Source organism: Puntigrus tetrazona, chromosome 23 (genome assembly GCF_018831695.1).
Source record: "Puntigrus tetrazona isolate hp1 chromosome 23, ASM1883169v1, whole genome shotgun sequence".
In the NCBI taxonomy this organism is placed as follows: domain Eukaryota; kingdom Metazoa; phylum Chordata; class Actinopteri; order Cypriniformes; family Cyprinidae; genus Puntigrus; species Puntigrus tetrazona.
The window spans coordinates 5,113,032-5,401,389 of NC_056721.1; the positions used below are offsets into that span (position 1 = coordinate 5,113,032).

The 288,358-nt window shown below is 37.9% G+C and overlaps 4 protein-coding genes across 15 annotated transcripts; all 4 read right to left on the reverse strand.

Moving 5' to 3' along the window:
• Positions 1-1,595: 1,595 nt before the first annotated feature.
• ndrg3b (ndrg family member 3b) lies at positions 1,596-40,504 on the reverse strand. 3 transcript variants are annotated; one of them, XM_043224040.1, is made up of 17 exons: positions 40,351-40,504; positions 25,664-25,745; positions 24,329-24,361; positions 14,182-14,287; positions 12,225-12,345; positions 11,674-11,736; positions 11,454-11,514; positions 9,328-9,414; positions 8,752-8,808; positions 8,570-8,673; positions 8,429-8,494; positions 8,288-8,339; positions 7,796-7,843; positions 7,671-7,706; positions 7,543-7,594; positions 4,359-4,397; positions 1,596-1,911 (listed from the first exon to the last, which is right to left on the reverse strand). In XM_043224040.1, the coding sequence occupies exons 2-17, from the start codon at positions 25,718-25,720 to the stop codon at positions 1,736-1,738; spliced, it is 1,158 nt and encodes a 385-aa protein (XP_043079975.1). In that variant the 5' UTR covers positions 25,721-25,745; positions 40,351-40,504; the 3' UTR covers positions 1,596-1,735. The 3 variants fall into 3 exon arrangements, with proteins under 3 accessions (XP_043079975.1, XP_043079978.1, XP_043079979.1); XM_043224043.1 differs by lacking the exon at positions 4,359-4,397 and having other exon boundaries at positions 40,351-40,503; XM_043224044.1 differs by lacking the exons at positions 24,329-24,361; positions 25,664-25,745; positions 40,351-40,504 and adding an exon at positions 18,007-18,231.
• A 425-nt stretch (positions 40,505-40,929) lies between these two features.
• On the reverse strand, positions 40,930-56,297 carry phf20b (PHD finger protein 20, b). 3 transcript variants are annotated; one of them, XM_043224033.1, is made up of 19 exons: positions 56,143-56,297; positions 53,016-53,123; positions 52,614-52,785; positions 52,415-52,499; positions 51,228-51,301; positions 50,668-51,142; positions 49,834-49,935; positions 49,623-49,736; positions 49,325-49,384; positions 48,980-49,228; positions 48,323-48,493; positions 48,106-48,204; positions 46,570-46,701; positions 46,138-46,316; positions 45,122-45,221; positions 44,777-44,972; positions 44,288-44,696; positions 42,639-42,858; positions 40,930-42,548 (listed from the first exon to the last, which is right to left on the reverse strand). In XM_043224033.1, the coding sequence occupies exons 2-19, from the start codon at positions 53,096-53,098 to the stop codon at positions 42,403-42,405; spliced, it is 3,066 nt and encodes a 1,021-aa protein (XP_043079968.1). In that variant the 5' UTR covers positions 53,099-53,123; positions 56,143-56,297; the 3' UTR covers positions 40,930-42,402. The 3 variants fall into 3 exon arrangements, with proteins under 3 accessions (XP_043079968.1, XP_043079966.1, XP_043079969.1); XM_043224031.1 differs by having other exon boundaries at positions 49,623-49,763; XM_043224034.1 differs by lacking the exon at positions 46,570-46,701.
• Positions 56,298-57,933: 1,636 nt separating this feature from the next.
• On the reverse strand, positions 57,934-119,737 carry arhgap46b (Rho GTPase activating protein 46b). 3 transcript variants are annotated; one of them, XM_043224028.1, is made up of 10 exons: positions 119,480-119,737; positions 93,025-93,450; positions 76,513-77,827; positions 71,389-72,010; positions 70,019-70,117; positions 64,122-64,195; positions 62,180-62,379; positions 61,581-61,672; positions 60,414-60,583; positions 57,934-60,332 (listed from the first exon to the last, which is right to left on the reverse strand). In XM_043224028.1, the coding sequence occupies exons 1-10, from the start codon at positions 119,491-119,493 to the stop codon at positions 60,138-60,140; spliced, it is 3,207 nt and encodes a 1,068-aa protein (XP_043079963.1). In that variant the 5' UTR covers positions 119,494-119,737; the 3' UTR covers positions 57,934-60,137. The 3 variants fall into 3 exon arrangements, with proteins under 3 accessions (XP_043079963.1, XP_043079964.1, XP_043079965.1); XM_043224029.1 differs by lacking the exon at positions 119,480-119,737 and adding an exon at positions 96,066-96,211; XM_043224030.1 differs by lacking the exons at positions 93,025-93,450; positions 119,480-119,737 and adding an exon at positions 79,514-79,775.
• Positions 119,738-120,665: 928 nt separating this feature from the next.
• Positions 120,666-241,864, reverse strand: sulf2b (sulfatase 2b). Of its 6 annotated transcripts, XM_043225505.1 has the most exons (23): positions 241,408-241,864; positions 223,280-223,325; positions 201,345-201,405; positions 151,726-151,944; positions 149,581-149,820; positions 146,783-146,934; positions 146,291-146,460; positions 140,758-140,908; positions 139,743-139,918; positions 137,373-137,501; positions 133,947-134,003; positions 133,697-133,829; positions 130,029-130,260; positions 129,007-129,244; positions 128,821-128,917; positions 128,477-128,571; positions 128,014-128,076; positions 127,767-127,936; positions 127,418-127,560; positions 126,852-126,975; positions 125,031-125,064; positions 123,357-123,410; positions 122,725-122,889 (listed from the first exon to the last, which is right to left on the reverse strand). In XM_043225505.1, the coding sequence occupies exons 4-23, from the start codon at positions 151,898-151,900 to the stop codon at positions 122,859-122,861; spliced, it is 2,664 nt and encodes an 887-aa protein (XP_043081440.1). In that variant the 5' UTR covers positions 151,901-151,944; positions 201,345-201,405; positions 223,280-223,325; positions 241,408-241,864; the 3' UTR covers positions 122,725-122,858. The 6 variants fall into 6 exon arrangements, with proteins under 6 accessions (XP_043081436.1, XP_043081437.1, XP_043081438.1 ...); XM_043225506.1 differs by lacking the exon at positions 123,357-123,410; XM_043225507.1 differs by lacking the exon at positions 125,031-125,064 and having other exon boundaries at positions 122,751-122,889.
• Between the last annotated feature and the right edge of the window lie 46,494 nt (positions 241,865-288,358).

Genomic DNA, 288,358 nt, shown 5'->3' on the forward strand with positions numbered 1-288,358 from the left:
ATGGAATGAGGAAAAGATCCAAAATCCCCAATATGAAAATCTTCAACTCTAATGTGTCAACAACAAACAAACAAATACACTGACGTAAATTTTTTCCCAAAGTTCAGATTTCAAATCTGGAAATTTAAGTACATTTGTGCATTTTTAATTATGGAATGCCTGTGTATACGAGTAGTTGACAAATTGTCATGAAAATGTCCTATGGTGTGATATAGCAAAAGTTTCGAAAAAAAAGCTTAACACAAATAAAAAAAAAAAAAAAAGATCTTCATTCTCAGAGTTCCAAACAGCACGAGAGAGAGGTTTATCTTCATGTCAGAGGTCATTAGTTAAATTTCTTATGTCCCACCACAGGACACATTCATACATCAACCACCCATATACAAGCTTAACATTTTAGAAAACATTATACAAAAAAGTACACTAATCATGAGGCGTCTACACTTAAATAAAAACAGATACATGTTTTATGTACAACTACTTTATTTCAATATTCGTACAAATCGATATATTCAGCAGACAGTATGCAGTACAGCGCCCCCTAAATGCTTGGAGGACAAAGCACAACGCATCACAAACTCACTCAAGGCAGCGGTACAGTCAGCAATCAACAGGGAATTGCCATCCATTGAAATAATAAAGACCGAGAACAATAAAACTACAGAAACTAACAGGGTTGTCAAAATAATACGAGGTTATATGAACATCAACCTGCTGTATAGAAGGAATGGAGAATCGCCAAAAGCATACCATTTACCTGTTACTCCTGTACAGTGCATTTAGAGGAACCGTGCCGTTTTATACCTCTAGGGGCCCTATATGGTAAATACAACTGTTATTTGAACAAGCTACAGATCTTAGCTTCAGTTATTGACTTGTTTGTTTTGGTGTAGCTGATCTCCTAAGCACAGGCTGTGAAAAATCATTTACATTAACTTGAGTGCAAATCTAAGCAAAGTGTTTGCTATTAGGGGTTTCTGGTCTAAATCTCTCCAACAGAATCAGATTGATTAAATTCAAATCAAACTGAATTAACCATTTGCAGAAAGATCTTAACATAATACTAATAAATGTTTAAATAGGGACATGCTAATCAGCAGATTTTATTCTAAAAAAAACAATTACAAAATGGCGGCCAGTTAAACTCAAACCATAATAGCTGATGAGATACAGTGGGAGCAGTAGAAACCATCTAAAAGAGACAACGCTGTCTAGAAAATTACGTACTGAACAAAGAAAATTTAAATAAGGAAAACGTGAAGTGGTTTGGTCATCTCTGTAGTAAACACAAGGGGCAGGAAGACCTTAGAGAGAGCAAGAGAGGGAACTAAAACTCTCCTGCTACATACGAGAATACCCTCCGAACGTTCAATATACAACAGCCTCCAGCAAAATATATAGACGAGAAGCATATCGAGAGTGGAAACGGATCTCCAATGGATGACACATAAAAAGAATGGAGTACTAAAGTAGTAAGCCAATCAAAATTCAAGGTAAAAACATCAGCAAAAGATTAGTGTGCGTCCATGCAGTGGAAAAATATTCCAATATGTAAAATACAAGGGTTACTAGACATCAAACAATGCATCCCTTCATTAGACCAGCGCTCCCTGGCCACAAGAGAACAAACAGAACGAAAGACAAAGACGGAGTGGAAACAAAACCCCAAAGTGGACAGAGAGCCGCCTGAGGTGCAGAGGTTCAACAAGCGGATGATCCCAGGTCAAGTGGTGTTTTAGCAGGACACCTCCATGGTTTGCGGTCTGTTCTGGTTGTCGTGGACAGGGCCGGCGGTGGCGCCCTCCATCTGTGAACTGGTATGAGCTCGGCTGCGAGAGCCATCCGCTGAGCCCATGCTGGAGGCAGAGTGAGTGCGAGATCGAGCCAATCGGGTCATACTGGCAGTGGGCACTGAAGAGAAGAGAGAAAATCGATGCATTAATGCCGCTGCTGTTTTGACTGAGGCGTGACTGCTGGGACCATCCTGAGTGAGGGGCATGAGCGTCACAGGATGGCCAGTTCTGCACTCTCAGCTTTTGGATCCAAACATATGAAGGTCCACGAGAGGGAGAATAATGAGTCTCCTCAAACTGAGTGACTCCTGCACATCTGTACACTGCTGACTGCTCAACTAACGCAGGACTGAATGAGATACAATGATTTGCTTTATGGTTAATGAGAAAAGATGAATCCCAATTCACATACTTCTGAAAGGATGCACACCAGTTTTATGTATAAAAGGCCATTAAATTACTGTTACAGAGAGAGAATTTGTTTCATATTGTGTTTCAGACTGATTCAATCAATTCTGATTGTATTCCAATCAAAAACACAGCGAGCTCATAAGCATATGCATGTGAAAAATAATGCAAACAATAAACTGCCTAAAATTACGAGTGAAAGTGGTAAAAGAGCGTAAACTTTAGGGGTTCTGGTGCACGCCGTCTACAGCATTTTTGCTTTGATAACATTGCATTCAAAGCTGATGAAAAACAATGCTTGCAGCTGAAATTGTCAGTTCTTTTTCTTTTGATGTATTGGATGTTCAGATATTAATACAGCAAAAGATTCTAGGTGAAATATATTGCAGAGAAAATCATCAAAAAAAATTGGCAGTGGCTTGCAACTTTTTTCAAAAACTTGCTTTTTGTTTGATTCACTAAAAAGTTTATGTACTACACTATCCACACATTGCAGAAATCTCTCACTATTTGGGAGCTTTGACTTCTTGGTCTTGGAGTTTGATTGATCCCCTCACTCCTGCTGGTGAGATCATGCAGTAGTTTTTGCTTCCAAACCACAGTACATTTGTATCAGAGTGGCAGCTGTTTACCCTTGTTGCCAGGTATTAGTCTCCAGAGCGGCAACACAAAATTGCACATGCATCTTTTTGTTACGACTGCAATGCAAAGGTTCAAATGAACGTGGGAGTCCATTTTTTTTGCAAGCTGAAATAAGAAATAAATTCTCTCCACTTGCAGTCACGGTAGTCATGAAAGCGAGTGAGTAAACAAAAAACAAATATTAATAGTGGTTTACGTCACAGATTTAAGACATGCATAACCTCTGGTGTAGTTTGTGGTTTATCCTTTAAAAAGTCAACTTAACCTTTTGACACACTACCATTACATCTGCACAGCATTTTGTGACTGTCTTGCATATTTTATTATATTATACTGATCGAACAGTATGAAAATTGGGATTTTGCCACAGTTACCATAAAGTCAACCATACTTTGCTTATTACACATCTGGCCTAAACAGAGTCCTGCAGGGATGGTGCATTTCTGTAGGCCAACCCGGAATAGCATCACCCTGGCTCCCTTGGCAAGCCCAATAGGATTTTTCATTTGGCTTTTGGATTACAGCAGAAAGTAATCTCTGTGACTAACAAACCTTCATGATTCTTACACATTTAAGATCATCTTCACAAATGTGAAAACTATAAATACAATTGGCAGAAGTAAAGCTAAAGTTGGGCTATATTAGCAAACGCCATTGTAGTTGCATGATATCAGTATCTTTGAAATTGCTTCAATATCTGCTAAACATTTGAGAACTGTTCCAATCTTTAAAATTGGAGTTGTAATCATTTGCAAAAGCGATTATAAGCAATCAGGCTGTAAAATGTGGACTAGTTAGCAAATAAGTTGACCCAACAGTGACAACCTCTGTAGTCCCATTTAACCACCTTTTAAAAGACAAACAGCTTAAGACATCTTGAACACATTTTTTAAGACAGTTTAAATTCATGAGTGGTGTACTGTAGATTCATTGTAATGCATGTATAGATTTTCAGTTTGGGTTAACCACAGACCTCGTTTCAGGCCACTAATCAAAAACCCATTCGAAAGACCCATTGACATTGGGCTAATGATAATGCTAACTTGTTTCTGGGATTAGCGGTCACTCCTGCAGCAATCTATCAGTAATTCTCTGAATACCGAGGAGACAGAACCACCCTGTATGGACACCGCAGTCATTATTCTCCCATGACGGAAAGAGAATCCTCTCAAGCTTAAATTCATTTTTACCATTGCAGCAAAATGAATAGTCAACTTCAGACAATGCAGAATGTGGCATGCAAAGTAAAGTTATCTTTTTATGCGAGTCATACAAAATATAAGACATACATTGGTAGAGGACAGTGTGCACACATTCTCTCATACTGCTTATATACAATCAATAACAACATGTGTCCATTAACCATGCTTTACACGCCGTGATGCACAGACAAAAAGACATTGGTATGCATGTGATGGGGACGGGAGGAACAAAGACGGACAGACAGTGAGGACAAGAAGCACTGAGATGACGAGTTTAGGCTTAGCTAAAAGGTGCTGGTCGATCTCCTGATACCTGATTCGCTGTTCAGGTGGCTGAGTAGCACATGAGGGACTGTTGGCATTGGACGTAAGGGTCAAGGAGGAAGAAAGAGAAAGCAAAAGGAGGAGGAAAAAGATGGGACAGAGGAAAGGGAGAGATTATTTGATAGTACTTTGTAAAAGAGGGAGGGCGGAGAAAAGGAAAGATTAAGCAGAAGCTACAGGAGCAGCAGCAAGGAAAGTAGGGGACATCAGACCAGGCACAGATGGGACAGTTAGTTTGTTTCCTAAATAACTCAATGCAAGAAAACCGGCAGCCAGTGGCAAAGTGTACTTTTTTTTTGGTGGTTGTGGTTCTCTTTTTTTTGACAAAGGATTAATTTAGGCTGAATATCCTTACATTTGTAGTGAATATGCTTCACGCAATCGCTCAACATGTGGACAGAGAAGACAAAAATGAACACTTTTTAACCCAAAGAGTTTAAACTTGAAAGTACAGAGAAAGTGAGAGCAGCTCTCTAGAAGGGAAACTGTCGTCTTCTGGGATAGTCCCTCACCAGAGCGTACGCTTGTGGGTTTGTTAAAGATGAAACTATAGAGCACACCCCAATCAGTAACAAAGAACAGAACAAAAAAAGACAAACACACTTGACAGACTCAAAACACAAGGTGGAAATTACCAGATACCCTACCCTTTATTAAAGTGCAAACATCAATGACAGAATCAGCCAATGAGCATTATGCTCTGTTAATGACTCATTCTGTATTCACTAATATTTCCACCCAGACAAAAGAATTAGAGTCATATACAGTATGTTAGGTGCTTTTCTGCTCTGAACCTACAATTTACAAGTATGAAGTCTGCACTAAGAAATAATACTACTGTATAAAGAAAAAGTACAAGAGTACCTAATTCTAATTTGATTATGGGTTTTAACAGTTGATTATTAATGTAATACTTCATAATGCATTACTTTTAAAAAAATGTACACTCAAAATATAAAAACCTGCTACCACAGCAAAATCAAGGTGTTTTTGATTACATTCTGAATTAAATGGAGCAGAAGGCACAATTCTTACACGGTGTTTCCGGATCAGAAGCGCTGTATTTATCAGAAGAAACGAGAATAGAGACTTACAAAGAGGTCAACAGATCTCAGGATTAGATTAGTGACTTATGGAGGAGGAATGTGACTAACCACATCAAAATGTGAGCATTTTCAAATGAGTCAAGCTGCTTTTGATCACGTTCCTCACACCCTCAGAACACACCTAATCAACAGTGACCGGCACTAGTGCAATTGTGCTGCAAAGAGTTTTGAATGCTATTATGATTAAGACAACACTATTTATATTCAGCAAGGAAGCATTAAAGGTGACCGTAAAGACATTTATAAATGTTACAAAAGTTCTAATTCAAATAAACACACACACAAAAAATCACTTTATAATAACTACACACTATGAATCATTAGATAAGCACTATTAAATAATTCATCCTTTATAAAGCATTGTCCTAGTCATTAGACAGCAATTTATAAATACAGCTATATAAGCATATCTATTAGAAAATAGATTTAAAGTCTCTGCAAAACTGTACAACTACACACTTGTTTTCTTTCTATGAAATTGCATAGATTTTTCACGTTTTAACCAAGTTTGGTTCAATATAGACTAAATATAAGTGACAGAAGCCAAAATTCGGGCATTGTGAAGCTATATTTAAATATACAATAGTCATTTTTCGATTGTGTTTCAGGGCAGTTCATGAAGTCAGTTCCACCTGAACCTGCTGCAAGGTTCTTATGTGTGTACTTTTCATTATTGTGTGCATGCAGATATTATTCAGGTACATCAACGCGTGACCGTTGCACGAATAATAAATGTAATAATAATGTAATAACCAATGTAGAAATGAATTAAATCTTTCCTCCAATTCAGCTCCAACAGGTGAACATACACTACCAGTCAAAAGTTTTTGAACAGCAAGAATAAATAAAGAACACTACCAGTCACAAGTCTTTTTAGCTCACCAAACCTGCATTTATAAAAAGGTTATAAAAGAAAGTAACTTCTATTATTAAAATGTATATTAATAAAAACAAGAACAATAATAAGTGATTATCTGGCCCAGCAGTATAAATTCAGTCTAAATGAGACTGCTGCTATTCCTAGTTATTTTGTGTTATTTGCTCTCATATCATTCCAGGCACATGCTAAGAATATGTCTAGTGCCAGCGTATTCATCCGTGCCTTACTTTTTTTTTTTTTTTTTTTTTTTTACTACTGATTTCAATAAACTTAAACAGTCAAGCTAGTAATTTTAGCTGCGGTGTAGAAGTATATATACTTAAAGTATGAAGAGCAGACTTTTTTTTTTTGCTAATCCGAAAAATGATCTGATCCTGTATTATGACTCAAACAGTGAGTTGATCCATTGCACCACTAGAAATTAAACACCTTTAAATACAAATCTCTCTCTCACACACACACACAAAAGTCATTCAATGTTTATACAATGGAATAAAAGCCTATCCTGAAAAAAATGTATAAATATTAGACAGAGCTGAATGAATGTAGATTCAAGGAAGTCTGAGGTAAGAGCAATAAAGTTTCCATGCTATGCAAACCTCTGTTCAAAGGCTCTTTTAGGGCACAAGAAATATTTATCCTGAAGTTTAGAGAAATTTGGTCACACAAGGCTCATGCCACACAGCATGCTCTTAGAGGAAGACTAGTGTACTTACACGCTGAAGAACGCAGCACTGCACAGCCACACGGGAGACAAGTCATGTGTTAGTGCAGCGGACGGCTGGCCTGAAACCTGCTTCACTCAACAATACTGGCCTGAGGCTTCGAGTCATAAAGCCAGATCAGCAGTGGATAAATTACAGTTATCATCAAGAGTCATAACATCTGACGCCTTGTGTTCCTGCTTTGAACAGGCAGGATTTTCTCTCTCATCCCTACACCCATCAATGTGTCGTATTCCTGCAGCTGTTTTAGCGTTTCGCGCTGTCTGAGTATTTATGACGTACATTATTAGGAGACGCACAGAATGTAAGCCTTTGACCAAGGTGACATGAAGCTGACATCTCTCTAATGACAAGATGCTTTCAGACAAAAATGCAAACGGGAGACAATAATATATATGAGGAAGATGACACGATTAAACGCTTAACGTGGCCTATGAAAAGACAAAGAGAACAGACACTTACTGTAGCCCATTCCCTGGACAAAGTACTTGAAAGCCTCAGCGAGTTTACCCGGCTGAAAACAGAAAACATTCACATTTAATACAAGTCTAAATTTCATCAAACGGATGCTTTTATTCTTTTATCATTACCTGGACAACCTGGGGAAGTCCACCACAATCTGCCATCTGAAGAGAGGAAGAGAACATTCAATCAAAAGTGATGAGTTTACCTTCCTACATTAAAACATTGCTCAAAAAGAAAAAAGCTGACATGCCTTGAGTAAAGTAGTCTTGGTTGGATTTAGCCTTGAGTTGCATTCAACCTGTAGAAAAACAAAATCTCATCCAGTCAGTTTAGAATCAAAATGGAAGGCATAGACAGATCAAATGACCAACTCTAAACTAAACCAAATGGTTGATTCGGCATTAGTGGCTCAGTCTCACTTTAAAGTGCCACACTCAGCTAAACTCAGTTGATATGTTCATTAAGTTCACATTAAGCTGTTACTGTATTAAGGACTTTAGAACAGATGGAGCTGCTGTTGTGGACAATCAGGATCCAACACCAGAAGCATGTTATAGTAGTTATTCAGGAGTGCTTTACAAGCACAAGTGCATAATACTTTATGATGCACAGCCCCCTTTCTTAGGATGTGATGTCATTGGTACACTCTGAACGGAAATGTATGAAGGCCTTTTAGAAAGCACTCCATGTTCTCTACCATTGGCCATATATTCAATATCAATGTTTGTGATTAGACACTCACCACAGCCTCTACCGCTGGTGATGTGTCACCAACAATTAGCAAGGCAGGACACCTAAACCACAAGAAAAGATGAACAAAAGCCTAAGAAAAAAGGCACAGTGATTTACAGCCAAAATAAAAACAGACAGTCAAACAACCTACTTAAGCGTTTTGACCGTATTTTCATTAAGTCCCAAGACAGGCCTCTCAATCTCCAGATCTCGCCGACTGTGAGAAGTAAACGAAAACTTTAACAAGTTCAGCTCTCATAACAATGACCAGTACATGAACTGACGTCGTCACCTGTTGTAGGACTGGCAGAAGAGAGCCAGGTTGTCCTGATTGATGTCCTGAGCGATGTGCAGACGATACGTTTGAATGATCTCCTGGTTCTCCGTCAGCTCGTCCTGAGGTACAAAAACTCATGAACAGACTCTAAGAGAAATGTTTGTTGTTCTGAGGTGAGTGTCATATTTAAAGCTTACCGTGCTGAAATGGTGTGCCATCACAATGTCTATTAGATTGCTGGTCCATCCAGATAACTACAACAGAAACACACGTGTCGGTTTTCAGTAAAAGGCACAATGATCACACAAATCACAACTTTTGTTCCCAGCACCTCCCGCTGACTTGAGCACTTTTAATTATTGTAGCATTCTGACCTGCAAGGTTATTATAAGCTTTACAACAAGGAAAACTTTAAGAAGATCAGCTACACTAATCTGTTGAGAAATCTGAAGTATGGAAGAATGGTTAGGGTTAGCTTCTGGCTAATAATGAAAGGATTTTTAAAGGATCTTAATTTTGGTCCCACTTTATATTTTGTGGTTTTAACTACTATGTACACTTATTTTTTGATGCAAGTACATATAAGTTAAGACCACCTAATATAAAGTGTGACCTTAATTTCTCTTAACTTTTCATTTTGCATAATGGTGTATAAAGATATGACTGCACTTTTGTTGGGGCAGTACCAGTACAAGCATAATTTTTTGCCATTGAACTATTTAATTTCTGCACAAAATAAACATGTTGATTTGACAGTGCTTTCAAAATGTTACCTTAGAGGCAGCCCAGTCAATCCAGCCCTTAGCACAGGGGTCCACATTGATGAGAACCAACCCCTCCACCAAAGCTGGCTCATTCAGCTAAGAGAATGGTAAGATTACTGGGATTAGTCAATCATTATGCCTCATATTGACTTTAACACTCAGAGCATTAAATGAGAGGATTAGGTGCTTGACATGTAGATGATCGAACAGTCTCATGAGACAGATTCTTCACTTCTTGTGGCACTGCTACCTATAGACTTGTAAGGGTCCTGTGACAGCCAAACACATTGTGATTGGCCTGAGAGCACAAAATACCACAGAAAACTTGATTTAAAAAAAAAAAAAAAAAAAAAAACAACAACAAGTAGGTAGTCAACATGAAAATCAAAACTGATTCCATGTACTTTTTGAACACCCTTTTTTCTTGTGCATCAGTGCCTATTCTAAAAAGTAATTGTCAAATATTGTCATCCAATGGGTATATATACTTCTGTGTCTGCAAGTGTTTCCTTTTTGGTGGACATTACTGATTTTGCTCGATACTGGTTAAAGTTTTATTATGCTAACAGGCAAATAGCTGTTTAAAAGAGTTTAAAAAGAAAAGACTTAATTCAAATTATGATTCAGCTTCACCTCCAAAAGTAGTGAGAATATGGTTTTGTTAATAAAACTTAAATCGTAATGAGAAAAGGTTGTTTTACACTACCACTGAGAACTTTAAAGCAAAGTATGTTACAGACTTTTCAGTAAGACCCTAAAGAATCATATCAGCTTTTGATGGATGGACAGACACAGTTTTGCAATGAATAAAGATTAATATACAAAGACCTTCATCATATTTATTTTTAGGTGAACTAATTCCTCTTTAAGCATTTAACATTTTGTAAACTATAGCAGTAGATACTGAAGCATTTTGCCTGTTTAACAGTAAAGTAAAAACATTTAAAAGGAATGGGATTTGGGTAGTTGGCTAAAAAGAAAATCTCTCCTTTGAGTCTCAATTCTAGTATGGAATATGGAAGCCTGTTTCCAACTCTTTTTCAGAAAAAAAGTCTGAATTGTGATAAACTTTATATTTATTTAGTGGTGGAAACGGGTTTCCATAATGGAGTGCCACTTTACAAGGTCTAGTTCTTGACAGAAAAAAAAAAAAAAAAAAAAATCAGCTTTTGGTTGAAATATTGTCTTGTTGAATATTCCGATTTAACCCTGAAACAGGGCTGTTACACAAGATGGCTTGGGAATGCAACAAAATAAAACCGTGGAAAAGGGATCACTTTACAAATTGCATTAGAAGTCAGAGAAAGTCAGCTTTAACTGCAGTGGTTACCAAGCAAAACCCATCTACCTACACATCAACACCTTAACCGAGTTCTCATTATTTCAGTGTCCAAAGTGCTAACTACAGTCAGCTTTATGATGGAAAAAAGTTCAGGTTTCACACCTATTCTTTTTCCTCTCTGCATTAGGCTCTGATAGACATTCAGAAAAATGCAAGCCTTCGAGGCAGCACACACAAGCAAATTGTAATTCAAATGATTTTAAACAGGTGTACGCTGTTCAGGCACTGAAGTTGTTCTGCAGAACTGCGTAGGCGTGTGTTTGCTCAAATCGGCCATCTGACTGCACAGAACTCAATAAGCAAATGGCAGAAATATGATAAACGTGCAATGCAAGCTGCTAGATGGATGAAAGTGTGAGGTGCTGCGCTGGAGTAATAAAGTCAGCCACATTCTTTAGTTCATTTGAGAAAAATACCTTTTATCACTTTATACCTTGATAATAACCAGCAGGAAACATGAGAGTGAGTGTGTTTACGAAGGTATCTATCCTCAGCGTTCATGTTTGTGCGTAGATGGTGAATAAGAGCTTTGTGTAGAGTGGGAGTGTGGAAACGTGTGAACTATGAGTCTCAGAGGAGGTGTGGGGGATTTATTGAAGACCGAGGACAGATGGTTTTACTGCAGACACACTTCAAAGATCTTCACCTCTGATGCCCTGAACTTCACTCAGCTGCTCAATTAAACATCTAATGGCGCGTTTTCACATGCTACTCCAAATAACGGTTAGATATTACAACATACAATGACTGATCGGTCATTAAAGCAAAATAAAAGGGAAGATGTTTTACTTACAGCCAGTCTAGTAAGGATATAAGCTCCTGCACCCACACCGATACCAATAACACTGTTGATCCTTTTAATGAAAGCACAATTATTCAAATTATTAAATTGCATATATTCTGATAAAAATGCACAAATTATTTGAAGCTTTAAGAGAATCCATTATGAAACATTTTTATGCAATTGTATTGAATCGAGGATCATGTATAGACTGATTGAGGTCTGGACTCACTTTAGCTGGGTCATAACTGAGGGCAGCATCTCAGCAAGCTCATCCATGGTTGGGTACTGGTACCTGGGAAGGAGGAAGGCAAGAGTGACAAATTAGTCTAGCTTAAATTATTTTGAGTGTGAAAACACTATCAGCAACAAATGTTTGAGTTTTCAACATGGTTAAATAGATGGGGGCCTCCTTGGTGCATTGCTTTGCATGGTGTATATATTTACAGAAAAGTTAATGCTAGAACTGGTAACCCTACTGCTATCAATGTATCTCTATTTTTTCCCTTTTTGAAAGTTGTGAAAACACTATAGTACAGCTTTTATTTTGCTAAATTGTAATACATTATTATTCCAGCGAATGGCGAAAAAAAAAAAAAGAACAATTGCTTTCAGACAATTTAGGACTCTGTGAAATGTTGACAACGGTCGATTATGGGTTACATTTACAGCAGCTTTGGGCATCAGCATCATTTTGAACATTCGGAATATAGTAATGATAATCAAAAATGCGGTTCATAAAGGCACCTCACTAGGTTTTGAGAGAGTGGTAGTTTGTCTTACCCGGTGGGGAAAGGAGGGGCAGATTCTTGCTGGCCTGGAGCGTCAACATGGACCACAGCAAAGTGCTGGGTGATCTCCTGCATGTCCTCGAAGTTAAACAGTGTGTTGAAACATGACTTATCTGCATTGAAAGAGAAAAACAAAGACATTTCTCATTAATCATTATCAAAGTGAAAATAAATGGTGCCCTGCATACATGAATCTCAGGCTTGTAGTCTTGTGTAGTCAGAACATAAGAGTTTCTTTTTCCCCCCCATTTCAATCGTGGCTTTAGTTTATTTAATAAAATTTTTGTACATTTTAGTTTTTTATTCCACTGTTGTTGTCCTATTGTGTCCTGGAGGAACATGTTTTTTTTTTGATACGAACAATTATAAAGCCTAACTTTAGAAAAAAAAAAAAAAAAAACATAAATCAATAAAAAAAAAGATCACATTCTACCTGAACTTCTGTTCAACAAATTTCCTGTAAAATTTTTTTTCTTGCTTTCTAACTTTCTTTGCTTTCATTTGGACATTAGACACACACACACACACACACACACAAATCCACATTTGATGAGGAATGAACTGGGCAACTATTAAAATTCTCCATTCTCCACTTTTTTCGGTCAACACTGAAGTAAGCCTATGAGTGATGCTTCCAATTTGTTAGATGCTATAGGTGTGTCTCCAGGATTAAAGACAGGTGTGTTTCATTGGAGTTGAAGCTGAACTTTGCAAGACAGTCGTCATCAGCAGGATTAGGCACCCCTGCTATAGGTAAATGAATAATAATAATAATAATAATAATAATAATAATAATAAACAACAATAACGTGCAGTAAACAGTAAAACTGTTTGCACAACAAACCATTTACAATTTTTAATACATTAAAATAACATAAGACATACCAAGTTACAATATCAAGCAAAAAAACTGGCTGGCTGGATGTGGATGAGAACGGAAGCTAGATCCATGGCCGTGTCATTTTGTCCATCAGGAAAAGGTAGATAAAGTAGTAAGAATGTGTTACATAAATGAATTCTGGATGTACTGCATCAGTCGTATTGCCATGTGACCTTGATCGGTGAGCAGAGAGGAAACTGACAACGCACTGACAAAACATGTTACTTTTGGTATGAAATTCTGTCATTTAAGAAAAACCAAAGAATAAATACCATTTTACCACGTTGTGACACATTGCCGTAGTGCCTCAGTTAAAACATGAACCAAGCATCTTTTCATATTTAGTAGTTAAAAGCATGAAATACACATCAGGAGGTATCTTGTTTCAACCACAGAAAAACGTCAATACACACGATTTTTCAAGTTCCAAGTCCACCGACATTATTTGACTCTTCTTTCTGGATTGTTTTTCAGACAAAATTCAGATTCGGACTGGTCTGATCACCTGTAGAGGCTGACCGATAATATCTGACATTTTCCAAATGCAAGTTTTTTGCCCACGGTCATATTCGTAACATTTTCACTGTGTGACGCATGTAATATTAGTGCGACCCTGCTTTAATTTTAAACAAATATGATTCCAAGTGCACACACACTTTCCAAAAATTTCAATGCCCTGTTGGTTACAGTGTTTACTGACTTTGATTTTTTTTTTTTTTTTTAATTTAATATATATGAAATATTTATTATAAATATATATTTTTAAAAATAATTTCAAAAGATATCTTTAAAGTTCTTAGATATTAATGCAAATAAAATTATAACCCTGCTTTGCAAAATATCAGCATCAGTTGTCAAAAAAACCCAATATTGATTTATCACTTTTCACCCGTCAATCAAACAAGCATTTGACTATCCAGGACCTTTTTACCTATTAGTTTATCTTCCACTGTATGGCAGGAGAGTTGGAATATTTAGACACAGAGACAGAGTTTAGTTGGTGAACTATATAAAAGATACATTTTGCCACTGAAATACAAGAACCTTGAAAATATATGGGACAACTTACGATTGAGTCCAATGTCATGATAGGTGAGAATGACCGGTCTGTTGCCTTTAGGAGTTCCTCTCAAAGTCACATGGAGGACACCATGGGGAGTCTCGATGTCATGCTCCTGCAACCAATCAGAAGAGCATGTGTCAATTACTAAAAGAAGTGCAAAGGCGTCAACTGTTTGAGCAAAGAGCTTTTTGAAACCATTCCTGCAATGTCTGCCTGAAAACAGACCGAAAGGTTTACATAAATGGCCTTTAAACATATTCTTTGCAAAGAAATATATGCTCAGCCAGTCAAATCTCTAGAATCTCTTAATCAGGTAATAATATCAGGCAAAGATTTATTTTAGCCAGTTTCCATAAAATTGCAGGTCAACATCTGATTTAATCACCCGCGTGATTCACTGTGGTGTAGGTTTTGGCACACTCTTGACGTCGTTTGTTGTTGCGCATCACCACAACAACCACACTTCTATACGTAAAATAAAAAAAGTGGACAGCTCAGCTACAAGATGAGACAAACAGGATGAGGCTTGAACCACAAGAATGAGGTCAGAGGCTAACAGCACTACTCAAGGACTCCTAAAGGCCAGAAGAGCAGCAGGTCTGGCTTTAATCTCATTCCACACACAGCATGAGGACCAAAAGAACCAGAGACTGACACTGCTGTGAAAACCTGGAGGCTCCACAAGGAGCTATAGCGACCTCAACAGAAGACGCAGCATGCATGTTTGTATATATAAAAAGAAAACCCTCTCTCTCTACACAAGCAATGCCTCTGATAGTGATGTCTTAAGCAGAAGATCTAGAAATCATACTCGCAGCTGACACCTGAAGCAAACCACGCACAGCACCTACTAAAGCAGGAGATTTAAAAATAGACTGAGGCGGTTATGTCTGTGTGTGCACACACATACTGCAGTCCTTGACATGTTAGGTGACTTGTGTGATGTCTTGATGCTCCGTTCAAGTAGTCTCCAGAAACCGGTGTTTTTACGTTTCTACACTGGACGTGGACAGCACACTGTGACATGACAAAATGTGATCACTCCCCTTTATAATCAAAGCAGTCTACAATGGAAACAGCCGTTGCAATGCTCCATCAGTTGGAGGACACCTGGTTTCTGTTTGACGCTGTACAACTACTCGTCCATCTGAAATAAAACGGTTTTGTCTGAAAAAAAAGAGCATTTGTGAACTGCTATGCATTTTTATGGTTTCAGTTGCTCTAAAATGCTTGTGGTTTCTGGCCAATTAATTCACGGTTTGAAACATGTTGTAAAGGTTTTGAAAAAAGTCTATCTGATAAATTAAACAGTAACAATAGTAAAAACATTAATATTAGCACCATTTTGAAATTGAAATGCAACATTATAAATGTCTTAACTGCCACTTCCTATCGATTTAATTGGACAAATGTATGCATGCAATACAAACATTGAATAAAATAGTTTTGCTACTTTGAAATGTTTATATTTGTATACATTACATATATTAGAGGACAGTCACTCTTTTTTATATCAAAAAACAAAACAATTAAATGAAGTCCTTAAAGCAGCAACAATATAACTACTTTTGACACTTCCCATTGGTCTTTTTCCTCTTAATCCAAGAACCTATAGCAACAAAAAGACTCTGTTACCAAGACAACACCACACCACATCAGCAGGACAGAAATGGAAAAGCAGGCAGCACAGATGAAGCTAAAGGTAGGTGTGCCTGAGGGCAGCTGAGAAACGTGTCAGGGTATCTGTCAGAGACGGCAGTGATCTAATACAGGATGTGAGAAAGAGAACAAGGTGAACTTGACAGAGGTTGGGCGGCTGTCAGTGTGGTAAAAGACCTCACCCGAACACAAGTACCCGTCTTCTGTTTGTCTGTAAACAGTGGAGACATGAGCTGCTATTAAGAAAGGGAAGATATACACCTGTGCAGTCCATACAAACTCTGTAAGACATTTTTTTTAAAGGTCTGTTTAAAAGTAAAACAGTAAGGATGTGATTTAAATGGTAAATGTGACAATCCTACTCCCTCTCTCATATATATATATATATATATATATATATATATATATATATATATATATATATATATATATATATATATATATATATATATATATATGCCTTCCTGAAGGTACTGCATGATGGATAAGTATCTGCCTGTTTCACAGCATTGAGGACACCATTAATCTTGTGCATACTTGAGTCACTTGGCCTTGTTCCCATGTCAGAGGTATAGCTTTTTGGCTGCAACTCTTCCATGAAGACCAATTCTGGCCAGACTCCTCCAGACAGTAGATGGGTGTACCTGGGTCCCACTGGTTTCTGCAAGTATTGAGCTGATAGCACTGCTGGACATCTTCTGATTTCGAATGGTAATAAGCTTGATGTGCCTTTCATCTGCTGCGCTGTTTCCTTGGCTGACCACTGCGTCTATGTTGCCCGTTTCCTTGTGCTTCTTCAAAAGAGCTTGAACAGCACATCTTGAAACCCCAGTCTGCTCTGAAATCTTTGGGAGAGACCCTGTTGAAGCAGTATAACTACCTTGTGTCTTGTTGCTGTGCTCAATCTTTCACAACCTTGGTAGCAGAGTTTGGCTGTTCTTCACCTAGTTTGCAGCCTCCTGCACAGCTGTTTCAATTATGGTTCATGACTGGGTTTCAACCTACGTGTGACACTGATGATCATTAGCACCTGTTGAGTATAATTAGTTGATCATACACCTGACTATAATCCTACAATAATCTCTGATTTTGTGCAAGTGTACCTATAAGAATTGATGCTGGTTTGAACGCAAAAGGTAGTGTATATATATGATTAGCAGTTTGCTGGCTGAAATAAAGAAAATTATCATAATTATCACAATAATAATATTTTTTTATATGAAGACATTTGTGATATCAGCCAAAAGCAAAGATGCATACATTATTAAAACTATTTATAACGTGTAATGTAATTTAACATGCAAAACCTGGAATGTGTGTCAAGTAAATGTATTATGTTATATAGATTATGTATTACATATGCCATGCCACTACACATACACATTACTATCAACGGTGATAGTATTAGTAGTAGTACTAACACTTTACAATAAGGTCTCATTTGTTAATTTAACATGTACATGTAGTAAATGCTGAATTAATATTAATGAATGCTGAATAAGTATTTGTTTCTTAACTAATATAGCTAACTAATGTCAACAAATTAAATCTTACTCTGAAGTTACCATGTTATCATCACTACTTATTGACATTTATGCATTTTATTCATTTGGCAAATGCATTTCATTGTCTTCATGTTATTTAACAAAAACAACAGCAATAATAATAATACTAATATTCAGCAACAAGATGGAGTGCAATATACATAAATTATTTTTGGAAAATCCTTGTTCCCTCTTTGTCCCTTTAAGACCTTGCTACTCAAAAAGGTTTGGATGTACCTAAAATGCACCAGAAATTGAACATCGAGCCCCAACACCACCAGTCATACAATCTTAAAGCTCTGAATCCACCCAACAGAGAGGACATCATACAACATGCTTCACTGTCATCAAACACACACACACACACACACTTAAAAGGCCTCCCTTTGACACTCAGACACATAAAAGCACATGTCAGCTCACACATACGTAAAAGGACCCTCAGACAAAAGGCAGATAACGGCCATCATTCAGCCACACTACCAACGACACGACTCAAACTCCATCAGCATTCACGCACAGACGTGAGAGCGTGAGCAGTTCACGTCTGCAAAGTTCCCGCTTCTGCTTCACAGGGAAAGCAACAGGCTACTCCGACACAAAGCACAGTGTTACTGTTAACACTCACCACAGCGCTCAGCGCACAGGAAACCTGGTTGATGTCCAGCACTGCCGTCATGTTTCATCCAGCAATCACAGAACAGACGCTTTCTCCCGTTCCCTCTTCTCACTCTCCTCAGAGAGAGGGGCGGTGGCAGGAGGTAAGGGAGGGGACAGCCGCGTATAACAAGACCGACCGCTTTGAACGCCCACCAATAACAAATAAAAAGCTTTACCCCTCTCAATAGAAGCTGAAATTGGTCAAATGAGAGGATAAAAGAGGGATCCAGACGTATAAATGCCTGGGGAGTGTGTTTGAGAGAGAGCAGGGCACTCGAGCTGCTCTAATTGGATTTACAGGGTCAGGTTGGAGGGGGTGGGGTGTGTAAATCTCGGCTTCTCTTTCACGAGTTGATAAGAGTGATTATTGGGAAATGTAATTAAAAGGAGGACAAATCTATCCAAAAGTGAATGCAATGTGCAGCATCCAAGTTGCTGTTGCCATAGTGACAGGCACGGACAACTCCATGTGGTGAGGATACACGCACGAATATTTCTAAATGTCTATTGTGGTTCAAGAAAATGTGAAAGGAAAGGATGTCTGAGACTCTGCTGTGGGAAATGGGATGGTCCACCGCAGGGTAGTTTAGTAATCCTAAGCTTAACCTCTTTTGATGTTCCTGTCCGGAGAGCGCAGCCTGGCTGCAGTGCTGGGGAACTGTGAGGAGGAAAAAAGAAAGCGGTGCTTTTGATTTTACCGAGGTAAGACGAGATGACTAGGTGACGCTACAGAGCTGAACATCTCAAACATATCTGTTCAGCTGTTGGATAACCTTAGAGATCGTATGCACTGGAACACCAACGCACAAAGGCATTTTAGGCACAATATCACTCCCTTCAATGATAAAAGTTCCCAACACATTTAGGTGAATGTTCATTTTAAGTTTGACATTTGGAGCAGACTACTTCTGACTAGTGTGGAAGTGCCCTCGTGAAAACGTGCTTGGTGTTAAATGTACACTTGAGTGTACTTCAAATTTCAAAGTATGGAAAATGCTTGAAAATCAGAGTAAGTAAAATATACTTTAAGTAATGCATTTCATTATTTGGACGAAATAACTGTGTTACTCGGTTACTCTTTTGGAAAGTAGTTACTTCTGTGATACCTTTTGTAGTCTGGGATGGCCTTTAAATTACTTTTATTTTGATGTGTTGACTAATGACTAAAAGACTATGCTAAAAGACAAGCGTTACAAATGTGCAAAGTGTATTTTAAGTCATACATGGCAGTACATTTAACCATTTTTAAAAGATGTGTCATTAAATTGAAATACAAAATTAACTTCGAAAAGCGCACTAAAGTTCCTTTTCATGTCAATTTAAACCGCAATCTATTTCCATTTTCCAAGTCAGAATGGCAAACGTGAAATGAGGACAGCTTATCTCTTAGATATAAAGCAGAAATTAAGCAAAATAAATAGATATCTATAGAAAGCCTGGTTGTTCTGCCACTGAATAAAATAAATATGCAATGTTTTAAACTTTTCAGAACTAAGAGGTAAAAAGTTTCAATTACCTTGTTTTCATTTTTATTCTGTTTTACTTCATGTAATTACCCAAGAAACATCTTTCTCCATCTCTAATGTTCAGAATAATTTGTTGCCTAGAAACAGCACTCGCACCATTGACGAAAACATTCAGCAACCAACCGTACTGTGGATGAGAATAACAGCGAAACGAAGTAACTAGAACTAGAGAACTACTCTGACGTGAACAGGGAATGATGGGTCACTGTGAGGGTGACAGGACAGCCGAGGGAGGGGAGATGACAGAGAGAAAGTGTGTAAGGAAGTGTGAAGGGTGTAATCACATTCCCGTCTCTTACAATTCAACAATGAGGTCACCCTGGCCTCACTCCCAGTCATTGTGTGTTAGATAAACATGTGCAAGAACATCTGATACTGCTGCTGTTTGACGGAGGATTTAGTCTGATTAGAGACAGAAAACTGACCGGAACACAAGTAGGAAGTTTTAGATATTGTCGATCTACAGACAAATACCACAGTCATTCATTTCTTCGCTGTTAATTATAACCTGATGTGGGGCCGCTGAAGTGTTACCTGCATCATATGAACGTAAAACTACAGGCAAGTTAAACCTGACCTAGATCACATCAGATTGTGCACGTCGTAATTCAACAACAGCGCAACGCAAAAGGTTTGTAAAATGGGTCATTGTAGATAATTAACGTCATGCAGCAATGTTGATGGTAAAGAGATAAAGTACAGCACGGGAGAGATGAAGCTGTGTACGTGAACCTATTCATGTTCTTTGCCAAAAGCAAGACTGTGTGTAAATAAATATAGTTTGATTTTTTTTTTTTCTTAATTTTATTTTATTCAGTCTGAAATCTTATGCCAACATTTTATTTTATTTGGTAGAGTCTGAAATTTTATGCCAGTTATTTTTAGCAATCTGCTCTTTATCTTGACATTATGATGGATGGAGTAAAGAAAAAAAAAATACAAATTTAAAGCATTTTAGCATAATTCTGCAACAAAGAAAAAACAACAACTTTCGTATGAATACTTTCTGAACACACTATAATTACTCAAAGAAACAGGTCTTTAGGACATAAAAAACACCATTAAATATTCTTAAAATATAAAATATTCATAAAATACTTCTTTAGCATGTGAACTGCTACAAAAGCCATGATGATCCCAAAGACACAAAAATAAAACAACTAAAATGTTGCAGTTATTCAAGTCTCAGTAATATTCTTCCCTGATCTTTGAACACGCCTACCGTTTTATAAACCTGCAAGCATAACCCAGAAACATAGGTTAACCCTTGACATTTCAGACAGCGTAACCTCGTCCCACAATGTTCTTATGGATGAGAGAGTGGGTGAAGGGGAAGGAGGATTTCCCTGCGATCACGATGTGTACAGAAAGCCCCCCGAGCAGCGGCCCCCGCGTGCACACCCCAGCGCTGGAACACACCCCGTATCAGAGTAACCGTGTGCAAGCGTGTGTGTGTGCTTGTGAGCGGCCACATCAAGCAGCAGGTGTATCCTGCCACAGCAGCAGTTGAGGATGCTCCAAACCTGCTACGTTGTCAGAGATGAGAGACGCCGTGTTTTGATCGCAGACATTAAAATGTCAGCTCTGTCTCTACACTGTCTGAAAACCATTTAAAAAAAAAAAAAAAAAAAAAGTTAAGAGAATTCAATACACCTTATGACCCACAGAGGGCAGTGTGTATCTCCACAATCCTGTCTAACTGCTCCACAAAACTGCATTCTGAGACGAGAATACAACAATAACAACAATCTGGCAACATACAATGAGGAAAGATTATAAAAACAAACAAAACAAAACACTTGTGGCTGTGTCTGAATGACAAGATAGGTCTGATATATTCTGTTCCTGAATACTTTGTGAAAAATCAATGCCATGCTAAAATACATAGTTTGTTTTATACACACACACACAAATATGATTTTGGCTAGTCAGTATTCAAGGTAAAAACACAGAATATAAATACAAATGCATATTATACTATATATTAACCTTTAAGAGACTATTTCTTGATGACTTAATTACATTTCTTTTGGTCAATACTGAGATAAATCAAAATATGAAAAATAAAAATGCACTGCGATAAAAGAAAAGTATGAGCTGGATTTGACAAAACTGTAAAATTGTGTTACCCTAAAAGTATGAAAAAAAAAATAAAATAAGCACAAATTATGTAGTGAAAAAAGGCACAAGGTGCAGTCTATCACCAGCTTTGTGAATTACATAAGTTCTGCTGGAGATTAAGTCTGTAAAATCTAAACATGTTTTTGTGTTTACAAGCAATAGGGAGAGTAAAAAAACAAAAACATTGCATACAGCAAATATGACTGTAATGAGAGTGAATGGACATCCCTTATGTCTGTCCTTTTCCGGCAGAGTGAACGTCACGCCTGAATAAACACATCCGCTGCCCCGTGCGCCATCTGACCCAATGCCATGCCCCTACAGAACCAACGCTGCACCACCACACTGTAATCAGCCAGACACAAAACAAGCCAACAGAGTTAACAACCCTCCCAGAAGACCAAACTACATCCTTTAGTAAATCTAGATCTACATCATTTAATAAAGAATAAATCCTTCGGAAACATACAGAACCAATCAAGCAGAGCTGAACCACTATCAAACATAATGTTTTATGTTGTTGTTGTAGGAACAGCTTGAGTGTTATATGTATTTAGACTGCCCTCTTCAGGAGGAGCCCAACAGGTGTCAGCTTACATCATCCATTCACACACCGTTACCATAGCAACTGCTCAGCCTAATAACATTAGCATGCCAAGACCTATAAAGGCTGTAAAAAAACAAAAACAAAACAGTAATGTCATCAGCCATTATGAGGCTTCAAGGAACCATTAAGGCTAGACTCCTCAGGCAGTTATTTAGTTTCTTTATTGAGTTCACTCAAACGGTAGTTTCCTCTTTCTCCCTTTTGCAGGAGTTCAGAGACGTTACATTATGTAATAGTTCAACTCTGTTGCATAGTTACCAGCTCTAGTAGAAATCCAATAGAAAAGAAGAGGGGAACAAAAAGGAAAAAAACAAAAACAACTTTTACACTGCAACACAAATGGCAAATGTAGAATCAATAGAGTTCATGACTCAATTCACCAATCTCTCGTTTATACTTCCTTCGTACTACGACTAATACATTCAGCTTCCTCTCAGGTGTGTGAATGTGCGGTGATGTAATTCTCACATGAGACACTGATCCATTCAAGCAGCTGACAAACCTGCAGACCGAGGATAAATTTAAACCCGTGAGCTCTGCTGTGATCCTACATCCTCACATTACGATAAATTACTGTGTAATTTACAGCACTCTAAAAATACTCCAAACGAGCTTCACTAAAGGGTACAGAACAAACCTCAGATAAATGAGACTCTTTAATACTTCAGGAGCTGAAGACCCAAACTCTGAGACTGAACTGTTAAGGGGAATTACTATAGGTGTACAGACTATAAATTTAACTTTTCTTTTCATGCAAAAAGAACGATCTTCATATGAAAACACACAAAAAAGCCTTTATTTTTTACTGTGACTTTACTTATTTTAGTAAATAAAACAAATAATGCATAATTCTAATTTCTGTAAAAAAATAACCAAAAAGGTTAACTAAAATAAAATGAAAAATATAAAATAAACTGAAGAAAATAAAACAACAACTAGTATATACCGCCATTCAAATGTTTGTGATCAGTATTTATTTCTTTTAAAGACATTAATATTTTTATTCAGCAACGGTGTATTAAATTTCTATAAGGTGAAATATGTACTGTTAAAAATAATTCTAATTAAAGAATCTTAAAGGAAATTAAGCAGCATAAATGTTTCTAACAACAGTTATAAATCAGCACATTTTTTTTTTAATCTGATTTCTCAAGAATCAGGATTAAATTATATTTTAGTTTTTTTTTTTCATACTTTTTTCTCAATTTTTTTTGATGAGCAAAAGGTCCTGCTGATCCCAGTAAATGTTGCCCATTATTTAACCGTTTAGATAGTTTTAATCATTTAACACTGACAGTTTTGTGGAATCTATAAACGACTGGAAAATGTAAATAGTTATATTTAGGCAAAATTGCTCATGCCTGTGGTATTTCCTCTCAAAGAGGGAAACTTGTCTTGAAAATGTTCTTAATAGGACTTGCTTTTTCCTGGCTGAAATTGGACTACATCTTCCCTATACCTGCCGAGGATCAGATGTCAATCTGATTGGCTCTGAGACAAAGGAGAATGGAGAGGACACTGAATAATGAAGAGTCGGTGAGCAGCACTGACAGCAATGTGCTATGGTCTGGAAAAGACCGGATCGCCTCTTATACTCAGAGCCTACGGCAGGAGAACAAACACAATCAACTGAAATGGGCCGTTACATGTACCCAAAGCATAATGACACACAAATGACTGAATGAATACCAATAAAAAACATGAAGTGAGGAGAAATAAGTGTAATGAACGTATGATAATGAAGTGTGCGAGTCAAATCTTGCTCTTCAGCAAATAACACAGTTGTGTACACGGCTTGCTCTCCTCCAGCTCAACTCACCACCCACAAAGCCTCCCACACACCCACGGCACAACAAAGACACACCAGAGTGAATCTCGCTACTCAGCGGTGAAGTATAGGTCAAGAATCTTTCCCCATCACACAGCGCTGGGACATACACCGGCGGCACAGGAAGAGCAGATTAACGGCTGCTAGTGAGCGCTTCAGGAGGTCGTACGCAGTACACACAGGTCTGAGAACCACAAGAGACTCTTACCTGACAATCAAAGTCCTGGAAGTTCTGTCCATTCTGTGTGGAAAGAGAGAGAAAGAGGTCAGCTCACAGGTGTGTGTTTGTGTGCGTATGGATATGTAATATGCACACACACAGAACACACACACACACATGCAAAATGCTAACAAAAACTTTTGTTTCGTGTGTCATTAATCACGATTAATCGTTTGACTAGTACAGGAGGAGACCTATTTAGCTGTGGTTTGCACTTGTCATTCCCTTTCTGTTGTGGAAGACGGATTTTAGTTGGACCAAAGTTTTTTATTTCTGTTTAACTGAACTGTTGGTCAAACAGTGGAGTGACCACCAGGAGGAGTCACAAAACCCACACGGTCTTAAGGAAGACATTTCAAAACACCTTTTATAGCGCAGATTGGTGTCAACTACAACAACTTAGTATTGTTGTGGTTCACAATCTAACCCTATAAAGCCAACTTTATGATAGTGTTAATTTTGACAGCAAATTTTAATGTAGTTTTAGCCATAGTCTTTTGACTAAAATGCCATTTAGTATTCGTTCAGTCGACTAAAACTAGACATCACATGATTTTAGTCGACTAAATCTACAGTCAATGAAATTAACATAATATGCATGTTAAAAACTTAGCTGAAAACATTTACAGTCTACATGACTCTTGTAAACAGCCTTTTATTTCCCTTCTAAAAGTTTCCATCTTATATTGTTAGCAATATTTCAAAATGGACACGTGTTGGACTGAACCAAATTGGGTTTTTGAGGAATATTTGTTAAATCTCTCAATCATTGCATTCAATTCCCCCACAAAAAAAAAACTTCAGAACTTTCAATAAATATTCTTGCTCAAAATAAAGTGGATGTGGTGATGAGCTGCATACTAAGCATATCATAATACGCCATAAAAGCTTGAAGTATCAATTGCAATGCTAAAAAGAAAAAAAAAAAAAACCCAATTTAAACTGTTTAAAGTTTAAATGAAGGAATATTACATATCAGGCTTTTACAGAGCTCTACTGAGCAAATATAAAATGGAAGTATGCACATTTTATATAGTAAACGCACATAAATAAGCTCTTATACTTGAGAATTTTCTAACAGCTGCTTATTTCAGGCTCTGTTTGATGCTGGTGATACCAGCGGCTGTGAGATTAGGACCTGATGACATTATACATCATCTCTCTGATCTCACTGCTCCGGTACAGCTCGGTATCCAAGGGTAACGGGCCCTGAGAAGCCCGGGATCGAGTCAGAGTGAGAGAACTAGAGTGGAGGGGTGAGATGTATTTAAAGACTGAGAGAAGCACTGGCGTTCACAAGCACGTGAATGTGTGTGAACTCACCTTGTCTGTCAAGAGAGGTTTGATCTCAGTCAACTGCACATCCTGTAACTCATCCATCCTCAAACCTGACAGCTGCCCGTCACTGCAGAGAGAGAGAGAGAGAGAGAGAGAGAGAGAGAGAGAGAGAGAGAGAGAGAGAGAGAGAGAGAGAGAGAGAGAGAGAGAGAGAGAGAGAGATATGGATTAGTACATCATGACAGTCAGCGCTGACTTATTGACCAACAGGGAACATGGCTCAGCATGCCAAATGCTCATGAATACAGATTTACAGTAAACAGGGCACAGAGAGAGAGAGAGAGAGAGTTAGTGTGAGAGAGAGAACTGATGTTTAACATCCCGCCTAATAGCCGCCACCAAACCCCCATTGTCCTTGTTAACCGAATTCAGATGAGCTAATGTTTAATTCATGGTTTAACTCTCTGTGGCCGTTCTGAAGGTCAATGCATGCAACTGTTTCAGGAAGGGCATTGTGTAGGCTTATGTCACACTTATGGTGGCTCTGGGCGACTTACTGAAGCTTGGTGCTGCTGAAATAAGAGGTTTTGTGTCCCCTGAGCTTTTCTCCATTCGGGATCAAATGTGCTACTGCATTTTAGGGCACAACACAAGCATGCAAATGCAGATTTGAATGTTTGGCCAACATATTAAAGCACATAGTCCCTTGGGGCATACTTAAAAGAGATGAAACAGCATTGGAAACTGATCTTACTGCTGTAACGTGACTCATTTCCTCATAAAACATGTTGAGTATCCACTGGGAATTAATTGGATCAAAAAAAGTGGGTGAATCCTACTAGAATAGGCCATCACAGCTTATATATTGCATATTAGGGTTGTGAACATAATGTGTTTAGACACGTTGAAAGAAACGGCACATTATAGTTTGAATGTACATACTACTGTTCAAATCAAATCAGCATATCAGACAATGATTTCTCAAAGATCACTGGACCAATGACGTTGAACATTCAGCTTTACATCATAGGAACAAGGTACATTTTAAAATATAGTGTATTCAAATATAAAACAGTTATTTCATATTGTAGCATATTTCACAATGTCATCATTTTATGTCTTTTTAGATCTTAAACCACCAAGTCACCTTCCCCTTCAAAGACTGCTGTGCTTTGAGACAAAGAGAAGGAGCTGCTGACTGTGTAAATGTTCTGTACACCTTGTGCTACAATGTCCAGGTGTCTGCTTCTCCGTTTAAAGGCTCTGGCCACCTGTAATGACTTGGCATTCAGTAAAATCTCTGCTGCCCTGAGCATCACATGCATGCCAGGTCATGTGGACTAATTTTGCTTACAGTAAGTACCCCTGGACCCTGACTGCCGTCTGTGGTGGTGGGGATGCGAGAGGAGATGAACAAAAGGATGTAATGTGAACGCTGGGCTGCGGCTGGTGTCTGCGGGAGGGCTGACAAGTGTTGACAAGATCAGTCAGAGACAGAAGGATGCGTGTGTTACTCGGAGGGAAAGAAATGTCACGGTGAGTAGGGGTCAGTGATCTGTCAAAAAACTCAGACAAGTTTCTAAATGCGTTTTTTTTGTTATCCTACCCTCAGTGTTCTTCAGTGCTTTACCATTATGGCTTTCTGAGAACAGGATGAACACGTCTAGCATCCTCTCCTGAATCAATGAAGACAGAGTGTGCTATTTTGGGAGGAGAGCTGCCAGATGAGCTTCTTCAGAGCTTCTCAAAGAACAATCGGAGCACTCATTGTTCTTATATAACAAGTCATTTCCTGTGAAAAGTAACAATGTGCTCTTTTCATTGTGCGTGTTAAAGAAAACATGCCAATAGCAATATTTCATTTGAATATAAATGGCAGAGTGCGTGATGTGAACAGATTCCTGTCAGGGATGAAGATATGATATAAACATGATATGCTATTTTGTGTTGCTATTACTTTGTGTGATGTATCAGCCATGATAATTTCATAATTGTTTCAACAATACACTCTGTAACTGCTTAATGCAGCTTATTTTAATGTCGCTTAAGTGCCCAAAGACACATAAGGCCATGTTCCCAATGAGTTTTGTCTTATATTTATATCAAATGATAAAAAAAAAAAAAAAAAAAAAGGTATAAAGAAAAAGATAAAACCCAAAACTAAAATTGCATCGTGAAATCACTCACTCTCATGTCATTCCAAATCCATAAGACCTTTGGTTCATCTTCTGACCATAAATTAAGATATTTTTGTAAAAAAAAAAAAAAAAAAAAAAAAAAAAAAAAAATCAAAGAGTTTGCTGACCCTGCTATAGGCCGCAACACAACCACAACAGTCCTAGAAAGGTATTAGGGACATTGTTAAAACAGTCCTTGTGACATCAGTGGTTCAACCTTAATTTTGTATTGCCCTCATTACCTTTAAAGACCTTTAATGTAGTACTTGGGCTGCTTTAGAATGACATGAGGGTGAGATTTATGTAAACTATGTGCTTAAGTAATATCAGAAGCTGTTTGATATTACGAATATCACCGTTTTATAAAACACCTCAATAACAGTACAACAATTATTGTCAATATTTTGTCATAAAATTTCCCAAACTTATGCAGCTCTGTGCAGCATACACATATTGTCGCAGTGCTTCAATAAATCCAGATTCATTGACCAAATGGATCAGCAGTTTCAGCAAATCATTTGAATGACCGATTCAACGACTAACTGCGTCTGAGCACTATTGTTTGCACTGCTGAGAACTAACTGCCGTACAGACTACGAATATGAAAATCTTTGGGAGTCCATGACCTTGACAGGCCTGAACCAGCACAAAAACACAGATTTCTAAAATATTTTCATGCACATCCCGCAATACTGAGAGAACACAAAACGTCTGCACTGACTCAAGTATCAGAGACTAAGCTTGGTAAATTAAATCAATCCCAACTACCTGAGCGTCTTACATCTTTATCCAGCAGTACAGTGACAGTGACTGTGCTGAAGCTGGTGCATAGCACGAGTGAACACATGGGTTCAGACAAGATGGGAAAATCTTGCCACAGTGTGACTACTAAACCTGTACATTTTAAATGTACTTCAATATAGGATCTATTTTACTCCAGCTAATTTGGATTCATTTGCTGAATTTGTGCTTTCCAGAAGAAGAATACTTATTAGGTTCCACAGGCAGTGTGTGAAATGCTAATTACAGGTTGTTGGTGAATGTGTGTGGGTTCAGGTCATAGAAAACAGCTAAGGAGCTCCTTTCTTGAAGAAAGAAAGAAAAAATCCTCTCTCTTCTCTTTCATTCAAGAGCATTCCAGTCCTCCATTCCAACTGTAATTTACTCTTGTATTAATTAGTACGACATTACAGGATTGTGAAGTAGAGAGATAATTGCAGTTTTGAGAGTAGCTTCAAAGAGACGGTGGGTAGTTGTTATATAAAGGAGGAAATATGCAATGACAGTTAAGAGAAATCATGAAGCCAAATGTTCAGAGGCTCTCTGGTTTAATTTAAAATGCTGTCCAATAAGCTACATGAACTAAAAGGTCATTGGCCCCAATTATCAGAGCGGTGAACAATTATGTTAAAACGCCACATAATTATCACCTTGTGAAACCTCTATTATGACCAAAGCGTTGGTCTCTTTCTATTAATCTGAGTCTAGTCTGAAGTCCATTTGCGCTTGAGATGGACACAGAGCAATTTCATTCTGTAGATGAACAGATCTAAAGTAAAGCTGGCATTTCAAACTGAGATTGAGGCAGTGGGTCATGATTCCCGTCATGTGGACCGTGATTATGCTCTGATATACCACAGGGTTTGTACGAGATGGAGGTGAATTACATATTGCCACAGGTGTCCCATGCTTGATAAATGGGTAAGGGAAGAAAATGAAGTAGTAAGACACATAAGGCCATCAAAGAAGATATTGGGAAAAATCGAACAACGAAATTGTTACATAAACAAGCTGTAAGTTTTGTGTTTCAGATTGTGTCCAGTTGTGCCTCTCCAGCTCATGATTTGTAATTTGCCAGTAAATGCAGGGACCCTTGATTCTGCAATCCAAAAACATGGATATGGAAAAATGTGTCACTACACAAATGAAAACACAATATACTGTACTAGTGTCAGTGAACAATTAAGTCACAAATATACCATTGGAGAAACAATACCATTAGTTGGAACAATAAATAGAATAATAGAACAGTAGTATATTAGCACAAAGATAAATGGACCCTTCTGCAATATTAACTATCCTCAAGTTGGATCTGGGGGATCCGTTTTCCAGGTCTTCGATGCAGTCGAGCAGGAACAAGATTTGTGTTTGTAGAGTTATGGTAACTTTTTCTGCAGCTATCAGCTTTTTGGGATTCAATTGACACCAAATGACCTTGAAAGTCATCCAGTGTTTCTCATAATGCATCTATTGATTTAAACTTCGCAAAGGACCAATACATTCTTGAATCAAACCACAAATGTTTACTGATGCTATTTCTTTGTTTTGTTCAGAAACTAACCTGCCCATGAAGACAGGTTCAATATTCTGCATCGCCGATAATTGTTTTTTGCATTAGATGAGGCAGTAGGCTTGTTGCGATAGACAGTGTTGGTGGTGATACCGGTGTTAAGCTGCAAGAGCAGTTAAGTCACTTGCCCACCGTGACACCATCTCACACGCCGTTTAGACTTTTTTACAATAAAAATAAATTAATTGGGTAAGAGAAGACCATTCAAACTGAACGTAGCACATTGAACAAATGACAGTCACGCACAGATCAGATTTCATCTATCATGTGAAGAGAGGCAAAAAGACAAGATGACGGAAGAGTTTCAAAATGAGAAAAAAAAAAAAACATCACCTGTTAAAATATTTTGGATTCTGAAAAGCCTGTTGACTGATTATTAGAAGTATTCACAGAAGACAAACAAACAAAAGAATGAGTTGACCCATATCCTACATAGTATGATGCTAAGAAATGCAAACAAAGCCTGATTAATGCATTCAAATGAACTAAAGCAAACAAAATACACTAACCAATAGCGTACGTATTAGCTGCGCTAATCTGTCTGTGCTCTAATCAGCTCACACAGAAACGGAAATCTCACCCTTCAACAGCCGATTTGAGTTGATGGAAGTTTAACATGCTTTGGGCTCTTACGCAAGATTTGAATTGAAATGGACCTGATTCAATTTTAAATTGAGTCAGCTCAATCAAGGTATTTTCACCCACTCGCTCCACATCAAAAAAGGGATGTTCACCCAAAAATGTTATTAATTTTGAACTGCGTGAGAGAAGTAGACTTCCTTAAGAATTTATCTTAAACGCAAACGCTGAAATCTATAGTCAGAATATTCTATTATACAGATTGGGAGACGTCTTTATAAACACTCAACATCAACTGTTCATCAAGTATGACCTGCTACAAGGCTCAAGTAGAGAAACTACTAGTTTCAAGAGAAAATTGGTTTGAACATCTGCCTCTCTCAAGTCCATGTCCACCAGCTCCGCCCATTTGATTATTAGCATGCTCAAACCCGCCCATTCGCCATCACCACAACCAGCTGATAATTCATCAAGAGAGAGCGGATGGCAGTAATTACTCCATCACTCTCCCAAAGTATCTGTAAGCATACCAACATTATTATCATTATGACCATCAGTGTGAACCATCATAGTAAAATTATCACCACCGCAATCACATTTCTCAGCAGGCTATCATCAGATAAAGTCTAACCTGTTTATTCAGTAGAAGTGGAAAAAAAAAAGTTGACAGACTTGACATTTCTGCTGTAAAAGCTTATTTCATTTGAATTCGATAAGGGTTCATTTCAGTTTTAGTTTTTATACAGGTGACATTCTATAGACACATTCTCACAGGCTACAAGTATTTAGTTTCTGTATATATATACTAAAAGGCTGAATTGCTGTTTTAACCACTCCACTTATGTAACTACTGTATACAGAACCTAATTTGAAACGGTGTCCAGCTAAGATGAAACACCATTTATGTCGATGTACTTTGTTGGCTATTATTTTTCAGTAGCTTTCATAACATCAGGGTGAGCTTCTTTGGAAAAAGCGTACAACCCCATTTGTCCTGAACATGACATGTGCTTTATATTAAGTGCTTAACTAACTTTAGAGTTTAAAGCGGCTTGTGTGCCATTAATGCATTTCCAACCTGTTAGCTACTTTGTATCTCTCACATTTTTCGATAGTGTATGTATTTGTAAATGTTTGAAACTAATGCACACATGTCCATATTGCATCCTGACAGCAAGGGAGTCTCTGTTAAACTTCACAGACTTCACTAAAAGAATGCCAGTGCACAAACAGATGTGAATATTTTATATCTAAAAGCCCTTTATGTCTCTTCCGCCATTTTCAACAGCACCATAAACTGCCTTATAAAGTCTGTGTTGCAGGCGGTTGCAGCAGTATTGGCAGAAATGTTTTAAGACAGAGCTAGGCTATAGCTTGTTTCGTAAAAAGAAATGTTAAAAAAAAAAAAAAAAAAAAAAAGGCTAAAAATGTCATTTTGTGTATTGTTACAGCCCTACCATGCACTCGCTCAAATAAAATACAGGAACAAACAGAAATTGCAAAGTGAAAATCCACTCTGTTTACAGTGTGTGCGCTGGCATAAACTCAGTATTACAGTGGCAGAGCGGGCAAATGTGGCAGAGTGGCAGCCAAGCAATCACTTGGCGAGGGTGTGTGCGCCAGGCCATGGTGACGTCCCAGCATACACACCGCAGGCAGCACTGGACACACACAGAGAAAGCGACGCACTGGCAGGGAGATGCCACGAATTAACTGGCAAGGTTCAATACTCCTGCTGGCCTAAAATTATGTAAAGCTTCTAAAAAGGTGTCAACATCCCATCTATCTTCATCGCGCACTGCAATACAGTTATGATTTATAAAAATAAATGGAAAACAAATTCCTCGTTTAAGACTGCATTCATATTGGTCTCCGCCACAAACTAAAGAACGGCTCTTCTCTACGACTGCTCTCCCATTTGTCTCCTGTGCATGTTGTTGTTCATTAAGGTCTTTGGCGTCATTCTGTTAGCGATCTCATTAGTGGCATCCTGCCAGTGGCAGAATGGAGCAGCTGCTGGGAGACCGCCTGCCCCTCTAACCAGAGACACCATGGACCGAGAACAAGCAGATGTGATGTCCTATGGGCTTACCAAAGCTTTGGAGCAGAGTCTGGCTGTCTCCTGACACCTGCATAAACTGGGCCACTTGGGTCGATTTAGGGCATGTATTACGATAGACGAACAGAAACAATCCCGGAAATGCTGTGCCGTGTTACTGCTTGAGGTCAGAGATCCAAAGACAAAAGAGGCACTGCCATGAAGCTAATTACCCATGATTCATGGAAGCAGCTAAGGCTCAGAGACAAAGCTTCTGAATTATTACTCCGAGGACGAGTACGAGACATTAGCAGTGAGATCACAGACTGAGGTTATCCGCAACTAAATGATACTCTATTAAAAATTATATGGTTTTGCCAAAGCCTCCAATCAAGTTTTATTGCTGACAAAATATCCCCACGCTCCCAGAAATAAAAAAAAAGGTACAAATCTGTCATTTTGGTACCTTAAAACGTACATGTTAGGATCCCACTTCATATTAGGTGGCATTAACTACAACGTACTTACATTTATATAAATCATTTGGTGCAATGCACTTATCGTGTACATGCATGTGTTTACTTGGTGTACATATTTGAACCTAACAGATACAAAAGTGTACCTTTTGAAAAGCTACCGCCCCAGTGACGGCTTCTGCACCTTTATTTCTGAGTGTGCACCAATATCCCCAACTATCGACAACTACCCACATTATTATTTTTAATTGTTAACTACCACTTTTTTAAAAAGGTGTCAAGTCTGAATCATGAATCATCAAAAATTGAAACTGAATTATGTAGTCTTTTTAACTTCAATTCACATCAAGTTTTAGGTGCGGTTCATGTATAAATCTAGATCAGCTCGACGCTTCTGCAAGTGTATATAGCTATTGGCAATGAGAGCAAATCAATTATAAAGATAGATTGTGGCATCCATGGCTCTAGGGTGAGTTCGGCATTACTCATTCTACAGGCACATGGCTATAAACAGAACTGACAGTGTGAAAACACTTTAAATCTGATTAGCTTTCAACACTCTTTCATGTTCACAAGTGCCAGGAATGCTACACTGACTAAATCCCAAATAGAGGCTTCCTCTAAACCTGGGGTCAAAAAAGAACAGAAGAGATTACTGTGCCTCTTTGGACACAACAGGATGTCAATGTCCGACTTTAAATTAAAATTAATGTAATGAAAGTTGAAGTGTTATCTCTTATTTATAATTTAATCTATTTCTTAACTAGGTACTAAAGTGCAAATGTTAAAATCTAAAGCCAGTAGTACAGAATAAGTCTGCTCTCCAATTCCATCCAAGCGTCCACCACAGAGCAGAGATCAGGATCACTTTACTAGCTCCCCACCTTCATTACACAGAAAATACAGACATACTCATTTCATCTCCTTTTTGATTTACATTTAGATCAACACTTAGTATTTTTTCCTGGGGCATGGTAAGTCAATGTCTACAAGATAGAAAGAAGAAAAGATGCTTATGTGCAGCAAAAGGTAACAGAAGCTCTTCCTTGGATGGAGAGTATCTATTTTCTGTATTTCAAGGATCAGGTAACTAGATCCCAGTAAACTAGCCCTTTCAGAACAGCACAGCTGCATCTACAATTGCAGCCAGGCTGAAACAGAGAGAGATAAGAGAGAGGACAAGCTAAGACTGCAAGACAAAAGGACTGTACGCTATATTCAATTCACTTGAGCACAAAAAAAAAAAAAAGTCTTTGAATGCAAGTCTTTACTTGAGAATTGAACTATTTAATAGCTGCAAGCTTTTAAAGAAGTAGTTCACCAAAAAATTTAACTAATGCCATATTTTACCCCAAGCCATCCAAGATATATATTAGGGATGCACCGAAATGAAATACAAATATTGTAAGACTTTAATTGAACAAAATTATACTGAATTTAAAATAAATCAAAACAAGCCTATAAAATAACCACACTTTTTCTAAAAGTAACAAAACTGGATTACTTGACAGTTAAATACTATAGTTAACGTGAACTGAAAGATAAATAGCTGAATTCATTTTTGAAATGTTAATTGCAACATTTACTAATGCATTACTAAAATCAACAGTTGTGCTTGTTAGTAGTTAATGAACTGTATTATCAGTAACTAACATTAAGACAGATTAACAAATACTGTAATAAATGTATTGTTCATTCTTACTTAACTAATGGTACCTTAAGTAAGTGTTACCTTAATATGAGATATTTTTTTTTTTTATTATTTCTATGCAACAGAATCAGATTTCTTTTTTATTATTAATTGTTAAAAAAAAAAGAAAAAAAAAAAAAGGATAATCCCACAAAGCTCTCTTTCACGAGGGACCGGTCACTAAATCATGAGGCATGTATAAAACTACAGCTCCCACTTTCTATTTATTTATTTTTTCCTGCTCCGTCTCGTAGTGACTCACTTACTGTAGTTACAGATATAGTGCCAAGGGACCCAGTCCTAAGGGGGTCCCATTCTTGGAAAGCTAATTCAATTATGAGTTTCAGATTTGCAAGCATTAGATTAGGAGGCATTTGCAAGCTGCCATAAAATTAAGTTTTACTATGTTACTGATATGGAATTCAGTGAAAAATTTCATCCATGCATAAGCTTCTTTTTTCTCTACCAAGTTAAGCCAGACTTCTTTAGTGATGTGTGCTGTACTTCTCCAGTCATAAATGCCACCTGTTTCTTACAACAGACTACAAGCTCATATTCAGATCTGCAATCCAAACAGCCAACAGCAGGTCTCTGCAACTGTTAAGATCAATCCCCTACCTCTGGCAAAGTTAGAAATGTAATTCATTACATACAGTATTTTGCACATTCATCCCGTGTTTACTAAAAGCAAAAAAACAAAGTCAAAATCTAGCATACAGCACATTTAAAAGGGAATGGTTGGCTCTTTTTTTTACGATTGTGTTTATTTGGTGCTTATATAGTATAATGCATAACCACTCTGTCCCTTCTCTTATAATAGTGCTGATGATTTACTAGTTTCATGAAGCCCTTCCCTCAGAAATACGTGATGGGCTCAGACTGGTTAGCCTGCCCAGTGTGTCTAGTGTCTAACACCAACATTATACACTACCCAATGTTAAAAAGAAGTGCATTTTTATTCAACCACCCCTTTAGTACTGCGCTTGCTAATAAACAGCAATGTTTTGTACTCAAAAGTAAAGCAGTTGATTTTTAATATGGTTGCACGATAAAAGTTTTGCAATATTTAATGTGCATCTTGTCAGTAAAGCTGAATGAATTCCCTCACGTGCGTGACTTCACATTGAGCAGCATTTACTACACAGACCTCACCGTTTGCTGATGAGCTACGCAAAAATCACGCCGATCATAAACGTGGATTTGTGCAGCCCCAATCTTTAATGCATTACCTGCGTTAACAGAGCCACAAAATACTAAACTAATTGGCAACCATATAGATTAAAAACTGAAAAATGCATAACATTAACAATATAATAGTTAATAATTACAATTGTGTGGATGTGCATGTGCGTGCATGTTTAGTTCTATGTTATTGTGTTAAAAGGATAAATATGCTTGGCATACAGGTTATCCAATACTTAAACATGCATAAATCAAGTCCGATGGAGCTAAACGAAGAGTAGTGTAGCGTGTAAACAGCAAGGAAATCCTGCTGAGAAGAACGCAAAGTTACTGCGAGGCCTGCAGCGATGGGGTCCTCGTATCCTAATAGTGTGATATAACTGAATCATGCACACTGTGCCACCGAGTCACGCGCTCCCAGCTCAAACGAACGGAGCTAAGGAACATTGGTGTCTGAAATGATAAGCTGCGACAGAGAGATACTCATCCACTGGCGTGTCGTGACAGTTTTAGTTGTTAGCTCTGAATATGACTGTAACAAAAGGATTATAAAGTCAATTAAAAGACTGAAACAACTGAAACTTCTGCTAATTAGACAAAAGCGTGTAGCGGCATACTGATGGCAGGCTTGAGTGGCAAGAAAATACAATCTGGACTATAAAAGAAAATGATTCCCTCAGGCTTCCATTTCTATCTGAATTGCTGACTGACAACTTCTATTTTTTCACTGGAAAGTGATCAGATAGGTGTTGACAGAAACAACTAGCCCGTGAGGAACCTCGGTTCCAGCAGTCTACTTCTCTAGGAATCCAGTGGATGCCATGAGCTCTGTCATCCCATGGGGGACGCCACCAGAAATAGAAGCAGGAGTGGATTGATGGAGGACTGTGGGGAGCACAGCCAATGGAAATTAAGGAACCAGAGAAAACACAAAACAGCTGTCACCCAGGAAGGTTGTTGGCATAGCAATGGGAGGAGGGAGAGCCAAGTAAACCAATCAATAGAACAACAGTGGAAACAAACGTGATCTGTCCAGTCAAGCGCTTGGGATATACATATGCAGATATCTCTTCCTGATATCTACATATAAAAAACACCACACCACAACATTGACACAAAATTGACTCCAATAAACAAATACAGGATCAAGTGATTATCAGGAAGAAAAGCCTGCTGTCCTATTTGTGGTTCTCTTCCCATTGTGCTGCAAGGATGATGTTTTTAGGCCAAAACTCAAAGACTCCAATGAATCAGTGTTTGTACTCATTTTATAAAACAAGACTGAAAGAGTTATAGGAAAGTTAAAGAATAAAGGATAGTTCATTTAACTCAAATGAAAACTGACCCCACATATATTTTTCTAAACCTGTAAGGACAACATTAAAGTGTTCATTTGACATCAGGGCTTCAACCGTATCATTTTACAAAGCTACGGGAATGCGCTTTGTGCACAAAGAAAACTAAAATAATGTCTTTATTCAACAATTCTTCTCCTCATCCCAAAGCTTTTACAGGTTTGGAAAGACATGAGTAATTATTGACTTTAATGGTAATGACATTCAATTCTACGCTTTTATTCTACCAACATTATTTATTTAGGCATCAAAATTCATAATTTGCGAAAACTAAACTAAACTCGGGTCAAATATTTTGCAGTAATCTGTTTTTTCCTCCAACCAGGGTGATGCAAACTTCCACGTTGGTCTACAAAATATATTCTAATTGCAGTGCTCTGTTGAGCAAAGACCTCTTCATGTTTCAGGTGCCTTACAAGGAAGAACAAAAAGGTTTTGGCTAATGGCCACATGTTTAATGCCAGCATACAGGTTCATATTATACGCATCTGAGTGCTCCATTAGTGCATAAAACATCAGCTCCTGCAGCCACGACGGAGAAACACCTCCAGTGCAGGAGTGAAATAAGGCAGATCAAACCAGTCCTGCTGAGGATCGTCCTCATGGGGACAGATGTGAGCAGGCTCTAAAACGCATCCAGGTGTGCTGGTGAGCTGTACCGGTATGCCAATGCTTCTCGTGGATCCTGAAGTAACAGCTCACACCGCTTTGGTAAATAAAGGGTTCATAGCGATGACTCTCATTGAAAAACCAAGTCGTCTAATTTCATAAGACAGTGACTGTGAAAATGGTGGCAAACTGATTAGCATAGCTTACATCCAGGAAAAGAAGAGAGAGAGGGGAAGAGAGAGAGAGAGGATAGCACGTTTGCCCTAATGCCAGATATATACAATCTGAATCAGAAGAGACATATGTACAGATCAAACACAGTAGTAGTAAGTTAGTTATTTAGTTTTATTGCCATGTCAGCATGTAAGGTCATCTTCATGGCAAAACATGGACAGAATAATACAAGTGTTACACAAAATAAAGAGAGAGCAAACAGAAAAATAGCTCAAATTAATTTAAATTGCATAAGATTTATATATTAACAAAAAATAAAAATGTAAACCTCTTCTGGAATTCTCGCCACACAAGTCTCTGAATGAGCATGCTTCATAAAAAACATGTTAATAATAAAAAAGGGGGTCTTGTAGAACATGCTCAAGCTTGTATGACCTATAAGTCTCATAAATACCACTTGATTTATAAAAAAAGTGTCTCTCAGGATCGATTTCATAATTTATTGTTTTAACAAGCATCCCACTCTTCTTACCGCTAATTCAACTTATAATGATCGATACGTTTAAGGTTCGATGAAGGGACTTGATACGCTTCCAAACAAAGCCCATTAAAAACCTCATTTAACATTAATTTTTTTTTTTTCGAAAATAACACATAAAATGTAGATGAAATAACAACAGCCTAAGCAATAAAGTATGGCAGGTTCAATGCATTGAGAGTTTGTTGCACTAGAGCAGGGATGAGCAAACTTCACACTGCTCCATCACTATCAAGCACACCAGAAGCAGCTAGTCATTGTCTTCAGGTACAGCAGGTTAGATCTCAAGCCTGCAGGACACTGGCTCTTTGGGACCAGGTTTGCCCATCCCTGCCCTAAAGTAACAAGGGAGCCCATGAAAGCCTGGCACACTGGAAACAGAAGAAATGTGTAGGATTTACTACATTTTTTTACACTAATAAATAAAGTATTTGACAAGCATAAAAATTGCTTTGCTTTTTTAGCATAAGTAACTAGAATAAATCAATATATTTTGCCCTGGCAGAATTCAGGTTAACCCCCCCAATCCCCTCCTCCTCCTCCTCCTCAAAATCACTTTACAAATAAATTGTAATTATTCAGTTAGTGTTGGAGCTTTCCAGCATCAAAGCCATACTCAAACAACAAAAAGGGTGCAAATGATCCTCATGCCTCACTGAAATATAAAATCTCTAAACACACATATCACAGCATACACCGGCTCTCTATGGCCAGTAGCCTCAGCGGACACTACAAGAAAAAAAAAAAAAGTAGCTCAGCCAACAGCGCTCAAGGAATTTTTCAATGTGGCCCACTTGTTGGTGAACAGCCCTGCACTACTAGAGCATCTGGAGCCGTGTCACCGATCAGATGGCTTTTCTGGTGAGGTGTTGTTTCACTTGCAGCATTTTGGGAAAGTGGGTTAGAAGCCCTATTATAAAACACGTGCAGAGACGGCCAGTGTTCAGCCCTGTTGCATCTACGGCGACGCAGCATCGTTTATACTAAAAAGTTGCATCTTCCGGAGACACATATCAGGTAGAACAGAGATTTGTGTTCAGCCTCTCCCTAACTGAAGAGACTGAAGTCCACACGGGGCTGATCCTGGATCATGAAGTACTCGGTGGAAGTTAACGTTAAAGTCGGCGCTTCAGAGTGCTAAACGGAGGTCAACACGTTCAAACAAGACGAAACAAAGCGCGGAATAAAACCAACGCCCACGATATAAATCGCTTGAATCCCATTTAATCGTACAGTCTGATTTGACGAGCATTAACGTTACATACGCGCTAGATGAGACCGGACTAACGTTAGCCGGGGACGGTTTTCAGCCCCTCTACACATCCACGCTTCAAACAGCAATGGCGATAACGACACAGCTGCCTTCCTCCACGTCTGTTCTCGACGAAACGGCTCTATTTTTGAGTATCGTGGACCGAGCGTCCCGTTATGTCTCTCTCGTTCGGTCGCTTTCTCGGCTAGCCTGCCGTTAGCTCGCGCTCGCGCAAGAACCGATAAACTCGGCGACTTCGTGAAACGCGTTCAAACATCAAAGACCGAAAGACGAGAAGGCGTCAGCACTCACCGTTCAAGAATATCAAAACGCGCCGGTCTGGACAGGAGCTGAGCGGAGTCGGAGAGACTTGCACGGCGTGTTGCAGTCACTGGAGAGCTCGAGAGAGAGAGAGAGAGTGGCTGGAGTCTCTTCCTCGCGCTCACGGAGGAGGAGCTCACGAGAGCTGACGGACGTTCAGCGCGCGCAGCCTCTGGCCAGGTGACGTTATGACTAAGAGAAACTAATTCAACTTCTTATCTTCAGCAACACGCTACTTTGGTTATCTGCAATTGCATTTAAACGCGTATTTAAGCGTTTATTTAGGGAAAAAAAACAAAACACGTTTGATTTATGTGACCCTGACCCCAAAAACAGTCATAATTGTTTTTTTTGTTTTTTTTTTTAAACGGATTTCTACTGATGTATGCTGTGGTTTGTTACCATAAGATAATATTATGCAGATATATATTTGATCTATAACAATGAGATATATTTAAAAAAAATCTGAGGATTCAAAACAACAACAAAAAAAACCCCATTAAAATTATTGAGAAAACCACCTTTAAATGCATATTGCACAATTTATAGCGGAGTAAAAACAAAAAAAACTTTTAGTTTAAATGTTTGCATTTATTTCCTTGCAGTTGGATTATTTGTATATTTTCTTTTACTTTTACAGACTCCTAGGGACCCCGACGTAAGATGCCAACGATGGAAAACATGAACATAAAAATAAAAGAACTGCAACACTTTCAATGCCTGGAAAGCAACAGGGCAGATGTAAAAATATAATACACAATACTGAGAAACAATCAATGGACTGTCAGTCACTCACTAGCAGTACAGAGAAAGTTCAGAAAACACAAACCCTCCAAATATCTGGCGGCAGGATTTTATAAATCCACTGATTTATAACACATGTAGTTTACCGTATTTGAGGGAGCACTGGCCTGAAACAATAGATCAGGCACAGTTTGTTTGTTTTTTATAACTGTAATAGTTTAGAAATGGAAAAAAAAAAACACACCACAGGGTGAGAACACTAAAAAGACCCCAGCTTTTCTCTCGTTCTCTTTCTGACGATACAATGACTCACACTGTATAAAATGAAAACCAACCGACAGACATAAAGGCGGCAGAATCAATAACTTAAATTCAAAATTACAATAACTTAAAGGCATCTAACGTCTTAAAATCAACGTCGTAGACCCGAAAGCAACAGAACAATTAACAAAACACAGTATCAGAAACAGTGAAACTTAAAAAAAAAAAAAAATGCACGTACAAAGATACAGTATGCAAGAGAACAACATTCTGTGCTTGTTTTATGTACCAGTGGAAAGTTCACCGATTTGAAATGAAAGCAACATCAATTGTTGAAAATTAAAGGGTTATAGGCAGAAAGCCCACAACTACAGTATTCACAATAGATCAGAGTTTACAGAAAGTCATTACTGTAAATGAAACAGTTCAGATCCGAAAGAAATTAAGCACTTAAATTTAAGCAATCGGTTGGGTTATTTACAAGATTACATGACTTCTTAGTACAAATATAGAAGTAAACTGCACATATTTTCAGATTAAAATATATTTTTTCATATCGTTATACTCATATTTAACATTTTTTTTTAAAGTACAGCAAAATACCATTCGGGTCCTTAAGCTTTTTACCCAGAGCAAAGACGTGCCAAGAGAGTCCGAAACGATCACTTATTAAACACTTATGAATTAACATAAAACAATTATTTAGCATGTGAGGGATACAGAGAAAATTACATGGGGAAAATAAAACAAAACAAAAACAGCATATCTAGTCTATGATAGACATAGCTAAGTGCTACAATGAAGCATTATATTCCACAAAAAAAAAACAAAAAAAACTTTTGTTTGCATCAGGTATCGGCCTCGATTTCCATCAGTCTCTCCTAACTACTGTTAAACTGCTGACCAGACCCATCGTCCAACACACGTGCTGTCACACTGAATCATTTAAAAGGTTTCCTCTCAAATCACAGGCACATGTATTTCAGCAGTTTGAAGGAACTGGTTGAGCGTGAAGTGTTTGCGTGTCCTCTGGCGCCCTCAGGAGGACGAGGAGCAGAGCGCGATCTGCTGCACCGTGCCCAGGTCAGTCAGGAGCTGTCTGATGCGATGTTTCAGCTGAGGGAGGCGCGCCAGAGGATCTGGGGGTTCCAGTTCACCGGTGTAGTCCAGCCAGCTCTCCAGCACTGCATAATGATATCGGCACGTTAATAACATCAAGAAATCAAGTGCATCACTCTGAGTTTGTTTGTCTGAGTTCTGTGTGTGAGCCTCACCGTCTAGTTCTCGCTCAATGAGGTCCATCCTGTGCGTCACCTCGTCCTGCACCGCTTCAATGTGCTCCAGCAGGTTCAGCTGCCACTGCTGGTGCAGCACGAGGTCGGGGTCAGGCTTTGGGTCAGGGGTCACAGGGTCAGGCTCCTCTTCCTTGATTTCTACCACACAACTCTTTTCCTGCTCTGCGGAAACCAGGCGTTTCATACGGCACTCCAGCTCCTGCCAACAGAAACCAATCAGATGTTCTGTTATTGGTGATGAAGAATAAATGAATGAAGCATGACAGTGTTTCAATAATCTATGCGTCATCAATGCGGTCCAAAATTAATTTGGTCAGTTTATTATACGCAGAGCAACACAAAAGGAACTATAGCGATCTTCTGTGTGTAAATGTTGACACTATCTGCTGATAATGCAGGCTTGTTTGCCCCTGGTAATTTTATGCGCGTTCTCCAATCGAATAGCTATCCGATCGTGAAAATACCAGGTGTAAATGACCTCCAAAACACCTTTGAGTTTACTTTAAGTCTTCTCGCTTAAACCAGTTCAGGAGGACTCATTCCAGATGACAACTGAAAAGTGTACATGCATCTGGTTGTTGAAAGCACTCCTCCCAATTTTACTCCCTCCAAAATGTAAAAAAAAAATAAACGTTTGAGAGCATTTTATTGACTATGTGGCATGTGGCACTATGACAGCGCTAATGCAACACACATCACCATGGATGGGTATCAGAGGATCTCTTCAGCAAGCTGACACACAAACTCATATTACATATTAAAAGTATGAGCATATTTTTAAAGAGCTGATGCCGCTCTCCTGTTACGATTCTTGATCGTGAAATTAGCTGATGAAAATTAAAATGCAGTGCTTATCTGTTGCTTTCGTTGATATCAGCGTGCATATAGTCCAAAAACTGAAGATCAGCATTATTTCCATTATATCCAATTTATGTTAAACGGACCACATACTATCTATCATACAATCTATCCGATCATAAAAAACACATGCAGTGACCAGATGTAAACAGGCTCCATGACAGATTTTGAAGTGGTTTGAAAACTAACTAAAACTTCTAAATTTTAACAAGACAACAAATCGGTTTAAAAACATTTGAACCATTTTGAAAACACTTTGAACTGCCTTGACATATCAAACCGGTATGAAAACGGTTCATCAGCTAGTATGAAAACATTTTGAAAAATTGCACTTTGAACTTTTTTGATGACAGACATCAAGCTTGAAGGCTTGAAGACAGATAAATGAACCGTTTTGAAAGCAGACTTTAAAATGTTCAAACTGATTTGAAATGAGTTTAAATTGATTGGGAAAAAAAGTACTTGAGCTGCTTTGAAAACAGATTAGCAACTGGTATGACTTCAAACATTTTGAACGGATTTGAAACAAGTTCTCAAACTGATCTGGAAACATTTTGGTAGCACATTTTTTTAGGGTTTCTTATTAGCATGCATATTACCATAATGCTAGCCATTTGCTAGTAGTAATTGAGCGCATATTAATGCCTTACTCTACATCCCTAACCTTACCGATACCTAAACTCAACCACTACCAAACTAAGTATTAATAAAGCAATTAAGAACAAGCTTCTTGTATTGTGTATTAGGCAGAAAAGTTGCTTGTAACTTACCTTACTAAAGGAGCGTTCGGCCAGCTGAAGCTTGTGCTGTTCATGGTCCAGCTGCGTGCCGTACCTCTGCTCGGCCATCTCTAGTAGGTCTTCGGTGCTCCTCAGACTGTCCTCCAGCTCAGAACCGCAGCGCGTCTCCACCACTAGTCTTCTCTCCACCGCCGGGTAGTACGTTCGGGGCTTCTGGTAGCAGTGCTCGCTGCTAATGTACGAGTCCTGGAAAGAGCAATGCGTCTCCACAGGTGACGGGACTTCGCTCTTCAACGTCTCAAACTCGTTTGCTCCCATTTCAGGGGGTGAGGAGGGGAAGGGAGTCGCAATGCCCGAGTCACCTGCCGTCTTCCTCCGTAGGCCGTCCGCAGACTTCCAGGGTTGCCGCCAGAACTTCAGGTCTGGATGGGCTTGCGTCCTAAAAAGCGATTCATACCTCAGTCTTTCACTTCATTAATCTGGTTGCATCGAGAGTATTCAAGCAGGGGAATTACTTACTGTAAGATGCTCATCTTCAGCTGAAGGCCATTCAGGACCTCAAACACACGGTGGACATCTCCGAGGAGCTGATGGGCGGTTGCCACTTTCTTACTGTTCTGGTGGGAGTAGTTCTCTTCCAGGAAAGACAAGCCATACATGTGACCGCTGCTAAGCCAGTCTTTATCATACCAGTACCTCTGACTCTGCCTCTGGGCTGCACACAGAAACATTCGTATTTAGAGATTAACACAAAGCCAGACAACAAAATGCACTCAAGTGGTTTTTTGCTACCACGCACAGACCAGACAGATGAAAAACAAAAGGTACTATACGCTAAACTGAGATGGTTCGAGAAGCTATTACCTGGTGGGTCTCTGCAGATGTAGCAGCTGTAGCTGTCTGGCACACTGTCCTCATACAGACCCATACATGTCCCATGCTGCCAGCACAGACACTCATCACACTGAAGAGAGCACAGGAAACATCCTTCAGTCTCCCAGACAATTACTGAGCACGTATCACCATGAATTAATAAGTAGATTAACGGTGATTAATGGTTTGAAATTGATCTTTTGTTGTTTTACTATGATGACTTTCAGGAAACAAAAAACTGACACAGAAGAGAAGGAATTATTGAAGGAAGTAGTTATTTTTTTTTGCACATAAAAATATTCCTGTAGCTTTATAAAATAACAGTTGAACCACTGATGTCACATGGATGATTTGAACAATGTTCTTGCTCTGTTTTCGGTCTGTGAAGGGTTAGGAAGCTCTAGGAAGACATGAGAGTGAGTTATTAATGACTGAATTTTTATTTTTGGGTGAACTACTGCTTTAAGCTGGACGATAATATTGCACTTCGCAGAGCTCAATATTTACAGCTGATTTGCATCTTGTATTAACACTGAATTGAATCGACATTGATCTGACTGGACCTGTTCATTATCAATAGGGGTGGGAGGGAAAAACATCTGGTATATCGAAACAGATCTGTGCATTAGTCTTGATTTGAATTAATTGGGGGGAAAAATGTAGATCAAGAATGGTTTTGGAATCAAATCGTGAAGTGCCTGAATATTCCCACCCCTAATTAACAACACTGCTGCCTTTTGTGGAACTGCTTATAACTTTATTTGGAATATACACACACACACACACACATATATATATATATATATATATCTATCTATATCTATCTATCTCAGTAGTCAACATTAGAAGTGGATCAAAACTTTTGAACCTTGTTCAAAACCAAAACAATACTGATTCTTGTCTTTAGAACAACTTTGATTAACTTTTTCGGTTAATCACTTGAAATGTTGACTACTGTATATTATATTTTATTTGATCTAGTCCAAGTTTAGAAGATGGCAGTTCACCTGTATCATGAAGTCGTTCTCCTCCTGCACTTCACAAATACAGCGTACGATCTCAGAGCCGTGAGTGACCGTTTCTACACCCTGCTCTGAGAGGGGCATGTTCAGATCCAGCTCAGTGTCAGACTCGTCCTCACTCCATACAGGACTGTCTGAAGACAAATCACTGCTGCTGTCTTCACCTGGAGGACACACGAAGAGCACAATATACCTTTGGTCTGCTGTTATACCACAGTCAACCATGCAATACAATCAGCTACTCTAATCACCCATGCACACACACACACAACAGTAGAGAGAAAAATCTACAGAGCAGGAATGACTGAACACATCTGATGGTGACACCTAGTGAAGTCACTGAAAGACATCAAAGCAGGAGAAACACACAAAGCAGGCAGCCGTGAGCTCGGAGGACCTGCGCTCTGTGGTACCCACCCTGGCTGAGCATCTTTTCGGGGCAGTGTCCCGTGTAGGATCGGTGTGTGAGGGAGAGGGGCAATTTGTGAGCAGAATTCAGATTGCAGGGGGGAGGCTTTAGGCCATTGCTCTCCTCAGTGCTGTAACAGTCTGTCAGAGGAGGAAGAGCAGATGCCACACAGGGTTAAACACAGACCGAGCTGTTCCTCACCGACGAGGCGGCTTGTAGATCTGATTCAGTTCTTCATGTCGTCAAGAGAGATTGGCAACCAAATGCTCACTGCGTGGGCAGCTGTGCACTTTAGGAGTCTATTAATAACTCGAGACGAACGACACATAGATTTGGTGTCCCGACGCTGACACGCTGTGCTATGATTTAAGTGTTGAGCACTTCGTAGAAAATGACAGAGTTTCTATGTTCCAAATTCAGTAAGAAGTGAATAAATATTGAAAAATATTTATTTAATAAGAGAATTTATACATTATCGTGCATCTACTTTGAGTGACGTTGGAGAGGCTCTTGAAAATGAATCAGAAGCTGATTGGTTGCCCCCATGAGTGAAATGTCCAATAGCATTTTTCCCCATCTCCAATGGTAAATGAAAAAAAAAAAAATTATAAAAAAAATATTAATAAAAAAAAAAAACAACAACTTGCAAATGTTCTTTAAAATATGCATTTAAAACAATTACAAAAACATTTCCATTACTTTATGTATATATTTTACAATTCGGAAATTGTTTTAATTTGTATTTAATTTTTACTTTTAATACAGTACTTTTTTATTATTTTAACTAAACATCAAATTATGATAATATCATGATAAATGGTACATATTACATCAATTAAATAATGTTCTTTTTTTTTGTAAACATATGATGAAACATTTAAAAGCATTTGTATTTTTAGCTTTACAGTTTTGCAGGAAAATACATTTTTCATTTATGGAGATGTGTAAAAAATGTATAATTTGATACACTCACACTTGTCACTCTTGAAACAGTATAAAATTCCTGATAAATCAATAATGAACTACACAATCAATCTCTTATTTACAACGTGTGCGCGTTTTTCTCTCTCTGATTATATCAGGTCTGCAAGCGAGTATAACTTCGGAAACTTCAACAAACAAACATTAGTTCAGAGGGCATTCTTCTGATTAACCTACAGGGAACACTTATGACTGGATATTTTTTTTCAACAGAGATGCTTGTGATTGGCTACAAAACTACCCCCTCCCTCAAAAAAACCACATAAATAAACTTGTGTTTTTGTAATTCCGAAAACAGATATGAATTTGTAATAACGGTACTGTGATCTATTTTGATCTCAAAGATGTGAATTTGCATCTATGGCTTTTAAATGCATAACTTGTTATAAACGGTTGAGCATGACATTATATCCTGTTGCTCAAAAATACCGCCAGGCCCGAAGTAATTTCACACAATTAAGGAGCACTTCAGAGAAAGTTTGCAGCTCCGGCAGACAAACAGAGGAGACAGCAGAGAGCCGAAGACACACAGAGACACCACTGCACTGAAACAGCTCTCTCACCTGACTTCGACTTCCTTTTCTTCTTCTTCCTTTTCTTCAGTTTGATGCGGAAGAAATCCCTCTGCCTCTTCTCCCTCAGCCTCTCCCGTTCTTTGGCTCCTTCAGATGAGAAAATCAATCTCTATTACGGTCATGGCCCGACTGTGGTAACATGCAGAGGAATGGGCGAGAGCATGTGCACAGAAAAGGATGGAATGATCACGATGTTCTGCAATACCTGTTTCCTTGGCAACCCAGTCTCTGTCGTCATGCAGCGAGCGGTTGAAGTGTTGGTTCTCTTTGCTCCTCTCCGCGCCCAGCGTGGCCGAGCGCTGCCGGTGCATGCTGCCGACGGCAGGAGGCGACAGAGCGTGACCTGACTTACTGTCACTCAGAGGAGAGGGAGTATCTGTGGGAGGAAGCTCCTTTATTAATGCTTTTCCTGCAATGTCTAACGGAGCTGTTTGTAAACGATTTGCGAAGTTACAAAGCACAAAATCCACTGCAGTGAGAGATAGAAATATTTTGCATTTCTTTTCAGAACTGTCATGAAAAAGCTGGCTTTAAAGGTCCGCTGAAGTGCCTTTAGCGTTACTCTACGTGGTCATGTAATTTCAACTGAAACAGGATAACAGGGCGGGACATAAAGCAGTCTTTTTTAAAATAACCAATAGTGTTTATATCTGCTCTGGCCAGAGTGAAAAGAGGTGGTGAAGCAATGCACGGTATGAGAAAAATAATGTGGTTTTTAAGTTTAAATCATGTAAATGCCTCCTAGCGATTAACTGTGCATTATATGGGTCTAATGCAAGTAATCACACAGATTTGACCAGCAACCCAAACAAAAAAAAACAAACAGGTAAAGCAAATCCAGATATATGAAGCGTGCACTAACGGTGGGAAGACGAGATGGTTCGACGCCTGCGAGGGGTCTCCTGGCTGTGGCTCTGTTTCTCTGAGGAGCGCGTCTGGACGCAGCGAGGGGGGCTTGGGTCGCTCTGTGCGTGATAGTACTTCATGTGATAGTGCAGCAGAGACGCCTTGCGGAAAGACTTGAGGCAGCCTGCGATCTTGCATTTGAAGGGGTTGTGGTCCAGTTCTATGGACAGGATGGGGGGCGGCTGGTTTTTGATGACCCTGTACACTGAGGGAGGAAAAGGGCAACGGGGTCACATACTGGGAGGTTTTTATAGCGTAGCGCTGAGGGAGAGAGTGACAGAGGTGAGGATTGCGTACTCACATGGTTCTCGGCTATACTTGTTCGTGGTTGGAAGGTGGATTGTTTGCGGCTGCTTGACTGCTGAAAAAGCAATGCAAGCAAATCATCCCGTCGCTTATCTGCATGAATGTGGACTACGTACGCACATATTCATAAACTACATATGCACATAGCCTAAAGGGAAGTGGTGCCTCGTGCAAATTTCAGGGGCACAACAAACCCCTCATGTTTAGAGGGAAAAATCCCTTCATGAGAAGTAATGAATCAGTCTAAGCAAACAAAAAAAATTAATCAAACTGAAACAAAGGAGGATGTTTACCGAGATCAGGTGTGGATCCTGCCTCTTCTTTGGGTGCAGCATTTTCTGAAGTCTCCGAAGTCACTGAAGTCTCCAGGACAGAGTCCGCTTTGATTTGGGATCGACTGTTTCTGTCTAGGAGGGGATCAGAGGCAGGATGCCCTGTCAGATGGTTTAATAAGCAGCTAGTATAAAGAACAACAAAAATGAAGGATAATAAAAGAGAGTGAACCTGTGCTGGAATTGGCTCTGCTCCTTTTGGACGGTGGCATCTGTCCTGTTGATGCACGTCTCTTCCTCAGTTCTGGACCGTTGCACTTTTCTGTATCTTTACCTGTGAGAGTCACATGCAAATCACCCAAAACAAATCACTCAACATTCCTTTATTTTCAGTCCTCACTGGAAAGACTTACCAAGCTACTAAATTAACTCTTGACACAGTTAAAAATTCCTTGCCTCCAGCAATAGTTAACTTCGCTTAGCAGCGGTTTTGGTGATTCTGGTCATTTTCTTTTTAGACTTACTGGTCAAATAAGAAATATTTCTTATTATTAACAATGACGAAAACGGTTGTGCCGTTTCATATTTTAATGGAAAATGTGTTTTTTTTTTAAGAACAGAAAGTTCCAAAAAAACAGCATTTAGTAAAAAAAATAATCTTTTGTACTATTATCAAGTAGCGGTAAAGACAATAAAGACTGATCTCTGATCTCCAAATCGGCAATAAACTGACAACAACAGTATCACACATTAGCTTCTATAGTTATAACTGGTCCATGACATGCTCGTTCTGGTGTAGATAAACGAGCTATCAAAAAAGCATTTGCTCTTTTAACTGAGTGTTTGAAGCAGTACTTCCTGTCCAACAGATAGTAAATTAGGCATGCCATACATATATTTTTTTCAAATAGGGCATTCCCCTTCTTAATACGGTCTCTATATTAGCTACTCAGCAAATGCTGTCTATTGAAGTGTGTGAGAAGTTAAATCTAGCTCTTGGAACTGATTCACAACAAAATCAAATATTCAGATGTAACACCAGCATGTTCCTCCAAACCAAACTCACCATCTGCCGCCTTACTCCGTGTCCTTCTGGGAAGACCTGGGCTTTCATCTGTTGCTTCTTCCTTCTCTTTCTCGTCTCCGTCGTTCTGGTCAACGCCATTTTGAAGCGCTTGGGACTCCTCCTGTCCTCCATTCATCTCATTCTCCTCTGGTTTGTTCGCTTCTCCATTCTCAAGGGGCTCTGTCTTATGTTCTTCGCTGGGCTGTTTTTCGTTGTGCTCAGCAGAACTGGGCTCTGGCTCGTTCAATATCTGATCCGCTGTGCTTTCGCTGTCTCCCTCGTTCTGGAGATTTCCGACCTCATCCATCACCCCGGAGTCGTCTTCATCCTCCTCCATTTCGCTCTCCCCGTCCTGGTCAGATGTGCTGTGTCTCGAGCCGTTACTTCTGCTGCTGCCGTTCTCCTTGGCCTTCCATTTTTTCCCGTTCTGATCGTCCCGTTTCCGAGTCCGCTGATTGGTCTTGCCATCAGAGCTCTGCAGATAAAGACAAACTCATTAATCCTGTATTTTAATAGCCTGGTTTAATAATAATTAGAGCTGAGGCAATCGCTTCTCGTACCTTGCGGAACGGCTTCACCTTAATCCCCTTCACGGTCTTTATGACACCATCAAAAAACTTCACTGTGTAGAAACCTGACGCACCACAGAAGCAGTCATTTGTAATGCTCAACACTTTTAGCATGTATTGTGTGTACACGTAAAATACATTTACACATGATGTCGGATATTAAAATGAAATACTATTGTATATAAAAAAAAAAAAACTATTTAGATCAATTGTTTTTTAAATTTATTTGGAGATTGAGATTCTAAATTCTAGGTTTCTAAAAATAAAACATTTAAAAGCGGTATTAAATGATCAGTGTTTTACTGAGCTGATGTGACAGCTAAGGTAATCATGTAAAAATATGTGAAATGAGCAGCACTATTAAACATGCTTGTTGAGTACGCCTAAATGTGTTAAATACTCATATGCATGTATTTGTACACAAAGGTTTAAGTTTAAAAATATGGTAAAAACAATAATACTGCGAAATATAACTACAATTGAATCATTTCATGTTTTTATTATTATTATTATTATTATTTTTAGAATAAATTATTATTTCCCCAGTAATTCCTTCAGTCTCAGTAATCATTCTGATTAATTCTGCTCAAGAAACATTCAAACATTTACTTTTATTATCGATGACGAAACCATTTAGTTACTTAGTATTTTTATGCAAATTAATCAGTTTAATGCAGCTTTGCTCAATAGAAGTATTAAAATATATAAAAATGTGTGAAATGCACAGCACAATTAAATACGCCCTGTCTCAGTACTCATATGTATTTATTACAGTACAAGGGTTTGGGGTTAAAAACACGGCAAAAACAATAATACTGTGAAATATAACTACAATTAGAGAATTTCACGTTTTATTATATTTAGGTTTATTTATTCTGATTTGCTGCTCAAGAACTTAAACATTTATTATTACTATTATTATTATTATTATCATAATCTTCTATGTTGAAAACATTTAGCTACTTTTTTAATGGAAATGAATCCGCGTAATGGATCTTTGCTCACCTAAAGTATACATTTTTATTAAAAAAAATTATAAATACACACATATACATCCCCACACATCTAGATGAGGTAAACAGAGAGATAGTACGCTATTATGTTTTGGCTGCTGATAGCTGCTAGTGTACTCTGAACCATTCAGAAGCGTTAATGACGCGAGTGCTGAGAGTACACACCATCTTTATCCCGGGACAGGATCTTAGCAGGGTAATACCGGCAGTCTGACCAGCTGGCAAGAACTTTCTGGTTGACATGAAAGCCCTGAGAAGAGACACATATCTATATATATATAATCTAGCAACATCGTGACTCACAGTACAACTTTGCCCATGCAGACCGTGAGTGACTCAGCAGAGTTTGACAGGAAGTTCTTACTGGAGCGCTCTGCCGCTGAGGGAGACCTTGTTTCCTCAGCTGGATTCGTTCCACAGGTCTGAGGTACGGACTGCTCCAGTCAAACCATTCATCGTAACGGTGACTCCACTGCCTGTAGTGAATCAAAACCTTCTCATCTTCATAGTCGATCTTCTCGATGCTAGCTGCGTACCTGTCCACGCAAACAAGACGCGGTTAGTTCAGATTAGTTACCGATTACACAGGGTCTCTAAAGAATGAACGACGTTTGTGGGGAGAACGAATAAAACACAATCTAATATTAAAGCGCAACTAGCTTTTTCAAAAATGTTAGCCTGCAACAGAACTAGCGGCGTCAGAGCCAGTGAAGCTTCTGAATTTCAATGACGCCGAGTGAATGGACGGAAGAGGAAAGACACTGACCAGTTCTTCAGACTGTCCCTCGCCTCCAGCTGCGCTCCCACCTCGAACGTGATCCCACGCCTGTGAGGAGGGCTCTTTGTCATGCTGCTCACACGCTCACACACCAACCTATCAAAGCACAGAAACACATCGGGGCTCGGATGTCACACAGGGGTTCTCGCCAATAAACAGTACATCACATCACAGAGACCTTTCCCGGCACTTTTTGCCAACAATTTGATTACACTTATTCCAAAGCTGATTATTCCAAAGCTTATCTTTTTTTCATTAGTGCTAGATTTCATTGGTTTTCTACTTTTTTCAATGTCCTTACAATATAATTACTTTTCACCTCTATAAAGCTGGCATGAAAAAGAGACAGTTTAGATAATATTGTTTATAAAATAAAATGACATGTTCAATATTGGGTCTCTGCTGATTCATGTGTTCGACTGTTTATGCTTCGATCGATTTCAATAAATCAACACAGCTTTCTTGTCATCTGAATCGGCCAATATACTGACTGACATATGGCTCGGGTCTCAAACATATGGCTAACATGAGCTCTTACACATTCACATTTAGCTGATGCTTTTATCCAATGCGACCTAGTAAATTTTAAGTAACCAAAAACAGCAAAAGAGCAATAATATGCTATATTTACCACATCTCTCGCGCTGGTTTGTTTATAGCATGCATAAATATTCTTCTCTTTCATTAACATGAAACTCAAAGTAAGTGATTAACAGCAGGTTCTGAACCGTGATGAATCTAAAATAGCTTTGTTTGTCCTATGTCAGTTGATCAAAACATACTAGAAATATATATATATATATATATATATATATATATATATATATATATATATATATATATAATATATATATATATACACACACACATACATACAAGTATAACCGTTACATGATGAAAGCATGCACAGCTTGTGGGTTATTACCAGACAAAATATTAAGAAAATAAGCAATGTGCATTATTAGTATTGTTGTTGTATTTGTTATATTGTTTATATATATATATATATATATATATATATATATATATATATATATATATATATATACATATACATATATATATACATATATATATATATATACATATATACATATATATACATATATATATACACATATATATATATACACATATATATATATATACATATATATATACATATATATACATACATATATATATACATATATATACATATATATATATATATATATATATATATATATATATATATATATATATATATATATATATATATATATATATATATATATATATACATACATATATATATACATATATACATACATATATACATATATACATATATATACATATATATATATATATACATATATATACATATATATATATATATATATATATATATATATATATATATATATATATATATATACATATACACATATACACATATACATATACACATATACATATATACATACACATATACATATATATATATATATATATATATATAAATAATCATGTGTGTGTGTGTGTGTGTGAAAAATAAATAAATAACAATATAACAAATACAACAACAATACTAATAATGCACATTGCTTATTTTCTTAATATTTTGTCTGGTAATAACCCACAAGCTGTGCATGCTTTCATCGTGTAACATGTTAAAAATAAACAGTTATAAATATATTATCAGGGGGGAAAACACACAGACATTTAGTTTACAGCAGTTAACATTTTCATAACACAGTCTTTGCATCCCAGCAGTGTGGCGGTTTATAGCGCATTTTAGAATAATTAAAATGCATTAAGTAATATTAGGAAACGACGTGAGGGTGAGGAGGTGATGGGATAATTCATTTCAGTGAGTCCCTTTAAAAGCACTTTCCCAAAAAGTGAGGGAAAAACCTTTACATCTAAATGAAAAAATTTTGCCAGCCTGGAGAACGGAAAAGGGCAAATGAAACGTGAAGCACTGTGCAGAGCCGGGACGGTCACATCCAGGAAAGACTGCCGACATTCTCACTAAAACCCACCGCTCTTCGTCGTCCCCGTGGTCACGTGAGACCGCGCCGCGTCATCACGCACGCAAGTTTCATAACTGACTCTCGCGCGCTCGTCCTCGTGGACAGACACGTTCCTACAGGGCGCATACATTTTAAACACGTCACAATCGCGGGAAACCGGCACATTTGGTTAAATCAATGCATTTACAAACCCCACAGCGCTTCCCCTGAACGGTCACGCGCACCTACAGGCGCTCGAGCGCCGCGTGACGCAAATGGCGCGCAATACGTTTCCTTGTCGTTGTTTACATTGTCAGGCCAGCGTTTTTACATGCCTGTCATAACAAGTCGCAATCAGCACATCAAACGACGGCGACCGACGAGAATCGGTTTTTTGGTGGCACGGGGAGGGAAATATCAACGCAAATATCAAGTAATTCAGACGTTTGACTTTTACTCCACTTCGCATGCGAAGAAAACGTGGGTGCAACGTTGTCCGCGAACTTGACGCTCACTGCTGCGTTTAGTTGAAGACGGCAGGCGAACAAAAAGACCGCGCGATGCGACCTGCGTAACAAAACAACGGGCCGGGCCCTCGAAATAAAGTTTAACTAATTTGCTTGGCATCTTAAATTGCTGTTTTGACGTTACATTGTTCAGTTGCCGACAACGATGCGCAACAACAGCAAAGCATTTGATTGGGTCAGAGTGCTGACTGACGCGGACTCCGGCGTTCTGATTGGTTCGCGCATCTGTCAGTCAAAATCTGACGCTCAGCGGCCTCCGCTCGGCCTACTCCGTGCTGCACGGGACTACCGTAATTACGAGGCGAACAAAAGTCTCCCAGCTATTTAAGAAGCCCAAACGCGCGTTTATCGCGATCTGCTTAATAAGCGTGACCGAGGCTGCCGACACATCCCATTAATGCACGATTAGAAAAAAAAATACTTTCAGGAGTCCCATTAGCATCAAACAGGGGAACACATGCGTGGAGGCAAGTTTCGTTTTAACATAATAGCATCATCTCATAAGAAATTATAAATTTCACAATTACAACAAATAAAGCGTCCAAGACAGCTATTCGGTATTTTGCAATATACAGTCACAGCGCCGTTTACCTTTATTGCAGATCAATGTACTCCGACGCCGAAGAAAGCGAGTCCAAATGCGTGAAGAGCGCTTTAAGTCGCATGCTTTGAGATCGCATCCACGCAGTTTGTTTTCTCCGGCGCGAGCAGCGAGGCCGGCGTCCGCGAGGTGGAGTCTGTCTGCGCATGCGCGCACCCAAGGTTCCTCGCCGCTTCCTCCTAATTTGATGGAGATCTGCTCGTTTTTTACGTGCTTGCCATCAAAAGGTGACGGAATAGTTTAGGCTCGCAATACAAAAGTCGTATTCTCGTAAGTTACTTGAAGTTCAGAGCAGTTCTCCGAAGATAGCTGTCGCTGTTATTAGAAATAACGCAATTCATTTGCGACGAGACGTTGATCACGAGTTACGATGTGCACGCATTTTTTTGCATTTACTTCGTTTCATAGGTTTGTGAAAAACGTCATGGTGGTGTGCGTTGTCACGGAGTTATGCTAATATATGAACAAGACATTCAGTAGAAGTAATAAACGTAACTAGCTAAAAGAATTAATTGCTAAAAATACAGTAAAGACTTGAGATGTGACTTGAACTCCACTAGAAAGACCGGCCATTAATTCCATAGGTGCTTCATTAATACATACTAGTTTAGGAAAACTAGTTTAAGACGACATGCACTTAATGAAAAGCAGCCCCGGTAACGTCTAGTTTTATGATTTAAACATAATTAAATATAGCTTTCCATCAACTTGCAAACATCATGCAGTTCTCTAGTTTGCATAAAACCCTGAAGTAATGAAAACCGTTTAGTTTTTTGATGGATTCAGACATTTTTGAGATCGTTAACCAGCTAAAACACCCCCTTGTCGGCCACTTTCGTTCACAAACCATCGTATCGCATCTCTACGATGAAATCAGCTGTTAAAACTGGCTGTGGTGTGATGTTGCACCACTAGTCGTTAGTACCAGATGAATAAGCAGTCACGGTCAACCTTCAGGACAGACGTGTAAAATATGGCCGGTATTTGTTCTCATCTGAACGTCTGCATGGTTTTGCCCCTTCCTTGTCATGTTTCATATACAAAACAGAGCACCGAAAGCTTGACTGCACAATCAAATTGGCGTCGAAGAAGCATTTCCATAACGGATCTCTTATGATTATGATTAGACGCCTGCACAAGGGCCGACAGACACACCAGACACTGAATGAACAGCATTGCTCTTTCGTGAGAAATGCTGTGTAATGAAATCTGAGCCCGTTCCGTTTATTTTGCCAAACGTGATTGTGGCCACAGGTGATTCATGAAGGATTACTGTCTGAGCTTTAGTATCGTTTTAGTGCTGTCAAACGATTAGTCGTTTCCGAAATGACAATTTTTAGTTTCAGTTATATATTTGTGTAGCCTGTGCGTATTTATTATGGCTGTATAAAGACACACACATGCATGTATTTAAGAAGTTTGCCAGATGTCACCACAAGAGGCCAGTAGAGCTCAAAGTAGCTTTTTCCTTTCTATTCCTTTGAGAGGTTTGTAGATGCTCTTAAGCTTATTAATTAATTCAATCTAAAATAATTATCTTATTTATTTATTTTGCAATACAGCGACTAAATTAATGACTGTCCTTCTGCTTCTATCATACTACAAACTGAGCGCCGTACGAGCCAATCATTGCGAGCTGAAATGAAGATCTGATACTTTGTGGCATGGCATTTTCTAGTACTGTGCTTATTCTGTCGGAGCGTCTGGCAAACTCTTGCTCTGCCCGCATCAGGTGGAAAGGCCGAGAAAAATCAAGGAAGTGAAACCCCCGACCACTTCGGTACAATTATACAAATTTACAAATTTTATTAAGCAGTTCTTTATGAAACTATGCAAATCATTCATATCATAATTCACTGTCACCTCCGGCACGCAGCCTCGCACAGACAGAACAAAATAAGACACAGAATCCATGAGAAGTAGGAGTGCGGCGATCATACAGACCCACAGGAAGGGGAAGGAACCGAGGGGGAAGTGCAGCAAGGGAGGGGCTCCTTTATAAACACAGCTATCCCTCAGACCAGGGGCTTCTGTACAAAAGCACAGGCAGATGCCAGATCTCGCTTTATATCAATAGCAAATGTGACTGATTGTATATCAGAGGTGAGTCACTGAAGTTCAGCTCCGAGTAACGGCTCGGGGACAGACTTCAGATTCCGCCGGTGTGGATGCGAAGGCCCGAAGCCTTTTCTGTTTCACCCTGCACTTGGCCAAAGTCGTCTCCTGTCTGGTAAACAGCTGCTAAACAGTAGTGTTGAAGAGAGTCTGAGCACAGCCGCCGGAAGGTAATCTGCGTCTGAGTGGACCGACGATTGCCAGCATGCAGCGCTATCCAAAACCACAGTGAACAGTACAGGGCTCAATCCCAGAATGCAAGGCAACAACGAGCGCACGACCTACATACGCTCTGTGGCTAACTACTGCACTGGTGTCGTGACTGATGAATTCCCATCTAACGGTGTAGCTGCCAGCTCGCTGTCATTCATTCACTTCTTGAAGTGGACTCATTTAGGACATGCTGAATGAGAGAGTAGAGGGTCATATAAAGGGTATATATATACCTCCGCTCTGAGTAAATTTAGTATGGCCTCAGTGACGCAAAAATACTTGTAATCTATTGAGGTTTAAACACTTTCCTATATCCCAAAATAACGCAGCGACCAGAAGAAGTCATTTGTAGATCGATTTCCCTGAAACATGTAAACGTGTTTAAACATTTAGGCGTCTGGCCTGACATGACAACAGCTCGACCCGTGGCGTGAGCTATGTGTTTGATTGACGAATGACAGACGGGAGAGGTGTTTAAGGAAATTACATATATGTATAAAATACATGTATGCTACAAGACCGCCTTGGCCAATATATATTTTTTTTTTTTGTATTTGCATGTTTGAGTATAACATGTTTCCGGCTTAAGCGTTTTTTCAGCCTGGGCAAATCTGATCACGTGATTTTTGTTTTGCGTCTGCGTCTGTTCCAGTCACGTGACCTAACAGCTTTGCTTCGCAGCCATTCATGAATCTTTTCCCGTGGCCTAGTGGGATAATAAAAGTGTCCATCAAAAGCACGCTTCAGGATCCTGGTGGAAGTAGGAGGTCGTCAGGGAATTTTATGCCTACTGTTTTTTTTTATTTTGATTTGAGACGTACTACTCACCTCACACAGTTTTTTCTCTCTGCTATATAGTAGGAAAGTGGGCCATTGAGCAGCAGCTATCTTGTGACAGGAGCAGTTCCCGTCTCACAGAATAATCATCTTGGATGTAGCCAAACCACATCTGGAAATATAATCTTCTATCTCCAAATGGGACTACTGGGAAAACTAAAACTGCTGTAAGAGACTGAGTGGAAGATACTTGTGGTATCAGTTCATTTGGAGTCTGTGACAATGCAGAAATGTGTGTTTATGGGCACTTATGCTTCTTATACATCAGCGATCATTCTCCATGTAAGGCACCAGACTTCAAGCTCAAAGCTCGACCGCTAGTATTTCAGAGCTGTTTCATGCTCTGCAAAGTTAATTCACCATTTCTTGCTTGCGCTCAGACTTATGCACAAAACAAGTCAGAAGTTCTCCCCGCACACTCACACGTGAGCTTACAAACGGCTGCTATTAAATAATCAGAACACTCATACCGCATTAAATTAAGGAAATATGCTGCAGGTCGTTCTGCGTGCGTGTTATTATTACGATCATGATTGTCCGAAGGATGCATTTCCCTGCCAATCAATATAAAAGACAGAAGAAATGACAGAAGTCATGCATTTGTTTTGTTTGCGGAATCAAATTCAGTCAATTGATTCGGTTCAAATAAAGTCTGTCATGAGAGTCGAGTTCAGGGTGATTCGCAATGAGGCAAAGCTGGATTAGTTGAGAAGTTGTCCCGAACGTATATTAGGATGCTTTAAGATGATTCTCTGAGCAGAAAGAGTCCCGATTCCTGTCATCTCCTGGATGACTGGATCTGAGCTGTGCCGCAAAACCGCTAGATGAAGCCCTTGATGAAGCTGGTGTCCAAGTGGACGATGAGTATGCGGAGGAAGGACATCTCTTTGCGCGTGTTTTCAAAGATGATTCGAGGATCGTCAGACTGACAGCGCAGGCAGTTAGGAGCCATGACCATCGCCAAATTATTCACGTCCATCTTAGTCCTACTCACATTGACCGGCTGAGCAAAGACCTGGCATGAGAGAGAGACAGAACATTGACACCGGTGTTATTGTGGAGTACCGCGCCGCAGGGCTGTGTTCACGGGCATTACCTGTAAGAAGTTGATGAAGTAGCAGAGCACGAGTCTGTTGAGCTCCGGGAGGGACTGGACCACGCTGATGGCTGCATCGGGATCTTCATAGTGACTGATGCACTGCTTGTAGAAGCTCTGAGGAATCACCGGCTCCTCCAGCTCCCTGTACCACAACTTCAACAGAGACGCTGACGCAGAGAAAGAGAGAAAGACACCTCAACATCCCTGACCTGCTATATTCACACTTTCAAACAGATACGCACAGAGAGAAATCTTTAAGTCGCAAACAAAAACTTATTAAGAATGATAAGTTGAAGGCCATATTAATGGTCTGATGAACAATTTTAATTTCTAGTTCCTACAGAAACACTGCTGAAGCACAAAAAACTTGACAATTGTACTTAAATTTTCAAGCAAAACCCTACTTGTTATTGATAATCAGTGACAAGTATCCAACATTTTTGGTGTTCTATGAAGAGAAAGACTGTAAATATTCAAGGCTTTCAATAGAATAGATGCTAAAAGGCCAACAGATGAAATACTGAAAGACACTTTCAAGACTGAACAAGTATCTCCCAGCTACAACAATCAACAGAAACTGAAAACAAATACAACGTCTACTGACTGCAGCTTATTTTATATATACAGTATATGTTTAGAAAATATTTACATTTATAATTGTCAATATATACACATAATAAACAGTACACAAGCATATATTATGCAAACGTACATTTTTTTAATCACAATTGTTTTACAGTGCTAATATATATATATATATATATATATATATATATATATATATATATATATATATATATATATATATACACACACACACACACACATACAGTATATTTATAAAATATATATAAACTAAGATAAAATGTAACTAATTTTTCCATGTCACTAACAAATGTTTTCATTAAGTAAAAAAGAAAGAACTGAACAAAATGCATTTAAGTGAGCAACAACCCTGGTTTCTGTTAATCAAAAAAACAAGCTGTTTTATATATATATATATATATATATATATATATATATATATATATATATATATATATAAGAGGAGGAAACAATGTCAGACAACAGCAGGCCTTCAAGTCCAAAAGGTGGAAAACGTCAGGTCTAAAGGTCACTTTCTCCATATAAAGACTGAGATATGTGAATGTTTGATGTGCTCACCTGGGACATTGGGATCAGAAAGATTGTCTGGAAGTTTCCACTGGTCCACCTGTATCTTCAGAGCGTTCACCTCATCAATGTCCCCTGGTACTCTACAAAATGAAGAGCCACATATTTATGTTTCTAAAAGCCATTCACCTCTTTTAATGGCCATAAGAGTTTGGACACTTCAGTAGCACTAAGAACCCTGTCCTAAATGCTGCCTGCGCTCTACACTTTGACTACAGTGTAGCAATAAAAGGGCCTACTCAATCCTAAAATGACAAATGGGACAGCCTAAAACTCTGAGGACCGTATGGTCATACACAAACAAAAGCCACATCAAGCGCACCATGTGGCCCCCGCTGAGAAGAGCTGGATCATTTGACCACACGGTGGAGCCAATGTGACAGACTTAACACGGCATTAAAGAGCTGTGATGAGCACAATTTAAAGGAAACATGTTCCTGCTACATCTCCTTTCATGGACATGAATAATTCATAAGGGATGAGTAATTCAAACTTCATACTTCAGGATGGCTATGTAAGAGTTTGATGTACATGGTAACGTGCTCTATGAGACACTGGACGCCACGACGAGCCCCGTTTCCTGCTCCCACCTGAAGATGCCCTCCGTCTGGGCTCCACCCAGGGCCAGCACACACTGAGAGAGCTGCACCTGCACCCAGGGCAGCTTCCTGTCGGGGAAGAGCTGGCTCTGCCTCTCCATGATCTCCTCCAGAGCGCTGCCAAACAGAGACGGGGTCACGATGGCGTTGCGACCGTGATCGATCTCCTCCAGAGTGGGCTTCCTCAGGCCCTACAGATCAAACAGATGCCCTCTATACTTAATAAACCTAACAAAACGTAGTGATATCAAAATTATGTCAACTCGATGGGCTTGGTAATATCGTTTCAGCCCAGTTTTCTATTTTTAATTTTAACTTTAGTTTGACACTTTTTGACATTAAATCGCATTAGCTGGCATTCAGTCATTACTCAATCATTTATTTACACTGTTAAATATAATCTTTTTATGACTTATGACTATCTTTTTATATCCATTTTTCTTGTTTTATAATGTCAATTCACTTGTAGCACTTAAAATAAACTTTTAAAGTATTATGTGTTATTTAAAATAGTTTTATATTAAGTATTTATTAGTTATCAGCCTTAAGATGAATATAATTCAACTTTTCCTGTGTTTTTGTGGGTCTTTTGTTATTTTTGGATCTTGACAGTCAGTGGTCATTATATGCATCCTTCGCATAGAAAAAAAAAGAAAGAAAAACATGAGAATGAATGATGACAATCCTCATTTCTGTCTGAAATAATGCAGAAACCGAAACCGAATTAGCCCTATCAGCCCTTCGCTGACACGTGAAACATCTGTTGATTGGACTGTGTGGAGCAGACGGATACCGGCTCAGCTGAAACACAATATGAAGAGGGTTAACACTGTGCGGCGAGGAGGTAAAAATAGCCCACCCAGTAAAAACGCTGGAGACAGAGGTGGGATGGCTGATTACAGGGTGGGACTGGTGAAAGGACAAATAGGGAGGGAAACGGCTTCTGCTAGTGCCAGCGCCGTTAGCAGTGAAGCGTGTGTGTGTGTGTGTGTGTGTGTCTTACGCAGGGGCCTGGGGGGTGCTTCCAACCGTTTCTTCTTAGTTTGGGTTAGTGGATTAGTAATTCTCATGGAGTGCTCCTAAAGGCCGGGTGCTGTGATTGCTCACAGATGTGACCAATTTTAGACAGCTGCACCATATACTGCTTCTTTTGACCATTCGCAGACTCCTGGGTACGATCTAACAGCGCTGCTGGCATCTATAAATAAACAATACTCCCAGGAAAAACTCCTTTTAATTATATTTGACATCACGAGATGGAATCATCCAACTTGTACGTGTCTGGTTAAATCAGGGTAGGAGTCCTTGCTGCAATCAAGAACTGAAGAAGAACCATAACCGGCTATTAAAATGAAACACAGCTGGATTGGTTATTTTTATCTTATAGCTGATAAGGGATTAAACCTTAAGGTCACCCCCAAAAAAAAAGAATAATCAGTCATCATTTACTCCAAATCTTTCGTTAGGTTTAATTTGTAGAACACGAAGAAACAAATCCTGACTAAAATGCTGTGTAGGCCAACATTCTTGGAAATATCTTTTTTGCTGAACAGAAGAAAGAAACTTGATAATCTGATAATCTATCCCTTTGCGATATATTGTCTAAATTAATAAAATAAACAAAAAAACTAAAATCAACCATTTTAAATGCTGGAAGTGAAATTAGGTATTATATTAAATTAAATATTAATATATATTAATATTAAATATTTGTGTTTTTGCAGATGAACTGTAAGTGAAAGTCAGTTTTAAAATATTTAGTAAATATAAAATAAAAAACTTTTTATTATTATAATAATAAATGCATACAATAAATATTATTATTACTTTAAAATCCTTTAGTACTTTAAAATTAACATTACATATATACACACACACACACATTATATATATATATATATATATATATATAAATAAAATAAAAAACTCTTACCTTCTTGCCCCCAGTAATGGCCACTTTTTGCAGCTTACGGTAGCAGTATTTTGCATAAGTGCTGATGGGAAGACCTGTCAAAAACAATTAATATGCAGTATTACTGACCAATGACAAAACTCTGAAAGGAAATTACATAATTGACCACTGAGTGACCCGATGCAAGTTTCTTTTTTTCTGGTTAAATGTGCAATTTAAAAGCCTTAAGAAAAACACTGCGAATGAACCTTGTGACTTGTATCAAAGTCCTAAGCATAACATTCTTTCCTGAGGGATTTATCAATAAAGAAGTCTTGAGCAACAAAGCCAATCCACTCCACTCATTTTCTATGCCTTCAGAGCTCATGGCCAAACGTGTTATGAAAGAACATAATTTCGCAGGAGATGGAAATTATACAACCAACAACTGAAAGCACGGACAGAAAAAATAATGCTGTCAAAAGATTAATCGCATCCATAATTTAAGTGTGTGTGCTGTGTATATTTATGTATATATCAATAATACACACACATGCATGTATTTAAGTAAAATATGTTACATTCACCTTAAATATATATATATATTTATATAATTTATATAAATATATACATGTAAATATTTGCTAAATATATGCTGCTTTATATATGCATACATATCAAATATATACAGTACACACATATACATTATGTAAACGGAAACTTTTATTTTGGATGCGATTTATCGCGATTAGTTGTTTGACAGTACTAAAAAAAATACATTTGCTTAACCAATCAAAACACGGGATCAAACAAGGAAGGTCACGCAAAGACAAAGACCGATGAGGCGTAAGTGCTGTGCAAGTAGCTACTCGCCAATCCAGAGCCTGACAGGACTTCTTCTGTTACTCAAGACCAGCTTCACTGACTCACATGCAAGCGTTTTCCAGCAGCTGAAACCCAAAACCCTCACCCTCATACTTCTGAATGCTCAGCGTCCTGCTGGGAGAAGGCTGGAAGCGAACGTTTCGAGTGAGATGGCAGCTACACGGCGCACAAGGCGTCAAGTTTAACTGTTACAAGAAAATCTGGCTGGAAACCAGACTTTAAAGTACTAATGGAGCCTGCCATCCGCGCTTGGCTAGATGAAATATCGCCCTGATATTAAAGTGAAAGCGATACGGCTACTTGTGACTGCCTAAAACGCGCTGACCTCTAAGAATTACGCCGCGGTACGAGGTGCTATCGGTTTCATTAAACCTCCCTCCCTTGTTTCTTCTTGACAACGTGACTCATTCTTTGGCTGAAGAAGAGATTTACAGCAAACAGGTGACTGAGGATTGACTGGCCTGAACTGAACAGACACAGAGAGAGGCTTCGGGGCTCTTCACAGCCATTACTCACACGTTCAGACAAACATACGGACGGGAAGAGGGAGTAACAGTTTTACATGGGAAAAATGTTGAAGATAAAAACCCGAAAAAAGACTAAACGCTCTGTCGAACGAGCTCGCTATGAAAACAAAACTGGCATTCCTTCTTTAGCCTCGCGCATTTTACATTTCTGACAGGACTGTCGAACGCTCAAACGCAAAGCTGCGTTTTCATGATTAATGTGATGGATCATGCCATCAGATGAATCTGAATGCGTGTCTCGTAGTGACTCATGATCAAATCTGGAGAAAGGATATAGTCTAAAACTAAAACTAGAGCATGTGTAAACAAACGAGGTTTCTTTCAGTTAATGGTTGTTAAAGTTTCCCGATATCAGACGTGACAGGAACAGGTGGTTCTGTGTGAGTCACAATCTTGTTTTGATGACTCTTAAGTGTTCGAAGCTGTAAACTCATGCTAGATGAGCAGGTCAGATATTTCACAAGAGACCGTCTCGACTCCTATAACGCTGTCTCACAGCCAATTCATACGCGTTTTACTAACTGTCTAATTCGTACGACCTCACTGTGACGGGTAAGTTTTATGTCATTTGTACAAATTCATGCAAATTATTAAATCATAAAACGCACAATTTATCAAACCTATGAAGTTGTATGAGCTAGCCACCTCGTGAGATCAGGCTGTCTATTCTCTACTTTCCCTTTTGACATTTTTATTCTTACATTTCCTGATGTATCATCCTCTTATTTCCTTCTTTCCATCAGTCCTCATTCCTCTATCACTATGTTTTATAGAGGTTTGTGACCAAAATCTTTGAATTTATAACACGGGAATGATACACCATTAGTTTGGGGCCTGTGTGACTCCTCTGAAAGAAAGTAATTCATTTTTATTCAGCAAGAATGCGTTAAATTGATCAAAAGCAACACGGGTATTCCTGATGTTACAAAAGATATCTATTCAAATAAATGCTGTTCTTTCACATCAAAAGTGTCCTGAACGACTCATGTATCATGCAGTAAATCAGCATATTAGAAAATTCAGCTTTGCATCACAGGAGTATACATTTTTTAATAATAACAATACTTCAAATGTCATTTTCAGTCAATTACATTTTTAAAGCTATTAAAAACAATTACAGACCAAAAACATTTGGAAGTTACAAAATATAAAGGATGTACACCATCTGTTTTTATAACCATCATACTGTACTGTTTTCTCTTTTTTCTCTCTCTCTTTTTATTTGTGAATGTGTGCTGCATAAACACGCTTATATCATTGGCCTCTTAAAAATAAAGAATGACAGTTTGGACGCTTCAGCAGTTAACATAAGAAAGGAAACAAGCTGATATGAGGGCTGTTTTGCATACAAATAGTGCCAGTGTCGTAAGGGCAGTCCTTTAAGCTCATACAGGTTTTTTTCCTCCACAATGCTCCTCTATCAGGAGGCAGGAAGAGGCCACACCCCGACAAGACATCCTGAAACAGGAGCGAGAGTGTAAAAGAGCCTTCCCCAAAAAAAGAAAAACAGTGCCGCATCGTATAATAAAGTCCTCTGAGAGAGTTTATTCTATTTCAAAAGGGCCTGCGAACTCCAGGCCTTCCCACAATGCCATCTCCTGGGGCACACGGACAGCTGGTGAGGCCCTGCAACGGTGAAGCCGCATTCCTTGTGCCGTTCCAGAACGTTCCCAGCATCCAAGTCAGAGAGCGGGACGGTGCAGAGGTGTCACATGAAATGCTCCGCTGCAGCCAAAACAATGCTTGGGATGACTAAAGTAAACCGGCAGCCCTTCAGTCAGCTCATGAGACAAGTGAACACTGTTTAGTGAAGTGAATTTGTTTCCTTTGTATTTTCCAGCCGCTACAACCACAACAACATTCCTGACATTTGGCTTCCACATACACATGGCCCTGAGATTTGAAAAGACATTGTTTTTCTGGCTTAGCTGGAACTCAGCACGCTTACAAACATGAATGCCACCATAAGTCCTCCCACAAATCCTGTAATCTTTACCATGAAGTTCAAAGATCATGATCTTGCTGATTGTAGGCCAATGACACATGAAAACTATAGTGTTGCTGTATCCAACTGATTAAGGTACAACCCATCTTATGTGATTAATAAGGAATAGGGGAATAGGGTCAGTGATTATCAAACTATGTCTGATGATGATGATACATTATACCCTAAATTAGGAGAGTAAAGTTACATGCATTCGTACCGAAAATACTACAGCAAACCACTGCACTGGTGAAACTTCACTGGAAACGTCCAGTTTTATTTACTGTTACCTTTGGTGGGAAACTAAGACAAATATCACGTAGCGTTTCTTTTACCTCATGCAAGTCATCAGCATTCACAGCTTGTTAGTTCACTAAGTAAAGAAATGAAGTCCAGAGAAGAGCATTAGGCCCAGATTTACTAACAGAATGCACCAGCACAAACCATCTTTTGGCGATAAAATAGTACCTTCAGGATTAACTAAAATCCTGTGCCTGACCTTACTGAATGTGCATTTCCTTTCAGACGCAACATTTATGAAGGTTATTATTAAAATGAAACACGCAATGCGATTTACTAACGCTTGCGCTCATTAATTTCCTGGTAATTGCACCATTTTTTAATCGGCCAAAAAAAGCATGTGCTAAACTATTTTGCAACTGTGTTATGAGTAGATCACCCGCACCTCAGGAACATCGGCTCCGATTACTTGCGCCTACGCTAATTGTGCTTGGTATATTACATGTGCGCGTTATCGGTACATCACTCACACATATTTCCATTCCCATCTGCGCTAACTCGCCCTGTTTAGTACATTTTAGTGAACGGTCTTATTTAATGTATGTTTAAATAAATCTGTTATGACACTGCAATTTAATAGTTACAAAACCGCTGTTTAATAATAATAATAATAATAATAATAATAAAGGTAATTGATTTAGCATAACAATACGGAAGCATTACAGCCCTACCTTATTGATTAAAAACTGCATCCAAAATGTTCACGTGACTGGACACCAGCAACAGAGGCTTCAACACTCTCACTCTCATTTCAGAGATGAAATGCAGTCCGCTGAGTGCTTCTGAACTCCTTGTTGAGTTCACACTGTGATGTATCGTGCAGTGCAACAATTTCATCAAAGTCAGTCAGAGGGTAGTAATAAAATGATGAAACGAACTGGATTCAGCCAGCGACCGCTAAAAGAAGCCTTGCCCTAGAGAGTCACATTTTAAAGAGTTAATGAACTAAAGGATCGGGACTGGTAGCAAAGCCCGTATCCAGTTCGAATCCCACAAAAGGTGATCCACAAGCACTTCAGCTTGCTCCAGATGTACTGTCCATTTAGTATTTAGTACTAAATGATATCTTGGTAATGACAGTACATTTGGCAGTGGCTTTACTGGTGATAGTGAAGTGAGCACATGTCTCGTGGCCCTGCCCCTGTAAAGACAGCACGCAGTGTAATGAAACAAGGCCAGGCCGGAGCTGCAGTATTAAGAGCCCACGCAGAGCTGTCTCGTCAAACTCTTTGTTTTGGAGCGGGGCTCTTGAGAAAGGCTCAATGTGTGCGCGAGGAATATAGGGGAGAGATAAAAGAAAAAGCTGAGGGTTAAGTTGGATGGCAGCCACTGAGGGTGTAACCTGATAAAAATGTCCCGTTCTCCTTTTTTTGTCTCAATCCGCCTGTTCTTCTTTCTCTTTCCATCTCCTATCACTCTCGCTTCAAGACTGAAAGACGTTCTCAGGATCTTTGTTGCCTCTCAACCCACAAACTCTCTCTTTGCCTGCGCAGTCTGGCTACGGGCCAGGGAAGCGTGGGACTCGCAGAATGTCTTGTTGCTCAAAGCTTTAATCTTGCCTCTAAAAGAGAGAGTGAGAAAGGCAGAGAGGAGGGGGGTACTCCCCTTCTGTGCTTGGCCAGCTGCTCTCTCTTTGAGAGGTCCTCCTCCACCGGTGGACCCGAAGCATCATTAATACTCTCCCCTCTTCAGCCAAACGTGTTACCGGGAAGATTCCCTTATTTACATTGTGCACCAAACCCCCTTGACACCGCGTATGAGTGGGTGTGTTTAGGAGCCTCTATTTCAGTTAAAGATTAAGGATGCTTCAGCTTACAGAATACAAAAACAACATGAAACAGCATTCACTGCAGATTCAACTATAGAACGAGACAGAAAGACATAGATAGATAGATAGATAGATAGATAGACAGACAGACAGACAGACAGACAGACAGACAGACAGATAGATAGATAGACAGACAGACAGACAGACAGACAGACAGACAGACAGACAGACAGATAGATAGATAGATAGATAGACAGACAGACAGATAGATAGACAGACAGACAGACAGACAGACAGACAGACAGACAGACAGACAGATAGATAGATAGATAGATAGATAGATACTATTATCAACTTATGAATTGAAAGAAAGCCAATTTTTTAATTCTAAACTCCCTGCCAAAATCTCTCCCAGTCTTCTCACGCCTGTTTCCCTGGATGTCTGTGCATATGACTCATTCCACCATAAACTCACCCTCATCCTCTTCTTCCTCATTGTTCTGTCTCCTCTTCTTCCTGGATTTTGAATTCTTCTTGTTTTTTATGTCCTGCTGCTCCATGATGTTCTGCAGTACTGTCAGATACAATAAAACTGTTAATTCTGAACACTCAAATGCACCAACAGTCCGTCTGAACAATACATGACTTTATTGTTCCATGACCTGTGACTTTTGACTTGCGGTAACCCCTGCGTTTTATTTTTCTCTCCTCTACAGCGTTACATCCTGTTTGGGTAGGCACAATGCCATAATCATTTCAGCAGTGTAACCAATATTGGCCTGCTCTGTTTGTATGTATATAAGTGTTTCAGGCTTTGAATCCATATGGGACAGCCTAAAATATAAACACTCCCCTGTGTGTGTCCTTTCCGTATCCCACAAACAAAAACACTGGACTATCCAAGAAACACACTAGTCTTATTTGGTTTAAGTATCTGGACACTTAACCCACACTTATTATATGAATGCAACTGCATTACGCAGAAACTTTCAAACTAGGGGTGTGCGCTATAAATCGTATGCGATAATATCGTAATTGTTGTTTTAATGAGGTAAGAGTCGACATGATCGTGCATTTTGCAAAAACCATTTAAAACACCTCTACAAAACGCACACATGATGTGTATTGAGGCGATTGGGGTTTGGTGCCTCACCCATCGGTAGAAATCGTGGTCTGTGTCGTTACAAATCGCCCCCTATGGGGCAGTTTTGAATTTGAACGTGCGGGTAAATATTAAACAAAATTTGGGATAGTTTGGGGTCAGTTTGGCGATTTGAAAACATTTCAATTGTTAATTAGAAAAATTCTGTTAACATACAAGCCCAAGTATACTGCATAAAATCACAACTAAACTCGGGGAAAGAGACTGGTGCTGATGTTTCACGGCCGCGACATATTCTTGAGTGACTGGTTTTTAGAGCGATAACGGATCTGACTTTGCATGTATAACTGGATAAGTGATCATAATACCTAAATAAGTTACATAGTAAAGAATTGAGAGTGTGTCAACTCTCAGTCAAAATGTGAATTACACCCGTTGAAGGAGATGACATGACAAGCACAGTTATCATGAAAAAAAAATCTATTTATATCTACATCCTGTTTTTAATCTTTTAAACGGATCAGATGGGTAGCCTATATCATTGAAAGCTGACATGTTAGTTTTGACTGCAAAATTCTGTATTATGTTCAATACGAACTTCACGAAAGACTAAGTTCTGTGTGGCGATAATAACTACCCTTAGCGATAAAATCCCAGAACATATCAAGATATTATTTTTTATTAATATCGCACACCCCTACTTCAAACCAATTTATCCTTAATAAATATTTGAAATGACCTACTTTTCTTATCATTACTGGGCTCAAGGTGTTGTTGGATGTAGCCTTCCAAATAGCGCCTAAACTTGGGTGAAGGTGAGAAGAACGCTAGGCTGATGGCCATCAACTCCCAGCCCGCCTCTAAGCTCCTCAAACTCAGGTTTCCGGTGGTCTGTCGCACCAACTGCACGTACAGTTCGTCCCTCAAGCCTTGCATCCCCCAGCATTTAGTGACCACCTGAAGGGCAGAGTGGCGTTTGTCCAACCTGGCTGGTCTATCGCCCATATAGGCCTGGACCAGCTTGAACATCTCGCAGGCTTCCTTCTTGACAGACCGGTCGCTGGTGATCAGCATTGGTTTCTTAATAGAGCCACGGTTCCACGAGAGCATATTAGCGATGGAGACGCGCCGGCGAAACAGGCCCTGTGTGTGCTGGTTAAGGTTCTTGCTTGCCCAGTCCTCCATGTTGGCATCGGGTGTAGGCTTGCAGAGGGTGGTGTAGGGGTACTGGTAACCAGAACCTGTGCTGGCAAGGGAAGGAGGGGGACTGTTGTTGTTGTTTTTATGGGTTCCACGACCTGCTCTGTCATGGTCACAGTCCTGGGACGAGATGTCCTGCTGAGTTTTGGATTCCAGTGTTCCTGTCTGGAGACAAAAAGAAAGATTGAGAACCAGAAAGATGTCAGTATGGATGCAGCTGTTCTAGCGTTTATTTGCATCATCACGACTGCCGCAGGAACTTGAATCCAAGTGCGTGTCTTGCGTAGGTTGCAGACGATTGGCTTACTTGGTTTCCCTGCAGAAACCTGGAAACGCTCGCACGGATTACGCTCGCTCCCTAAATAGGTGACCCAATATGGAAATCACATCCCAACTTCAAACATTACTGCCTCCCCTCTTCTCTCCTCCTTTCCCCTTCTTTCCTAACTCATTAATGCTCCAAAAAATCCCTGTCCGACTTCTTCCACACTGGAAAAAATATATTTATTAACTGAATTTAATGCATTTTTCTCTAATTTTAAAATTTTCACAAACACATATAAAGGATATATATATATATATATATATATATATATATATATATATATATATATATATATATATATATATATATATATATATATATAATGATGAATGAGAGTAGCATGAGTTATTTTTCTCCTTGTTGTAGCATACATGGAAAAAGTTACTTTTAAAATTTACTCACTGACAAAGAATCTGACTGCATTACTCAGTTCATTTTTACAGAAATTAATGTCGCGTGATTTTTTTGGTTACTTTTTCTCATCTGTTCTTGCTTGCTTGTTTTAATATATAAAAAAGTTTTATTTTGGCAAATGTAAAAGCCCTTTCATTCCTTATGTGTGGCTTAGGACAATGTACATTTGTGCCCAAACAAACCAATAATTGTGCTGCCACACAAAAAATTCCTCTTCAGCAATCTTGGTATGAATTGGATGATCATAAAGTGGCAGCAAAGGCATAAATTAATAAAATGGGATTAAATACATTTTGAGATCGCATTTCAAAGCTTTTATTCATTTAGATTTCTCTCAACATTAGGATGGGAGAGCTGCCAGTCCATAAATTAGAAAAAAAAAGTGAAAAAAAAAAAGTGACGTGACCTATTAAAAAAATCTAACATTTCGCCTGGAAACAAAGAAGCTGTGATGCCAAACTCCCTCATGAAACAAGAATACCGGTGTGTTTATGACTGTGATGATGAGCGCTTGACAGGATCAATTCAATTCTCAAAAGAATATAAAATATAAAAATTTTGTGTTAGAATCTTTAAAATATGTCTGAGAGTTTTACACAGGGTCTGTTATTGTGGAGACATTTCTACGCCCCACACGTGACACTAAACGAAGTGAACAGTGATTGGTTGTTTCACTTTAAAATCACATAACGAGACAAATACTATTCAGATTGTGATAACCAATGTCTAACCGGTACTTGGAATGAATGAATTATAGCTGACTGTGAAACTGAGATCGTGTCACATCGCAGAAAAATTTACAAAAACAACAAGAGAAATGTAAAATCTTTGTCTCTGTAGTATTTTCAGCTGTGTTGGCCAAGCATGTGACACAGCCACACAAAATAATACTGACAATACGGTTACAAAAACAGTAACTGAGAGATAAAAGTTCAGCCTATGAACATGTCATCTGTATATGCAGCGGTATACCTATCTGGAATTAAAAATCTTTTGGTATATTCCCATAACATAACGGTATCCTTTTATGCCTTGGCACCCCCTGGCATTACGTCAATGTGACACTGTGCCCTAAGTGATACAGATGTGGTCAATTAAACAATGTGGTCATATTAAATTGTAAGAATGGAGCATTTCTCCATGCGTCTGGACATTTGCGAGGTTCTGCCTCCATCAAGATGTAATGAGCTTGCTCTGAACCAAATCGCTGAGCCGTTGTTTCCAACCTCACAACTCTGCCTTTACGTTTACTCTCATTTTAATCGTATTTTAATCAGATGTGTAAGTATGAGAGAGACAGAAAAAAAGACTGTTGAAGGTAATGAGGCATGTAAAGGCAGGGAGAAAGCCAAACGGCCAGCAGACATATATAGGTAAACGTGTATTTATTAAATCCCACATATTTCTACATTTGGAATACTGCGTAATCATTATCCATTTACAAACATTTACATAGGCCTACATAATGCTTAAGGAAAAGGACTTTTTAACCTAGATTTAAGGATGCAATTATTTTAATCGTTAATGATCGCTTGATTGATGACGAATCTCTCCTAGTGTATTAAGATCCATAATATTAACTCCAGCGACTTATGCTCCCCAGGAGAAGCCAAACCACATGCGGCGCACTACACGAATGACAAATGGAACTGTCAGCACACACATCGAAACACATTACCCGAATGTGCCAAATCACAGTGAGCTGTAAGAGCCGACTGTCTTGTACGACCACAACACCTGGCTGTGTGAATGAGGCGATTGGCCCGTTCTCTGTTTTGCTTTCACAATTATTCTGCGAATAGCACCAGGGCTTGTATTTCTGTTATGTTTTAAAACAGACAGGTTGTTTCTGGTGGAGCAAAGACTAAAGGTTAATTTATGTTTCCAGCACTGGTGTGAAAATGACTTCATAAACTGCATTAACACGCATGTGTTGTGCGTACGCATAGACCGGTTTTACAAAAAGCCAACGCAAACCATCTTTTGGCGTTAAAATTGTACTGTCAGGTTTGACTGAAGATGTGCAGTGACAAATAAGTGCTGAAAAAGCAAGGAGACGGTTATTTTTGCACCTGACCTTATTAAAGATGCATTTGTAGGAGTATTTAAAATAATCACGTTTTACTAACATTTGCGCTCGTCAAATTACTGTGTCATTATTTAACATCTCGAAAAATCTTAAAACTATTTTGCATTTGAAAAGGCTGCAATTACTGTTGCAAGGGTCACCGCAAAGAAAAGAGAGTGCGTGTTATAGCAAGGGGGAGGATTTTTTCCACACGTATTAATTTATTTGGAATGTCTTAAAGAACACGTTATCCGAACATATCATTTGCACAGCCATGTTATTTTTAATTTGCTTCAGGAAATAAAAGACGACTTGGAACCTTCAACTAGTAGTCTTACAATACCAGGCCTATCAAAACTTATTTCAATCCTTCATGTTTTTGGTCTCCAGTTCTTTTCAACGTACTGTGGCTTTTTTCTTTGATCTTTATTTACGACTATGCTAATTTGTGCTGCACTTGTATTGCGTTGGTCGCTATGTAAATGAGATTGTTGTCAGTAAGTCGCCTGCAAAACTGTTTCGGAATTGCGTTTGGAATTGCTCGTGCTGATTGGCCGTTTAGTAAACCTGGACTTTATCTCTATTTAAAACCCTGGTGAGCACTGCAGTTCGATCCCTACAAAGACAGCTGCCTTCTAAAGATATTTTCATTATGACGCTGATAAAATTGCTCAATTCCTGTGATTTTGTTCATAGTAAAGGCCAAAGTACACTTCATTTTTTAAGCATACACAAGTGCTTCACACAAACTTTGTTTACCAGACAAGCTGTATGTGCACAACCTGAATTTTTGCACATTGCACACATTCAAGTCATTTTGCAGTAATGAGTTGTTCCACAAGGTGGCAAAAATGGCCTGGGCAGCTGTTTCACAGTAAAAAAATAAAATAAACGAAAGAGAAAAATACTAAAGAGCACAGACACCAGACTAAGATAAACCTTTCTAGACCTCTAGCGTTCATGCACGCTATAAAATGAAGTATACTTTAAAAGCCTACATATTTAACTGTATGCATACACTAATGTACATATACAAAAATGAAATATACTTAAGTGTTCCTGCCTGAATTCAATAGTATAACAAAGCAGATTACTCAGGTTCCACTGTCTGCAGTGTCAGTAGTTCCAGTATTGTGACAGTGTATCCTAAAATAAAGTGGGATGAATGGTGGTGGCAGGTACCAAATAATAAGTTATCTTCCTTTATTATGACCAGTATGCGTTCATCCAAATAAAACATTCTACGCTAAAAGATGATGGTCTGGAAAAGTAATTTGGTTCAAGCTCTGCACTGACCTACTTGTTACCCGATTCCCATATGTACATCTTCCACAGACAAACAAACACACACATGCACGCTTATAGCTGATATTTTGCTTTTGATTCTATTACATCTCCCTGTCCATCGATCTCTTGCTCACTAAACTCACTAGTTTTCCCTTTATTCCTGCACATTTTCTTTCATGAGAAAAAAAACAACTGGCCTTTGTACAATCCTCTTAATGTAAGCACAACACACACACATAGACAGACAGACAAACTAAATCTCCTTAGAAACATTCACACCCTCTTCAGCTCAGGAAACCCAAAGCCTCGCCATCTCCTGCATAGTTTCTACAACGACCGGATAGGAAGCGTTGCATTGCTTTTCCACTCCGGGGAACTCTATTAGACACAGTGGGACCATCGGATGTGAGGAGGCATGAAAAAGGGAAGGGTAATTAAAGAAAGGTAACAAAGGAAAAACTTGGTAGAAAAGGGAGTAAGCCAGATTGCTGCACTAGATCAACTATAATAACATTTCCAGACACACACACACACATGCTCAAGCAAGTATACAGCTGCAAAACGTGTTGGTACCTGTGAGGGTGACCTTGGTGGTTCAGGGGAGGATAAGCTGGTCTGTGATGTTCCGCTCTTCTCCAGCGAATCCACTTTCTCATACGTCCTCTTTTGCCGGCCTCCGAGACCATCTGTCACCAGTGGCGACAGCACAACGTCACCGTGGGTGCTGCCCCCGCCCCTGTACAGTGATCGGTTACTTGATGTCACATCTTCTCTCGATTCACCGCCTCTTGCACCCATCTTCAGTGAACTGACAGGGGAGCGAGCAGTACTTCCAGAGGCCTCTGAGCCCATCTCAGTGTCCAGACTGGCCTTGCTTCCATGAAGGGCATTTGAACGGTTTACCACCGCTCTCATTTCCGCCATCAGCTTCTCATTTAATGCATTTAACTCCCCACTGCTGCCCACCGACCCAGGTCGACCCGATCCAGTGCCTAGAGCTGCACGACGTCGGTTCTTCCTTCGCAGACTTGGGGACGGCCCAGTGGAGTAGCCAGAGTCCTGATACGTGACGGCTGCAGGGCCTGGGTACTCCTGAGAGGCTAGACTGCTTTGACGGCTGTGGCGAGGCTCCAACAGCCTCCATGATTGCTTCTTCTCTAGAGAGACTTCCTTCTTAATCTGGGCAGAGACTGCAGACTGGGGCTGGATTTGAGGGCTGGCTGGATTTGAAGGCCCCTCAATGGGGTTAGGCGTTTGGGGCGGGTGCTTGGATGCAGCTGCATCCACGTTCACCATGTGTTTGATGCACTCCCGGCCAGCCGGACTGTATTCACTAGCTGAGGAGCTACAGATGTGTTTGGAATGAGGGAACTGGAGGAGTTTAGGAGGCTGGGTTCCTCTCGACAGGCTATGACTGGTGGGATAGGGAACTCTGTGCAAGTGGTGCGCCCCTTCTACTTCCATTTCCACTGGGGGTTCATCGTAAATTGGGGGGTCCATGGGTGGAGGTTCATCGTAGATGGGTGCTGAGGGTGTAGCTCCATATTGAGGAGAGGAGGGGCGAGGTGTACCTGCACCAGAGCGCTGGTGGGTAGAGTAAGAGGAAGAGCTAGAAGCAGGAAGAACCAGACACAAGTTGGCATCCCCCTTCTTGAGGTGGTAACCCTGCTTGGAGTCTCCAGGAACGGGCATTTTGCTGAGCAGACCGGTTCTGTCAAGTTGCGCTGCGTAAACGGGTTTGGGTGAAGTGCTAGTGTTGGTGGGGTTGAGGTGGAGAGGTTGGTGACCAGTAGCTGGACCCAGAGATTGGTTTCTTCCAATGCTGTTAACTTTCACCAACATGGCAGCCTTGGATCCAGGAGCAGGCTGCCATCTTTGAGCGGCTTCCCTGAAACACACAAATTGAGAATATTGTTAAAACAGGCTGTGCTGTGCTTTACTAGGCTGGTACAGCATCCAAACGTAAGCGGAACTGTTTGTGACTGATTTGAAATGCTCCACATCAATGTTAATAATCAAAACCAGCTAAGAGTCAAGACCAAGACCAGAAGAGGATTGAGTCTACATGCTCTCAAGTCCATGACAAGAAAATATGTTCTTGAACGTTGTCCAAGACTACAACACTGCTCTACATAAGCAGCAACTCCCATCACACAAATAGTTGGAACCAACATGCTGCTAACAACTATATATACAGCAAACATTTTTTTATTGAAACATTTGAATAAAATAATCAACATTTGAATATGCATCAACCAAACTAAGCCTGTTTTATGTTGAGGTTAAAAACATTTATCATGTTACTAGTATTCTTGCTATGAAGCATTATCTGGCAATATCCAGTGGGTACTTGAGAGTTGAACATGAAACTCTCTGTAAATCTACCCATATCTAATAGAGAGGAATGTGTGGTTGCAATGCCAAGGTTGGCATAGCACTCTCCTCTTTCTCATTTTCTTTCAAAGAATAGCTCATACATGCAAGTAAAAAACAAAAACGATTAAACAACGTGTTAGCCTTAGGTAAAGAAAGAGTAAGCAATAACAACTTTAATATTTATTAGTCTAAGGAAATTGTTTTCGTACCAGAGGACTGCTTGTAACTATTTCAATCAAAGCACAAACAACAATGTGCATAGAGACACACACACACACACACACACACACACTAACCAGGTCACTGCAGTGGAGTGTGTATAAGAAACACAACAGGAAAGGTTGAACAGACAGTGTGTTCCAGCAAGAGTGGAAAAACAGGAATCCACTATGGACTGCTATACGGACACTATCAAAATGTTGCAGAAACATTAACAAAATATTGTAACAATACTATGAAAACTTCATCATGTAACAATTATATTCATTACCAGCTACACCTGCTGAGCAACTGAACACGCAAGAAACACACGCTTAGGTTTGGTGTGTATACTGAAATACAAGCACACTTGCAAACAATTAGTTGCACATATACAGTTTGTGTGCATTTGTGTATCTTTAAAACACACATAAACAACTCATGGTCCCTTACACATGCATAAACGCACGTTTCTGCAAACGCATTGAAACACTTGAAATTCCAAAGCACTCTGTAAAACGCCACTGTGAACTCCTGCAACCAAAGCGTGACTGCTCGTGTACACACACACACACCAATCTGCAACCATAAACATCCCTCGTGCAAACACACAAGAATGCAAAATCAACTTTACCAGATCAACGGTGTAAACCACCTTCAGACCGCTAATCCAGATTATAATGCTACTCTGTGTGCCCACGCTAATCTGAACTCTGAATCTAATCTCAAGACTAGCAGTTTTCTTCCCACCAAAATGACCAGAACTTCTAACCACTGTATATAAGCGCTGCTAAACAAACCAGACAACATGCGCAGCCTCGTGTACCTTGTTCGCACTAAGGTCATGTGACTTTACCAAGAAACAAAATCCACATGCAATCAAAAATATATACTCAATGCAAGCGACTGCATCAGTTACACCTGTTGCACATGACCTAAACACACCTGAGACTGTGATGCATAGCATATGCTTGAGCGTATGGTCAGCAGACACACTTACCCCTGGCATACCCAAAGGTGGCACGGCGATCTGTAAGGTTGCTTGGGGTGACTGAAATATAGAGGACACCTCCCTCAGCTGGAGACGCAGAAGAAAACAGCCAAATCGAAGAGAAGAGGCAAATGTGCGCCGTTCTAAATATCTATTTTTGGCTAATCAAGCTCTTTCCGTAATTCTGTAGGTTATTAACTTCTGCTCAAATTCTTCCCGTCACCATGCGATCGTTTAATTACGGAGTGGTACGGAGAGGGAGAGCGAGAGAGCGAGGGAGGAAAGGAGGAAGGGAGGGTGAGAAGGACAAGGAGAAAGAGGGAGGGAGGGGGAAGGCGGCTACTTTCGGCCCTCCTCTGGGTTACAGTAGCAGGAATGCGAGTCTTGCCATCGGAACACACACACACACACTTGCACACATGAACTTGGACAGCCACTCCCCTGGACCGTTCTCGATCAGATCAGACTCTCGGGGTGCGAAACAATACATCTTCGGCTCCCCGAGAGACCTGTATTAACTAAAGAAGCACTCCATTGCTTAAGTTCCACTCCGAGCTCATTTATAAAAACAAACTCTTTGTTTTATTCAAGTGGCTGTCCACCTATTGATCGGAATCTTTTTATGGACAAACTTCTCTCTCCGTTTCTGTGCCTGCTGTGGTCTTTCCCACCCATTGTGTCTGCTGTCTCATGGCCAAATGTCAACAATCTATTCACGGTGTCAAGTAAATACAACGTCGCAGACTTGAAAATAATCTCTCAACAAGAGGAACAAAACATCGTCCTTCTCTGTCTCGGTTGAGAAAGTTAGCTGGTATAAATATTAGGATAAAGTTATGTTGCAGTGTGGGACTGAACGCTGTAACAGTGGTTGTGGGCAGTAATGGATATTTCCCTGCTCTTTCTTTCCAATATCATCTTATATTTAGCTGATTTCAGTCTTTCGTTACTCTGAATGTATTTACAGCTGATATTATCGTTTCTCAAATGCGTTTTATATAAAAGAAGATCTTGAGAGCCATATTTTTGTGGTAAATATACATGAATATGTTGCGTAAGATCATTCAAATGTTTGGATGTGTTTTGCTTTTGTTTTTTTAATGTATGATCTTTATTTGAACCAAAAAATACAGTAAAAAGTTACAATTTGTGATTTTTTTTTATTTAAAACTACTGTTTTGTATTTGAATGTATTTTAAAATGTAATTTATTCCTGTGATGCAAAGCTGATTGCATTATTATTAATGTTGAAAACAGTTGTGCTACTCAATATTTCTGTGCATAACAGTGATAATGTTTGGGATTTGTTGAATGAAAATGCTTAAAGAGCAGCATTTATTTAAAATAAAAATATTCTGTTTAATTCTTCACAGTCACTTTTGATCAATTTAATGCATCCTTGCAGAATAAAAGTATTAACTTCTTTCTCATAAATAATCTTACTGACCTTACATTTTTGACAGATCTTCATGCATTTGAAGTGTTTTCAATAATGCCTCTAAATGCATCACTGACACCACATATCCTTAAATGTACAAAAACACATGATCAGGAAATAAACAAATCTGTAAAAAAATCTGTAGAACGGAAAAGAACAGGAACAAACCTATTTAAATTGTTCTATAGTAAAAAATATTACTTTTAACCGTTCAATAATAATACTATTGCTATAATATTATTAATATAGTAATATTAATAATGCTATTTAGATTTAATTTGAACAAACCAAAGAATTTTTCACAACCACTTTTTTTTACTTGATTCTTTGCATATCAGATATAAACAAGGTCTCCCATTATTCGTTGTCAACACTCCTAGTTTCTCATTACTCTAACTAAACCAAAAGCTATCAGCGTAGTATTCAGCATGATTTAATCTGAGACTGCTAATGAATACATCAGCTCATTTATCTTCAGAGGGGCGAAAAGTCTGTGATGCCCAGGTGTTGAGGTTCTCACACGCACTCATTCACGAACCCAACCACAAAGGCTCCTAGCATCTTGGCGAGCGCAGAGCACGCTGATTGTGTTATTTGCACTGAACACAAAGGGATGCTGAGAGAGGCTGGACAGGGGGCCGGACTGCAGATCGGGGGGGTGTCCTGAGGGAGTGCGTGCTGGAAAAGTTCAAAGGGCGTTTCTCCTACAGCATAAACAGGAAATACCAGCGCAGCGTTCACACTGAGCCGAGCAGAGAGAGTAATGCGTGCGCTGCGTTATAGTGATGGAGAAAACACAAACGAGAAAACCCCGCTTTGACTTTCTTGATTACATCTACGTCAACATTCAAATAAACAAGCAGGAGCTCACCTCACCTTCAGCTCTCATATACCTGAGCCTCTATAGCATTGCCATTCATCTCAATGGTACTTGCTCAGCTGGAGCAGGACCCCCGGAAGTATGTGAACCCTTTTTTTTTCTTTTTCTGTTCATGTCATGTGATCTTTTTATAGATGGGGGGTATTATTTCATATTTAAAAGTTGTTACAAAGCAAAGCAAAAAACTGCACTCTTCTTGCAGAAACTAAATAGAAAGAAATAAAGAAAGAAAGATGCTTTATGCTTTTATGCTGTAGTTACATTATCTACTAACTACACCACAGACCACTAACAAACACGTTTTATTAACCCCTGAAGCAGACTTAGAAGATTATTGTTATTATTATTATTATATCTATCTATGGTCTGGTCTGTCTGTCTGTCCATCCATCTTTCCATCTCTCTCTCTATCCATCGCTCTATCTCTGTCCATCCATCCACCCATCCACCCATCCATCTATCTATCTATCCATGCGTTCACCTGTCCATCCATCTTTCCATTGCTCTCTCTGTCCATCTCTTGTCTAGGGAAATGATGAAAACGTGAATACAGCCAATGAGGAGTGAGTCAAAGCTGTGAGTGTCTAATGAAGAAGCACACACAGATAGTCAGTGGGTGGGTATGAGGGGGCAAGCAGTCACATGTGCTTTTGTTCTCCAAGCTGCATCTCTCCCTTCCTCTCTCCCTCTCTCGCTATAATCCTGTTTTGCTCGTTTGCTCTCGTAGAGAATCAACATGCAGTTTGTTTCACGGGGTTCCGACATCTCCCCCCAAATCACACACATCCCAGATGAGGTGAAGCCCCCGGCCCACACGTACAGTGTTTACCTCATACACACAAGCACTGAACCAGACCCGTCAGTGAGTGTGTACATATGTGGACAGTGTGCACGATCAGATAATCAGATTAACAGACTGGCTCCAGTGCTGCGCATTGTGATGCGCATTTTAAAGTGTCACATCCGAAAATATTTGTGAATAAAAATGCCTTAATTCGCAAACAATGTTTTACACTCGCTCGAGGTGGCTTTGACTTGTGTGAAGAATGCACCACTGTTAATTACAATTAACTGTTTCTTCGTAATCTGTTCTGTTTCTCAAATGTAGCATTAAAACTTCTAGTGAGCCGGTATATTTGGATGGCTCATGTAAAAGAATGGATAAAACAATTGCTCGCCGATTTAAGTCTGCGTATAGCATTTATAGAGTGAAATATGTATTTAAATTAAAGTGTTACAGTTCACTCATTCAAAAAAAACCTTGCCGTCTTTGTAGAAAATACAGAACTTGCCAAACTGACAAAATGAGATATTATATGGGATAGTTATATTTTAAAATTGCTCCTTTCAAGAGACAGTTTTACAATCTCATACATGATGGCAGCATTTACATTTCCGGGGTGAACTATTCCTTTAAGTTGACTCTCTAGGTATCTTTTAGCAGAGCTATAGCTACTTTTTCAGAAACTTATTTTGAAGTTAGCGTGACAAGTTTCAAGCTAGCTTCCCCGAAATGAACTGGTACTAACTGTCGAATAACTAGCAACTGAGTGGCACTGAGAAGGACAGATAAAACGGCAGAAAGACAAGATACAGCTGTGCTGTGTTTTGGTGAAATCTGTGTAGGTGTTATTGTGTGTCTGGATTTCATAGTCTGAGCATCACACACACACACACACACGAAAACACACCCTAAACACACTGCTCCCAAACAAACAGCACACAGACACTTAATTAACCACAGAACACTTAGGAAAATAGGTCTATTTGGGAAGCAGAACGAGAACGAGAGAGAGGGGGACAGGGGTGGGTTGTCCTAAAGGGATTTGTCATGGGAAAGTCAAGCATGGAATCCAAAAAGACTTCGGTATTCACTTCTTTCAGAACGTTGTGAACATAAAGTATATAAAAGTATGCATGCGCTTGTTTGTGTAAGTGTGTGCATTTGTGAAGACTTAGTGTACAAAAACATTCAATTACTTCATTCTATAAACATGAGATTGATAGAGAGAGAGTGTGTGTGTGTGTGTGTGTGTGTGTGTGTGGCGAACACAAGGGAATATCACTCTCCTTTCCTCATCTAACTTCACGAGGTCAAAGCTTTTGACCTCTGACCTCCAGGCCGGCCTTATTGACCTGATGTGAGGAATATGAGCTGAAAATACTCCACGTTCCATATGGCAGCCCTCGCACGCCCTTATCCACCCCAGACCGCTCACTACATTTGACAAACACTCGCGCATCAACACGTGTCTGTGGGAGAATCGATTTGGCAGTCGCGGTGTTTAGTTTCATATACTGCGCTCTCTGTCATCCCCGTCGCTGCGTCAACAACTTCTGAGGGGGGAAAATACGCTTGAAGCCGCTGAATTTGAAGGAAGAGGAAAACAGAGTTAAGACCCGTTTGAAATGTGAGCTAACTCAATTTGGTCACGGAGAGTCAAATTGGGTTAGCAGTCAGGGCGTTTTAATTAGCGTGGTAGAAACAGTGACAGGGCGAGACGAGGGAAGGGTGTCTCTGAACTGTGAGATTGATGAAATAGTTGAGGAACAAAAACAAGCGCGTTATCGTGAGGCTTTCGCTTCTAAGCTAACAGCTGCCATTTTTAGCATGAGCTAGCATTAGCGGCCACAAACACTTTTATGACAGACAGAAAGCGATAACAGTCTTACACGACAAAGAGCTTTGATAAACACAATTTTCTTGCCTGTGCTGTGCTGAAGCGAGCGGTCATGGTTAGCTGGTATACAGTGGATGTCAAAGCTTCTTGCTTTGTGTTATTCAACATTACAAAGTTAATATACTTTCAATGTACTAAAATGTACTAAACTTCATCATTACAGGCATGTCATTACAAATATATTTATAAAATGACATTTAAGTTTCAAGAGTCATTACATTTTAGTTTTTACTATAATATATATATATATATATATATATATATATATATATATATATATATATATATATATATATATATATATATATATATATATATATATATATATATATATATATATATATATATATATATATATATATATATATATATAAATGTATATATATACTGAAAAAATATTATATTATTTTATTATCTATCAAAACATACAGACCTCAAAGCCAAGGATTTAATAAAAATAAATAAATATATATATACACACACACACACACACACACACACACACACACATTTTTTTATGGTATTTTGTTTGCTTCAATTACAACCCAACTTACACTCATTAAGCTCAAAACATAAACTCAATACTGTTCATGTTTACTTAATGAGGAGACAAACTCATCATGTGTTTGTGAAAATGTTAAATTATTTGTTAAATTCTAAAATACTTTCTCCTATTCCATCTTAACCTGCAGAGACAGCTACAAGTAAACCGTTCGTGTGTTGATTAGTTGGGTGATTTCTCTAAGAAGTCAAAACACTCTGCCGCTATCAAAACATTGCTCTGTTTGTTTAACCACGCTGACTAGCATCTGTTTGATTTATCGAAATGATAACAATATAACAACCCCATGACCTCCAGAAATACATTTGCTGTCGGTGTAAACTAGTCGTTCTCTGCTCATGCAAAAAAAACAAAACAAAACCCATTAGATAAATTAAGGATCAGCAACTTCGTGACAGGAAGTGAGTCACTGTGGCTGTGTGACAGTGATACAGCAGTGTTCTCCTGATAATGGCCTACTTCTTGAATGAGGCCATAACGGATGCGGCGCAGGACAAACAGATTAGAGCGTAAATGTGACCAAAGTCTGGCACGGCCCTTTGTCGATGTGAGAGCTAAGTGCATGCTGGCACATCATACAACGTGATCAACAAATGACAGGTTTTTTTCGAGGGGTAATGTATTGCATCCGTCTCCCTCCGGTTCAGCCGTTTGGTGAAGAAGTGTATTTCTCGTGGCCATGTGCCACTGAAGAGGAAAATATGGCAAGTATTCAGACGGGCATAAACACAGACAGCTAAAACACGCTGGTCTTGAGTGAGAGGCTTTCGATGAACTCAGTGACCCTCCTAATTTCGCTCGAGACCTACAAACTTCGGCAGGCGTCTGGAAATACATCGACTATTTATAAATATTCAATATTAACTGGATGTCAATGTACAAGACTCTTGAATATCGCAATGATTTTTATGTGCTTTTATCACTTCAGGAACTGCCTTTGTTTTTTATTTTGTACTGTCCTCTGAGGTCAATTTATAATATTATCAATATTTTGCATCAAAAAGCATTATGATTTAGAAGTAATAGGCCTGTTTTGACCCCCCCATCAGAAAATAAGCCAAAATATTTGAATAAGCCTGGAGGATTGTAGACTCGGAGGTAAACGCCCTCTGCTATTTGTTTGAAAAGATTGATGTAGGTTAAAAACGCATTACCAACTCAATACATATCAAGCGACTTGTAAACGTTTTTAAAGAGAGTATTTTATCAGAAGCTCAAGCTCCGCCCCCCCCAAACAAATATATGGTCATTCTAGTGTCTCTGGTTGGGATGCTATTTTATAATTAGTTTAAAAGAGACTTCAACGCTTTCCAGACACCCTGGCATCAAACGTGTTTACCAGGACAGAACCTAGTGTATAAAAAGCGTGAGCATGAGCGTGTGTCCCGCTGGGTGGCCCTTTGAGTTGAGTACTCACTCGCCCTCTGTCTCTGATTCTTCCTTTATCTCTTGCAGCCCTATAATCACACACTCACAAACGCACATACAGCCCACACACTGCTGAGTAAATAGTACTAGTGTGTACTTGATGTTACTAATCTTGCCTGTTCCATTTTAGCAGAAGCAGAAGAACTCATGCCTCTTTGTTTTTTCCATCCCTCCCTTCATTTCTTCACCTGTGTTCCTGTAATTACCAGTCAGCCCACCTTAAAGTCTGCTATGCATTTGCTCAAGTTGGTTTTGAACGTGAACAGAGCGTCTCTGTGTTCATGGGTGTACTGTTCCTCCTTAGGCCAGGAAGCATGTGAATACCTCTCTGAGTACAGTGTGTGTGTGTGTGTGTGTGTGTGTGTGTGTGTGTGTGTGTGTGTGTAGCACCATGCCAATCTGGGCTTGGCAACTTTATTCTACAGCTTCTGGATGGGGTGGTCTGCAGAGCGCTGACATTTTAACACATTATTTATTATTTAGCATTATTTTTAATCAATAGCTAGGCTGTTAAAATACGAGTGTAGTTATATATATATATGTATATATATATATATATATATATATATATATATAAACAAAGAACATTTATTATACAAGTTATAATCAATATAAATAGTATTTTTAAAAAAATTTAAATTAAAAATGTATTATATAAATTTCTAATTCAAGTGAATTTATCCTAAATGTATCCTTTTTTCAGGTTTAAACAGGTTTAAAAAAAAAAACATGAAGGCAGATAAATGATTCTTCAAATTTTACATAAAGTGAATAACCAAAATATTATGATTGGCACAAATGTCTGAGCATTTATTTGTATTATTATTAATATAATATTTTATAAAATGCTATAAAAATTGCAATAATATTATAATCAATCTTAATTTAAATTATTGAGTGACATTATTACATGAATATGTTTCACATTGTATCATATTATATTATATAGTTCGTTCAGATCCCAACCTGTAAGGATAAAGTGATCATTCCCAGGCACGTGTAGACACATGTGAACGTGTAAAGTTTACCTGTTTCTCTTTTCTAAAGACCATGTGCCACTGGGCATGTCAGATATAACGTCGCCCCCACAGAGGAAAAGATAACAAGATCTGAAAGGACAGCTCCAATTAAAGCACCCGCACACAGGATGATGGATCCAGAGATAGAAATAAAAACAATGACAAAAAAAACAACATGAGGCGGTCTGTCATGAAATGATCTCCACAGATTAAAACAGATATCAAGCTGTTCTTTAAACATCACGTACTGTACCACACGCTGAAAGCAGACAGACAGACAGACCTAACTACTGTCTTGCCGATCCAAACCAATATGCTGCTACTTCCCTGTGAAGAAGAGCATTCTGGTTCAGGTTCATGCAACTAATAAAAGATCAATACAAGTGGTCCATGTGAAGGGTGACGTGACCCTGGACCACAAAACCATCATAAGTATAGCGCGGGCATGTTTGTAGCAATAGCCAGTACATCGTATGGGTCAAAATTATCCACTTTTCTTTTATGGCAAAAATGATTAGGATATTAAGTAAAGATCTTTTTTTTTTATTAGTGCATCACTGGACAACTTTAAAGTTAACTTTTTCCGATCCTAACAAACAATACATCAATCGAGCTTATTTATGCAGATGCAAAAAACTGACCATTATGACTGGTTTTGTGGTCCAGGGTCTCATATGATAGATTTAAAGGGTTAGTTCACCCAAAAATGAACATATATCGCTCCAAACCCCGGACAAAATCTCCAAAATCTATATGAAAATTTTGTGTTCTACGGGGAAGGTTTAAATGCACATTATGAGAGCGAATGTTTTTTTGATAATTGTTTATTTCTGGCTGAAATGTCTGGTAATGGGGGATGAGGCTTTAAACCGGTTCTTTGTTCTCAGCTCTAATCTGAAGGGATTTCTGCCTTCTACGGCGCAGCATAATGCAGGAACGTATGAGACAGATTACTGCTGCCCACCTCAATCCTCTTTACAAGAGAAAACTCACAGCAAGAAAAGAGCGAGAGTGAAGAAACAAAGATCGAAGACGCCCATGATTCCCTTTGTCTCACATAGTTGAGTCACAGGACCCCGTTCTGACACTAATCTCTTAACACTCAACACATTACACACAAACTGTGAGAATCAATGCATATTCAACTAATTTATTCTGCATTTTTGGCAGCATCTTGCATGTTTGTCTTATTTTGTCTTAATCTATATTATCTATGAAGTCATTAAATCTCTTTTTCATGATTTCAGTAACTATTCACAAAATAGGAATAGCTGATTGTTGACATAAATAATAATAATCACATTAATAATATGCAGTTACTAATAATGTTTGTTGGTGCATTTACACTGCAATCGCCCTGATACAGCAAATATAAATACATTTTTTTGAGAAAAATCTGCAAAAATTGTTTTGGCTTGCAAAAAAAAAAATATATATGCACCTTTTTATTTGTAGTGTTTGAGCGCTTCTGTGTCTCAAAAAATAGCAAATGAGCACATGATGGTCAAAAATGCTGTCTCCATAGGCTCCATGCTGGTCAAGCTAGCACATTAGGATAGCTGTTCACCAGCATGCTAATCAACCTAATCATGTTAATCAAGTCTTTGAGGAATAGTTATAGGAATAGTTCACCTAAAATGTCAATTTGCTGAAACTCCCAGAAAAAGCTATGTTAAAACACTTTAGTTATGGATTTGTTTCTTCCAACATCTCAAGACATTAATTATATTCATAATAACGGCACCCATTCACTGCATTGAAGATGTCGTGCTACATTTATCCAAATATGTTCCAATGGGAAAAACTCACTCACATCTCAAATGGCCCGAGGGTGAGTACGTTTTCAGTTAATTCAGTTAATTCCCATATTACAGTGCTCTTTGTCCATCTCTGGCAAAAAATGAATACACACATTGACTTTTTAGGCCAGAGGGATGGCCCATATGTTAAACGCGATGGGGAAGAGCCCCCCCACAATGCCAACACCCGATCAACACAAGGAAACACACACACACACACACACACACACACACACACACACGTCAGATGGTGGAGAACAGCCGCCAGTGCTTCCTAAAAAGTAAATACCTCATAACTCTAACTTAATTCCAAATGCTGTGTTACAAAAACAAATCATAGACAGTATTTGTGGACAACATATGTGTTTCAAATTAAATCAACTGTTTCTTTGAAACATTTCAACATTGAGAACTCGGCTGAAGATGCCCAAATGCTGCTATATCAAAACTAGCTCACTAGGTTTCAAATCGCAGCCCGAGAACCCCTCAAGAGTATAGCTCTTACCCTCTCTGACGTCCACTGAACATGCAACACGTGTTCAAGTATAGAGAACCAGGCTTCCTCCATGACCTCAAGGACGTGCGCTGTGACTCTACCCAAAAACAGCTCAGCGTTACTGGGCTACACTCCTTCTGACGGCAGCTTGTGCTGGACGTCATCTAGCTGCTCCACACACACACACACACACACACACACACACTCCAAAAATATGTAGAGGCTGGAACACTTGCCCTACTTTTAATTAAGTGTGAGCTGCTAATTTGTTTTCCTGAGAACTAGCGTGTGCACAGACAAACATACTCAAACAACAACACTGTGATTTTAGTATTATTGAGATACTATAAATGAAAACAGAAATTATTAACATAAAATCTAGTTTTTGTCATTTTAAGTGTTGTTGTATTTTTTCGTCATTCATGTTTTTTTTTTGTTTTGATTGGTTTTTACATTTAAAAATAAAAGAAAATTTTAAATTAGATCTACATCAAATTTTAACCAAAATTTAGCAATTTTATGTTTTTTTGTTTTTCTAAGTTTCAGCTAATTAATATAATCCACAAAAACAAAAACAAAGTAAAGAATGATGAGAAGACATGCAAACAAGAATGCATGAGAAACGAGAAGAACCATTTTGTATCATTACCATTATAGTATTCAGACCAATATAATCTGTATACATGTTCTGAATAGGCTTTCTTTCTCGTATGTTCAGTTTTTATTTATTTTGTAATGCGTTTTAAAATTAGCTTTTATTTCCTGCTTAGTAATTAGTAATTAATTTATTAGCAATTGATCATTATTTAGTCATTTATTATATTACTTAATCTTATTTTAGTTAGATAAAGCAACATCTAATTTTTGCTTAAGATTATTTCACATTTAATATTTATAATGCATATTATTTCACCCTAATTTTTTATAACCGGGGAAAATATATATTTTAGTTAAAAATATCAGCACTTGATATGAATAGTGTAGTTAAAAAGTTCAATAAGCGGTGTAGCTAAATAAAGAAGCAACTGTGCACCCTAAAAATCAGCTGCTGAAAAACCAGCAGGTCTGAAGTTTAACTGTGTGGAAGTGTGTGTGAGGTAGTCCCACTGAACAAGCTACAGTTAGCAAACAGGTACTAACACAGCATTCCAGGGTGTGTGAACGGGTGTGTGTTAACACAGAAAAGTGTGTGACCATTTAAGGCTGATTTTGTTAGAGGAGCCTGCAAGAAACCTCTCTCTCTCTCTCTCTCTCTCTCTCTCTCATACAGTGTTCTCAGTAGCTGGCGCTCGACCAGCTGAACAGCGTATCTGTGCCAAAACAGCTTCAAGAGTCCAAAATGAAGAAAATATTAGGAGAACAGACTCCGCCTGATGTTATTTTTATAAGGCTGACAAAGAAAGCCGATGTGTGATGTGTGTGTGTTAGACCAGGTAAGTCAAGGCTTCCAAACACAGATATATTCATAAACTTCTTCATAAATAAAAAAACAAAGCAGAAAAATTTACTTACATAACTATATATACATAACGAAGTATTTTATGCAAAACAGAGAGGAGGCAGCATGTGGAAAAAAGAACTTCATTTTATATTCACAATTGTATTTTTATTTCATTTATTTGTTTATTTTTATGCAATGCTTTTTTTTAAGAGCACAGCATACAAATATGCTTTAAGACACAACAGCTACTCTAAATGTTTATCAGAGAGAGAGAGAATAGATAAGGATAGATATAAGATGGGGAAACTTTTGGAAAATTTTAGGTATTTTTTTAAACATTTGAAAAGTTATATTCAAAATGGACTAGTTGGTGGACTACCTGAGTGAAGACATCAATAATTAAACTAGTCTAGTGTTTATCTGACTTCAAACAGATGCATTGCTATCAAGATTTAATTATCTATTTTTTCAGAGATAAAATGTGATTTTTTTAAAAGAGCTCCAGGTTGTTGTTGTTTTTTTATTTTAGGCCTGCACAATTTTGAGCATTTAATAAAAGACAGTGTAATAATAATCTGATTCTGTTACAATACCAATATTTATGTCAAATGTTAAACATCAAGATATTTTGGTGGAGGAAGTCTTTAAAGTTTCTCTTTTGTTAACAGTTGTTCTTCACAAACCTGGAGAAAGCGGTGGTGCATGTTGCTAAACGCATGTCACAAGCGAATTCCAAAAGCCTCAAAGCTATAAGTGCCATAAGCAAGAAAGTCAAGTCAAAGCTGCAAATTGCTGAGGTTAATCTGAAAGCACGCTGAGACAGATTAAAACAGTCTTCGGCATTAAAAGGAACACGCCGCTCATTTTCCAACTGCCCTGGAGTTAAACAGGTGAGTTTTACCCAATGAATGCATTCAGCACTTGAACACTTTTACCATAGCTTAGCATAGATCATTGAATCTGATTAGACCATTCAACAATCACCAAATAGTTTAAATGTTTTTTCTATTGAAAACCTGACTCTTTTGTAGTTATATCACATATTAGACAGGGGGGAAATAAAAAGCTGTGATTTTCTAAGCCAATTTAACTAGGAACTATACTCTCATTCTGGCGTAATTATCATTATCATTCTGCTGCCGTACTGTGACTGGAGCGGGCGCAGTAATATTACCCAGCACCTGAAATTGCTGAGGACTATTTTCAGGCGTATAATTCCTAGTTATATCAGTTTAGAAAACCACAGCTTTTCATTTTCTGTCTTAGTAAATGACGTGACTACAGAAGAGTCAAGTCTTAAATAGGAAAAATCTCACAACGTTTTGGTCATTTTTGAGCGTGATGCTAACGGTCTAATCAGATTCAATTAACCATGCTAAGCTGAAGCTAAAAGTCTCAGAGATGGGTTGAATGGATGCAAAAACTGTAAAACTCAACTGTTTAATTCTTGGGGAGCCTATTTTCATTTAAAAAAAATGGCATGTTCCTTTAGGAAATCCCCCTAAACACATCAATGTGTACATCACATAAAAGGGGTTTTCATCCAAAAATGGAAATTGTGTCATCATTTATTCACAGTCGAGTCATCTCAAACCTGTATGACTCTCTTCTGCAGAACACCAAAGAGGATAAAGAACAATAATAGACAACTGAAGTGAACGTTGGACCACTGAAGAATCAAGTCTTACAGGTTTGGATTGACACAAGGATGAGCAAATAGTGATTTTCCCTTTAACTGGCACCATTAGAAGATTCAAGAGCTCCACACATCCTCACCTATTTGCCTGGCTCCTTCTCTCCAGACTGTCTCCTCTACCCTTGGACGATGGCGTGTCCCTCCCACTCTCCCGCTCCAGTGAAGAAGACCCTAGTCCAGGTTGGGGTGTCCGTTTGCCATCCGCCGGACCTCTCTGGATCCTCCCTTGACCCCTCTGCTCGGCCTCAGAGCTCCTCTTCATGGCTTGGAGCTGAGCTAGAGGCACTACGTCGGAGTCTTGAGGCCTGTGCCAGACCGTCTGCTGGCTTGTGCAGTTGTAGTAGTAGAACCGATTGTTATTGCTGTCAAAAAGCTCCCACCACTGGTTGCCGTCCGACTGACGGACCGGGACGCCGGGCGGCGGTTCCCACCCACACTCGCCGCTCAGCAGGTTGACGTACATGCGCTCCCTCGAGCGCGGCTCCACAATCTCCACCCAGTCAGACCTAGAGAGAGGACACGTGGGTAATATGGTCAGCATGTGAGTGTAACAGTGCAATCTGTGAAGAAAATCCAGCAAGTTAAAATGCAGAGTCAGAGAAAACCCCAGCTTGCAAAAGAAACAAAAGTTTTACGAAACCCGAAAGTGAAATAAGAGTGGAGGTTCAGCTCAGGTCAGCTGAAGAAAATGTATAGTATCTTAATGAGATATTCAGAAGATAGGCCTGCGACATCTAATCAATGTGTTTTAGCTCAACAGATTTACCCTTTCACAGATGTAGACCTGTCACTGAGGTCCTGTGGAGGAAGGAGTCTGTTATGTACTGTTGGTTTTATCATTTTTATTGGAAGTAAAAGTTTTATTCTCACGGCTGCTCTCCACTTTGATTCACATTGCTTATGATGCATGAAGAGTCCACTGCTGGAGAAATGGGTTCACTATAAAAATCATCACGATAACAGTAAAAAAAGACAAAAAGTAAAAATGCTATGGTAAAAAAAAAAGAAGTGGTAAATGGTAAAAGTGTATTTTGATTAATAGATCTAACCCTTAGTTTAATGTAATATTACAATTAAATACTTTTAAATGTATGTTTTTGGAGGTAAAAAAGTAATTGTATAATTGACAGTAAAAAACTATTAACTCCCATTCCCAGAATTCCTTGCACGACACACCACATTTAATGTATTTTCATTAAAATAACTTTCTTTGTACATTAGGGTTTTATATTGCATCTAATGTTAAAGTTACCAATTATTATATTTTATGTTGTTAGTTTGTTGTGCTTTGGGTTTTGCTTCATGTTTTTTCTTGTTTCATTTAACAGATCTTTTACGTTGTTAGTTTGTTTTGTTTCATGTTTTGTTTTGGTCTGATTCTACAGTGTTGAATTGGATCATCCTAAATCCCTAGATGACTTGTAAACAGCTTTTATTTGAAATGGATCTTTTTATTTAGTTTGTGAGTTTATAAAATAATAAATGATATGTAAAATTACACAAACAAGTCAAGAGAGCGCATATAAGAGCATGATTCTCTGGGGCTCTTTACTCTAACAGCTGAGGAGAGCTACAGCTGGCCTGCATACCTCCATACAGTCTCCACATAAGGAACAGGAGTGTGCAGGTGTGAGCCAAAAACCTTTCAACTTACAGTGACTTACCATGGTTCAAACCCAACACACACTCATGCGTAAGATGAAGCTACAGCATCAATCACTCATCTCGCGGGATTTGTCATCAACACTGGAGATGTTCAGACATACATACATGCGACTTTCCCACAGTCTGTTTCTGGAAAAGGCAGAGAAACCGCTTCCCTGAATGTGAGGTCGGATGGGCTTTTAGAGCCAGAACTGTTTAGGGGCGACCGGGAACACGGCCCAGAGACAAGAGCATGGACTCGTGGGTAAGATAGGGAACCTGGCTCTCTGCCTCTTCAGCGCTGCTCTAATCTTCACTCGCTAAGAGTTACAACAAAGGATCTGAGGCTTGAGATTAACAAAATCTTTCTCTGCTACAGATACGCACAGAGCACACAGGAAACAGATATCATCCAGCTCTGAGATAGCTTTAGAGCACCGTCCGAGATGTTAAACTGTTACAGGAATTAGACGCTTTAGAGGAACATCCAGAAAGCACCTGTTCGGTTCAAGCCAGAAGGGAAAACCTGAATCACACCTGTTGCATTCTTTCACTTTTGCCTGATTTCTGAAAGCGTTTCGTCACATGCTGGAAAGGACGCCGAAGTCTAACAGAATTTTTTCTCTTCGAGTATGATGTCATCAATGACACAGTCATGTTTCTGAATACTAATGCATTCTGGGGTTGATGACACAGAGGCCACTACAATAACAACCCAAACATGGCACACAATAACACAGCTACGCTGTAGATGTGACCCTTAAAAATGAATTCATTTCCAGACATGAATCATTTACTCGTCTTCATATCATTCCAAACCTGTTTTATACCTGAGTTTCATTCTTCAGTGACATTGGTCGAGCACTCAATAAAAAAAAATACTAACATTTCTCAACATATCTTCTATGTACTGAATTAGAAATTAAATCATGCAGGCTTTAAATACATGAAAGTGAAGTTTTATTTTTTGTGTTCAGATTTATTGTAGGGAAAAATCTTTTTCTTAGATTTCTTAGAGCTAAATAAACCCAGTTAATTTAGATGATAACAAAAAGCTTCTGGTTATCTGCAGTTTTGTTCCCCTATCGAACGCATGTACAACAAAGTGAAAATAATGATCAATCTAACTAATAGCTCTTAAAATAGGGAAATCACTTCACGTTTTAAATCAGTGACGGTCAACGTGTAATTCAAATGAAAGACCTGAATTCAAACAAAAAACTGCAAGTGGAAATCTTTAACCTTTATAAGAAATTCCCAATCACGCAGATTCCTACTAAAATGCCAAACAAAAGTTACCCAAGCAACAGTACCCATAAGATTTATAGACCGCATCTTTAAATGCTGTGCTATTACGGTACTTCATATTTTGTCAACACATCAATCCAGATAAGTACAACAATCCAAACGGTTCCAGCATGTTTTGACCATTCGCTGTCCCATACGCACCAAAACACCAAACAGCACCAGACTGTACCTGCAGGAGCCCTCAAACACGTCTACGTCACGCTTCACCTTGTCCTGAAGTCAATGTTCTGAATCCAAATCCACAAAGACACAGAAACAGACTAGAGCGGCTGAAAGCTGGGACAATCACTCTGCGTGTGTGAAGCTTCCTCTTCTGACTAAAAGAGGCTACATGAGAAGAAGCGCGTGTGTGTGATATCTACCTCCACTGTGAGGGTCTTTCCAGGACAGTGAGTCGGCCCTACCCTATCCCAGCATGCACAGTAAGGGCCATCTGCTGTGCATGGGGGTCAGCAGTGAGCTCATAGTGGCCTTGTAAACCTGACCACAAGCCCCTGACCCCCACACTCACATGACCAGAAGGACGAGAATAGAAACCCTTTGTGGTAAGGGACACGTGTTGGGAGAAGAGAAGAGGAGTCTGTGAGATGATGAGACACAGAAAAACATAAAAGTTGTTGTGATCTGTGTGACTAACGGTTCAAGTCATGCTGGGAACAACGTATTTATGAGTTTAAAGCACATGAGCGGCACCACAAAGTCTTGAGTGGGAAACACTGAACTTTGCTTAAAAGTTGCATTTAAATGATTGTATTGCACAATTACGATAGCTATGACGATTAAACGTAGTCCACCTTATAACGTATGCTAAAATAGCGTAGCACCCCGGTATCGTAATCATGACTTGTATGCACCAAAAGTGCCCTTCTCCATGTGTTTAGGCACCATGCATAGCTCAGAGAGTGATGGGAGAAGCATTTCATATTTTTCGAATCTACACGCATTGCGAAATGATTCATTGTTTCGAAAGGCTCAGAATGCTCACCTGCTGGTCCAAATGACACAAATGCAAAGAAAACAGCCTAAGTATTCGCAAAAACCAATAGCTAATGTTTTTTAACAGTGTAATCTATTTTATGCGATTAACAAATCTTATACTATTAAATATTAAGAGTATAATATGCGTCAAGTGTAGTTTTGTTCGTTGTGTGGAGAGCTTGGTTTATCGGGGCATTAAGAGACTACTAACTGCAAGTTGGTTACACAAATTACACAAATGTATCATTAAAGTGCGCATACGTATAATTTGTATAATTCGTGTATTTAGAGATCGCCCCCTAGTGGCAACGCATTCAACTTTTGAAACCGTTGTGACGTAACAAAGCGTTGTTTCGAGGCTTCACAAAGGGCCCTTCTTCATGTGTTTAGGCACCATGCACGGCTCAGACAGTGATGGGAGAAGCATTTTTTTAACTTACGAATTAACAATGCATTGTTTACTGAAACAAATCAAGAAACAGTGTTTTGAAATAACTTATTATTATCGATCGCTGTCATTTTATAAAATAAACCGAATGCCATGAAATGAATGCCATTCATGTCATTAAACGAATCACTTCGAGGCATAGGATTTGTTATGGTAAATTATGGATGCATTATGTCTGATTGGTGCATGTTTATTTGAGTGGGTTTGAGCTACTTGTAATTCAAGCACATGTTTACAGGTAAACTGATCACAGAAAACACACGAAGGGTTCTGAAACTTTCTGGCCAACAGAAATCTTCGAGTCGCCTGATGAAAACAGAGCTGTATTGTCTGAGAAATACCCACTGACAAGATAAAGACTGCATTGAGCTGCAGAAAAACACTCAGTATAAACTTTCACATGAGCTTTTGTGTTTGTGCGTGCTTCAAAGAAAATATGCCTGTCCTTTTGGAGACACTGCCTCAAAACCGCCTGGAAATATTCTAGACTTTTTTTTTCTTTTGTGAGAAGGGGTCAGAGAGGCATTAATGAGCCTTTAACTTGTTAGAGAAACAGTGTTAAATGCTTGTCTGCAGATGAGATTCGGTGGCTTTATGTGGTCAGCTCTGAACATGTCCAGACATGCCAAAAAATCACTTACTGTACATGCACATAAGTTTGCAGCTGCCCACGGACCCCAGCAGAGAAAAGATTACTCCTCACTTTCCTTGTTTTACAATTTGAAACCAGTCTCAAGATTTGTTTAATATTTCTAAGCAATTTAGTGTATATGTATGTGCAAATAAAGGTCCAGATATTATATATATATATGTATAATATTAGGAGAAAGTGTTACGGGACCGACAAAGAGAGATGTGTAACTTATTTGAAACAAACAAACATAAAATAAGAAACCTGTGCTATAAAATTTATAATGTAATAAAAACATTTACATTTTCCTTTTTTGACATTTACTCTTGAAACGTTAAGTTCAGACAAGACATTAAAACGTAGTTTAATGTACTTTAGTGAAATTAAGTGTAATTTAATGACATTAAAGGAAATGTGTTGTCAGTTTGTTTTATTACTTAAAGTTAAGAATATTTTGGCACATAACACATTTTTAATAATAGTTAATAATAGCTAAATAAACTAAATAATACATTTTTTTTGGTTCTCTGAACTTCTCGCTTGTTTCAGTAGCACATTTATTTATGCATTTTATTATTTTATTGTTCAAATGAAACAAATATTTATCTTGATACACCATGCAATGTCATGGCTTCCCTAAATATTATAGATGGGCATCTCCAACCAATCATTTTCTAAAAACTCTAAAGCCGAAAAGCAAATATTTAAAACCCACCTGCCGTGATTATTTGTGTGCGTGTGAATGTGTCCTTACATGACTTCATTTTTCTTTCATTTCTGTGCTCTCAGGGCCAGGCACGAGGACACGGCCGGCACATGAATTATATCCAGTGTCATAAAGCCTTCGAGTAAACGACTGCTGGGAAAGCCGCACCGCATTTGAATGTGTATTTTAAACAGTCCCAGTAAGTGACAAGTCTATTTCCATCCTTATCTCTCTCTCTCCTAAAGAGCAAAGGAAGCCATCATGTTAACTTACTCTCGCATGGGAGGAGTGGAGAACACACACACGCACACACACACACACCAGTAAACATGCAAATCACCCTCCAGCTTCACAGCTGTGCCTCTTCCCAGGGCAACTTGTCATCTGTTGAAAACTTTATCAGCGAGCCGGGGGAAGCAAAGACTGGATCTCTGGATGATTACGGGCAGCTCTGTTCGAGGATGTAAGGGCTTTTTTTAATCCTCCAGCACACTCCTCCATGGCTCCCGTGACTGTTTGGGATCAGATGAGTTTAGCATCTGATTTGTTTACAGTGTGGTCGCGGCTGGAAGCTGCACGCTACGGCGGCAGCATATGCATACGAGTGTGTAAACACTCCCAGAACCACAGCGCCTATCTACTGGACTTCTCTTCTTTTTTGTTCTACAGCTGTCTTAATTTTACTACGAACACTTACATTCATTGTAAGCATGAAAGGCTGCTGTTAATTTGACAGCACACCCCGCTGTAAAGACGGGCTTAAACCAACATGAATTTGCATGCCGGATTACACTGGTTTCAGTTCTGAATCCAAACATGGATGTGAATGAGATTTAAGAGCTTTAGCAGAGGGGAAGATTAACAAAGAGTAATGATTTACACTTTGGTCTGAGTGTGCTGATCCATTCATTTAAAATGCATTTTTTGTGTATTTTTTTTAGAAAAAAATAATTTTAATCTAAAACACAATTTTACCTTTTTTGACCTTTTTAATGACAAAGTCATGTGGTGCAAACTGACAAAAAATAATTTGTGAAAAAAATATTTATGATATTTGTAAAAGAAAAAAATACATATATTTTATAATAATGATTAATATATGTACACTCACATTCATTTAAGGTGTAAAGAAATATTTCATAATAATGTTTTAAATTTATAGTTACGCCACATGGCATTTTTAGAGTCGTTAAATATAGGATTTTTATTCCAAATTATTCCAAAACCATATGAACCACACATGATATATTACAAAGAGCAGGTTTTTATGTTTTCTAATAGCTTTCTTAAAGCTTCAGTCCGTAGCTGTGTGCGTCGTGGGGAAGAACACTGTAGCCGGATCTACTTCTCTGTTTATGTCTATGATGAATCACGCAGGTAGTGGGTTACTCCGCAGCAGTCCCTACCCAAACCGGTCTAAATAGTCCCAATATAAACACTTATTATAGGTGTATAGGCGTAGTGATTCGGGACAAGCCAAAAACACGGTTTGGAAAATTCATTCATGGTGTACTCACTTATTATATAAATTTTGAACACAAAACAGTAGGGATGCACCGAATAACCGAAAAGGCTGAATAAATTATGCTGAACAATGACGTGATGTGATTAAATACAGACGTGCACTCATGCGCTACAGTCATGTCTCAGATGAGCGGAGGAAGGGTCGCTGTTGCTGGTTACTGTGTGATGACCGAATTTGTGAATGTTTAGTAAATAACCCGCAGGCCCTTAAGTGTTCTAATGCACGGATAGCCTTTTCCAACCGCGCTTGTTAGCCGGGGTACATAGTCCAAATCTGAGCTAAAACAGTGTTACTAGTCAGCTGCTCAGTAACATCAATAAAATAAGAAATGTACGACAATAATAATGATCATAATAATTACAACAGCTCTATTAATGCCTTTATTATAACACTCATACAGAGCGCTCCAAATGGAAAGGATTCTCTTTTGCTCAGCAAGGATGCATTTATTTGTACAGTAAAAATAAAAGCATGCCTTTTTCATTTAAACTTAATTATTCTTTTTTTATTTTTTGTTGAATGTTTTAGTTTATTTTATAAAAAATAAATGTTTATTTTGGTGCATCCCTAAAAAAAAAAAAGTTCCAGACTGCAGCTTTTTCTTAGTTTGACTCCTGTTCCTTACACAAACACACACCATAAGGCTTCAGAAGACTCGGAAACTGTGTACTTATTGCAAGGACTGCTTTCACAGTGTTTTTAATGGTGATCTCAGTTCTCCAACCTGGTCTCTGATAGCTACGTGTTTAAAACCTCTTACGTTTCTCTCCAGGTTCCTTTGTGTGCGCTTCAATAATACATCCTTTCATTAAAATGAAGCATGCGGTACACAACAGACAATACATAACAAGTACCTCTGAAAACAATAGATACAGGCAGGGGAAAAGTCATTTACATGAATTAGGATGCTCAGTCTAACAAACACTGGTCTAAGAGCTGATTTATTTGTATGGGATGTGCCTTCAGATGGTGGGACGCGTGAATCCTAAATCAGGTCTGTTTTGCTGTACTGTATGACACCGAGTGTAGTTGAGTCAAAGCCACACAGACAGTCCCACTTGTAAGCTGACTCATAACACTTTTTTTTAATACACAAGCATACAACACTACCCTGCCACTTTTATGCAGTTAAGTTCCAGTGAGTTTTATTGCCATGAGAGGAACTGGTTAAACAACCATGCAAATACAGTCCAAGTGAAGGGAAATGAGATGATAAACAAGCTACATAATGATAACAAAACTGGAAAGAACAATGGGCATAACTGTAAGTTGCTGACAGATAAGGTCTTATACGAGCAGACCTTTATAAGCATGAAGTGTGCCCCACTTTAGTTTATCTTGGCCTGAACCGCCCTCTCGGACAGGAAGGGCTTGTCTGATCGACATATGGTGATGGGGAATCTGAAATGTGCTCGAGGATATCTAGTTTATGAGCTCAACACCAACAGCTGTGTAAGTTCCCCTCTATAGTAGGTAAAGCTTGGAGTGTGGGATGTTGTGTTATAAGGTAATTGAATGGCCCACCTGTTCTTCTCACTTCTGTAGTCACTAGACACTTCACATTATGTAAATAAACACAAACTACGGCGCTCACACACACAGCATTTTACAGTAGGCCATCTGCCTCTGTTTTAAATGATTTTTCCTGTTTTGAATGACGCTCACTGACCTCACCTTTTGACATCACAGCAGATACAAATCTTCACCAAACCACTCAAACAAACACACGCACACGCACACACACACACACACACACACACACACACACACACACACACACACACACACACACACCGACCAACCCATAGGCTTCTATTGTTTTTTTTCTATTAGAAAGATACTATAATGTGCTGCATCTATACAATTTATTTTACTAAATAAATAAAATAATAACAATAATATATATATATATATATATATATATATATATATATATATATATATATTAAAAGTAAAAAAATGTATAAACAAAATAGTTTTTCTAAAATATATATATGTGTGCATGCAAATATATATGTGCGTGTGTTTAAATAGTAAATATAGACAGCACACATACATATATTATGTAAACAAAAACTTAGTATTAATAATTTGACAGCACTAATAAATGTGTTGGATGTCCTTTTTAATAGAACTGTTTATTGAACTTTAGCTAATAAATTTAAATAAAAATGTGCAAAATATGCAATTTGGCGCAGTTCCTCAAATTTGTATATATATATATATATATATATATATATATATATATACAATGAAGTAAACCTAAGTTCCTTCAATCCAGTAAGTATTCAAAATATTCTTAACAACAAATATTATTCTTATGGTTTAGATACAAAAAATCTATTAAAAATAAATAAATAAATAAATAAAATCACAGCAAAAACACACCCTGGTATATAATGACACTAAAAAGTGTTTGATTATACTTTTATAGAATATAAATCACCTGACGCATGACAAGTAGTAGATTGCTGAATAACCTGTTGCACACAAAGTTTTAAATCACGTTGATATATTAGAGGCCTCAGAAATTTGCTACAGTAGGCTTTATAGCGTTAAAAGGTTGGATTAAGGTTAAATTCCTGGATGTTGGCCTGTGATTTTCCCACAACGAGATATGACATGCACTCAGGAGTGAAGACGCAGTGCATTGTGGGTATGTTTTGGAAAGATGATATTGTGAGTGTTTACATTTCTGTCAGGCATGTTGTGTGTCTTCAAAGAAAGTGGAATCAAACCACACCGCTTTATCGGTGAAGTGTGTATTAACACGAGTTGTGTTCTGCAAATCAAGCATAAACTCCTCTATCTCTACGTTATGTAAACAGCATTCACACACCCATAGCCATAAGAGAGAGATATTATGGGTGCCAGAAGAATCGGCCTACAAAATATCTCTGGGTTGCTATTGGCCAGATCAAACAATCTTTCGTTTAGAGTGTGTGACTTATGGAATGCCAGTTCGCTTCAGATTATAAAGGTTGTGTGTGTGTGTGTGTGTGTGTGTGTGTGTGTGTGTGCTGAGCGCTGTGTGTGGTCTAGAGGAGAGGAATGCTTACTGTGACTGAAGGGCAATCCCTCCATCTACTCATTCACCTCAAAGACACCTGCATGACATTCCAGAGCGGAGCACTTTGAACTGTGTGTCACTGCCAGAACTGTGTGTGTGTGTGTGTGTGTGTGTGTGTGTGAGATGTTCAAACAGAAAGTAGTAGCCTTTTAAGCCGAGACCTGAGGCACACGGACACACCTGATCCAACCTTGCGCAGTTCAAATTTCAAGATGCAAATAAATTTTACTGGCATGATGAAACCAGTTTTAAGTAGATTTAATGGTGCTTGTTAAGGCAAGCTTCACTATTAATATTGCTCAAGCTTAGAGTTCAAAATCTGTAAGACACAGGAAAACATTTTTTGCCCGTGCAATGAAAGTCAATGGGGTCCAAAACCAAACTGGACATCATTTGGTATGTTTACATTAATTTTCATCAGTCTGATTTTAGATGCTGAAACACTGATCAGAACACCGTTCTGATATTGTGAAAAGTGACACACTCAGAACCAGATAATATTTGTGATCCTGGACCACAAAACCAGACACAAGCAGAATAGGTATATTTGCCACAATAGCCATTTATATATATATATATATATATATATATATATATATATATATATATATATATATATATATATATATATATATATATATATATATATATTTTTTTTTTTTTTTTTTTTTTTTTTTTTATTTATTTATTATTATTTTTTATTATTATTAATTAATTAATTTATTTATTTATTTTTCAATCATTAGGATATTAAGTAAAGATCATGCTCCATGAAGATATTTTGTACATTTCCTACCCTAAAAAATCTTACTTAATTTTATATATAACTTATATAATATAACTTAATTTTTTATTAGTAATATGCATTGATAAGAACATCTTTTGGCTTTTTTATCAATATTTGTTACACCCTTGTTACGGATTTCTGATTTTCAAATAGTTATATCTCAGTCAAATATTGTCTGATCCTAAAACAACGTATAACAAATGTATAAATCTCACATTCAAAAAATGGACCCTTATGACTGGTTTTGTGGTCCAGGGAAATATGTAGATAAATGCTGTTTTTTACCTTAAAAAGAGAGCTGACTAAATGTTAGCAGCACTTCTTAGCCAACCCTTCACATATTCAGTCTCCTCCAGTGACCAATTTCAAAAGATGTGAGGCGGAAACACACATTCGTAAGATGCAAAACACATGCAAACAAACACATTACAGCAAGTACGTCTGAATCAAATTGAGAGAAAGTCATTCAGTTAAAACGTTTAAATGTAGTTGTTTTTTCCTATCAGTTAGTGTAAGGTCTGTACCACCTCTTACAATCCGTCTGAAATTTAATTCAGTCCAAGCTCAGTCAGACCAATTACTTACATAACCGCTTTTCAGTCTGAGCGAAGAATCTTTTTAATGTATGTTTTATAATAAACAGTTTATTTTAATGCATATAAACATGTACAGACTTAAAAACACAGTGGAATGCAGAGGAAAGTAAGTCATGATGGTATATAAATAATGACAATCATACTGCACTTTAAATATGTAAAGATCTGAATATACTGTATGAACTTTTGCATGTGTCTCTATTTAACCAGTCATTCTTTCACAAAACCTGCTCCGCAATCTGACAAGCCGTTTGTTATGAGCCAGCCTGATTGGTCCTGACCAAACACTGGGCTTTTGTGATTGGCCAATCTTCCATCACTCCCTAACTGGTTTGGTTCATTCACACCACTGTGAAAGTCAATAAACGTCTCCACAGGCAGCCGTTCAAACACCTCCAGCCATTTGGGCTGCTGCTGCTGTGTGTGTGTGTGTGTGTGTGTGTGTGCGCGCGCGTGTGTGTTTCTGTAAAGGGTGGAGCCGTTCGCAAGTACCAACTTGCCGCTTGTAAAACTGAAAAGTCAGTGTGGAGTGCTGCTCGATGCACGCTGCTGCAGTTCACCTACTAACACAGAGAATACACTCACGGGCCGGAGCTCATGACAAAAACACCTTTCATGCAGCAAAACCTCATGCTCAGATCATAAATGCCAAATCTGAAATAAATCTCGTAAAAATCAAACTCGCACGCTTTCCGTTTGAAACCTAATACAGAGACCCTAAAGAAAACCCCACAGCGTGAGTGTGGTTATTCATTCTTTGTTAGTAAGCTAACATGGGCATATCTGACGTGCTTCACTGTTATACATTTACAAAGAAAGAATGCAGCTCTTAAGGTTTCTAACGTTTGTACAAACACACTCTCTAGGCAGCAGCTGAACTGACAAAAAAAATAATAACTTGATAAGACATTGAAGATTGAACCAATGTGTAAATAATTTAAGATGTGATCATTTATTTTTATATTATTATATTCATGTGTATTATATGGCTGTAAATTACTTTGGCAGTGGATGTTATTATTATTATTACTACTACTACTACTACTACTACTATTTACTTTTCAGATGATTACTAATTTAAATTAAATTAAACTGTTAACTTTTACTGTTATCAAATAAAAAGTGTAGATAATTTAAAACTGAACTAATAGGGTTTTGTATTGATTTACTTACTATATTTACATTTTAATATATTAGCTATGTATAGCTAAATATATTCAATTAATTAAAAACCAATCTAGTAGCCATCAAATAAATAGTGTAAACCATTTCATGCAATTAACATGTTTTTGTAATGTTTTACCTAATTTAACACAAACACACACACATTTCTTCTTAAACTATCATTAAATCATGCTTTTTTTCTTTAAACCTGCTTTTCTTTTCTAATTTACTTGCTATGGCATTATATTACCCCTTTACCTGCACAATGTGTTTCAAAGCTGAAATACTACACCACAACACACCACCTGTTGATTATTATATTCATAGTCATCTGCACCGCTCCATTTATCACCATGTTCTTATATACTGTTTATATAACGCACATATCCGTTACATTGACAAGTTCATATGCCACATGTTCATAATGTATATAATCTTTTGAGTGATCCAGATTAAACAGATCTTAAACAGGGCTTGAGAATGAGGCTCAACTGGAGCTGATTTACTGTCTTTTGACTGCTAAATAAATTCAGGTAAACAGAGACTTATATTTGTTCGACAGATGTGCATGAACTAAATTTAGAGCAAAATTAATAACATGCAACTAGGTCGACTGCGATGGCAATTGCAGAAGTTAATATTATTAAAGAAATAAAACATTTCTATTTCTGTGAAATACAAAAGAGGATATTTTGATGCTGGGGAACAGTTTTGCTTCCCATAGACGAAGACAATGGTTTTCTACCTAAGGGTGATTAAATGATGACACAATTTGTTTTTATTTTTGGTTAAACTACCCTTTTAAAGATGAGTGTGCATTACAATATGAGTGATAATTACTGCCATCTGTGTTTCATTAATCCCACCGACATCTGAAAGTCCTAGAAGCCCACAGTGAACGCTACGAACTGACCACCTCTCTGGCCAATCCAATCAGGAAGCTCAGGGAACTGGCAAATGTCAACGCTTCACAGAGTTACACAACATGACAGACAACTTGAAGTATCTAAAAAAAAAAAAATCGGGAGATTTTCTTCCAGCTGTCCGTCTCCAAACGTACAGCCAACGTGTCCGCACCACGCCAAGACCTCTTCACATCTTCCCGTCTCTTCCACGCACGCTCACATGATACCCAATTCACAAGATACTCTCTCAGAGACCTCCAGTCGGGTCTAAATATATCAGCGTTCCGCTGTATCTGGTCAACAGTGAGCTGCCAAAGCCTGTGTTTCCTGGAGATGATGGACAACGGCATTTGTGATGCTCTGGAGCTCCATATCAGACATGAAAAGGCCATCGTCTGTTTTCCACGCTACATCTCTTATTGCATCACTCCTCTGTGGACTGAAGTCACCATATGGACTGTATTTACATGCATTTACGTGTTGAAGGATATGCAAATGAAACCAGAATTACATCATACCACTGCAGAGCGTGAAGATTTTTCAGCCTAATCTTAAAAAAACCCCAACAGATTTATCTTTTACCTTTAATCTTCGCGATGATTGATGCTCCAGCATTCTCATGCAACATGTGCAAGTTCATGTGCGTTAAACGGATCGCTCTAGAAACACAGAGGTCATCGTAAAGGTTAATTACTGGCTGTTTGATGAAGAAGGCCAGGTGCGAACTCTCTTACTTTTACATTTGCTGACTTATAGCACATCTGCCTCCAGCTGGGGACCTCAGAGGGTAAGCATACTCCGGTAAACTTCCTCCCTCTCTCTCTCTCTCTGCTTATTCAGTAGGTGAAATACAATCTCGCGTGTCCTTATAAGCCTGGCTTAATCAAAAAGAGAAAAGGCCCACCTGCTGTTGCCATTCATTGTATATGCACCCTAGTCTGTCTGTGTATCAGTCTGTTATGTGTGTGTGTGGACTGGGAAAGGTCATGATATTCATAATAAACCTTTTTTTAAAATGCATGATTGCATGAGCTGGAGGCTGCGGATGTGGTGACACTAGACTTCATTATATGTCTTTATATATGCCTGATTATAAAGTTAGTTTTCACTGTTAAAAACGTTTTTTTCCACTGGATATGTAATATTCACTGCTTTTTCATTCAGATGACCTATTCACATTACCTACACAGTATTTAATGTTAAAACCTTTAAAAATAATAAAACGCCAGTAAAAATCAGTAAATATTTAAAAAATGTATTTAGATTAATACAGTTAAGCACTATTTTTACATAGTCTTTTTTTCTCCATGAAACAGAGACCTGCTAGACTCAATAGTAATGTGACGGTTTAACAGATTGTATAACGTTTTCATGGAAGTGTAAAAGACCTGTGAAAGTGAAACAGTTCTTCTCATCATAAGAGCAAAAACACACCGGCAGGAGAGAGAGAAGGACCACCGACTAACATCAACCTGGACAACAGTTCAAGCCTGCATGCTGAGAGAGAAAACAGAAGAAAAACAGCTGAATATGTCTCTGCAGGGGGCTGTATAAAGCAGGAAAGAGGATGAAAAAACAGAGGAGAACTGTTCTAGATCACTTCTACACAAAATGTGTTTCCTCTAGATGAGCCTAAACTGCTGATGCTGTGGCCTCTTAGACTTAGAGGATGAGGTACAATACAAGAGTCTGAAGAAGAAAGCAGGAACAGAGAGAGAAACATCGTGAAGAATGAGAGAGTCTGGACTGAAGTTCAGGAGGACGTCCAGATCTTGCCAGAACATTCAGTCATTCCTGGCTGCGGAAGAGCTGCCGTGCCTTCGGACGATTTGTTTGAGTCTAGCCGTTTTTCTCACACTCATCACTCTTGAGCCTGAATCCATCAAAGAGAAAGTGGGTGAAAAAACGCAACGGGTCAGAGTTGTTCATTCCAGTCATGATTTAATCATGAGGGGACTATGGGTGGGTTTCAGCAGGGCAGAATTACGATGGATTACCACACTGCTGCTCCAACTCCCATCTGAGCACAGCTAGCAAAATAACTATTCATTACCGAACTAGCATGTTTACAACCCTGCGTGCTTTGATTTAAAGGGAAAGATCATCCGGAAATTAAAATTCTGTCATCATTTACCCTCATTAGCTCTAAACCTATATGACGTTTTTTCTTCTCTGGAACATAGAAGACGAAGGTGATGTTTTCCATACAGTGAACTTTCCTACGCGACAAAGTAAATGAGGCGGTCAGATCGCAAAGGATGTGATTTCATTTGAAATAAATACTCTTCCAGTGTCACAATGAAGCATGGCACTGTGTTCATTTATATGCACTGAACTCACGATCCAGTGTTTGTTTCAGAGACAATGAAACAATATATGAAACACTATATGACGATGAAAGCATATAATGAGCTGTACGTGTGTAAATGAACAAAAATGCTGCTTTACTTGCTGCTTGTTGGGTTTAAAGTTTGAAAAGTAGACATTAAGATATAAATAATAGCATTATAATTTACAGTTTAATTATAATTAATTATTTCATAATAAATCACAATAAAGAACAAAATACATATTGAATGGGTATTTTATATATATATATACACAGACACACACACACACACACACACTTTTTCATGAGATTTCATATATATTTCACATATAACAGTCCAAATCTGAATACATATTAGAAACACAGATAATATACACTTTGTTATCCTCGCTAACAAATTTTGTGAATTTATAAATTCTGAAAAAACATGAGAGAGTTCAGTTTTTTTTAAAAGTGACATACAGTAGTACTGTAGTCTGTACATCCAAGCCTTGCAATTAAACGCCTCATTTAATACAGCCTTAATCTGATCTGAGGTTTAAAATACCTCGTAATGACTCTGGGATAAGAAAAGATTGGCTGTCCAGGCCTACAGTCTAGACCACTGAACTACATTAAATACCAAGTGATGCTTCTTCCTCTAAGACAATATTTATAGAACACTTTCTAAAACATGTTCACACACACACACACACACACACACACACACAAGGTCAAATTTACACGGAAAAACATACAATGCGATCACCCCAATTTCCAGCGACTACGACCTGCCAAGTACAGGTCAGTCCAGAAAAACACAGCATTCAGATCCACTAAACGATCTCGCAGGCCTCTTCTGAGAACTACATGCTGCTTTAGACACGCTCTCACGTAACAGAGATGGGAATTACACATGCATGTCTGGAAAGCATTGGACGGAAAAAGGGGCAAAAGGGGAAAAGAAAGACCAAAGGAAGAAATACTGTAAAATAAGTCAAACAAAGAACATAAAAGACAAGTGTGTGTGTGTATGTGTGTGTGTGTTAGTCGTCATGTTTTCAGAAATTTTGCATTGATTTCTGCTGCATTTAAAAGTGACAGAACTTTAATGAACTAAATCTTCATTACAACAACTAAACCATATTTCTTAAAATGAATACATTTAAGTAATAGAGTATAATGAGTATGATTAGTCATGGGAACAGATTAGAATTAGAAATTAGCATTATATAATTTGCTCACCAATGGTTCTTCTATAGTGAATGGGTGCCGTCAGAATGAGACTCTAAACAGCTGATAAAAACAGAAACAAATCCTTCAAACTTCAATCTATTGTTTCTAGCAGTGAAAAAAGTAATACCGCCTGAATAAGTAGAGAAATGCACAAATCGTTGTAATGTAATGTACACTTTTAATGTAAGAGGAGCAAAGAAGAAGGACTTTTTCAGTGGACAAAATGTTATTATGGACTGGTATTTTAGCCAGAAGTGATGATTTAAAGTTAAAATACATTAATGATGGGTTTCTTTGATTCAAACGTATAGCTTTTCTCTTCACCAGACATTGATTACTGCTTGTAGATTATTGCAATGTTTAAATCAGCTGTCTCATGCTGATGGCACCCATTCACTGCATAGGATCCATCGATGCTCAGATAATGTAAAGCTAAATTTCTCCAAATCTGGTCCCATGAAGAAACAAACTCCAACTAAATCTTAAGACACGTTTTCAGCAACTTTCTTTTTCGCTGTGCTTTAAAATAATAAGCACATACATGAAAATGAGCTGTGAAAAGCCCTAAAAGTATATGTAAATATCTACAGGCCTGCAGTTTTTCCTCAATATCTAAACTCAGAGAGCCTCATTTCGAGAGAGATGATAGTGACCTCTAGAACAGATCTTCTGCAACAGAACATGAACTTGTGAGTCAGATCCCATCAGCACGGCCCCAGAGGAAGGGCCCACTTCATCTGTCGGCTAGAGTTTCACCAGAGATCTTCACACCACACACTCTCCTCACGCACACGGTAACTGATAGGACCGCTCTAAACCTGACAGCCACCCACTCCTGTCTTCCTTTCCTAATTTAAAACGGCAGCTGGATTAACAAGCTTGGTGAAATAACGGTAAACTCCCACAGAGCTACAGCAGGCCAGTACGGCTTGAAATTGGATAAACATATAAACCTCAATTTGGCAGTAGCACTGATGCATTTTCAGCCAGATGCACTAACGACGTGCAATTTTAGTCATTTCGTTTTTATTTTCACTCGGTTTAAGAGAGTTGAGTCATGCTCAAGCAATTAGCTAGTTGCTATTGCTAATGTGGCCTCAATTGTAATTAAGGAAATTAGCATTCCAACATTAGCGTGTGTGCTAGCCACACTCCCTGACCACGGACAATGGCAGTGTTTGTGAAAATGGCCTGGTTCCCATTCACTGTTAATGAGCGAGATGCCTGATTAGGGATCTCGGAGCAGCACAGATCCACGTTCCAGCCATGAAGGTTACAGGGTAATGGATGGGGCAGTGGCATTTAACTTCAACTCCTTCTGTTACAATATTCGGTGGTTATTGATAGACAGCAAACTCCGCCCATCCAAGCCATCTTTTTTTCTTGAGTAGAACGGGAACGATTTTCAGCTTCACAAAATGTAAGTCAACAGCTGCAAGGAACACAAAATTCATGGCCCCAGACAATTTTTTTTATTGCATTGTTTACTATTGTTTACAGCCATGGCCAATAGATTTCAATGACGCAAATATTAATTTTTACAAAGTCTGCTGCCCCTGTGTTTTGTGATATGTTACTATACTGCAATATAATTGCAAGCATTGGGTTTTATTGACAATTACATTAGGTTTATGCAAATACTCAATATTTGCAGTGTTGAGAACAACTTCTCCCAACCATCCATGAACAGTTTGGGGGCGACCTATGCCTTTTCCAGCATGAAGAAGCACCTTGCAATAAGGCAAAAGTCAGAAATAAGTGGCCCGGGGAACAAAACATCGGAAACTCCCCAGAACTCCATCCCATTGAGAACTTGCGGTCAATCTGGGTAGACTAACAAAACCCCACAAATTCTGACAAACTCAAAGCATTGATTATGCCAGAATATGCTGCCATCGGTCAGGATGTAGCCCAGAAGTTGACTGATAGCATGCCGGTGTGAATTGGAGAGGTCTTGAAAAAGAACAACAATGTCAACAATGCAAATATTGAGTTTTTGCATAAACTTAATGTCATGTAATAAGTGTCAATGACACTTACGCAATGCTTATACTTCAGTAAACACTGAGGCAGCGAGCTGTCTCACTAAAACACTGAAATGCTGAAACATCCGAAAATGTTGCAAGCTTTTTTTTCACATCAAATGGCTTATAATTCTAGACTGGATGTATTCCAAAATATATCTGTGATGTAGCAGACCTAGTTTTAGACTCTTAGCTAAAGTGTGATTAAGAAAAAAGACAGACAGAAAATGTTGGCATTCACTACCTTTAATTATATTTTAAAATGATGTTTTAGTAAAGCACCCACTGAGTTATTTGTGGGACTGTGGCCTACACCTTTATGCCTTTTTTCCTCTACTCAATCCACACCGCTCCGACAGAGACAGGCAGGAAGGAAGAGGCACGGTGTGGATGAAGAGCACAGGCCAGACGTGTCCGCTGAGCCCAACAGTTCAGACACAGGCTGAGGTCACTGGAGACCATTTCAGCTGTGACACAATCAGAGAGGAAAAACCTCAAGAACAAATAGGGAAAAAGACACAAAAGGTGGATGTAGCAGATGTATGTCCACCCATATATATACAAATTATCTACAAAAATGCTGTATTTTTTACGCCAGAAACACATTCTTTGCATTATTAACCATGACATGAGAAGAGTGACCTAACTCATTTGCTCAAGAGCTTGTTCCCATGACTCCCTGTATGACTTCACTGTCCCATTCATCACGCACCTGGCCAGAAGTGGTCACTGATTGGTCAAAATTTACTCAGCATACAGCGCAGCACAATACCTCACATATTAACATTTCTCCAGACCTTGAGCTGTCAATCACTTCAGTCCATCAACCAGCCAACGGTTGTCAAGGAAACTCGGTTTCCCCATTCTTAGAGATTAGAAGAGCAGGACATTGAACGTAAATGATGAGATGAGCTTTCTACTGACCGGTTACAGACGTTTCATCCAAACATTTCAGAGTGACTGCATATTCTGGCAAAACTTGAACATGAAAATCTTCACGAAGTGAAGATGAAGCACACTCCTTGTTCTGAACACACACTCAGGATAGTCTGGCCTGCAGTTCAGTACAGGTCGTGACCACTCTTATCAGGCAGATGAGGGACTTCAGTGTGTAGAGGTGGACCAGAGGACAAGTGTGAGCGTTTCAGATGGGTCAGGTTGATTCGGAAAAGTGCATTAGCACAGATGGGGAATGTCGCGTGTTCATTCGGGAATACTGACAAATACACACTCAATTTCTGCCAGTCTCATTAAATGAAGCTTTCCAACAGGGATTTAACAGGGACTTAAAAGACTAAAGCACAGAGATGAGCCTTCAGGGCAGGGGTGTGTGTGTGTGTGTGTGTATGTTTGTCCCCCATTGTATTTCCCCCAAGCAACTACAGCCTCACTCATCCGAAGTAAAGAGCATGTGGTGAGCTTCCTCCATCTTAAAAAAAAAAAAAAAAAAAAAAAAAAAAAAAAAAAAAGCGAGACGTGGTGCCACTGACTGCTATGTACATTACAGGCTGTCCTGAAACACAAAGACCACAGAGAACTAAAAAGCAGTGGTTTACACTAATATCTCTTACAGTTGGTTTCTTGTGGTTATACACTGGAAAAAAATGTATGTTTAACATACCTACAGTACATACGTACATTTATGTAATGAAGTGTAATTGGGTATTTCAGAGTAAAGCTAAACACCCTACAAAACACCCTGGTCTAGACCCATAACAGATCTACACCAGGGTGTTTAGTTTAAAACAGAGCAATTTTGAATTCTCAATTTCCAAATGTAAATGTAAAGCCATTATTTTAGACTAACTACTAAACTAAACGATTACGTTTTAAAGTAAATCCTAGAACAATGCATGTAATGCGTGTCAAAAACCTCTCATGGAAATTCATACATTTTTGCAAACGTAATGTTTGCTTTTTTCTACAAAATCTTAGGTTTACTAAATACCACCTATTCATTAAAAAAACAATGCCTTCAAATTAATATCACATTCAATATCACAAATTTCTAAAAAATAACAATTTCTCCCACTGAATCAAATGGTACAATTAATACCATATCGCCCAGCTGTGAAGTAGTAGTTTTCTACATTGAAAGCTTCAATATCACCAATTCAAGATAGTTACGTTATCTCTTTTTAAAACAGGTTTGTAAAGTAGTTATGTTTTTTTTTTTAATGAAATCAAACATATTTATTTGGCACTGCCACTTTGAAAAGCAGTTAGTTTCCTCTTTCGAAATCAAATCGTACAAATTCAATCAGTTGCGCAAATCCAGCAACTAGCTGTTTTTCAGTTTAAACTGAATCATGCCAATTCACTCAACGTTGCCAATATGTGATCGTGAAATCAAATTCGACACCACCAATTCATAAAAGGGTTATATTTCTAAATCAAGTCATACAAATAAATGTGATGCCTAACTAGTAGTTGTAACGTAAATTGGACGAATTCACTCGTTTTCACAGATTCATGAAATAGTTGTTTTCAGGCCGACACGCGTCCCTTTTTGAGAGGGTAAAGAAAACCCCACCTTGCTAGAGAGAGATTTTGAGCGCTGTCTGGCTCAGTTTCCTATCATCTCAGTGGGGGTTGTGAGTTATTTTCAGACAGCCGCAGACATGCCCTACTGTGCACTTAATGAGTGCTAAACGCTTTTACTTTAGCGCTATTGGGTTAATATTCAGCAGATACCCACCTACTCTGGGAATGCTGCTTTAAAACGTGACTCAGAGAGAATGTGCACATTTAGTGTGACAGTGAAGCACACACACACACACACACAGGGGTCATATATGTTAGTGTTGTTTGCGAGCTCCTCATTAATTTACAATGGCTATTAAAAGGATTTAGAAAGAGTCTTTTATGACTAATGTGTTCGACAGCATGCTGTAAAAACACTGAATGGTTTGCAGACATTCAGAGCAGAGATCTGTGCTGGATGAGGCCGTTATCTAGAATGGCTTGTAAATCCAAAACTGCTGTCAGCGCACACATACAGGCCTGTACACTAGGAACTACAGTGTTGTTGTGTGAAGGTGTAAATGTTAACTAAAACCGAAATGATCAAAATCGTTGCTGTTTTTAAATTAAGCTGAAAAAGTCATTTAAAAATGTTAAATGACAAAATTATTTTGATATGGTAAAATAAAGTTGAAGCACAAAAATCACTCTAAAACTGAAATAAAAATAAAGCTTTTAAAAATAAACTTTTTTTTAAAAAAAAGGCAAAAGCATATAAAATTGGTAAACTAAAATGAAACCGAAATGCTATAAAAAAATACTATAAAAGTACAGAAAACAAAAATAAATAAATAAATAAATAAAATATATATATATATATATATATATATATATATATATATATATATATAGTATATATATATATATATATATATATATATATATATATATATATATATATATAACCCAAAATCTGCCTAATTGAAGCGGTTACTTTTAAGGATGCAAAATAGCAGAAAATTATCTGTAGGTTTTGGAAACTTTCCAGGACTTTTTGTATATTTTCAGAAAATGTTGAAAATTTTAGCCAATATCCGAAAACGTTGAAACCCTACTTCCTTTATACTAAGTAAAACACAACACTAAAATATAATCTAAAACATGGTAAACGTAGATATATAAATATAATGTCATCTAATACAACTGCATGGCTTGTAATGAGGTTAAATTGTTGCATAAAGATTGAAATGAGCAAGTTTTGTATTAAAACAATAAGGAAATGAATCATCATCATAGTCATCATTACACGACAGGCCTAGTATCTGACTGATGTGTTCATGTAGGCCAAAGATGAGCTCTCGGCATTGAGAAACACACCTTACCAGTTCTCTGGAAGAGTCGCAGTTTAAAGTTTCCTAAACAGGCCAACAGGAAGACAGCATCTCCAGTAATGCTACAAGTGAATGGAGGAGGCCGAGATCTAGCCTATCATCTCACACAGAAAAACCCTACCGTTACAGCTGAGCCAAGTTTGCATTGAGCGCACACCCACAAACTCATTTTCCATCTGATCTGGCCCACATCTATCACAAATGACCATTTCATCTCAACAATCTTCCTGCCGTTCCACATTAAGTCCTAAAGCGTGGAAATGTACACAACCAACATCTGCTGAAAAGATTTACTCATAAACCTCCACTTCATACAGAATGTGCTTAATAATAAATATAGACTGTAAAATATAAAAACCAAAACCTCTTAGAGGTCAGAACCAGAGAAATATCTTGATGTTTCCATCGGGGACAAGGCATTTGTTTTGGGTTCCTCAGATGTTTTCTAGCAGTGCCAAGCCAATTTGTAATTTCATCCCAGAAGATCCAAAAAGCAAGTAGTAATTAAGGCTTTACCGCAAACCAATAAGAGCTCCACCATTTCTTTCAAGCAACTACAAAGTTAGTTAAACGTTGCTATAGAAACAGCGAGGCAATAGGGTAAGACTGTTGACTGTTGCCCAACATGTGTTTCTTGGAGATGGGAAACATTCATCTGCTGGCAGAGTCAACAGCGTGTATTAAAGTGGTACATAACGCAAACAAACGCATTTCTTTACAAGCCCTCAATCATCTCGGATCAACATAAGGATAAGGTCACGTTCTTTAGCAGCTGATGTAGTAGAGAGTGCTAGTTCAAGTTTTTTTAATCTGGCCTTGTTTAGGGGTCTGTGTCTTTGTTCAAACTGATCTGATGCTAAACAGGGATTGTGTTGTTCAGTGATAGTGTGCACCCTTACTTTTTAGAGAGGAAATAAAAGAAAGAAAAATCTGTAAATGGAAAATCTCCATACAAGTTCTTCATGCATGTCTTTTTTCTACTTGTACGAAACATTGTCTAATATTCTGATACGTAGTTTCCATGATCTAAATATTTTTCAAAATTAAATGTTTGTTGTCAATTGAAAGTGTGTAGGCCTTTTGCATTATTATGCTGTTATTACATGATTATACATTCAGTGGCATGAAATGGTCTTAAAATGACAAAAATATCACTTATCACAATTATTTATGGGACAATATATTGCACAACAAAAAGTTGTTATCGTGACAGACCTAATGTTCATGTCTTTATTTCTTCTGTTGAAAAGAAATGAAGGTTTTTGAGGAAATCATTCTAGAATTTTTCTCCAGATAGTGCACTTCAGTGGAGGAAGTACTATATACTTCAGTGTTTACAACGAGCGATCGTGCGATGAAGGTCAAGGTTTTTATTATTATTATTATTATTATTATTATTATTTTATTTTTTATTATTATTTCAAACTAATCCTTTATTCATTCAAAGTGCTAAAGAAAGAATTTATTAAAACGTTCATTTTCAGACATTTAACGTCAAAACCGGTTACATTTGAAAACAGGTATGCATATCTTAAAAACTTTAGCGGAGGCTAAACACTTAAAATGCCTCTATTAAAATTTAAATGAAAAATGCGTCTTTAGGAAGAATTTTAGTTTTAAACTGTCTAAAATCGAATCTAAAAAATCTATACGAATTTAAGTTAACCGAAACCAATACGCTTCTCAAAAAATAAATTCACGAAAAAAACAAACAAAAATAAATAAATAAATAAAAATAAATTCCGTCTGTCTCCATCGCTCAATGAAATTTGGGATACCTGGGCCACAAAAGATCCATTTGTTGTGTTCTTCACATTCCAGGATACACAGACCGCATTTCAAGAAGCCTTCGAAAGGGCTTTTGCCGAAATATGGCCATAAGTTGCATGAACTACTTTTCTGCTGCTTGTCCTCATTCACTTTAACTATCTGGAAAACTTGGGCGTTCTTCAAAAAAATACTCCTTATGTGTTTTAAAGAAAAAAAATGCACATTTGCACATGAACGAATTCAGAGTGAGAAAATAACGGCCGAATTTTCGTTTCAGCGAAACTATTCGTCAGGGGTTCACTAATTCATAAATAATTCACGCATGCGCAACTAAGGGTGCGAGCAACTGGGACACATAATCAAACTTTCAGTCTCCGGTCTAATAGTAACTCCATATGGCTTTGTGAATATTTCAATAGTTCTGAAAAGCTGTCAGTGTTTGTCCTGGCTTCGGATGAGGCCTTCCGAGAATGCGAATGGAGATGGCATTGCAACATGATTAATAAAACATGTCAAAAATCCACCCTATTAACTCCATTAAGGCTGACACCTGGAAGATGACACTGGAGCCGCGTCGCATCTGTTCATCAATCTGTCCCACAACTAATCAACCCATCACTACTCTCAGCATCATATATAGATCACAAGGACCTTCAAAATACACTTCAGGTGTCTTTATTGAACTTTCAAGTTAGCGCCGCTCTCCTTCAATGTATTTTGATGGACACCTAATGCAATTACATTCAATGAAACGGGTGCTGTTTTAAATATTTTGACTTCAATATTTTGAAACAATGACTTCAAGCGTTAATATAATGCATTGTGTCATCTAAAGCAAAACTCAAAAAGTTTCCAGAGAGGGTTGACAGTTTTACGGTTCATTTATCATTATTAGCATCCAGCTCCATGTCAAAACAGTACAAAGTGTGTTTTCTGCTGATAATATGCAGCTGAACGCCAATATTTCACAACATCTCCCGTAATTAGTCACTTGTCGTCATGGTAATATTTATGGCTATTTAAAATTATAATAATAAACTAAATGTAGAGCTTCGGTCACTGAAACAAATTCCCCGTATGTGTAAACATACCTGGCAATAAAGTTTGATTCCGATCCTGTAAGATACATAATAAAAATACAACACGTGCTAGAAGATAGAAGAGTAATATATGTGTAATAAAACAGAAACAGGGCACAAAGGCGACGTGGACAACGGAAAAATAAATACAGAAATTATATTAGATTTCCCGAACTCGTTTACAATAGAACAAACTAAATGTTCCTGTCAGTTCGTTCATTTACATACTAATTAGCTATAAAAATCGATTAGCAACATCCTAATCTGTTTCGAAGCAGTTTTCTCTGAACTTTGACCATCTGAACATCTCTGCGAATAACACTTTATAAACGCAGAAAGAGCACGAGCCGATGAAGCCTGCGTTTCATTTAATCAAAACATCCCAGTAACGTGACATCCCACATGCCATGAACAAACGCCGTTTCTCTTTCAAAGTTACCTGCTAGCAAACTCTGCCCAACCGCAACACGTTTCCACAACTCAGCAAAATGATGCGTCTTACCTTCTGTCAGCCATGTTCCTCACATTGTTTGGACTAATGGAAGTGAAAGCAGTGAGATGTGTCCTCCGGCAGAAGCTGCGCAGACTGCGCCGAGGCTGTGAACGTGGAGTTTCTGTCCCGCTGGAGTTTGAGGCAGACAGCCCCCGCCCTCTCCGGCGCGGGCCACGCTCGAGTAATCTGATCTCCACCGCAGCCCGCCGGAGCTTCACCGGGGCGCAACGAGCGGACACGGCTTGACGCGCGGCGCCATCTACCGGCGAGCCGAGGCACTGCAAGCCACACCGGCGCGTCTTCTCATGAGAAAAGTGCACCTGTGGAAAGCCCGTTTCCGCCTCTGAAAAAGGGGTTTATTTCTTTTCATCTCACAGTTCTGTTTTTTTTTCCTGATTTCTTTGCTGACACAATTCTGACCTCTTTTCTCAGAATATTAAGTCAGAAATAAGTCAGCAATTCTGACGCTTTTCTCATGATATAAAATCGCAATTAGGACGCATCTGTCTTTGTCTCCTCAGAACTGGACTTTAAAAGTCAGAACGGGGAGTTTATATCTCAGGCCCACAACACTGATGTGGAAAAAAGCCAGAATAGCGAGTTTATCTCACAATTGCGAGAGAGAAGTCAATTGCATGTTTATATCTTACAATTTAAAAAAGACAGAATTGTGAGTTTATATCACAATTCTGAGAAAAATAAATCAGAATTGCTAGTTTATATCTCAATACTGAGAAAAAAAGTTCACAGTTACCCTTTTTATATTTATTCAGGGCAAGACTAACTGGTTTAATTTTCATTACAGACGTGTTAAATACATCAGGTGTGATCTATATATCATTAGATTAAACTCTCTTTGAAATGCATGCAAATATGTTTTTAGAGATACAGGCATGTTAGTCAAAACCTAGCTGATCCAAGGCCTGAGCTGTAAAAAAAAAAAAAAAGGGGGCGGGGAGCGAAGCTCATTTACATTTAAAACTACATGCACAAAAACAGCGTTTCCGCTTACAGCCTTTAAAATGATATAAAAAAGGATCTGTGGGGTATTTCGAGCTGAATCTTCACAGGCACATTCGGGAGACCTGACACGTATACACTTACATGGCATTATATGTCCCCTTTAAACATAATCCGTTTGCATGGAAACAGATGGCACAGATTTGTTGAGGAAAAAAAGACCCATACAAAGTGATTTGGGCATTCAACACTTTATTCACAAAGTAATGAGCACTATCAAATGTCCACTGGTAAACCAAAACAAAAATATAGGTATGATAAATCTATAGAACTGTACAAGACTTTGTTAAAACCATTTTTTAAACTCCTATTCCGAAAACAGCCATCCCTTTGGAAGTGGCAAAGGAACATTTCTCCTCCTCTCCGAGTTGTCTCCTATCCTCCAGTTTATGCACAGTACATTTTTACAATAATTATGGCGTTTTTTTTTTTTTAAAACAACCATACACAATCTCAGACAAAACTGCTTTTAGTACAGCCACGAGAGGTGAGGGGCGGATGTTGCACACTGATATGAAATACATGTATGTGAACACAATAGAGAGCCGTACTGATGAAGTATCCCAGAGTGAGACGACACAGTCATAATAATCAAAGAACCAAGCTGATCTCAAAACAGGGATGGATGAAATACATCAGGAAGGTGGATTAATAATTTAAACAATCTTAGATATGTCACCATAAAAAAAAAAAAAAACTGAATATGTGTTTTAAAGAACTGTTAAAAATATGCTGCATAAATAAACCTGACGCTGGAGTGAAGTCTTTATGTCTTGCGGTCGGTTTAGCTTCAGATGTGTAATAAAAAATATCCTTTAACCATTTACATTGCAAACACGTTAAAATACATACATCCATTCCATATATTTGCTCTGATATTAGTAGCACTGTGTATAGCAAAAGTTTTAAGAATAAGCTAAGGTTAAAAATATGACGTGGCATGTTCGGTACATCAAAATTTCTTTCTCAATGCGCTTGGGGAAAACATACATAATTGTGTCGAATGTGAATAATGGCGATGCACCAAATTAACGTTTTTTCTTTCGTTTTCGTTCGGTGGTTAACTCATTTTGCTGCAAAAACGGCAAGATATTGTAAGAAATGTAAATGATTTTGGACAAAAAACTGACCAATGTTTGAGCTTAAACTAAATAATGCTATAACATTACTGAGAGCACACAAAGTGCTTAGTTTTATCACACGCAAAATGACTTTTGACTTCAGATACAGTGTGTTTACACTCACACAACACACAGACACATTCATCATTGACCTGTTTGAGGTGTTGTTCAGTGAAGTTATAAGGCTGTAAAAGACACTGTCCCACAAAGTAAGACACCCTCTGGAGACACCAAAAAAGAGAAAAGCATTATGGTGCGAAACCGGTTTCAAAGTGAATCAAGTATGAATGGTCAAACAACTCAATCCTTGTGAAGTTGTACTGCCGTTTTAATTTTAACCCCAACCTTCCCAAATCCCGTAAAAAAGATGAAAGAATGAAAACAGAGTAAAGAATCTAAGTTAAAAGACAAAAATGTGCTCTGTTCAAAGCCTAGCCGATCTCATGGACAAGTTGGGAAAACGGTCCAACTGTAGATGGAAATGTTGCTGGAAGTCGCCGCGCTTCTGAGGCCAGTCGATAATGGAGCAAGGGAACACATGGGAGAAGAAAACAAACCGAAGGACTGTACGCTGCCATTAAACGTCCTCTTTCTTCACTTCCGTCAAATATAGAAGTGAGGAGGGATGGCGTGAGAGAGGAACGTTACGTGAGAGTCAAACCGTTTCCTGCAAAATGTCATTGCAGTCACAGTGGGCGGAGCTTAACCTTCCTGTCCGTCTCTGAACAAACTCCTCCTCTTCCTCCTCATCACCGTCCCTACCTTCTCTCTGCCTGTCCCCTTTCAGTTCTCCAGCGAGCCCCTCACTGTCCACCTGTGACCCTGCAGGTCTCACGGGATGTGATGAAGGCGAAGGTGGAGAAGAAGAAGAGGGACGCTCCACTTGGTTTAGCCCCAAAGCGTCTCTTAAGACCTCAGCGCCAGCTTCCTTCAGTAAAAGAGCGGGCGTGGCCAGAGTGGTCAGGTAGATGGCTGAAGCGGATTGGCTGGAGGACACCAGGGCGTGGCCTCTTCCTGTTTGTCCGTCCTCAGGGCGGCGAGGAGAGTACGGCTGGTTGTCGTTGCTGAGGAGCGTGAACATGTGGTCCACGGAGCGGCTGAAATGAGCCCAGTCCTCGAGGCTGAGGGTGAAGTTGAGTTTGAGATCGTAGGCGTGCTCATCAAGTCTGTACAAAGGTTCAAGTTCGGACCAGTTCGGCTCGCCGGGAAACATGTTGGTGTCTTCCGGGACGCCCTCATTCCATGAGTTATCCTTCCCATCCTTCCCATATCTGTCCTCTGTGGGGGAACACGGCCACAAAAGTTAAGCGCTTTCGACCAGAGACGAAACCCTTTAAGGCACTCATTAAAAGTGGATGCATCAAAATGGAGATGGATGCTTGTGATTGGAAAAACAGAAAATAAACTACGATAAAAAAAAAACAAAAAACCCTGAAAAGGCTTGTGATGGTGAAGGAAGGAAGAACCTAAATGATTCAGGCTTCACATGAAATGAGGTGAAGATGATGGGGGGTGTGTGACGGGAATCTTCCCCTCGTGCTCAGAAACAAAAGTGCTATTTTTCCAAACGGTTTCCATGCAGATAGACGTCTCTATAAACTAATGCTGTGTCATGCAGGCCAGGCAGATGCATTCAAGAGAAAGGAAATTAAAGAGAGAGCGAGAGAACGGTGATTCAGACAAAGGTAGTGGCTTGGTGGCATTGTATCCTATGGACGAGAAGCAGAATTATTATCCAAACTCACAGCGATTTGGAGACAGGCTTCCTCACTTTAGGCCATTTCCGGCGCTGAAACTGCCTAATGCGACAAGCAACGATAAGACAAACTGTTACCCCGCCCCCAAACTCAAGCATGTGAGACACAGCCAATCAGAGAACTTAAAGGCTTTCACATTCACACAACAACACCCAAGGCTGAATACATGCAAGGCACAGAATAGGGCCAGAGAGAGGAAGACAAAACGAGAGAGACAAAGACAGAAAGAGAGAGAGAGAGTACAGAATCTGAAGGAGAAGACATCCGATCTGTCAAGGAAGTAACTGGGAATCGGACCCACATACTGAGTGGGTGGGTTTGGTCTGTTTATCTACGTTATCGACCACAAGTAAAGGGGGTCATATGATTCTATTTTTCTATTTCTTGTGCTTGGTATGTGGCTGTTTGTGCATGTATAAGATCTGCACAGATACAAGCTCTATCTAAAAGAGAAGGCCGATCCGGGCTCAAACTCCTCGTTCAAAAACGCCCCCCCACATGTCTACGTCAGGATGCGGAAATATTTGTATAATGCAGCCCACGTCGTGTGAGAAAGTGCCTTAGAATGTGCTGTGTGAGTGATTGAATGTCTAAGTGTCTTTACATTTATTACATTACTCAAGATTATGGTAAGGGAAGTTATATTTTTGTGGGGTTCGTCCAATCACAATGCACTGTGTCAGCTGGCCAATCAGAGCAGACTGTGCTTGTCAGAAGGAGGTGAGGCAGGGCGTATTCAAAAAATAATGTATTCAAAAAATAATGTGTTATCAACATACTCTGTTACACCAAATAATGATCTTTAAAATAGCATCATATGACCCCTTTAAATGTTTTTCTCCTCGCTTACCAGGGCTCCATTTATTTGATCAAAAATCCAGAAAAAAACAATTATATTAAATAAAATGTAAATATTATTTATTTATTTATATGTTTTAGTATAGGAGTATTTTTTAGAATGTATTAACTTTTATTATTATTTATTGTCACGTTCCTTCAGAAATCATTCTAATATGATTTGCTGATCCAATTTTTTTTTTAAACTGAAGAATTAAAAATTCAAAGGAACAGCATTTATTTACAATAGAAATTTTGAAAAAGAACGTTTGCTAACTTTTGAACGTTAGTGTGATATTTTATGCGATAATACATTTATCTCTATACTGTTTACTATACAATTTTTTTCTATGTCTTCATTTCTTCTAATTTTTAGACAGCTGTACAACTCAAATAACGCATTTCTATGCAGAGGAAAGATTATAATTAAAAATGTCAGAACATCTTGCCCCATAGACTTCCATTGTATGTGCATTACAGTATACTAGATTTTAATTTTTACAAACTGCAGATAGGTCATGACTTTGGTCTTATTCTAGAGTAGAGCCTAACGTTTATTTAACCTGAAACATTCCCTTCAGCAAATTGACATCAAATCTGGATGTTATCCTCTATGACAGAGTGTCTTCTCCTTGATTTCACACTGAGGAGTGTATTCCTGCGATGCCTTTAGGTGTGTGTGATGTGCATCAGACTGTTCAACATTCATTTAAGCTCCAAGCTGTCTACAACAGAACTGCAGAAGTGGATTAGTATCTTCATCCAAAATAATCTCACAGTAGCCTTCTAGTCTACAACGGGGTTAAATTAATTTGGCAGTGATACCTGTATTCATCATAGCTGCTTCTCTCTTTACCCCCTGAAGAAGAGACAATATCATTAGTTAGAGAGTGTTAAAACAATAATGTTTAAGATCCTCACGAAAGCATCACTGGAAAAAAACAAAAAAACAACAACTCTGGGCTTCTGTCCAAGGGTCACGTGGAAGGTCGCAGTGCGAGGGTCGGAATAAAAGAGCTTGATAAAAGTCATCAATCAGCAGATGAAGAATATTGATGTTCATCTTAAGCTGATAAACTGCTTTTCTGATCCGTGTCAGGTGGCTTTCAATCTCGATCGTCTTTTTATGGCAAGCTCAATCTGTTCTGTAAAACTCTCAAACAATGCTAATTGTAAATAATAAACTGCAACTAACAATGAAGTTAGTAAAAGTCAGCAAAATAAAAAAGCTGATCAACTTTTTAGAAGGAAAAAAACAATTCCCATGCTTGTTAATATCAAAGATGGTGTGCTATTTATAATATTATAATATTTATAATATTACACTAAATCTCTACTGTACTTAATCTGTCATTTTACCAAATTATGACGATACTAACACGGACACGTTGGGTGGCCAAACTATTCAACACGTGAAAATATGAGCCTGACCACATTAAATAAAGGTTATTTTGCTACACAGTACATTAAAGCTTTTCAACAGAAAAATAAAATATCCATATATATATATATATATATATATATATATATATATATATATATATATATATATATATATATATATATGTACACACAGACACACACATGCAAACACTTGTACTGTCAAACGGTTAATCACACCCAAAATAAAAGTTTTTGTTTACATAATAAATTTGTGTGTACTGTGTGTACATATTTATTATTCTTATATAAATACAAACATTAAGTAATAGCGTATATATTTAGAAAAATGTCATGTTAACATATTTAATATATTTATATATAATATAAAATATAAGAATATTAACATATAAACGTATGAACATATAAGTATTTGCAAGTGTGTATTTAAATATATACAGTATACATAAGTGATATTATATTATATTATGCTACATTACATCTTGGCAGCTGAAAATACAGCTTTTTATGCATTTTGTATTTGTGTATCAATGTTAGTTTTTCAGTTGTTGTTTTGTTTTTTAACATTCATGCTAAAATAAATCACCTTTGCTCAGAAACCTTTGAAGTTTTTGTTCTTCTCTTGCATTTTTATGTGACCTTTCGAGGAACATAAACAGATTGCAGGCGCCGTAGAGTTCCTTTAACATAAGCTGTCCTCGAGTTCATTTGGAGTGAATCAATAAGGGGCTCAATAAATGTGGCACTTCTGCTTTCACCGCTGGACTGATCCCCGGACGGATCACGCTAAAAATGAGTTTCGGTCACCTCCGTGTGCGTTTGATGACTTTGATAGCATGGACTACACGTCAGGTACAACTAAGGACATAACATCCTCAGACAGCATGCTGTGTGGCACATGTTTACCCTTCAGGACAGCAGCTCAGGTGGAGGCGGTACGACTTTCTGTTTGCATATAAAACAAGGAGGACAGGAAGCAAGGCAGGGCCAGGGATCAGGTGAGGATGATGATGATGAAGATGTGAAATTCCATGTTATCCTTTGCCTTGGTCCTTTCAGAGGGAAATGCGTGTGTGTGTGTGTGTGTGTGTGTGTGTGTGTGGCACATGTATCAGTCGGTGTGCTGCAAGCTCTGGACAGGATGACTAGCAGAATGAGGCAGCTGTGTGTATGCGTACGGTATATATGTGTGTGTGTGTGTGTTGTGGAGGTGTTTAGACACATACGAGTGTGTGTGTGACTCACCGAAGTCGAGGCTGCGTGTGCGAGGGTTACACTGCTTGTGTCCCTTACAGCCCCTGAGCTCCATGAGCTGAACATGCAGCTGATTGAGAACATAGCGGTCCAGTGTGTTCACTGCATTCACCAACTACACACACACAGACGCAACACAACACACTCATTAACATAACACTGATAACATTTACTACTAAAAATGTTACATTACAAAAACATCTGAATTTCCAATTTCTGTAACTATTATTTAGTTTTATTTATTTTATTAGTTGTCAGAAATTGTGCTGTTGTTTCTTGCACACCCTAAAAATGCTCCTAATAAAGTTTTTATGTGTGTGTTCTTGTTGGCTAATGTGACACCAGTGGACAAAAGAAGAGGAGAAAATACATGATATATGGAGTTAACAAATAAAAAATACAGCAAATACTGCATGTAAGAAGATTATTTGTAATTGTTTTTAATTCCGCACAGTTTTTGCTGTGATAATATGACTTAATATTGATTCATAATGAATTTAGTAAACATGGAATATGAGCTACTTCATGCTGTCTTTACATATGGTGCGAGCACTGACCTGATACGGATCCGTGTTGATGTCAAAATACTCCAGAAATCCAGTGGCGAACTCACAGAACAGGAAGTTGTGTGTCTCATTAATGGTCCTCATGCACCAGTAAGTGTTGTTATTGGCACTGGTGCACGCACAAAACGGCCCCACTGGAAACAAAGATGAAATAGCGTGAGATGCAACACGAACGCTCGGTCAATTTGAACGAATCTTCTCTTTAGCTTCTTTTTTTAACGTGCAGGGAACCCCATTACTTCAACCTTTATGCATCCGATCCAGATGCATTCATTCTTTGCATGCAGAAGTACAAGCAATATTTTTTTTTACTGTGTGTGTGTGTGTGTGTGTGTCTTACATGTCCAGAATGGAGCGGTCTGCCAGTGCTGGTTGTCGTGTGTGAAGCAGGTGAGGCCGGGCATGCTGCAGGTGTCATTGTTACGCAGACGCTTCATTAACTTCCTCAGCTTCTTCCTGCGCTTCTGTTCCAACAACAACCAGGCCTTCTTATCCTTCTCCTGTCCTTTCCTACAGGGACAGAGAGAAGCATCAAAAGCGTGATCGCGCACACATATGTGTACACACACTCAGACACAGAAGCCCACCTGAACGGATGGACACCTCCTGCTTTGTATTTCCTCAGCTTACTCTTGTACTTGGATTTGTAACTAAAAGAGAAGAAAAATGAAGTCAGCCATCATCAAATAAGATCATAATTAGCATATATTAAAATAGCTAATGCAAAAATATTGCATATAATATATTGTGTAAGTAATAATTTTGTAACACGCTGTACATATTAATTTAGTATTCATTCAATGCATTTAACAATGTATAAAATATTTACCATATATATTAATATTTATTATAAAATCTATTTTTTGTATGGAATTTACAATAACATTATACATTACATTAAATACATTTTAAGTATTAAAAACAAAAAAAATAAATAAGAATATTTTATTATAATTTATTGGCTTTTAATGAACAGTTATAAAAAATATAGATGAATGTGAACTAATTTGACAAACACAGAACAACACTAAAGAGAATATAATCTCTTACTAATATTTGTTGCAGTCACACTCTTCAGGTCGAGCCTTTTTCAGGTGACCTCTGACCTCACGAAGGTTTTTAATCTTCGTCTGGAGTGTTTCGATCTGGGAAAGAAATGATGATGCGCATAAAGATATAACTTGTGCAATATAAATGTACAGAAATGAAGCTGTAGCATGTAATATGATATAGGAGTTGTGTGGAAGATCTACTGATGCTTATTTTGGCTCGCAGCCGCTCAGTGTACGCTTTCTGTGCGCAACTTTTTACTAAACATCCCTTTTTACACAGAGGAAGGAAAGTTACACAGATTTGGAACAAAATGCATGTGAGCAAATGTGAGTGTGTCGTACTTCGTGGTCGATGTGGAGCTTGTGGTCCTTCCACGCCTGCAGCGATTTGTACAAACCGACGTCACATTTTACTGTATCATTGGCCAGAATGGAACATCTGAAACACACACACACACACACACACACGCACAGTGATGCTCATTTGTCCGTGGCGTGTCTGCACCGAAGCACACACCCGCTCCTCACCTGTGAGTGACTTTAATAGAGGAGGGTACAGAGAGGCTGTTGCTGGTCTGGCTGACTGCAGTGGGTCCCACGCCGCTGAACTCGTCCTCATCCGCTGTGTTCTGCCTGAGGCTGAGGTTTCCGGGGCCCGGGGGCCTGTATTCATGATCCAGGTCCACGGCGTACAGGTCTCCTCCCATCTCCATGGAAACAGCACGGGCGAAGCGGTTCCTGGAGTAGCTCTTCAGGGATTTCAGTTCTGTCGATCAAATGCAGGGCTTGCCATTATCACTTGTCAAGGACAAAAAGAGTCACTTTACATATTAAAAATGTCAAGACAATTAAAAGAAAAAAAAAGATTCCAAAAGTTGATTTTTTAGTTTCTAAGTTACATTTTTAAATATGTTGCATAGTATACTGTTCTGCTGTATTTTTGTTCAAATTGTTACAAAGAGACTTTAGAGAAGTCTCGTGACCGGTGGTGTACAAACATAATGATTGTCTGTAATATATTATGAAATGTTTTAATGATATTAAATACAAAATATTATTATTTCAAGTATAAATACATATATTATATCATTAAATAATAAGAATTCTATATTAAATATAATTAAAATGAAATGAATATTTTGAATTAATACATACAAAACAATATATATTATATATACTATAAATATAAAATAAAATGTAAAATAATGAATTAACTTCACTATGTATTCAATATATAAAGACTTCAATATATAAAGAGTTGATATAAGTCTAAATAAATTGGACAAATGCAGAATAAGATAAAAATGAAACGATTGAAAGATGTTACTCTCACTAGTATAGTATTTTTAGAGGACATTTCCTTCACATACTCTGCACCACAAATTTTATGAGACTTATTGTTATTAAGGAGGAACAGTAGAGGATTCCTTCTTTTACGCCTCACCTCCACTAGGGGGCAGCAGAGGCGCAGAGAATATCCTGCACGGTTTTTTTTTTGGAGGACTTGTTGCTGTGTGCGTTTTTGCAGCTCACTGTCTGCTCAGACTCACTCTTTTTGGAGAACAGTTTATTCTTGGAGAAGGTGCTCAGCCTGTAGCCGGTGGGTTCACAGTTGCAGCCTTGAGGCTCCGAGTTCACGCCGACATCAGCGCTCATGCTCTGCAGATACATCTGCGATTTGATGCTGGACACAGACGGCTTTCGCACTGCAGACAGACTGGCCATGCCTTTGCATTTAGACAACCTCAGCTTCCCCGTGGCGTCTTCAACACACTGCCACTTCTGCAGAGACACAGACAGACAGCCGCATGCGATTCATACGCACTGACAGAAACAAAAGGTGCATTGCCACAGACACGGTGTGTAATAATACATCATTCAAAAACTACCTGTACCACAGTAAGCCAGCTCAAGGCGAAACATATTATTCTCTCCAGTAAAACGTTCTTAGCTCGTTCCTCTGTGACTGAACTGTATTTGACAGCGTCTGCTCACGAGCCCAATTTGTTTGACACCATCAACACCCATTAACTTTTCGCCGTGCGCTTATACGGCGGAAGTAAAAGGTGAAAATGAACCCCCCCGCCTCATCTCGCCATTCTTACCCAGCTGTAATTATCACAAATCCACCTCGTTAAAAGCCTCGTTAATGAGGAACATAAGTTACGGAGCGCTCAGGGCTGCACACGTTCAGTCAGATGAGAGAAACGTGTCTTTCTTTTTAGTCGCTCTTTCTTTAGCGGCCTTGTAGTTGAAGACACGGGCTGGTAAATCAATCTAGCTATGAGGGCCAATGCGGTATTTTGTATCAGCAGCTTTTTTAAATCACTGCAAAATGTATCACACAGTTATTACTGCACAGCTCTATGTGTGACGTCGCATATATATTACCTGCATGTTACCTGAAAATCGATATAACTCGTTTTCAAAGGCATGCTTTTATTTTTATTGCATGATGTAACTATATATAAAAATGGATGTGCGTAATATCCAACTTTATCTGCATACACACATTATACTCAGTTAAAGCGCATACACTATATTGCAAAAACAGCTCTAATCTGCAAATATCAGGACAGCGTAAATATTAACATCAAGAGTTTCTGTAAAGTAAAACTACTTTGGAACTTCTTTTTGCATAACGAATAGCGCTGCTATACAAATAAGTCTGAGAAAGCCTACTATATGTATAAAAATAAATAATTAAAAGTGCTCTGGAATCTTAACTTGCTATAAAATTAAAGCCATGACATCAAAAAACAAAAATAGGTTGTATAGGCGCTTGAGCTTTCTGATGAAGTTTCCTGTCGAAAAGTTATACGTTTCTTTCAAGGTATTACTCTGGCCATCGAATAATCACCGACTTTGGAGCGTTGAGCACGCACATATGAAAACCACTCTCACACAAGTCTCGATTAGCCCCCGGATGACCTGCTGTCCACCTTGGACCATTTCCCCGTTTCTGTGATTGTTCTCAGGCCGCTTAATGGACTCCGCCCCCCCGTCCTGTATATACCTCTTTTACCGTTTTCTGACCCTGCCTGTGTCGACTACTCCAATAAAGCTGCAGAGGGCCCCCGTCCCGCCTAGTGCTTCGTCACAGGTCTGAACTATCTCTTTAAGCGAATAAGGTGTTAAAACAATGCAGACAGCGCATGCTGCACAAAAACAACACTTTCTGCAGGTGCAAGTTTCCCTTTTTTCTTGGTTTGAAAGTTAGACTTTTTTCTCGCTTGCAAAAGTGTGAAGGTATGTAATGACAGACTGTTCCTTGATCAAAGCGGAAAAGCAGATGGAGGAATAAAGCCTGACATAAAAAAAAAAAAAAAAAAAAACGGAAGAAAGAGAGGGAGGAAAGAGAAAGGGATGGAGGGAACAGATAATGCAGGAACGGGCTGCAGGTCCCTGGAGAACTGCAGCGGGCCAGTCTTGTTAGAGTGAAAGTGAGAGCATGAAATTTCAGGTGTCTGATCTGACAGCTCAGACATCTCTCTGTTCTCACTTCTGTTTCATAAGACGGCTCACACAAACACACACACACACACACACACACACACACACACATAGACACTCTATAATGACAAAGTACGCCAAAAAGTGTCACCGTGTTTGCGGACATAGTGTCATGGTCACATTACGGTTGAGTAGCTTTAGTGTGGTACCTCTGTAATTACATACTCTACTACAGGTAAAAGTCTGAAATAATATCATTTTTATTATAAAGGCTGCATTTCTTTGATTAAAATATTATTATAGCCTTCAGTGTCACATGATCCTTCAGAAATCATACTTATATGTCGATCCGCTGCTCAAGAAACATTTATTCTTATTATTATTAACACCACCATTCAAAAGATTGGGATAACTTAAAAAATTTTATTCAGCAAGGATTCATTCAATTGTTTTTATTGTTAATTTTCCAAACGATTTATACGTCACATAATCACTGTTCTTCTGAACCTTCTATTCATCAACGAATCTTGGTAAAAAAATTAGCATGTTATTTTATAATTATAATTGCTATTATCGTTTCACTGTGCTTTTTATATAAAATTACAGCCTTGGTGAGCTCAATGAGCTTTTTGAACCATTAAATATGATAAATGCGGCTATGCGCAGTATTGTAAAGAATATGAAAATGTTAAGGTGTTTTTCCTGGGCGGTGCATACTAGTAGTGTTTCACAGGCGTGCTGGTTCTGATGGCATTAGCTGGTGAAAGACTCATGAATATTTATTATGTTATGCACAAACGATTGAACATGAGATTTTAGTGTTTTAAATAGTCTGTGAGACATATTGAGGTCAGCAGTAGAGTTTTTGCTCATTTGCAAGTCAAATTGAAAGGCAAACAATAACATTATGATGGGAATGTCCAAAAATCATCTACATAGCAATTTCACTATCACATCAAGTCGCTGCTTGTGACATTTCGGTGGATAACTTCATGTGTGCCGCTCTGAATGCATTCAGTGTGGAGCAGCGGATTGCTGCATATATACAACACGCATTCAGGAAATGCTGGGACGCTTTTTAAATTTTAATAAAATGAAAACTAAAAGAATTTCAAATCGCATGAGGCAATATTTTATTTGCAGTAGAACACAGATGACATAAATGTTTAAACTGAGAAATGATGCACAAAATGAGCTCGTTTCAAATTTGATGCCTGCTACAGGTCTTGAAACAGCTGGGACGGGGGATATGTTTACCATGTTCTTTAAAGTTTAAAGTTTAAAATCTCTGTCCCTTATGCACAGAGATTTCTCTGATGATATGCGCTGTAGATGACGAGATATGCAAAGACTTTAAAATAGGACTTTGATGAACGTTTTTAAAGCATTCCACCATCTTTTTATACACTCTTTAACAGATTGGACACTTGCCTCTTTTACAGCTAATCACGTCACAGACCTGATGTCAGTTAACTCAGCTGCTAGATATTCTCCCAGCTGCATCTTTTCAAAATGTCTTGCTTTTTCAGCCCTTTGTTTCTGAGACCTGCAGCAGGCATCGAATTTGAAATGATCCCATTTAATAAATAAAAGTATAACATTTGTCATACGCTCTATGTTCTATTGTGCATGAAATATGACGTGATTTGATTTAGTTTTAAATAACGTCCCAACATTTGCGGAATTGTGTTTGCATAATCTTTATATATATATTTTTTAATAAACTGTTCAATATTGCTAGATAGTGTTCTGTATGTTGTTGTACCTGACCGATCTGTTCACATGGCGTCTGGTACTCTGCGCGCTGGCACAGGTCTTTAACACGCTGGTATTTGGGCAGGTTGTTTTCCTCCTGGGCCACATCTTTCCCATCATTCAACACTTTATGCAGCAGTTTTCTGTCACCAGAGAAGGAGAGGAAAAGCTCATGTTATCTGAATAAACATACGCTGACCTTTCACACCAAAAACCCAGAGCTCTCCGGCTGTTTTCACATTTAATTTGCGCTGACTCACCCTCTCTCCACCAGGAACGAGTCCCGCCACACTTTTCCTTTCTTGTTGAGCTGGAACCTGTAATTAGGAGAGAGACGGATGGATATTGATCTACCGGCTTTGTTACTGATCACCTGGAACAGCAAATTGTCCAGAAATTGTCCATTTCTCGGCAGACCCTAACGACGACTAAATGCAACAAGTTGAGGCACGAAATTGAAAAAAAAATTCAATGCCGAAAAAAAGACAAACAGCTTAAACTGAAATCCAGCCTGCAATTTAAAGTGTTTTTTCTTCGCCTCTGCTATCCCTGATGAAATACAGAAGGAGATGCGGAGGTGAGGAAACACAAGTGCTCTGCACACCTCCTGACCTTCTCTGCAGATATGAGCTATCGATCGGTGCTCTCACACACTCTCTCTGATCTCCGCAGGAGCTTCTGCCAGATTTAGGAGTGTTCTGGTTGGCCTTTTCTCCTATTCAGACACCTATTGTTAGCGGTACTTGGTAAGGCATCATCACTGCAAAAACTTCAAAGCCAAAGTTTTGAGCACTTCGCCCCATGCCATTGGTATTTAGGACATAAATAGCACGTTAAAATTATGGGGTTAATAGAAAAGAGGTGCGCTATATGGTCGCCACGGTAATAATCATTTACATTAAATACTGTCTTACTCATTAGGTCATTCATTTCACTTAGTAACAACTAAACTAGCCATGCTTGTCTAATAAATGTTGCCAAGAGGGCTCGCATCACAACGCTATAATTCTTGTTATCTCAAAATGTAGACTTTTTTTTCATAGTTGTGTTTCAGATTTATTTGCTCCGAATCACAAGTTAAAAAGAGAATTGTTTGATATGAACTCCCACTTCCGACATTTCTCTCAGAATTGTGAGGAAAAAAACTCACAATTGCGTGTTATTAAGTGCGATGCATTTCTGAGAAATAAAGTCAGAATTGTGAGATATAAACTCATAACCGAGTGTTTATATATAAAAAAAAATTCGAAATGTCGGAAAAACAGGTTTTCGAGCTATAAACTTGCAATTCTGGGAAAAAATGTAAATATTGTGATCTTAATATATCTTAATAATCTTAATTTTTCTCAAAATGCTTATTAGGATCATGCACGTCTGACTTTAAAACTCAACAACAATTCTGAGAAAATACCCAGTTTTTTTTTTTTTTTTTTTACAATATTTTATTCAGTGGCAGAAATCGGCTTCCATAATAATTTTCGAGAAATAATATTCTTTCAACGACCAACTTCCACTTTGTTTTTCCAAAATTCTGTTCTCTGAATAAGACTTTTTCATCATCAGGATATCGGGACAGTTCTAGCACTTTATAACCCTCAAACGTGTCAGAAATAAAATCTGAAATGAACCTAAAATGTTGATTTTGGAAAGTTACGAGCAGTACAGCACAGCTACTTTCCATGTCTAAGAAAACACAGGAAACAAAAAAATATAAAAGAAGAAATAATGACGGGCCGTTTTGACCAAACAATATGGCTCATATTTCACTTTATTTCAATGATATTAACAAATAGGCACTCAACCGCTTCATAAACCACAACTGTAAAGTCATTTTGTGGAAACAGTTTGATCATTCACGATTTACTAGCGTCATATCACAAACGCTTATTATTAGTCATATTTAGGAGCAGAATATCTTTGGTTCTTCCGACCACCCGGCAAACCCCCAAAGAGATGCTGTTTAGAGATGCCCTCTAAAGCGATTACGACACCTCAGCACGTGGCGGCTGATGAAATATAGAGGTCCTTATTTAATCAGCGTCTATCTGAGCTGATTGAGAGCACAAGGGAAGCTCAAGCCCTCCATCTCCCTGCCACTCATTTTTCCTGAAAGCCCCTCTTCCCTCCGGATTTCTTATTTCCTGTCCCCCCCCACCTCCTGCTGAGATATGCATCTCTTCCTCTCATCTGAAATAAAAGAGGTACGCGGGCTAGCGGAAGAGTGCAGAGATGAGATTTCAGCAGGTGTCATGGTGATGAAGGGCTCTGTGCCAGTAGGATGCCTGGCAGACCGCCATCTGCTGCCACTCAGTGACAATGAAGTGAGGCGAGGTGTTGTTCAGACTGCTCCGGTAGCCTCGGGATTAGGCTAAATGCAATGCGTCATTATCTTCAGGAGCCTCAGGATTACAAACTGATCGAGTAATGTAGCGCTGTTGATTCTGCGCTGAGAAATCAAGAGGGAATTTATTAAACAGACGTGCCGCTTCTGCATGCGTTTTATTCGCAAACCACCCACAAACCAGTTCACCCTGGTTCCAAATGTGCTGAAACAGCACTGCGCTGTGGGTATTTGCGGAAAATGACATTTCTGTCATTCTTTTCATCGCAAACACACCTCCTTCCTTTATATGTAAATTAGGTTAATTATAGACTGCCTTGTGTTCACAAAAGGCGTTGTACTGCTAGGATGTTGCGCTGCTCACAAGCTCTGTGCTGTTCAACTGAAGTTTATATAGAAGATCATATAAAAGAAAAAAAGTTCTCAATTTCTTTTGTTTTGAAGCCATTTAATTAGAAGATTATTTAATTTGAAGCTATTTAATTAGCTGACAATAAACTAACATTCAATTGTTTTATTATGGGCAATAAAACTTTGATATTTTGGTTTTGGGAGTCCCCAAGAACAGGTCGAGATCAAAAAACACAACATGTTAACTGAAATAACTGGTCGATCGGTTTCATTTTCACCTCACAACGTCTGATAAAGCTGTGTTTGTGAGCTCAGTGCTGCTTTGTGTACAGCGTTACCGTGGAAACCGCTATTTTTACTGCCGCAAAAGTGATACGTAGCAGTGAAGAATGAATTAGCGTTTTTTTATTCAGACCGACGTGAAAAGACCAAGTGGGCGGACAGTATGCTAATGCTTCGTGTTGACATCAACGTGTTGGCATGGGACTCCTTTTAAAAAAGACTCGTTTCAATGATTCAGAGTCAACTCTTTTTTTTTTGAGACAATACAAAAATACAAGGTGCACTTTAAAACTTTGGATTTTAAAGGCGATGTTATTCACTAATCATTTTGGAATCGAATCATGACTCTCAAAATCTTGAAATCAGATTGAATCGTGTGGTTCCTAAATATTCACACCCCTAGTACAAGACATTTTTGACTGATCATGGCAGGAATTCTTCATCAAATGGTTGGAGACGGAGATATATTATGGAGAACATTCTGAGTGAATTCACCAAACTTTCTTTAATAAATGTGTCTAATTTTGACTTTTTTCAATTCTGCTGATGTAACCAATTTAGCACATAATAGTGCTGATCAATAAACTCACTTAATAGTATAACAGTAAAAGTACTACTGATCAATAAACTAACACTTCCACTATCTACGATCCAGTCAAGTGGACAAAAATGAACAAGCACCGTATATTATTTCTTCAGGACACATCCTCACCTGTTCATCATGCGGTCTGTGTCCAGGAGCTTGAGGATGGACTTGCCGTCCATGTCTGGGGGAACGTCCATCCCTGCGATGTCCAAGATGGTGGGCGCCAAGTCTATGTTCAACACGATGTGGGGGTTGCTATGGAAACAGAAGAGAGGGTTGCCATTTGACATAATGGTCAGAAAGCAGAAGAGCAGCACATGAGCACTGACTGATAATAAGATCCAGGACTTGCTCGAAATGGAATACGGCTGTATATAGCATACGCTGCATGGTGACTGCTATTTCCTTGCTATTTTTTCGAACGTAGCATGTTGTATTCTTTTGTAATAAACTGAAAATCATCATTCACTCAGTCGGTGGAAAAGATGGTTACATTTCGTAATTTCCCAAGTGCATATATATATATATATATATATATAATTTGTTGTGCCTGTATGATTTGGGACGTCACTTAGGATGGGTGAACACACAGTGAACTATTGGCCAATCAGACGCACACTGAGTGGCAGCATGCAGGTCACACACACACACACACACACACACACACACACACATAGCAGGGCTGCAAGTGCCACCTGAGCAACTGTCATTGAGATAAATGTGAACGCTACAGTTGTCCTCAAACCTTTTGACTCCAGAGGCCCCCAGTGTCCAACACAATAACACTAGATATTTGAGAAGTGCTTCTGCTGTACTGACAAAGCTGACTCTTTTCAACTTCTTTTTTTTATTTAAAACAACATTAGTGCAAAACTAAGTGATTGTGTCTAGATTATATTACGTTAGAAGATATTTATAATTTTGTAAAATGAAATGTTTGAAATTTTCTTACAATAATGAATTAATGAACAAACTAACTAATAGAATAAATAGATTAACTGTTATAAAATAAAATTAAATGAAACATTTTAAAGATTAAAAAAATGTGAACAAAAATGTGAAATGTTACTTAGACAACTGAAATAAAATAAATATAGTAGTAAGTACTAAAGTACTAAAATGCCGAAAAGTAAAACTGAATAAAAATAGACACTTTTTTTTGTTTGCACATATTAATCTCTTATTGGTGTGTATATTACTAAAATATTAGCCATTTATTAACTAAACACATATTACTGCCTTAATCTACATGACCTTATTCTACACCCTAATCCCACCCAACACCCAAACTTAACAAATATCTTAAATATTAATAAGCAGCAAATGAAGAATTTTAAATTTTAAATTGCAGTTAATAGTTGACAAATGTAACCTCTTCTAAAGTGTTACCAAATACATTCAGCACACTATTAAAAAAAAGAAATAAATGAATAAACAATAAAATTATTCTAAAAAATATTAAATAATTGTATAATTTCAGTCAGAAGATTCAAGAACTCAAGAGTTTACATACAGATGGGTTTTTAATTAAATTTTAATTAAATTAAACATATATATATATATATATATATATATATATTTTTTTTTTTTTTTTTTTTAAAGATTCTGAGATGCAACTTTTAAAGGTAAGTTTATTATTATCATCATCATAATCTTCTTCTGGCATCTTCATTTTTAGCTGTTTTTGTTTATTTTGGCCTATTTAAAATCCTCTTACATCCCTTGTAAGCATGCCTGGTTGAGATGAAACGAGCTAACCATCTGATGCTGGAGAACGCGTCAAACCCCTCGACGTGCCTAACTGCGGCGCTTCAATTTGATTAAAAAAATTACTCAAAACTGAAGTGTCAATTTCAGCTGACCGTTTCAAATCCTGTGAAGCCAGCGGACTGAAACTCGGCGGAGATTAATCCAATCGCATCCGCTCAGTTTTCAAAAAGTAAATTAGGCTCGTCTCTCTCTCTTTTCATTGCCTGAAGGCTCATCTGATGTTGAACTGGCCCCAGCTGCGCCTTTCTCACCCTGAGTCTCCAGCCAAACTCTTTATCCGCTTTTCAGGGCCTTTCATTCACAGTAAAAAAGTCTTGTGGTCTTCACATGAGTGGTCTTTACTGCTGTTAATCAGCTTTTCTGAGAAAGAGAGAAGCCAGATCACACAGCAGTGGTAAACCTAGTGACTAATGATATTAAATGCTGACGAGAGAAAGAGAGAGCTCTGGTCTGGTGCTCCCGGGAGGACGCGGGTTCAGATACGGCCTGCAACATGTGCTGATTTCATTCTCTCTCTTTATATGGCAGGACACTGGAAAGTAATTGAAACCACTCAAATCAAACGTAGACTTCATTTAAAAGTAAATGTTATATTAAATTATCTAATTATATATGATACTAATATATATGAATAAATGTAAGTGTTCATTTATCATGATTCTACCACCTAAAAGCAAAGGTTTTTTTTGAGGGATGTCTTTGTCTTGTCATTGGATACACACTCACATGCCTCCCGCCTCCACATTTGGGCCGCGGATGTAAAAGGGAACTCTGATGTCAAACTCGTAGGGCATGGATTTCCCCTTGACCAGTCCGAACTGACCGATGTGGTATCCGTGGTCAGCCGTGTAGATCACGTACGTGTTGTCCAGCTCCCCGGTGTCTACCAACATGTTGTATATCTGCATTCAGACAGAAGAAACATATGAATGGAAGGACGGATTACTAGGAACAACAGCCTTTTTGTGGTTGAGGTCAAGCTAAACTTCTGGAGAAAAACTAAACAAAAGCATCATGGGATTTCTTCATTCTCTTGAGCAAAAATCGCACTTACATTTACAAATGAATGAATGAATTACTTAACTGTGCAATAAAAATAATTTTGGTATTTAAATTTAAGCTAAAATAAATGATAAAATAAAAAAAAGGGAAACATGGCCTATGCAATTGAAAATAAATTAAAGTACCAAAATTACAAAAAACAAAACTGAAATAAAAATGCAAAATAAAAACTAAAACGTACAGCAGTTAAACACACACACACACACACACACACACACACACACACATATATATATATATATATATATATATATATATATATAAAGATAAAATACAGTATTTATATATATATATATATATATATATATATATTTAAAAAAAGATAAAAACTATTAACTAATAAAATGAAACATTAATACTGTTAATACCATAACAAAACATAATCGATACTAAAATAACAATGATTGCAATATATACATGTGTGTACTGTGTATATTAATTATGTATATTTAAAGACACATACAGCATATATTTCAAATATATGTGCATGTATTGACATGTATATATTTATATTCACATAAATTATATCATTTTTTTTTCTACTTTTACTTTGGATTAATCGTTTGACAGCACTAATATATACATATATAGAAATTGGTTATATACATTATTTTAAGAAACTGCATTCTTTTTATATTATTTGTAATTCTTGTCGTTTATGTCTACAGCGTATATGTACCTTCTCCACACTATCATCCACGGACAGCAGCGTTTGCAGTCTCTTGCGCTGCAGCATGTTGGTGAACTCCATGTGAATGGGCTTCATGGGGCCGGTGTAGCGCATAATCCAGTGTTTGTCTGGATTAGGGGCGTAGTTATAACTGGGCGTTCTGAATGGAGAAGAAGAGAGTCACCGTCAGTGGACCTGCTGAAGCATGACTGAGGGAAATGGAGAGAGTTTTCAAAGCGTCTCCAGACACTGTTTGTCGACTCTGTTCTGCTGATGTCGGAGGAAAGCACGCAGACAGTTTTTGACAGCTGGGTTGTGTCTGCGCGAATGTATGAAGGTGCGTCTGTGTGTGTGTGTGTGTGTGTGCGCGTTTGCATGGTCAGAATTACAAATGACAGCAATCGACTGTGTGCTTTCTCTTCCGTCTTTTCAAAAATGACACATTGCAATTTTACAGTCTCATGGTTTCTCAGGCGCTGACTGACAGACTGACATTCTGTGAATGTAATGGTTGTTCAACCATTATTCTGGGGTAAAAAGAGAGAGGAGTGTTTGTAGCTCCTCCTCCTCGCTCCTGTGACAGGCGTGAGAGGCCTTTTAGAAACAAACAGCACTTACACTCCATGCCTTTACAGTTGTGATTAAAAGCCCCCAGCTCTGTTGTTTACAGCCATTACTTAAAGTCCTTCTACAGACAAATCAATGTGAGCATCTTTGCACTGATCTGCCTGCTGCCTGGCCTTCAGGGTGCCGTATATTTAAACTGATAGCAACTTAGCGACTAACAAGGGACACTGTAACTCTCCGTCTCTGTTTAGTTTATCTATTTATGTACTGGGACCTGAAAAAAAGTGCACTGCTGTTCTTCTCACACTTCTTTTTTGTGTCTATACAGTAGCTCTGATTCAAAACTAAGCGTGCCGTCTTCTTAGACGTGTTTTAAGATAGGAAAATAGGAGATACTTTAATTCATGTTTCCCTACTGCTGTTCCAAACGCTAAGAAATAGTAGCTGATTGTTCTGTCATTTGAATGATTTCACTAAAAAGATTCATTATTCACTCGTTGACCTTTTCTATTGTTTTTCCTGCATTTAATCTAATACAAGTTCATTAATTTATTCCACGAACACAACACTTCATTCAACGCCGCTCTATCTTTACGTCTATGCTTATGCACTTCGAATGTGCTAAAATGGGCAGTCTTTTGTGCATTTTAAGAAATTCCTGATTGCTCAGGTTTGTTCAGCCAACAGGGTTTCAGTACTGCTCAAGATACACAGAACCCAGTAAACAGAATAGTTGATAAATATTATATTCAGTACTGACAATTTGGAGTAATTTAGCTTTATTTTTGATTCTCCCCGTGGTTTTATTGTAGTAAAAGTGGCATATTGGATTACCCTTTGCATGACCACACTTTTGCTCCAGATACCATGATAAAACCATACACTATGCAGCAAAGCCATGGTTAGTTCGTGATTACTAAGCAAGGCATTAACTTAGCAACATGCTAATGACCGCAAACAGAAAAGTTCAATAGAAATATAGTATTTAATACAGAAAAGTGTTCTAATTTGATTCATATCTTTATTTCACAAAATTTTTATATTTCATTTTAAGCTTATTAGACTATCAAGACATTAACTTAGCAACATGCTTATGTAAAAGCCTGTAAAAAAAATAACCATAATACAGTAAAAGTAACGATGCTTTTTTGCCACATTGATTACCAATTGCAAAACCTTGGTTAATTTGGGATACCATGGTTTAAATAGTAACAATGTATTTTTGGTTTTATTTGTAGTAAAATCGTGGACTATTTTTGTAAGAGACATGCAAGCTTTAAGCTTTATGCTCTCAACACACTAGCTTAGCTATCATGCTAATGCCAGACTGGAATTGACTGTAAACAGAAAAGTCGATTATAAATTTATTACAAAGTACAGAATAGTAGAGTAAAAATATATCTAATCTGATTCACAACACTGTTTCGTGAAATAGTTCAGACTATCAAGATATATTTCAGCTAATATTAGCTTAGCAACACGCTAATGCAAAACTGAAGCTGATTTATAATGGTACAAGGAGGGTTTTATATAATACAGAAAATTATTGAATTGAACACATCATTTAATGCAATATTTGTGTGCATGCTCTGCATTTCTTATTAGAGCATCAGATTAGAATTAATTTTTAATTGAGTCCGGTGTACTTGACATAGGAAATGCTAGTTGCTGCCTATACAAAGTGCTCCAAATAAGTCACATGAGATTTCATCACAGTTTGAATACGGCCTCGGAAGGCAGCTGCCTATGTAGACAGTAAACAGCATATTCTCTCTCTCTCTCTCTCTCTCTCTCTCTCTCTCTCTCTCTGGTTTCATCTTCTTTATTGGTCTACATATAATCCTTTTAATCCTCTCAAAACGCTCTTACTCCCTCTCTTGTTCTTTTCCGATCATATTTTCATTATTCCCTCCATCACAAGAGTGATGGAGATGAAACAGGTGCAGCGGGATCACGCGGCGATGAGAACAAGGGGATTTTCCCACCGAATAATATACGCCCTCTGACTATCTGTGAGGATTTGGACAATATCTCTGCAGTGGCCTTGCGCCAGTCTGAGGGGCAACGAGGGGTTAATCACATACGGCACTGTACGAGGGCAAGGAGCAGAGAAGTACAGGACCAGCGGGAGGCCATTATGGACGGTGGAGGGTGGTTTGCTGGAGACTGACCGGAGAGAATGAGGTCGGTCCTGGGAATTTTTCATGGGATGTTAAGAGAGGCTTTCTGGGGAATTTTGACACATGTATATGAATGCATGTGTGGAGCGCGGCCATTTTTCATGGCTACCGGCTGAAAAAAAGTTACATATTTCTTTGCAATATAGGTACAATCAGACAGGTGGTGATGTTATAGAGGTGGATGTGAATCATAAAACATGTTTTATGAGGAGTTTGTGTGCAGAAAGAGACTGGACGTGCAAAACAAGAACTAGGCTGTTTGTTTTTTATTGGTGAAAGCGAGATGACATCAGAAAAATAATAAAAGCACATTAAATTCTAGACTCTCAGTTACTTTGAAGGGATGATGGATGTTTATGTGAATCATAAAGTGGGCAGGTTTGCATCTCCTGGTTTATATCTACTCTAATGGTGAATCAAATGGCTGTTAAACTGCAACAGCAAGCTTATCACACACAAACACACACACACTGTTTGAAGAATCAAAACATGAATATCTATTCATCTATTTTGGTTTTCCCCCTCATCAGCCAGCTTGAGAAAGCGAATGTGCACGTTTGTGAGCATTCTGTCTGATTTTATTCCTGACGCCTCAATATTTCAGGAAAGACAGTGATATTCATTGACAGTACTATATCTCTTTGCTCTCTCCCTCTCTTTTCCTTGCTTGAATGCGAGAGAAATGGGAGCTCATGGTTGTGTGGTTTTGTGCTTAGAGACACAATGTCCTGAAAGCAAATCGAATCTGAGAGAGACAGACAGAGATAGAATTTAGTACATTAGAGGCTTTTTGTTTGCTCATTTGCGGTGTGTTAACTAGATAATATATCTGTGTGTGTGCTGTCGGATGCATCTGGGGCATGAAATATATTCTATACAAGTACATTAATGTAAATCTTCAAGCTTGTTTTTGAAATATGTCAGCATGCAATTTATAGTGCATTACATGTGGCCATTTCTCTCTTTTGGGTTCATGCACTGAGCAAGGAAGTTTACTGTAGTTAACTGTTAATATTTAAAGAGAGCTGAATAATATATTCAAACTGAAATTTGAAGGTAACTTTTACTTTTACAAAACTATCAATTTTATTTCAAGAAATGCAAATAAATCACATTTATTTCATTTTTGACTAGCAGATTTTCATGCATCCGGCCTCTGTCCAGAGATTTCCTGTATCCAGAGGCTGAATTTATGAGGTCACTGGGTACAACAGTAGACATGGAGAACTATAAAATGAGATTTAGAGATTACTCTGTGTACACAGAGAGTGAGAGTGGGGTCCTAGAGATTTAGCAAATCCAGCTACCTAAAAACAAATGCATCACGTGTAGACAGGATTTAACAAATATGCTTTTCATCATCATGCATGTACTCGGCATGTCTGTGATTGTATGTGTGTGCGTGTGCGTGTGTGTGTGTGTGAAGAATGGCAGTTTCTCTCTGGCAGGAGGATTACAGACCCTGGGAAAAGCATTGACAGAGACAGGAGGATTTATCTGCTGGAGGGACAGAAATGGAGAGATGAACGAGGGGAGAGAAAGAGACATTGGGAAAAAAAGGTCTGGTACCAGCTGGTGGCCAATTAGCAAGAGAGCAGGAGATACCGGCAGAGAAAAACAAGTGTGTGTGTGTGTCTGTGGGTACATTAGCGTGAACCAAAGAGGACTGTTTCCATTATAACATCCCTATCGAGTAGCACTTGAGTGACAGAAATAGAGAAAAGTGTAGCAAGATTTCGACTCAAAATGTTATCCATGATTTCCAGCTGTTTCTCTGCTCTCTTCCTATTCATCTCTACTCCCACTGACCCCTTTCATGTTTTTGAGTATGTACAATGGATGCCAAAATTGTTTTTTTTAGCTGAACCTTAAAATAAAATATAAAAATTAAAACTGTACAGCACAAAAAAATTATAATTAATAAAAACTAAAAAATAATTAATAGCAATTAAATAGCCAAGCGAGCAAGGAGGCGAGCTTCAGACCAACTGCAGCAATGATTAACTAAATTTTATTCTTTATTTATTCTTATAGTGTATTAAATGTAGCAATATGCAATACGCTGGAATGGTTAATCACTTTAAACAATAGGTGGCGCTGTTATCAATTTGAGGTGGTGTATTTAGTGTGAGATGACACTGGCACACACAAGGCTTAGTGTCAATATGTTAAAGCTTTGCAGAGAGCTTCACATGTAGTTTGGTATTGTGCCAGCAAAGTAGTTTGTGTGTTAAATTTTGTCTAAACAAAATCCATAACTTTTCCAATAAGCAATAATTAAAAAGCTAATAACATTTTTTTTAAGCACAAAGTGGCGGCGCTCTGATAAGTACTGTGTACCTTCAGGGCAAGGTGTCGAAGACACATAACGAGGCTTGTAATGATTCGCCAGTGCGTATATAAAACATGGCCATCCCTGGACAGCTTCTGGCTCCGCCCCTGAATCTAAAGATATCACTTTTGTGATTTTTGTCCATTACACTCAAAAACTGTTAGCAAAGAAAGCTATTTCTCAAATGTCCAAAACCACTAGATTGCGTTGAGCAGGTTCTCAAAATGCTACAATTGATTATGATTAAATGTTCTTCTACTTATGTACTTCTACTGAAGTTTAAGATGCTTTTTGGATTATCATTAATCAGTTTTTACACACACTGGTTGAGTTCATGCAACTTTAGTGATGCTTTCATCCAGACGAAAAAGAGACAAAGAAAATACAGATACTAAGACATTCTGAAATGTCTTTTAGCTTTGAATTTCAAGTTGAATGCCATGCAACGTAGGTTTAGACTCACATGTGTTGTGAAGCATTGGGGAAGGCAGTGGTGTACTGAGGGGCCGCGTCCTCCGGGCCATGAGGGGCAGCGTGACTGATCACCATCATGATGGGGCGGTGAGGGTAGATCTTCTTTGTCATGCGGAAGTAACTGATGCTGTCATTGGTTATGAGATCTGTCAGGTAGTCCTACAGGAGGTACAGAGATCCGATCATTCATCTACTAATTTAAAATAATTCAGTCTCAGCTACTCAAAAGATTACCAAGAACACATATACACCCCACTAATAAGCAAACTTTTCTGTTGCCAGAGAGCTTGGATATCAGCCACTCTGGGACTGATAAACCCTGACAAAAGACGCTGAACTTTTGAGAGAGAGCCAATGAGAGAAAGAGAGTGACAGAAAAGAGACAAACTGTTCAATGGATTAAGGCGTGACAAGAAATTAAGAAAGGTGATGCAGTCTGAAAAAACGAGTTTCCACATGATTGGCCACCTTGAACACTCACCTTTGAGTATTCATATCCATGTTTCTCTCGGACACCGTTCCTGCACAGAGTGTAGTTATAAAAGCGGGAATTCTTCACCATGGCGACCCACTCCCTCCATCCGGGAGGAACGTAAGTACCGTTATACTCATTCAGATACTTCCCAAAGAATGCTGAGAAACACAAACACAAAAGAGTAGAGTTATCATAAAGACACGGCGTGCAGAAGAGAGCAAAATACAGCGGAGACAAAAAAGAAATAAAGAGTAGAGTAGAATAAAATAGAGAGCAGAATAGAGCAGAGTACAGAAAAGAAGAATAAAGTCGAGTATAACATGACAAAGTTAATTTGAGTTAAATAGGATAAGAGAAAAAAGTATGGTACAGTGGAATAGAGAAAGAAATAGAAGTGTATACTACAGATGAGTAGAGTAGAACAGAATGGAGTTTAATAGAGTAATTTAGTAGAGTAATAGAGTAAACAGAACAGAGAAGAATTGAAGAAAACACAGTAAGCACAGTAAAATAAATGTGTACACTGAGGTAGAGGTGAGTAAAGTGGAACATAATAGAATAGAATGGAGTTAAGTAGAGTACAACAGAATACATTAAAAGGTAAAACAGAATAGAGGTAAAGGTGAGTAGAGCAGGACAAGTTAGAGTATAGTAGAATTTTAGTATTTAAGTGGAAAACCATATTGTACAGTTGAATAGAGCAGAACAGACCACAGAATAATAAAATAAGAGAAGAAAAACAGTACAACAGAGTAGAGCAGAAAATTGTTCAATAGGGTAAAGTAAAACAAGAGAGTAAAACAGGAGAATACAGTAGAGTAGAATAAATGATTGTAGAACAGCATAAAGTAGAACAGAATAGAGCTTAGCAAAGTAGAGCAGAGTACAGTAGAATTGTGTATTGATATAGCTGTGTAGAGATGAACAGAATGATGAAGAGAATGGCAAAACGACGTAGAACAGAACGATACAGAACAGAAAAGAACAGAACAGAATAGAGTACACTACGAGTGATAAATAGTCTAGAAGAGGCACTGAAGATACAGTGGGCATATAGACAGACCCCGCATGCACAGAAATAGAGGACAGGGAGCTACGTGAAGATGGATGAATATTTGTGTTGGAAATGTTACATTAGAGAGGATGTTGGTCAGAGCCGGTCTCTCTCCTAGAGGAAGTGTGCTCTAATGGATCACTGTTACCACTAAAAGCCTGACTCACTGCCAGGTGTGCGTGCGTGCGTGTGTGTGTGTGTGCGTGCGTGTGTGTGTGTGTGTGTGTGCAGGCGCAACATTCACAGCTGGTCATGCTATGTTTACATGCACATGGTACTTCTGCCTGATGTCTATGTCACAAACAGAAAACATCACATACACAAATGCACAAAAGCATCTATTACAGCCCAAAGGGTTTTAATTTAATGAAAATCATCTGTTGAAGACAGATTATGTCAGTGTTCGTGCAAGAGTCTTCGGGAGTGTGTTTGGCAGTGTGTGTGACCTGGGGGCCTGTCACACTGAATCTCTGGTGAGAGTGTGTGAACAGACACAACCGTGACTGATGAAACGGCTCACGAATGAATGAGAGCTCAATCTATGAAATGCATTTTACATTCACGTCAGGTTGTTATTGTAGGGAAGAGTTAAGCGCCATAATGCTTTGGTGTCTACTCCAAGTTTTTCAGATAGAAATCATCAAAGGCTATGAGGATATAAAAGTGTGATCGTAGAGCCACAGCTGCTGCACTCTGATTAGGCTCTAATCTAGTCCAACAATGAAGTTTACACTATAAAGATTTAAAGTACTCAACTACACCACTCTACTTTAGGCTACTCTACTTTCATTTCAGTCTACGGTACTCTATTCTACTCTGTTTTAGTATAGGCCACTCAAATGTATTAAACTCTAATTTATTCTCTATTATTAATATATTATTTTGTTAGTGTACTTTATTCCACATTGTTCTACTCTAGCTTATTTATATCTATGTTATTCTCTTCTATTTTAATCAAGCCTGTTTTGTTTTACTTTATGTTAGTCTGGTTTAGTCTGCATTAATTAACTTTTCTCAAGTCTATGTCACTCTGTTCTTCTCTAATTAGGTAGAAGCTATTTCAATGTATTTTTTATACACTAGTCTACACATCTTAAGGCTATTCTCTTTACTTTTATCAACTCTGTTCTACTCTACTTTAATCTATTCTACATTATTCTATTGATCAGTAAGCTCTTGTCTTCTCCTTTATTCCAGTCTACTCAACTCTACTCTGGTATATGCTCCTCTACTTCAATCCTTACTTCAGTATAGTCTACTCAACTCAGTTTTATTCTACACAATTTTAGTCTATTCCTCTGCTTTAATAAACCTTTCTCAAGTCTATGTTGCTATATTCTGCTCTGTAAATATAGGCTATTTTATTTTTTTCTACTCTACCTTTACTTTAGTATAGTCTACTTAACTCTACCCTGCACTTCATTCCACATGATTCTGCTAATTTCTAGGCTATTTTCCTTTACTTCAATCTACTCTTCTGAACTCTATTCCACTCTTCCACAGTCAACATTACTCTACTTTAATCTACAGTTTTCTACTTCTACAAATTCCAGTCTCTAGGCTGTTCTCCTTTAGTTTACTATGCTACTTTACTCTATTCTGTTTTAGTCTACATTATCCTATGCTGAATCCATCGCTCTACTGCACTCTACACTACTGTACTCCCCTCTACTTGTACTCTATATCATGTAACAGTAACATAAGTTTAACCAAGTGATCCTTTCAGTGTGTGTTTGTGATTGATCTCCACCTGTCCTGTAGCCAGTGCTGTTTAGGTAGACTCCGAAAGTGCGCGGCTCGTGTTGGGCCTGCCAGGAGGGAGAAGAACAGTTCTCGTTGTTGGTGTAGGTGTTGTGGTTGTGGGCGTATTTCCCCGTCAGCATGGAGGAGCGTGATGGACAGCACATGGGTGTGGTGACAAACGCGTTGGAGAAGTGCGTTCCACCCTGCTCCATGATCCGCCGGGTCTTATTCATGACCTGCATGGAGCCTGGACGAGAGAGAGAGTGAAAGAAGATCTATCATACAGCATATCACTCAAGGTGACATAAAGCCTGCTCTACCGTTTTCAAAGAGGACTGGCTTCAACACATCGACAGGATAAAGATATCAGTTCTTTCATTTTTCCTGTTTGTGAGATCACAGCCTTTAAGAGGAAATGTCCTGGTCGTTTGCAACCTGGGAATTCATGTGACACCAGCAGTGTGTGTGTGTGTGTGCATGAATGTGTTTGTTTAGAGATATATGATACAGGCTTTATATTCACAAGTCACACACTGTTTATTAAAAGTCTCAATTACAGTATACTTTTCGAAAGCCCTTTTGTTTTCACTTTTACTCAGCATTTATTCGACCTTGTCTTGTTCAAATACACACATGCACGATTGTTTAAATGTAAATGAGGACAAACTATTGTTTTTGCACCACCATTCAAAGGTTTTGAGCCAGTAAAATTTATATATTTAATTTAGCAAAAATGCATTAAATCAAAGGTGTACAGGAAATTCTATTTTGAACGAACGCTGCCCTTTTAAACGTTTTATTTATCAAAGAGGCATAACATTTTAAAATTAAAAAAAAGATTTACTTTAAATGATAAATGCTATTTAACAAACGAAGACATTGATGACTGTTTTTTTTTTGTTTTTCAGAAAAAATAAAAATTCAGCTTTGAATGACAGTAATAAATAACAGTTTTTTCATATAAATACAGCTTTGGTAAGCATGAGAGACTGCAGAAAGACAGTTTTTAAAATGCATTATTATCATTTTTTTTTTTTATAATTTATGAGAACACACTACGGCTAAGTGAAACTACACAACCTACACCCTGATTGGCTCAATTGACACGATCGGAGACAGGAAGTCTGTTTCCCTTTGGCCTTTTCAGACAGGATCACTACACCTCTACAGATTCAAGCAGAAAGGTCAGCACATACGAACATACACACTGCAAAAATACTCTTTACACACAAAGGTCAGTATGGATGGACAATACCGTATAAATCAACATTCACTCAGACAAGCACTCAAGAGGAAATGAGACGAGACATAGACGGTCCTCTCCCTGCCACATCCATAATTACAGCTTACACACGCATGCGTGTGTGCATATAAAATCAACACTGTCCAGCTCTGAGAAGAGTGGGACTTTCCGTCCTAATTGAATCATAGTCTTCCGCTCTGACAAAGCCCAAGATGTCTCTTTTTCACCACATAGAGACAGCCTGTAAAAAATAAATGAGCTCCCACACACACACACACACACACAAACACATTCAACACAAGCAAAGGTTCTTTCAGCATTAGTTCCATCTCGTACCTGTAACCCTTTTAGACTGAGAGATTTTATTTGCTAAAACCATTAGAGATTCTAAAGAGCTGCTTTGTTTCAGGAGCAAATAACATGTGACTGTGATTTTTTTTTTATTACAAGTGGTTAATTGGTAGTGAATTAACTAAAGGAGTAGAAATACACCACAGTACACTACCTTTTTTTTTTTTTTTTTTTTTAAATGTATATGAAACAGGTATTTTAAGCTGCATTTATTATTAAAAAACATTAATATTTTAAAACATGATTAGAATTTAAAATAACAGTTTCTATTTCAATATATTTTAAAATATAATTTATTCCTGTGATTTAAAGCTAGATTAAACCCAGTCTTCAGTGTCATGTGATCCTTTAAGCTGTCATTGGAATCAGATGAAAACTGGTGTCCTTTACCGTACTGCGGTTGCTATGTAAATCATTTCATCATGGTTAAGGGTGTTTTAGACATTCTAGTGCGCGCTGTGCCTAACAACAAACCTAAAACATTTTACAAGCTACTGTAACACACTTATTTTGTTCCCCAAACGAAACTAATAGTTTTTGAGTTTTTTTTCCACTCACCCAATTCAATGTCCTGGTCATCGGTGAGGATGAGGATGATGTTGGGGCGGATGTTGCGCCGGTCTCGCTGGAACCGAGGTTTCAGTCTCTGATTGGTCAGGAAGATGGAGGCATGAGCCACCGCCAACACGGCCAGCAGCACCAAGAGCCGGGCCCCCAGGCCCTGCGTCGCCATCTCGGGGCTCCCGCTCACACTATACTGACTTCACCTCGTGGCACCTGCAGGGAAAAACATTACGGTTCATTCGGTTGTAAACTCTAAATGAGGCTGAGAAGTTCACTTCAGGCTAAGACAGAGGTTGTGTCAGCGTGTGGTTTAGCCAGAGAGGTGTCGTTTGTGGTAAGTTATTAATGACCTTAATTGTAATAGCAGTAAGTGAGGGCTATATATAAATATGCAGCTACTCTTGCACTTAAAATATTACATGAAATGTAGGCTACGACATGACCTGGACGCGTAGATAAACTCAACATAAGGAGTCAGCTTACCACTGGCTGCACGGTCTAAAACTCCTGCTGCTGTTTGCTGGTAGTATTTATGCAAAACAGGATTCAGACTAAGACAAAATACTGCTAAAAGCTGGATATAAGGACAGATGCACACTTGAACTATAATGGTACATTTTTACAGACAACCAGACTAATTTAATAATCTGACATTTATTAGTGTTCTGCTCTAAACGCTGAGTGTAAATGTTCCTCTCGGTACACACTGTACCATCCATAATGCCACATTCTTCTCAACAAATACCAAATACCACAGCTCCAGCTTAGAGGCAGGGCACAAACAATAGAGAACAAAGTTCACTCAATGTCACTGAAAGCAGCTAAGTAAATAAGTTCAAATTTGAGCATATATATATATATATATATACATATATACACACACACACACACCTTTTAAAATAGTATGGTTTCATATACAAGATTTAATCATTTTTACTGAAGAAATTCTGCAAATCAGGTCTTCATATATTTCCACCATAAAGGAGAAAGAAAATATGAAAGAAATAAATGCGATACAGTCATGAGATGAAACACTGAAATTATGACAAAAATTGTATTATACGTAATAATTTTCCCAATAAACCTTACCATATTTTTGTCTGGTTGTAAGAAAAAAGTATCCCATGCGTACCAGCATCTTGATTTGGGTAGCTGACTAATAAACATTGGACTCCTATGTATCCTATGGTGCGACATAGCAAAAATGTAGAAAAAAACCTTTTCTATTTTCATTCTTTACAATAAATAGCATGAAATATGTTTATCTTCAATGTTAGAGGTTATTATTCTTATTTTTACAATTTTGCTGTTACACCATAGATACCTCAACTTCCATATGTCTAGTTAGAATGCTTTACTTTTTTATATTCTGAAAATACCTGCTTTTAAAATGAATAGAAAATGCATACAAACTCTTTAAATAAAATCTGCTTAACCATGGGCATCAGTACAGATTTATATATGCGGTTTCAATAGTGAACCAGATCCGTTTTTGCACTTGCAAAGTGCCTGCTTAGTGTATTTGTCCCCCGAAAATCTTCTTTGGATCCTCAGTGGAAAGTTTATAAGTTTAAAAAGCTCTGCCCTACAACTCAACCCAAGTTAAATCAAACCATTGCCTTCCTACAAAGAGAGATGATGAATCGTGCTTGGAATAATCTGCCTCTCTCACTGAGTTTATATTATGGTCGCCATCTAATTTGAACCCAATGAATTAGGATCTTCACACACACACACACACACACACACGCAGTGTCTAGGGTAAGGCTTTTATTGATGCACAATGCTGTGTCATGCACTGTAATCATTTCTTGAGCATGAATAATTTAATAGGATGGAATCCCCTTCTCAGCTGCTAATCTGTGCTGGAAAATAAAACCCCACCCACTGCTACCCACCATGAGCTAAATACACACACCACGCACACAGCAGGGACTAATCTCAAACCAGGGGGGGAAACTGGAGAGCATAAACAAGCGGAGGAGAGCCAGAGAGCGATAACCAGAGGAATCAGGCAGAGCTGAAGAGGAGAAGCGTGAGCTGGAGAACGTGAAGATGTCACATCTTTGAGTCAAAGAGTAAATCCATGCTGAGAACATCACTTCCACTGAATTATCACACACAGCGACTCTTTAATATTGTATTACTCCTCTTTGTGAAATTCAAAGCGGCTCGTGTCGCTTGTTTCTCATTCTGCTGCACTCTGGCTGTTGCTATCTAGGTGCACAGAGAGCTGACAGTCATGTTGTCGCCATATAAATATAATAAACAGTCGCTTTATTATAGTGATGTACTCAAAGAAAAAAATATGGCTGCTTTTCTGTTTGATAATTGATGAACGGCTGATATTAAAAATCGTACGCTATTTTGATCAAATAAATAAAAAAATATAAAATAAAACATTATGTTGTCAAACTGATTACCTGATTGGGTACATTATAATGTACGGTCTGAAAAAAGCAATATAATATTGATATACGGCATAATACGGATATTGCGAGATTTGATAAAGATTACATTTAATAGTGTGATTGAATTATTGTTTTTACAGTAATTTAAAAAGACAATTTAAATTTATAATTTTAGAATGAGATTTAGGGATTATGAGACCATTATGAGATACTAATTCATAATCAGATAAAAAGTTATAACAAAAAATATACAGTTATGACTGTATATTTAAGATGTATCAAATATTTTTTTTCTATAAGTCATAAATATACTGTCAATTTTGTCATAGTAATGACATTATAGTTATGACTATGTCATAAATGTCACTAAATATTAAACATATTTTTAAGTGTTTTAAATTTTTAAATACTTTTTTGTTGTGATTTTGAATTTTTGGTCACAATTTATGTTCAAACTATTTATTGTTTTAACATTTAATGTTTTTTTTTAATTAAAAATTTCAACTAATTATAACAATTTTAGTTACATTTCTTTTCTCATAATTCTGACCTAGAATTATTAGAATTATAATTAATTATTAGAATTAGGATTTAGCAAAGCAAGAGTTTTGTTTTTACATTGCAAAAAATTTCACAACTGATATTTACAAAGCAAATACATATATACAATACATATACAATATATAATGAGCATAGACAATAAAATATAAAATTCTTTATTTACGGCAAAAAAATTATATAGGTTTTTTGCAAGGAAATAACTTAAATTCCCTCCAGATCATTTGTACATGAACCAATTCTTATCCAAAACACAACATACAGATGTCAGCCTGTGCTAATTCAAACTAAATCATGCAACAGACTAAACCAACAGCTTTGCTGCTTCGACACACAGATGGCTAAATTGAATTTATTTAATTAGCCTTCAACACAGAACTGTACACTTCAAGACAGACTGCAAGTTAGTGGACCGAAAATTATATATTACATATTTAAATCATTTAATTTCATTTGCCAAAGACTAAATAACTAATTTAACCATCCCTTTATACACCAACCTCCATAAATCTCCAAAAAGACAATCCAACTTTAAATGTGTGTGCACATGGAAGAAATTTGTTTCAAAGCTGGAAGTAAAATAGGAATAGAAATATAATATTCTATTTCTAGGTTACTAATCGTATAAGGAAAATCTGACTATCAGATGTTGTTCTGTTGAAGCTTTTATTATAATCTCTGGATCTTCTCAAATCATGAGAACGAGACCAACACACAGTACACTGACATACGGACTAATTATTAACATTCTGGCATTCGCATTATTTTACCTTCAACTAAACTAAACTGAGTTCAATTAGAGCCGGCAAAAAACAGTTTCCTCGAGTGGTCTCAGATCACTGCGTATCAATTTATAGTACAAATTACACTTGTAGTATTTGTGTCTGTAATGTCAGGTGACTTAGTTTTGAGGACACCGGGAGCGTTTTCATGCCAAGACAGCTGTGTGCCTCAAGGAAAGCATTTAAAAAAGAAGGAAAGGAATGAAAGAGCGAAGAAAACAGACACCGGTCTCTGAAGAGACGAATCACAAACCCCTTTAACCCTCCGAGACATAAATACAGCCACAAAAACACCTCCTCCATCTCTATTCAACGCTCTGAATCCATATCCTCATAAACATGCGCCAGCATTCACATGAAAACATGCATGCAAAACTTGCAAAGTAATGTTATTCTTCACATAACCAATAGCGTATTGACAAAAAGACACGTCTTTGATGCCAAGCTGACTCTTTGGTGCTCTTCACGCTAGCGTGTACCGATCAGAAAGAGCCTTCAGCTCCGTGAGAACGGCCGGCAGAGGAACAGCCAATTGATTTCTGTTACATTACCGTGATATTTCTGGAAAGTCACACTGACATTTGGCAGATTAGACCAGGATGGTCAAGGTCCACAGCGTATATAATTATACTCCGAATGGTAGAGTAGCGTGATTTTTAATGGATTCTGGGAAAATATGAAGCACATGATAGAGTCTAATAGGTAGCTTGCGTTCCGTCATTACGGTTTTTCTATTTTCGCTCTACGCGATCCGCGTCTCTCTCATTTTACGACAAAGATAAAATTAGCGTGAGGAACGTCCAGCTGCCTGTCCCTTACATGTGTACTCGGAGTGACACTCGAATCACAAAAGGACTTTACGTTTATCGCGAAGACAGATACTATTGCCAATCATTTCATTTTCAAACACTCTCATTCCCTTCCCTTGGCTTTCGTACACTATACCGTCGACTTTATCTGCGTTCCTAGAGATTTCACACTTATGGCTGCTTTTGTCCGAAACACAATATACGGTTACCCAGCTCTTAGCCACGAGAGAGGGAAAGACTGAGACAGTCTCTTTTACTGCCAGTCCTCACAGGAACTGTAAAGACAGGGCTTTACTCGAAGATTATATACAAAAGAACAGGATATACTGAACACTACTATTACTGCATGACTTTTCGAGCATTTACAATACCATTAACAAATTCAAAAATATGGACGTATTACTGAATTTTAAAAAATACCAGTGTTTAATAAAGTGTTACTTTTATAGTTTACATAATCTTTGTGGTCGCCAAGCAACACGGCAAATAGTCGTTTTAATGTACGTATGTGAGTTTTTTTGGGAGTGCGATTATAGTAGTTTTACAGTGGATATAAATATGGCTTATCCAATAAAAAATTATAACCATCTGTTATGTATGTTGTATGTAGTATTGACAGGTATGCTTCAAATAATTAGCTAAATAAAATTATCTACTTTTTCTGACATTTCAGACTTGAACTGGATCTATATTTTAATGTGAATTATTATTGATATTTTTTTTCGGAATGTGAATTTGAATTGTATCTGAATTAGAAAAGAATCATACAGTACAACTGTATAACAATTTTGATTTAAATGTAAATCAGAATTGTATCTGTCTTTGCATTTACATTTGAAATCTGGATTTAAATGTCAACTGTGATCTCAAAATCTATATCTCAATTTAGATTTAAATATGCATAACGTGAACAGTATTGTGATATTAATTTAAATGTGATTCAGAATTGAATACGTTTGCATTTACATTTGAAATCTGTATTTAATGTCAAGTTGTAAACTCAAATTTTGTATGAATTTGGATTTAAATATACAAAACATTTTATATATAGTCATTTTGATTTAAATATGAATTCTGAATTGAATACGTTTTGCATTTACATTTGAAATCTGGATTTAAATGTCAGGTGTGAACTCAAATTGCATCTGAATTTGGATTTAAAAGTACAGAACGCGAACTGTATTGTGATTTCGAATTAAATATATCTCTGAATTGAATCCATTTTGCATTTACATTTAAAATCTGAATTTAAATGTCAACTGTAAACTCAAATTGTACCTAAATTGAATCACATTTGGGTTTTGATTGAAATATAAATCCAACTTGCATGTGGATTTCCATTTAAATTAAAATCGGAACTTTATCTGGATTAGCTTTTAAACATAAAAGGAATTGAAACAGGACTCCCAACTAAATTTTAAATAGTTTTGGAATTATACTAATTCAAATCTGAAGAGCCTAAAACAATACAAATGATAAAAAACGGAGCAGAACTGAAACAACTTACTAGCCTGAAGTGAGCAGAATCTGGGTTAATGTAGAGTCCCTCAACAGAGGCACAAAGCCCCAACTTCACTTTTCAGGAAAACACCTCTCCTCCACTCGTCTCTCTGCGCTTTCCTCATTCTAAACCTCTCCTTTCCTCTTCTCCCGCTCGTTATCATCCTCGTCCCTGTCTCTTTCTGCTCTCAAACAGCTCTCTCTCGCGTCTCGTTCCCTCTGTTCCGTGAGTACCTCATGGTGTTGATGTCGGACGCCTCGGTCTCTCTCTCTCGCTCAGCGCAGCTGCTCATCCCACATGGAAGTAGAAATATCCAGATACGGAGCGCGAGGGCTACGGGACCATCTTAATGGGATCCTTGATAACAAGATACGATGGTAACACTCCACACACAGCACTTACTCATCTGTCTCTGTAGGTCACTGCGCTGTAGCTATATCCCTTTCTCTCTCTCTCTCTCTCTCTCTCTCTCTCTCTCTCTCACGGTTGGAGTCGCTCATGTGCGCTCCTCTCTCTTCACTTCCCTTCTCCCCCCCATCCAGGCTCTCTCATTCTAGCTTTATCGCACCCTCTCTCTATCTCTTTCTCTCTCTCCTCTGCTATAATTCCATTCCCACTAGTCTCTTCTCCACTCTCTCAGGATTGATGTGTTGTAACCTTGAGCTCTGCTGCTTTCAATTTATTGTCCCTCTCACCCCCGTCCCGTCTCCCATTTTTGGTAAGGGTTAACGGAGCATCGCGCCGTAACAAAACCGAGGACGAGGGTCCCATCTGCGTCCTGTTTATGCTCCGCCGACCACGCTGCTCTGCATACTGGCACATTCATTTACATTACATTATATTAACAAGCACCTCAAACGCAAGCTCTTGCTATTTATATTTACATGAGTTCTAAATGAAAGCCCGCCACATTTAAATTTAGATGAATTACTGCAAGAGCTGCCGTTTTTGTTGAGGCAAAACGGTGCTTGTATTTACATACCAATGATTTGTGCGTGCAAACTGCATGCAAATGGATGCGATTGGGGTTTGCTTAAACTAGATGTGCCAGATGTGTTGAAAATGTATTCGAAGCACAGATTTGTTGATAATATTAACATTATATATATATATATATATACATATATATATATATATATATATATATATATATATATATATATATATATATATATATACATACAGTACGTGTGTGTATATATACACGTAAAATCCTAAATGTAAAAATGTAAAAATATATTTATTACATACTTATAACAAATTTAAAACATATTTATAGCTAATAAAAATACTTTAAATATATATAAAAATGTAAAATATAAAATGTATATATATATATATATATATATATATATATATATATATATATACACACGTATATATATATATATATATATATATATATATATATATATATATATATATATATATATATATATATACATACATACATATATATACATATATATATATATATATATATATATATATATATATATATATATATATATATATATATATATATATGTGTGTAGTTACATGAAGAGTTTATTTGCAAAAACAGATAACTATTCAAAATACCCCAAGTGAAAAAAACAACACGATTTGTGAGAATTGTTAAAAATGCACATATACATATATTTAAGCATTTATAATTAAGTATTTATAAAAAATATCTCTTCACTACACTACACAGGCACCATTTCTTTTTCACCGTTTTATAGGAATTTTTATTCTCCTCATTTTACATTGGTTTGCGGTTTGAAAATGCATTTTTTAAAGTACAAATATTCAGTCTGCTCTCTAAATGAATATGAGCTCATAAAACGATGAAAATGTTGCTTATGACGGCTTTAGATGAGATTTAGTACCCAGTCACCCTTCAGAGCATGTCAAAATCCCAAAAGCACATCATATCTTTCACTACCCATTGACCACTAGCTAAATGCTGTCTTTCTTAAACAGGAGATAAATGTGTGTTGTAAAGTGGTCTGAGTAAAAGACAACCACACAAGATAAAGCCCAGATAACTGAAGAGGTTTTGTGTGTAAAGACCCTGATGGACTATGGCCGTCTGGGGCAGAGAAGTATTGATTCAACACACACACACACACACACACACACACACAAATACATCCTCACAGACAGAAAAATGACGACAGACCAGACCCACTTCAGACATCTGTCTATGACCGCGAAGCCAGCTGGAATTTTCAACTTAACCCTTCGCTATTCACAACTAATCCCACAACTATTCTGCCATGAATTTCCAGAAAACTGCTACAGTTCCCACTGTGAGCCGTTCAACAGACCGTGTCTTTGTTATTGTCAGAGAGACAGAGAGAGAGCCAGAGAAAAGAACTGTCAAATTGTCTGGCCTTTCTTTTTAATTAACTTTGTCCATTTGCTCTTCTTATCGCAGTACATTAAAAATGCCACCCAGACAGACACAGAGAGAGAGAAAAAATGTGTGTGTGTGTGTAATATAAAAAGTACTTGAATAACATGCCGCTAATTAATAAATGGAACAAGGAGACAATGCATTGAACCTATTTTCACACACCGAGGCAGATATACATCTATAGAAACTAGTGAACCAAAAGAGTAAATCCAACAACATGGGATGGGAGCTTTTTAAACACATTTCTGTATTATTAGTAATATTATTATTTTTTTTGTTTATAAAAATTGGTATTGGTTGATAGTTAATTTTTTTTTTGTTTAGCCATTTGTACTCACTCAAGGTTCATCATTAATAATACTAATCATTTTAATAATATTGCAAGTAATTCTAAAATATTCACTTTTCATACTGCAGATTATAATTTTTTTGTCACTCACTTGTTGTATTTAATGAGACCAATTAGCTTTGAATTTTAATAAGAACTATAACATAAAATAATTATCAGATATGTAATCAGGTATGTAATATATGCATATCTTTTAAAGGAAACTTTAAAATAATTTTTATTTTTTTTACATTAACTAAATTATCCAAAATGTATAAAATACAAAAATTCTTATTTAAATAAAACTATTAAAAATGACAAAAATACAAAGTTAAAATTACTAAGACCTTAAAAATGAAATGCAAAAACTAGCATGAAAATTAAAGCATTTAAACTAACCTAATATAAAATGAAATATAAATACAAAAATAACTGAATAATATAAAAAATGATAAAATGACTAAAAAAAACATTTCAAATAAAAACATTTACATTTATTTACATTATTATATTTGAATAATAATACAATCTTCAAGTGGATGAGATGATTTCTCATACTACAGCACATAATAAATACTACTAACTACTAATAAAAGTATTAAAAAAACTAGAAATAAAAATAAATCAAAATAGAACACAAAGTCCCAGTACAGCAGAAATGAATAATGAACCAAATCAAGAGCCTGAAATCACAAATCTGCATTCACGGACACTAATTAACAGCAGTAATGCAACAAACCCCTGCTGCATGTATCATATCAGAACAACAGTGTCTCATCATCCATGAGTCAAGACTTGAGCCAAGCGCACTGAGATGTGAGAGCTATTTCAGGTCTGGATTTTATTGCCGTGACGAACATGTGGACGACTTGTATTAAATAAGGGCATTAACGAAGAGTCCTTGATGATAACAGCAATTAATCCTTCTTCATTAGTGTCTGCTAGCCTCTAATTACACCTGCTAATTATAATTCATCTCTCTCTTTCTCTCTGTATTGCACTGGCGTGTCTCTGCCTCCCACACCACTTCAAAAATATGACAAAAATCTCCTCAAACGCATTTCAGAATCGCACCGGGTTTCGATTTTGTTCTGCCACAACGTCGATGTATTTACGTCGGCAAGGGAAAGGTTTGTCATTAAAAGGAATTGTATTTACAATTGCCCTAAATGATGCAAATTATGAGGCAGGGGGCTTTGAAAGTAGGGTGTAAAACTGTTTAATTGAGAGACTCTGTGTGGGTTAAATGGTTTGTGTGAACTAGTGCATAACAGTGCTCTGTTTTTGCTTTGAGTTTTTGTAAGGTAATTACAAGCCACTGAAGAGATTTATGAATAGACTTTGATGAAAAAATATATTGCATTGAAATATAAACACAAAATGCAGACTTTTATTTAGCAAGGACATACTTAATTTAAAAAAAAAAAAGTGTAATTAATTAAAAAAATTAAATTACTAGTCAAAAAATAAATAAATAAAAAAAAAATAAATAATAATAATAATATATATATATTTATTTATTATTTTCCCACTTATTGCCGAACATTCAGTGCATCGTTGTAAACAAAATCTCTTATTTTGGATGCGATTAGGATTTTGACAGCACTATATTATATATAAATATTTAACTCTTTTCTATTAATAAGATATATTTCAGTATTCAATATATAAGTTAAGCTCCTTGGAAAGAAATGCTGAGAAAAGTTCAACACGCAGTACGAACGTAAATGTCAGTATTTAAAACGTTTGGAGACCTCCAGCTCATTAGCAGTAAATTTATGTGAACGATCGTTCAGTAATTATTATGACATACATCTTGCTTATTTAAAAGCCCCATGTGTTTTTCCTCTTGTGTATCTGAGTGATTTACAACTCTATTACAATAAACAGTCAGAGGATTTTAAGATTTGACTGAAGAAGTGTGTGCGTGCCGCCTTGATTGACAAGCCTAACGACTGCATACAGAAAGTAATTAATTTAGTTTGAGGGAGGCCGTGCAGGCATTAAGAACAGTAGGAACTAGTCAGTAATGGGCTTTAATTACTGATGCAGTGCAGAGAAACCACGCATGCATATCTTGTAACCCTTGTGAAAGCAAAATGAATACCATGAAATAAATTCTTTGAGACAAAGACAAAGAGAAGAATAGGAAGAAAGACAGAGGAATAAAACAGAAGAAGATTTCAATCACCCGTGCGATGAAAATGCACCTTGGAAAACAATGCATGCTGAAGAACTCCCACCAACGTATTTTTGCAACTTATCACTGCACCGTGTATGTGAATGTGTGTGTGTGTGTGTGTGTGTGTGTGTGTGTGTGCCTTTAACATGCTCACACTGACTATGAACGCTGGAGCTGTGCCAAGGCTGCTAATTAATTTGCACATTAAGCAAATGTGTGTAATTGCTTGTGTGTGTGTGTGCGTGTGTGTGTGCGTGCATGAATGCACTGAAAGAATAAACGCCTTGCCTTATCCACTCTGGCTTGCTGCAAAATAAAATGCACCACACCAAGAGTTCTCTTTAAACGTTTTTAGTGCGATTTCTGCTTAACACACGTCATGCTCAATTATACATTATTCAGTGTTGCTAATCATTCCCAGATCTCACTGGGCACCGTGCAAAAAGATGAAAGCGAATTAAATGAAGTGTGACCTTTTTCCCTCGGTTTTCAATGCTTCTTTTTGCTGCCGCTTTGCTAATTAGTCATTTAGCTGACACTTTCTATTCCAAAATGACTTAGGGTTACACTAAATAAAAACCACAGTCCTTGTGGAGCAGCTGAGGTCAGATGCCTTGCTGGACATGCTGATGACCAATCAAACCTACAAACTGTCCTTTTGAACTCTCAATACAAGAAAAGGCAAAGACATTCAAGATCCAAAACAATATTCGCTAAATGATTAGCAAATTTTTAAATTTTACCAAAAAATTAAAACCTCTTGCTAGCCATGAGACTTTTTTTTTTTTACATTCTTTGAAAATTATTTAATTAAATAAATACAAAAATCATATATATATATATAATGCACAAATTTTATGCACAAAATCATTCCCATTCATCATCTGTGTGGATGAAAGCGTCTCCAAGGTCATAGGTCTGAGAATCATCTGAAAACAGATGAATTACATGCAAAGATTTTGTCATGAAATATAGCATTTATGTCACATACTGTAATTCAGCCTCCATATACTCTTAATCGGCATCTATGGCTGCATGAAAAATCTGCATTATTTCCATAACCTCCATATCCACTGCTCAGAAGGTTCTTCACAGTGTGCAACCAGTGTGAAGTTCTTCAAATGAAGAAAAAAATGCACAGAAAGGTTCTCTGGGAAACAAAAAAAAAAGCTTCCAAAAACCCCATTTCGGAAGCTTTATTTTTATGGGTGTAGTTTGGTCACTCTCTGCACTCTGATTGGTAGTTTCCATGCTGCATTGCTGCAGATGCACATCAGTTTGAATCCAGCTCACTTTTACAGCATCAGCTCCGGTCTCTGTCGCTCGTGTCAACTCTCATTGAAAATGAATGGATACCGGTCACTTTGTCATTGAAAATTGCTGTCAGATTGCACGAACGCCCCTTTAGTTTGTCCCCAACCCTGGGTGAGACTGACAGAGTCAATGAATCAATAAGCCGAGAGAATTAAAATGCCGGCAAAGTGGTTATTCTACAGTGAAGAGGGTCATTATTTAGCCCAATTTACCTTCCATTTGCAAAGTTTACAGAGAGTGGCCTTGCACAGCCAAGTCCAGCGCTGCAGCTTTAATAGAGATATTGAGATTCAGCTCAGTAGTGAATTTTAGTGTGCCTGCAAGGCTTCTAAACCAATTTACCTCTTTCCCCCCCTAAGCATCACCGTATCTTTAAGCAGAGCAGTTGAGTAGCAGAGTTCACCTCCTTTTGCCTCTGAAAAGTTGAGGCTAAAACAAACCCTGATCGATTCTGCCGCTGCGTTAAAGTTTCCTTCTGCTCTCAGGTTAAGGATGAAGAAGCTCTCATGGTAATAAAAAGCTCGAGGTAACCCTGGTGGGGGCCAAATCTCGACCCGACTCCCGCAAACTCCTGAGCTAACATTTGTCTTAGGATTTCCATTGAGGAAACGGTGCTTTCATGTTCTCTTTTCACAGCCGTTGCTGGAACCCGCCTCATTTTTGCTCACAGAATATTAATAGAGAAAGGTAGGGGGGAAAAAAGTTCCTTTGGGCTTCTGCGGAAAAGGAGGTGTCCAGGACGCCTACAGAATATACATTAGATACTCTAATTTGACCCTTGTATTCAGTGTGAAAAAGACTATTATGTGGCAGGAAAGCGTGGAAGAAGTGTGTGTGTGTGATATGCTTCGACTTAAGTCCCACATGGGACGGGAAAGCGCTTGTATTTTGTATTGGAATGAATATGACAGTGATGTACATGCACTTTTTGCGATGCCCTTACAGATATTTCCACATATGCCTCTGCTTGTCTCGACATGCAGAGCGAGCCTGAAGCCTTCTGGGTATATCAGGCCGCTGAGACGCCAGCTCTGCTTCCATTCCTTCCTGAGCTCCATTCAGTTTAGCAACACAAAACGCTTTCAGATTCAAATCGCTCCATGACAAGCCACTTAGCCTGACAATAAGCGTTCCCCTCTCTTTTCTCCTGCATATAGCAGATGAATCATTAAAACTGAGAGGGACTGGATGATGCTGTACTGTACCCTTGTCTCAGATTTTAAGTGCATACTGTACTCTTATGGCATCAGATTACACACACAACTCACTGATATCACTGAGGGATAGATGAAAATAAAACAGGCTACAGTATCAATAGGTTTCCCTGGTAGAATAATAGTAATAAAGAAAAAAGAGGTTGTAGATATTTAAAGCGCCCCTGTTATGGGTTAGGAGAGGTTCATATTTTGGTTTTGGGAGTCCTCTACACCAGGTTGACATGCATGCAAGGTCAAAAAACACTTTCATATTATAATATGAATTTAATTTTAGCTTATTTGTTCATTGACTCCCAAAAGATTGGTTTACCAAAACCCTTTGATTTCAGCTGCTGAAATAAGTGGACTCTTGGTGACTCCTTTCAAAAACATTTGAACTCAAAGAAGTTGTTTAGTAGAATGTTCATGCTGTTCATTGCATACAATGAAAATGTACAAGGACTGTAGCGTTAATACATTTTATATAGGTCCAATCAAATAAAACAATGGCCCAGTTTCATAAACAGGGCTTAGCCTAAGCCAGGATTAGTCCATAGACATTTAAGTAATTTTTATACACAAAAAAGCATTATCGGTATGCATCTTAAAACAAAACAAAAAGACTGAGATGTTTTGAGATCAGTCAGAGCAAGTTTCTTTCTCTTGATGTCTAGGCTTCAGACTGCTTAGTTTAACACAAATTATGCTCATTTGGTTATGTTTTTGATAAACGAATGTTGATTTTTCAATGATATGGTGGACTGTTCGCAAACTGATCTCCTTCCTATACACTTCCGATAAGCGGCCAGCAATTATTTAGCATTTCTTGGATACCATCTGTAGAACTGCGGTATGCGGAATAGACCGTTACACGCAGTAGAGAATAGTACTGTATTATTCAAAGTAAGCCAGAGGTATCGGCGCTGTGCAGAAGAGAACAGACTGAATCTGTGTGGGTCTGCTGATCAGGGATACAAAGGAGAAATAAACACAAAACATAAACCTTGACCTCTCTGCTTACCCCCCGAAGTGAAACACACTCATTATCATGCGCGCACTAACAGTTCAGACGGACCTCTGCTACTTCCAGAAGCATTGCTATGGCAACATCGCACGTCTGCTCGTACAACTACACAGGTCTCTCTCTGTGATGGACACGTTCAGAGGAAGCTAGAGCCAGACTCGCAGCAGGATCCCACAATCCTCTTTCTCATTTGTATGTTTGTGTTTACTTGTGTAAGTCACAGTATATTAGTTCCAGGTCTCTGTTAACAGCGTGTCAAAGTGCGCTCTCACCCAGCTTTACTTCCTTCATTCTCTATTATTACATCTTGACCCACGCATCCATCCATCCCTCGCTTGCCCTGTGCCCGCTCTTCTCCATCACCCTGACTGCTCTACCTTTTTTTCAGCGTTAGTATCAAAATAGCCCTGATCTACTGCTGCCCTAGAGGAAGAATGCAAGAAAACACTGAGCAGACACCCTCCACTCTATCCTGTCCAACCGAATTCATCCTCTGCTTTCCACATCAGAGAGTTCGTCTTAAAATACCATCATTTATTTATTACAATTACTGGTAAATGGGGATTAGCAGCTCATTTGCATTTAAAGAAGCAGGCACCAATATCAGCGTTTCTGCTTAATTTTGAAAATTTTGAGTTGAAAATTCAGAGACACATACTGGAGACACCAGAGACTTAGATTACATTTTGCAAAAGAGGCACGATATGCGTCCATTAATTAAAATTAAATAAATAAATATTAAGACTAGAACTTGAGAGGCTTGAAACATTAAAAATAAATGAATAAATAACGAAAAAAAAAAAACGAACAAGCGAACTAACAAATGAAAAATATTAAGACTAGAATTCGAGATGTTTGAAACATTGAAAATGTTTTAAGTTTGTACAATGTGCATAAAACGTAAAATAACAATGTGCCTTTGGGAGAGAAATAACTAGTGCTTTATATATTGTTGTATATGTCGTCCAATAAACCATTTGTAGTGTTGAATAACAGTAGTTATTGCTATAATAGGGTAATTCATAGGGAATATTGGCCGTTTGAAATGCAGACCATTAGGAACAGGAAGATTTTCCCCAAGCTTTTAAGATCCATTCTCTTAGGATCATATGAAACCACATAATAATCTGGAGACGTGTGTTTGCGTCTTCCAGACACATGCACCCACTCAGCTCTCATATTATGTTTTTCACATGTGCAGCCCACTCTTTCCATTCATCCCACCCTGTGAGTTATAGCTGCGCGCTTTCTTTTTGCGAGGTGTTACGACATCTACGCAGGAACAAGGAAAGAGAGAAAGCATCGCTCTTTTGAATATATAAAGATCAAGGGAAGATCAAAGGAGAGGACGCAGTAAGTCAGCTTACGGACGCTACGGTTAATAGATGAAAGCATGACTGGCTCTCATACATGCTGTCTGTTTTCATTCATCCGGCCCATCCTCTCATCTCCTGACAACAAGCTCAAGCACTCTGCTCAGGCTTTGGTTCACTGCTTAGACTCTCGCTCTAAAAACCAGCGATCAAACTGAAAATCTTGCTAAAATCCTGAAATAAAAAATTGATCTACATTTTCTGAAGAACTGTGAGTTGCGCTTGCATGTGGCTTTCACTATGCCAGCGTATCTGATGCCGTGCAGTTGCTAGGGTGTTCTGGGCGGTTGCCAGGGTGTTGCTAGAACACTAACCTTCCCGCAAAAAACCAAATAAAAAAGTAGCGGTGGACAGTGATAACCGTTGATGCTGTTCAGTGCTTTGATACAAGCGCTATATAAATAAATTTGATTGATTGGCTACGGTTTTTATGCTTCGCTTCTGTACTTATTCTTAAAGAAGCTAGCAATTCATATATATTTCATGAGGCGACAAATTTTTACAACCTCATATGATTTTTGCTAATTCATATGTATTTTACGAGTTGCACAATTTATATGAATTAATATGAATGGCCTACACGTAACCCTGCCCCTAAATCACACAAAGTAGTACAAAGTACATACAAATTGGTCGTGACGTAGCGCCGGACAAGTCCCCTTCCCCCAGGCATTCTGAGAAGTAAAATGATATAACATTTATAATATGAAATGATGAAAGTTAAAAACAGGGTACTTGCTACTTTTACTGGAGTAATATTTGGGCATCTGCTCTTGAACACAACAAGAGCAATATTGCCACGGTACTGACAGCCAGACAGTCTTGTTTTGTTGTAATCTACTTTATGTTGCAGCTAGTCAAGTTTATTTAGTGTGAAACTGCGCAGCACAATGAGGAACAGCATCTCCGAAGCAGCAGGATAGCTCGTACATTACCAGTGATTCAATTGCGAGCGTGTTTATTGTGAGCAAACAGTATATTTTTTTAAATGACTGCAATCTGCTGAAAGCAACTCATAATAATATACTGTAGATTGCGCTCGTGTTGGCGGCTTAATACGAGCACCTACATCTGTCAGCAGTTTACCGGGAAAGCGCTCACACTGATGAAGCAAAAACATCAACGAGAACAGTTTAACAATGAAAAATATGGGCCTCGTGAAATACCGAGGCGGGCTGATGAAGTTAAACACATCTGTAAAATCTGGCACAGCGAGAGCAGCGAGACGCGCTCGGCGGACGAGACTGAAGTGAGCCAGACACATCCGTGAGGGTTCAGGATAGGGTTGGGGTTGAACCGTGTTATGGAGATGGGAATATCTGCAGCGGCCAAAGAGAGGGAGGCTCTATTAGACACTTATCTCTTTCTTTCCTGAGTAGTCGCTGTGTGTGTGTGTGTGTGTGTGTGTGTGTGAGCGGTGAAACACTGAGTGGGATGTGTTAGGTTTCTGTCACACATCATTAATCAGTGTGAGTGTGTTTTCCTAGTGAACGAGGATGTGACAAGCATTGACTGCAGGACACGCCTCAGATATGACACATTTTCACACACACACACACACACACACAACTTTCACTGCAAGCTGTGCTAATACTCTATAGCAGGGGTGAGAAATGGCAGGCCGCACTTGTAAAATATATTGAATATTGCACATAACTGAGTTTTTAGGAATGCTTATATTTATTTATTTTCAACCTGGTCTCATGGAAATATGTACCTCTGTGCACTTTTTTGTTACTGCACTTAAATATATTCATTTATAATAGAAATTATATTAAATATAGACTTTTTTTTCCAAATATATACTATACGTGTGCTTATTTATACATACATAATAAATATACACATTATCTTGGATGCAATTAATCACATTTAATCATTTGAAAAAAAAAAAAAATTGCCACTTGACTTGATTTGAAGGCACAAATTTTAATTATGCATTAATAAATGTTGAATTTACCTTCAGCTAAGATGAAAAATGCTTTCATCAAGTATTTCATTGTTAGTTTATAATGCATTTTATGCTGAGTAACACAATATTGCAATAATTGTTTAAAGTAACGTTTCCCAGCAGTGTTTGTTATTGTACACTTTTTCTGAAAAACTAAACCAAAATCAATATTCTTATGAACTTAATATAAAAAGCCCTACATTATAGTTTGCATATGCGTGTATGTATTTCTGATTTCTGCTAAATAGACCTCATGTTCTGAATGAAACACAATCTGTGTTATTTCTTTAGCTCTCTTTTTCTTCCCACAGGACAGTCTTCTTCTTCTTCTTAAAGAGAAGGCGCTGCTACGAATCAAACACACAACAAGCCCATAGCGTTGATGTAAAAGTAAGACTTCCACTTGCTCGCCGCACACACACGCACAGTGTCTGACAACTTCTCAATCGATTATGTTTTTTGCTCTTTCTTTCCGTGATCGGACATGACAGATGCCCTTTGCCTCCCACACTGGAGAAACAGATGCCGGAGAGAATCAAAGAGACATCCTGCTCTCCGCTGCCTCACACTGCCTCACACTTCCTCCACACTTCACTCACGCCATACATTCTCAGGTCTCAGAGGACACTGGAAGTTTAGTGTACGTATGCTACCTAAGCTGATAAGTTGAACAGACGCTTAAAGTTCAGCTTTTTTGACTGTAAGCGAGGCTGGGCAACTAGAGCTTATTGTGGACAAGAATCACAAATTTTTGAAGAGAACCGATCTTATCTGTCCAACAGTCATTGTTTTAAGTTACGAATAGCAGCACTTTTATTTGAAGCTGATGCTGTTAAAATAATAGACTAGAATTAAAGTAACAGCTAGTTCAAAGTATGGCACACCGGTAGTACAGGGGTCCATTATTTATTTATTTATTTGTACGGATGTCAGAAATGCATCTTGATTTCTAAAATAAAAATGTCATTTTTAGAGCTGGGTTATCAATTAAAAATGGCAAGGTGATATAACTGCCCCAATATTAAAACAGGGTGGGGAAAAATAAAATAATACAAAAATAAATAAATAAAAAATAATTAAAAAGGATAAATGTGACAAAATGTAAAAATGTTTTAAAAAGTATTTATTTTAAATATTTTAACATTTTTAAAAGTATTTATTTTAAATAGTATTTTTATTTGAAGAAAAAAAATTGCCTGTCAAATATGCAATACGCAAGGAGGGGGAAACAACATTATTTATTTAAAAAATAAATGAAATGAAAATCATCCAAAGAGTATCTCCTAAGAACTTGGCACATGCATTTAATGCAGAATTATTAAATGATTTATCCTTTTCTTTATCTTAAACACTCCCACAGAAACCCGAAAACATGGTGAAAACATGGGTCAAAATGTTTGACCGCTAAAAAGCAATTCATACAGACTATTTTATAAACATAACGCAGCATAAACGGTGTGTGAATTTTCAAATACTTGCAGCAAACTTTGTTCTCAGAAGCACTTACTGTTTATATAATATGTCACTGCGCTTTTCTCTCTCTATTGTATTTTGTAAAGATTTAGTCTCTACGAGCAGACTAATGCAGGTTTCTACCTCCTCTAACGCAGAGGTCTGAGGCTTAGCGAGAATGACAAGGCTCGTTCTCCATCTCTCTCTGTGTCTGTGTGTGTGTGTTCTGAGGCTTGTGGCAGCGCTGGGATCAGGGATTGTGTTACATCACCAAAGGAGCAGTCAATCACTTGAGAGATGTGTGATTAAAAGGACAACCGCCCACAACGGCGGTTTAGTCTGTGGATGTTTGCGTGAAACATACATGTGTGGGTGGGGATGCGGGAACCAGACGGGATGCATTTGATGAGAGACACAAAGATGTGTACGTTCAATGTTTGCTTGGGAACTGTTATCTCAGAGCTCCATCCAGCCTTAGGACGCTTAAACAGTTGGTCGCTGTGCATATTTCTTGACTTCTTTGAAGACCGTGTGCTGTGAAGAAGAAGAACGCTGAAGCGTAAAAACTCAAAACAAAAAAACGAATCAAATACGAGCGAGAGGGCCGTGGCAGTTAAGCACAGATGCTTTTAAGAAATGTTTCTGGTTTGTAAGTGTCCTGAGCATCTCTCTGTACTCGAGAGGGAAGAAGCGGAAATGGCCGTTCGCAAATGATCAATTTTTCCACTATGCATAAACATATTAGCCGCTCTCCGTGACAGGCCGCAGACTAAAGTCTCTCATATTCGACACGTAGCCTTTCCGTTCCAATTAAAATTGGAGCGGGAACGATTACTTGCATCTTAGGGATCCGCTCAAGCCAAAAGAACAATGTGCTAAAAAAGTCACGCAGTTTAAACCTCTGTCTGGAATATTTTTTTCCCCCCAGCATAACAATATTGTCGATAAGTATATATTTAAAAAAATAAGTGCAAAACATATAATAATAATATCATTAAACATTAAAAACAATGGATTTGGTAAAAAATCTGAAACACTCCAGTCTGCAGTATAGTGCCGATCAATCAACAATAACATTTATTTACACATTTTTTTGTGGTCGAAAACGTAATTTTGAGTGTAATGCATTAGCCAAAAAAAAATTAACTATTCAATTAAATTAGTATTATTCAATATAAGTGGATTAAATATTACTATTATTTTCAGTTGCGTAAATTTTAAGAAACGCCTTAATTTTTTGAGTGTAAATAATAAAACAACTGATGTATTTATTCATTTATTTGTTGGTTTTTATTTCTACAGATATTTTCATGAATTCTTACAGCCACAACTGTTGTGTGAAAATCTAATACTGTGTCAGTCCTGCTCTGAAATACACTGTAAATGTAATATATTCTGGGTTATGAAAACTGACAGTGTTTTTGAACGGATATGTTGTGAAATCAAGCCTAAAACTGCAAACGCCTGTAAAAACAGGGTCCAGCGTACTGGTCTATTAACAAGAAGAAATTTTATTAAAACGTATTAAAACGTAAGCACGCGTATTTTGATTTACGCATTGCAATGTGTTGTGTTTCAGGAAAAAGGAAAATGCCTTATTGGAAACTAAATTACCAGTAACCATATTTTCTTACAGTGTGAAAGAAAGAAAGCCATACGGGTTTTAAAAGAGAGGGAAATAAAAACAAAACCGCCATTACGGCATGAAATATCCCTTTAAATGTTTTTCAAAGCAACACTGTAGCGCACATAGAGCGTGTGAATATGGATCTGACAGCGCTGTTTATATCACGTAACAGCTTTCCCTCTCAGTCATGGGATCCCGTGAAGAGATTTCATTACTGACCGACCACCGAAGCAGTGTCTCTCTTATCGTCAGCTGTCAAACTCAATCATCTCCCTCCACACGTGCGAGTCTGTGTGTGTTTTAATGATCTGTCATAGTCCTGCGCTCTCCAGTACAAGGAGCTGCGGAGAAAACTAATTACAACACACTCTATGTTCTCCTCAATCACAAAAGTGTGAAATATTAATCCAGCGGCGGCACAAAGAGCCTTTCATCTTATTATTGCTGTATATTTCATTATTTCATTTCTCTTGCTCGTGAGTAGCAGTTTTGAAGGTTCAGGGAGGTATGGCTCTCAAAGAGAACACACACACTGGAAAAATTGCTTGGGTTTTACGTGATATAAAGTAATTATCTTAAAATAGCAGACAATAAAATACCACTTCAGAATTGCACGATGAAATCAATGCAGGATCAGTCATTTTCTGCCATAATAATGAAAATGACTAAAAAATGGGGAGAACAAGAATCCATGGCTCTACGTTGCATGAAAACAGTGTTGAGAATGTATTAATATAATAAAGTATTAACTACAATAGCTGTCTGATATACATATACATGACCGCAAATATGAATTTTCACTTTTTTTAGTGCCATATTAGAGAAAGCTGCTTTTAAATGTAATGTTGTTTTGATTTGTAAATCCATCTCTCACTTGTTCTCTTTTTCTCTCCAAGCACAACATTTATTCACCCTGAACGTAAAAAAACCCAGTGATTACAAATAATTAGACATTTCATTAATCATGCTGTCAGGAAAGAGACAGAAGCTCATAGACTAACACAAACCCAAACGGTGCTCCTGCTCCTTAGACCACGTCTGTTTTTATTTTTCCTTTCACCCTCACCTTATATTAACTCAAACTAACAAGACCTAGACACTGATTTGAAGCAAACAAGTTATTAATATATTAAGCCAAGCATAATCATATCGGCCAAATATAGTCAGTTTTTTTTAGAATGGCTGCATTCATCAATCCGGACACTTCTACCTCTATTAGAATGATATTAATGCTGCTAAATTTCCTAAAATTGCACTAAAATGCATTTGTGTTTGTTTATAGCGAGCCTGATCTATTATCTTAAAATATGTTTAAAAATTCACGAGACATCTATCACGTTTCGACATCTCTAAAAGTGAAAACCATCCCACACCTGTGTACTAAGATGTGTCATTTTTTAAAAAGAAGTCTCTTCTGCCTCTCAAGCCTGCATTTATTTGATCCAAAGTACAGAGAAAACAGTAAAAATGAAATATTTTTACTATTTAAAATAGTCGCTTTCTATTTGAATATTAAATAAAATATATATTTCTGTGATCTCAAAGCTGAAATCACGCTAATATGCTGATTCAGAGAACAAGCATTTATCTGAAGGGTCATGTGACACTGAACACTGGAGTAATGATGCAGAAAATTCAGCTTTGCATCACAGGGATAAATACATATGAAAATATATTCGAACAGAATATATATATTCTTATATTTATATATTTTTCACAATTTTATCGCTTCTACTTTGGATCAAATAAATGCAGCCTTGGTGAGCAGAAGAGACTGATTAAAATGAGAATGATTAAAAATCTTGCTGTTCAAAAACTTTGACTTTCTTAGCCATGTGCGGCATACATACTGTATGATTACACATATCACACATCCTAATCGCATACAATTAAGTACGGCTAGCATGTGAATTGTGCTTTCAGTTGCTTGCCATTTATTCTTGATGCAAAAAACCGCTGCAGTCGCGCTAAAACTGTACACCAGGGATTGTTTAGCGTTTAATCTTCTGAGTCTTAGATGTATTGTGCTGATGTGTCTTGCTTCACCATGGTAACAAATGCAATAAAATCAAAAAATAGATTAAACAATCGCAAAAAGATTCAACCACGATTGGAAACACTGCTAGGGCTTCTTGAAATGCCAGACAGAAGCTTGCTATCAATAAATTCAATCTAAGAGCCTTGCAGTGGAACACTTCTAACATGCTAACTTCGAGCGCTCGAGTGAAGATCTTCATGAAGGTTTACATGTGCAAAAAGTGTTCGTAGCAAATCCGCGCAAGATGAATTTGCGTCACAGTCGGTTAACGGTTAAGCGTGTTGATGAATGCTGCCTTTCTGTAGTCCTTGAGCTATTGATGAAGTCATTATTTATACGGTGGGCCGTGAATCTGAGAGTTGAGGCTGTGGGGTTAACGCTTCTGCCATTACCCACCTATTCATCATCTTTAATCTGTGCTTTATGGAGCTCTCTCTCTGTCTCTGTGCGTGTGTGTGTGTGTGTGTGTGTGTGTTTGTGCGTGGTTGGTTAAGTCTGGTAGTGTTGGTGAGATTGGCTGGTCTCCAGAGGCTCAGTGAAATGCCAGTGAAATGACAGACAGGATTATGATGTATAGAGAGAAAATGTCAGCAAGGACATGCCGTGAGTACAGATGGAACTGTATATAGAAAGAAAGAAAGAAAGATGAACAAAGTCAGAAAAAGCAAATAAAGATTGATAAAAGCAAATAAAAAAGCTAAACAAATAATGAAAAGAAACAAAATGAATAGAGAAAAAAATGAAAGTGAAAACGCAATTGAAAACAAAAGCAAGCAAACAAATTAATTAATGAACAATGAAAATATACGCAAAAAAATACATTGAATGAACGTAAACGACAGAATGAAGGGAACAGCAAAAAAAACAATGAACAAAAGAAAAGAAAGAACGATGCAAAGATGCAAAAATCAAACAAATAAGTAAAACAAACAGTAAATGAGATAAAGAAAGCATAACTTAAATATTAACAAATGCAAATGAAAACAAAAACGCGAACAAATGAATACCCACGAATTAACATATGCAAGCAAATGATAACAACTGAACAAATACAAAGAATGGACAAGTTCAAATGATTATCATAAATTAGCAAGAAAGCGCAAACTATTAACGGACAAAATGAATGAACAAGGAATTAATGAACATCCCTGTGATTGAAATGTGATTTAGCATCTATACAGTCTGAGAATAAAGACTGTTTCTGCATTATGTTGTATGAGAACACACAAGGGAATATTACACAGCACAGCTCTGATGACACATGCACCTCTGTCACTCTGCCTACACCGCATATTAATCATGTCTTTAACTACAGCCATTAAACACACACACACACACTATCTCAAACTCAGCAGAACTCTCCCAGCCTACGCTCTCATCTCTACCGCCCATCATCCTGATACCATCCGCCCGACAACACCTGGGAAATGATAAGTGTGTGTGAGAATGAGTGTTTCTTCTTCGTCAAGTCACTCAAGCACTTCTGCGGACTCAGCAAACCCCACCTCAGTCCTTGGATCAGTGAAAAGCAGCTAAATTTTCACCGACCCGTCCCCGCTCTCTTACGCCGATCCTGGATCAGCCAACGAGGCTGTTTAAACAAGCGGTAATTGGCCCTCCGGGGTGACTGTGCTCAGCTGTAATCCTGCCTGCGCTGTGACTCATGACGGTGAGCGGCTGACCTGGGGTCAGTGAGGCGGCGTGGAGCCAATTACTATACAGCACGAACTCAAATCAAAGACATGATCTGGAAACAGTGGTACTGCTAACAGGTGGTCAGCTCAGCGATGACACATTCAGTGCTAACAGCTCAATGATGGGCCTCTACGTGCCAAAATCAATGTAAATCATGCATCAAGTAATTCATCGCAAGCACACATGTGATAATTGCATAATCTGTGTGCGAAAATGCTGCTAAATGTCTTTTAACTTTGTACATTTCAGCATGATTTGCTACAGTGAACAGTTATTGGAGATAATAATAATAATAATAAATGCCAATAACAAAATTTTAAGTAACCATATCAGTCTCCCGCAGTACTGGTTATGAATAAACATAAATACAGTATAATTTTACCCACATGGGAGGCCTTGATCACTCTTGATCACTTGATGTGAGCATTTTTATTGATGATGTAAATATGCACGTATAATGTAGTCTTTTGCTAACAGTATGTGCTAGCACTAAAACTTGACATGGGGTCTACTTCAGAAAGTCTACTAATTCATAAAGGCGAAAACAATCAATAAACATGTGAATGAACAATAAAACAATAAAAAAAGAAAGAAAGAATAACAAAATGCAAGCAAAAAGGAAAGAAGGATGAATAAAGACAAAGTTGACATGCTATGAAAAAAGAAAGATTAACAAATGTGGACGAACTAAATTAAAGAAAGACAAAGAGTAAGATTGACAAACAAAAACAAAGAATGAATAACAACAAACAGCTGAACAATGATCAAGAAAGAAAGACAGAATGATTAACAAATGCAAAAAACAAATGAATAAAATAAATGTGGATAAACAATAAAAATAAAAATACTAAAACGGGGACAAAAGATTAACACGTGCAAATAAAACAAAAACAAGCAAACAAAAGAAAAGAAAAGAACAAACAAACAAACCACATTCATAAACAGTTCCACATATAACAGTGGTCCAACTCATTTTGCGATCTCTAATCCAGAATAAAACCTGCTCCGGAGCAGGGTAAGTGGCACCTCAACATATTTTGTTGACACCGGAACAACTTTTTTATCCAAAAATTTAGCCTTGACCGCATCCCTTCACCTACACCTGACCTTACCCACGAGTAATCCATGGGAAATGATAGATGAGTGATACAAGTCTGTACAAAAACTATAAACTGGTATAAACAGGTCTGATTAATCTCAGCGTTGCTCAGTATTGACCGAGGAACATGTTGCACATGGTAAAATCAGCTTCTGCAGCACGAGTTACCATGGTAACGAAACCCACTCAAAATCTTCTTGAGCCCGAAAACTAAACTAAATGTGAACTTACCTGAGTAGAAACCCAAACTGGCTACAGGTCACTGATTCCTTAGCAAGCTACACAGGCTAATGCTAATGTTTACGTCTTTTGTCTGTAGTCTGCAACAACTCTACTTGTTCTCCCTCAGCAAAACAAGTGCTTTACATTTTTTAAGATGATGTTTTCACCCCTACATTCATATCAGCACAGCAAGCGTTTAGAGACTCACAAATTCCTGAGGGTGCGCATGTGTAAACACACACAAGTGCTAACACATTGAGCCCATCACATACACTTCCCCTGCTTTAACCCTGTCCCCCAGCTCCCCGTTTTGCTGGAAAACTGCCCACCGGGGGGTTAAACACTTTCGGCCCCAGATCTCCACCTAAACCCTGCTGATAAAGCCAGTGCTAAGCTAAAGAGCCCTGGCGCTAGCCTATTGATATAAGATCTGCTTTCTGGGTGTGCTACCGGAGCACTAATGACTAGACTGATTAATAATGCATAGCATAACCTCGTCCGCATCAGCCTAATTGCCATGATTTGTCGCTCCCAGCAGAGAAAGGCTTTAAAGTGAAATCCATACCCAAAGCGAGGGACACGGCACACACGACAGAACACGGACACACAAACACTTATCCGACACACCAAATGTGGCATGTGTAATTTCGTAATGAATCATTTCCAAGCCTACTTAACATGCGAAGGTCAATGGTATTCTGCATGCATACGCATAGACATGTTGTGTATATGAATTATCTACGGGATTCAGTTCCTGAAACTTAAGTCTTAAAAAGATTTTAAAAACTATGTTACTATTTACTCACCCGCATGACTTGCTTTCTTATATGGAAACAGAAAGACACCTTTTTGAAGAATGTGGCGCTGTAACGGTTCTGCTTTGAGTGGGGATCGAACCCAGGTCTACTAGACTCAGTGCTCTGTGTAGACAGGCTGAGCTAACTTCCCAACAAATGAATTCAGGTGCAGAGGTAGCAAAAGCCAGAGTCAAAAAGTCTTCAAAAATAAATCAAACTTTACTTGAGGAAAAGTCCAACAAAACAGGAATCAGTGACTCCAAAAAACAGGGAAAAACAAAGTAGACGTGATAGTCAAAAAACATAAACTCAAGACAGACTTATCTCACAGTTGACACTGGAAACCAAGGCTCAAGACTGAACAAACAAGCATGGCACAAACTCATTAAATAGTGCTGAACACAGGTGTCACCTATCAGGGCAAACGAAAGGTGCTGTTCAGCAGAAGCCTGGAGAGAGGCGCCACCTGCTGACTAGGAGGTGTATTACAGTCCAGTGGTGAACTCTTACAGGAGTCCCTCTTCTAAGAACGGCTCCTGACGCGTTCTCTTGATGGATTCTTTGAGAACGGTGAAAAACTGAAATAAGCTCAGGGTCCAAAATGTCTCGAGCCGGAACCCATGAGCGCTCTTCTGGTCCATAACCCTCCCAGCCTCCACCAAATACTGCACTTTTCCACGGACCAGACGAGAATCCACCAGCCTGCGCACTGTATAAGCTGGTTGTCCGTTGATGATACGGGCAGCTGGGGCAGGCCTTTGAGCTGGGGACAGAGAAGAAGAAACAACAGGCTTTAATCGAGAGACATGAAACGTTGGGTGGATCCTCATGGATCTTGGAAGCAGTAGGCGGTAAGACACTGGATTTATCTTCCTGAGGATCTTAAAAGGGCCAATATAACGTGGAGCCAGTTTGCGAGATTCCACTCGCAGCGGAAGGTCTCTGGTGGACAGCCACACCCTTTGACCTTGACGAAGCATTGGTCCCAGCCTCCGCCTCCGGTTTGATTGTCTCCGCTGTTGTTGAGAAGCTTTCAGTAGAGCTGCCCGTGCCTTCTGCCAGGTCTGTCGACAACGTCGAACCATTTGAGCAGCAGCTGGAACACATACTTCAGGCTCCTGTCCAGGGAACAAAAGAGGAGGGAAGCCATTCTGGCACTCAAAAGGGGACATGCCTATGGAAGAATGGTAGAGAGTGTTATGTGCAAATTCTGCCCAAATTAATCGAGAGCTCCAAGTGGTCTGATTATCTGCTGCTAAGCATCTCAAAGTCTTCTCTATTTCCTGATTCACCCTCTCTGTCTGCCCATTAGACTGGGGATGGAAACCAGATGATAGACTAATGTGTGACCCAATGATGCGGCCAAAAGCCTTCCAGAAACGGGAGGTAAACTGAGAACCTCTATCAGAGACCATGTCCTGGGGGAAGCCATGAATCCTAAACACATGCTGCATTAGAAGCTCTGCAGTCTGGCTTGCAGTGGGAAGTTTAGGTAAAGGCAATAGATGACAAGCCTTAGAAAATCTATCCACTACCACCAGAATGGCTGTATTACCTTGAGATTTAGGTAGACCTGTGACAAAGTCCAGAGATATGTGTGACCATGGATGTTTAGGGATAGGGAGGGGATGCAGTAGTCCCTGAGGGTGGGTTCTGGGATCCTTATTCTGGGCACACACAGTACATGCAGCAACAAAAGTCTTGACATCCTCCTGCAGCTTTGGCCACCAAAACCTCCTTCGGATAAGTTTGCATGTTCTAGTAGCCCCAGGATGGCCAGAAGGGGGGGAAGCATGTGCCCACTGCAACACATCAGAACGTAGTTGATTAGGTACAAAGAGGCGCCCTGGTGGACCATTACCTGGATCTGGCTGCTGGTTTTGGGCTTTCTTAATGGCTGCCTCCATGCCCCACTGGATAGCTGCTACTATTCTGGTGGTGGGTAAGATGGACTCTGGCTTGGACTCCTTCTCTGGCAGGTCAAATTGTCTCGAAAGTGCATCTGGTTTAGAATTCTTGGATCCTGGTCGATAGGAAAGAACAAAATCAAACCGGTTAAAAAACAGAGCCCAGCGGGCTTGGCGGGAGTTTAACCTCTTGGCTTCCCTAATATAGGTCAGGTTTCTGTGGTCTGTCCAGATAAGGAATGTATGCTTGGCCCCCTCCAGCCAATGCCTCCACTCCTCTAATGCCACCTTTACTGCCAACAGCTCCCGGTTTCCAATATCGTAATTCCTTTCTGCCGCAGTAAGTCGACGGGATAGATAAGCACAAGGATGAAGCTTGTTGTCAACCCTGGTTCTTTGGGACAACACTGCCCCAACCCCCACATCTGAAGCATCAACCTCCACTACAAAGGGCAACTCGGGATCTGGGAGAGTTAAGATGGGAGCAGACGTGAAGAGCCGTTTCAGCTTATTGAAAGCTTGGTTGGCTTTCCCTGTCCACAAGAATGGTTGGGCAGATTTCTTGGTGAGGGCTGAAAGAGGTTCAGCGACTGAGCTGAAGTTCCTAATAAACCTTCTATAAAAGTTGGAAAATCCAAGAAAGCGCTGAACTTGCTTAACAGAACAGGGCTGGGGCCAGTCTTGCACTGCACGCACCTTGCCAGGATCCATCTGGAAACTGCCCTTAGATACGATAAAGCCGAGGAATGGGACTGAGGACACGTGAAAGTCGCTCTTTTCTAGCTTGACAAAGAGGCTGTGTTTCAGTAACTGAGAAAGGACCTGTCTAACATGTTGTACATGTTCTTGATAATTACGTGAAAAGATGAGGATGTCGTCTAGGTAGACAAAAACAAACTTGTTCAGCATATCCCGTAGGACATCATTAATGAATGCCTGGAACACAGCAGGTGCATTTACTAGGCCAAAGGGCATCACCCTGTACTCATAGTGGCCCGTTGGGGTGTTAAATGCCGTCTTCCACTCATCACCCCTTCGAATCCTGACAAGATGGTAAGCATTTCGCAGATCTAATTTAGTAAAAATGCTGGCACCCTGCAGGATCTCAAAAGCAGTCGTCATCAGGGGCAAGGGGTAGCGATTCTTAATAGTGATGCGGTTAAGGCCCCTGTAGTCGATGCAGGGCCTGAGGTCACCATCTTTCTTTTCAACAAAAAAAAACCCCGCTCCAGCAGGTGAGGTTGAAGGACAAATGAAACCATTGTCCAAGGCTTCCTTGAGGTACTTGTCCATGGCAGTCCTCTCAGGGGCAGAGAGGGAGTAGAGTCTACCTCGTGGTGGGCATGCTCCAGTTACCAGGTCAATGGCACAATCATATGGTCTGTGTGGAGGAAGGGAGGTGGCTCGGGACTTACTGAAAACCTCCCTCAGATCAGCATACTCTAAAGGAACTCGGGATAGCTCAGATGACTCAATGCTAACTTGAGGTAACTCAGGAGGAGAATCCAAGGATCTTAAAATTACAGGTAAGGGGAGTCCTTGAAGGTTGGGTAAGTCTTGTTTGAGGATCTCAGGCCCCGTGGAGTGTGTAGACAAAGGCTCTGGGTGTGCCTCAGGCATCTCGGGAGAATGGCAAAAAGAGGGGGTAGAAACACAACAGTTAGTTCCCCAACTTTTAATAGCCCCTTTAGACCAGTCAATGTCTGGGTTATGAGAAGTTAGCCACGGAAATCCAAGAATTAAGGGGAGCCCTGGTGACTGTATCAGATAGAATCTCATTAATTCTTTATGACTGCCAATCTCAAACTGAAGTAATGATGTGCAGTGACTAACCTGTCCTGACCCCAGAGGTCTGCCATCTAGAGCTGTGATCATTAGAGGGTTTTGAAGAAGCATGGAGAGAGGCGCCACCTGCTGACTAGGAGGTGTATTACAGTCCAGTGGTGAACTCTTACAGGCGCTCACATTTTTGCATGAAATTACAAAAAAACAAGTATCTGAGCTATCAAGTTTGTTTTTTATTTTTAATGTAACAATCTTTGAAAAATTTATTTTGAACAACAGTTGAATTCATGCAAAATTCAGCTTTTGAGTCAGCAAAATTCACCAAATCAGTCTGAACGAATCATTTACAAACGAATGATTCAACATTTTGAATCACCTGAACATTTGAATCAATTGTTCTAGCTGCGTGTGTCTTCATAATAAGTGTTTGATGGTTTAAATGTCCATCTGTTCCTCACAGAAGAATACAAGTCATCCGAAATATTATTAGGACGCTCTTGTGGCCTTCCTGAAGATTAACGTTTCCCTTCCCATTCATTGTTATTTCACGGAAAGGAGCTATCGGGACATTTTCACAAATTTCTCCTTTCGTCTTCCACAAAGTCGTACAGGTTTCTGTGATTAAATGTTGACAGGCTGTTCATTTCTGAACGAACTATCCCTTTAAGGAGAATGAGAAAGTGTAAAGACAGCAAAACGAAATAAGGGATGGAGAGAGCAAGAGGACGGAGTGGAGACAAACACTGAGTCTCCCAGGCGCCACAGAAACAAGATCCACTCCCCACGGAGAGAGAGAAATAGAAAGAGAGAGAGACGGTGCTAAGAAGCCCATCCTTCCAGATCCAGATTCATCTACATACCAACTTTCCTCAATCTATTTTTCTCATTAGATGAGAGAAGCAGATTTAAGCATGTGTCAGATATATAGCGTACTGTTCAAGGACAGAACTCAAACTCAGATGATGTTTTAGTGAAGCTAAAAAGACAACAACATAAGGAAAAAAAATGAGTCAAACGGCGCTTTCCATTTTTGCCGTTTGAGACGTTACCTAGATGAAAACATACTGCGATTCTGAGCCAAATAATACGACGTGAAAATTGGAAAGGGCTGGGAACGGATTTGGATTCAGACCAAGCAATTAAACCAAGTGTTTAGGCAGCTTTGGTGACATACTTCTTTAAAGAATCTCCAAAATGCTCAAATGATCATGTATTATCAGTCTAAAGGCTATGATTAAAGGGTAAACAAACTATAAAGATGATTAACCTTATGAAAAAGAAATGTGGTTAATAATGTTGAATGTGCACTACATTAAAGCATAAATGCGCTTAAAAACTACTAGTACAGTAGAGAATATATTAATTGAATTAAATGCTTAAAAGATATAAGCTCATTGCTATGTTTCTGAACACACTTATGGGTCTGTTTAAAGAGTGCGCTTGGTAATGTCAAAACTAAAAGTTTAAGAATCTTTGAATAATAAATTGATTTTTCATGCTTTATAGAAGTACAGGTTTTTGATGTGTTAACTGAAGTACATAACCACATGCAAAATTTTAATTGTAGTGTGTAATATAAGTTAAATATTAGCATTACAAAGGTGTAATTACAAATGCATTTTATACATGCTTCTATAGCAGGGCATTTCTGCATTTTAACTGCCACTTTTTATCTCACTCCTCATTCCTCAAATCTGACTTTTATATCTCGTAATTCTGACTTTTATATCTCACAAAACATTAAGTGGCAAAATCGGGCTTCTTCATGTTTCAAAAAATTACATTAAAGTTTATTTTAGCTTACCGTAAATGGTTTTCTGTACATTCAGCAGAACAATGTAACCATATTTCAAAGAAAATAGAAGTAATGAAATACTGTTTAAGCATGTGCTTAAGTCCCACTTAAGTATCGCATGATCTGTTAAAAAAGCAATGGAAGCCCAACAGAAACCATCACAAAAATTCGAATTGTTTTTTATTAAAATACTGTTATGAACCATTAACTTTTTCCAATAAAACCATTACAAAATACCTTTTTGTAGTGTGCTTTGGGCACTTTTCCAATAGGATTGAACGCCCCACCAACATAATCCACGACATACCATGATGGTTTCCATTAAAACCTATACAATTCCCATTATAACCATTTCCTTTTTTTTGCGTTTTAGACAGAACCCAAAATTATGTTAATTATATTTAATGTAAATATGACTAAAACACATTTTCATTTGATTGTAAATATCACAAAATCAGAATTATGAAAACATAACAATCGGTATATTATATCTGTAATAAGTACTCTTTTTGTAAAAGCTACGCTAAAGTGTACAAGTACTTCTGTTTCACAAAGGTACATTTGCTTGTAAAAAAAATAACAAAAAAGAAAGCATAATGCCTCTGCTGTGATGCGAATGTGTGTTTTTACAAAAAGCACATGTTCCCTGAAAACCACTGTAAAGTTTAATGCTCCTGAACAGCTGTATGCCTTGACCTCATAAGAAAGATTGAGCGCTCGAGAGAGTCATATTGCCGAACTGAAATAACCGCAATGAAAAAACCCACCTGCTCCCCTCTCTCTATCTGTCTCCATTCACTATTTCTTTCTCACAAAAACAAACCAATAGTCCTCAACGCCAGTTTTACTTACGTTAAGGAACAAGCTACCGTACTGTTTCCAATACCTAGCGATGTAGCATAACGCTAAGGCTAGTTTTTAGCCTTAAATTAAATAATATAATGTCTTCTTCCAAACATCATTATCATATCTAACACAGTTTTTAGCAGCTTCAACGCAGTTAGCTACTTTTCATCATTCGCTAACTTGTAGCATAGCTTTACAACTTCAGATTATGACTAGCTTGACGAGCTACAGTTTCAAATTAGCTTCTTAACAGTCTCCGCTTTGTTTGAAACACTACAAAGCGTTTTTATGTCAGATTTTCTGTCCTTTTAATTAATTTTATTTTTAAACTGTCAACAGACTGTCACGGGGTGCACGCTGATGAGGCAGACACCCTATTAGCCTCTTAGCTATTCTGGGAAATCTGTTTAATCCATATGCTACACACACATATCAGCTATTCATCCTTCTGTTATTAAGCTGTCACTACACCTAACACACTGTTGCACTTTGCTTGCTCATACCCTTCTCTGTGGAAACACACACACGCGCACACACACACACACACACACACACACACACACATAGTGCTGATGAAGCAGGCTTCTGACAGTAGGATGAATGCAGTGGCCTGTGGTGGGGAGAGAGGCGAAGGTAAAAGGTGCTAAATCACGTCTGTTTCGGCGCTTTGGGGAGCTTACGGATGAAACTCCCGTCGCGGAGCGCATTCATTCATTTCCCTCCCCTCTCACCTCCCCGCGGCCGCCCTCAGCTGCCAAATTACACACTGTATGAATATGATACACACAAACACACTGAGGCTAACAATGCTGCTGGAGTCGTTGCGTTTAGTTATTACAAATAACCCATCAGTTCTGGAGGAGCTACTTAGAAATCACCACATTCATTTGATTTAAAAATATCATATTGTGAAATATCATTGCGATTAAAATAGGTAAAAATGCTATTTATTTCAGTGATGCAAAGCTGAATTTTCAGCATCATTACTACAATCTTCATTGTCACTGATTTACAGCTTAACAAATATTCATTATTACCGTCAACCTTGAAAATAGTGGAAACAGATATTCTTTCCAGTATTTTTGATGAACAGAACGCTTAAAAGAACAGCATTTATTTGAAATACTAACCTTCAGTATTAAGTTCTTTTTTTTAACTGAAAAAAATTCCACAACCTGTTATTATTATTATTATTATTTTATGTTAGTGGTAGTAGTAGTAGTAATAACAATAATAACTTCATTTTCTATAGCACCCTTAAATCTCAAATTATTTAACAAGATACAAAATGAAACAATAAAAACATCACAATGCTAAATTCTAAAAATATTAGTGAAATAAATAACAGCTGTTATCCTGGGAAAAGGACATTGCAATAATTGGGTGCCAAAAACATTTATTTAACTTCACTGATTTTGACGTAGTTTTTTTTTGGAGAATTCTGAGAATGAAAGATCAAAGAGACCTGATTTATTTTACCAGATTTATTCAGAGCCGTCTTTGCTCGTATTTAAAATGAAAATAATAAAATAACATTAAAACACAATATCTAATGCAGAATTCAGCGAAGGTGGAAACCCTCTACACATCTACACGTCACTAAAACCTGCTCTCATGAATCTCACAGAAACTGCATGTCCGATGGCTCTTGATGCTGTATAAACCTGGCTGGGATATTTATTAGCGAACGTAAGTGGTTTTGGAGGCAGTCTAGACCTGGCGAAATGCAGCACTGAGCCAAACCACTTTCCTCTGAGGAATTCTCGCATTGTGCCAAAGCACTAAATAACTACACATATGCATTTCTGTGCAATGTCACATAAATGAAACCCTTATGCTAAAGCTATGTTTGCATTCAATCAGAGCTCTGCCAGCTAATATCTCGCGTCAGGGAAAACAGCACCTGTAATATTTTCTCAGCGTCATCGCGAGTTAGATTTAAGATCACTGCCTTCCCGGACGGTCTTTGCTCTGTTGGAAACTGACAGCAGACACGGCCTTAGAGGAAAATGTATTACTTACTTCGATGTCCTGAACCTCACACGTCGGATTTTAAGTGAACAATATTTATATAGCCTGTCTGAGCATTAGAGAAAGTGTTTAATTGTCGTGAAAAACTTGACGTTCTCGACGTAACATATACCTTCTTTCTATTTTGGGTTAAAACTGGACACGTTTTGTTAGCGTTGCGAAAGAGACTGCCTTAAAGGTGTTTTCGCCTCCTCTCTGGAGAACGAGAGAGAGAAGGCGAGGGGTTTGTCCTAAAAGTGTCGACTTTTATCAAGTCTTTTTCTCCCCTCATTTGAAGTCTGCACATTTATTCACCGCTAGTAAAATCTAACCTAGAAACATTGGCCATTACTGTCTTCAGATCAAGCCTGATAATAAGGTCAAAACAGACACAAAACTAATATGTCTGTAAAATGTCACTGCACAAAATCAATTATATATTCATTCAGGAGCTAAAGAGGTTCCTCAAAACCATTTCCATTTCCTTCTCCGTGCTCCCAATTCTCATATCTGTCTTTATTCGGTTTCTATTCTCTCTCGATTCAATCTGTCTGGGCTCAATCCCAGTGTGTGTGTGTGTGTGTGTGTGTGTGTGTGAGGGACAGACAGGGAGGAAACAGCGGGCGCCTTGGGCGATCGTCACATCAGCTCAAAGGTCTAGGAGCAGGAGAAAGACATCTTAGAGGCCACGCTGAGTTAGCGCTTTCTCCCAGCAGTCTGTCTGTGCGTCTGCGAAAGTGTTATTACTTTTATTACAGAGAGTCCCAGAGAGGAAGAGAGAGCATATCAGAGCATGTAACGGGGCCGAATGTGAAACACGGATGTCAGTCCTCTCTCGACCAAGCCGTGATCCGAGCGCTGGACTGAACAGAGGAAGGTTACAGGTGCACAGCGACTCAGGTTCTATGGAAACAATCTTTTAAATATATAATTATATGTGTTCTTTTTTTTAATTTAAATATTTAGGTGTTTATCAATTTAGACATACACAGAGAATCTTTCAGTGACCAGAATATTTTTTTTTTATTGTGCAGAACATCTTAATAATCTGAATTATTCATTGCACCATTGATGCCAATAAAAAAACCCTAATAAGTGTATCAAGACATTTTAGCTTTGCCTTCACGTTATGAATTATATTATGAATAAGGTTGCTTTGGATTTACAAATGTAAATGAAAAAGTACATATATGTATGATTTTTTAATCAGTGTTGAAACGATTAATTGGGAATAATTACAGGCATCCAAAATATATATAATTTAAATATATATATATATATATATATATATATATATATATATATATATATATATAATTTGTTTGCAGCTGTTGTCAAATGAACTTTTGACGTGTTGGCTGTGCTCGTTTCTAATCATCTAACTCATCAACCTCCTCTTCTCACACACACACACACACACACACACTTCCCCTGTAACAGTGAGTCATGCTGGACAGCCACAGCATCACTGCAGCACTTGAGATGAGTCTGATCAAACTCTGAGAGCCCAGAGCAACAGATATTTGCTGTCTGAGGATGGAGATTTCTGCAGATATGTGCAGGGTGGAGTCATTTCAACCTTTACAGAGATTCTCCCCTGTGTGTATCGACTGAATACTGATATAGAACGATCCTGAATTCCCATGCAAATATAATTCATGCAGTCTACTTTGAAAATAATCCTCCTGCAAGAGGTTACTGAGGATGAGAACTGACTAAATATATATATATATATATATATATATATATACATACATATTTATATATATATATATATATATATATATATATATATATATATATATATATATATTTTTTTTTTTTTAGTTTAAGTAGGCTATTGCTTAGAAAAATCTTATTCTATCAAAGTTTTAGCTGACATAATTTAAAGTTGTGCCCATGAAAGAGTAGTTTGTTTTCCATTTAAAGGATTTTTTTTTATCAGTAAAATTGTGAACTTCAAATAATTATTTTTTTAAATATTGCTTTACAAATCAACCTCTACCTAAATGTATGCTTTTATTAAAATAAACACATGGTTTAGGTTTCTTTCTCTTTCTTATTTCCTGTCCTCTTAACACAACCGCTATGAAGAAAAGTGGCAAAAAGGCCTAAAATAAAAATTATATTGGTGCAAGCCTTGAACAAATCAATCAGATTCCTTTTCATACCATTCCAGTTTGAAATTGCCTCAATTTTCCGACATCACGGCTATGCCCTTGGCGGAAAAATGAAAACCACAGATCAATTTCAAACTAGCCTACACAAACACACACTACTCGTACACAAACTATACACACTTTTCTAATCTGATGCGTCTACCTCTTTCTACCTCTGTGCAGGAACAGGCTCACACACAGACATCAGTTCCACATCAAACACACACACACACACACACACACGGCGGGCAGAACAAAGGCAGACATCAAAGAGCCATCAGCAGAGTTGGTCAGATCCTTTTATCCTGTCGCGAGACCAAAAATGTTCCCAGGAAAACAAATACTGCACTCAGAGCAGCTGTCCAGCAAAAACACAGACAGCACTGAGATTCAGCGCAGCTCTCAGATCAGTTCAGTTGATTCACTGAATATAATTAAAAGTACTGTTTGCCACTGAAATGACACTCTGTAAACATCCTTAATTCTGTGTGTGGGCAGGTTTGTTTTCCCTCTTAGAAATGAGAAAAGCAAAAAGAAAAGAAAGAAAGAAAAATTTTCTGGATTTCAGAAAATGCCCCAGAGGAATAAAAACCTGACTGAGAGAAAATATAAAAGGCGCATTATAGAACGATATAAAAACAAAACAACAACAAACAAAACATTACTGGCAAAAAAAAAAGGGTATTTTCTTTCCGGATTTAAGAGGAATTAAAAAACAACTGGCAATACTTGGTACATATCAGAACTATATAATAACAACTAAAATAAAACAAAAATAAAATAAATTAAAAAAGAAATACACAATCGAACAAAAACACCAAACACCAAAATAAAATTATTTAGAACGAAAATAATCAAACAACAAAACATACAAAAAAACAAACACACGCAACAAAACAAAGCAAAAAAAATAACAAAACATAAAACAAAATCATGTTAAACAAATACAACAAACAACAAAACAAAAAGCAGTAAATAACAAAACTAAAACAACTTAAAAAAAAAATAAAACACCTTTAAACATCCTTTATTCTGTGTATTGGAATAAAAAAATCTAAAAATGTCCCCAAGAATATAAAAACAGGAACAAAAATAACAATAATAAAGCACCAACCATTCAAACAAGAAAACTAAACCATAAAATACACCAATAAACAAAACTAAAACATACAAAAGAAAGTAAAACAATGCAAAAGAAAAGAAAATAAACAGAAAACAATTAGCATTTGTGAGTGTGTAATAGTATTGTGAAAGCTGTGGGACAGAGAAAAAAAACAGAGCAGACCTGACACACAGGAGCGGGCGACAGGGCGAGTGTGTGTGTGTGTGTGTGTGTGTGTGTGTGTGTGTGCAGGGCCACTCAGGCATGCAAGAACACAATCACACCTCGAGGGACACCTGCCAAGCTCTACTACACACAAAGAACCTGAACACAACATATACCAACACATACAAACACATCCCAGCATTCCACTCAATTTAAGAGCTGTGACGTGCGGTGGGCTTCAGAAACGAGGAGGACGGGCCCAGCTGACAGAACATTCAGCCAATCATAGCACAGTGTAAGCAGTTACACACCCTTGCATTCCTCACGCACTCTTTAATCTCATTAACACACTATATGATCTCGTGTTTCCAGATATTCATTTCATACTGTCATTTATTTTCTTCTGAATTTTAAAAGGCAGAGTTAATGACTCAAACACATAAGCCCATGCGATAATAACGGCCTGCTTTTAATAGCTTAGAATGTGTGTGGGTATATCATGTGTTCAAGATCGTGTGTTTGGGGTGTAGTGTGTCTTTAAACTATAAACACACACACACACACACACACACACACACACACACACACACACACACAGAGCAGTTATAGGATCAGGTAGCTATTGCCCAAAAATAATGTCCCACTCTGGCAGGCCAGATTGTGTAATTATATCACAGTCTGGTAGAAGAGAGAGGAAGAGAGGAAGAAGAGTGGCCTGATAGATGGAGAGATGTTTGTGAACAGAGATAAAGGAGAGAGAGGAAACATCTGATAAAGTGACAATCACACAATGATTCAGGATGACAAACACATCAGCAAGCAAAGAAAATAGTGTGGTGAAGAGGAAAGAGATTCAGACTCAGTCCTAAGTCTTTTCTAAATACAGTAAAACAGGAATATTGGGAAATATTATTTAATTTAAACTAACCTTTTTTCTATTTGAATATATTTTAAATGTAATTTATTTCTGCGATGCAAAGCTGAATTTCCAGTGGTAAAAATAGCTGTGCTGCTTTATTTTTGTGAAAAGCACGATGCTTTTTTTCAGGATTTCTTAATAAATATACAGCATTTATTTGAAATGTAAATATTTTTGATCATTATAAATGTCTTTACTGTCGCTTTCAATAAATGTGATGGATCAACTTAAAAATAATAATGATAAATAAATATAAAAATATATAAATCTTACTGACCCAAAATCTTAGTGCACCTAAATAGACATTATTTAAAAAATATATATAAAAAAATAAAAACTTTATTGCTGAGATGATAACTAGAGTCATGTATCAAGAAACGTTGTATGCTACTAAATGTAATTTTTTCATACAGTATATTCGTTGCTACATACTGCACACTATTTCAAATTCTCGCTAGGATTTAACGCACGGCATTACTGGAAACTGTGCAGACTTGTACAGTGCAACAAAGTAACATGTCCAAACTATGCTCCATCTATCTTTCTTCATCCCACACAGTGTCCAAAGCCCTCCTACTGCCTCGGAACAAACCGACAGCACTTAAAAATGATAAACCGTGAGCGACGTGACTCATGTTGCGGTGATATAAGCATGCATCTTCATGTTAATCATTTGCTACAATCCCGGAGCACAATAGTGTGTGTGCGTTTCGCATGAGATTACACTCGGTTCATGGAAATCAAGCGCGCTTTAGTGGAAACGCAGAGCGACGGCGGTGCTCGGATTAAGTCCTCTTTTAACGGGAGCTAGAGTTGTTGTATCACTCTGTACAGGATTCGCAAGATTAAGAGGTGAAAGGGGTTTACGTTTAATACCCATAATTCACATTTTAGTGAATGTAAGTAGTGGTAAAAACAGTTCCAGCGACCTGTTGAGCTAGATTTGAACTTGTACGTCTGACCTGACAGATTAACTGAGCAAGAACCAGGACAGACACAGAGGTGTTACACAAGAGCTCAATAATGTTAACAGGTGCACACACAGAAAACTCTCTCTCTCTCTGTGATTCAGCCATTGCCTCCTCCATGACCTCTACATGATACAAAGCTATGATCACATCCTGTTACCCATCATCCCTCTCTCTCCCACCCCCTGCGCCCGAGGCCCACATTAACCACGGCAAATTGCCCAGCCATAATTACAGCTCGTTCTCCGTCGTGCCGTTATGCTTTGGGTCAGTTCAGCGCTTAGATTTCAGAATCACTCTCTCCTGGATGGCGAGAGAGCACTTCAAATGGCAATTTAAAGGTCTCGGTTTTTTAGAGACCTATCAGAGTCGTTTTACACACTTTTTTCTTTCCTAGGTTCCATATGTGCTTCTGTGAGTGTGCAGGTATAAAGAACAGGATAAAATAAGTGTAAAATATCTATCTATCTATCTATCTATCTATCTGTCTATCTGTCTGTCTGTCTATCTATCTATCTATCTATCTATCTATCTATCTATCTATCTATCTATCTGTCTGTCTGTCTATCTATCTATCTATCTATCTGTCTATCTATCTGTCTATCTGTCTATCTATCTATCTATCTATCTATCTATCTGTCTGTCTGTCTGTCTATCTATCTATCTATCTATCTATCTATATATCTGTCTGTCTGTCTGTCTGTCTGTCTGTCTGTCTGTCTGTCTGTCTGTCTGTCTGTCTGTCTGTCTATCTATCTATCTATCTATCTATCTATCTATCATGCAGTCAGCATTTACAAACGTTCTTGAAAACACGGGGTTGGGCTGAGGAATTTACTTAAAGTGCATGGAATACAAACAGAGTTATATAAAAAGGTATCTTGGTTCACTGACAACTTTCTAATGGCAGTAAATGGGGGTTGAGATTTTGAAGGCCAAAAAGTGTATCCATCCATCATAAAAAGCGCTCCACACAGCTCCGGGGGGGTTAATAAAGGCCTTCTGAAGTCAATGTGTTTGTGTAATAAAAATATCCATGTTTAAAACTTTATAAATCCTAATATCTAGCTTATGGTTTATAATGTTTTAAATGTGGACTTTTTTAAACATATCGATTCACTTCAGCCTTTATTAAACCCCTGTGCTGTGTGGAGCAGTTTTTATGATGGATGCATGCATTTTACACGACTTCAAAATCCCACTACCGTGGGATGAAGCTTGGAAGAACCAGGATTTTTTAAATGCAACTTTGATTGTATTTGTATGGAAGAAAGTCATATACACTTATGATTAAACTATAACTATCCCTAAACTATCCCTTTAACGACTCAGCACACCAAGACATGTCGTACAATGATATGCTTCTGAGAAAACACTTTTGGAAAAGCTTTTTTTTTCAGTATGGCTGTGTCCCTGTGCACAAATGCAAGGTACACAAAGACACGGTTGGATGAGTTTTGATTGATTCACAAAGAGACCTGAAAGCCCTTTACAATGAACTTAAATGCGGACTGCAAACCAGGACTTCTCATCCAAAATCAGTACCTGACCACACAAATGCTGTATCTGAATAGATGTCTGTCCACACACCCAACCGAGCAAAAGCGTCTTCCTCAAAGCATTATGCTGAATCTTTCTTTCTCTTTTGCTCTCATTCTGTGAAATCGTACTCAAAGATGAGAGCGTGAAATACATCAGGCTGCACATGTGCACACGTGCCATTTCCTCCCCGCATCTATTTGCTCGCCCCGTGAATTCTTTCAGCGCTCCATCCATCCATCTGTCAATATCAGCGCTTACGAGCGAGAGGGGAGGCATTATGATGAAAAATAAATGACGTGATGAAAGTAAACGAAAGCAGCAGAACCGAGGACATATAGGGATGAAATGTGGACGGATATCTAGCAAAGTCCGCCGCCAACAGCTCATCCGACTAATGTGAAGCGTGCATGTATGACAGCTGTACGTTACCACAGCTCTATTTTTAGCACTAAACACTGAAGGAGAATCTCTGGGTAAGTAAAAGCAGCAGAATGGAGAACAGCACGTACTACATATTTGCGTGGTAAAGCTTCGATCTGAAATTATCCGATACAAAAAATAACAAATCTGGATTTCGTCGCGTTTCTCGCTAAAAACAGCGTTCACAAACAAAGAAAAGTTATTGGGCAAGCTATTCCAAACTATCGAGAGCTGTTTGGAATTGCTTGCCCGATAACGTTTCTGTGTTTTGTAACAATCATTTTCAACCGAGCTTCAAAATTCGTGCTTGGCATAAAAAATGTTAATTGATTTATGGACAAGTTGACCTCGCGTTAAAGTATTTTAACTCCCACAAGCACGCTGTTGCTCAATCCAGCAATCCGCTATATCAGCGCGCACCTATCTGAGCGATCTCTGAAGAGGTTAGCATTTCCTGCAACAGGCATAGAAGATTACAGGCACTTAACTGAAGTTCCTTGCTACTTCATTAGCCCAGAGTCGAGACCCTTTATCGCTACTTAAATCTATTAAACAATTATGTTATCAGCAAGAGAGAGAAAGAAGGGTTTTGTGGGAGATTTTTTGCCTGCGAGCACATACACTCATGCTCACCCACATACTCACAGACACTTGAAAGGCTTATATTTAGTTCCTTGACAACAACAGAGTGCATATTCTGCCCGTGTAGCACTCTCTAACTTCTCCTGCCTCGGTTTGCTCGCTCTTTCTTTCTCTCGTTATCACTCTGGGCTTCGAGTCAATTTGAGGCTATGAGTACAGAACATTCTAAGCAGAATTCGCTAAATAAATATTCCAAGCTTAATTGGCCCTACACACGTAAGACGAGGCACAAAACAGACCCAAACACAGGGTTTAAGACTGGCCATATGTCCTCGAGTCCCGCCATCAACCTTCACTGCACTCTGCCAGATGTCTGTAAGTGGTTAAGTAGCAACAGTAGAGCTTGATCTGATCACCTACGGTACACTGAAAAAGATTTGTGGAGAATATTTTAAAAGAAAATATGGTTACACTTTGATTAAAGAAGACATATTCACAATACATACTTCGCACATATATACTTAGTGTGTCGGCGCCATGGTTTGTAGCACTTACAAATGCATTGTGAGTTATTCATTTGCCTTTAACCACCAATTCAAAATTAATTTTTTTATAATAAACTATTTACGATCTACTGACAAACTATTAAGAATCACTGTGGTACTGTTTTACCTCTTCGGAAACCTCTCTAGTTAAGTAAATTAATTCAGATCCTCTCTTAACCATTTTCGTCTGATTTATTTAAAGTGCCCCTATTATGGATTTCTGAATGAAATCTTTCATGCGGTGTGTAATCAAACGATCCAGCAAAATTTTAAATCTAAAAGTGCGCCGTGTATAAAGTTATTGTCGCTCAAAAGATAGAGACGACTCTGAAATTTGTAATTTTTTTTTAAACGAATCACAAGCCGTTTCATGTTGACATCAACATTAGTATATCTTTTCACGTTGGTCTGAAAGAAAATGCTAATTCATTCCTCACCACTAAGTGCTGCTATTGGAGAGTTAAAATAAAGTGTTTTTTGATCTTGCGTGCAGGGGACTCCCAAAATTAAAATATGAACCACACTAGTGAGAAGAACTGATTGAAATGACTCAAAAAATAAACTCTGACTCTCAACTGCCAGCAGACACTTTCTTGATTGCAGACACTGCCACTGATTCAGAAAAATGACTCCATAGTGTCAAGAACAGCAACACTCCCACCTCACTATTGAGAAATGTAGATAAACTAATAACTGCCAAACACTGGAGACACATGAGAAGGAATAAGCCTCACGTGGCTGATCCATAATGAATTTCTGCAGGGACAGATTCACGGTAATCATCTAGAATGTCGCCACGGTGGCATTTCTGGAACAGCGTGTGGCCTTTTATTGACAAAGCTTAGTGTCTCCCACTGACAAATCATTGAGAATGAGTTAGGTGACAAAATCAATGGCTCTCTCCCTCGCTCGCTGTCTATATTTTATCAGCAGGGATGGTGGAGGATCGGATGAATCGAAAGGTTGGAAACAGGCTGTTCAACCTGTCAATTGGTAAAAGCGGACAAAGACACTTAAAAAAAGAGAAAATTAAGATAAAGACCTTCATTTAATCTCTAATAAAGCTAAATCTAAATCAGATCCAAATGGTTAGGATTACTTTACTAGTTTGAAATAAACGTGAATGAACAACAGAAGGTATCTTGTTTCAACCGCAGGAAGATGTCAATACACACCATTTTTCAAGTCAAAGTCCACTGATATTAATCTTCAAATTCCTGGTGAAGGGTCAATTTGGAGAGTTAAAAAAAAAATGACCACATTATGACATAAATACTCAGACTGATATAATATGTTGCAAATATGAAACATAAAAGACGGCTACAAGAGTCGTAATTGAGAGATACATAGTTGCTATTGTTAGATATACAATAATATACAATATGTACTGTTGTTCTGCAAATGTATCCCTGCAAAATCTCGTAATTTAAATACAAATCCACCCTAATTTTGCGACGAGTTTATGTTGGCCATGTTAACCAAACAAAAGCAGCTTGGTGTGAAAGTGACTTTATGTTACATCACAACTGGGAAATATAGTGGAAATGTGAGACATAACAAAGTCATATTATGATATTTAAAGCCTCAATAGTGAGATACAAAGTCACACTGTGATTGCACGTGACTGCACTTTAAGTCACAATTACCAGAAAAACGTTTATTTTTAAAATGGAGCCAGAGGTCAGGAAACTTTAAAGTTCACTTAGATACAAAGGTTTTTCTCCACTAAACATATTTTCAGGCTATTGTTTCCATATCCCTGCGGTTTTGAGGGAAGGTCACTTCTATTACAGATCCAAACATGACTTTTGATACATTATATGAATGAAAACAAAGACAGGAATAACAACAGCGCGGTGTTAAATCTTTGGATGTCTTTACTAGGGTGTGCCACACAATCTAAGTTCTTCCTGTCATTCTAGTGACTTCCTACCATTTCCTCCTTTTTTTACCTTTCTTTACCACTCCACCTATTTGGACGACAAACACTTGACGGCAATCCAAACACACTGAAAATGCACAAACCAACAGTCTCATTACACTATGAAATGTGTTTGAAATTGAAAATGAATGTGAGGTAGGCAATATCAGAAAAAACGATTGAAAAAAATCTGACCAATGCAACACCAAAGCACTGAATTCATTTGTAGAAGACTGTTTTCTCTTCTTTGTAACACCACCTGTCTTTTGGATTTTCATAAACTGTGTTTCAGGACGACCCATGGGGCATTCATCCGACCCCCCCCTCGCTGGCTTTCATAAACTATGAAAGAGATTATGAAATTTATATAACCGCCACAGAGATCCGATGGGGATTACCGTATGTGAGTGCAGTGTGCCGTGCAGTTTTATGAATTAAACCACACAAACCCTCCACATTGGATTATTCAGATTATTCACACTCAATTAACTATAGGGGCTGTATTGTTTTAATAAAGAATCAATATTAACAGATGGTCTGATGTTTAATAATGCAAAAGGGGAGGCTGGTTATGAGTAAACGGAAGTTTACAGACTTTTCCTCTTCATCTACCTTCTATGCTTTAGAAAAAAATACTATAACCACGGTTTTACGATTTCAAGTTAAATTTACAGTTAAATACCATAATTTCATTAGCTGATATAATGTAGATATATTAACCTATTAAAGTACTTAAATTTGTTTGGTGCCTTTGAAATACACTCAAATGCAGGTGGTGGTGATAGAGTTGCACGATGAACCAAAGTTCATCACGAGCAGCTCTTAAACACGAACATATACAGAAGCACTAAACACCATCATGGTGAGAGTCATTCAACTGAAATATGCATGTAGCATACAAAGTAATAAATGTAACTGATAAGAACAACTAAGAAGAAACATAATGTTTTTAAAGAAATAATTGAAATGCAATGCAGGGAATTCAGGGAACGATTTTTCTCTGCAAATTTGACAGGAGTTTACCGCTAACCATTTAACAGGTTTTTACTGTAGCATTGTAGTTTTTTTTTTCTGTTAAAATCACAGTAATTTTTTACAGTGCAGAGGTTATCTCATTTAGACCAATGCCTGAATAATGGCTTTGGTCTAAAGCTAGAGGCTAAGGTTTGTTCGACGACCCGTTTAAGAAATGCCAACAAAGGAGGGAATTAAAACAAATAGCCTGATTTTCCTGTCCATTTACGCTGCTTGTTGTACAATTGAGCCGCAACTGTGCCTTATACATGTAATTATGGTAATTAGGGTTTAGGCAGTTATGTACACAAGCCCACATCTGCGTTGATCTTCGAGGGAAGATGTTGAGCTATATTAGCTGTGCTGAAATTACACACTGTGCAAGGGTTGCCATGTAGTTCACACAAGCAGGCTTGCATTGGCAACGTCTGGATATAGTGCACAAATAAAATAATGAGTATTTCCATTAACAATGACCATAAATTATTCAGCAGTTATCTGAGGACTCTTTTCAAATTTAGTGTGATATGCAGCCGAAATATTTTACAGACCTCCTCCAGCATCCTACTTTACAAGACCACCAGATCTCCAACATAAATGTGGTTTTAAAATGAACATTTTCTTTCTATTCGCAATGATTCACTCTGAGGGCAACTTTGGTGAAAGTTTAAGTTTCTTGCACTTTTTTGACTCAGATATGTGTGAAACAAAGTGAGTCGGACAGATATATACAGTAACAGGAGAGAAAGTGAGAAATAACACACTAGTACTGAACACAGAAACCAATACAGTTTCATTGCCATCACTGGATGCTAGAGCAACAAATACTTATGTAATTAGCAGGATGTTTGGACAGGAAATACCAAAGGGCTAATCCATTAAAAAGAAAAAAACTGCCAAGAAGCTTTAAATTCTTTTTTATAATAAGTTATTAAGTCCACCCATGACTCATGTTTTTCTACTTATATTATAGGATGGAGTATTCTCATGCTGGAAGAAATCTGACTGGACAACAATCTATGTAGCACAGGACGAGTCATCATTCTCATATTTCTTTTCCATTATTCCAGAGCAGAAAGACTTTCGGTAAATTTGTGTGTGTATATTTTCTATTTGTATAACTAGTGTCAGCAGACCAGCATTTAGATTCTAGTCTCAAATATGCACTAAAAACCATAAAACATCACAGTCGACTGTAAAATAGTTATACTAATAATTTGCTTTACAAAAAAATGCATTATTGTTTTGTGTGCGAGTTGTGCATACAGTATGAATATACAGTATTATGCCAGTGTTGGGAAAAGTTACTTTTAAAACTAATGTATTAAAATATTGTGCTCCTCTATAAATGTAACTAGTTGCATTACTTTTTTGGAATTACACTACTTTTGCGTAACATTTTGTTTCCCAAACAGGGCTTGCTTTTGTGTAAACTGTAAAGGCTCTTTTGCACAAAAAGTGAAATTAATAAGCCTAAAGGAAGGGCCTTGGCACTTAACTCCTATTTTCTCTCAATAAGAGACAGGAGAGTTTACAGTAACTAAATGGAAAAACAAAATAACTTATCTGAAAAAGCAGCTCAGATATTTCATGTAAATTTTAAATACTGTATATGTGCGTGTGTATCAATATCAGTTTATTAAAATACAGTGTATCCTACATATATTTGATAAAGTGGAAATTACTGCTTTAGCTAAAACATTTCAAGGAAAGCAACATCACACCGCACAATAAGTAAGTACCTGGAGCTTCTGACTGCATTTAATTTGTTCATTTACTGAGCTGATTAACTTGACCTATAGTCTAATGCACGGTGCTGTTAATCCACCCCCCACCAAGTTTGGCGCGCGGCATTAAATTGGATGTGCACCATACGGAGAGGAGGAATGTACAGCATGAAAAATGCACCAACAAAGACAAAATTAATTGTTGACAAGAGTCTACGAACTCTCAAAACTCCTACAAGAGTGAAGAGGTGTATTTTTCAGCGAGACACGAAATATGCACCAATAAGTACTTATCACTGCAGTTTCCAAAAGAAATTAACTCTAAAGGCAGTAAAACTCTGACACCTGCTTCGAGTTCACACAAATTTCAATGAATGAAGTGAATTTTCTCACAATTAATTGAAGAATATCTTGGTATGACTGGGAAATCTGAAATGTGATGCTTTTGAATGTTGACATCACACACATCCAGCTTCATACTATGTGTCTTCATAGTAGCTTTGTTCGGTAGCTCGCAGAATATAGAGATACTTGAGAGGCAAGGAGCTCTGGTTCAAATCTTGTGTAACTACGGTTTAACAGAACAGTTCCAGTCTGTATAAAAGGGAGCTAAAAAGGCAGGGTTGCATCAACAAAAGCAGTTTTGTTTTTTTAACACTATCAGGTAGGTTTAGGGTTTGATTTGGTGTAGGGCATATATCCATAATGATAGAACATTAACTTTTAGCAACAGTCCCTGGATATTTCAAATCGGACGTAATAAAAATGTGCCAGGGTGGACGTATTGAATCTGTGTTTTAGCCTCATTTCTCTTTGAAACTGTGGTGAAACCTGCAGTAAGATGCGTCAAAACTGTGTTGCATAAAAAGTGTACATGTGTAAATACACTTAGTCCTTATCAGAATAAATACAACCACTTCTGTTCAAAGCCACAATTATCATAGCCTGGTATCTGCAATAGACTCGGATTTAAAGCTTTTTTGTGCCCGGTTCAGTCACTTAGAAGTAGACGACTGTTTTGTGGGGAGGAGATGTTTTTCATGTTTATGAGAAAGTTGTTTACACTCGTCAGATTGGACCCTGCAGGCTTTGAAGCTTGTCTCCTGATAGCCATTAGCACTGGCCATTTCATTTCCCTCTCGGTCAAGGCCACCTTACAGCCCCAGTATCCAGGCAACAGCGTGAAGACACAACAAAGGTCATCGAGGAGCAGGCAAGGCAGACCTCAGACGCCCCGCAGCTGCCTCACAAGTCATTAGAGACTGTACCAGACAGTATCTGTGTGGTTAGAAATACTCGAAGTGTGCGAGTGTTTATTTGATGGTTCCTGTTTGGAAACTTTGCAGGAGTTTGATGGACAGTGTTTAGGAGGATGAAAGAGTTGCACTCAACCTCGCAGAGAAGGAGAGACCGCAACCCACTGGAGGAGAGCGTTCGATCGCTTACCTGACAAAGAGGTGATGATTTCCTGTCCAGACAACCAGCGGAGATGCACAAACAGCATACACTGGAGAAACAACAACAATACACTGAGTCAGTATCTGCATATGCAACCAATATTTTACTTCAAAGTCGGTAACACTTTAGTACAGGGACCAGTGCTCATAAGAACATATTAATAATGTTTATCAGTACTTATAAAGCACCTGTTCTGCACTCCTAATCCTACTCAATAACCAAACTACCTAACTGTATTGCAAAACACTTGCTGCTACTGAGGTGGGATACGGGTAAGGTTAGGGACAGGTTTGGTGGTATGGGTAGGTTTAAGGGTGGGTTAAGTTGTAATGGAAGGGTCAACAGCGTAATTATAAATATAATTACAAAAATGTATTAGAGATGCAATTACATTAAAAAAATATATAATTACAGAATAAGTGCACTGTACCTAATTATTAATCTAAATGTAAGCACAGTGTATGGTGATTTATAAATAAAATAATAAAGATACATGACGCACATTTCTTGAAGTTGAGAATAAAACAAAGATTACTGGCGTATGCATTAGAAGAAAATATGTTTTTGGTCTTTGTATATTTCAAGCTTTCATGTTTAATTCAACGCGTTACTTGCTGCTGTGAAATCTGATTCTACACCCAATCTCTTTTCCTTGTAGAACTATCTGTGAAGCTTCGGTTAATACTTCTCTGTCACGATGTGAGGTAGGGCCATTCTAGTTCTTTATAATTAGGTCTACAGACTAATTACCACTTTGTGTATCCAGCCTAAATTTCTATAAACAAGACTCCGCAATCAGACACAACTCGTTTCGTCTGGTCATATGAATATTAACAGGGCTGCAGATATAAAAAAAACGCGTTCCGCCGATGCATAAAGAACGAAACACGCATAAGTAAATTAGTTTCAACAACAGCAGCGAAGCACACATGCCCGGCCCTGAACGGTGTGCGCACGTGTTCATGCGCGCGATCCCCCCGTGTCCCATTTTTCCCTCTCTTTTACTCAAGTATAGAGAGCAATGGTGCAATTTCTCTTATTTTTCAACCAAATAGATCAGAAGGGAGTCATCAAAGCCCCTCCACCGAGGATAAATCAAACAGGACACGCGGAGGAAAGGCAAGGACACGCACGCGCTCAGACAGAGGCAGGCAAAGTCACACAAAGACAAGTGTACGCAATCTAGGAAGTGATGTCGCAGTGGCTAGTGGAGGAAGCTGTGAAGTCACACGCACACATCAGCACCTCTCCAGTCCTTCTGCAGGATGGCGTTTTAATGATGACAGAACACGGAGAGAGAAAATATCTTTATGTGCAGATGCAGAAGTGGGTCTTAGTGAACTATGATGAGGTGACAGAGGCTTTCTTTATTCTGTCTCTTACACTCTCTTCCCACTCTCCCACAGAAAACTGAATATATATATATATATATAGTGGGCCTTTATATACTATAGAAAAATAATATACAGCAGGTGACAATTTAGTTTCCATATACACTGTGTTGCCCACCCGTATGGTGTCACAGAGATACCAAGTGGGTTTTAGGATACACAACAAAACTAAAACTAGTAACTTGAGAAGTTGTGGCCACGGTATCTTGTTTGTCATATGCGGCTTGGTAAAGAAAAGCAAACAAATAAATACATACGCAATTCTGTTTAAAAATGATTTTCAATTAAAAACGACCTGTACTACATTTTAAAGGGTTTTTCAAAGTTGTCAGTACAACACAGATTACTGGACTGTGTATTATAAGGCAATATTATTTCCAATATTTCTTTTCATTAAAAGTTTCGTGTTTAAGTCAATCGTGTTGCTTGCTGCTTCTTTGAAATTAATTGTGACATGATGTTAAGCTTTAAAAATAATGAAAATAATGTAATTACTTTATTTTAGATTTTAAATGTTATTTTATTAATTTATTTTTAAAATAATTTTAATCAATCCAATTAAGAATCCTGCATTTAAATTCAATTTATATGCTAAAATAATTAAATCATTCAAATACAATAATAAATTTAATTTTATTTTATTATTAATAAAGTTTATTTGTAGTTTATTTGTATTTATTGCTTTTTATTTATCTATTATTATATTTATTATTAGAATTATATGCAATTTTTAGCTTAATACATTTTTCCTACTTTACTGTAATATTTAACACTGCTTTTAAATACACTCCTCATATATATATATATATATATATATATATATATATATATATATATATATATATATATATATATATATATATATATATATATATATATATACACACGTGTGTGTTTGTGTGTTTAAATGCAGTATTCACAATATTACTCCCCATATGTGTATTTGGGTTGGTATTGTTCTGCAGACCTGGCATCCCTAAAGACCAAGTCACTGCAATATTGCAAATCCTAAATATTAATAGGCGTATAAATCTGCAAGATTATTTTAGCTGTTTTATTGCCTGCCTAACAAAAATCCATGAGCCCAGTCATTTAGAAAAGTAAAAACACATTTACTCATCCAGCCGCATGATTTGAGGTATTGTTCGCCTTCTCATTACGCCACAAACGCTACAAAACACAATTTATTCACATACCCACAATCCCCACACAATATAATCAAAAAGATTCAGATGTTTGATTATGACACACATTACACCGGTGCTGAATTTCTGTAATTGTGATGTAGCCAATGTATTTCTGAGTTTTATTGTTGGACCTAATTGTGTGTTGAACATCTGTGCTGATTTGCAAGTAAGAGACAAATGTCAGACCATCTGCTACCCAATAGACTAATGAGAATAAAACATCTCGCACACGCGCACATCAATTTTCAGCTGTCCTATTGTGGCTTGCATTACCGCTATATTTTATGCAACAATCCCCAGACAGTCATTCAAACATCTTTATGCGTCCAATGTGTCTTACAGAGCGATTTGATTTGTGGAGGGCAAACCTTACGGCTCCAACATCACTTTTTATCCACTTATGCGCCAAATAAGATCCGTGAGATATTACTCAAACGGCTCTGAAATACCGATCTTGGGCCAGTGTCCACTTTCCTGTCCATTAGCACCAAAAATGGCCCGGTGTACCTGAAAGGAAAGCGGCACCCTTGAGGAATGTCTCCATACTGAAATGTGCCTGTGGCGAACTCACTAAAACACACGAACTCACTGAATCACATTTACTGGCACGTTTCCTGTCTAAAGGCGTCCGGCTACATGCATAATGCACGAGGTGAGAGCAGCTCAGTCTTGAAAGCAAGAATAAAGACGACGTGTGAAATAGACTCCATGATAACACCCGTGTTAGCGAGCGACAACGCACTATAGCTCATTTTGTCTTTGCCTCTCTGTCTGCCTTTAATTCTCTTTATTTCCTCTAAACTAAATGAGGATGATTCCACACCTTCATTTGTGTGCTGACACCCACATCCAAAATAGTTCATACTGTAGTTTTAAAAAAGGAGAGAACGGCAGTGAGTTGTTTTTGACTAAAACAACTAAAAAAATAAAAATCCACAGGCCTTGAGACAGATGATGAAAATTCTGTCATCATTTACTCATATCCATGTCCTTCCAAACCTATTTGACTTCCTTTCTTCTGTGGGGCATAAAAGTTTAGCAGAACGTCCAAAATATTGATACCATACTGGTCACTGGCTGTTATAATAGAGTTTTACATTCTTATAATTATAATTTTTATAATGTTTTTTTGTTTTTTTTTTTAAAAAGGCTATTCATTTATTACTATTAAAATAATCTTTAGCCACTTGTTTTTGTTAACTAATACTACTAATAATAGAAATAAACTGAAATTAAATTAAATAATATAAAAATAGATAAAATATCAGAAATGTTGCTACCACAAGTAACCGAACTCAAATAAGTCACGTTTTAAGAGTTAGAATGAATAAAATTAAATATAAATAAAGTTAAATAGACACATAAACAACAACTAATAAAAACAACAAAAGCACATAAAATTACTAAAACTAATTTAAAATTAAAATAAAATAGCATTTTCAAGAATACATGCTAATTCATAATATTTATACTATAAAAGTATATAAATACTATTAAAATAACAGATGTATCTATTTTGCATATCTTATGTTATCAGGTTGTGATGCTAAAATAGCATTTACGATGACAGATTTATTTTTTTCAATTTGAATAACACAAGATTTTAATAAACCATTAATTTGTTACCAGCCATAACATAAAAATAATTAACAGACCATCTAGCACAAGCATTCTCTATTCTCTTTATTTATTATAAAATATGACCCTGATGCACAAGATTTTCTATTCTTTTGACTTGTTTTCTTTTTATTTATTCAGAAAAGGACCTTCCACCACTAGCACTCTCTATTCGATCAACTCGTTTTCTTTTTATTTATTATAAAAAACCTCGCTCCGTGTACTGCGTCAGACTAACCACGACTTGTTACAGCATTTAGATATTACTGCTATTATTTTGTTGGCTTTGATTGCTTCATTCGTAAGTCGCTTTGAATAGAAGCGTCTACCAAATGACTGAATGTAATTTGATATAATATACCGGTGCAGCCCTCATGTTCATGTTGCTCTTTTTGCGATTTTAAGCTACAAAAAAACAAATAAAAAATAAAACCAGAACACCACAATCAAACCAAACAGCAAAAAGAAAAAAAAAAGTAAAGCAAAGGTACAAAAAGAAAAAAAAAAAGAAAAATACTGGAGAGAAGCTGTCAATCGAAGCAGGCAATCTCTTTTTGCCTGCTGGGATAACAGAGCATTTGATGGTCCTGTTGGCAGGATCAGTGCCACTCAGTGGTGCGAGAACAGTGCTTCCCCTTGAAGGAACGCTCCAGGTTCAATACAACTTAAGCTCTATTGACAGCATCTGTGGCATGTTGTCGATTACTGCAGAAAATAATTTAGACTTGTCCTTCAGATTGTGAAAACAAACATCATGCTTGCGGTAATGCATGTATAATGAAAGTCTATGGGACAAGGAACTGTTTTATATAGGATGAATTATTGAGCTGAGCAGCCATTCATATTCTACCTGTACTTGGTTCAATTTCAAATTCGCGTGAGGTTTTCCGTTTTCTTTTTGTTTTGTTTTCACATAAAAGAAAATGTAGCCCGCAAGGACCTCGCACTCTGCGAAATTTCGTGAACGAATTACATTTATTTCAATTGGGAGTTTGACGCAGAGGAGAAAAAGTTCCCTTGAACAGATTTTGCTCATGTTCGGGAATCGATTATGCAGATTCACCGGCCATCAGAGGTCAGAGCGGCTTGAAAGTGACTTCACGCTGCAGATTGTTGTCCGTGTTTACAATTAGATCTGCTCGTGTTGCATCAGATTTCTTGGTAACACTTTATTTTACGGTTAAACTACTTTGTATATAGACTGAATAAAGTAATGTATTCCCATAAAAGATGTTACAGGTGATTTGTAATGTGATAATTGTAAAAACTGCTCTTATGAAGGTAAAACTGCTCCAGGAAATCGATTCTATTGGGTAAATACTACTTATTTATTTATTTATTATTATTTTTTGGTTTTGTAAAGGTTCATCTCTGACGGTAGTTCCCTAAAAACTAGTTAAACACTGTTAAATCAAACCCACCATGTGACTGAAAATACACTGCCAACTCAATTACAACTCCTCCCTGCTGTTTATATCCTGTTTTTTTAATATTAATTTCCTTTTTTCATTTCTTCCTTGGCAACTTCTGCTAAGAAGAGCCAAAAATGGATTTCAGTTCAGAAAAAAAAAATTATTCTTTACTCAGCACCACAAGAAAAAAGTAAGTCTGTACCTCTCTCTCTCTCTCTCGTACTCTGTAAACCCACTGAATAGAAAAATGGGCTTCAAATTGCCAAAACACAGTAACAATGCCTCAGTAAGAGCCAGATGCGGATGAAAGACTTATTATAAATTCCGGACGTGTGCTTAAAGTAATACACCTTCCACATGCCCGGAGCAAGTGGATCCATTTAGAAAAGTAACAGTAGGGAAGCACAGCAGTTTCTACTGGTTACTGAAACTCTGTGTGTGTGTGTGTGTGTGTGTGTGTGATACACACAGCAGAGGGCGGCTTTAGAAGGACTTTCAGGGTTGAGGGAATCGGTTTTCTGTGGATTAGATGTTGCCACGCACCGTTGCTCTGGATTATTTCTGGTTCCTCAGAAGCAAAGCTACTAATGATATTAGCAACATCACACCACCGACCCATCCCTCATGGATAAAGACACACACCTCTCTGAGTGTTATTGTGCTGTATGCTTCACCTGCTCACAAAAACAAGCCGCGTAACCTCAGGACGACAACGCTCCGGGGAAAGACCTCACCACACCTTTGCGTGACTGTGGTTCTGAACCGGCCTCAGATGAGCGGCGCTCGCTCTTTGATATCTGACTGCAGCGCACTAAATCAAAGCTGAGATCCTGAGGTGTCCCATGGTGATTAAAACAGCAATGTACAGTATGATCGTAGCTCAACCTACAGGTTCTTCAGAAAAGACGTTTTAAAAGCAGGTGTGGTTTGCAGATGCATTCCATAAACTCAACACACCCAGAGTGTGATTTTAAGTCTCTATCAAAAGCAACACTGCCATCTTAACGACGCTTGTCGGTTTAAACTTGCAACTTGTGCAGCAAAACAGCTAGCGGTTTTCCGTGGCAATGCGTGCTGTTATTGCTGAACAGTCCTGTTAGGAAATCTGCATTCAAGGGAACCAGTTCAACAAAACTAAGCTTAACTAAACAAACGTTGATGCGATGCTGTCACAAAGACTAAAGTCTCAAAACCAAAGAGGTATTCTTTATAAGTTATGACTTGCTTTTTTAGAATAATGAGCTCCCATTTCTGGAGGCGTGGCTTAGAGGAGAAACAATGATATACAGTAAAATAAATAAAATAATAAAAATAAACTTAAACCACATAAACACATTGCATTACACCTAAAGCACAAAATAATGTTCTTTTTAGCAACATCCTATGACCCCTTTAACTTTTTCCCTGTCAGCGTTTTGCCAGCCACCACCAGCATTTTTGATGACTTTCACCTCAGTTTGACGGCCTTCTGAATATTTTCTGCTATGCATATATGAACAAATGAATATCACTTAATATCATTATATATATATATATATATATCCAATATATCAATCATAATCTCACCAATGGCGAGGAAAGAGTTAATTACTTAAAGTCTGCGTGAACCAGAAGTTTGCTACTGATTTTACTTCTGTACTGTGACATACTTTCGAGAGAAACAGAATATCGTCCGTTTCTCAAACAGAAGGCTGAAGCCTGTAGGCAGTACACGTCATCAAGCCTGATTAATGACAGTTAACTGAGCATTATATTTGCGAGGCATAAGCACAACACAACAATTTACACTTAATTAAGAATAATGGTCAAATTTATAACTGTTAATATTCTTTTTTTTTACGAAGTATGCAGCTTTCAAATGCGACCTCCGGAGTATGCAGTCTTCCACTGACTGCATTTCTTTTCTACTTTGAACTGATTTGTTGTTGTTAAAATGTTTCAATCAAGGCCTACTGTAATAAATATATGTATGTAGTAGCTTTTTGCTAGCTGCTGTTTAGTTTTTTTCTTACATTCTTTTCTCTGAAAAATGTTTCCATTCAGAGCAGCTTAGAAACTGACAAGAACATGAAGCTTGTGTTGGCTTTTTCTGTCATTTTTCTGACGCTTATATGCATGTGGGAAAATGTCATCTGTTTTACATGGTAAAGCTAGGTTGAATTTGGGCGAATCCATAAATTCGATAAAAAATTCTCTTTATTCTCTTCACATCAGCAAAAGTTGGTGCTCGCCTGCGTGTGTATGAGCTGTCAAATGGAACAATTAAACGGTCTGTTTTGTGGGTTTAATGAGTTTGTTTACACTCATCTCTGAGCAGAGTATCAGAGCCAAAGGCTACACCAAGAACATTTAACAAATATTGTCTCTTGTGACATAAAACACACACACAACCTCCATTCCTCCAGCTCTCATCCATCTCAATTTTCCGCTCCCTTTTTTCTCTCCCTGTATTAGGTGTTTGCAAACCCTGAGGATAATGCAATGTCAAGTTACATTCGGCATTAAATGAGCTAAACAAATAAATAAATAAATTCAAAGACACAAAAGTTAAGCACGCTGACAGGAAATTAATGATATTTCCTTCTCTCCTTTCATCCAATTTCTTCTTCTTGAGACGTGAGCGGAGTGTGAATCGTGTTTAAAGACAGAAGATTGATGAAAAAATTCTGTCTTTATTTTAGAGAAGGATCAAAAAAACCTGACTGCTCTCCGCGAGAAGCCCTTCCTCCAGGACACCTGAGAGGGAGAAGCCAACAGGAAGCTGAAGAGTTCTCATTAGCCCTCTTCTAAGCTGCTGAAGACACCTAATTACTCACTTTACTTGATTAAGCACAATTACTATTACAAGCCGAATTAACAGCTTGTCTAAACACAGAAGAGACCGAGACTACAAAGAAGAGGTGGAGGAAGGAAAGGCTGTACATGTCATTTCAAACACATCTGACTTTCTTTTCTTCCACGTGAGCAATAAACAGAGTATGAACACCCACTCTGTGCAGTTACAGCGAACGGGAAGGGGAGCTTCGCCACGAATACACCATAAAAGCAATCCATACTCGCCACCAAAACAATTGACAAGACACGAGCGTGTTCAGCCATGCTTTGCTTATGTGTTAGCAGATAAGAGGTTGTGAAATATGACTGGTCAAAGGCATCAGCTGACCCATAAATCCAAGTGAAATGCCAAGGTCAGTGCGGGCCAGTTAAACAGCGCCATACAAAATGATGGGTTGAGCTGGTAGCGGAGTGAGCGGAGAAACAGACAAGATAAATATGATACAATGCCGAATAAGTCAGAATGCTGAAGCACTGATCAGATAAATGTGTTGAACCTTACCTAAAACATACACACACACACACACATTTGTGTTTTTTTTATGTAGCTATATTACATTAAGCTTAATAAAAAACATTTTCATTTACATGTCTGGAGCATCTCAAACTCCACATCTGCATTAATTGAGAGTTTGGATTGATTATAACGTTCAGCCGGGAATGCAGTGTGCTATGTTTCTTCACATTTGTAAAGTAAATCATCTACAAATCTACGCCAACACAGTTTTTACTGTATTTTTGATCAAATAAATTTTGTCCCGGCAAGCATGAGAGACCTTGAGAATATTAAAAAAAAAACTAGAAGCATTTGTCTTGTGTAGCGTATATTTCGGGAATTAAACAAATTCACTCACGGCCATGATCCAGAGCTTAATATAAGAGATGAGAACCACTGGGAAGAAAACAATGGAAGAGCAGTTCAGCATGAGCTGATTTAATAACCGAAGCTTTCCTGCTTATCGCTCAACCAACAAATCCACTACTCACCCAGAGGGCAAAAATCTTCCCACAATGCCACTCTAGTGTATTACTGTAAATAATAACCATAGCCATCAGTTCATAGCCATCAGAGAAAGCATACCTGTACAAAATACAGGGACAAAAAAACAAAAAAGAGAAGCAATAATTTCCGCCTGGAAAACCAAAAGACTCAAAGATTTTTAATTTATTACACACCTTGTACGTAGAGGTGAAAGTCTGTCATCGCTTTTAAATACAAGCATGCTTTCTAGAGCAAAAAGGATCAGGTCTTTCTGCTGAGTCAGGGCTGGTGCCCTGCAGGCCACTGTAGCAGAGCTGTATTCATTACCTTCTGTTCCTCTGAGACACAAGCTTTATTAGAGAGCGACAGACGGGTGGGGCACGAGTTGAATCAAACGGAAATGTTGAAGGGAGAGCCGGGTGCTTTATTATCAGAGCAAGAGCAGAGGAAGACAGGGCGAGATGTAATGAAAAACAAGTTTAATACATTGTGCATCAGATTTCTAATGCAACCGACATCTGAAAGAGAGGAAGAAAGTAAAAAAAGTAAGATAAACAGAAAAATGTAAGTTTCCACTTTCCACTGTGGGCAAATCTTACTTTTGAAGGGAATAAAGAACTATGGTCGAGTCATGGCATAAAGACAATAATACAATGGCGCTATAATTAACCTGCTCTCATTAAAAATATGCACCTCTGTGCACTTTTCGTGCAACACCATTTTTACTTGCCTTACTACACGTTTTGCTGTAGTTTCAAAGAAAAAAGTACACTGAGTGGTGTTACAACACAGGTTCAATACGTGAACCCTGGCACATTTTTTTACATTAATATAGTTACGTATCGCAGCAGTATTACTCTATCATGCAACCATGTCATTTCAACTTACTTTTACACAGACTTGAACTGTTTTGTTGAACTTTTGGAAATTGCAGTGTTATGGTACATATTTCACGTATCGCTAAAAAGTGCACCAGAGTACATTTATACCATGAGACCAGATTATAATATAACACACACTGAGTCTAAATTGTAATTTTCGGGTGAACTATCCCTTTAATTCTATGAGATTTTTCTTTGCTGAATTGGCAAACAGTGCAGGAAAATCATGGATAAGTAATGAAGTGAATGATGATATGTGACTCCATGACAGAGGTGTGCATGTATGCATCTGGGGAATGGGGAAAATAAAATGTGGGTGTGCGCTCCCATGTAAGCTAACCCTACTTGCAGACCGCGGCCATTCCCACAATAAATACCCACGGCACAGTGAAACACAGAGGACAGCTCAAAGACAAAGCAGCAAGAGAGAGATAGAGCGAGAGATATGGAAAAAGATCAACAAACTGTTCATTTTGCTCTTTCACGCTTATAGCCTGCAGAGATGAGGCTAACAGAGTTGAGGGATTGCTGTCATCTGTCCGTATAGGAAAGAGGGGGCACAAGGCAAAGGCACAATTGCCAAATATGGGAACAGGAAACGACAGCGCTGTTCCGTGACGAATGGTCATCACAAAAGGAGAGGGCAGAGATTCACGGTGAAATGAGGAGAAGAGTTTTGCCATTTCTGCTACTACTAATACCATTCAAGCTAATTGCTCTGAATGCACCATTACACAAAAATGGAGGTAATGTTATTTTGTTATAAGGATTTCGTATAAATGATGTGCATTGATTTTTTGTCTTATTGAGAGAGGTATAGAAACTTTTGAAATGACAGAAAAGAAACATCTGGGCCTGTTAAAGGAAATATATGAACCTCAAGACACTCAAGACACAGATCACAAAAGCTGGCTAAAACACAAAGCTCAAAGCAGAAAGACGGGTTGGGGGGAATGTAAAAGGTGTGTTGAATTTATTTTTAAAATCAGTCAGAGCAATGTGCAGAATCACCTTTGCAAGAAAAAGGTAAAAGTGCCTAACACCGATCCCTGTGGAACCCCAGTGGTGAAGAATCTTTTTAAATGACTAAATAGTATACAAACAAAGGAGAAAAAAAAGAATACCAAAAAAAGAAATATTCCCTGCTCAACTGGATATCAACAGTTTTTGGTTAACAGTACTGATAAATACTAAGATCTTTACTTTCAATTAAGAAGTGTTTCAATTAGAATATTAAGTAAAACTTCAACCTTAAACCAAACCCTATCCCTCGCGTTAACTAATAAGTAATAAATTGTAAGATTACACTGGGACACCTTAAAATAAAGTGTAACAGAATATTGCTCATTTTAAGAATCAGATGTAGATGATTGAATTAGGCATAAACTCCTTAAACTCAAGGTTAGCTCAACTTTTGACCACATGAACACGATCCCTCTTCCAAACGTTTCTTCTCACAGTCCTTTCTCAGGTGATTACATACTCCACAGAATTATGCCCAATATGAGTCATTTCTCTTTTTCAATCTGGGGTGGTTTACAGCATGTTTTATAGCATCAGCACCTCTGCCAAAATTGAGAAGATCAGTCACACTCTGCCTTCATAGTAAGTGGTGGTGGGGTGCCATAAATAACAGCACCAGCCTTTATTGCATCAAAATGCTGAGTCTGTCTTGTTGCCTTTTACATCAGTTCACTCAGACCTCCATGATAGATGCGTTTCTATCAAAATGGCCACTTTATTTAATCCCAAACCCTTGAATAACTGCGAAAAGGCACATCTGAAGAGAATTCAGCTGAATAAAAAAGCACCTTCAACTAAATGTCATTTTTGTTTGCCTTCCGGACTAAGATACGCTCCCTGTAATTTGTAATCTTGCTTAATTTGACTAAATACTGTGTGAAGTCCATTTCACAGGGCACTGAGTAATCAGAGCGTACCCCAGGAGTCTCCGCATCTCAAAAAGCAGAATGAGATACCTTTCCTCAAACTATACAATGCCTTAAAATGCTAAAATTACCCCCAAAACGAACATCTCCTAATAGAGTTATATTTTATTCTTCATCCCAGCATTGCATTACAAGTAAGCCTCAGTGACTTTGATGGAGAGGTCTTTCGTTCCTCGGCACCACTGCTTCACAGACAGGCAGGCAGGAGCCTTCAGGTAGCTCAGAGATCAATAGCAGCTCTAAGCCCACTCTGGATCAGCCACACCTGAGACTAAATCACAGCAACACTCACTTTGGTTCCAATCAATACAATGCATCAAACCGTATTCATCATCGATCATTCCCTGCCTGTACTTTGTCATCTCCGACAACTCTTCTTGGAGCTTGAATATCATTTAGCCGGCTCTAATTTAACAAAACCTTCTTGACATGCCTTGCTGACTCAAGGAATTCCGAGCGAAACAGAAACGGTATGTGAATAAGAAGGTACGATTATTTATTCTACCTTTATTCTGAAGGTACCATTACAAACGTTTTTAATTAGCACAAGTTGACTGGGGCACAAAAGAAGAGCTCTGCACCTACTGTAAAATCTCAAGGAGTGAATCTGGCAGCAGAAACACTTGGGTGTTGTCTGTTTTGAAGGGATCGTCCTTGTTTGAGTCTGTGTTTGTTTACTGTGAACACAATTAAACTCTGAATAAGCACTTTGTTTGATTTGATACCAGGCCATTGTTAAATTCCTGATTCCGATCCAAGGGTGTTAATTTTCGATAATTGCAGGTCTATGCAGGATCAGGTTGAACACACTTGTTTAAGTTGGCATGTCATTTTGGAGTGTCTATTATATTCTTAAAGGGACAGTCCTCCAAAAAGAAAATATTATTATTATTATTATTATTATAGTGAATTTTATTTTTTGGCTGAACTGTAAAGGCAAGGAAAGAAAACCTTGAAATATGTCTTTAAATAAACATATGTACAACGCCATGAATTACTTTAATTTAAAAAAAAAGGCAGTAAAGACATTTCCATTCAAAAAACAAAAGTTGTTCTGTTGAACTCTCAAACTTTTGAATAGGAGTGTATGCTTAAACTTAAAACATAACAAACATAAAATGAACAAAAATGAAATTGTCACACCCCAGGACTATTTGTTGTGTTTTGTTGTGTTTGACCACTGTACTACCTGTGTCCTGTTCACTGTTCGCCGTCTGGTCTACTACATCCCTACATGTTCTGCACCTGACCTGTGTTTGCCCCATTTTCTGGATTATTAAAGACTCTTTGTTCATTGTCTTCTTTGTGCGTTTCGTTCACAGTAGCTGTAACAGAAATCCTCTAAATGCCTGGCGTAACTTTTCAGAGGGTGCAAAAGACTTTAATCTTGTGTGTGAAGAAGACTTTTACTTGGACTCACAGGCTGGAGTCAGTCGTCTGTAATATTATAACAAAAAAAAAAGTGTTGAAACGAACTACAAAAAGTCCAAAATTACATCAGATTATCAAATCATTAAATGCATTCAAATGACTTTCAGCACCAATTTATATAATCCTATAATAATCCTTTAAACCCTTTCAAAACGTTCCTTCGGAAAATAAGGCCATTTCCTCATCTCCAAACTCATCTACTCTTGAGCACTGTTTTCTGATAGCTGGTTTAGTGTACAAAGTGAGCCGTGGATGAAAGGCTCTCTCTTCACCGGACTGCAGATGTATTAATCTAATTACCAATGATTTGTCTCTTCCTGAGGGCTGCTTTTGCAAAGCAATCAATTGGAAAACCGAGATGCCATATTAAAAGGCAATTTATTAACAGGGGTTCAATCTGTGATGTCTACTGGTTTGGAAAACATCCTGCTGATATTTGGGGCATAACTATAACGGGGGCTTGAATGCAGGGCAGATTGATGATGCTGGTGATGACGGAGGTCATGGCCAAGCACTCAGAGTTAAAGTTCAAGATGATAAATCGAAAAGGTCGTGCCCCTAAAGAAACCCCTGGGGAATAAATATGACAGTGAGACTTTTCACATCAGTAACTAGTTGGTGTATACCTCAAGAAAACAGCTCACAGCAAATTACTTTACGTTATATTACAGTACACTGTAGAACATCCACAAAAAAATATCAGTCACACTTAGGTGCAGTTATTAACAAACTATTAACTATGACTAGCCTCAATAAACTCCTATTTTGTTGATTCTTAATAGTTAGCAAGTTAATAGGTTTAGGGATGCAGAATATGGTCATGCAGAATATGTTCTTTATAAATACCGATAAACACTTGATATATTAATAACAGGCATGCTATTAAGCAACTAGAGAATTGATCAAATTCAGTACTGACTCTTATTATTTTGTTGTGGTAATGCAATATTGTGTTGAAATACAGTAGAAAGAATACTACTAATCGTAATTATAATAGCAATGAAAAAATCTACTTACTACAGATGCATGAAATTTTTCACAGCAGGATAAAAAAATTAAGAATATAAGCGATTTAAAGTGATTAATTTAATAATCTACAAATTTGGACTTTCTTTTTCTCTTACTTTATCTCTTCAAAGAATTGTGAGATACATGTAATCACAAAACTGTGAGATATTGTATTTGTTTTGTTTCCACCAATAATTTGTTTCCACCACAATTCAGACTTTCTCTCACAATTGCAATTTTACGCTTTTGACTTCTCCCCCACAAGTATAAAACAAAATCAGAGATTTAAACTCAAAAGAGTCTGAATTGTGAGCTAAAAAGCTGAAAGAAAAAATAACTCGATTTGAAAATATCACTAAGTAAAGCACCAGTAATACTCAAATCTAATTTCTTTTTGATTTTGGGATGAAATTTGACCGGTTTTGAGAGAACCACAAAAAGTCCGCTTCTTTCCTCTCCACACACTCAAGCGTACACAATTCCCCATGAAGCAGGTGCATTATTTCTCGGCTGTTTTAATTATACATGAACCTTTGATCTGACTCATTAAAAGGATCAGATTAATTAAGGAAGTTCATACGCTCAATCACTCATTTACTCTCTGAAGTATCTCTCTCCATTCCATCAGTCATCTGACGTCCGCTTTTAGTCTGTAAGCTCAACCTGCTCACCTGTCTCTCTCTCTCCTGTTAACCCAGGCCTGCTGACAAACTCACACAACAAAGCGCTGCCTGTCTGGATTTATGTATGTGTAATATATGGGTGAAGTCCCTCCCCTCACACACACACACACACATTCTGCTGCAGATGGCTGTGTAATCCATCAGAATGTCACAGGAGATATAAAAGGGATTGAGAAGCTCTGGCTTCTTTATTGTTTATTTATTAAAGACAGAGTCCAGAATGACCCTCCTCTCTCAAACAATACAGCTGAGGGGATCTCACCAAAACTGTCAATAAGTGCTTGATAATATTTCATTTGAAACTAAAAGATATATTCAGCGTATAAGTTGTATTTCCCCCCCAAAAAAAAGAAAAAAAAATATTTTCGAAATATTTGGACACCCACACGTTCCTATATTTATTAAATGTAAAAATAATAACAAACGTAAATGTTTAATAAAATGAATGAATGAATAAAATCTTCACGTTTAAATGTACACACGATACTTTTACTGTACTGAATTTAGAATAAAACTAAATGAAACAAATTATTACAAAAAGCAGTGTGAATTGAAATAATTGTGAAAAACGGGAGGGACACGTTGTAAATCTCATAAATGGTTTTAAATGCATAGTTGCCACAGATACGCATGAGATGCCATTTAAACAACAAAGTCTATCTAGCTTTTCTGTCAGCTTTAACAGGTTTCTGCACCATCAAACTGTTTTATTGACATGATAAGCCCAAAACCTTGTTGTGACAGCTATGAAAAAATGTATTTCACTCTTCGTTCTTTGTTTATTTATTTTGAGTTCAGCACACAGACATTGTCAGGTGTTTGGGGCATGAATATTAATTGCGTTGTGTGCCGTCCAAACTAATTGGTTGTAAAGATGGACGCTGGCAGGGACCAGAGGCTTTTTCTTGGTTCGACTGCATTTTTATATTTGATTATGTTTAAGCAAATAAACTCATTTACAATATAACACCTTTCCACAAATCTTTCCTGTGGTCCTTAAAATAGGCTTCATTTTCTTAATCCAAAATATTATTTAATATCTTTTTCTTTTAATTTTGGGTGAAATATGACCTGAACGCATTCTTCAAAGCATTCACTTTACTCCACATTTCTTTCTAAACTAGTAATAGTGGACGTTGCTGGCGGGGCGATCTAAGCGACGAGGGAAATAAGTCTCGCTGAGACCCCTGGGGTGGCTGCTATTCCTGGTGGACACAGAAAAAGAGCTCCATCTTTCTCTCTTTCCCTCCCTCTCCTCCACACTCCTGCTGATATAATGGCCTTAACTATTGCCAAAAGTACTATGCTCACTATCACACCCTAAAGGGGGTCTCTCTCTCTCTCTCTCTCTCTCACACACACACACACACACACCTGCAGCTCAAGGCTCAAAGGATTCAAGTGAATTGTTTACAAAGACCCAGTTGCTGCAGGGTTGTGCAAAGTCTACATACTCAAAAATAAATCACCCAGACACTTAGAAAAAGAGACAGACAGAAAGAAGTGCTTCTTCACGGTGCCTATACTAAAAAGTTACAGAAATGCTTAGGTAATAAATAGTGTTTTCAAAAAAAATGTAATGTAGTCTTTTTCAAAAACCACCTGGTTACCAAACAACTGCAGCTACAGTCTGTGGCTGTATATAGTTATATGTTTCTTTATTTTATTTAGGCTTATCGTTAATGAATCTTCATGCTTATTTGAATTACAATGTAATAGATGTGCTGTTTGCGTTGCATCCTATGCTCCAAGCAATGGGTTAATAAGCTAAAATAAAAATAAAAATAAAAATTACAAAATGACCAAAAATGTAAAAATTATCTATGAAAACTTTTGTCTTGTTTTCTCCAAAAAAAAATTAAAAATCCACAAAACTTAATCACTATCAGAAGGATAACTATATACAATCAATTCACAATTGAAACACTTTTAGTTTGCATTAGGCAATTGGCTTTATAATGAGAACAACACACATCTATAGCATGCCCTATATTTATCTAGGTGCGTGTGTGTGTGAGATAGACGACAGGTTGTCTGTTTGAGAACTCTAAGTGATCCACTCAATCCCCCAGCAGCCCCTCTGCCTCTGGTCACGGGCCGTGGCGTTGCTGTGGAGACAGGCCATGTATATGATGGATGATTGGTTTCCTCCCATGTTGCCCCTGCACGATGCTGTTACTATGATAAATGGTACCCTAGGTAACAAATCTCTACACGTCCTCACGGCAGCGGACCACGGAAAAATACAAACAGCACTGCGGGATGGGTCACGGCCCCTCCTCTCATCTCACACACACACACACACATACATACACCCCAATAAATAACTGCAGGTCGCTCGCCGAAGCCAGTCTAAATAAAGAAGCCCAGTGCTTTGTCTGCAAACACAAACTAGTGCCGTTTACAGAAATTAATAATCAACCGCCGACCGAAAGCTTCTGTCTCTCTGTTAAAACACACATTTAAGTTCTCCTAACAACATCCCACATCCTCCCACATCTCGCCTTTTGCTGACACGCTCAAAGGAGTGCTATTTCTAATGAAGTTTTCTCCAAAAATAACCTTTAGAAATAGAATGATGGATTAGCGCTGGCTCTCTACAGGGATTTTCAAGATTTACACATGCATTATTATTTATTTTTATTTTTTTTCAAAGTGTTAGATTGGGTGCCGCCGTCCACAGAACACGTGCCCAATTAAGAAAAAAGAACGACCTTATTAGAAGACACGAGTCCGTCCGCCATTCACTGCGGCAGAGGGTTTGACTGACAGCTCAGACTCACTCCTACAGACGCTTTAGCAGCTTTTAGCGGCGCATCTGATGTGGAGGTGGACGGCAGACGAACAACAAGAACTGTCCTTGTGACTCTTTTTACAAAAGAGAAGGATGTTCCTTTGACACGAACGAAAACAAGTACAGTGACTCATGTCTCGGAAGGAGTTATTTTTACCTTCCAAACCAGGCGAAAGGAAATAAAAAGAAACAGCGTGGAAACATGTTTATAATGTGGCAGACATGGAAGTTATTTGCAGTTTTTAGGGGGAAAGCACTTGTACAGGTAGCTCAAAAACAGCTATAAATGGTCTATTCAGACCAGTTTGGTCTTAAAACTTAATGTGCACTTTTTTTTCTTCCTTTCGCAGCACAGGGAGTTTTATAGAGGGCCACTGGTAGGACAATGTAATGTTTATTATTACAATTTATTACTAAAGTTAAAACAGAGGCTGTGTAATTATGTTGTTAAACATTGACAGCGGTCTGTGGTTGGTGTATAATGAATTGTGGTGATCATGCAAGCGAAAAAAAAATCTATTCTGCCTTTATTTACTGTCGCTCTTAAATGTAAAGCTGTAAAATAATAAAATTAAACATAATCAGAAAATTTAACCAGTCTAGAGAGAAACTCCTTTATATAGTAGTAGTCAAACTATTTTTACAAATAAAATAAAAAGCAATAGTTGTAAAATAATAAAATTAAACAAAAAATCAAAAACAAAATTAATCTAGAGAGAAACTCCTTTAAAGAGTAGTAGGTCAAACTATAAAAAAAATTAATAAAAAGATGCAACATAATAAAATTAAACAAAATCAAAATATAAATTAGTTTGGAGAGAAACACATTTATACAGTAACAGTCAAACGGTTTAAAAAATAAAATAAAAAGCAATGACATTATAAAATTAGACACAATGCAAACATAAATTAGTCTAGAGAGTAACTACTTTTTACAGTAACAGTCAAATTATAAAAAAATAAAAGTCTGTAACATAATAAAATTTAACAAAAAAAACAAAAACTCACATCTAATCATTCTATTTTAACAATAAATGCAACATTTTAGAAATAAAGAATATTCTAGTAATCCACTTATATTGCATTGAAAAAAAACCCCAAAAAAACAAAAGAAGAATATTATTAATTAAAAAATAATAAAAACTAGCCTAAAGAGAATCCCTTGTACTGTACAAAAACAGTACTTAGTTCAGGGAATAAATCCACTATTAAACTATCATAATTTTTTATTTTTATATAAACTATTTGTAAAATAAACAAAAATGAAAAATTAAGCTAAAATGAGTTCAGAGAGAAAAAAATAAAGACAGTTTGTTGCAAAGACAAGTGAAACGTTGCTGTTATTTATGAGTTTAATCAGAAGGGAGGCTCCGTATTTGTCATATTTTCAACCACCAATAACCTAAATCATGATGAAAACACTTTATTGGGCAATAGGAGTTCAGATGACGCAAGTAGCCACCAATTAAACAAACTATGCAGACGTAGGTCGCGGTGAATGTTAACTCTTTAGGCCACTGCACTATAAACAGATTATTGTGAATTTCATTTATAACTTCTCTGTGGGTCACATGGTTCAGATGCATCTTTCGGGAGTCCCTTTCAACCAAACCTGCTTAGTGTGACTGAAAATGGGATTACAGAGCATGTAAACTTGATATGAAGTTGGTAAGCCAGCCGCCACTCACTACAGAAACGGCTCTGAAAAATGTACTGTAACCTCACAGAGACGGACGAAAGAAAATGAAACAAAACAGAGTGAGGGGCAGATTGAACCTGATGTTCCATTAGCACAGCCTGCTGGGAAATCAGGATGCTTGCTTTCTAGAGCATATCTCATCCCTAGAGACCGTGTGTGCCTGAGTCTCTGTGTGTGTGTGTGTGTGTGTGTGTGTGTGTGTGTGTGTGTGTGTGTGTGTGTGTGAAGGAGAAAGTGAGACTTAGAAAGAAACCTTGGGAGACAAAACAGAATGTGTCTCTTTCTCACCCATTCCCTCTATCCTCTACTCCTCTAACCTCCGATGTCTTTTTCTACTCCTCTTCATATTCGAAGACACCACACACACACACACACACACACACACACACACACACACACACACACACACACTCATGCTGTACAGTTCCTGGCTGGCCTCTCATGACTGCAACCGTGGGACAGCTGGGAAGATTGAAACCATATGCACATTGTGCGAGCACGAGTGTGGGTGTGTATGAGCCGGAGAGAGGAGATCTTTATCAGAGGGATCTTTGTGGGATACGTTCTCATCTTTTTGCTGGGTGGGTGTGGAGAGAGAGAGAGAGAGAGAGAGAGAGAGAGAGAGAGTGGGAGGAATAAACAGAATCGATCAAGCGCTCAAAGAAAGCCTAGGATTCAATCGTAGGTCAAAGTTCACTGACCTCCGGGTCAAGCAGAAAGACGTTTAAAACCAGCGTGAGACTGGTACTGCTCGGATAGCGGCATACTAACACTTAAAGTCTGAAGACCGGAAAGTATTCGGAGTATCACAATAGTGCGAGACTTTCACATTCACAAGCTGTTTTTCCTATATTTAGCTGAATATCCAAGCTGCTCTTTTCCATAAATCTGACTTGCATTGCACCTTTTAAAAACAGCCTTTTAACAACTAAACACCTCAGCCGCTTAATCTGAGAGGTCTTGTCCTCCCCTGCCGCTCACTCAGGGCGGGTAAGACAGACTTGTCAATCAACTGTGGTGGGAGGGGCTTGTGAAGAACTACATCATTCTGACAGGAATCTCAGAACAGCCTGATTTGAGAAAGGACATTAAAAAATAGGGATAAAAAAAATATTAAAGGGTTGATGTGTACACACACTTACGTTCAAATAACTTTTAGTTTTGTACACAATTCCGATCAAGTGTATGTTTATATAATCGTCGTTGTTCTCCATCAGATTTTGAAACAATTTGTAGTGTGTGTCTGTATTTACATGAGGTTATTCTGTGTCTATGTGTGTGTGTGTGTGTATGAGGCAGAAGTAATGAAGCATTTGTGTGTTTTCAGTGAGGGTCGATCTACCATACAAAAAGGTCATCCTGTGTGTGTGTTTCTGCAGTACCCCACAGAGCTCTGACCCCGTGTCCCACTTTTACTTCATTCATATACTGTATTATTCAGTGGTTTCTATTTTTCCTTTTGCATCAATGATTCTATGCTATGATCTACGAGGATGCTACTACGTATCATCATAACACACTCTCTTTCACTCACACGCTCAACGTCTTCTTGTTGTTTTTTTGACCCTGTTAAACGCTTTCCGTAAAGTACGCATATGAAGGTTAGTGCATATCCACATAACAATCTGTCTAATGATCTAATGTTTACAATCAAAAAAAAAAATACAGACAATTTATTGAGAATAAGAGTCTTTCTAAAACCTAAAAAACAAATAAATCTTACAAACCGCAAACTTTTGAACAAGTGGTGTTGATAGAGCGCATTGCTTCTCATGTAGTAAAATTCGATTTGTTTTTAATTGCGTGTGTTTTATAGCGGCACCGCAGAAGCAGACTGACACTACACCTTTCCGCCACAGCGCTTTTAAATGGCACACAGTCATCTTCAACAATACGCTTTTGTTTCTGTCCGGTATAAAGAACGATCAACATTTTTTAACACAGCTGCCAGGGTCTAATACAAGAGGCCAGCTTTTTTTTGAATAAGACTCAATTTCTCATCATGACAACTTGGCCGTGTGCCCGTGTCATTGGTCCAACATCCTGTCACTCACCTGCAGGGTCCACACCACCAGGCCTTCTTCTACTTGACTTTTAATTCTGCAAAACAAGCAAACAGAGAAAAAAAGTCACATCTACTGCACAAAACCAAACTCTCGATATCACTTTCATTCGCTGCCTCTTTCAATTAAATTCTGTTTTGTGAGCTTGAAACGTATCTGCTTCTAAAGACATTGTCAAAAAAAAAAAAAAAAAAAGCAGCTACGGGCCACATTTAATTCCTAGTCAAAAGACTTTTATGTGCTCCTCTCTTTCGCTTTTTTCAGCCTTGCATTCTCTCTCTCGCCTTCCCCTCCTTTTGCACTTCTTTTCTTTGTGTCTGAAGTGAAGTCTGACCAGAATACTGATGTCATGGATTTGTGCAGTGCATTTGGACACGCAGAATGACTTACTGGCCTCTTTTTTTTTCCCACCGCGCTGCCAGCTCCGACTGCGCTCGGAGGCCGCTGAGAGAAAGCAGGCCCAATTACCGGAGCAGGGGGGCTTAGTGAGAGCCACCCCACAAAAATACACACAAACGCACTTACACACACACGCAAAAACAGAGCGCGACAAGTTTATTCAGACGAAGCGGCCAGAAACTACTCGGCAATCAGGATGAAAGCTTAAAGAGACCTCGGCGAGGGAGGTTAAGTTATTTAGCGTGATGGCTAATGACAGTGTGGGAACGGCTATGGGGACGTACGAGGAGAAGAAGGGAGGGAGGAGATATCCGATCGAATGGAATCAGCGCTCCATCAATCACTCTGATTAAGATGTCAAGCTGTCAATCACGAGGATTAAGCCGAGGGGGCTCATGCATATTCATCGACATCTTTAGGGTGGGATGTGAATATGTTAAGCTGTATTACAGAAGAGCTGAGAGTGAAAGAGGAGGAGAGGTAATTAGTGGCCCACCATTCACCCCAGACAAAAGCGGGGTTGAAACGGTGCTCCATTCAGCCTCTAGAGAAGCTAGTTGTTGAGATGTAGACGCGTTTGTGCGCTATTCTGAACTGTGTGAAATTTGGTAAATAAAATGGGTTCGGGTCGAAACGCAGGGTCAAAGGGTGGAAAAGCACCGCGACGTCAGAGCTGTGGTGATGCTGTGGGTTCGGCGTGGTCGAGGATGGCATGCGACGGATCCTGAACGCATAATTGTTCCCCGTCGGATGTATGCAGCTACTAGGAGGGGTGTGTTTTAGGGTGTTGCGGTATCTTGCAGCTAAAATGTTTTGAGCGGTTGCAAGATGACGTCTGGAAAAGCTCAACACCATTTTTGAGACAGGGATTTACAAGTGCTTTGATCCCAGGGACCCCTGAATATCTCCTTGCAAGGGCCCCTTTCTGAAATATGCAAGCAGCTAAATATTTTTGTGCATAAAGAGCCATTAAAACGTTGTGGGAGAAGAGTAAGCCTATTATTATAAACAAGGGGCTGATAAAAATATTGGAAGTTTACTGAAGGCAAAACACATTGTTAAAATATCTGTAAAGAAAATACATACATACTTAAAACTGATATATATGTTAATATGTGCCCTTTGACAACTGTAAAAAATAATAATACAAAATGATCATTTTGTTGATATATGTAATATTGACACACATTCTGAAAATATAATTTGAAAAATAAATATAGTAATGTTATCAAAAATGTGTTAAACAATAACTACTTCATACTTTTTTGAGAAAAAAAGTTTAATTGTCTTTTTATTGTAAAAATGCTTGATTGAGGCAGAAGCTTAATAAATATTATTCAAATAAGAAATATTATTTATTTGAAGTCAAAGCACATTATTAAAATATAATTTTGAAAAATATAAATAAATAAAAACATGCATACATACATACCAAATTGGTAGATATGTTCACTTTGTCAGCAGTAAATAAATTAATAAATACAAATTGTTACTGTATTTAAGCCAAAAACTATTATTAAAACATTGTCTGAAAAATAAGTACATAAATGTTATGCTAGTTATCAAAAATTGGTAGATCTGTTAAATCTAACAATAGCATGTCAACTCTGACAGCTGTAAAAATACATTTCGTATAATATTTGTATTTTGTATACAAAGGCAGACATTTCTCTTCATGTATAAAGACTGTGTAATATTACAAACAATTGCCCTTTTATTTTCAAAAACCTGATTGAGGCCAAATAACATTATTAATTAATAATAAACGAATACATAGAATTCTGTACTATTATAATAACTTGCGTTACTTTTGATAGCTCTGCAGCTAAACTAATGAGGTCCGTCCCTTGGTGAGAGTCAGCGTAAGAAGCGTGTTTCTCTGCAGCAGTGAGACATGCTGAGGTGACATTGACAGGAGGCACACGCTCAGCCATCATTCAACATCCTTCCCTTCAGCCATGAGCCCACACTGACCCTCTCTCCTCTTCATCTTTACACATCTCTGTCTCTGTCACTCCATCACGCTCTCCTCTAATCCGCCACTCTTTCTCTCTTCCCACTTAGGTTTTCCACCGTGCATAATCCCCCTTTTCTTTTTCTTTCTTCCGTTGTGTTACTTTGGCTTTTCTCCTCCTCTGCTCCCCGTCCTCTCTCGCTCTGTAGTTGTCAGCGTGTTGAAAAGAGCCCCACGCTGAGAGAAAGTTAGCCACCGTAGATTAAATTAAACCCCATCAAGTAGAAAGCAGACACCAAACACCCAATGCAATATTAAAAGGCTGCACACAAGGGAGCGTGTGTGTGCGTGTGAGTCACTCTCTTTAGTCATTCTTCAGCTTTCTTCTCTGACTAATGTAAATCAATGATGTAAAATGGCTGCTTCCCTCACTACGGCTTCAGTGACAGCAAACAGGCCCGACCACAGACCTGCTGTCGCCAAGGTGATGGATAGGTGAGAGAAAACTGATATAGAAGCGGCTTTCATCTCCCTCTCTGTCTGTCTGTCACCCTTTTCCATGCGTCATGGTTTCGCTCCTCTTTTTCTTCATCTCCCGTTCTATTTTTGTGACCTATGTCTCTAATGGTGTATTTGAGGGAAATCACACCTAGAGGAAATGTGATATAACAACCTGAGGAAGGTTCTCTTTAACTGTAATGACAGGATTTAGAGTGGATTACGGGTAAAATGCACAAACACGGCGGACGCTGCTCTGCTATCTGATATTGCAATTCTTAAACTCGAACGCAAGGTAAAGCAAGAACAAAATAAAACACAGTGAAAGAGAAACGAAGGCTATAGACAAAACGAAACGCGTAACAGCGGAGTAAAAAGGCAAAACAAGCAAAGAAAATCCAAAAGCACAAACGCAAAGCAAAACAAAAAATGCAAAGCAAATCGTAAAAAGAGCAAAAAAATAAAAATAAATTAAACGAAAAACAAGCAAAACAAAGCAAAGCAAAAAAAAACAAAACACCAAAAAAAAAAAAAACTAGCAAAACAAAAAGGCAAAACAAATAAAAAAAACAAACAAAAATAAAACATGAAGGCAAATCAATACAAAAAACGAAGCAAATAAAAAGCGAGCAAAGCATAACGTAAAAGCAGAGCAAAACAAAAAGCAAGAAACACAAATGCAAAGCAAAAACAAATGCACGGCAAATTATAAAATCATAAAAAAGCAAAGCAAAGAAAAGCTAAACAAAAGCAAACGAAACAAAGCAAAGCAGAAAAACAAGCAAAACCAAAATCCCAAAAAACTAAACAAAAATAAAACAAAGGCAAATACGAAGCATAACATAAAAGCAAAGCAAAACAACAAAATGCGCAGCAAACAAAGATAAAGCAAAGAAAAATGCTTAAAAACACTACGTGACAAATATGGTACAGTACAGATGTAGAGCATTTGGGTGTTTTATCAGAAACCATCATAAATAGCAAACAGTACAATAAGATCAGTTAACCAATGCATTTATTTCATTATAATACAATTATAGCAATTATAATAATAATATAATTATAGTAATCATATTTTTTTTAACTATGACTAATAAGGTCTACTACAGAATCTACTGCATCTATAGGACATAATAAACTCAGCAGACTTTTTCCCATAATAACAGAGTTTTGACTTCAGTTCACGTGATAAGTAAAAACATGAATGCCTTCTTTATCTGAATTCCTCCTCTCCCGTGACCTTCAGTAATCGCTGACATCGTGGATTGGCCCAAACGCACCACGTGAGCGGTTTTCCTCTTTACGTGGCCCACCGCTTGGCGTGATTTATGCTCTTATTCATATTCCATGTGAAGCGCTTTTAATCACCACGCAGCATGCTGCTGCTTCACATAACTATTGCAAAGATGCAATTAATTCCTGCTGCTGCCCCGCTTCCTCAACAAGCCAGAAATTAATACAACACTTAAGAAATACAGACTCATTTGTTCGGAGAAGAGAGGTGGAAATGCACAAAGCAAACTCACGAGTGACATCCCATGCAAACGACCAGATAATGCGAATTAGCCTCTACTACAGTATGCCTAAGCTATCAGAAGGTAAGGTGCATTATATTTTATTTTCAAGTAGACATGTCGGGGTTCCTTGAAAGCCTGGGTGAAACGAGCTTCCATGTCTTCATACACAAACTTATTTTAGACACATGAGAGGAGAGAGGAAATGATAGGAGGAAAAAGAGGGATCGGTAGATGATACGGGCTGGAATTGAGCTCGCGTCTCTTTCATCGGTCTTCGTGTCTGGAGCACTAGCCACAGGGCCGCTGCTCCAACCTATATTACGTTTATCAAAAAAGATACAGGGTAAAATGTCTGATATGCTCTGTCTCTCTGTCTGGACAGTAGACCTGTCTGGCCTCTGGGGTTTGCTGTGATGCGTCCACGCTCCCAGACTTAGATTAATAATTTAGATAGTTGCTGAGCCTGGTAAGACAAGCTGATGACCGCCGGTCCATGGGGCAATTTAAAAAAGTAACGGTGAACCACACCAGAGCCCACGCCTGTATTCAGAGGCTGTAAAAAACGTGAGAGTATGTGCAGTGGAAGACTAGTTGAGCTGTAATTTGTTACACAAGTCAGTGAGATGGGTACAATTTAATATATTTTGAAATATAATATATTCCTGTGAGGCAAAGCTGAATGTTCAGCATCATTCAGTGTCACGTGATCATTCAGATATGCTGATTTTCTGCTTAAAAACAACTGTGCCGTGCTCTGTTTTTAATTAAGTCAAATAAACAGCATTTATGTGTTTATTTGTGCTTGTTCTTTTTGAATGAAAAAGTAATAACTTCTTTAAAATAACTAAAGCAAAATCTTACTCCAAACTTTTGAGTAGTGTATATTTCGAAAGTATTCATTCCCTCATTTTTCATTCATTTTTGTCATGCTTTATATATTGCTATATGTTGAACTTCATCAGAGCACAGGATCTTGTTTCTTACGTACAATCTGAGGGTCTTTTAGGTGTTTTTTGCAAATGGGAAACCACCTAAACACATGGGTTTTCATGTGTCTTCAAAATTGAGTCTCTCACAGGTTTTAAAACATCTATGTGGATGGCACCAAAAGACATATAGTTACTTACACAACACTTTAGACAAAACCTCAAGCAACTGACACACCAAAAAAAATGAAAAAAAAAATTTTCTCAGAACTTACTTCCCTTTTCTACGTCTTATTTTTGTTTTTCAGTTTCTGTGACCAACACTGACTACTTCCCTTCCATATAGTATCAAAAAGCAGTCAAATGAGTAATGTCCACATTATTTGCTTCTTCCAGTGAGATTTTCAAATGTGGATCTGATGTGATGAGTTCTCACATTCACAAATCGTCATATGGCAATGCATTGCTAGTCAAGTAGCCACAGGTGTAATTCCTAACATTAACCACGCTCGTGACCCACATTTGCCAACCACAAAGTCTCACAATGCTTTTTTTCTTCATTAGAAACAGATTTTTTACCTCATATGTGAAAATTTGAATGCCAACTGGTTTAATATTTTCTAATGCAAAGACATTCAAGTGTTTTTAGGATTTAGTAATCTTTTTAAAAATAGAAAACGGCATATGTTTAACAGGTCTTAAGTTTTAAAAAATACTTTGCCTCCCTTGCCCTGTAAGTCCTGAAATCAATTCAAGGAGAGTTGCAACCTTCAGGCAGCCTAGTTTAATTCCATCTGTTATCCCTTCACTGTTTCTATTTCTCATCCGCTCTTCATCCCTTTCTCCGAGTCAATTGATTCCAGAGGCCTTTCAAGCACCCAATTAAACTCCGCTAGACTAGTCCAGTAGAGCTGGTTTAATGAATGCCAGCATAGGCCGCACTATGATTATCTCTCCTTTCCTTTCCCCGTCTCTGTTTCTCCTATCTATCCTGTGTAAACTTTAACGAATCGCGCTTGAGTCCAAATTGAAATTCACTGATCAATCCATCTTGTAGCTGCGAACCAACATAAAAGCAGAAAACAGAAAGAGTAAGTGAGTGTGTGAGGGAGAGAGAGAGATTGGAAATTAGTTTGGCAAAATCCAATCTCAGGAACATGTAACACAACTGCCAGGTCTTATTTAAAAAGCAGAAACGGGCCTATCAACACTTACTCTGGAAACAGATGAGAAAGAGGGGGAAAACAGATGAGGAAAGAGGGGATAAACAGTAGAGAAATCCCACAAGAGCAATCATCTTACTGACCTTCAAGTGCCCGACCACACGAACACACACAAGCCAGGCAATCAGTCACATGTAAGTGGAAACTGATTAGCATAAAGCTATAGAAAAGCTACAACAGAGTGTGAGTGTGATGAGGCCGTTCAATGCAAACACAATGCAGAGGCTTGTGCAATTTTCTCCTGATCTATAAGGCTTATCTACAAACAAACAAGGACAAGGGCAGTGGAGGACCTGTTGGACCTTATCAGAGGCCTGACATCTTCACCAAGCCGCACGCACACCGTAGATCTCATTTATCACACCGCTGAAATCTTTTTGACAAACATGACCCATTTTGAACTCATTTATGGAGGATAAACTTTGCAAACATTGCTCAGAATAGAAAACATTTACATGTTTCAATTCTCAGAGCATCAGCAATTAGTAATGTTTGCTAGGGTATTATTCTTGATTGTGATTAAGGTTAGAGATTCAAACTAAATTGAGTTCTGTGGTTCTGTGGTTCAAGTTCTTCTCACACTGTTTCTTCTGCAGTCATGAATCACACCTCAGATCATCTGCCTTGGGGAAAAAAGGTGTGCTATTAGTTTTATAAGCAACTGAACTTGTAATTTTCACCTCACTTCACGTATTTCTGTCCCTGTTTGTCCCTCCACTGAAGGCTCATTTTATCAAGATCTTGTTTCAGAAATATTCACAGATATTCCGTTAACCATATTTGATGTGCCCTAAGTGCATTTATCAATTCACAAGTCGTTTATATGTGAATAACATCTTAAATTTGATCTGTTAATCACATTAAGTGATTGTGGACTACAGCGCTCAACCATGTGGATTACTTCTACCATTTTCATTAAATCTCTCAATTTCCTCACAAATATATTAATATGTGCTTCAAAGATGAAAGAGAAGCTTATACTGGTGCGGAGGGACATAAGTAAGTCACTGATGACAGAATTTTTGAGTGAACTAGCATCAAGCAATGCCTTAGCAAACCCCCAGGACTCCTTCGCAAATGCGTCCAAACATGCTACATCTTAGCATCTGCATAGTAACCAACTGCCAGGCCTCCACGACACCATCAATGCCATCTTGAAAGCAAGTGTTGTACGGACAAGCTCGTCAGAAAATGTAAAAATCTAGCAAAATTAGCGGTTATCACCAGGTGCGCTAACGGTTTCCATGTCAAGAATTCGGTTCACGCTCACAGAAGCATACGTGATGTGCCCCGCGGCGGGAGTTTTGAGTGACGTCTGCGCAGGGAGAGAAAGATCACTGTGCTTTCTGCAACTTTTTCCTCAAGAGCTTGTTTTATTTGATGATGTTAACAAGGCGAGAGGTGATACCGGATCTGTTTTCCTCCGAGCCATTTTTATTGGAGTGTCAAGTCACCCGCGCAGCTCCTCAAGGACTCCTTCAGAGCGTCAAGGTAACAGTCAGTCTTAGCAGGAAAGCACTACTGTAATTACCCAAATCACACCGCGTGTGCTTACCGCGCTAATCCCTGTCAGTCAAACACAGTCATTAAGCTTCCCTTTTTACCCCTGCGTATTCATTTTGTTTCTTTTATTACGAGCTCGCTTTCATCTCCCGCTCTTGCGTTTTATCTGTTTTCCACAGCCTATAGCGTGCGAGAATTAAACCTGCTGGCTTTTCATTGTACGGCGAGTAATAAACACAACAAGAGCACTAATAAACCCGCTAAATGCTAGCAGGAGTTGTCCGAGAGCTTGAAATTGATTTGGCTGTAGAGAATAAGTTGGAAAATTGGTTGGCGTATGTGCGATAGCGTCTCTAGGGAAGACTCGCATCCCGACGACAATCATTAACAAAGTAGGCTAGCAACTTGACAGACACACCATCACTCCATTTAGATGTATCCCCAGGCTCTGCTTTCCTGTTGTTCTCGCACATAAACAAGGACGCTTCGCTAAACACATATACTTGATGAACCTATGAGTGAGGTGTTCCTTTAAACGCGATTACTTACCGCTCCGACACATATCAGATATCGCTAATATTTGACAGCTGCATCAGTTTATATTTACAAGTCCCTGCAGAGGATAAAATATCTCCAGCGTCCCTGCTTCACATTAATTTTCAATTCTCTTTCTTCTCTGAAGGCCACTTCAGAGTAACTGTGAGCGCATTTATTGCAAACTTCTGCCTTTAAACATTCAGTATAGCCTTTGGTTCACCTGGCTTTGGCAAGACAGCACAAATCTCAAAGTGTCAAATGCGGCCTTCACTGGGAATTATACAACAGACTTCACACTTCTTATTAAATTTCGCAGTCTATGAGTCAAACATACCATTCAGTTAAATATTTAGTTCTGTTGGATGAGTGTACTCTGGCGCTCATTAGTGTTTTTTTTTTTTTTTTTTTTTACTCATGTGGGAATCAATGATTATCAGTTCTTAAGTCCAGTTGCATAATCTTGAGATAATGGTCCTTCTATGAAATGGTCCATGCAGTGCAACGTTAATAGAGACAAATAAGGGAGAACTACCCCTTGTGAAAGAGAGAATAAAATCAGATTTTACAAGTGGTTTTTAATAACTAATTTTGTATTTTGTGGCATAAACTGATGGCAAATGAAAAAAATTACTCTTCTGATTATTAAAAAAAAAAACTGCTCCAGAAGAAATCTCAACGTTGATTTCACAGTGAGGTTTGTTTGATTAAAATTACAGTTAAAAAATGTTAGTGAAAATGTTATTATAAACTTCTCCAGGTGCCCAAAACATCCTCACACCATGCCAAAAATCATTAGGATATTAAGTAAAGATCATGTTCGATGAAGATGTTTTGTAAATTTCCAACCATAAATATGTCAAAACTAATTTTTAAGCAATATGCATTGCTAAGAACTGTGTTTGGGTACCTTTAAAGACAATTTTCACAATATTTAGATTTGTACCCTCAGATTCCAGATATTCAAATAGCTGTATCTCTACCAAATATTATCATATCGTAACAAACCATGAAAAGCTTATTTAATCAGCTTTTCAATGATGCATAAATCTGTTTCCTAAAACTGACCTTCATGACGCATATTTTTTAATTTATTCCAGTGATGCAATGCTGCATTTTTAGCAACATTACTCCAGTCGTTTTTGCAAATACGCTGATTTTCACCATAAACTCAAACACTTTTCCTAAAATCAGCAGGTTTGGTCACATTTTCTTATGTGTTCAGTCTTTATCACATGGAATGCATTGTTCTTCTCTGGAAGCTACATTACAAATTAAACATGTTCAGCCTCCACAATCAGTCAACAACACATTACTACACACCTCATGTCTCCAGCCCTCCCTCAAACTCCCACTCTAATTGGCTTTTCAATGTCGCCTCGCAATGATGCATTGGTTCATGCTGTCCAATCAATGTTGGCCTAATTAAATCCTGTTAATCATCATCTTATCACAACTTACTCTCACAACTTCACTTTAAATGCATGTTCTGGGTTCAATACCAGTTAAGCTCTATCAGCAACATCCGTGGAAAGCCAATTAATTATTTTTGACGTAAAAAACGTACTTAGCATGGAAATCTATGGGAAAAGAACATTCTGGATGCTTTAAAATGAGTATTATTATGCTGTTTATTCTGTATAAAAATGCACGTTGAGAAGACTGCTAGTTTGATTAACACATTTAATGGTGTCTTACCCCATAGAATCCATTGTAAGTGCATTCAGGTAAATATGATTTTGTGCACAACATAAAATCTTTATATGTAATTAACTCCTAAGACATTTGAAATGCAGTCCCTTTTCTTGCGTGCATAAGATATGAGCTTCTGAAGTCTATATTCTTTCAGTCTGAGGTCTAAAAATGCAGAAAGGCTTTAGTGATGGTTAGATTTAGGTGAAAGAAAATGTTGAGAAAAAGAGTGTAACTACGCAACTAGCCATTTGCAGTTGGACGTGTGAACCGCTCTTCCTTTTGGCACGTTAATCAGTGTCAAATTGTAACTTTAAACGTTAAAATATAGCTAAGTAAACCCACACTCCAACGAACATGAGCTATACATGTCACTGCTCAAAGGCTTCTTTCTGGCAAATTCAGTAGCGCTGTTAAGTTTAGCTTTCCCTCTGTCATTCACATGGAGACCTCATGACCAACACAATTAGCCTTTCACACAAATTCGAAGAAAATTGGAGAAAGTAAATGAAGTGCAGCCCTGAGTGACCAAACAGAATTAAACAAAATGACTTAAATTACCTCAGCTCTTCATAAAGCTGTATTAGGTCAGGCTTATCTACATGTGAGATAGTTTTATTGGTAGAGCTAAATAGTAGGCATGTTAAGAGAAAAGGCCAGGATAGAGGGCCAATAAAGAGGTGGGCAGATAAGCGGAGTGAACGCAGTGATGTGTGAAATGAGAGCGAGAGAGAGAGAAAGCGCAGACTGACTTGACAAGGTGGCTTAAAGCCATGAAAGGATGAAAAAAAGAAGTGAAGAAAAAGAGAAAGTAAGAGACTCTCCCAAGATTAAATATTCAAAGATGTTTTGGCATGAAAGAGAAGGGGTTTTATCAAAGCATTAGTACAGATCACAATAGGCGTATCAATGTTAAAATGCTTTGACTAATTTTTACGTGGCTTTCCGGAATACTTAATTCTGATTGGACAACTGACTCTTTACAAAAACCCGCCCTCCTTAGTTACGGTTGCTATGTCCCACAATCCATGGCGCTCTCACGCCACATATCACGTTCTCATGCAATGAAAACATTTTATATGAAATTCAAGCAATCAATGATCACTAGCACCCGAGTTCAAGACCGTTAACTGATCATTTCTTCCTCTTTACTAGTTATATTGTGAAATATGAATGAACATTAGAAGCTATCTTGATGGGAATACATCAGTACAAACCCTTTTTTTAAGTTTAAGTCAGTGACGTTAATCTAATCTTCTGTATGTTTGAAGGTTCAGCATCACAGCATATTTTACACACTACACATTTGGTCAAAAAAGGAAGTTGGGACTGAAACCCACATGCAAAGACAAGCACTTGCTATATGCAAGTATGCATGCCTATTGATGCATCCACTGACTCAGCAGAGGACAATCCAGTGGAAACATGTGAGAGGCAAAGAGGAAGCACCCAATAACCCGGAGCTTTCCACATGGACGGAGTGTGTCCTATGTGTGTGTGTAGAGAGTGAGCGAAGCCCTGGAGAACTTCATATGCCTGCGTACCTGCGGCAAGCATGGAATATTTCAACAAACAAGGAACAGACCTTCTGTATGAGCTCCTGTGTGTGTGTGTATGTGGTGGCATAAAGCCAAGCCCTGACTGATGTTCCATTCTGAAAACATTTATGTTGACCTGCTAATGGCAACCATGTTGTCGTTCAAAGAAAAAGCTAAAGAAACAGAGAAAGACACAGAATTCAAAGACACTCTTACATACAGAGCTTCAAATTAGGACCAAAGGGCTTTACCAGTCTGATGTCATTGGAGAACTTTTTTAGTCTCAACAAAGAACTTGTTATTCTCCAGTTCTTTAGAAAACCGTCTGTGAACTTGTGTTCCAAAGAACTTAGAAGCAAATGCACTGATCCGAAGAGCTTTAAAACGTCAAGAATCTTCACACAGATAACACCTACCTAGCCAAATGCAATACAATTATTAAAAACAATACAATATGCTAAAGGGATAGTTCACACTCAGTTTGTTCTAAACCCGTATGAATGTCTCAAAGACTTCATTTGTGTGTGTGTGTGTGTGTGTGTGTGTTCAACAGAAGAATTCTAATTTCTGGGTGAACTATGCCTTTAAACAATGTTCTATATAATTCATCTGTAATTGATCAGACTGAAAAGCCTTTATTTAAATGGCTCAATAGATTGGGTCAACTTTTTATATGTTTTCTTCAGGTGCGCTTATGATTTAGATTTAATAAATACCTTTTTATCCTTTTTATAAGATATAAGAAATACATGCGGAATACTTTTGAAAACTATAACATTATTTTTACTACTACAGCTGCCAATATTAATTAATTGTTAAAAAAATAAATAAATAAAGATAAAAACTAACAAAAATAATGCTGTGTCTTACGAACTGGCCGGTGCATAAGCTAATTTTTAATTTTTTTAAGGAAAAACCAATAGATAAAATATTTTTTAACCAACATAAAGATTATAAAACAATTTTATTTAAAAAATGTCAACATTATTTATTTCATTTGAAATTGTTAGACATATTCCACTTAAGATACTACAAAAGTGTGTGATACAAAAAGGTGTACCTTTCATAAAATCCATTCATTTCCTCTTAAGAAAATGGGGACAGCCCCTTGTGACATTGACGCTCTGACTAGAGAGCAGGTTGAAGCTGTGGTGATCACACAAATCCCACACGCAGGAAGTATGGTCCCTACATGCATGCACACACACCCCCACACGCCCCTGCTGTTAGCAAACAGAGTGTAACGGGGTGAAGAGCTCATGAATACAGAGATCCAGCTACCTGCTGTGCACTTCAACTCAAGACTCGAGGAGGGCATCATCCCTCACCTCTGCACTTTCTGTGTACCTAACAAAGATGAATACAACTCCAGTTTCCTAAAACTCAGGAAATCGTCTATTTTCGGAAGTTGAAATCCTGGATCTAGCCTGATCTGTTCTGCCTGGACGAACCCAAAAGCTGGCAGCAAGTTGTGCCGGCCGTGTATAAAGAGGGTAATGGCAAGTGTTTTCTGGTTTGGAACGTCACATGCCTGCAGAGACGATTAGATCTTTATGCTTCAGTCATAAAATACGTTATGCTGGCATATACTTTATGTAAGTCGTGATTAAGCTACATTTCCATGCAATGTCTTGCAAGTTTTATCTTTATTGTATAATGTAAATCACACTTCTTTTTGAAGCTGCTGCTACCTTTAGTAAACATCTCATTAGGCCCAGTGTTATGTTATAGTACACAAATGTATTTTGATTTATTTTTCTTTTTTAAGTAATAGTTCATCTAAAAACTACAGCTTCAGATTATTTGCTCACCCTCAAGCCATTCAAGATGTAAATGTTTTTTTTTATTATTATTATCATCCAAACAGATTTGGCGAAAACCCTGTTATGGATTGTGAACTTGATTGAAGTTGAAAACATCTTGATGATGGATTTGTTTCTTACAAACACACAACCATTTGCTCCACAACACATTAAAGGGGTCATGATATTACAAATCAAAGAGGTCTTTGTATCATTAATACATCCTTTATGTTTTATAGCTTAAACGTCCTCCTCATCAAAAACAAAGCATTCATTTAATCAAGCTCCAAAAACGACTGGATTGACAACATTCTGACGGTACCCATTCACTGCAGAAGATCCACTGGTGACCAAGTCACGTGATGCAATATTTCTCCAAAATATCTCCTTATGAAGAAACACCCTCAGGCTATAATAACTCCTTTAATAACTCTGACAAGACCAGGTGAACTACAAACCACTAAAGTAACCGAAGCACAACAATAGCTCAGCTGACTGGCCCAAAACATTTTCCTGGAACCGATGCCCAAGACCAAGATGACAGATTTCAGACTGTGCACTCTTGTTGGGTCCCGAGACGGTCTAAATGTCAAACTGAGATTGATCCAGTTTCATCCGGATACACTGAACTTATACCAATGTATGGCTGAGTTTTGACTTCTCTCTTTCTATCTGTATCTCTTGCTTTTTTTTGGTGGTTTCTGAGACCCACTCCCTCATTCTTCCCCTCAGTTGACCTCCAATCCCTATTTAAGTCCATTTGCGTCAGTCTGATTGTGTGTCTTCCCTCTTAAAATATTTAAGATGTTTTTGCTGTTAGTGTTCACTGCTGAGGTGTGCTCTGAGTACATGAGTGTGTTACAGTACACAGCTATGCTTTGCTCACTTTTAGCTATGAAACACTTTATATGAGACATTATATGCTGCATTATACATGAATCTTCGCAGGAATCTCCTGAAATCTTTCACAGACGCAGGTCCGCACATGTACACTGTAAATCTACACTGTATAAACATGTTGCTAATGGCTTCCTGTTGCCGATGTTGAACTGCTGACATTGGTGTATCACATATTAAATGCAAGCAGTACAAATTATAGTTTCTCTGAGGCATACTGTCAAAATGCCAACGCGGTATAACCATCACGAAAGCCAAAGGAAAAAAATATGCCTTTGGAAGACTGGGTTTATTGAAGAGAAATAAAGAGGAAGATGCAATTAATACGTTTTGTTCTAAAACATGTATAAGAATAGAAAAAGTGTTGCCTGATCAACTCATGGAAAACTATTTTAGTATATCTATATCTTTATCATACATATGTGTGTGTGTGTGTGTGTGTGTGTGTGTGTGTGTGTGTGTGTAACTACTAATTATAACACAAAACACATCATCATCATTAACATCGTCTGTCAAGGTCACTATGTTTTTTTTTATGCCATTTTACAGGAAAACATGGAAATGAAAAGTGAATAAACTGAGAAAAAAAGGAAGAAAAATAAATATTATATTAAAATATTTTTAATTGATGATTTTTGTGTATTCAATATAAATATGACTATAGTTTAAATGGTACTAAAGTCCGATTTTGTTTTTGCATTCTACCAGTATATATGTCATGCTTATTTGTGTCATGCTTTTCATTTCAAGGCAGCTTTACTGAAGACCCAGAGGCGACTAAGTAAAAGGAAACGCTGCATTCACAGGGGCACACTGGCATCTACAACACGTTCATGAAATCAAAAATGCGTGCGTTATGGTGTCGGTGGCCTTTTTACAGTAAGTGTGTTTGTGTGAGCAATTAGACACAGTGCCCCACTTCCAGCAACAGAGGAATTCAGCCCAGAGCAAACGCTCTCAACAACACATAACTAGAAAGCGTGCGGTCAAAACCAGAAAACAGACGAGGAAGATGATGAGCCAAATCAGAAAAGACAAAGTGATAGTGAAAGCACTAAACCAGAAAAATGAGAAGAAATGATTCAGAAGCATTCAACTCATTTACAAAAAAAGGGTGTCAATATGGTGTCTCACGATACTGGAAAGGTCAGAGGTCAGTTACATGAACAACTTTGCTGCATATCTTTAACATTTTGAAACAATGTCTTTACTGTCACCTTTGATCAATTTAATGCATCCTTAATGAATAAAAAGTATTATTTTCTTTCAGTCATGTGCATTGCCACCGAACCACAAAAAAAATCCTAGAGTCTAATCTGACCGCTTACAAAGTAAAAACTTTGTAACCACTTTTGTATGAGGTTTGTGACAAGCTTTCTGATATTTTAGTTGCAGATCAGACTGTAAACGAGTTGAATCAAGTTGAATATGCCATAACAATCTAAACAATGCCACAGCAAAATGATGATGCATTTGAAGTACACTTTCTTCATATAAAAAAGCCCAGTTGTCCAGACTTGGTTCACGTTAGCCCTTCATTCAGAGGAAAACAAGTACATAAACACCTTTAATTATCTAACCCTGGCTTCTTGTAATCAGTTTGGCATCAAAGCCAATCACCTATGAAGCGGTTTCATTCCGGCCATAACATTATCCTCGAGTGAGCGCGGCTACTTCCTTTCAGCCCTAGAACCCCCTTCACGGAGGTGAACAGCGGGAGGAGAGGAGAAATAGAGCAGAAAAGGAGAGATAACGAAGGAGAGACAAAGAAAGAGTGAGAGAACTCGAGCAAAAGCACCCGATCTGCCGGTCCCGCTTCGCCACCTGTCAAAATCGTGGGAATTTACTAACCAAATGTAAGCAATCAGTGTAAACATCGGCTGGGCCATGGAAGGCTAACCACGGTCAGAGTCCCAAAATCAACATGGCACTCAAAATCTCAGTGCCAAGGTAAAGACACAGACACACCACCTCTCAGACTGCTGCTGCTACACACACACACTTATCAAAGGCCGCTTGTAAGCTAACGCTAATCTTCTAGCAACACGCTTGTACATTCATTAGAAACTGAAATCATCAGTCGACAGTTAAATTAGATGATGGTTTAGTTTAGCGGTAACTCTGTTTCCTTAGTTGCTTCCTCTTCCTTTGAAAAACAAAAGAGAAACGAATAAGTGAGTTTCGTCGGCTCAGCAAGTCTTGTTAGCTAGATATAATCTAAAGTAGTCCTTATCATAGCATAAAATGAGATATGCAGCTTATCCCGCACTGCTATTCAGAATCTGCAGTGCCATGGAAAAAGACATTATATTTAGCTGAGTTGCCAGTTTGCAATCCTAACTAAATTTCATGAGAGAGACTAGGTAGCATGAAGTAATGTGAAGACAATAAATGCACTACTTTTTTTTCCGCTGCGTTGTTCATACGGGTTGCACGTAACAACGAATGTAAAACACAGGCACGGTCCAATTCTTGAACAAATGATATCCCTGAGAAGTGCTTTTCATAAGTCTTACATATCAGTCTTAAGCTCACAAATTATTTTGAGTTTCCAGAGCATGGGTTCACGGGTTGATGAAAAGCTAATACAAAATATTTCGTATTTTTTTTAAATACAAACAATCACTAAAACACACAAAATAATTGAAAAATTCAATAATAAAAGTTCCATTAAAATGCTAATAAAATTGTGAATCCCCAGACTTATTTGGTCACTGACTCTTTTTGCAAACAGGTTATCGAATTTTTATTTTTGATGAATAAATAAATCTATATTTTTATTTTCCTGACCATTTTGATTCAAAAGTTGATGCAAAAATATTTATATACAATATCTGCCTATTGTATATATACAGCAAATCTACTGCGAAAACGTTATTTTTTTTATATTTATAATGAATGTGGACCGTGAGCTGCCAATACATGTTAAACATACATTTGAATCGGTTTGATAATGTTTAAAAAGTGTCCCCTCATGACATCCATGGTGATAATCAGCCTAGAACAAAGTTGCCAGCTTGCAAGAGGCTCAAACATGAGATTTTATTATTATTTTAGTATTTATTTTTTTTGCTATAATTCCCGCACTGGTTATTTCACAGTTTTGACTGACTTCGCTATTCTTCTAAAACAAGAATAAACAGTCCTTTAACTGAAATATGCATCATTCAGTGTCTCTGACGACAGGTGACCTAAAAGCACGAGGCTTTTGGAGAACTCAGGATGTCTCAAACTTATCAAGAGCAGGTTTCCTCTGTCTGACACATGACTGTGTGTCTGTCGAGGGAACAGGGTGTAACTCTGACCCTCCCTTTTTTCAGAAGCGTTCGAGTCAGTCAGTCAGTCAGTCAGTGAACTAATAATAACAACACCCATGCGCTCACGAACACGTACAGAAATATCACACATTCATTGTATGCACAGTAAGCCAGGCAAACAGGCAAACTGCTCCTTTAAGAGTGAGAAAGTGAAGGGGGAACTGAGAGGGAGAGCATGCAATCGCAATGCTGGAACGTCAAATCGCCGCGCTACGCTTGTTCCTCAGAACTCCCAGTGTGCGGTTACATCAGCTGAGCAAAGGGAGAGAGAGAGAGAGAGAGAGAGAGGGGGAAAATAGGGCATGTCACAGGAGCCTACCTCACACACAGCTGCAGGGGAGGCAGGTGGCAGTTTGTCCCCTTCTGTCCTGCGGCGGAGACCCCAAACCGGCCAGGCGGGAGCGTGTGTGTGTGGGGGGGGTATTGTCCCGCTGCACTTTCTCCTCTTCTTGTTCTGATAGCTGTCTTCCTGCACCCTGTTGCGCTGCGGTCACCGCATTGCTGCGAAGTTTGTCAAACTTTCAAGCGACTGTCAACACAGAAGTGAGAGCGAGAGAGGCTGGACGGAAAGTTTTAAAAGAGACGAGTGTTAAAAAAAACTGAAGTTCAAACTGAAGTGGTTTCAATTTCCTGAACTACCTTGTTCTCTCTCTCTCTCTCTCTCTCTCTCTCTCTCTCTCTCTCTCTCTCTCTCTCTGTTCGAGTTGTACCAGAGGCAGTGAGCTGGCTGAATCGGGACGGCGAGAGCCATCTGTTAAAACACGCCTGCCTCTTTTGCTTTACTCACATTCTCCCTCAATCGCCGAGCGACCGGGGAGGAGGGGGGAGGCAAAGAAAGAGAGATACTGAAAAAGAGAGGCTGTGCTGCCTGCTGGTACCCAATCTGAACACACAAACACTCACATAGGGCAGCACAGGCGGAGCTTGAGGAACGAGTGAGTGAAAGGGAAAAGCTTGGCTTCGGAGTGCAGCATTCATGGTTATTCATGTGGCTTCTACCTTCTGGGTTTAATAGTGTCAGGCGCACACACTTACAAGTCCTATACAACTTCTATTAGTACAGACAGATGTGTCACGTACATTCAAATGGGCTTACATTCATTTTTAAACCAGGTGGATTTTGAGTTCAGGATCCAATTCTGAATGCAAGAACATGTATTTAGCTTTTGAATGATTTGATTTGATTCATTATTGTTATTAAAAGACGTTTTGTAATGATTTGATTCTTTGCGACAAAACTAATGTTGCGCTTAAGTAACGAACAGTGTCATTAAATGAACTTTGAGTCAAATTTATATAGTGAAAAATTTTATTAAATATTGTTTCCCTCTTTGGTCATGTTTTACGTAAGAAAAGAAGTCAGATAGAAATATATTACCATTCAAAAGTTACATTGATTTGTTTAAAAAAAACTAATGACCAAAAATAGAGTAAAAACAGTAATGCTGAAAATATTACGCATATTAACTCTATCTTAATATATTTTAAAATGTGATTTATTCCTGTGAATCAAAGCTGAATTTCCAGCATACTTCAGTATTCAGTGTCAAACAATCCTTCACATATCATTCTGATTTGTAGCTCTAGAAACATTTTTTCTATTTATTTATTTAATTTTTTTGTGAAAGTAGTTTTTCAGGATTCTTTAATTAGCAGCATTTTTTGTCTTTTGTAATGTAATAACATCATAAATGTCTTCACTGTCACTTTTGATCAATTTAACGCATCCTTGCTCAATAAAAGTTTAAATGTCTTTAAAAAATTACTGACCCCAAACTTTTAAACAGTATTATCGACTGTGCCCTAACAGGTATGGCACCCTTGAGTACGAAATCTCTGAGCTAGTGCAAGAAGTCAATGATGTTTTGTGTTTAATGCCTGTGTCGATTTTTCCATTCCCCCGCCTTCTATTCCTGAGAACGGCGAAGCGAGAGAGAATGTTCTATGAGAATGATATAAATGGTACATGGTGAACCTGTAAGGTTATCCACCGCCTCCAAGGCCTCGTGTAACAGATTTAACTAAGACCGGAATAGAAATCAAGGATTTCAGTTATCAAGGGAAACGGGAGAGAGAAACTAGAATTATGCCTTTGCTGAAGAAAATACAAGTAGTGCTTGCCCCTGCAAAACTAGCCAACACAATGTTGGCTTCTGAGTGGTTGCCAGGCTGTGGAAATATGGTTGCTAAGGTGTTCAGGTGGTTGCTAGGTGATTACATACTGGCCTAGGAGGGTGACAATGGTATTCTGGTGTCTAAATATAGCTCAGGTCCCTCCTTCAATGTAAGGATTTTTTTGCCTGTTTTTATGTTTTTGACATATAGCAAGTGCTGCCACATGTAATATGAATGAGAAAGCTTCCAGTGTGATCTAGATTGTCTTGCTTTACACTGCAAAGTGCTATTTCTCATCAGATTAAGTTTTAATTTAATATCATAATCATACACACACTTGTAGCATGGATGCTGCATGTTGTTATTGCTCTAGTTATTCACCTACTAAGCCTAATGATTTATGGTGGCTCAGTAGTGCACAACAAAACCAAAAACGTGTCATTGCGGTTTGCACTACTGAGTCACAGAAAATAGCTAACTTTGGCGATGCAAAATAAGATAAAAGTCTGTGATTGCTGTGATCTCGCTTAAAAACACTGAACCACTTAAGGTGTCAATTATGTTAGCTGCAAGAATGGAAGTGTGTGTGTGTGTGTGTGTGTGTGTAAAAAATTTGCACCTTTCTGTAGGCTGGCCTACTGTGAGCATTTGGAGAGGTGGAAAAGCAGCATCATAGAAACTTTAAAAAGAACTTTCTTCTCACTGGAAACGTCAAGGTTGGTATTTGAACGGCCTGTAATAGGAGGGAAAAAAACACAGTAAAGAAGAAAATAAGAGGATGATGAAGGGAGAATAGGACAGATTAAGGCAAATGAAAGCATGGAGGGAGGAAGAGTAGACAAATAGTTTCCATATCAAAGTAAAGTTGCCTTTCTCTCTTTTTCTGTTTATCAACAACCTCGTTTCCTCCCATTCTTTCTTGGTAATGGAGAAAAGTGCCAACCTTTTTCTCTTCTTCTTGCTGAGGCATCAAAAGCTAAAGGTTGCATATATCTATCACTGTCTGAGTGGCAGGAACCTGACAAATGCCCTGGTGCTTGCCTTCAAGAGTCATTCATTTGGAAAAGACACCACCTAGGCTTTCCCACTGAGCGCGGTGTAGTGAAAAACACATAGTGAGGAGATTGTCTATTGAAGATCAGAGTTCGCTCTATAACCAATCCCACTCCCAATCTAACGGGCGGGATGGATTAAATTTAATCTTTAGTCTTTTCTGGGAGGTTGCGTGAGAGCCATTTATGCCACGCAAGGGGGGCTGGATCATGGCTTGATCTTTACTTGCTGAGATGTCGTAAAGCCAGATTAGATGAATTCACATTATGGAAAGATATCTAATCTGGATTGCAGTATTCATGTGCTGTTCTGTTGTTACTTTGCAATTTAAACGTATACACAAATGTTCAAGAGCATAAAAGTGCCCCCTCTTTGAGAACCTGCTCTTCTTATCACTCTCAAGTATTTCTTACCTCATTTTCTGTTACAGTGCCTTTTTTAATAACTTGTTGACTGTGTCTGTGTGTGTGTGTGTGTTTAGGCAGCTCTGGACCAAAGGCAGGCTAATCATAATACTCATTATTCGTTATCAGTGTTGCCAAACAGAGCAGGTTCTGCCCCAATAGCTTCAGGCGTGCCACTCCAATCAACTGCATCTACAAGGATGAATTATAATTATACAAAATCACATACAAATTACTACCAAGAACAGTCTAATGCTCAACCCTCAGGTGAAACCTCAGCTAAAGAGACTTCAGAGGCTGCTGATTACAAGTGAAAAGGTTTCATTTGAGTGTGAGGGGGAGGGATAAAGAGCAGGAGCTGAAAATGAAAATTAGATGTATGAATAAGAGGTATTAGCATAAAGGGGGGTGACAAATATGATCTCTAATTTCTTCACTGTTTTCTCAGACAACGAGTGAGAGCAAAAGGGTGTTTGCGGCCCAAAATATGTCAAAATCTGTGAAGACACCACAACATGCAAGTATTGTAAGTATAAGTTTACATGCAAGTATTGTAACAGTTTACATTAAGATTCCACTAGTTACAATTAGTTAATGCGTTAACTAACAACAAGCAATATGTTTGTTAGGTTTCATTCATTTTTCTTAACATTAGCTAATAACAATGAATAGTTGTATTTTTATATTTTTATAATATTAACTTTTAATCAACTATTAGTCAATGCTGAAATTAACGTTAAAATTATTAAATGCTTCAGAAGTATTTTTCATTGAAGGTTGGTATTAACTAATGTAAAAAAAAATGTATTAATAGTAAAAAATAAATAATTAAAAACTATATTTAATATTTCCGTTTTATTTATTTGTTTATTTGTTTTATTTTTGTTCACTCAATCGTTTTATTGATTTATTTATTTGCACAAACGTTTTACCATCTTTTCCTGATGACCACAGTATTTGAAGAATTTGCCCATAAACATGCCAAGACTCAGAGTAGAAATGTAATCCAAACAGCTGCCAGGATTAACCTAAAAATAATAAAGCATCTTCGGCACACCCTTCAGCCCCCTCTTGACATTCTCTGCCACAGGGGAGCACTTCTGGCAGCCATACAATCGAACGTCGAAAGAAATATAATCAGTCGAATGCCTTTCAGATGTGACACTAAAATAACTGAAGGATAAGAAAACGTGTAAGTGGAAAATGTAACTTCAAATGTGACCCCAAAGAAGGAGATTTCTTCCTCAGGCAGGAACTGCGGACAAAATTTGTGTCAGAGATATGCTGGGAACCTGCGTGGTGGTGAGCTTCTGAGAACAGCGTGGTTTTTGTTAGGCGGAGATAAACTCGGGTTTACTGTAAAAGTAAAGAAGGGCAGCAGAACGGTGACAAACATCTCGCTGCGATCAGTCTGTACCTGCTACAAAAGGGAAAACAAACTTTAACAAAGGCCAACTCGGAGAGCGTGTGTTAAATGACACACACCCTGCTCAGACTTGAGAAGGTTAATAGGCTGGAGCTGTCACAAAAAAAATTGCCTTTACCTTCTTCTTCATTGTCGTGTAGCTGACATTGAGAAGGTTACCATGACCACGTCAGAGAAAAAGAAGAGGGACGCTGAAGGGAGAGGGAAAATAATAAGGCAGATAGAAATGAAGACACAGCTGAGCTGAGATGATGGAATAGAGAGGACTGGAAAAGAGAAACGTGTGTGTATATAAGTGAATCCCAGCACTCTATTATAGATGTACACTGAGTTCCTAACAAATGAATCCTCAGTTCCTGTCCCGTTCTCTCAAATAAGCATCCCAGACACAGAAAACCAGCCCACGCATTCTCCTTCAATTATACGTGCTCAGAGAGCCTCAAACACATCTCAGACAGGAGGAAGTCGGTTTATTAGTCACGGAAGTCAAAAGTGGAAATGTTTTGGCTGAAATCTGATGTGCTATCTGACTGAGAGAGGAAGCGGTTTGAACAGACAGTGCTGCAGTTCCAAAACAGACTCAACTGCCTACTTAGGCAACAGTTGAAGTCTGGAATTAAAGTCTGCTCCTAAAAAGTAGGCAACTCATTTATGCTGCCTCCTAAGGAGCCATTCACACAGAAGGCGCTGTTCCAGTGCACTGCAATATTTTCCATTGTTTTTCTATGTAAACATGCACTGGATGTGTTTGTTTTATATGTTCTGTTCTATACACCATGTACTCAACTGTGTATGAATCATGCATCCATGCCAGATAATAAAGTCCAGGTCCGTAACAGAACAACTCATCAGCGTTATAGTCAAATACCCAAAACCCTGTTAACAGGAAGTCTTATCTGGAACCCAAAATACCCAAAACAGTCTTCTATAAGTCAAGAAGTTGACTGAGGCAATAGCCAGTGAACAAGTGATGATGATAAAACGGAGCAGAGTTTATTAAATTCTTAGTCTTAGTTACGTATGTTTCAAGGCTCAGACTTCGTCTGCAGAACACAAGTTCAACAAGTATTGTTTTACCAAAAGTGCGTCAAAACAACATCCCACAAACCTTGGGTTTCCATCAACATTCCCTTGTATCTCTTATTCATGAAGACAAACAGCCCTTGAAACCACACAGTCATAAGACTAAACAACATGAAAAATAATATAAAAAAACTACAATATAACGCAAATGACTGATATAATACACATGAGTAATCAATTAATAAATAGGAGGGTATATAAATGGCTATAATAATACATGATTATGATTAAACAGAATAATACAAATGATTAAATAATAAATTATTAAAATTGAATAAATGAAGAGAAAGAAAGAAAGTAAAAGACAACACAAATGTTTGATGCTCTCTTGAAGCAAAACACACACAGGTTGCATTTGAGGATCCTCAGATCCTTCACTGAGGTGTCATCTTTTCACAAGGTACAAGTTCGTACCTGAAGCGGTCCATTTTGGTAAAAGTATACATATTTGAACTTAATAGGTACAAAAGTGTACCTTCTGAAAAGGTACCACCCCAGTCACAGCTCTTGTTGCCTGATGGTCACGACGTCACCTTAGACTGTGAAGGCAGAACACGCTTTCTAGGTTTACAAACGGACCCACAGTGAAGGGATATGTACTGTACGTGTGTGTGTGTGTGTGTGTGTGTGTGCGTGTGAATCAGTATCATATGTACACAGAGGTAAGCAGGACTACAGTAATGCAGTAACACTGACTTACATTTCCCTGTTACATTATACACAAGCTCGCTCCCTGACATGTGTAGCTTACACTATGTAAACCAACACACTTTTCCTGGACCGCTCACACCATCAATTATTCATAAATGTAAATGCACTCAAATACATTATCAAGCACTTAGGGAAAAGTAACAGCGGATCAAGCTTTCATCTGAGTTTTATCGGACGCTGGCCATCTCAATACCTGCTCTGCGCTTTCTTATGTAAGAGTATGTAAAGTTAGACTAGGAACAACGCAGCCCATTTATAATTTTGTCATTGGCTTCTGTCCCTGTGAGCATTTGTAAGAATAGAAGTGAAGATATGTTGCCGTCACAATGTGGCTGGATGTCTCTCAGGATCTGATGTTCCACATTCATGCTCTAGAAGCTGATATGTGTTTGGAGGAGAGAGGGGGGGGGCTTCCCACAGTGCGCTTTATTTAAAGATGAAGCTCCAGAAATGGGGAAGGATTCAAGAAAAGTTTGCGAGAAAAAACAGCTGATAAAAAAGTAATCCTAACCACGGCAGTCCATTAGTTAAAGCTGTATGTGAATATCTGTAGACGCACATACTGAAGCACACCGGATGCACCTGGACAGCTCCAAACAGGCTCTGAAAAAGCATTTTACAGCTTCATTTGAGTATAACTCTTATTATATCATATACACAGAGAAATTTAAAGGTCCTCATGTTTGGTTTAACTTATTAAAAATTATGCTAGTATTGTGCAAAAATGTACTAATACTATTACTATTGCTAAAACATTGCTAAAACATCCCATAGGGCTATTGTAAAAATGAAAACACACACACACACACACACACACACACACACACACACATATATATATATATATATATATATATATATACACACATGTTTTTTTTTTTTTCTTATAGTAATCTAAAAATGTATTATTGTCAAATGTAAAATGCAAAAATGTATTGTTAAATTTAAAATAAACTGACATAATTTTTGGGAAACATTTCCACTTATTATAAAATCCAATTGAGGTAAAACTGAGAAAATTTGAGACAAAAACAAAACATAAAAATAGATTTGACTGGGCCCTAAACAACATAAAACATTAATGATAGGTGACTTCAGCAAACTTATTTTTGGGTGAACTATTTGTTTAAGAAATGCTTTCCTTCTTAATTCAGACAATAAGAATAAACCAGCAGAAGAATTTCATCCGTAAGAATGTTTCATCAATTATGTCCCAGAGTTGTATAGACAGTGTGCTGGCCATTAGAAAGACAAGAGAAGTAGATCTGTGTTTATCTCCTGGGGTAACTTTCTCCCTCCTTTTGTTCTCTCCTGATGCTTCTTTATATTTCAACAAGCCTTGAATGAGAGATGGATATTCCCGGCACACAGGCAGTCAGGAACCCTACAGATGCACCACACTCCCTCTCGCCGCCCTTTATCAAAGAGAAGCAGCGCTGTGCAAATTACACTGACCCCTATTCCTGACCCCTCACGGCCCGCCCCTCCTCACCTCCTTTCTGCTCCCTTTTCTCAACCCTCTCTTTCAGAGCTGTTCTTTTTGTGCTCGTGTCATGTAGCTGAAAGAGGAAGTCGCCATCCGTCAGACCACCCTCACGCTCGCAGACACCCACCGAGTCGCCATGGAAACCCTCTTTGGCCCCCCGAGAGAGGCATCTGCGGTCAGCGCCGGACAGAGCACAATGCAAATGAGGACTAGACGGAGAGGGTGAAGATGTTGGAATTGGGCGCAGGGGCGGACTGGGTGTCTTGAATTTGACGAAACCAGTCCTCAGATAACTCTTTCAGAGAAGTTTCGAAGAGATAAAGTAAAAACAGAGTACGGTAATGAATAATGCATGGACAGCGCTCAGACTGTAAGCACTGTGTGGGGCTCTATGAAATCAGTTTTGTTTATTTTTTAAATATTTTTGGTTAAATGACATTTTTATTGATCAAAAAACATCTCTAATTAATGTCTTTGCACACTGAGTCTGAAATTTTAATGTGTGTTCTCCCTTTTTTTCGGATTCGTCAACCTTTCCAGTGAAAACACATGCTATGGATGCGAAAACGCAGAAAATCAAAATTAATCAATTTTTTTTAATGACAGACAAAAGTTGTAAAGCAGTGTGTAAACGTGACTGACACGACGCAAGGTATTTATTTTTTTACGTGTGAAAATTTTGGATAAAAATTTGTGTGCAATGACACTTTAATTGAAAACATTTAAAAAAGTTTAACAGAGATTTTATAAAAATATTTAAAAAAATTTTTTCAAGTTATTTATTTATTTATTATTATTTTTTGCTAAATACTGTGTTTTCTGGTGTGGCTGGATTACATTTTATTGGTTTTGTGGAATGTCGATAATCTCTAATTAATTAATGTTATACGAAAACATTAATTTTTATTTTATTTATGTTTTAAGAAATAAAGTGTTCTATAATTACATATTTAGATAAAATAAATTCTGCCAACGAAAAAAAATATGGTAAAAATTCCTAAAAATAAATTTTTCTTCTCAAGTAAACATCGATTAAACCTTCAGACTTTTTTCTGTTTATATATGATATGAAAAACATTACTCCAAAAAATGGTAAAAGCTCATTAAGTGAGATCATGTTTATGTGTTCGTGTACTCATATACTGAGGTGGCACAGACCAAGAAATCACTGCAAACGTTTCAGTACGTTTGTATTAAATGCGCCATTCATTCACACAAAGGCACACAGAACAAGCAGGATTCATATTCATATGCACTGACCTACTTTGATTTACCCGTCCAAAATTTGGCAATTTTTTATGAATGGGTTCTGGGTTTCCGTCTGCGTCTCACATAGAAATCAAAATGCCCAAACCGTGCAAATCTCTGTGTGTCTGGTGATTGTGAGACAAAACAATGGAATGGCAGCAGAAGAATGGTGAAAGTTCAGCAACGCCATCCACTAGAAGTACAGCCGGTCTGCATACTGCATACTAACACATGCTGTTTCTGAAATTACAGATCCCTGAGGGAAATCATAATGATTAATTATACAGCCGCTGCACTTTTTAATGCTTACTTTTCTGTCGCAGGCTTTTAGGCTGTATTGATGCCTTGTTTGGTCGCACACGTATTCGCATATTTTCGCGTAGCCTCTGGACAGAGAAATGCAATCATCGAGGTTCTTTTAATTAATAAATATTAATTGGGCCTGTTACCCCGAGGTGGCAAACACAGCAGGGCAAGAACTTTAAGGGTGATTATTTATCCCACAGCTTGTTTGTTTTCTGTTCATTTATTATTTATATATCCATAACTGTTGATTTACTCTAAATGTCACTGTTCCCAGACTCTATTTAATAGAGAGAGTGAGGTTAACGACTGTTTACTGTGAACCATTCTCCAAGTTGTTCAAAAAATAGTTGCCTGAAGCTTCAGAGCTAAAATCAGCAATAAATGTATGATGTAATCTTAATGACACTAAAAGTCATATTATTAATATGACTCAGCTTACATTCACACTCGTTATAACCTAATACGGTTTCAGCATAACAATGAAGGCTGTCAAAGTTAAAGACTAAAGATGTTTATTCACATAGCTGGAGGTTGCTGTTGCTTGTAGTTGGCGTTCATACCCTGTCATGGTTTTTAAGTGTATGAAGCAGCAAATCACTATCTGTGCTCTCATTGGTAGACGCTAAATCGCGTTGCTGCTTATTTGCATAAACGTTTCCAAACAATTTGTTTCACTAACTGTTGTGCCTTCTTTGGAAATTAGTAACAACTGCATCCTTTGCTCAACTTTTGGTGAATGCAAATCATGATATAAGATAAATAAATATATAGGTTTAAAATGAAGAATTAAATGACGACATATTTTTATCTCTTTTTGGTTGTTTTCTTATTACATTACTGCAGATTAGTATTGAGTTTTATATATATATATATATATATATATATATATATATATATATATATATATATATATATATATATATATATATATATATATATATATGAAAAAATCTATCTAAAAATAAAATAGAATATACTTTAATAAATTAATTAAATTAACCTTCATTAATAAGCCTTAATTGAATTAAAAAATATCAAAAGTGCATGAATTACTGAAGCAATTTAAATGAAAACTTACATAAAAACATAAAAACAAATCAAATGAATCCAAAATATTCTATAATACTGTATAACTAACACTGTGTGCTTACATATTTGAAGCCGTTGATATTTCCACTTTACATTCTTCACCTGATGTTTATTTTCAATTATTACAGCTTAATAGTTTCAAACTGTGTCATTTTGCCTTTGAACACGAGTTATCCTCAGCATAAAACAGTGAAGCTAGATTGTGAGCATATGTTAATTCTTGTGTAGTTTGCTGAAACTAAATCAGACGGCTTCGCTAAGGACCAAATTCATCTGACTGTGATATGAAAGCCTCAGCAGCATAAAATGTCCACTTGTCTAATTGAGGGTTTTAAAACACCGCAGCGAATAAAACATTCTGCCTCTTAACCGAGACAGGAAGTGAATTTTATACAGGGATGTGATTGCTAATGGTCTGAGTGACTATGCTAAGTGGTAGTAACGTTAGATGGGAGCTAAAACAGTGATGCAATACGCCATGCCAACCAGCAGCCAACTTTGGCACCAGAAACCCGAAGCTACTGTCACCCAAATACTCGGCATTTCATTGCGCCAATGTTCATCGCCGCCAGACATCCAGGCAATGTGCACCCACTCTTCATCTCAGCTAAATACACGCTATTGGCAGGCTTGGTGGACCATAATCACATCCCCTTCCATACACACACACACACATACTAACAAGGCCATTTTGTGAGGCAGTTATTATGGAGCCCATTGTACCACTGTATTTCCAGAGCATAACAATGCATCCGTTCAGTCAAAAACCATATGTCTTCATTACTCGAGGGATGAATCATCCTCTTTTTGAGGGCTATTTATCCAAATATTGCACAGCAAAAGCTCAGGCATTTCGTCGGAGAAAAACAGGATTATTAAATGGGTGTATCCTACAAGGCAACTGTTTTAACCCTAACTGAATTAAAGTGGTCATCTCAAGGACAAAACAACAAACTTTTTTGCTCATCCACGGGGATGCGGCTCCATTCATTTGACTGCACTTTAAATGGATGGGAGGAAGAATGACAGATAAAAAAGAAAGTGCAGCAGCGTGGGTATGAGAGAGAATATTGAAAGTGTGATGAAATTTGCGGGGAAGTGTCGTGAGATATTAAAGTCATAAAGTCAAGAGAAGCAGACTGATGCCAGCTTGCTCAAGACTGTCAATCTAGCTGTCAGTTACACTATTAAACTTTTGACTTGGAAGTCGAAGTTTAAACTAAAGTTGAAAAATTTCACTTGATGCACTCAGATTAGAAAAGTGCAGAGCGGTATCATGGTACAAATACTCATACTGTGATTACCATGGTAAAATGTATGATAGGTACTTCAAAGAACGCCATGCTTTTTGTTAGCTGAATTCTATCAGTGAATACTTGTCTTTCCAGTAGTATCTGTTCGTTTTAACTTACAAGTTCTCATTTATTCTACAGTATTTATTTTCTATGTAATTTGCTGCTGGGATTATTCACAGTTGTGAATTAGTTATGTTCTCATTCACAATGACAAATATAAACATTTACAGTTTGGAAAATGCCTGGAGGTTAATTTTACAGTTTTACCAAGTTTTTTTTATTATTTACAATATATCTTAATTTGAGCTATTTTTCATGCATCAATACATTACATAATTAAATGAAGAATTTAATACAAATTCCAGAGCCCCTAAGGGTGATGGGAAAAAATATCAAACGGGCGGAAAATTCTAAAAGCTTTTGCATTCTCTCACAGGGATTTTGTGTTCCCCTTAAAAACCTTGCGCTCTCTCACAAAGCATTTGCTTTCTTTCACAAACTTTGCATTTACTCACAAAAGAACAATTTTTCCTTCCACCTATCATTTCTATCACAAAAGTTTCTCTACGAAAAGCAAAAGTTTCTGAGTATATATAATAGTTTACAGTTAACCGTGTCCTCTCTAGACTGCCTGTGATTTTGGTTCGATTTTTGTCTGGTTAGTTTCATTTCAAATAAGAACATCGATTTTGGGCTCAGATTTAAGCATTTTTTTTGTGTGCCTTGAACACATACTAATACAGCTCTCTTTTCCGTCTGAGTTTGGCTTTATAAACAATATAAAGGCTTGTAAATTGCTGCGCTTTGTGCTGTGTTTGTCTGTCCGCCTTTTCCAGAATTGGTCTCTCTGTCTCTCATCTTCAAGCTTCTCCACCCCCCGTGTGCCTCACTTTTCCTCTTTATTCTTTCAAACTTCGCCGGATGTGATAAAAGGTGAACTATCTGAGGCGGCGGTAGGGCCTGTGACAGGGTTATGAGGATCGCTTCAAAAGTTCTTCAAACCGCTCGCCTTTCTCATCTCAATGTCGGCGAAACTTATAAAATGCTGGTGCTGGAAAAGACAGGCAAAATGAAAACTGCTTTCTGTTTTATCCCTGTTGGTTTAGGTTAGAGGTTAGAGGAAAATGTTACTCGGTTCACTTTTATTGCCAACCTCAACACAGAGATTGGCACCTCTGCTGCACTAGACTAATTAGGGAATATGGAAGTTGAGGGCCTGTGAAATTTTAATTGGAATTTATGTCATGCTGAAGGCTCAAAGTAGAATTATAAATGGGTTTGTAAACAGATGAATAAACATAATGAAGAATTGAACAGTCTATGACACCCAGGAGACGGAAAATTACACCCGGGAACGCTAAATGTAAGCCCAAATGTTCAGTCGATGGCAGGATGAATTATTAAAGGGTGTATTCGAAAATTCAGAGGAGGCACACTTTACCCTAATGAAAGTGATGCCGCTAAAATGATTCACTTCAGTCTAAACACATAGATCAATTTATTTGGTAACACTTTATTTCAATAATCCAGTCATTCTACTAACAGTAAGTAACTTCATCTGCAACTACATTTCAACTAGCAGTCAAAAAGTATTAGTAGACTGTCTGCTTAATATCTCCTAACACTTTATTTTGATGGCTCCACAACTTACTGACTATCCGAAACTTGCAAGTATATGTCAACTTATTATACTAACCCTAACCTACCTAACTATCTGCTTTAAGAGTTAGTAGACATGTAGTGACAAATGAATGAAAATTAGTGGACATGTAGTTCACAAGCACTGTAACAAAAAAACAATAGCTGTTTCAACTTAAAATAACTTGTTACCCCGCTGCCTTTTTTGTTGAGTCAACTAAAATATTTTATTAAGTTCAAAATAAAGTGTAACCATTTATTTTACTTTAAACCATGCAGTATCTTTCATAGGCATTTAAGGCGGTCTGAAACAGATCCGCAGGAAAGAACTTAAAAGAGTTAGACAGCTGTTGTGGAAAACATGTCGATTGACAACGATTTTTTAATTGCTCCCGGAAACAAGACAGTGTCTTTAATAACAATAGTCTCTATACCAAACAAGACTGTTAGAACAAAAACGCTCAATCTCTCCCCCATGAACCTGGCAGAATGGCCCTTACATGAGAATGCAAATGCCTTTCTCAAGGTCTCAGGCCCAAAGGAAGAATATATTGATCCTGTGAAAAATAAATGGGAGCGCTGTTAGTGTTCGAACATGTTTGTCATTGTGCCGCTTTCAACAGCACTGATTATGTGCATTTTGTTTTGTTTGTTGGTGTAAGCTGAGAATATATTATAGGAACGCTATTACAGAGCGGAGCCCAATCCCATGTGGACAATATATATTCATGGAACACCGGCGCTCCCTAAACGATGGAAACGGGGAGAAAAAATTCATGCAGCCTCAGCAAGGTCGAGAAGAGAGCGTGTGCTGTTGTTCAAAGAGCTTTCTTTCTCGTGGCGATTCTGTAAAGTACACATGCATGGTGTAATCTTTGTGCAACCCAATGCAAGAATCCTGGGTATAGATAACAATAGAAAGAACAATGCAAAAGAGAATATGATTTTAGCATTGTTATACTGCCAGACACTTGTGGGTGCAGGCTAGGGTGTTGCTGTGTGGTTGCGAGGACGTTCTGGGTGGCTGGTAGGTATGAGCTTTCTTATCATTTGAATGGGCAGATTTTCCATTATTTCACTACGATAGACAGATGCAGTACTGTTTACACTACTGTTCAAAATATTCAATACTTTAATTCATCAAGGATGCAATGCATTTATCAAAAGTGAGAGTAAAGACATTTTGAATATTACAAAAAAAGTATAAATGATAAAAATTAACACTGATAAAAATGATGAGTCTTGAGCAGCAAATGAGCATATTAGAATGATTTCTGAAATTTGCGCTAAAGGAACAGAATGCATTTGAAAATATATATTAAAAAATGACTGTATTTTTAATTAAATAAATTCAGTATTGGTAAGCATAAAAGACCTTTCAATAAATAATTTTTTTGTATGTACGTACATTTTTTATATTGGTTTCATATTATTTTGAAATCATCTTTTTAAAGCTGTTGTAGGTAATGAAGGATATTTTGGTTTTGGCAGTCCTTAACAACAGGTTGACATGCATGCAAGGTCAAATTAAATACATTCATTTTCTTATAATGTATTTATTTTTACTTTCTTTGTACAATGACTTGTAAACGATTTGTTGTTCAATTTCCAAACCCCTTCAGTGATTGGTTGATTTTATTTAAAGCAGTGTCTGTGAGTTTTTAACGCTCTAAAAGTGGCATCTAGTGACAAAGAATAAATTAGCATTTTCATTTAGACCAGCAACTGGGCGGAAAATAGGCTAATGCTTCATGTTGACATCATCATGAAACGGCTTAAGACTTGTTTTAAAAATTACTTCTTTCAGTGATTCTTTCTTTTGAGAGACAATACCTTTATACATGGTGCATTTTCACGGTGCTCATTTTCAAAAATCCATAATAGGGGCACTTTTAAATAAAGATGGCATCTTCTCATCAAAATGAGCAATTCCAATAATTCAATAAGATGTAATGTGTATCAGACCTGATGTCAAATTTGTCAAAAGACTAATTACAATCTGATCTTTCTTTTTACGACTTGAGTCATTTACAGTAAGTATTCACTCACGAGACAAGAAGCCACAAGCCATCAAAACCACACTGAACGTCACCCGTCGGTTGTTTGTCTGTCCAAAAATGTTCCAGCATAAAGAAGTGTTTGTGTGTTGGGAAGACCAACACGCCAATGCCGAATTATAGCAGAGTTCAGATAGCCAGTTACACAAAGATGTCTTTCACTGTCCATTGTCTCTTATAAGTGAGTGGCTCAAAATAAGGCCCCCCCAAGATAGAGATGAGACAGATTTTAAAGAACTGAGAGAGACAATTCTTCTGCTTTTTGTATGATATGATAAAAATCTGAAAATTACAGAGAGCCGAGGAGCTGAAATCACAAAGACCGGTTGAATGAATGCACACAAAGACTAACAATGTCTACTCAATTGTATCTTTTCTATAGATAAAATTACAGCAACATCAAAAGCACAAACAAGTAATTGTCACAAGTTTTTCTGGCAACAAACTTTAAGTGATGGACATGAGTAGTGAGTAGCGACTGTCTATATTGCTTAAATATACATGACTATACGGTACTCTAATCAAAATATACTTATTACCAAATTGATTAATTATAAGTATTTTTTAGAGTAAATTTTAATTTACAAATTTACATTGTATTTATTTAATTTCTATATTTACTATGCTAGATGTCTGGATGTGATGAGGACAAGACGTGGCCATTAGGGGTGGGAAGATGATATCATATATCCATTTGTTGAAGCATGAAAAATACCTGATATGTGCGTTATCTGAACCAGCTTTGAAAAATGCAGTGGTTTTAGCGTTACTTGGCCAAAACAAGGTACATTTATGATGTGATTTTGTCAGATTTCAAATTTTCAAGTAAATTTTCTGTCAACTTTATGTGTCTGGCCTAAAATGCAACTGTTTTGCCACATGACAGCAATTTTGTCCAACAAACACACCAGACAAGACACTACTCGGTAACTCTGGGAAAAGAATTATTAAATAAATTATGTTATTGTTGTTTTCTTTATGCACAAAAATTGTTCTCATGCTTTGCAAAAGCATGTCACATGGACTGTGTAACTGGAGGATTTACTATGTCTCTGGAGCTGAGAACATTGTAGTTGTATTGCTGTCTATGCAGATTTCATCAAAAATATCCTAATTTGTGTTCCAGAGATGAACAAACATCTCACAGGTTTGCAGCAACATGGATAATTAGTAATTAATGACAGAAAACTCATTTTGGACTTCCGGTTGATATGGCGGCGTAAACGGCAGCAAAGTTTATAGCTCCCGACAGTAAGACTAACATAACCCCTAAAATTCAAATTCTTAACTCGCATTCAGACTCAGAATGAGTGGGGGTACAAAACAAAGACGCAGCGTGAAATTCCTAATAACCAAACAAAGGTGAACGAGCAAAACATGATCGACGACGCAGGTACTTCGCCTGGTAAGATGGGGGAAGCTAAGCTAACACACGAGGACGATCAGGCTAATGCACACGTTGGACTTGAAACTTTAAGCAAGCAAATTAATGATTTGAAAACAGAAATGAAGTCAGAATTACGATCATTCACGGAAGAATTCAAGAACAGCATGAAAAAGGAATTCGCTCAGTTTAAACAAGAAATAAACGAAAAACTGACATCGAATGCTAGCGTAGATTCAGAAACATCAAGGCAGGTTTACAGAGGTAGAAAACGCATCGAACAGCTTGAGACCTGGTCCACAGAGGCGAACGCGCTCTGATGAGAGTGTAGAAATTAAGAGAAACTGATGATCACGTGAGAAACAACGAAAAGTTATTTTAGACTTCCATTGAAGAGTTTCAACTCCCTGACAAATACTACTAACCATATGCTAACAGCCTGCAAATAAGAAAAGGACTTTTTTCAGTCTTGCTTAAAGCAAAATAGTGGATCTCCATGGCATGGCATTGGAAGAGTCAGGAATGGCAAGGCAAACAGGAAGGACAGTTCAGGTCAAATGGATTTCGAATTAAGAGCAGAGAAAGAAGAAGAAAAAATAGATCAACAGATGAGGGATAAAGAATGAGCAGCAAAGAAGAGAGAAAGAGCATGGTGGATAAAGACAAGAGGTAAAAAGCTGGGCACCTGTTGGTGGAAGATATAGCCTTTGGCTTTATTTTAAAGCCAGTCTGGACTCAACCATCCTCACTGGCGTACACCCACGTACACTTCCTGCACAGGCCTCTATCTCGGTTAATACACCGCGCAAGAGATGTGTAGGAGACGCTGATGCAGATGAGGGTGAAAAAAGCCAATGTTTATGATGGATGGAGATTCGACAGCTTGGAGAAGAAAAAGGACAGAGGGAGAGACTCTCTCGAGAGAGAGAGAGGAAAGAGAAACAAACGTGAGAGACGTGAACTGTCTCTGCTCTCGTATGTCAGTGTTTGCAGTGCCACGCTGTTCCCGCCTCAGTTCTGCTTCCCAGCTCAGTGCTGATAAAGATCTGTAAGCGGAGGAGGACCGAAAAAAAGCTGACCTTAAATCAGAAATGGTCCAACAAATAAAAAATTATATCTCTATATAGAGGGGACCTCGATCAATGCAGACATGGCTGCGGAAAGCTACCGAGGTTCAGCCTGGGTCAGTGGCGCGGGTACAGCTGTTTTCCGAAGCGGCCCGGCAGGGACGGGTTCACTGGGTTTATCCATTCGCCGAGCACACTTGAGACCTTGCTTTGGGTAAACAGCCTCTTGCTCGCACTCTCCTGACAGCGTACAAGTGGAGTATGCAGGGAGGGTTTTGTTCACCAAGCGCTCTTCAAGATGCCTTTGGTCTGCAGTGGCCCTGAACACCTCACGCCTTAGAAATGCATTATAGGTGAGGGTAATTGAAGGCAAGGAGAAGATGCAAATGCAGAGAAAGAGAGAGAACGCCAAGGGAAAAGGTTGAACAAGTTCATGGTCTTATCTATTAGCATCAGCTTCACCACAAGAAGGTACACTTGTAGCCTGGAGATCTTAGTTTGAATTCCTACTACAAACATCTCGCGTTTGAAATTATGGATGCCCAAACAGAAACCTTTCTGAGGCTCTGCTTCACAAAGTGTGATATAATTATCTTGCAAAACCTTGACAGTTGGTCTGACTCACAAACACAACTGCAAAAGTAACATCTTGGAACAGAAACTAAAACACCCTGAAACTACAAAAAGTACATTTAAGATTTGGAAGTGAAGTTTTTTTGGCTACAACAAGCTGATCTAATTTTGTTTGAAGCACACTAAGCATTTTCATTGAAACTGACCTCATATTTTTTTTCCTGACTATTGGGAGTATTATCCTTATTCAATTGGCATTTTTTTCTAATTTTAAACAAACCTTAAAAACTGTTACATTTATTTTTAGTTTTCTTTGCACACAAAAAGTATTTTTGTACCTTCATAATATTATGGTTGAACCACTGATTTCACATAGACTATAATGATGGATATAGAATGATGTTCTTATAAAATTTCATCAAAATTCTTAATTTGTATTCTGAAGTTTTTAAAGGGTTGGAACAACATGAGGGTGAGTAAACAAGGACAGAATTTACATTTTTATGTGAGTTTTGATAGACACATCCTTAAAACAACAAAAACTTTATTGTGATAAGAAAAAAAATAGTAAATGTTTAATTTACAAAAGTATTAACTAAACTGAACAAAATAATTTTTTATTATTTAACTTAAACCAATTCCAGTGCACTTTCTCTCATTTGCAGAAATGGACAAATAATAAACCAAGATATTTATAAAACAATATATTTATTTAAATTTCTAATTAATTGTCTGGCTGTTATCTTATTTAAAAAAAAAAAACTCTCCAGCCAGACACATATCTTCAAATGAAAAAGCAACGCACTAAAATAAAAGAAATAGCAACCAACGTTATCGATTACAAATAACAATTATTTTCCCATTCCCAGAAGGCCAAAAGGCTTCCTTATGATTGAAATGTATGATCGTGAGGACTTCTGGGTCACCCAGCCAAACTAAATCAATTAAAATGAAAACGATTAAAAGTACATTGTTTTTAATATAACTTGGAGTCATGAAGTGCTCAGTCAACCACTTTAAAACTCCCTCTGCTTCCTCTGTTACCTTTATATGAGGCCAAAGGGGAATGATATTGAGACTATAACTCAAGGAGAAACTTTGTTCAAACCATTTCGTCCTTCAGAGACTACGATACAGTATCTAAATCATTCAGCCATGAATTCTGGCAATTCGCCTCTTGCTCGCACTCTCTGAAGGTTAGTACAAGTGGAGTATGCAGGGGAGGGTTTTGTTCACAAGCGCCTTCAAGATGCCCTGGGAAAGAGCCGCATGACGTATATAGTTGTGAACGACTTCACACGCTGGAGCGCACGAATTCCTACTACAAAGACCAGCGTTTGAAATTATGGATGCCCAAACAGACCTTTCTCTGCTTCCTTTTCCCAACGAGACTCACAAACACAACTGCGGCTTTGTAGCCGTTATTTATTTATTTACAGACTCCATGCTAATGGAAGAGCCTTGTTGTAGCAAAATAGGCCATGTCACAATGTTCCTCTTCTCGACGCAGTGCAGAGCTAAAGATAAATCCATTAGGATGGAGCAATACGAAGAGCGAGAGAGAGGCATGAAAGCCACAGTGCGCAGCAATGGAGGAAGAAAAGGGCGAAAGAGCAGAGAAAGCAGGGAAGGAGCACATTCAAAATGAAGAAACTAGAGTAACATTTCCTGCCACTCAGTTCTGTGTCTTTCTGCTCCGTCCTTTTCTTCCTCCTCTGCTGAATTGGAAAGAAAAGCGGGGCATTCATCTCCCGACTTCTAGTTTTTCCAGCCCACTGTGTTCGCTCCAGTCGCTTTTGTGCCGGGCTATACTTTAGCCCTGACTGGCGGCTCTCGCACAAACCTGACTCCCATGCCCAATGGCTGGGAATTGTAGTCCAGTGAGCAGTGGATGATGGGGGTCGTGGGCCAAACATGCTTTCCCACCGTGCTGAAAAGAAGTGCTTGACAGATCGGGTGGCCCGGTTGCCACGACGACCGATGAAGACAAGGTCATTCACTTTGACCTCCACCCTGCCCTGCTGGCGGGTGGTTAGATCACTAAGCTGTTGACTAATTAATGAGTGTGTTTGTAGTCATGCTGGTTAGGACGGCTTTGACTGGAGCTTGCTCTCTTTGTGGAAGGCTTCTCTGGCGATTTATTGTCCGGTCTTTTGAGATGCGTTCATACCATTGTTTTCTCCGGCTCGGTGAAAAGACGCATGCATATATGCAGTGTAAACACGGCCTGTGATGTTTTTATAATATAACATTAGCTCGATGCAGAGAAAAGGACACACAAAAAATGACGCACACACGCAAATAACAACCAAAGAACAATTAGCATGAATGGATTGAGATGTTTCCCTGCTGGGAGAAATACAGAGCAAGCTGGTCCAGATTGACTAAGATAGATTCAGTCACCTTGTAGTCACCTACAAGATCAGAAAAAGACGCCTTTGAGGGGGTTTCAATACATGGTGCGATTTGCGAATAATTCGATTCAGAACGAGATTTCAAAGAGCATTTCGCAAATCATTTGACTCAAAACTGGACTTTATAGCGTGTTTCTAAAAATAATTAAAATAAAGAGGCAAGGATGTATAGACCAGAGGGGGGGAAATGCATCCCATCCCCTACAAATCACACCCTGTATGCATATATGCATATGTATATTAAATACAGTTATATTTATGAAAATAAAAAACATTATTATAAGTTTAATAATTGTATTAAATGGTTAGTTCACCCAAAAATGAAAACAAATGACCACAAATTCAGAACACAAATTAAAATAATTTCTGACTTGTACAACTCGCTTGTACAAGACCCATAGATAAGGATATCATTCAAATAGTCCACGTGACATCAGTGGTTCAACTTTAATGTTATGAAGTTGTGTGGCAGTCTATGCAGAAAGCTCTTGGATTTCATCAAAATATCTTAATTTTTGTAAAACCAACAAAGGTCTTACAGGTTTCATGACAGAATTATCATTTTTGGGCGAACTAACTCTTTAAATTTAACATTAATTTAAAATCTTATTACAATAGTTAACAATACAGTAAAAGGTGTTATTATTTTTAAGAACATAATTTGCCCGTTATATAATAGAACTTAAAATGGTCCAGATTGTAAGATAGATTCAGTCACATTTTAATAGTATGTTGTCGGTTGCAAGAACTTTTGCATTTCATAAGTCACAGACCAAAAAAAGTTTGTGAAAAAGGTGCTAAGGTAAATCGATCCACTCTGTGATGAGCTACAAAGCATGAATAATCACCTACCAGCTAGTTTCAAGTGGACTTTCCAACAAGAAAATATATTTCCACCGGTTCCCCTTTAAAATGGAGACACTCACTCATTTTTTAACGCACACATTCCTCGATACATTCACACGTGTTGTTATAGTCTGCTGCCATCATTCTTTCCAGACCTTTAATAATACACTCATCTTCTGTCTCTGACTGGAAAACCTTGGCTGTCCAACACTGAGATTTAAGTCTTACAGTCAAACACACACACACACAGACAACTTTTGAATGCCTCCATTTCTGATAAGACACATCTGTCCTGCCAGGCCCTGATCCGTGAGTCAGATTCAGCAATAACGTCCTTTACTGGAAACCCAGAACAAACTGCCAAAAGACTGTCGTCATCAGAGCTTGTGTATATATCTGTGTAACTGTGTTTCTTCAGGTATAGGCACTTTTGGCTATGTGAACTTTTAGAAAAGACACTCTCATAAATAATTAGTTTTTATTTAACTCTCAACTTTATCCACTAAAAATGCCCAACTGTATGAATCACAAGACATTTTTTCCTTAAAGTACAGTAATGATTTGATTTAAATTAAATTATAAAACAAATATATTGTTTTGTGTATTTTGACAACATTTCTGCAGAACTATACAAAAACAAAAGCACAATAAAAATATTATTTTTACCTTGAGTTGTTTCCCCCTGTCTCATATTTCATTAACTCAGATATTTGCATACATTGTTTTAAATCATTGGGGCATAGTTGTTGGCTTTGGATGAAATTTATGCCACAAATGAAAGATATTTGAGCGAAAAAGTATATTAATTTGATATATATGACCCCCGCCCCTAATCACAGAGGCTAAAAAGACGGCCCAATATCTCACAGTGCATCACACACATAGAAAAACTACTCTTAAAATCCTTTCATAAATCCACTTCACCAACAAAAAGTCAATAACTAGATAATAGACCACCACCAAGCTATCTGAACACAACCTTTATGAAACCATTGTAAAAATGTGCATATTTCATCAAACATTCTTCTCTTTAAGCATGACAAAAGAATTCAGAGATAAGCATGAAAGCTATGAATGTCGTAAGCAAACAAGCTCAATTTATAGTCCATTCTTGTTTGTTAAGAATTAATCTGCAGGAGTATTCAGAGTTGTGTAACTTCACATTTTTTCTTGATTAAGAGAAACAACTTGAAATGAATGAAATATTGAAATGAAATGAACAATGAAATATTGATATCTCTGATAATATGAGCAAGATTTTTCTGATAAACTACATGTTATAGCCCATTTTTGTTCACTGGCTTCTGTCTGGGCTTCCAAAGGTGCCCCATAATGCACCATAACAGAACTGTGTTCATGTCTCAGCCTTTACAAATATACTATACAGCTGGTATTTATATCAGCACGCAACCATCCTGCATGCTTTTATAAACACATACGTGTCTTATTTTGATACAGAAACCTCGTCTGTGTTTATCTGAAACATAAACATGGACAATTATAGAGAGAAAAAGCAAGTGAGATGTATGTAGCACATGATTAACTGCTTTAATGTTTGTGTTTAATAGAATAACACTTTACGAAGCTCAATCAAACACTTGTTTCTGTGGTTTGGGCACGACTGAAGACGGTGTCTGATTCTACACTCTGGCTCTAGTGGTGAGCGTGTGTATCTTAATGTGCAAATTATGATCAAGGGGTCATAATTCCCTTGCAAAAGTCTTGAGTAAAGAAGCTGCTGTGATCTGAATATGGTTCGTGGGAAAAACACAAAGAAAAAAAGCACTACTGTTGAAAGCTTCGAGGTTGATAAGATTTCTGAATATTTCCGAAAGAAGTCTCTTATGCTGGCCAAGGCTGCATTTATTTGATTAAAAATACAGTAAAAACATTAATATTGTGAAATATTATTACAATTTAAAATAACCTTTTTTTCTTTTCAGATATATTGCAAATGTAATCTATTTCTGTACTCCAGTCTTCAGTGTACCAGGATCCTTCAGAAGTCATTAACGTCCTAATTTCCTCAGGAAACATTTCATATTATTATTATGCTGAAAAAAGTTGTGCTGCTTAATATTTTAGGAAACACTCTGATTCTTTTTTTCAGTATGTTTTGATGAAGAGAAAATTTTACATTTAATATTTATAATAGATTTCTTTTTTTTAATCTTGATGGTTTTCAACTTTGAATGCACACACAGCTATTCCAAAATTTAAGATCAGTAAAATATTTTATTTTATTTTAAGTTTCTTATTTTCATTAAAGCTGCATCTATTTGCTTAAAAAATAATATTATATATATAATTAGTTAAAATATAATATTATTACAAAATATTATTTATGAATATGATGCAAAGCTGAATTCATGGCAGTCACAATTCATAAATCATTCTAACATGATCTACAACCAATGTTGGTGTTATTCAGCAATGATGTGTTAGACTTTTTATTTATTCACACACACACACACACACACACACACACACACACATATATATAAAACCTTTTTAATAATAAGACTTCACACTTAATGAATAAATCTTAATAAACAAAGCAAAAGAGCTGTAGCAGTTGTATCATAAGTATAAGCAGGGACTTTCTTTCCTTTAAGAGTAGGTGTAGAAAAGCAACGAAAGGCAATGAAAGAGAAAGAGAGTAAATTTGGCACCATATGCATTAATATTCTTTGTCTCCATGGAGACTGATCACAAAGCCTGAAATACACCACCTGTGGCCTCAGACGTGTAAAGGATCGGACTCATAGATAGCTTTCCATTTTTATTTCCCACATACACACGCACTTTGTCAAGCAGCAACATGGCGGCGGGAAACACACAAATTACGAGCCACGGCTCAGCTGCACCGCATTCAACCACAATGACTTGTCATGAAATGATTTTCAGCAGCGACCGCGCTCGCAGATGTGGAACATTAAACGCTGGGAATTCAAACTCCCTCCTCCCTCGGTATGAAATGTCAGTTTCTCTTGTTACAACATGACGGTACACTCGCCCTGCGTGCAAACAGATGTATCAGACACAGGTCACAAACGAACAGCTCTTATACGAGACACTGACAGAAACCTGCGTGGGGCAAAACACATTATGCTGACATCACTGCCGATACGTGATTTAATCTATTTTGAACAAAAAAACCAAACAGTGCTTTCGAATGACAGCAAAATTGCTATGGACAGGAGTCAGTTTGGGCAACAAAATCCTGAGCATACACTATATGATTCAAAATTTGGGGCTGGGTTGATTTTTTGTCATGTTTTTGAAAGTCTCTTATGCTCACTAAGACTTTGTTTATTTGGCCACAAATACAGTGAAAACAGTAAGTACTGTGAAATAATAACTACAAGTCTATTTAATATTATGTTAGTATTTTATTTTAAACAAAAAATATAAATGAATATTATTATACTTCACAGTAATCATTATTACAGATAGAGGACTTGGAAGCAATAGCTTGGGGTGCTTTATCTTCTTTGCATACAAAAAGTATTCCCGACGCTTCATAACGTTACGGTTGAACCACTGATGGCAGATGGACTATTCAGATGATGTCTTTCATACTTTTCTGGACCTTGACAGTGTAATTTAAGTTGGCAGTCAATGGGACAGTCACAAGTTTCATGGTTTTCATCCAAAAATACCTTAAATTGTGTTCCGAAGGTGAACAAAGCCTTTACGGGTTTGGAACGACATGGGAATAAGCGATTAATAACAACATTTTTATTTTGGGGTGGAGTATCCCTCTAAAGAAGACACATGCAACAGAAGCCAGACAGGCACACGCATAATAAGTAACAAAAGAAGAATATGTGAAAATCCACGCGCTCCTCCCTACTGAGATATTTCCTTTCACAGAAACGCAATCAAAGCATGAATTAGTGCCAAGACTTCCAACCGCCATATTTAACCTTGATGTGCCCTAAAAGAAATGCACGATGCCGGTCCCTTCATCAAAGAGAGAGATTACTGTAAATCTCATTTGCCTGTTTGCTGCCAGTCAACCATTTGTGTTGCCTGAACTCTAGACTATATGGCAGCTAAATAACGTTTAAACAAACACAAGCGTCACATACCAGGCCTTGCCAGGTTCATCCAATGACCTGAAGAGGGTGAATGAACCTTCTGTTCATGATACAAACAGAAGATGGCGGGAGGCTTCATCTCAAATAAGGCAATAAATCTATCTCTCAGCAGACGCTGTTGTCTTTGGCAAAGAGTGCAATTGGAAACTAGATTTCCAGAGGGAAATGCCAGTGCTTGTAAGGCAGCAAACAAATAGCAGTGAAGTTTTAGGTAAGTTTTAATCTTTGGTTCTGACTAGATGACTGGTTTACATACAAGAAGCAACACTTAGTCAAGGTGCTAATAAAAGGTCAAATGGTTCAACGTTTGTGCTTTGTGGTCATTGATTTTTTTTCTTGAAAGAGACTCAATAAGCATGCTTTAAATTGAAAGTAAAGGCCTGAAAAAAAAAGTCCAACATTTTCGCATGTTAAAAAAGAAATACAACCTCACATTGTGTCACTCGCGTTTAACACGCTGGCTCCGAAACTTTCGTCCATCATAAAAAATTCGGTCAAGGTTCGATTTCCATAGCAAGCATTTTGTTCGGAAAGGATGACGAAAAACAAGAAAATAAATTCAGACACAGTGTGCAATGACCTTAACAGTGCAGACAGTTATAATGCTACAAATGTTACAACTCCAAAATTTTGAACAGTAGCGTATACAAGGAAGATAAATCTAAAAACAAGAAGGCCAATTGCAGTTCTTGATGAAAATATTTCACTAACCTCAGCGTTGCTGTTTATACAAGTAGATCAACTGAAATCAACAGGAAGTATGGTTTTCAAAAAAACACATCCACTAAAATTGTACAAAACGTAAAGGTTAGAAAGAGTCAGTATAGTAAGTGGGTTTTTACTAAATTATCTGGATGGAAAACGCTTTCAAAACTAGCTCGCTATTGCTAGCATCTTCAAAATGGCTACCCTACCTTTAAGAAATCATATGGTGCAGCTGGTAAACTCTGCAGTATTCTCAGTTACTCTCTCTTAGTAATATGGTCTGTAGATGCCCACAGCAGTTATATTTGATTTGAGAGTGTCATGTTGCACAAATTGGATAGTAATATGTGGCTTTGTTTGGGTGAAAGTGTGCTTGGCTGTGAGTGAGAGCGTAATTCTGTGTTGTTCTTACTTTGTCTGTCTAGTTGAGAAACTGATTAAGCCCAGGCACGCACACACATTTATATACACTACTTGCGGTTTACAAGTTATAATGAAAGATGGATGTCAGTGGGGCTTGGAGGAGATGGAACCTGCTGAACATTAAAATCCCTTCTAATTAAAGAGCAAGAGTATTAGTGTGTGTGCGTGTGTGTCAAACAGTGAAGATAATGGAGGACCCGTTGATGAGAAGTGTTTCACATTCCTACAGAGGTAATGAGGCGGCACAGACACACACACACACACACACACACACCTCAGAATCAACATGCTGCTAAAGTGGAAGGAACTGAAGGTCAATATGTTGTAAGCAACACAGCACAACTAATGTAAGGCAGACTATAAAATGTGAAAGGTGCTTGCTGTAATAACCTTTCAGATTTACAGAGAAACCGCTTAATGATACTCATTATCATGTATGTTTTAACACACCTGACTGCAGTGTGCTCTTGAAAATGAGTACAAGGGGCATTTGTTATTAAAAATGAATCATATTATGAAGATAAACTAAAATATATATATATATATATATATATATATATATATATATATATAGTTCATCCAAAATAGAAACAAAAAAACTGTCATCATTCCTTGACTCTCATGTTTCAAAAATGTATGCATTTCTTTTTTTTCTGTTGAACACAAAAGATATTTGGAAAAAAAGACTCTGGAGTCAGTGGGGACCAGCAACGGTTTGGTCTTCACACTCTTCAAATCGTCTTTTTCAACAGAAAAAGAAACTCATGCTTGAGGGTAAATAAATAATGACAAAATGTAAAATTTTGGGGAACTATCACTTTAATATGATGTTTATCACTACATGTGTATTTTCTGTATGACCAATTAATAAATTCAGGAATCAACTAACCAACAAATTTTCATTTATTTATGTAATTGCTGTCATCACATCTAAAATATTTTTACATTATGATATAATGTAAATGTACTGTGTATATTATGTATATTTAAATACACATACAGTACATATTTTGAAAATATTTACATTTATATATTTTTATTCTTAGATTTTATATTATATATATTTCATACATACACAGTTTTCTTAAATATATACATGCCCTTGTATTTTATCTACATAACAAATACACACAGTATACTCATATATATATATATATATATATATATATATATATATATATATATATATATATATATATATTGTAAACAAAAACAAAAAAATGTTGATCGTGATTAATAATTTGACAGCACCTGTCTTCACTTGTAAAGGGTGTTTGATCTGCGTATTTCTCTCCTTATTCAGACGAGATGACTTCACAAAAGAACGCTATATTATGGATATAACATTTGTATTTTAGCTGGGGCTTTTTTTACAACACCCAGCTTTTCTCTTCACATGACAATAACTGATGTATTGTAGTCATGTGAATTACTTGTGGATTCTTGAGGTGTTTGGATTGTCGTTTTGATGGCACCCATTCCCCACAGTGGAACCACTATGGATAAAGTCAGCTAATGCTAAACTTCTCCAAATCTGTTGCAAAACAAATTCATCTAAATTTTGAATGGCCAGAGGAAGAGTGCATTTTCAGTGTTTGTGAATGAACTATTCCTTTCACAGACAATATTAGTAACTGATACATATGCATATGGTGCGATTTGTGAAAAAAGCAGAGGGTGGGATAATTTGGAAACTTTTTTTTCTCTCTAAAGTTAATTATTAGTGTGATCTGTTAATGATAATTCTGTCTTTTTAGACAAGTAAATATCATGGCATGAAATGTCGGATTCAGTTAAACCATTGTGCCCCAATCGGATCGTGTTTCACGACTCATTCAAATCAGGATTTCAAAGCGTGTTTTGTGAATCATTTGATTCAAAGCAGGACTTCAAAGTACATTTCGAGAATGATTTGATTTAAAACGTGACTTCATAGAGCATTTTAAAATAATAAAAATAATTCAAGGTTTCTCACGTCTCGTTTTACACTTCGTGTATGTGTAGGCCACAAAGGTTCGGTAGATTTCCAAGCCTAAACAGACAGCCACTGAGAGAGAGGGATCGACTGATCACGTGCGATTACCCCCGTCTGTCTTTCAGGCTGAGGAATGTATACTTGTGAAAGTCATATCCAAGGAAAGCGAAATCTGTCTTTGACGCACTGCTGGTCAACTAGGAACTTTTGAACTCATAAAGTTCAAAATGATTTAAAGCAGTATTAATTACATCTTTCTTTGAATCAATTGGCGTTTTGGAAAGTGTAGTTGAATGAACAGTTTAAAATCTAACTCAAAGACAGCCTCTTGCCGCATCTTGTGGCACAGCAGTGAAACTGCTTTGACTGACAATCCGTCTAGACCCGCAGGTGAAAAATATCAACAGAAGAAGCTGTCCAGTCAGACTCAAGTATGAGAGACTGCGTACCGCACTATTGAGCCACTCAAAATTACCGCAAGGGAAATATCTTCACTGCAGCCCTAATGGTTTGTGCCAACAAACAACATGCCACTCAATATAAGAAACAGATCTTTTTTTAAAGAAGCGATGTCAAAAGGGATATCTGTGCATGAAAGAAAGATCTAAAAGGGTAATAAGTAAGACAAGCCAAAGACTGCGTCATTCATTTTTATTCACCATGTTTCTCGTTTCATGGCCCCATTCGCCCTCAATCAAAAAGTGAAAAGCACTTTGAGTCCTGTGGTGAATTAAAGTGTAGACCCCAGCGACTGGCCCCTGTTGCTTCATCAGCCTGTGAGTACAGCAAAGCCCACAGCAGCAGCGATGCACTGCATGAGAATCCTTCCTGTGCTGCCACACACTGTGAAGCAAGCTTTGAGGAGCAGAAAGTAAGCTGAGTGTTAATCACCGCAGAAAGAGCCAGAAACAGTCTGCTTGGATGCCAAAGAGTGTTTGTTTCACAGCCTACTGGAGTTCAAAGATCAAGACTGCAAGCAGTTAGTGCAAATTTTGTTCAAGCCTATATATTAAATGAACATCTTGATTGAAGCAACAAATGCTATAAAAAATATTGGGAAATATTATACCTTAGAATAAGTGTTTTCTTTCGTAATTTATTTTAAAGTGTATTTTTTTTTCTGTGATCAAAACTGAATTTTTAGCATCATTACTCCAGTAATCATTCTAATATGCTGATTTGCTGCTCAAGAAACATTTCTTATCATTATTAATGTTGGAAAAAGTTATGCTGTTTAATGTTTTTTGTGAAAGCCACAACACAAATTTTCAGGATTCTTTGAATAATGCAAAGCTTTTAATTCAAATTCAAATCTTTGTAGCAATGTTAAAGCCTTTACTGTCACTTTTGATCAATGCATTCTCTCTGAATAAAAGTAGCTATTTAAAAATAATAACTAAAGAAAGATAAAAAGAAAAGAAAAAGAAATCCATTCCATTTGCTTCCGCTTATCCGGGGGCCGGGTCGTGGGGGCAGCAGTCTAAGACGGGACGCCCAGACTTCCCTCTCCCCAAACACTTCGTCCAGCTCTGCATCCTGGGAGCACCGAGGTATAGAGGTATAGAGCTTTAGACATAGTCCCTCCAGCGTGTCCTAGGTCTTCCCCAGGGCCTCCTTCCGGTGGGACATGCTTGGAACACCTCCATTGGGAGGCGTCCAGGAGGCATCCGGAACAGATGCCCGAGCCACCTCAGCTGTCCTTTCTCGATGTGGAGGAGCAGTAAGTCTACTCCAAGCTCCTCCCAAAGCTCATGACCATAGGTGAGAGTAGGAACGAAGATCAACCAGTAAATCGAGAGCATCGCCTTGCAGCTCAGCTCCTTCTTCACAACAACGGACAGATACATTGAACGCATTACTGCAGAAGATGCACCCATCCGTCTGTCACTCTCTCGTTCCATCCTTCCCTCACTTGTGAACAAGAGCCCAAAATACTTAAACTCCCCCATCTGAGGCAGGAACTCCCCACCAACCTGAAGGGGTCAAGCCACCCTTTTCTGAGAACCATGGCCTCAGACTTGAAGGTGCTGATTCTCATCCTAGCTGCCTCACACTCGGCTGCAAACCGCCCCAGCGCACACTGTACAATCCTGGCTTGATGCAGCCAATAGCACAACATCATCCGCAAAAAGCAGAGAAAAGATCCTGTGGTCACCAAACCAGACTACCTCTGGACCCCAACTGCACCTAGAAATCCTTTCCATAAAGATAAATAATCTGACTTACTGCCGGCGATGTGAAGCAAGCTCCTGCTCCGATCATACAGGGACCAGACAGCCCTTAACAAAGGGCCTTGGGCCCCATACTCCAAGAGCAAAAGTGCACATGTGGACTGGTTGAGCAAACTCCCACAAACCCTCCAGTACCCTGCAGAGGGTAGAGAGCTGATCCAGTCTTCCACGACCAGGACGAAAGCCGTGTTGTTCCTCCTGGATTCAAGGTTTGACTATTGGACAAATTCTCCTCTCCAGTACCCTGGCATAGACTTTCCCAGGGAGATCCCCCACCTTCTTCTTAAAAAGTGGAACCAACAACCCGGTCTTCAAGGCCAGAGGTGTTGTCCCCAGCCTCCACATGATGCTGCAGAGGCGTGTCAGCCAAGACAGCCCCACAACATCCAGAGACCTGAGGTACTTGTCCACCCCCGGTGCCTTGCCACCGATTAGCTTCTTAACTACCTTGGTGACTTCAGTCCAAAGTCTTTTCTTTTCTTGAGTCTTAAATTAAGATGTTTTATTGTTGAACAAATTTATAATTGAAACAACAGCTCCATCAGCCATAGTGCGTTTGCTAGTTTCAATTCGAAGTGGTTCTCATTTTCTCATCCAGCGCCACACCATTTCAATAGCAATCGCATTCTACATAGTGTAAAATTATATTATTGTATGAGGTACATACATACAATACTGTAATGATGGAGAGTTAAAAACTTTCAGCCCTTTCAGCTTTTTTGGAGCCCAAGGATCATCCAGCATATCTTTCTGCATACTTCTCTCCCCGTCACTGAATTATTCTACTGCAAACAGACCAAATACGTTTATAAACCCTGATGATCCACAGTGTCACCACCTGGCTTATGCTGTTTAATACAAACTTTTGTCCAATCTTTGAGAAAGGAGGATGGGATTATGCAGCACATTACTCATATTAGGAGCATTTTTTTCTTTGCTAGTGTTTGCCAGCATCAGACTTTTACTGCAGGTTAATAGAGGTCTCTGCATTACAGCTGTGATTCTGAATATGTTATATGCAACTGAATATATAATAACACCTGTCTTCACAGGGCGGCTATATATCCCTCACAATCCCTGTAAATAATTCCTCATATCGCTTCTCTTAGAGACGCATACAGGTTTACAGTAACCTCCAGAGGATTATGTATCGGATATGATTGACAGGTTTATGACTTCCTGGTGGTAAGGAGGAAATAAGTTTCTCCTCATTTCAGAGACGTATCAAGGTCTGCTGTGAGAGACGAGAAATGCCAGACATCATGTTGACTTAATAATAATCTCAATAATATAACCTTCTTTTTTGTGGTAGATATTGCAATAGCGGGTTTATCACCAAAGCTCCATTGTAAAACAATTTAATGAAATGTGAGGGTGTTGAGGAATGATGCTGATATCAAAAACCGAGAATAGGGTTTATTTTATAAGGCGTTAAAATTATTGGTGCTTCTGACTGAGACATACTCATAATGCTGAGGCTCTACAGCAGAAACATGCACTCTGATACATATATATAAAACAAAATATACTTTCTTTAAGAGCCACTTCACACAAACGTCCTCTTTGATACACTATATAACGTTAATAAGAAGAAATTATTATTTAAGCATTTAAAATCTGCATATTAGAAAGATTTCTAAAGGATCACGTGACACATAAGACTGAAGTAATGGCCATCAAGGGCCACAAAATAAATTTTAAAATGTACTACAACTAGCTATTCTAAATTGTAATAATATTTCACAGTATTTCACTCTAATTTTCTTCAAAAAATGCAGCCTTGACATTTATCAACATTTATCAACAATAACAATGTTTTAATTCAAATATTAAATACACACACACACACACACACACACACACACATATATATATATATATATATATATATATATATATATGAATCACAGCAAATAAAAATTTTGTTTATTCTGAGCTGTGCAAGCTGGTGATGCGTGGAAGTGTATGCATACACCTGTCATATTAGTGTCAGGATGTCATTATTGACGGACACGGCAGCTGAAAGCACTCACCCTGAAAACTCATTCTCAGGTATTGACTTCGATGTTCTTTAATGTGACATGCAGCTTCAGTCCACAATAATTATGACATCAACACTTTGACCTTAACTCCAGAATTGCAGTACTCACACACTCATGAATTCAGGAGAACTGTCATCCAAGTCCCATTAACCACTAAAAAAGCCTTTTCGCTCCTTCACCTTCAGACAGAGAAAAAGAACTGAGGTGCTGAGTTCAAACAAGTGATAAGAATGGTGCAGAAATCATTAAGGAATAAAAGAATCAAAGCTAGAAATACAACTTTTAGCCCTGAAATTGAATTATGGCTGCATAATCCAAGTTTTAAATGAAATTACAAAAATTAATGAAATGCACCACAAATCATATTAGACACACTGCTTTGCTCATGAACATTTCCTTTCCACGTAGAGGTTAAAGTTATTATTCAGGCAAAAGAGCAGGAGCATGTAAGAGGTACGGTGTATTCGTCTCAATGATCAATGTTATGCTCAATTTCCAGACTAATGGAACCTTTACACAAGCATGCCAGGGTCTATGTGGTCTGAACCAAATAGATTACCCATAATGCACCTGGCCATTATGGATAATAACCACCCACTTTGAGCAAACAAGTGCAAGTCCAGTTCTACCAGTAGAAATAAAGGCAAGAACATGCCTACTAAGCTTACTAAACTTCACAAATCCAGTGTTTTTCCACTGTCTACGTATCATCTCTCAATCAATCAAAACAGATTGTTTGAAAATACAATCTGTTGAAATATAACTTCGAAAAAGAAAATGTAACCTGATTAAACGTTGATTGTTAGTAACTTAAACCCCCTTCCTTAAACCTCCAGCGGTCTCACACATCTGCCATGTTTGTACTTTCTTCCTCAATGACTCACTCAAAAAGACATTCACTTGTTCAATTTATGTATGAATCAACATTTTGAAACTAATCTAACATTTAAAGGTTTGCTGCCTCTAAAAAGGGACAGACTGCGAGCATTGCAACATGAAAGTCATTTAGCGTCTAAATGAAGCTCTGAGTGAATGATTCAATGATTCACTCATATAGACATTTCTTTTGTTTGAATGAATCTGCAAACTTTTCAAACAAGTCAACTAGTGGCAATGAGGTAACCTGCAGAAACTAGTCAGCACTATTCTAAGAAAATTACATTTCTTCTGTCATTCCCTCAGACATTAGCTTCGTTGATTTTTCTATCCATCACCTCCTCTTCTGCACCACTCTTCAATGCTTCTGCAATGACTCATTTAACAGATGTGACACTCTCTATTTTTCTCGAAGCTTTACAACCAGAAGCTTCTCTCAGTTGCACCCCATTTAAACAGAACAATCATCTTCCACTTTAGTTTCTCAGATTGAGAGACCTTTAACTGAACTAAACGTGGCCTCATCCTTTGGCTTTCACCCTATATCTTACAGTAAACCCATTTTTCCCAACGAAGTTGAGTGCATGGAGGGGTTTTCTAAAAGTCAGGACTTCAAGTGGTGTAACAAAATCCAACCTGCAGCAGCCTTTCCATCAAAATCATTACAAATCTTGATTACTGCCAGAGGAACGAGCGTGGGAACATGTTATAAAAATCAGGGTCAAGGTTTGTTAGTAACCCTGAGTGTGGGACAGTTGGAGGTGAAGTTACTGTGTTCTGGCTCAGTTCCTTTGAGACAGGTCTGAAAGTAAAAGCAGCCTCTCTCTGAGGATACGTTCATTCGCTTCACTGTGTAATAGAGCTGAAAGGCCCTTCACCGAATATCTCCAGAGACTGAGACAGATCGAGAGACAGGAGTATAATTGGCCACAGGAATAAGCAGGGATCTGAATTGTGTGGAATTTGTTAGTTTCTCATGGGCAAACTCACAAAAGTTTCTGCCTGAGCATCTTTCTCATAGCATTCTGACTATGCATCTATATTAAGAAGTTGTTTTTGGAAGCAGAACATAATCAAAAGGAATGCGTCTAAACTGCTTCTACCGCTCAAAGATATTCAGGTAATTAAACTCAATATTTCCTCTAAATATAAACTTTTTGTTTGGAAAGGATGAATCTCTCTTTTTCCCCAATCCACATCTCTATCCTTCATTCCTCTGATAACTTTTTTTCATTTTCACTCCACATCCCAAGCAAAATATTCCAATCCAATTACAGTCCAATTGGGAGTTGTATTAGAATGGATTAGTTTTAGCTATGCTTTAAGATTTTCAAAGTCCAGTGACAGACCACAGAAGATGAATTTTGCCTACATAGAGTCCAAGTGAAACAGTTTTTTTGAGAAGATTCCATATAATGTGAAACTTATCCCATGAAATTGGATATGATGAAGTGAATATATAAAAATATGACATCACAAGCAACTATTAAAAACATATGGAAGCACACAACATTTGTTCTATAGTCTAAATGAAAAAATGGCTGAAACCAAAATCTGTAAATGGGTAGCTCAAATACCATTAAGAAGCTGTTCATGCACACATACATTAAAATGTATATTACATCTGTGCTTTAATACCTTTTTAACTGAAATCTTGCATTAATAAAAACAAAAGCCCATGGACATGTTAAGCTCCTTTTACCCAGCCTTTATGCCACAGCTTTGACTCACTACCGCAAAAATTACCATATTTATGCAACATAATTAGTTTTATATATTTATTTATTTATTTTACCTTGCCCTTCTGAATTTAATAAACTTTAAGGGCTGCAGCTTGGGGCTTTTGTCTTCAGAATGCATCTAATTTTCCTTCAGCCAGGGTTGCATGGATGTGACCAGTTTGTTTAACAGCATATTTGTTATTAGCAGAGATGCTAATCAGATCGTTCCCTGAGGAGATTATTGGGAAAAGAGCAGACGGAATTGCATGTGTTTTAAAAACCATCTAACAAAGCTCTCTAGAGCACAGAAACATATAGGTGAATGTAAAAGAGGGGCTGAAAAGACTGACTATGCATTCAGAGTGAAATGATCCAGATGAGTTGAACAGGTGTGTGTGTGTGTGTGTGTGTGTGTGTGTGTGTGTGTGTGTGTGTGTGTGTGTGTGAACCTTCATCTAACCTCACTTCATCTACTCATTAAGATGAACAAATGGCTCTGCCTTACGGCATTTTACTCAGTGGCTGTTTTGGGAAACATTTGGTGTAGGAACACGAGATGTGCTCAAATTGCTAAGTAGATTTTCAAACTGACGAAAATGTATTCAACATAGTGTGTAAAATACCTTTGTTTCCCATTTCCTGGAATGTACAGTTCAAATACAAAAACCTATAACAGGATCAAAATGCTTACCCTGCTGAAAATACCAGATTAAACCAGCATGAAGGTTGGTTTATGCTGGTTTTGTGCTGTTCTGTCTGGGGGAGCATAGCCATGCTGTTTACTTCAGAAAAATGAATTAGCTCTGTTGTAAAGCTATAATCGTGTTACTTCATCAATTACATTTGAGCTTCTGCTTTATTTATTCGGAGTAATCAACGTTTATATGGGAATAAAAACCTAAAATAAATGTTCATTGAAAATGATGACCATGTCTCTTCAGAAGACTTGGATGAAATGTTGATTTATTTATGTCAAAATTTTGAATCTCCAAGGTTTTAGATATTAAATAGTTTTTTTTAAACCAAAGACTTAAGGAACTGGAATGACTCGAGAGTTATAGATGTTTGTCTTAGCTATTAGGGTCCTTGCACACTGTCCAAATTTTTTGTATGGATATTTTCTTTTTATATTTGTCCTCCTTTCCTATCAAAATGCTTTAAAATATTTAAACTTTGCAAAACTTTTAGATAGTCTGATTATAACATAAAGTGAATATACTGTACTATGGAAAGCATGACGATTTAGTTTGTGTCTGCATTAAACCCAACAGGTTTATATTTTAGGTTTGTTTCTTTCTCGCATAGGTTAAGTGCCTTCATTTCTGGAGGAGAAAAAATGTAGGATGTCGGAGAGAATTAACCAATTAGCAGCATGAGTCACATTCAAGTGAACTGTAAACATGATTATCAGCACTGCAGCTTTACTCTATTTTAGCACACTGTTTGCTCTAATAAACTTCATGCAGAAGCTTAATGATGTGCATAAATGCCTCAGCTAAATATTTCGTATATTATCTGTACAGCTGTTTGCAAAACAGCAGGGAAGAAAATTCTGTTTCACTGCTGCTAATACAGAAACTAAAAATACAGTAAAAATACAGTAACTATACAGTGACTATGTTCTAAAACATTAAATCTAAATATGCTGAACTATAAATGAAGCCGAACTGATTTTCATATAAATTCTTAAATTTGGAAGTTGTGTTAGCATGGTTCTGCTTAAGCGTGTGAAGTTTTATTTTGGCTTAATTAGACTCAAACCCTCGGCTTACTACTGCCCTAAAAAAGCCCCAGACTGTAACTAGTTATATTCTTCATCTCCATACTTCATCTGTCCATAACAGCTGGTGGTTTCACACATTTTCCGACTGTCATGCCTCAACTAATCGCTGCTGTAAAACAGAAGCACAGCTTTTGCCAAAATTAATGGCCCACTTATAGATAAAATATGGGGGTGTGTGCAGTAAACACCATTTTTAACAAGGACAAAAATGTTGGGAAATGAGTTTGAAATATATTCATCACTATTTTACTTTTAAGGTTTCAAATTCAAGTGGATTTGCAGAAATCTGAGATTCTGAGATGAGCACTGTTTTCTATGAAGGTTTATTCTTCTTCACTTGGCTGGTTTGGTAGCCATGTCTATGCACGCAGACATGACCTGATTTTTCTGAGCTTGACATGTTCCTAAGTCAACATCTTTGTTGATCCTGGAACAACATCGTGATCAGCCAATCAGATTTGAAGAACCAGTTTATAGTTTTTGTAACGTTTTGGCTTACAATCAGTGTTTGATGCTTGTACATCAGTGTCATTCATCTATCATTAAATTTTAGTTATTACTCATAGGTAAGGTTTGGTTTAGGCGTAGACAATTTTGTCAAAATTTGTTGACCTAGGAACATGTTGAACTCAGCAAAGTCAGAATGTGTGTACCTCTGAAAAATAAATCACAGAATAAATCTTATGTATGTCTTGACTAATACGCAATTGTCAATGCCAAAATGTGTCAGGGGAACTGGGTTAAACAGACAGTCCAAAAATCTGATTTGCACTTGTTCCCTACATTTGTGCATGTTTTAAACCAGTCTCCAACACATCTGTCTCCAGATATTTTATCCACAACCCTAATAGGAAGAACAGACTGAAGTTCAGGTCCTGCAAGTCCTCTAACCAATGCTGTTGTGTTATTGATCAAAGAGCTTCACCCTCATTAGCTCTTAGGCCCATTTTACACCTGCTGTTAACATCTGTCTCTAGTGATCCAGTCACATGTGGACAGTGTTAAACACGTGTGCACAAGGTTCAAAAAATGCTCTGTCATCCAATCACTCCTGCTTTTAAAGGTCATCAGAAACATCCCACATAGAAACGATCTTGGCCTAAATGTGGCCTCAAGCTGGCACTGCTGGCCTCCTGTCAGTAATGGAATGTATCCTTTCCGCCAGAGCTGGACCATGTGTGGCAATGATAGCTGAGCATGGATCACAGCAAACAATATGGGGGTCAATTGTTGGTGGGAGGAGTGTGACCCAAACCATGGTTGTGACCTGTCAGCATCTTATGTGATCCATAGTTTGATTAAGCGTAGTATTGATTAAATTTAATGTGAATTTGAACTGAATTCAATTTGAAATAGCAAGTTAAAACATAATGAAAGTGTTAATTAATATTGCAAAATTAAGCAAAACACTCGACTGCATCAAACTGCACTTAATTATAATTATATTAAAGTAGCCAGAGATGACTACGATTGCAAGATATCGTCATTTAGACTACTGTGATACAGCTTTTTGCCATTTTTGCAATAAATTCAATTTATTAATAAAATAAATTGGTTTACTTAAGGCTTGGTTTACTTTACTACCAATGCTAAAACTAAGTGGCCTAAGGGGCTATTAATTGGATGAGACTTGGACAAGGTGTGTGGTCCTTGCCCTGGATGAAAAGATAGTATATGGATGGAGAGTTGTGTTAAACTGTAACGCAGACACACACTTTGTTCTTGGTGCACCAAGGATTGGTTATATTTTTTACATATACTCTTACAACACACGTTATATAATTATATTGTCACTATTTGACAATTAGACCAATATCTAGTCCATAGTTATTGACAAATGAATAAATAATTAAACACAAAAAGAATCCTGATGCATTAAAGGAATGTTGAATATACGTTATTAAATCAACAGCATAGAATTCAATTAAATTCAACCATCAGATAAAAGCAATAGTTGTGGTTAGAGTATAATAATTAACCTAATTTACTTGTATTTGTAAATTGCAGTCACGAGAATCTCATCTGTAATGCAGAACCAGTGGCTGGATTTATCCACCTCAATAAAAATTCCCAGCACAAAAGAACGATTTAGATGACTTTACAGATCAAATAATAAACAGGGGTTTTCTGAATAATTCATGTAAGTGCTTTAACAAAAACACAAGCCTCACATTTCTGCTCTTAAACCCTACGGGAACGCTGCTGTTTACTTCTGTACTTCCAACAGACGAAAGTGTGTTACTGTTACAGCAATTGTTGCTTTCTTAACAACAGCGAAAGACCATTTGAAATTCTTTTCTGCTGGAATTGACATTATGCCAGAAATGCTGTTAACAGAGCCTGACCTGGAATATTCCTTCAAGATTCACTGATCAAATCAATAAAGGAAGCTTCAGCAATTACATATGGATGATCAATGACCTTCTGTCAATCTAATCGCCGATCACTTGACTCTCACCAGACATGACCAGGATGTTACCACTGCACCTAAACATCCTCCTGTTCAGTAAATGTCTTAAGATTCCTCTGGCATTTTTCGACGGCCAGTTTAGCCTGAAATGTCACCATAATTAATAGACAGTTGGTCAAGGGTGTCAGGAAATGTCAAGCTGTAGAAGGGGAAGGAAATGGCAGCGTGTAACCTTTCAGTACGCCAGTAACCTATAAACACCAACACAACACCATTTACACAACCTGCCTTTTGGGCCGTGTCCTTTCAGACTTGGATTAAACTCTGGCTCTTTTCCTTTTTCCATCTACGCTGTTCCTCTATCAGTATTCTTCGTGTAAATGTTAGCTTTTGAATTTCCTATCTACTCGGACTCTGAAACGTGACTTCAAGGCGCGAACTGCATGGACGGGAGTCTTTAGGGAGAAGACAACGGCAGAACTTAAGACTGTAGAGACTCAGGAGTGATTGCAGAACCGGGAGAACGGGGAGTGATTAATGAAAACAGACACAAAAGATGGATCACCACAGAATAAATTTATCAGGGGATCTTTGCTTCTCCAACCAAGATCAACAGCGTGTTTTTCTTTTTGGTTTTAATTTGCACAAGATTCTCCAGTTCTCCAAGAGGAACCAAACTTTTCCCAAAGCTCTTCTGGGTTGGAGGTCAGCCTTTGAGTTTTACAAAGAATGTGGCATATCAAAAGATCAAAACAGAGAACAAGTCAACACTAAACCTTCCAGAAAAATACAGCCCGACTGGGTAATGTGTTACTCCTAGTCATACAACATTCCCACAACACTTCAGATGGAGGGATGGAGTGAACATGCATAAATGCACAGCATTACAACCAATGCCCTGTTTGAAAAGAAGAGGCCCTCCGAAAGGGCCCCCATCTCTTCACCAAATTCAAAAAATGCAAAACAAAAATAAAACGCTCTTATTTTAATCACCAATCTGTCCACACGTCAAGTGCCTTGAGGGGAAAGAAACGTCACATTTCAGATTGATGGACACAACATTCTCTTTTCATTCTAAAAAATATATTTAATAATCTTCAATGCAATCCCATTAGTACAGGCATTCAAATGTGGTTCTAGTAAAAGACACAGAATTGTACATTATTACTGTACTGAGCACATCTAAACTTAAGCTTTAACATATGAACAACTTTACACATTCTGAACTTTTCAAATCCTGAACAAGGTGAACTTTCTTTCTGTACTTTCATTTAAAGTTCGGGCTCAGTCAGATTTTCAAAAGAAATTAATTATTTAATTCAGCAAGGATGAAGTCAATTATTGCAGTAAAACATTTACAAAATATTTCTGTTTCTAATAAATGCTGTTCTTTTAAACTCCAGTCATCAAAAAATCCTGAAAAAAATCTACAAAAAACATTAAGCAGCACCAGTACCTGTTTTTAACATTGATAATATAAATAAACTGGTGCTGTCAAGCAATTAATTGCATCCAAAAAAGTTTTTGTATGTACATGTTTACACTATATATATTTATTATGTATGTATACACACAAATGGTACCTATTTTAAACAGATTTTATATGCATTTAATTTATATTATACATAAATAAATTTAACATATAAAGAACATATTTTTATTAAATATATTTTTATTAAATATATACATGCATCTGTGTGTGTATATATATATATATATATATATATATATATATATATATATACAGACGTGGACAAAATTGTTGGTACCCTTTGGTCAATGAAAGAAAAACTCACAATGGTCACAGAAATAACTTTAATCTGACAAAAGTAATAATAAATAAAATTCTATAAATGTTAACCAATGAAAGTCAGACATTGTTTTTCAACCATGCTTCAACAGAATTATTAAAAAAATAAACTCATGAAACAGACCTGGACAAAAATGATGGTACTTCTAACTTAATATTTTGTTGCGCAACCTTTTGAGGCAATCACTGCAATCAAACGCTTCCTGTAACTGTCAATGAGACTTCTGCACCTCTCAGCAGGTATTTTGGCCCACTCCTCATGAGCAAACTGCTCCAGTTGTGTCCGGTTTGAAGGGTGCCTTTTCCAGACTGCATGTTTCAGCTCCTTCCAAAGATGCTCAATAGGATTGAGGTCAGGGCTCATAGAAGGCCACTTTACAATAGTCCAATTTTTTCCTCTTAGCCATTCTTGGGTGTTTTTAGCGGTGTGTTTTGGGTCATTGTCCTGTTGCAAGACCCATGACCTGCGACTGAGACCAAGCTTTCTGACACTGGCTAGTACATTTCTCTCTAGAATTCCTTGATAGTCTTGAGATTTCATTGTACCCTGCACAGATTCAAGACACCCTGTGCCAGACGCAGCAAAGCAGCCCCAGAACATAACAGAGCCTCCTCCATGTTTCACAGTAGGGACAGTGTTCTTTTCTTGATATGCTTCATTTTTCGTCTGTGAACATACAGCTGATGTGCCTTGGCAAAAACTTCGATTTTTGTCTCATCTGTCCATAGGACATTCTCCCAGAAGCTTTGTGGCTTGTCAACATGTAGTTTGGCATATTCCAGTCTTGCTTTTTTATGATTCGTTTTCAACAATGGTGTCCTCCTTGGTCGTCTCCCATGTAGTCCACTTTGGCTCAAACAACGACGGATGGTGCGATCTGACACTGATGTTCCTTGAGCATGAAGTTCACCTTGAATCTCTTCAGAAGTCTTTCTAGGCTCTTTTGTTACCATTCGGATTATCCGTCTCTTAGATTTGTCATCAATTTTCCTCCTGCGGCCACGTCCAGGGAGGTTGGCTACAGTCCCATGGATCTTAAACTTCTGAATAATATGTGCAACTGTAGTCACAGGAACATCTAGTTGCTTGGAGATGGTCTTATAGCCTTTACCTTTAACATGCTTGTCTATAATTTTCTTTCTGATCTCTTGAGACAACTCTTTCCTTTGCTTCCTCTGGTCCATGTCGAGTGTGGTACACACCATATCACCAAACAACACAGTGATTACCTGGAGCCATATATATAGGCCCAATGGCTGATTACAAGGTTGTAGACACCTGTGATGCTAATTAGTGGACACACCTTGAATTAACATGTCCCTTTGGTCACATTATTTTCAGTGTTTTCTAGGGGTACCATCATTTTTGTCCATGCCTGTTTCGTGAGTTTATTTTTTTAAATAATTCTGTTGAAGCATGGTTGAAAAACAATGTCTGACTTTCATTGGTTAACATTTATAGAATTTTTATTTATTATTACTTTTGTCAGATAACAGTTATTTCTGTGACCATTGTGACTTTTTCTTTCATTGACCAGAGGGTACCAACAATTTTGTCCACGTCTGTAGATAGATAGATAGATAGATATAGATAGATAGATAGATATATAAATATACAAAGAACATACATATTTTGTAAAATAAAAAAATGTTTTGGGTGCAATTAACCGTGATGAATCATTTGACAGCACTAAAGCAAACATTTATTTTTGTTATATTAGAATGATTTCTAAAGTATGTAACACTGATGACTGGAATAATGAATAAATTACATTTTATATAAGTTTAAATTGAAAACAAGTTATTGAAATTGTAAAAATATTTTAAAATATTACTGTTTTACTGTATTTTTCACCAAATAAATTTCACCTTGGTAAGTCTGAGAGACTTACTGATTTATGTCCAAACTTTTAACACATTTACCTAATTTGACATTATAAAACATATCAACATAAGAGTAAAATGTAATTATAGTAACACAATCCAACATAATGGATCGATTCATATAAATGTTTAAGTTTTAGATACTGTACATATGTCCACAAAAGTATACAGTATATTCAAACATACCAAAACATATTTGCGCAAACTCCACTAACATCAAATACTAATATTTGGGGAAATACCAACACTTGAGCAATTCTGTTTAGTTGACTTAATATGATCACAAGTGCTTTAAAAATGTGTCAGTGATCAGCCAATTATTATTTTAAAGATATTTAACAATTTCTGATGACTTATCCTGAGGAAATCGGTTCAGCACATGGATGGAGGAGAAGCCAAAAGCAGCACTCTTAAGTGTTATCTTTGGCTTTTGCTGTTAATGGGGAGAGACGGACCATTGAAAGGAAGTTTCCTTTAGTAAAGAAAGCACATCCAACCACACACAGTATCATACTTTTCTCATCCAGCCTCTATCCCCAACCCATGACCCCTTCTTTTACATCTGCTTCTTTCATGTTCCCTCACGCAAAAGATAAAGCGTTGTATTGAAGTTAATATATATTGTACATTTACGGCTAACTAATTGAATCTGCTTTAAAGGAGACATATTATGCCCCTTTTTAATATATGTAACATAAGTCTCTAGTGCCACCAGAACGTGTCTGTGAAGTTTAAGCTCAAAACGCCCCACAGATCTATTTATCATAGCATTTTGAAAATGCCTATATTTTGAGTTAAAGCAGAAACAGGCTGATTTTAATGCATGTCTTTTTAAATGCAAATGAACTGCTACTCCCCGGCCCCTTTTCCAGAACAGATCTGCGCCATTACAGATCGTACCTGCCAAAAATATATGTTTTGGTTCTGACTGTCACGTTTATCGTGCTGAAATCATGTATTTGAAACCATATTAGTTCTGATATTTTACGATTTTACGATGCACACGCCTGAAGGACACCTGAAGGCATGTGAGTAATAAACTAAGTTCTCAGTCACACACAAGTTTACATTAAAAACAAACAAGTTACAAAAACAGTCTTAATTATGTCTGTGAAGGTAAACAGTTGGGAAATAAATCACACGTTAGTACTAAATACAAGTTACAGTAAGTAAATCAATACATCCACTGCACGCTTGTCTTCTCTGAGGCTCTGTAAAGCATGTTGCCGTTTGCAAAATCGAAATGACGCTGCCTTTAACAGATTAAATATTATAATGAGATCCCTTTGCAAAGTCACAGGTGATCAGACACACTCGTTTTTTCAGAGGGTTATGAAAAACAAGTTACTGGGTTAATCTTTTTCACATTTCCTTGGTTGGTAGATTCAGCGAGGACCTGATTTTACCACTAAAAACCTGGAAAATTTACATTTTCATGTTATGTCACCTTTAATGCGCTTCCACAGCTATTAACAATCAAAGCTTTTTGAAAAAGTAACATTTTTTACACTCAGAAATAAAGGTACAAAACCTGGGGCAGCACCTTTTTGTAAAGAGTAGATTTTGGGACCTTAAAGGCACATAAAGGTACCTAAAGTGTTATTATATTAGGTTATTATATTATATTAAAAACTAATAGGTACAAAAGTGTACCTTGTGAAAAGGTATCGCCCCAGCTTTTGTACCTTTGTTTCTGAAAGTGTATTAAACTTTTGACAATTAACACTCCTTTGATTCTCAGGCGAAGTCTTAAAAGCGCCGTCAATGGATTATTTGCTATTGGAGCAAAACCAAAAAATGTTTTTTTTTGCTGTAGTTTTCCACTACATCACTTTGGAAGTTCGCCGACTTCTTCTTCTAAGAACCCCGGAAATGTTGTGAATCAGTTTTTATGGTTTGAAGACTCTGTTGCCCCTTGAGGTTTGTTACAACCACAACTACACAAGAACGCACGTTAAGTATGTACAGCCGTCTATTTGAATTGTGTCGGCCGAGTATTTGTGTCTGTGTACTTGTGTCGAGCATGCTTTTATGGCATAAGAGTGTGTGAGGAAAGCGCTACAGGGACTGACAGGATTTATTAGTGTCTCAAACTGTGACAGAATGCAATATAAAAGATGTCACTCTCCTGAAATGAATCACTCACTTCTGGGCAACTCAAAGATGTTTTCTCCAAATAGCTTCTGTAATGCCCTTAAATTGGTTACAGTAAAGAGTTTAACCTTACCTGTCGGCTATTGACAAAATATTTTTTGCCATGATCCCTCATTCGCTCTCTCCCTCTTTCTCCGCTGTCTCGTTTAGTCCGGTGTAAACCGTGGTTTTGTTAAGAGCAAGGCATTTCCTGTTGGAGAAACAGACACATATTAATTATCCGAAAATAAATAACAACCCTTGAATCCTGTGTATCTTCAAGCATTGTTACATACATGAAGACATAAAAAGTTTGAGCCTTACCTTGCTGAACTTAGCTCGCCCTTTCACTCTTGTGCCTAACATCCGTCATACGCACTTCTTCATGCATTCACGACTCATCCGTAAGGCAGAGCTGTTTTCTTTGGCTACCCTGAGGGCCCTCTTCCTCCAGTTTATTATTCTGAGCTGAGAGTGTTCGGCTCAAATGACCCTGCGATCCTTCTCCCCGAGAGAGAGATTGTATCTACACAGACAAATAGGACAGGCGATATGTCATCAAGATACTCCTCCATATGAACCTTAGCACTTCTTCTTGAAAATCTAAAAGTGTTAGAAAAAAGCATGCAACTGTATTAAACGCTTTACTTAATATAAGCTCAGCATATATTCTAGGGCTCTTTGCAAACCTATTCTCAATAAATCGATTTATCTCAAAACTGTTTTTTGATATCTCGATCAGCAGGTGACTATTTGTGCTTTGGATAAAATAATTTATTTTATAATATTTTGTACAAATAAAGGCATACACTAAATGCTATTTTTGCCAAGGTGTCTGCCCTGCTGTGACTCCATGAAGACACCGCAAGATCCTCAGACTGTAGCTTAATAGCTTTCTTAAGAATGCAGCGTATTCTACATTTACTTTTTATAACTCGACAGACTTAACAGAATTATTCATCCAAAGCGACTCACAAAC

What these genes read in the sequence shown, in the direction of transcription:
- ndrg3b (XM_043224040.1), bottom strand. Translation starts at nt 25,720, where the DNA reads ATGGATGAGTTACAGGATGTGCAGTTGACTGAGATCAAACCTCTCTTG. An exon ending in TCAGTTATGACCCAGCTAAA is followed by an intron (nt 11,515 to 11,673) that starts GTGAGTCCAGAC and finishes TTTCATTAAAAG; the next exon opens with GATCAACAGTGTTATTGGTA. An exon ending in GACTTCCCCAGGTTGTCCAG is followed by an intron (nt 7,595 to 7,670) that starts GTAATGATAAAA and finishes TTCTGTTTTCAG; the next exon opens with CCGGGTAAACTCGCTGAGGC.
- phf20b (XM_043224031.1), bottom strand. Translation starts at nt 53,098, where the DNA reads ATGACAAAGAGCCCTCCTCACAGGCGTGGGATCACGTTCGAGGTGGGA. An exon ending in CTCAGCGGCAGAGCGCTCCA is followed by an intron (nt 52,500 to 52,613) that starts GTAAGAACTTCC and finishes GTCTCTTCTCAG; the next exon opens with GGCTTTCATGTCAACCAGAA. An exon ending in CCGAACGCTCCTTTAGTAAG is followed by an intron (nt 42,859 to 44,287) that starts GTAAGTTACAAG and finishes TTCTGTTGGCAG; the next exon opens with GAGCTGGAGTGCCGTATGAA.
- arhgap46b (XM_043224028.1), bottom strand. An exon ending in CACCAAGGTCACCCTCACAG is followed by an intron (nt 72,011 to 76,512) that starts GTACCAACACGT and finishes TTTTGTCTCCAG; the next exon opens with ACAGGAACACTGGAATCCAA. An exon ending in TGAGGAAGAAGAGGATGAGG is followed by an intron (nt 64,196 to 70,018) that starts GTGAGTTTATGG and finishes TGTTTTTGACAG; the next exon opens with GTCTTCCCATCAGCACTTAT.
- sulf2b (XM_043225501.1), bottom strand. Translation starts at nt 151,900, where the DNA reads ATGGCGACGCAGGGCCTGGGGGCCCGGCTCTTGGTGCTGCTGGCCGTG. An exon ending in ACAGACCGCATGATGAACAG is followed by an intron (nt 134,004 to 137,372) that starts GTGAGGATGTGT and finishes TCCTAATTACAG; the next exon opens with GTTCCAGCTCAACAAGAAAG. An exon ending in TCGTTCCTGGTGGAGAGAGG is followed by an intron (nt 133,830 to 133,946) that starts GTGAGTCAGCGC and finishes CTCTGGTGACAG; the next exon opens with AAAACTGCTGCATAAAGTGT.